Source organism: Pseudopipra pipra, chromosome 9 (genome assembly GCF_036250125.1).
Source record: "Pseudopipra pipra isolate bDixPip1 chromosome 9, bDixPip1.hap1, whole genome shotgun sequence".
NCBI lineage: Eukaryota > Metazoa > Chordata > Aves > Passeriformes > Pipridae > Pseudopipra > Pseudopipra pipra.
In genome coordinates this window covers 23,055,318-23,270,302 of record NC_087557.1, presented here as the reverse complement: position 1 = coordinate 23,270,302, position 214,985 = coordinate 23,055,318, and the positions used below count along the sequence as shown (strand labels likewise).

At 41.0% G+C, this 214,985-nt stretch overlaps 7 protein-coding genes and 2 long non-coding RNA genes across 14 annotated transcripts; 4 read left to right on the top strand and 5 right to left on the bottom strand.

Moving 5' to 3' along the window:
• The first annotated feature begins 15,581 nt into the window (after positions 1 to 15,581).
• On the top strand, positions 15,582 to 72,420 carry ZFYVE9 (zinc finger FYVE-type containing 9). Its single transcript, XM_064665223.1, has 19 exons — positions 15,582 to 15,735; positions 31,264 to 31,368; positions 35,970 to 36,074; positions 36,835 to 38,912; positions 43,726 to 43,825; positions 47,327 to 47,503; positions 47,809 to 47,978; positions 48,710 to 48,833; positions 50,549 to 50,671; positions 51,579 to 51,734; positions 58,389 to 58,613; positions 60,453 to 60,535; positions 61,279 to 61,383; positions 64,042 to 64,192; positions 65,587 to 65,667; positions 67,035 to 67,197; positions 68,005 to 68,110; positions 69,055 to 69,231; positions 69,943 to 72,420. The coding sequence occupies exons 3-19, from the start codon at positions 36,005 to 36,007 to the stop codon at positions 70,102 to 70,104; spliced, it is 4,251 nt and encodes a 1,416-aa protein (XP_064521293.1). The 5' UTR covers positions 15,582 to 15,735; positions 31,264 to 31,368; positions 35,970 to 36,004; the 3' UTR covers positions 70,105 to 72,420.
• CC2D1B (coiled-coil and C2 domain containing 1B) lies at positions 72,354 to 101,128 on the bottom strand. The gene is made up of 25 exons (XM_064665227.1): positions 101,061 to 101,128; positions 100,613 to 100,717; positions 97,859 to 98,000; positions 95,006 to 95,121; positions 94,126 to 94,245; positions 93,146 to 93,283; positions 90,902 to 91,160; positions 90,307 to 90,431; positions 90,091 to 90,166; positions 88,859 to 88,969; positions 88,396 to 88,526; positions 88,054 to 88,126; positions 86,146 to 86,258; positions 85,179 to 85,365; positions 82,727 to 82,899; positions 82,498 to 82,623; positions 81,920 to 81,978; positions 81,548 to 81,664; positions 81,014 to 81,087; positions 80,318 to 80,376; positions 78,740 to 78,791; positions 77,278 to 77,377; positions 74,716 to 74,806; positions 74,257 to 74,387; positions 72,354 to 73,491 (listed from the first exon to the last, which is right to left on the bottom strand). The coding sequence occupies exons 2-24, from the start codon at positions 100,676 to 100,678 to the stop codon at positions 74,268 to 74,270; spliced, it is 2,628 nt and encodes an 875-aa protein (XP_064521297.1). The 5' UTR covers positions 100,679 to 100,717; positions 101,061 to 101,128; the 3' UTR covers positions 72,354 to 73,491; positions 74,257 to 74,267.
• A 471-nt stretch (positions 101,129 to 101,599) lies between these two features.
• Positions 101,600 to 117,079, bottom strand: ORC1 (origin recognition complex subunit 1). Of its 3 annotated transcripts, XM_064665224.1 has the most exons (18): positions 116,995 to 117,079; positions 116,076 to 116,180; positions 115,552 to 115,679; positions 114,194 to 114,363; positions 113,631 to 113,991; positions 112,699 to 112,996; positions 111,788 to 111,892; positions 111,247 to 111,436; positions 110,272 to 110,378; positions 109,534 to 109,635; positions 108,917 to 109,088; positions 106,628 to 106,735; positions 105,739 to 105,888; positions 104,428 to 104,547; positions 104,116 to 104,205; positions 102,825 to 102,991; positions 102,519 to 102,606; positions 101,600 to 101,974 (listed from the first exon to the last, which is right to left on the bottom strand). In XM_064665224.1, the coding sequence occupies exons 2-18, from the start codon at positions 116,162 to 116,164 to the stop codon at positions 101,780 to 101,782; spliced, it is 2,640 nt and encodes an 879-aa protein (XP_064521294.1). In that variant the 5' UTR covers positions 116,165 to 116,180; positions 116,995 to 117,079; the 3' UTR covers positions 101,600 to 101,779. The 3 variants fall into 3 exon arrangements, with proteins under 3 accessions (XP_064521294.1, XP_064521295.1, XP_064521296.1); XM_064665225.1 differs by lacking the exon at positions 104,116 to 104,205; XM_064665226.1 differs by lacking the exons at positions 101,600 to 101,974; positions 102,519 to 102,606 and having other exon boundaries at positions 102,887 to 102,991; positions 104,116 to 104,209.
• A 19-nt stretch (positions 117,080 to 117,098) lies between these two features.
• PRPF38A (pre-mRNA processing factor 38A) lies at positions 117,099 to 121,142 on the top strand. The gene is made up of 10 exons (XM_064665228.1): positions 117,099 to 117,379; positions 117,457 to 117,616; positions 118,126 to 118,247; positions 118,447 to 118,532; positions 118,681 to 118,791; positions 119,342 to 119,454; positions 119,972 to 119,998; positions 120,077 to 120,174; positions 120,517 to 120,565; positions 120,809 to 121,142. The coding sequence occupies exons 1-10, from the start codon at positions 117,250 to 117,252 to the stop codon at positions 120,849 to 120,851; spliced, it is 939 nt and encodes a 312-aa protein (XP_064521298.1). The 5' UTR covers positions 117,099 to 117,249; the 3' UTR covers positions 120,852 to 121,142.
• Positions 121,143 to 121,636: 494 nt separating this feature from the next.
• Positions 121,637 to 166,060, bottom strand: TUT4 (terminal uridylyl transferase 4). Of its 3 annotated transcripts, none has more exons than XM_064665220.1 (30): positions 165,932 to 166,060; positions 157,311 to 157,986; positions 155,492 to 155,655; positions 152,146 to 152,262; positions 149,936 to 150,113; positions 147,687 to 147,775; positions 146,486 to 146,537; positions 145,835 to 145,904; positions 144,785 to 144,911; positions 144,164 to 144,283; positions 143,558 to 143,779; positions 143,232 to 143,406; positions 141,124 to 141,866; positions 140,513 to 140,663; positions 139,878 to 139,964; positions 138,391 to 138,494; positions 137,970 to 138,027; positions 137,772 to 137,875; positions 137,300 to 137,389; positions 135,622 to 135,735; positions 134,435 to 134,512; positions 133,884 to 134,061; positions 133,495 to 133,542; positions 133,325 to 133,407; positions 131,823 to 131,938; positions 130,031 to 130,191; positions 129,012 to 129,109; positions 126,063 to 126,585; positions 123,647 to 123,820; positions 121,637 to 122,633 (listed from the first exon to the last, which is right to left on the bottom strand). In XM_064665220.1, exons 2-30 carry the CDS (start codon positions 157,870 to 157,872, stop codon positions 122,542 to 122,544), a joined length of 4,878 nt encoding a protein of 1,625 aa, XP_064521290.1. In that variant the 5' UTR covers positions 157,873 to 157,986; positions 165,932 to 166,060; the 3' UTR covers positions 121,637 to 122,541. The 3 variants fall into 3 exon arrangements, with proteins under 3 accessions (XP_064521290.1, XP_064521291.1, XP_064521292.1); XM_064665221.1 differs by having other exon boundaries at positions 157,311 to 157,983; positions 165,932 to 166,047; XM_064665222.1 differs by lacking the exon at positions 123,647 to 123,820.
• Positions 166,061 to 166,109: 49 nt separating this feature from the next.
• GPX7 (glutathione peroxidase 7) lies at positions 166,110 to 178,933 on the top strand. Of its 2 annotated transcripts, none has more exons than XM_064665230.1 (4): positions 166,110 to 167,225; positions 169,469 to 169,944; positions 176,321 to 176,582; positions 178,361 to 178,933. In XM_064665230.1, exons 2-4 carry the CDS (start codon positions 169,738 to 169,740, stop codon positions 178,522 to 178,524), a joined length of 633 nt encoding a protein of 210 aa, XP_064521300.1. In that variant the 5' UTR covers positions 166,110 to 167,225; positions 169,469 to 169,737; the 3' UTR covers positions 178,525 to 178,933. The 2 variants fall into 2 exon arrangements, with proteins under 2 accessions (XP_064521300.1, XP_064521301.1); XM_064665231.1 differs by having other exon boundaries at positions 168,971 to 169,944.
• LOC135419114 (uncharacterized) lies at positions 169,922 to 171,314 on the bottom strand. The gene is made up of 3 exons (XR_010432827.1): positions 171,220 to 171,314; positions 170,976 to 171,107; positions 169,922 to 170,002 (listed from the first exon to the last, which is right to left on the bottom strand). It is a non-coding gene; the product is annotated as an uncharacterized LOC135419114 (long non-coding RNA).
• Positions 171,677 to 187,137, bottom strand: LOC135419115 (uncharacterized). The gene is made up of 3 exons (XR_010432828.1): positions 186,359 to 187,137; positions 174,957 to 181,502; positions 171,677 to 171,765 (listed from the first exon to the last, which is right to left on the bottom strand). It is a non-coding gene; the product is annotated as an uncharacterized LOC135419115 (long non-coding RNA).
• Positions 187,138 to 195,710: 8,573 nt separating this feature from the next.
• SHISAL2A (shisa like 2A) lies at positions 195,711 to 214,752 on the top strand. The gene is made up of 3 exons (XM_064665219.1): positions 195,711 to 196,044; positions 203,771 to 203,910; positions 214,255 to 214,752. Exons 1-3 carry the CDS (start codon positions 195,863 to 195,865, stop codon positions 214,473 to 214,475), a joined length of 543 nt encoding a protein of 180 aa, XP_064521289.1. The 5' UTR covers positions 195,711 to 195,862; the 3' UTR covers positions 214,476 to 214,752.
• Positions 214,753 to 214,985: the final 233 nt, after the last annotated feature.

The window sequence follows — 214,985 nt, the reverse complement described above, 5'->3', positions numbered from 1 at the left end:
TTCTGAGTGATGCAAATTATAACCAGATACAGGTAAGTGAAGACTTAAAACCTCAGCTGATTGTCATCAGGTTACCAGGCCTATGCATACTAAGAGTGAAGTTCCCTGAAAAGCTTTCACTAATCTCTGGCTTCTCTGCTGCCAATGGGGCAGTCTTCCCCTTCCTTTGCTTTCTCAAGCTGATGCCTGAGGTCGGCTGGACCAGCTTGCTCTGAAGCTATAGCTCTGGAGCCCCTCTAGTGTCCTTTGCTCACCTCCTGCCAGGCAGTGTTCAGTCTGTGTGAGATGAAGGGTGAGGGGCAGTGATTGCAGGCTCTGTTTGGGCAGTGGGGATGGGCAGCAGCAGCCAGCCTCCAGGCTGCACTGAACTGGCCTTTCAGCCCTGCTGCTGCTGCTGCCTCTGCTGCCGAGGCTTGGCTTGGCAAGACTGGGGGCAAACCTGTGCTGCTGCTGCCAGGATCCTACTGAGTTTGGGGAAAGGGAAGGATTTGCTGTATTGGTGACCATGTGGTCAGATACTGGAACTTGCAGCGTGTTTCTAAACTTGACATTGTGAAACAAGGGCTCAGACCAGTTCACTGAGCCTTGTGAGACACAGGCACTGCCTGCACCATGGGCTGATAAACTGCAGCATGTGACCTCAGTGTGCCCTATCATCCTCTGCTCCAGCCATCCCTCTGCTCCACAGCCTTCCTGTGAGCCCATTTTGCATGTCTCTGTTTAGATGAACGCTGATTTATTGCAGCAAGCTGTTGAAGTTTTGATTCATCCTGCAGGTTCTTGTTCACTGAAAATCACTTTTTAAGTTACTTGCCAAGATCTTTAATAAGGAATTTCCACTTTTGTGACAAGATCTGGTTTCAAATGGGTTCTGGCACGTGGTGTTGAATTGAAAATAGCTGTAACTTGCTTACAGCATTGTTAGAGTCTCCAGGGATAATGATGCAACTAAAGCTTCTGCTCTGTTCATTTTGAAACTCTTGCTCTATTGCTGGAGACTCTGCTCTGTGTGATGGACAGTTGTAATTAGTGACACTTTTGCATGTTTGCTGTTTCTGAAAGAAAGCGAATAGGGCCGAAAATAATTTTTACTTTGAATAAGAATTTCTTCCCCTGTATGTCTTAAGTTTCCCACAGCCTGCTTCCTCAGCTCCACTGAAAGACACCAGGTTTTCTCATGATCTCCTGCTGGATGTTTGGCTAAGTTGCTGAGACTTCTATTTTGAAACAAAAGTGATGTTGGTCTTCTGAAAAACAGGGAATGTGTTACGTTTTCTAGTCTTTTTGTATCACCTTTCTCTCAGCCACTTTATTTCTGTGTTGTTGTAAATTATTAACTTTTGAACACAGAGATATTGTTGCCTCTAACTCTTCTCCTGCCCTTTGAGTTGCAGGGTTGCTTTTATTGGCAGCATGCACTGAGAAATCACTTACAGCCCTGAAATTGTAATAGTTTATCCCATTACATGGTGATTTTTTCCAGCTCGGTTCTCCTGAGAACCTTGAAATGGGTTTTCCATAAAAACATTCCAGCCACTCTTTTTCTTTTAAAGGCTATAGTCAAATTTGAAGGGATAATCTGGCTATTGTTTCTTGTGGTATACATGTTCTACCCTGATGATTTTGTAAATTATAGAGGATTTTTATTTTTATAATGCAGTCCGGGTCACTGAGAACTGGGGGAACGAGCGTGCTCGTTCTTTGGCTGCAAGCAGACACACGTTATTAGCATCTTAACTGATGGAAACTTTTCCGTGAAAAATGCACGCACTCTTAATGCTTTTAATCTGCACAAGCACTCCATGAGTTTGCAATAAGCTGTAATGAAAGGTTTAGGTGTCTTACACCTACATTTCCTCAATGGCTCACAGTACCATCCTCAGGAATGTATTCCAAGTGCACTCTGCTTTGTGACTGGTTGTTTTGTCATCTTCCTTTCTCTGTAGCTGTTGTGAGTATTGTCTGAGAACCAGAACTGTTGAATTTGGACTGACAGCACAGTATGCTGCTACTTTCAAACTGCTTGGGCCCTCGTGTTCATTATGATTCAGGATGGCAAGTATTTGTCAGGAAAGAACAAATGAACTAGAACAAGAATTCACTTGCATTGAGTAAATATGGTGAGCAATTCTTTTTATTAGTTCCTCTGCTGAGACGTTAATCTGTGTTAAAATTTGTATGAGATGTGCCTTGGTTCAATTCTCACCCTTTTATGTTAACACTTAGATAAACCAAGATAGGAGAGAGGTGATTAAGTACTTGTCCTCAACTGTTCTTGCCCTCATAAGCAGTCCCATGAAAAATTGCTGTGGGAGGAATTACATGTATTGTCTGCTTGGACAATAAAAACAAGCTTTAACAGTTGTTCTTACCATAGTTAAGTAATCCTGTTAAAGCAGAAATATTTGCAAGTTTTATACTCGGGATGTCTTTCTGGTTTGGTAAAAGCAAAATAAAGGGCAGATTTCAAAGATGCCAAAGAGCATTTTTGTTTCTCTCCCTCCCCTCCAAGAAAGCAGCTTCCTGATGTATATACTGTTATTTATTCTGCCCTATTTAATTCTGCATCATAGTCAAAATTGTTTGCAAGGGTTCTGGCTGGCTGAAATGAGGTACCAGGCTTTTTTAGCAAACTCAGAGCATTCAGCTGAGGGACAAACCTGAACAACATACAAACATGTCTCATTGAGATGTTGAGGAAAGAGCTGGTCAGGCCTTCCCAAGTGTCTGACTCACAGCACTCCACAAAATCTCAATCATGTGATTTAGCAAGTCATAAATAAGCCTGGGGTGGGTTTTTTTATAGGCCTAATTACACCTGGTGAAGCAGTGTCCTTTTGCTCGAGCGGGGAGTTGCCACACTGCTGCAAAGGCAAAACATGGCCAGGAGAACAGAAAGGGTCAAGCAGAGCCATGGAGTTCCTGGGACAAGCAGGAGCAGTGTGTGTACTTGTGACCCCATTGTCTCCATGTGCACACTTCCTGGGATGTGGTGGTGGGGTTTGTTTGTGACGGTAAGTCCGAATCATTCCCTGTTTGCCATCACTGCTGACTCAATAAATGACACAGTCGAGGTGAGCATGTGTTTTGTGGATTTTTTCTTGGTTGGTTGGTTGGTATGTTGGGTGGTTGGGTTTTTTCCCCCCCTCATATGTATTAGTGAAAGAAAAATGAACTGCTGGGGCAGCAGGCACACCTGCCTGGAATGGTGAGTGACTATTCAGCCAGATCTTTACGTAACACCAGTGATGTTACTGCTTCTTTCATTCAGTTTTTTTGACTCAATGCAGAACCATAATGGTTTGGAAGGGACCTTAAAGGTCATGTAGTTCCAACCTCCTGCCATATTCCAGTGTCTGTGGGATTCCAGGCTCATCCAGTCCATCTTCAACACCTGGCAAATGGGAATTTTAGGTATGTTTCCATGAATAAGGAACACAGCACAGGCTGGTATGTGAAGCATTTGCTAAGCCAGTGCAGCTGCAACTGGTTGGATATTTTCTACCATTAGGGGAAATGAGTGTAGCCAATGCCATTCCAGCCATTGCTGGGCTAATACTTGGATCTCAGGGGTTGCCTATTAAACACTGAAGGTAAGGGAAGAACACAGTTGCCATTAGTGTTGCATCAATGTATCGTGTCGCGGGCCTTGCTCAATACTAATTCCTTGTTACATTATTTTCTGTAAAAAAAACAGAATGAAAGACAGCCCTTTCCCTTAAACCTCCACAGGGATTGTGTAATGAATGAAACTGGTTTTCAGTAATTATGAATGGCAGTAAAGTCCACTTAGAGGGGTCAGGGATTCTTCCTTACAGAAATGACTGTAGTGTCCCAGCAGGACATGGACAACAGAATCCATCCCACTCATATTCCCTTTGAAGCAGACATAAAATTGTTTAATAATCACCATTTTGTGAAAGTTGCATTGAGATGTTTGTCATCCTGTCAAAGGGAACCATCCTTGTTTACTGGTCAGCTTTCATTTTTGTGGCCTGTTACACTAAATGGCATTTTTACCAAGCTGAAATATTTTCTCAATCAAAGTCTTTAGTAGTAGGGAGTGCTTTGAACTCAGCTTAGAAAGCTCATTCTTTCTAGTATTTGAAGCCTTTACCTATTGCATAAATTACAGGCTTAATGAACTCCCCTTTGTCCCACATGTACATTATCTTGAAATTCAGTCTGTCTTCCCCAACCCCAAATTCATTAATCACCTGCACGCTGCCACAGCGTGAGCCTGCCACAATTCTGCCAAATTTTCATCTTTCTTGCTTGTAGCCTTGTCCTTCCTATTCAAGCCCTCTCTCTGAGGTATCCATTTCCATGTTGCCATACCAGACAAAGTTCTGGCTCAGTTTTAGCTTGGCTCCCTCATTCGGCCAAGAGACATTATTAGATGCTCAGCTTTTTGCAAACTATAGAGGGAGATGTTTGCTCACCAGGTGGGTTTTTTTCCCAGTGTGAAGCACTCATTTACCTTGGAGGAAAAGGAAAATCACACCAACTAAACAGAACTTTTCTTTCTGGCTGTCCAATAAAAGGACCACCTCGTTACTGAAGGGAGAATGAGGGAGAGGGGTTTAGTTTCAAGATGTTTGACTTCTTTCTGTAGTTGGGTACTGTTCTTACCCTTTGGTGCTCGGTTCAGGCAGGAGTTTTCCATCCAGTCTGCTTTCCACTTTTTTCTTATTTTGCTGTGCTACAGTTTACATAAAACTATTATATAATTTATACAAAGTCATTTATTTTAGAAGACTGTCCTATAAACAGAATGAGGGATTTGGTATCAGGTATTATGAATGGGTAAACCAGTTCCATCATTTTCCAAGTTTCTTGAAACATAAATCCCTCTACAGAGAATTTTCTCTAGTGTCATATGTGGTACTTGAGAACCAGTGAAGGTGACTTATTTCTGAAGGAAAAAAACCTTTTTCTAAGCTTTTTCCTGTTTCACAGTTGCCTGTGTTGTAGCAGCCTGGAGGGAACGTGCCAGTGCTGGAGCCAGGCCTTGTGTGTGCCTACAATGACCACAGGCACTTAAGGCTCCTGTTCTATAACACTTCAAAATTATACCAATTTCAGAACACAGAAATTGTCATGTGAACATGATCTTCAGAGAGCAAATTAAATGGGTTATAACTGTCTTCCCTAGTGAATTTATGGTGTGGGGAATTTCATGTCAGCTCAGCTGACTGCCTCATTTTTCACTATGGGTTTTCCATTTTCAGTTAAGCTGTTGCTATTTAAAAAGATGACTTCCATGTCATTTGCAAAGCATGTAGAAGCTGGAGGCAATTCAGCATTTTGACACTCTTAATTAACTGATGGCCTGTCATGAAAGTAGGGTGTAATTAAATGATATAGTAATTTTGGCCGTGCTGCTTTTCAAACTATTTTTATATCTCAGCAGAATAATTCAGGTGGTGACATCATGTCAGTATATGTCCTCCTTCCTCAATGCCTACTCAAGAATTGTTGCTCATGGTTCAAAATAGCTGTGAGACAATAAATTCCAACCGATTCTTGGTGAAAGAGGAAATAGAAATTTAAAAAATTTCCTGTCCCAGACTGTGGCCTGTCATCCTGTTGGGGTCTGTGAAGATGAGGTGCAATATGTGACAACCTACACATCCTGTAGGAGCAAATCACACATTCAGAGATCTGCGGAGTTTCCAGGACAGTCCAGATGGGTTCATGAGAAATGACAGGAGAAAATAAAGGTAATATTGATTACTACAGAGCCTGAGCCTTCGGATACTGCTAATGATTTGAGTAAGATTGGATTTGGATTTGGCCCAAAATACTTTTGGCTAGTGAAGATTATACTGTCTTCAGCTAGAGGGGTGGGTGTTGAAATGGGAGTGCTCTTACTGGGTGAGCAAACATAGTTTTATGGAGGTATTCCAGGAGAGACATGTCCCTAACGCAGCCTGACAGTGTTACTGTTCAGAAATTAATGGGATTTGCCAGGAGCCAGTAATACCCACTACATTTTGAGCCAGGTTCTTTTGATGTCCATTTTCTGATGTGCTGCCCTGGGGAAATCTGCCATCTATTCATCTCTTCAATCCTTTAATAACATCCCTTGTGCCAGCAACATCAGAATGCTGAATCCCATGACTGAGACGTTACTATGAATATGCTGAAGATCTTTGCTGGGTGTGCGATGAAACGATCTTTGGGGAATAAGTGAAACAAAAGAGTGTGTAGGATATCCTTTAATTCAATGAAGAATGTGGGTGGAGAAGTAATTGAAATGAACAAGATGCTTTGGATTTTCCTTACTGCCTTGAATACTTCGGGGTGTACTTAAACCTCTGTGTGTGTGTGTGTGTGAACCATTTGCTGCTCAAAGAACTAATGAAAGCAGGAGCCCATGTTTTTTAACCTGCCCCCATCACACCTTTTCCCTGAGGTGTGGGCACTGTATTCCCTGTGGCAGTTCTGAGACAGGAGAAATAACCCTACAAAGGATTTTAGACTTGTGTCTGAGTGACAGCCACCTGCTGCTGAAAGCTACTGGAGTGGCTCCTTCCCTCTCCTTGCCCTCAGCAGTGGTGGTCCTTTGTGACCTTCTACAGCAGTCACCAGTTGCCTCTTTCAAGTGTGGTTAAATCTGAGCAACATATTCTTGAATTATTTAAGGGGAAAGGAAGATGTGCCTGCGATCTGCAGCACAGGGGTGTGAGCCTCTCTCCTTCCAAAGGCAGCTTGAAGTATTTTGTGCACAAAGGATGGTGTTTTTGATGCCCACTGCACCCACTGTCACTAAGAAGGAGTAGGGAGGAAAAGCCCAGGATGCCAGGAGCAGATAAGCCAAGCCATAAGGCAACAGTGTTGCCTGCAAAAGTGATGCCTGCCAGATTCCTCCAAGAATAAAATCCCTTTTGTTGGAGTTGGACTCAATCACGCCTTGAATGATTTAATTACAAAAAAACATTAACCAGAGAGTCAGGTATGTCTATGGATAGCAGCTATTCATTTATCTCCAGCACAACAAAGACGGGAAATGCTTAAGATAACAATGATCCAACTACATCTATCACTTCCTTTCAAGGAAGTTTCAGTTCCTTTCAAAAGAAAACCCTTTGAATCTAAAAAGACCTAAAGAATACACTCATACATATTAGATCAAACCCTTCTCATAAGCATTGAAAGAAAAAAAGATACTGTAGATGAAGGTCTATACTTTTGTTGTCTTACATCCTCAAAAAAAAAGCCCCTCAAACAACAAAACCAACCAGACTGGAAGTATGTAACTGCATGATCATAGACATGTTGTCAACTCTACACTTGGACTGAAAACTTTTTCTGAAACCTATTTCCTACTTCAACCAGAAACTATGAGCTTCAAGCAGAATGTGTGCCCTCACTGCTCCAGCTGTCCCTCATCCTCTGCCTTCCCCTGCTCCAGCACTCATGATGCAGAGAAACTTGTGATTAAAGAGAAATAGAAAATGTCACAATCTTTGCAGAACAAAGAAGGATCAGAAGGAACGTAGTGGAAATGAAGAGAATCAAGGATTGTATAGAGGAAGATTGTTCTTATATGAGAAAAAAGGGCATTAAGTTAAATTCTGCAGTAGAGCATTTACATCTGATGAAAGAATATATTTTTGAAGTACCTCAATTAGTTCATGGAACTCACTGTTACAAGATTTCACAGATTAAAACAGGATTTAAAAAGGATTAGATGTTCTTCCCTATAAACTGTGTATCCATTTATATTAGTTAGGTACAACAATGAGCTGATTTATTTCATTTGAATACTGAATCTATAAAAAAATCTGACAGCTGTTTTGGTCATGGAATATAGTTATGTTGGAAGAAACAAAAGACTTAATCAAAAGATATCACTTCAACATTCATAATAATGGGTTATTTAATAATACCTATGTTGATTTGATTTTTCAGCAGTAGATTTTGCACTGTATATAATTAAAATTGAGTCAAGTTTGAATTGTAGTGTTTTGATTTCTCTAAAATTGTTTTGTTCTTAGAATTTTCCTTGCATCTGAAGTGTTGACATTCGAGGGAGTGGATTTCTGTTCACAAAAACAGTCATTGAAAAATCCTCCACAAAACATCCTCTGTGCTACTGTTTGCTGGTGGAATTCCTTTCTGCTGTGTCTGATGCAGTTTGTCCCCAGCCAACATATTGACTAAGTCTTGCCTCTAGGAGTGAGTGCACAGAGCACTGAGGACGTTCACTGAAGCCCACACAAATGCCTGAGTCTGTTATTCATGAGCTTGTAAGCTCCCTTGTAGGCTCACAGTTGGTCTGGTTTTGGAGAATCTCTGTTTTAAAATCACCCATTCTTCGCCATTGTGTTTCCTATGGGCCATGAAGCATGAATACGTTGGTGGGATGTATGGAAAAGTGAATATGGCTTTTTAGAAAGGGCTGTCAAGAATTTAGAAACTTCCTTCTAGAAGTTGTGAGGTGTGCTGGTCCCTCCCTCCTCACCAATGTATCATGCTTAAGGCAGATTTTTTTAGACCACACTGGCACAAATTATGACTTTTATCTAAACAATGAGAGTCACAATTCTCAATCCACCATCCTCTGGCACAGTGCCAACATTATTCCTGGAATACTATTCTCTTTGGAAGAGTTTTATATGACTGAGGAAATTAAATAATACCACAGCCCAGTGATATCCCAATAAACATGAGATAGGATGCAAAATCAGGAGGTCTACAATTCCAGTACAAACTCTGAAAGGCATTTTTTGAGCAATGTGGAGCAGGTTGCTGAATCCTCACGAGGCAACTAGCAGGTTTCAACTATTTGTAAGTTACTTTTAGATCTTCAAATGCTAAAAACACATCTGTCAGCATTTTAGGAAGATGAAGTTCTGTAGGTGGAGTTACTGTCTCAAACTCCCATTCATTTTTGAACCTCAAAGTTCTTTTGTTTCGTTGAACCAGAAAGCACATATTTAGGTGATGATTTCATATCTTCCAAATGATAGCTTTTCATGTAATCATCATAATAACACTTCTCATGAGAGACTCTCCAAGTGGCTTCACAGACCTTCCTAAGGTCTCATGGAACTCTTACTCATGCTGTAAATATAACTACTTCTACTACACAGAGGAGAGAGGATCAGACGGGTTAAATGTCACCCAGCAAGTCAGCAAAGAGTTGAACAAGAACCTGTTTCTCCCGATTCCAAATCCTGGCAAGTTTGTTGTTACTGAGCACAGACATGTTCATCTGGAACACTCTCACAAATACTTGAACCCCATGAGTATTCACTGAAGGCATTTCCATCTTCTGACCAGAACAGGAGTGTAATCAAAAAGGTACTTAAGCATTTCCACGGCTTCCAAACACAGATGAATAAAAAAATAAACAATAATAATTAAATGATCCAGTTGCTTATTGTTTTCTTGTTAACTTAATCCTGTAATTGGCCTTATTGCTTAACAGAGGCTTTCAAATTACCTGAGTATCACATCTCATTCTCAAATATCAAGTCCAAATAACAACCCCTGAAAAGTTATCCTATGAATATTGGAAAAATAGCCGTTGTTTGCTCATGGATTTGTGCCACCCTCTGACCCCTTCCTTGCACTCACCTCAGCCTTGCCATGTCCACAACAACCCTCTTCCCACAACAACCTCAGCTTCCTCCACATCCTCTGCAAGGCCAGAGCAGACACTGATTACCAAAGTGGCTGCTGCCACACTCAGTATGTACCAGCAGAGCTGGACTGGCTTTGTCTCGGCCCCTCTGCGTCTGGCCATGGATTGACACAAAACTTGTAAGAACTAAATTTCCTTTGAGACATCAGTTTTTCATCTGTGGCAGAAATTGGCCAAGAGATCGTAAAGATATGGGAAGGAGGGGGGGGAAGAGGAAGGCAAACAATTTAATGGAATAAGTGTTATTTCTTTATTAAGCTTGGGCTAATAATTTAAAATGCGTGCCAGAGGGAGAGAAAAAGAAAAGAATCAAGATGTAATTGAAGTCCAAAGCCCTTGCCCAAGTTCCCACATAAGTTTGTAACAGACACAGATCTCTCAGACCCTCTGGGCCAGTGTCTGGAATATTGGAGAGAAAAGTGATGGATATTTCAAGATTTAGCCAGCACAGACAGTAAGGAAGTGTTGCCCCCTTTTAAACGCGTAGCCTATTGAGATTACTGCTGGAAAGGATTACAATGCAATCTTTTTTTTTACTCTTAAGAATAAGTCCTATCTGGTGGAAAATGCATCATAGATTAATTAAGTGCCCATGTATTAGTGGCTTTATTGTATGACTCACTAATACTGAGTTAACCTTAATATAGGATTCTGAGGATATTAAGCCGAGGATTTTATTGATTCACATTGTTCTGGTGCAGGTAGTACTTGAGTGTAACGGATGAAGTCTGCACAAATTTAGAAAAATCAAAGATCCAAGGCTGATGAGGTAATCAAGGTGCATTAAGACAGACGGCACAGGAGCTGGGCCAGTCTCTCAGCCACTAGAGGGCAAAGCCACAACATTGCAAACTTCATCACCGCACCTTTCTAAGGGTGTTATCAAGGAGGGGTTGTTTTTTTTACAACAAAAGCTGGTTAAATGATCACCAAGCCCTTCCCCATCAATGGGGTTAGTAATGAATACTTAACAGTATCTTTTCTGTCGGTGTGGTGTGCAGGCAGTCCTTAGCAACTGCACGGGAAAAAGAAGCCAACATTTTCTTCCATGGAACTGCTAATAAAAGCTTCAGTCATCCAAGAGGTTTGGACCCTTTAGGTTCACAGCAGAGGCCTTTCCTACTTGAGAGCTTACATATCAGTAGAAGACTGAGCACCTGTGTCAGGAACCACATCGGGAAAGTAATGAACATTTTGCTGCAAGGTTTCCTAATTGTTTGATGGTACCAGATCAAACTGGGAAACTCCTGAATGTTTCCATCACTGACAGATTTTGGAGAGGTCCAGAGCCTTATATACAATTCCCTACCCAAGTCAATCTTTGACCTTCTAATATTAAGTGTTCCAGTTCTTCTCTCCCCTGGTTCTTGCCCTCTCCTGTGCCTATGTCTATTGTCAGTCATCTATTCTCTGCTCCTGCTAAAATTCCCACTCCATTGTTCCGAGATCAGGCATGGATCAGCTTTGGTGTGGACCTGAGAGACTGCTTGGCACAAGATCAGTATCCTGCATGTGAGTGGCCAGAAGCAGATGCCAGAGGAAGAGTTTAGTAGCAGGATAATCATACAGTCACATTTGTCAGGAGTAACCTCCCAGCTCCCAGCAATGTATGTCTCAGACTTCCCAAGTGAGAAAAGTTCTCTTGGCATGCAATATGCTTCAAAGGCTTTGCCTTCTGCGAACAAGTCCACCCATCCCTTCAACCAGTGTAAACATTGCCATCCCCACGGCTGCTCCCATCATGTGCTGAGGAGCACATGAGCTGTGTCAGATGATGCTGAAAGGGATGACAGGTTGTTACTTCTTAGTGCCCAAGGAAATTGAGTTCTGCATAGATGAGCAAACAGAATCCACAGCTGTGCTCACAGAGCTCTGTCTCATGGGGAGCAGACTTACAGCACTGAACTCCTGCTTCTGCTAAAATTTAGTTTTTACAGTCACCTGATTTTGACATTTCCAGTGCTGGGAAATCTAACTTGTCCCTTTCTAAAGTGTCTCAGTGATTAATTACCTTCCCTGGTAGAAGACCTCACTGAGAAGCTGAATACAGTCACTGAATTTTGGAAGTACTTAGAACCTGTGATTGAGTGACCCCTTCACCTTTTTTTTGACACTGAAATAGATTGAACATTTTCACTTTCAATCTAATTCATTCTTATTCATCTTCTCTGAACCATCTTTTTTTCCCCCTTCTATTAAGGAATTAAGGAATTTGGATATCAGACTTCAGGAGCACTGGAACTAGTACCAGAAAAATAAATACAGACATCTTTCTACATTATTCTCTTTATAAACCCAAGGATTGCATTGGCCTGTTGGCTACAGCACCACACCACCTGCTTATTTTCCTCTGATTATATGTGATGATTCTCCAGGTTTTTGAGCATTAACTTGTAAAGCACAAATTTTCTCATCCTATAATCACTGTCTTAATTCTTTGGTGCATGTTTTTACATTTGGCTGTACAGAAATGCATATTACTTGTTATCAAGCTGTCTCAGCTACTTTACAGCGTGTCTTGTTATTTATGAATCCCTACTGCTTACATCACCTACAAACTTTGTAAGTGATGATTTTATTTCCTTAGAGCCATTAATATCAATTCAATACAGCATAGAACTAATTGCCAGAGGACCCAGAAACACATTCTTTGATGATGACTTCTTATTTCCCCACTTTGTAACTGTCAGTTAGGTAGAGTCTCAGCAGTTTAATATGTGCTGTGATGAGTCTGTATCATTTTGACTTCTTAATTAAAATGCTGCAAGTTACCATAACAAATATTTTGCAAACCTACTTACCTTCATCAACCAAACTTGTAATGCCATTAAAAAATCAAATTATTTCGGCAAGATTTATTTTCCACATTAATTTGCATTTATTGTGTTTCCATCCTTTAATTATTTTTTAATCAAGTAATGTAGATAATGTCCCATTATATTACTGAGAATTCTTGTCAGTCTGACAGGTCCTAATTACCCTGGTCACCTTGTTTACCCTTTTAAAATATTGGGACAATATTTCATCCAGTCCTCTGGAACTTTAACAGTGTTCCAAGATTTATTGAAAATCAACATTAATGGTCTAAAGATACTCTGTGCCAGTGCTTTTAAAACTTCTGGATGCAAGTTACCTGGATCTGCTGATGCCCAACTTCATTAGCTTCTGTTTAACATCCTCCTCAGTGCTTGTAGTAATGGAATGTATTTCATCAACATCACATGGTATTTGTATATCATCTGCCTCTTTCCCAAGAAATAGTTCTTGAGTTCTTCTGTCTTTCCTACACTGTTGTTAAACATTCTACTCTTTCCGCCTAGGAAGAGAGTGAAGCCTTCATTAAGCTTCCTTTTCCCCCTAGTTTCTGCAACTTTCACCAAGTAGTTAAAAAATCCTTTTATTTGTCCTTAACTCTGTTGTTCAAAGATATCATTTTGAATCCCATATCAATTCCCTGGAACTCCTAGCTCCCAGTGTATGTCTTTGTATTGAGCCTGTAACTCTCTGCTGCTCCCTTTTTCTTGGTAGCTTCTCCTAAAGAGCTGTGGAAAGATGGCAAAATACTTGGGAAAAGTGGTAGGAAACTCAGTACCAAATGTCTGTGCTATCATGTGGGACACTATTGGGCGTGATTTCTTATGATGATGCTGTAAAGGATCAGGGACATGGAAGAGCTGAAGATACTTCTTGGAGAATTTGTAACTCTGACACTAGCATTGAATGTGCCAAGTAAAAGATCACGGTCCATGTCTTACAACTTTGCTGGGGCTTGGGATAAAAATTATTGGTTTGGTTTGGAATAGTGTTTCTCACTATCCTTAGTGAAATGTTTCCTCTTGGGACAGTTGCAGAGGGAGCACAGTGAGAACACAGGATGGACAATCTGCCTGCATTAAGCTGAGGTGCCTGGTACCACAACTGCCTGGAGCAGCAATGTGGGTGTTGTGGAGTTTGCTGCTCCTCTAGATACATCTTCATTAGGAACAAGTCATGTGGCATCCAAGGTACCCAGAAGCAATGGGGAATGAGACCATGTTCCATCACCTTAACTCACAGAGATGTTTCCCATTGCTCCTAACTCCTGTTTTGCATGCTTTCATGTGACAGCACTCTTGCAAAACAGCCAGTTACAATATCCTTCAGGAAAAACCTCTCAGTGGTTGGTGAGAAAACATTCCAATGAATGGTTGCATCCAGAGGGATTAAAGTAGAACAAAATTATGATATGCCTCTGTGAGACTTTTGTAGATGGCAAACCTACGTGCTTGCACGCATTTGGCCAGAGGGTACAGAGTGTTATGTCACTCACCCTTTAATTTACTTCCTTTTTGTTTGCCAGGCATACTGTGTGTTTAGCAGTCTGAGGTGTTTCATGAGAATTGTTTTGAGGATGGTAATTGTGTATTGGACCAATCTGAAGCCCTCATCTGTGCTTCACAAGCATGACACCACTAATTGCTAAAGAGACAGCAAGTTAGGGTTAACAGGGAATGCTTTATGGGAGAAAATAAATTCCATCTCCATTAACATGCTACTCCCAGCTATGATTGATGAGCATTTTTTTATCTTCTCAGCTCTTTGCCCATGGATTGATGATTCAGTTGATTGGGAGTATCTTGCATTTTCTGCTTGAAAAGCACATAGTTCTACCAGAATCAATGAATAAACATTAAGTGCTTCCCTTTCATTTCCAGCGGGATGGGCTGATGCTCTTGGAGCAAGGAGGCTTAGATTTTATCACCGAGGCTCATTACACCGTATTCCCTGACACACGGGGGAAGTTAATGGAGAAGCCCAACTTGCTGGAAAGTGATAGCCTGGAATTGTGAAGGCCTGAGAAGAGGGAATGGCTGTGCAACTGCATTAGCAGCCACCACACTCGCCTTTCCCTCCCTCCCGAGTTGACATGGCCCTCTCGCAGCTGGAAGGTCACAGCACTGCCCGAAGGTGAGGGGACAGCGGCTCCTTCCCATTCCCCCGGCGTAGAGCGAGCCCTTCCTGAGAGGGAGCCGGGATGAGGCGTTCCCGAGGTGAGGGTCCCAGATGCGAGGGACAGGAGTTCCTGAGGCAAGGGCGTCCTAAGGCGAGGAGTGAGGGATTCCTAAGGCTCTGAGCGCTCCTGCGGGAAGGGTGAGGCTGCCCGCGCCTGGCAGGGGCTGTCGGTGCGCGATGTGTCCGGGACGGCAGCCTAGCACTGTGAATCCCCGCGCCCGCCGGACCGAGACACGCGCGGGAAGTGACATTTCCTGGAGCTCCCGAGCGCCTGCAGCCAGGCGGGGAAGTGTCCCGCTCCCGGCATGGGCGGCCGCCTCCTCTTGGAGAGAACGGGCGAGGCTCCGGGCGCGCAGTCAGGGTTTGGCATAACCTGTCAGCTCGCCATCGTGGCTCGCGTGAGGAACGAGCGCGTTTGCTTGTTGTTGTTTGGCGTGGCGTGTTTTCGTTTATTTCTAATTTCTGGAACCCTCTTTGCTGACGGCTGGACGTGCCTGTGAGCGGATGGCCCCGTGCCTCGCACCCCTCAGGGTGTCCCTCTCCGAGGGTGAAGGTCCTCGACGCGAAATGGCGAAATAACACGCGGACGGCTCCCAGCCGCGAGTGCTGCTGACCGGGGCGTGTACGGTCACGTTACACCCCGGCTGCAGCCGCCTGCGGGGCAGCTCCCTCGGTGTGGTGCGTGGGTGCCCCCCGGCCGGGCTGCCGGCGGTGCCGCCCCCCAGCCCTGCGTGTCTGTCTGTGTCCGTCTGTGTCTGTCTGTCTCTGTGTGTTTGTCTGGCTGCGGGTCCCGCGGGCTCGGCGGGACCCCGCGCGGGGAGGGCGGCGGTGCCGGCGCGGACCCCGCGGCGCGGGGCGGGGGCGCGGCAGCTCCGCGCCGCCTCCCCGGCGGTGCCGCAGTGCCGTGCGCTGCCGCCGGGGCCGGGCAGGGGGCGCTGCTGCCGGGCGCTGCGGCGGCCTTGGCCGCGGAGGCAGCGAGCGAGCCCGGCTGGCGGCGGCGAGGGCGCGCCGGCCCCCCGCGCTCCCGGGGCAGCACCCGGGGGATCCCCCTCGCCATGCACGCCCGGCGGCGCCTGCTGCCTCCCGAGGTGAGTGAGCGCCGCCCGGCCCGCCGCCCCCGGGCCCGGCAGGCCGGGGTACCCCGCTCCCCAGGCCCCTGCCGCCCGCAGCGAGGCCCCGCGGGCGGGGAGGGCTCCGGCGCCTCCGCGGAGCCGCCGTGTCGCCGACAGCGCCGCGGGCCCGGGGGGCTCCGGGTGCCCCCTCGCCCCGCCGCCCTTGTCCCCCGCACGCCGCCAAGGGGAAGGCAGCGGTCGCTCCCCAGCCCTCCCCGGCCGCCCCGCTCCTCTGAGCCCCCTCCCCGCCGTTCCCCCTCCGTCCCCGGACGCGCGGGTCGGGTGACCCGCTCGCTCGGGGCACCTTTCTCCCCGCGCCGGCGATCCCGGGGATGGGGAAGGAGCTCTGGCTCCCCTCGGGACCCCGGTGTGCCGGCGCGGGGCAGGGCGAGGCTGTTCCCGGGCAGCCGCGGCCGCCGGCCCGGCGAGGGGAGGATCCCTGTTTGCATCTCGTGCCCTTTTTATGGCCTGATCTCCGCTCTCTCCCGGGCAGGGAATGTTACTTGCTCATCGCGATGTGTAACAAGTCACTCCTGCAATGGTGGTAGTGGTGAAGGGGGATGGGGAGAGCGGGCGGGATGCGTTTTATAACATCTCTAATTACGTGAAATTGTGGTCATGTCTCACTCTAAGAATAACTGGCACTCTTGGCATGTCGGACTTTTTGCAGAGGTGGGCTGGTTACTTGCTTATAAATGTTACGGCTAAATAGGTGCCTATGGCAGAGGGTGGCTCAAGAATTGTTTTTATCTCGTTAACCAGGCTGAGAAACAAGTAGCAGATGGAAATTGATAGACTTTATATTTTCGTGTTAACGGTCTTGTTTATTTATAGACAAGATATTCCTTATTATTTTATGACAGAGGTTCTTCAGAGGGTGTAATTTTTACACATATTTTCATTCAGTTCCAATATTAAAAGTTAACTGAATTCTGTGAATCTTATTTATTTAAGCGTGGTTGTCTCAGATTAGAATTTCTGAATAACGCTGCCCTCAATTTTTGGGTCCAGGCAGAATCCAAAACTAGAAGGAGCCCTGTATAAACAAGTAAAATAATAATAACAACAAAAAAGATGCTCTACTTGAATAAAAGCTTATATTTTCTTTGGGCATCATTTAGCTGACAACACAATGTCTGAAAACATTGTAATTAACTTTTATTAGCAAGTCATTTTTGATTGCGTGGAACGAATCCAAATTTTAGATATACCTTCAGTGGTTGAAACAACATCACAATCCTTTGTTACTGCCTGAACCCAGCAGTGTGCTGCTTTTTATAAAGTTACAGCATGTGATGCAAAATGAGAAGAACAGTCTCCTTGACCCAAGAGAGACAAAATTAAAAATCTCTTCAGAGGTTTGGGGAATCTGAAATGGAAGCTGAAGAAGGGTCTAAAATTTCAAAGAAGCCTCCCTCTAATTGAAGCCCCGATCCACACTGTACGAGTTACCATGTTCTGACACACTGATTGGTTCTCTTTGCTTTATGGGGCCTCCCTTAGTGTGTGAAAAAGGAAGAAACCCACCCCAAAACTGCAGTGCTGACTCCTGATAGTGGGTGTTGTTTTTGTGTGTTAGCTCTGAGTCAGTTATGAGGCCGGGGATTAAACACTTTCAAAGACACACATTTCAGGATCTGAGGCCTGGGGCTAAGGCTGAGATGAAATACAGTTTTTTTAGTTTGGCATAAAGTCTGACTGTGGTTGTCTCAGGGAACAAAGGTAGAGACTGAACAAAGATGCAGTATTAAAACTTGTGGCCAAAGAATGATAAGCTTTTAATGTCTATTGTAGTCTGTCCACTAGCTGTGCCAGCTTTAGCAGAAAGCAGCTTGCTGGTTTTTGGCTCTACAGGCTATCTATAAAAAAATTGCCTGGAAATTATTATGGTAAAGGATTAGAGTGAAGTTTTGCTTTTGGATAAAAGTTGGCCAAAAATAGATTTTTGTGTATTAATATTTTGTTGATCAGAAAAATCTTTTTGATACACTAAGCCAAGAATCTTCCAAATAAAAGTGACTTTCTTGACCAAAAATCAGTTGAGGGACAATAGTTTCAGTGCAGTCAGTCCCTGTGCTGATGAATCAGTGACCTTTTCCAGAACACTGTTGTGAGGCACCAGTATATTCATAGGCTGCTTTGAAAGTTTTATATAAAGGCTGCTGTTTATTTTTTTAAGGTGATTGAGATTAAAGACTGAAGAAATCGAAAGGTGGCCTGTTTATAGTTCTATTTGTGATTCTTTAGGAGACTTGAACTTTGAAATGGACAGCAATGTGAACTGACATGTTTGGTTTTCCCTGCAGTTGTTTCTGTGAAGCATTGAGAAATGTGTCCCTGCAATGATACTGTAGGTTTAGAAAGCTTTTTGCATCGATAAGAAATAGATAGTCAAGAGTAAATGGCTCAAAGTAACTGGAAGTATCGAGTTTTAGGTGATAGAAACAGCTTTTACTTCTGTGTTGGCTTTAAGTGTTGGCTATATCTTGTAACACTGGGAAAATTATATCAATTAATGTAAATGGATGGGAAGTTATAAAAGCTACATCAAGGATCCTTCGTTGACATAGTAGTTTCTACTTGAATTAGAATTCAGGAAAATTAGAATTCAGCATACATATTCATACAACTTTTTTGACTACTAACTGGAACAAAACAGGCTATATAGTTATCAAAAGATTAGCACACTGAAAAATCAGTGTGATAAAAATAAATGGCCATTATCATAATGCACACAAATATAATTTATATATAAAGAATCATATTTGTTTTATAGAGATAAATTATTTTATTTTTACAGATAACTAAAGTACTTTCCTACTTACTGTTTGTTTGACTGGGTTTCACTTAATTGAAACAAAAGGACAGCACAATTTCTTTTTTTAGATTTGGCTCTGAAGATTCTTTTTAGACATTGCACATTTGTAGATTTTAAGTTGCTCAGTTAAATCTTAATGAATGTATTTCTCAGCTAGTGTTTGTGGGAAGGAATGAGTATGAGTGTCATACTTAGGTTGTTAAACTCTGTCACTCTTTTAAATGTTAGTTTCTAGAGAAAATTGCAAGACATTGCAGGTCCCAGGACATTTTCGTTGGGATTGATGGAATACCACACTCAGTGCTTTTGACTGTGACAGGTATTTGTTTTCTGAATGTGTTTTATGATGTTTTCTCCCTTTTGTATCACACACATGCAGAATTTGGGATATTTAGGAATGCTACTATTCAGATTGCCATAGCAGGCAGGTGGAATACGAGAAATACTTCTAAGCTGAGTTTATATTCTTTCAGTGAAAAATTCCAGTCTGGATTATTACTGGATTATTACACCAGTAATTATATTACTGTTGTACTACTAGAAGGGATAAGCAGGGATGTGTAATATTGGTATTTATTCTTCAAGAAATAACAGCCCTTCAACCTCAGCATCAAATAGGCTTAACGTGAATGGCAGAGGGAATCCATAAAGGCCATGACTAGAGAAATCTAATTAATTTAAAAACATAGGTTGAAGACAAACAGTGTATGGCCAGGAACTTATGGGTGACAACACTGGGTAAATTGTTCCTTCCCTATTCTTTCATCCAGATCTGCTCAAGTGAGAGGTGCCTTAAAGAAGCAAGTCCAGTCAGTTGACTTTTGCACAGACATAGTTCTGTCACAGTAAAAAAAAAGGGTAAAAAAAAAGTGAGAAGCTATGTGAAAAACAGGTGTGGAGTCCCTGAAGCACAGAGAATCTACAGGTTGGAAGTGTGGAGCTGGAGTGCTCTCTGAATAGCTTGTGTGGTATCTTCAGTCTGAGTATAAACTAAGGCGAGAGTTGTGTTCCTTACGAAGGCCAGTGAGGAGAGAACTTCAGGAAACTTTACCGTTGTTTTGCTTCCATGTAAAATTTCCATGATAATTTGGAAATGTCAGTGTGTGTGACAGTTGGACCATATGTTGTGGTTTGAAGTTTTGGTGTCACTGTATTAAACTTTTTACATATTTTGTCCCTGGTGTACATTGGGCAAATGAAAACATGGACTTCAGTGTCGGATTTCCACTTGCATTGTTTTTTTTGTTTATCTCTATATTTTCAAGTAGCAATTACTAACTTTCATATGGAATTGTTTGCAGATAATGGTAGTGGCTGTACCCCTGTATTCTGTACTCTGATATATATAGGGAGTATATATCAATATCTTTGTCTTATTGCTATACATGTTAATTATTACTTATATCTCTGATGTTTTGATGACAACTGAAGCTACACATCTACCTATGAGTCAGTGGAGTCAATTTAGTATCAGATGTTTAAGGGAATACTCTGAAGATCTAGAAAAATTCCAGTAAGCTCTGTTAGGATCCTCCAGGTTTTTCTGTCAAGAATTGCACTCCATGCTACTTGTATAGATTTTGCTTCTGATTCTATACTTCCCCCTCCCCCCTTTTTGATATCAACAAGGAAGTTTGATTTATTTTTTTTTTAAAGATTGATTGCTTAATGAAGTATAATCAGACTTCACATTTGGAAATGGTATTGCCACTTAACAATTTTTCTAAAAATTTTTTCTGTTGGATTTCTGCTATGGTTTGGTTCCAAAATAGTAACAAAGGTGAAAAGCTCCCTAATGGAGGCTCGAGGCATCAACTGGTTCTTTAGACAGTGCTGCTGAGCCCTGGTCTGGGGGATGGCTTTGTTTATAAAGTAATGCAGTAATGGATCTTCACCAGTCTCTCCCTGGTTTTCGGTCCAACTGGAGCTGAACTGACATTCATAGTAGTTATAAAAAGCACTAAAGCCTAATAACAGACAAAACTGAAAGTATTTGTTTGTTTTTTCTGCTATTATCTATGTTTGAAAATACTTCTATGTTGTAGAATTTAGTTTGGTAGCTATTTTAGGACTCTTCCCCAGCTATTTTTCATTAGTGACAGAGGAATTAGGCACGATCAAAGATGCTGTAAGTGTTTTCAGCCTTTCATTGTGTTGAGAAAAAAAATCCCTTGTCCATGTAAGAGTTGAAAAACAAATACTATATACCAAATTCTGACTATAATGACTGTAATGTTTCAGTGTGAATTTCACTTACTGACTTCTTGCACTTCAATTTTGCTGAAGAGGGGTTGTGGGCCTGCATAAAAAGGCAAAATGTTTAGTGCATGTCTTCAGTTCAGTGCCTTTTTGTTGTTAGTGAAGTGGTAGCTGGGAGGAATCTGTCCTTCCCTCTTCCCAGCATACAGAGAATCCAGAGGTCACTTCTTATCAGGTGATAAATTGAAATTAGGCCGTACTTAGAGCAGAGATTCATGTGAGCTCTGTCAATTACAGAAGTGCTGTAACCGCCCCAGTAGCACTTACCAGCCTTACTTCTGCATTCATGCAATTTGTAAAAATACTGTAATTGGAAAGGTTTTGTTTACTTCTGTGAGATACTGAAGCCTTTTTAATAAATAATAGAACTCAAACTTTACAAACGTGCTCTGAGTACAACATTTGTATTTTACTGTAAGTTTAAAATTTTATTTGTGGAAGTAATATGGGTGAAATACATGAGCAAATTCATAACAGATTATCAGTGGATGAACATACACTGGTACATTTTCCCAAAAAGTAGTCTGATGCATTTAAAAGGAGTTGGTAAATGTTCAGTGTAAGAAGAAGATCAAAGAGCTTTCTGAATCGCAGAACAGCTTCTTTATCTGGAATGACACCGACTATTAGAGGAGCTTTTCTGTTTCCACATTCAGTTTTGTTGTGTCAAAACTCTGCTTTGAACTCAGTGTACACGTTGACTTACCTGTTTGCACTCCAAGTGAGATCTAGAAGATTGATTTAGGAACACTAAAATAAAGGCCAAGCCATTTGAAACTATGAAACTATGAATTTATAGTGCATATAGTTGTTATAAATTCAAGAATTGGCAAGTCATATGAATATGCATAAAATTTATTGCTTGATCAGTTGGCCAGTCAGATTATTGGAATTTTGTAAGATACTACAGGACAAAAGTTGTAGATATTTTCAGATTTGTGAGGGTTTTGTTTCTTAGTTATTAATTGTACTTTTCTTACATTTCCTTTAACCTAATCAATGAAACTTTTCTCATCTGTATCCTTTTCTTCTTCAACAACTTTTTGATTTTTTTTCCCCTTTCTCCTTTTTTTCAATGGTCAGATTTTAAGAGCAAGGTTGAAGAATGGTGTCCTAAATAGTAAAATATGGGTTGGTTTCTGGTGATGTGGGTTCCTCTGGTCTGTGGTGCTCAGACCTCATTGTGACCTTGGGTGTGCCTCACATCCTCTATCTCTGAGATGAGACTTCTGTGATGTGTGGGAGGGTGACAGGTAATCCCTGCTCCTGTCATCTGCCCAACGTGCCTGACAGAACTCAGTTTGTATTCCTTCATCAAGTTCTGCAGCTCTGAGCTTTGCATATCAATTTCACCAAAATGTTTCTGTCCCAGGTTGGGAAGTGCAGTGCTGAAGAGGTGCACACTTTTTCCTCCAGGTGTGCTAGAGGAGCAAAGGCAGGTGGACCTCAGTGGTCTGTGCAGAAGAGGGGTGGATGTCTGTGCTGGAGATTTCTTAAATGAGCATGATATGAGAGAGAAAAGTGTATCCTGTGTGTCACCACTCCCACCAGCTGTTGAGTAGGGATAATGCCTACCTGCCTTTTGAGGACATCACAGGTCCAAGGAGTGTGTTGCCTGACATCCTGCAGTACTGAGGATGGAGAACTGGGTTTGGTTAAGGTGATTCTCTGAAGTGTTCAGTGGTTCTTGGATTGAGCCAGTGCAGTGTGCTGGTCCAGGGATAAAGGACCTCCCATCACTCCAGGTGAAACTGGGGAATCTAAAGTCCAGATTCATTTCTGCTGGCTGGGACTTATTTTTCATTTGTGATTCCTTAGAGTTTGTGAAAGAGTTTGTAAGTAGCAGGGAAATTCTTACACAATCTGGAGATGGAGAGAACTGTGTTTTGTTTCCAATTGGAAGATGAGTTGAATGAGTTTATAGTCTAAATCATATCCTATGTTTTATGTACCAAAGGCCTTTGAGATACTTTATTAGTAAGCATTTTTTCTACCATCAGTGGACTGAAGGAATCTTGTTTTCCTGTAGATGTAAATCCTTTTTGCCCCATAGTATCTTTTCCCTTGCTTTCCCCTCTGCATTTAATCCCATCTTTCTCATATAACACTGTAATTCTGGGGTTTTTTTCCAGAGCTGTGTGGGTACTGATTGCCCAGCAGGTTGCTGCTAAAATACATATAGCAGCTTGCTTTTCCCTCAGAGGACAGTCCTTTGGATTTGTCTTTACTGTGTAAATGCTATTTTTCATGACACATATATATATTTTAAATATGAGCATAGAGAATAGTAAGTGAACAATATGATCCCATAATCCTATTTTCTGTAGGAGATTAAAGATGCAACACTTGAGAAGTGATAGCATCTGAACATTTAACCACTGTGTAAGTCCTCTTATTTGTGTTACTGAGGCTGTGAACGCTGAGTTCTCTTTGTAGGCTGGAGGAGAAACAAAAGTTACATGGTTAAAATATACCCAGCAAACCAGTAATGTCAGTGTAATTTTTTATTCCCTATCTACACTGTAATGCAGATAAATGAACATTTCATATGAGTTGAGATAATGTAAGAGGAAAGTTCCCTCTTTGTATATTAATTTTTTTTTCATTTATCTACCAGTCTTTTGGAAATAGCACATTCTCCTGTGTTACTGTGGAAGTACATGCTATAGCTTGGAAATACAGGCTGTAGATTGCAAATGGCTTGCTCCTGAGACTTGGGTTTTTAGAGAAAGGCACAGGTATCCCATTTAGACCCTTTTGGGGGTTTATACTTCAGTACACAGCTACTGTTTCTGTTTGCCAGTCACACTGATAGTTTTTCAGAGCACATTGGTTGTCATCATGTCACAAAGGTATATTGTGAGTGCTCTATTGGTTAATTCAAAATGAGTATTTTAATGATCCCTTATTCGGGGAACTTGAAAGTATGTGCAAGGCCCACTTCTTAGGTTATATTATTAGCGAATTACTTTAAATAACATATATATTGAAGCAGCCTCTTAGCTGAAACATCAAATTGCACTGATTGTAGTAATTTCATACTGAGTTTTTGTATAAATGATGAAGGCAGAATAAAACCCCAGTGTACTTCATGTGTTTCACAGTTCTTGACTCTTATAAATGTAACTTTAAAAGGTTGTTACTTAAGCACCAGTCTGCCTTTGTGCTTTTATGCTTCCAGTAATTATACTAGTGTACTGGTTTAATAGCCTCTATATTGTATTTACCTTAGTTTCACTTAACAAGTCACCCATAAAATGCATTTTAACCTATCTCTGGAATTTGCACATAGATTTTTTTTTTTTTATACTCCTGTAGAGTGAACCTGGGGTTTACTGTGGTTGGCAATTAGAAATTGCTTCTGAGACTCATGGGCAATAGAGACCTGTATGTGTGGTGGTTTTTTCCCCTATTCTTTTCCTACAGTACTCCTTTTGGCTGTATTTTAATTTTTGTTTGTTTGTTTGTTTACTTATTAAACTTGATTCTGTACAGATGGCTTTTAAATGCTGTTGTACGTTCTGCTTTGAGGAAATATATAGTTGTGCCTCCTATGTATTCAACAAAACATGTCTTAACTAGAGGTTTCAAGCATAAATGCTTGAGGGAAGTGAGTAGCTGTGCTGATCCTGGATGTTGAATACTGTGTTGAATTATGTGTCAAAAATTGCATTTCACAGGCTGAAAGACTGAGGGTTTACATGAGTTTGTGAAGGAGCCATGATGATGGTGAATAATGATGAGGATGGGCAGGAGGTAGGTTGACAGTTACAACAGTGTCTTAGGATTCAGCTGTTATTTCGACCACGTGGGTTTTTTTTTTCCTTTTTGATATCCATTTGGTCTAAAGACTAATTTCTGTTTGCAAAGTGGAGGCATCACCATTGCTATTGGTTTTGCTCTCACTGTTCCTAGACATGAGGAATAATATGATGTGGTTAATAAGGTTGTTTACGACTGGTATGTTTACAAACACCGGTGGCTCTGAACAGTAATGTTAACACATGGGGTTTCTCATTTTTTTTTAATCAGAGGAAGAAGGAAGCATGGGCAGGAAGAAGTGAATGAGAAGGGAATGCAAGAGGGGAAAAGAAGACAGACAGATGAAGAAAACAGGAGTATGGCACAGTCTAAGGAGGGGTAAAGAGGTAGGGAGTCATGGCTGAGCAGAATCAACCACCGCATCAGTGGACAAAAGAATCAGGGGTTTCTCAGTTTTGATCTATGTGAGAAATGTTGCATCTGAGTTTAGGAGAATTTGGTGTTCCTAGACCTCTGTAAGATTTCTGATAACTGTGTTAATACTCATAACTCATTAATAATAAATGCCTTCAGATGTTTTTGATTTTTATCTGTTAAGCCTTTATTTCCTGTGACTGCCAGCAATGATACAGAATTATGGGCACTTAGTATTATAGCTGAAACTTCCTTGAGTCTAACATAAATTTCAGGTAAATGTCCTGATTGCTCTAGTGGTACAATATATCAGGGGAAAGAAAAAGGCTTTGCAGTGAACCTAAATGCAAGTTACTCACCGTTTCTGTTGGTTAGTGCTCAGTCCCTTCAGCACTGGTAAAAGCGTGTTAATGGACCTCAGCAGAGATGGGAATGATGCTCAGAAGTAGCAGTTTCAGTACACAGTGTTGCCATGGATTATTGAGTTGTATGGAGTGAGTTACAAGTTACAGATGATTTGAGACACTGTGAACATCAGCGGTGATGTGAGATCATGATCACAAACCTGGGAGTGAACTTTGCTACACTGACAACGATGTTTTATAATGTGCTTGGTGGAGTATGAATAGAAGGGTCAACACAAAGTGGCAATTAAAAGTTACTTACTTTCAGATAATTTCAGGTTGAAGGGAATATGAGACAAAACCCCATAGATCTCTGAAAACTTATTTTCAGGGATGCGTGGTAATCCAGCTCTACATAATGTAGGATTTGAGGAATAGTAACTGTTTACTGTCTATAATTACGATATTTCTTTAAAATGTGTGTAAGATTTTAGAACTCTGTTGTCAGATGAGCAGAAATGACCACTGTGCTGTTGGAAACTGCAGTGTGCTGATAAAGGTGGCTTTAGTAGCTGACTGATGCTCTTCAGTAGAAAGGGACTGTGGACTTCCAGAGAGTTTTTCTGTTCAGCTTGTCCTTTCTCTAAAGAGCAGCTGAGGGCATAAATTGTGTCACTTCTGGCAGCTTCTCTCCCCAGTGGGTACAACTGGAATTGATGGGCTGGTAAATGGTAGCAAAGCAGTTTCCCTTTTTGCCCATTGTCCTTCTCATCTGTCCCATTCTGGTTGTGTTGGCAGTTCTGGTTTTATTATCAGATAGAGATTTTGTTCACAGCACCCACAGGTATCGGCCCCTTTATAAAAAGACCAGATCCTTGGCAGTGGGAGGCTTTTAATTACTGATTCTAGGGGACCTTATTGCACAAATCTAAGGAACATCTGAAATAATGTTGAGTCTATTTGGGTTTCATTCTTGTTTCTACCCTACATTAGAAAGAAGAAAAATTCACAAAGTATTAGAGTACAGGATTGATCCACTCTGAGATACATTGCATGTGGCTTTAAATAATTTTATTCTTCAAATCTGTTAAACACTATAGTCAAGCTCTTGTTTCTCAAATATAGAAACATAAAAATTCACCCCATAAACCTACTTATTCTGTATGTTTCATTTGTATTTGAAAAAAAGGAAGTAACAGCTTCAGATCAGTATGTTAAATGGATTGATGTTTTTTAAAAATGTACGTTGTTACATTGATGATATTACATGGAATCCATGCACAAATTAAGAAACATGATTTCATATTAAATTTATGTTTAATGCATTAGGTTTTTGTGGTTTACAGTATTTTAAACTTGGGAGTTGTATGAAGCAAAGTGTTATGAAACTTTAGATATATAAACTAAATTTTGAAGTGACCTCTGTGAGCATATGAGTAAGCTCAGGAAAGAATTTTCTCATTTTTTTTCCAACTGTATTCCTCTGGAAAAACTTGCGTGGAAGGCAGAATTGCAGTGTAAACCTATCTGTTTGTTCTTCCCAAGAGCAGGGATGGATCCTGTTCCAGGCTGTCCCAAGCAGTTACATAAGCAGGACTTGGTTCCTGTCTCCAGGTGCTCAGGGCCCAGCTGAGGCTACTTGGCAGGGCTGGGGTTGTGTCAAGAAAACAAATCAATTGGTTTCTCCTTGAAACAGTAAAAAGGGTAGAAAATGGAATTTATTTTCTACTGTAAAGTGCTGTAAAGCAGGTGTCCTTTCCAGTTGGGCTGCTCTTACTTTCTGGAGCACAAAGGTTGAGGATGCTGCTGGAGTTTTTGTGTCCCCCTGTTACTTTTGACTGCGATGTCTCCTGCAGCACCTCCTTGAAGTTGCTGCTCTTTTGAGGGCCTTACTGCTGCTCAGGGTGTGTGAATGTCTCCTTATGGAAACTTGGCTAGAGACAAAAGTGAAATAATGGCTTTAAAATGGCGTGGGGAAAAGTCAAGGCACAAGATGTAAATATCAGTGAAATCGTTAGAGAGACTGTTCTGCTTTAGGCATTGTCCAGCTCTGTTTGCTCAGTTGATTGGAAAAAAAGACAATTCAATGCAACATTGAAATAGTTTATCTTTGTCAGCATTCATGGGTCGTGAGCTGGTACAAAGTGTTGTATTACACAGAAATAGCCTGTCATGCCCCAGTCTGCTCTTTGGTGCATTTACATTGGGTAGTAGGAACATCAGCAAATTATGGGAAGTAAAGCTGAAGGATACTTGGTCATCTGGAGCTTTTGGTGCAGGGAAAGGATTAGCAACAATCGTATCTTGTTTATATTTGTTACATTTTATCTCTTGCTGCTGCTGTTAGTGTTTCTTATGAAATGGGTTTGTAGTGAGTTTTGATGGGATTTTCTAATCCTGAGCTGTGGTTTAGACCACGTATTTTTAAAAAATTCTGTTGTCATTTGCTGAGTATCCTTTAATAAATTAGAATTTTGAAAACTATCATTCTCTTCTCTGGTTGCATTGCATGACTGCTGCTTTGATTATTAATAGAACACTGCATTTTGAAATGTTTCATTTGGGGCCTAATCTGAAGTCCTTACCATTGCAGGCATTTTCATGTGTGTGACAGATATTGGTACTGCTGTGTCACAAACTCTTTATAACACTCTATAACGCTTAATAACCTTTGTTTTGGCACACACTAGGTAGAAAGAGCTCCACATTTTGGGACAATATTGTTGGGGGTGTGGTAAATTGCCATTATTGCAAGCATTACATCACTTGAGTGAAGAACCCCCAACTTTTCCACTTGTGAAGATGTAGCTTCCAGAGTAATTGATCAGATAAAGTGATTTATGTTGTATAACTGATGTGTGTCCTGTTTCCCCTCTTGTTTAAGGACTCTGATTTCCTGTTGATGGAACCCTTTGCTATGGGATTTCTTATTGCAGTTTGTATTCCTGCAGAGTTGGGCCCTGAGCACGTCCATGTCCGGAGTCTCTGAATCTCCCATCTGATATTTCAGGGTGTAGACAAGGGATGAAGTAAAGATATCGGCATTGAAATGTGGGTTTGCGTTAGAGATAATGCCTAGTTCAACTAATCTAACCGTAATAAAGTGCCTTAAAATGGCTGCAAATGTCTCCCTGCCTACTCAAAGACATCTTCTCCCCGGTAGCACGTTATAGAGGATCTCTGGTGTAGTTAGGAGTTGGATCTTTGCCAGTAGATGGAAGCATTTTTTAGCATCTCTTCAAGCTTTGAGCATTTTCTGCATTATATATTTTAACATAGTATCAGAATTGCTTCTTTTTCAGTCTCTTTCCATTTATTATAAACTATTCCAATTTGTGCTACTTCAGATTACTTCCATTTAATGTTGTAAACATTTTTTACATTCCTTTTTTTGTGGAAGATATTTCTAATTTTATACTCTCAGAGTTCTTTGCTTCTCTTCTTCATCACTTTTTTATTCTGTGCACGTCTCAGCTTGTCAAATTTCTCTTCAATTTCTGTTTTGCTTTTGCAGTAATTGGTAGTTGCCTTCTTGGAGTTCCTGAGGGAAATCAGACATGGAGGGTATAACCAGAGCAGCACCTGAGTGATGCCACTGTAGGGCAGGAGACAGAGATGTTCAGCAACCACAAGCAGAATAGATAAGACACTCAACTGCTCAAAGCAGCAAACTGGGCCAGCAGAGATACTGGGCCTCCTCCCTTTGCAATGATGTCTCAGTGGGCCCATAAATTTTAGGTGGAAATGTGTGTATTTTTTTTCAGGTGCGATGGAACCCCTTTTTTAGCAGTGTGTGTGAGATTCGTGAAAAACCTAATAATCCTGAGGTTATATGTTGTTGTGAGTATTCTTGACTCTCATTTGTAGTTATTCTTTTTGTGCCAGGTTTTTATTTAAATATACTTCTCTTACATTAAATTCTTACTGAAAAAATAGTTTGTGTCTGTTGCCAACTTGTTTTGCTTTTTCATGAAACCCATACGTTATAATTTACTTTTTTTTTTTTAATTGCTTTTTGTTTAAACATATTACATTCATATCTGTAAGCTTGCTTTGATTTTTGCATTGATCTTTGGAAGGGAAAATGGCTACTGAGAGTAAATGTTGAACTGTAAACAAAAAGCTCCAGGACCTCCAGGTAATAGCTCTTCCAAGCTTGCTTTGGAGACTGGGAGCCATTGATTAGATCTGTGTTCTTCTGTGCAGAATGGTTACGGACAAAAAAGTCATTACCTGAGAAGAATGGAACAAGGAGAGCGGAGCAGGATGAAAACAATGAATAATAAAGCTGCACTGTTGCCCTGAGTATCACTGCCTAGAAGGCTTGGTGGCTCAGGGCACTGGTGTCAGCACAGGTTCAGCTGGGGGTTGCCGGGTCTGATCCGTTTCTGATCGGGGGAGGTTGAACTTTGTGGTTAATGTGTGACTGGTTCGTGTGAAATGTGTCCAGTGTTCGGGACGCAGCTGACAGGCCTTGTCATAAATCCCAGGCAGAATTGTCATTAATTGATCTGTCTTTTCAAAGGGGTCATGCAAACTGAATCATTTTCCTCCACGAGAGGAGAGGCCATGGTGGTGGTACAGAGAACCTTCCCCACTGCCACACTACATGACAGGCCTTGAAAAAACTTACTCTGAAGCCTTTCAGTGGAATTAAATTTCCTTCACTCCATTTTTGCATGCATAGGAAGCCTGTAGAAGAACATTGTAATAAGATAATATCTACTATTTCTCAAATATCCAAAATTTATCTTAGTTTATAGAGGTGGAAGTATATATATAGCATCAGAAATTGTATACAGGAAGAGTTCTCTTGGCATCCAAAGCTGTGGGATTCTGAGTTTGGAAACAGTACTACTCAGAGTGTTACTGTTCAGTTCATTAGTTTCCTGGAATTATTACTGTAGCTTATTTCTGAAAAGAATAATAAACAACCCTGGGAAAATTGTAGTGTAACATTCAATATTGCTTTCATACATGGAGAACTGATTTTTTTTTTATTTTTAATTCTGTTCATTTTGCTGGAGGTTTAAGATTTTTTTCTAACGTGCTGCAGCTTCATCAGAGCACTAATAAATATTTCAACTACCTAACAGGTCAAAATGCCAGCACCAGCAAACCTTAACACATGAATTTAACTTATCTTACTCCTTGTTGCACTTTTTGTTATAAGCTCAGTCTGTTTTCTCTGCCCGTGGCTGTGTGGGATTTTTGAGCTATGCTGACTGTTAAGATGCAGCCTGTGAAAATGAGCACCTGACCTACAGAAATGCTGTAGTTAGGAGAGCAAAACAGTTTCTTCTGAAGACCTTTTTTTTGGTCTTCCCTGCTACTGAATGTTGATGCTGTTGTATTTTTTGTGAGAAGAAGCCTTTAGGAAATGAAGGGAGCCTAAGATTGTAGGGGAAATAATTTGAAGACAAAAACCAGTTGTTTAGCTCTAACAAAATCAGTGGGAAGCTGATGAATACAGTTTACAGAATTCAGAGGGCTGTGAATTTTTGTTGAGTATCAAAGCTACTAGCTCTTTATTTTTGGAAGGCCTATTGTAGTGTAATATAATTAATTTCAGAGTCTGGTTTATAAATTGTTACAGTCAAGGTCATCAGGAATGCAAGGACAGTTGGAGTTGCTGCCTTACTCTGAGGATTTACAGTTAAGTGAAGAATAATAGTAGGTAGGCAGCAATGTGGGGTTTATTAGCAACATTTTTCACCAGACTATTGGAGAGCAATAGTGGCATAGTGCACAGATCCCTGAATTTAAAGCTGCAAACCTAATCCAGATCCTTGGAAACTTGCAGCATTTGGCAAATGTGCCTGTGCTGACTGCAGTCATGTGTTGAAAAAAGCATGGTTTGTGGTGGAATTGCCAATCATAAAATACACATTTGTATTTTCTTTCTAGGATCAAGTAGAACACCCCAATTCAGCAGAGCTGGCTGGTTGTGCTGCAGTCACCATGAGGAGGCAGGGGGGCATTCATTTCCTAACATATGTGTAAGAGAAAAAGGTAAGAGGCAAGTTCTGCTTTAGAATATAATGCTTCATTATGTACCTGAAATACACAGGGGGTTATTGTATTCTTATGGATATATGTTTATATACATAGAATTTATGTGTGGATGTATCTCATATAGACAATGATGGAGTATTTTTAACATTTTGTTATTTTGTTTTTTACTGAGAGTAATTGCCTTGTTTTAGTGCAAAGATTGTGTCTTCTTCTGTTTGGGAGGGGGGGAGGTGGGCAAAGTCTTCTTGCTCAGCCTGTGCTGTAGACAGATCTCATCAGTTAAAAATACAGCTATTCCTGGACTCTGAACAAAGTGTTCTTCACAGCAAAGGTGCTTGGCTGCTTCCCTGCAAGGGCAGGTAATACACAGATCACCAAAGGGAGCTGGAACAATGTTTGGACTTGACTATTGTTTCTTGGGATTGAAGGAAGTCTTTAGGAGTACCAGACCTAATAAATTAGTTTGCCCAGTTGATCTGTAGTTCCACGTGGTCATGCTGTGGGAAAATGACATTTTCTGGCTATCTGATTTTTATCAGGAAGAAAAAGCAATGTTTGGTTTCCGTTTGATCATATCCCTTGTGACTTCCATCTTAGGAGCTTTTCATGTATACTGTTGTTGAGGACTGTAATAAACTATTTGAACATTTTGTTTAGTAAGAGATTACTGAAACATGTAGGTTCACAGTTTCATATTGCAAGAGTAGGCTCCACAGGACAGCATGATAGAAAATCCTGAGATCTTATTCTGCTTCTGTACATACTCTCTGATTTTTAGGCCTTTGCTGTGAGGCTCGTAGTTGTATGTTGATATTATTTCCTTTGGTGCATTTTTTATTATAAAGTTTTAATGTAATTGTGTGCTGGTCATCCACTGTTGAAGACAATTTGAAAGACTTAGGGCTGTCGGTTCCTGTGGTGAAAAAATCCTGCGGGTAGTTTAGGATGTGCAGTGTGGAACATCGTGGGTTACATAATTCCTTATCACAGAGACCAAAACAAATCTGATTCTTGCTGCTTTGCAGGTGCAACACAAGGCCAGTCTCTTGGTACAGCTCATTCCTCAAGAAGGAGCTGGCATGTGGGATATCTGAGGCAGTCTCTAAGGTCAAGCCTGTTCAGAAAAGCATCTAATTTTAAGGAAGGTTTTTCTGTCCTTTATTTCTGTCTCCTTCCCTCCCCACTATTCAGCTAAAGTTTGCTTTATGTCTGAGTGCAGTGGTGATGAGGGTGGTGATTCTGGGTACATATGACACAGACATTCTGGGACATGCACCTTTGTACTTAGACATCAGGGGACAGCAGAGCATGTAAACTTCATAAAACATAAATACTTAAGTTTTAGGAAAGAAGGTGGTGATAAGCCCATGCTGTTGTATGAAGAAATTGATAAGTAAAACACAGAGTTTCTGAATTATGCATGATCTGTGATCCAACAGGAGCTTGAAAATAATCTGATCTGACAGGCTGCATGTTTTAATCTGCTTTTTGCCCTGGAAGACAGAAGATAATTCTGCAATGGGTAACAAGTGGTCTTGGGTTCTGAACTGACTATACCAGTGGATGGTACCATTGTATTAATCTTTTTTTGTACACACAGTTAAAATAAAATATATAACTTTAATATTTAATGGGTTTTTTTGCCTGTAGTTAGTCTGTTCTGCCAAATCTTTGCATGGAGGACTGTATTTTTGAAAAACCATCTTATGCTTTTCACTCATTGGTAGTTTATGTCTCCTTCTCCTTGCACTGGCACAATATCCTCTCCTTCATGTTGTTCATCCCAATATATACTAACTTAGGAAGTGTCTCCTTTTTGGCAGCTTGCAGCTACAGTTGCCACTGAAATTTCTTCCTGATTTACTCTCAGTTTTATTCTCCCTTTGAGTTGTGTGTTTGCTCCTGAGCTTCTCTCCATGCTATGACTTAGAATAGATGAGCAATACTGCAGAGTACAACTTATACAACTATTAAGGATCTTTTAAAAATGTCATTTCAACCTTTGTACTAAGAGGAACTTTGGGACTAGAATAATTCCAGGAGTCTTTATAGTGGCACCTGTGGGTTGCAGTCAAAAGTTTCAAAAGACCTGTAAAGGAATATGCTTCTTTTTCTTTATGTTAGGTATTTCGCAAAAATATTAAAAATAAAATTAAATTATAAAGCACAGGGAAAACAGCTACCTAATTATTACAGCATGCTGTGTTAGAGCATTTTATTTTGTGTTTTGATCTTGAGTTGCTGGCTGTGGAGAGCTGAAGCATTAGATCTTCAACTGGCAAAAAAATGAGTTGCTGACAATGTATAATCAGGAAACGTCGCTGGGATCTGTTCGAACACAAGGACTTGTCCTCCTTTTCTGTCAGACAGAGGGCATTAAGGACTTCTGTGGCTTTGGCAGTGTGTTTTGCCCTTGGACAGAAATTTCTAGAAAAGCTTCTGGGATTGTTGTGTTCTTTAATGTAATGATAATAATTTTAGATGTTAGACCTGAAGATTTGCAGCTGACCTTTTCTGAGCAATACCTCCTTGTGCAGACAATGAGATCTCATTTAGTGTGGCTGTCAGCTTAGTGACTGTGAGTTTAAAAATAAAAGGTTCTCCATATATCCTGGTACATCAGTAAGTGAAATAACAATGGTGATATAAAAGGTCTTTTCTCTGTTCAGCTGGAACTCACGAACACAAAAATTTTGTGTGACGTTTTTCAATCCTGCAGTGCTTCACTGACAAATACTCTTCACATCACTGACCTCAGTGGTAGGACATTGCCTAGGAATAATTATTCATGTCTTCATCAATTGTTTGCTAGGCAGGAATGTTATTATAATGTAAATGAAATACGTTATAAATTGATGTGAAATTATATGGTATTTTGTACAAAACAGTCTTTTTGAGACTTCTGAAATGCAGCCTGTGATCAAGGTGCCCAGCTTTTCCATTGCTTGTGTTATAACCTGTGCATCATGTAAATTATATGGGCATGCATCTATTTTCTCTGCAGGAGTTATCTAAAATCCCAGATCAGAGGACAAATCTGGGAGTTTGTAAGCTGAGAAATCTAGTTTATCTCTGAATTTTTTTTGCAAAATAGTCTTGTTTCTGTTGATGCTTTTTTGCAACTTTTAAGTTACTGGTTTACTTTAAAATTAACTCTTGTATATATCTTTAAAATGTGATTTAATCTGATTATAACATGATTTAGTCTGATTATATTAAAAAGCAATATATTTATGTTGTATCATGATCACCCTTTGAAACAACCATCTATCAAATTTGAAGTCAACCATAAAAACTTGAAGTCTGCATTTTGTGATATTTTGGTGCACAACTTTGTACCAGTAACCTAATTATAGCTGTTGCCCATAACAAATACAAAACCACATTCAGTGCTGTAGTAATGCAAATACAGGTGGTTGATGTTTTCCTCAATCCAAGTATTCTGGTGGAGATGGTAAAGTATTGTTTTAGACTGGAAACTTCTCTGCTGTGTTTGTTGTGTCTGTTGTATCTGTGCTGTAAGAGAGCAGGTTTTTAATTAAGCTGTCTGGTCTAACACTGCTCCATACTGCAAAACAAGGTTCTCACCCTCTCCCCCTCCACTGCCTTATTTCACAACAGTGAAAGCCAGCTCTGAAGAGAATAAGGCTGTTTTGGGTGATGTTCAGAGAACAGATCAAATCAAGGTCTCTCTGTGGTATATAGGTTATGGCACACATTTCCCAGGGAAAATGTCTTTGCTGGTAGTGAATGTTTGGAAAAACTGAATCTGGATGTTGTCTTGTTACAAGTCTTTGGAAGAAAGAAGTCCCTATTCCTACTGCTAGGGCAAAATGTTATTTATTGTGTGAAGATAGAAAGTTATGTAATGATTTAGGGTTGAGTTTTTGATTTTGTTTTGTTTTTTTTTTTTCATTTCTCCCTTGTCGTCTTCCTCTGTAGCCTGAGAGCATGATGTTTTGATGACACTATTTACTTGTGTGCATTTTTCTAGATTTCCAGTGCCTGCCTTTCAGGGAAACAAGGATTATTAAAGCAGACATTTTAAGAGCCAGCACAATTCAAGTAACACCCATTAAGTCCCTTACCAACTTTTACAACTATGAATCTTTGAAGCATCTCTGGGAATTGAGGAGTGACACAGAATACTGCTAGGCTAGTATACATTAAAAAATCAGAAGCACAGGGAGTTTAAACTACTTGTTCAAAGCCACATGAGCTAACTGGTGGTAGCACAGAACTGAAAGTCAGGTCTTCAGATTGTTAGTTGGCCTTTCTGGTTCTCTAGACTGGTTTTTTCTGACTGGTGTCAGAGCAGTTTTGCTCTTACCATTATGGTGATTCTGATGGCCAGACACATTAATGTGAGAGACTGGAGGTAATAAAATCCAGAGCAAGTTTGGGGAGGTTGTTAATCTGAATCAAGCAAGTTTAAGCACACAAATAATTTTTATTCCTGGAAAATACTTTTGATTTATGTATGTAATGTATGTAAAATTTGATTTCCAAAGGACTTTTCCCCTTAAATCAGGACACTGGGTAGTGGAACACTGCTTGACTGAAGGTTAAGTATCTGATTGTAATTTGTTCTCTGGCAGGTTCAGACAAGGATCTGGTGGTCGTTCCCTGACAAATGGAGAACTATTTCCAAGCAGAGGCATATAACCTCGATAAGGTTTTAGATGAATTTGAGCAAAATGAAGGTGAGTCATTTTGAACAAGATTGTAGATGCACATCAGATGTATTCTACAGAGAGCAGTATTGAAGAGGCAGAGATCTGTGACACTCTTTTTGGTTTTGAGTTGCAAATTAATCTCAGAACTTGCAAAAAACATCTGTTAATTTTGCATGGTATGCCTTCAGTGTTTCTTAGTATTCTCTTCTGTTTCCATTAATCTTGTTTACTTTTGTAAAATCTCTCACTCTTTTAATAGCAAATGCTCTGTACACTTTTAAAGAAAGGTTTTGTGAAGCTGAATCTCAGTAGCAATATTTAAATCATTTATTTTAAACAAATCAGGCAAAACTTATTTTAAGCTTCTTTTGCAGAAGTGTTTTATTAGAGCACATAAATCATATAATGAAAGTTATCCTTGAAGGATTAAATTTTTTGCTTAGTCTAATTGCTAATTCTGTGCTGTCAAGGAAGTTGAACATTTTATGGGGGTGAGAGTCTTTCTAGGCACTTCTAGTTGTCTAAAGTACATTAATCAGTACTTTAAAGTTGCAAATTCAACCTGATACTAATTGATGTAGCTCTAAATTCCTGAGTTCCGGAAACATTATGCAATTACACTGCTAATGGTTGATCCAAAAATGTTGGTTATGGCAGACGCGTTTTATTATTGTGCCCGTATTTTGACATCTCTGCATTTATATTTGGGGCATTCTAATGCAACAGAATTAACAGAACCTGTAGCTTCAGCAGCACAGTAAGTTCTCTTATTGCAACCCTTTTCCAGATGCCGCTGTCTCACCTACCGTGCTGGGTGCAAAGTGGAATCAGATCCTAGATCCGCCTTCTCGCCGCCTGTCGTTCAACCCAACCGTGGCCAATGTGAATGAAGCTACAACTCCTAGTGAATGTCAGCAGAGAGTAAAGGCTTTCTCCTTGTCCCATTCAGCGACTACACCAACAGGAGGAGGGGACCACTGTGCTAATGGGAAGGATTTTGGCATAAGCCCAGAGACCCCAGCCATGTGGATTGATGATCAGGCAGCAGCAGACGATCAGTTGATTAAAAGAAACAGTAATCGTGATGATCAGTGTCACACTGTGGAAACAGGGGAAAAGAAATGTGGGAATACAGCTTGCTTGCCAGAGGAGAAAAATGTGCTAGTGGTGGCAGTCATGCACAACTGTGACAGAACACTACAAAGTGGAGATTTGCTGGATTGTGAAAATTACAACAGTGAGTCCCTAATGGACACTATTGGCTTTACACTGGATAATGAGAACCGACAGAGTGACCAGTTGAGTGTTACTGTAAATGGATCCATGGAAAAGGATACAGATACTGAAAAGCAAGTAAACAGGCCATGCACTGAAGATGACTCTGCAAGTCCTTTGGTTAATGCTTCATCTGAAAGCCTGAGCATCGCATGCCCCTCCTCTCGATTAAAGGATGATTTTAATATGAGTAAGGATTCACTGTTTTCAGAAGCTACAACTGCAGGGATCAATGCAGTGACTCTCTTACAGAGGCCAGTTGATGGTACTGTTAAAATGCAAGAAAACTGTGTATCAGTTGAAAATTTTACTAGTAAAGCCATTCCTCAGAGAACGGATCTAGAAGCTAAAAACTCTTCTCCTGGTTCCAGTAATGGAAGCTTAATTGTAGAACAGGAAACAACCCAGCAGCTACAGTCTCGCCTGTCTGGGCTCGCTGAAACCTGTCAGCCTAATGTGGCTGGAAGTGGCAATCACAAGGAATGTGTTGCAGAGCAGTTTGGCCCTGAGGATGTTGGTGCCACTGAAAGCGAAGTCATTGAATGTGATAAAAACCTCGGCACAACGGAATTGCTCGGCACGGCAGAATGTTACCCTGAATCTCAGGAGATGACTAATTGGGAACTGACAAAGTTGAATGAGATGAACAATAAGCAAACTCTAGGAGAGAATGAAAGACCTTTGCAGACCAAACAGCCTGATGATGCATGTGGTAATAGCAAAGAAGGTGGAGATGGGGCGATGGAGGCAGGCATAGACTTAAAGGGGACTGGTATAGACGAGCTTGAAGGGCCCAGTCTCTCTGATGTGATGGCTACATCAGCAGCAAGCTCTCTGTCTAATGGTTGTGATTCCTATGGAATGCAGAACCCAGTTGTTGCTCATGTTCCAAAGACTTTACCCTCCAAGGAAGACTCGGTAACAGAGGAAAAGGAGATTGAGGAGAGCAAGTCAGAATGTTACACTAATGTTTATGAACAGAGGGGAAATGAGACCACAGAAGGGAGTGGTCTTATTTTAAACAGCACTGGTGACCACATAAAGAAAAATTATTTACATAATCTTTGCAGTCAGGTTTCATCCATGCAAGGGCAAACTTCACCAAAACCAGTGACTAATCTGCAATATATCAGTGTTCCTTTTGGTGGTGCAAGACCTAAACAGCCTACAAATCTGAAACTGCAGATTCCGAAGCCATTGTCGGACCACTTACAAAATGATCTTATTCCCCCAAATTGTGGAGGTAATAGTAAAAACAAAAATGTCTTTGGTAAGACACAGTTAGGGGATACAGCAGACACGTTTCCTGGTGAAACATCTTCAAATGCCTCTGGTACTGGTACTAATGGGGAACATTTGGATGAGTATGAATCTGGAGTCTCTAATAGTTCGTGCCTTGCAGTAGCCCCAGATAGTCCAGATAATGATCTCAGAGCTGGTCAGTTTGGAGCTCCAGCCAGAAAGCCTTTTACGACTTTGGGTGAGGTGGCTCCAGTGTGGGTTCCAGATTCTCAAGCACCAAACTGTATGAAATGTGAGGCCAGATTTACATTCACCAAAAGAAGGCACCATTGCAGAGCTTGTGGGAAGGTAAGTTCAGATTTTGTGAGTAGCTCAAAACACTGTTGGTTTTTTTTCCTGATACTGCACAACATCAGATCAGAGGGCTTTCTAAGCCACTGGCTATAGTTACTTGTGGCATCTCTTCCTAAAAATCCATGTTTGAGTGAAGGGAAAAAAAGAGTTTCTAAGCTCTGATCTATTTAGAGTTCTAATAAAGAATAACTGATTGTTATTAGCCTGTATGAGCAGTGTATTGGTTGCAATGATCATCATCATTGGGTTTATGTTGAACTCTTATAAAATGGCAAAGTGCAGGAAACTAGTTTACAGAAATTACTGCATCAATAACCCCATTAAAGATACTGAAACATCCTGCTTTGGACTAAAAGTGTGCTGTTGAATTGCAGGCATTCCTGCTGGAATGGCTGATCAACTTCATTCTTTTCAGTCTTCTTTCCTAACTTTTCTCATATTGCTTACACTTCTTAAAATAATATTTACATGTTTTGAAACATACATTCACTCCTGGAAAAAAAACAGTAAATGATCTGTAACCAGATATGTGTGCACATGGTGAGAAATTTTGTAATTAAGACAACTAAAACATAATTTCTGTATCACCTTTTGTTGTGTAAGAAATATTTTAGTATCGAGGGGTTTTAAAACTTTTATCTGTGTGCCATCTATGTAAACACAAATTCTTATGTGATGAGTTTATGGTGAATGATTAACTTGTAAAGTATTTCCAAATATCTTTTTACTGAAATACATGTCAGTGGCATAAGTAAGAAGTTAGGGGAAAAATGATGATTCAAAAGCAGTAAACTAACACTCTTGTCAAGTAGGTATTAATTAGTATTTTAAAAAGAAATACTAAAACTAAGAACTAGAGTAAAGATAGCTTTGGTTCATTTAGGCCTTACTCAAAGGTTTCTGAAGTTGATTGAAAGACCTCCTGATTGCTCTGGGTGATAATTTTTGCTACCAGAAGAGTGCAGGAAAGCAGAATGATGTGAATAAAGGACCTCAAATAAGCACATCTATGAGGAAAGCTCAAATCCTCATGCCAGCTGTTTCTGGAAGCAGAAACCCCAGGCTTGCTCCTCTGTAATGGAATATGTATGTGTCCCTTCTGTCCCTGTGTGATCAAAATGCACAGCGTTCCATCTCTCACTGCAACACCAGCAGGTTTTCTTCAAATTTGATTTTGAGACATGCTGAACAGTCTTTCCCAGGACACTTTTAAAACCTAAGCAGACTTTCTTTATGCACTGGTCCAGGACTTCCAGGTGCTTCTGCCCATCCTGTTGCAGGTTGGTTGCAGTGAAGTCCTGATGTGGAACCAGTCACCACAGGTGATCAATAAACATCATATAAAGCACATGTCTGCCTTTTGTGTAGAGGCCTCATTCTTCTTCTCGTTGCAGTTAAGGAGAATCTGTAAGGCAGAATGTCCATCATTTTAGCTTTGATATATTAACTTATACTGTCAGTTATTTAGGTCGTTCTTCTGGATTTGGTTTTTTTGAGTTTAACAAATATCACTTCAATTTTCATTTACAGTAATGTTTTCTAATTATTTTTGTGTTTTAAACAAGTTCATTGCTTGGATTTAATTGCTTCTTTGTAATGACTGTAATGAAGCCCTGGATTGCACAAATGAATGTGCAGAAAATGAAAATATCTATAAAAAATAGATAAAAACTGCAATGCTAGAGCAGAGTGGTTTTTTTTCTTTTTTTTCTCTCCTTTTTTTTTTTTTTTTTACATTATTCTGACAAACCTTGATAAGAACAACCAGTGTTGTTTTGGATTATATGTGGGGAATGGATAAAAAAAAAGGTCCCTCTGCTCTGTTTCTGAGCTGTGAAAAGTCACATAGTGGTATCAGTGTTAGAATAATCCTCAGAATGGATTGTTTTTAGAAGCCTTGGTTAGCTAATGTTTGTCTGGGCCAAATTTGCACAAGTGCAGCCAAAAGATGTGGCAGAAAGCACTGCTTAATAAATGCTGAGAATCAGTGTAAGTCAAATAGTACTTAGCACTTACTGCAAATTGCTTCACATCCTTCATTCCTGTAAGGGTTCTGGGCAGAGAGAGACCAAAGGCTTTGACAGGCAAGCACTGATGGATGTGGCTGCAGTGGCTGGAGAAATAAATACCTGTTCTCAAGTGTCTGAATCTCCCCTAAGGAGCTGGGGAGGCATTGTCTTCAACTCTTCAATTATTTGTTTCTAGGAGAAGTCACAGGTCTCAATATTTTGAACACAAGCTTTAGCACAGCAGATTCTTTTAAAGCCTTCTCAGCATTGTGGCAAATTGCTATGGTAGGGGTGAATGTACCTGTTTCATTTGGGAATGAACATTGCATTTAAAAATAGTTGAGTGGCACCTGGGAAGTCTGTCTCGATTTTTAATTTCAGGATAATAATTGCAAAGTTAATGGAAGATATGAGCCTCATGCGATTGGTAGGAAGTAATACACTTACAGTAAATTTTGAATTAAGAACCTGAAGAATGTGTGTGAACACATTCATAAATGATATGTATTTATATATAACTTTATATACAAATTATATATATTTATGTACTTTATGTTGTCAGATGAAATTATAATCCTTGATAGGAAAACCAGAAAACTTGTATGCAATCTTTTTTACCGGCAACCAAAACCATATTTTTCCACTAAAATATAAAAAGACCCACCAATTCCCCTAGCAACTAATGCTTTAACAACTCCCAGTGAACCTGAAAACCCTAGTAACATCAAATTTTGCTTTGACACTGCTGTTATTTTTTTATAGCATGATATACTGAGATAATGACTTGAGGATTATAACAAGTCTGACTTGTCAGTGGATTGTGTTCTCTGCATTACTGCTCTTAAAGGCTGATGCAGCCTTACAGAGGGTGCAGCCTTGGAGAGGGTGTCCTGTCACTGTTTCTATTTTCTCTTTTAATGTTTAGATCATTGCATTTGGGAGCTTTGCTGAATGCACAACATGTTGTTTGATAAAGGGTCCTAAATTAGATATTAATTTGTGTCGGTCCTTCGTTTATGGTTGAAGACATTGATTTTTCCATGTTCAATACTGAATGAACTTCTGACTGGAAGTTTTGCCGATGTCAAATGTCTCTAAAATATGCTGTGATGTTGTTATTAATATTCCCTAGAATGCTTGTAAATTGGGTTAAGGTGTAAATGCAGAAATCAGATTTTCAAAGTACATTTGCTTTTTTTTTAAAAAAGGTTTTTACATATGTGAAGAGGTGGGTTTATTTTTGCATGGAAATGCCAGTGTATACTTACTCATATCTTGGTTTTGAAATGTTTCACTTGACATAAGTAGGAAACATTTAAATTGGTTGTAGTTAGACAGGGTGAGCTCCTTCTTCACATTGGATTTTCAGTGCTCATGGTGAGCTCAGAACTTAGATTTGCTTGTTTTAAACATTTTCCACTAAAAGACTGCAAATAACAGGCTGCAAAGTAGTTGTAATTTGGTGTGATCTTTAACTTGTATGAAATTTAATTAGTCTTACACATATTTGTATATGAGAATTCTATGTAGTTTCTTGTCTGTATTACAGAAATAATGTTGCTGAAGTGATGGAGTGATTTGATTTAGAAAGCATTACAGATCATAGTAATGCACAGTGGATTGCAGAGATAATACCCACCTATAATTAAAATTTGAAATTCTCTCTTGCTGTGTGAAATCATTTGTTAGGTAACTGCTTCTGTTTCTAGATTTCCTGGGTTTGACACCACCTTTCTGCATGAAATGGATGTTCATCAAGTATCTTCACGTCACCTGAACAATAACCCTGAGGAAATAGTTTCTTTTTAAATAAAGAAAATATTATTATTTCAAACAAATAAGAAATCATTAGGGCACCTGACTTGTCAGTTCTGCAGGATTATAAGAATGCAGTTGCTGCTGTAGGATTATCTCTGCATGCAAGTGTGTGTTTTGGTGCACGAGCCGCGCTCATGTTTTGTGGTTTTGCTTGTCTGGAGGAAGCCTCAAGCCTGTTCCCTGCCCAAGACTGAGGAGTTATTAGAGCTGGTTCAGGTGAGAAGCACCAGCCCTGCACCTGCATCTCCACAGCACATTGTCCTCCTGGGGCATCCACTGCCTCCTGAGCAGCCAGTGTGTCTAAAATGCAGTTCCCGACTTTTCTCCAGTGTTGTGAAGTTGTAGTGTTTGTAACCATGTCAATATGAGCTTTTTTTTAGATAGATGGAGTAAAATTTTCTTGCAATACTGTCATTCAACTTTCTTAAATGTCTTGGTTTGTATGTTGAACACTTGAAACATTTTGATACTTCACTGTTCAAAGTCTCAACTGAGGAACAGCTTGTTATATATGAAGAGATAAAACAATTAGAGTTGCTAATAGAGATGAATTGTGCTGCTGCAAAGAAAAATGATCTGTTTGAATTAACCTGTGCCATAGCAGTCTTATATATGTGGAAAACTTGTGCATTGATGTATATTTGATTCTAGAAAGTACTCGTGCTCTATGACTGAAGTTAATTCTGTGAGGAACTGTAATGTAGGGGGTATTTTTTACCCATTGTCATTTACGCCAAACATTTTAAAAACAGCCCAGTGCAGTCTCAGGACAATGTGAATTTCTGTTTTCCACAAAATACTGCTGCATCAGGATTAGTGGCACAGGCACGTTGGCAAGTATTGGTCACTGTGGCTTTAGTGGGAAAATACCCATAATTTACCTCTATATTCTGCATATATTTGCAGATATTCTGTTGTCCAAATCCATCAGTTTCTCCCTGTTTTTGCACCACACTTCAGTTGTTTCCCCTTGGTTCCAGGTGTTTTGTGCCGCCTGCTGCAGCCTGAAGTGCAAACTGCTGTACATGGACCGAAAGGAAGCCAGAGTGTGTGTGATCTGCCACTCAGTGCTCATGAATGGTAAGTGGGAAGAGAATACCAGATGTGGCACTTCACTGGTTTTGTATGGAGCTGCAGTGATGCTATTTAAAAAAAAAAAAAAAATCAAAACACTTTATTTGTATGGGTAAGTATTCTCAAACATAAAGGCCCCTGGGAGGCCAGCGTGGAATCCCTGTGGAGAGTGGAGATTTCTAAACTAAATATGGTTGACAAAAGGCAAAAACTGGTAAGGTTACAGTGAGTTTGAAAGCTTTTATTTGTGAATGTTCTACCAGGATTCTAAAAACTGTGATTTAGGGCTTTTTTTGTTTTGTTTTCTTAATTCAGAAGCCTACTCTGTGGCCTTTGCTGCCTGAGTAGATAACCTATTATACTTCGGTATGGAATGCCAAAGAGGAGAGTAATGCAGTTGTGCCTCTTCTAGATGATGCACTGTAGGAGATTGGGAAGGTAGTATTTATCCACAAATTAATCCTACTCTTCTTTCTCCTTAACTCTGTGGTACTGGACTGGGAGGTCTGGTCTAAAAATGGGTCCACGGATGTGGACAACTGAGTTTGGATTGTTGCTTTGGGCACATTACTGGAGAGTCTGTCAAACCCAGGACAGTGCTGTGGCTGAAAGCCTGGTGTGAACATGGGACACAGGAGAGAGTCTGAAGTTGACGTGTAGAACAAACAAAAAGTTCTGTTACCTCTGCTTGGAGTAAGGAAAGACTCTGTTTTTAACCAAAGGGCTCTGGAATGTATTTTGTATGTTGTCCTTTATTGTATTAACACCATAGAGTTGTGGTGTCAATATGGGCAAACACAGTGTTGTTCTCTCTGAGGCCTGTGAAAATTTCCAGACCTTCCTGTGCTGGCAGATACCTTTGGGTAGGTGATTATCTGTCCAGTTGACTTATGTCCATGACACTGAGACAGCTGCTGCTGGAAGAGTCAGCATTCAGTTTTTATGGTTTGAATTGAGAAGGCTGAAAAATTGGATGAGGTTGAGAGAGGACCCATGTGAGTGTTTAAATCATGAGATAACCTGTCTCCTCGTGAGAAATTCCAGGCACTTCATCTCGGGTTTATTAATGGGAAGGTGAATGGGTGGCTTGGTCTCAAGGTATAAATATGTATTGGATAACTGAGACTTGCTGACAGAAGTTAATTCAGTGGTAGATGAAGGTCTGACAGGTGCACTCTTAACATGTCATAGGTAGAATGAGAAATCAGACAAATTCAGGCTCTAAATGCAAACTTTTAGCCATTAGGATAACAAACTATCCTGATAATTACTGAACAGTTTTCACGGAATCTCCTCTGCTGCAAATGATTAGTTAAACTTTGGAGACTTTTGCCAAAGATTGCTGCTGTAATTTTAACCAAAAATTAGTTAGGAAAATTCTGGTTTGTGTCAGCATTCAGACAAGGTAATTTTGACAGTATCTTTACTTATTACTGGATAGTGGATTATTTGGTCTGCAGCCTTCAGAAAGATCTGTTAATTTGTTGAACATCTAGACTAAAACACTAACCTTAGAAGCTCATAGCTTTATTTTTTCTCCAAAAAAGTTCAGTGTTATGCAGGTTTGGTTGAAAGTAACTGAGTGTTTCATCTTGAGATGAAAATCCAAAATTAGTAGACAGTTTCTGTTATTAAACAGGAATAATTTAAAAAAAAAATTCCAAAAATATTAAATATTTCAAATATATTAAAAATTAATCAGTGTGCAGTGGTAGGTTTTAATTATTAATAATTCTTTACTGTAGGCCAGATATGTAAGGTGACAGGGAATTGTAGGTTGTAATATCTAGAAATTAAAACTGAGTCCCAGTAATGACGTTGAAGGGGTGCTAAAATGTTATGTTAAATTTTGAGTCAGAGAAATGAACACACTTCAAGGTGTACAAGAACAGGGAATTACAAATACACCTGGCCAAAGATGGATGCACATTGATGGCAGGGAGCAGTGACACCCCTGCCTGGGTCATTCCAGGGACTGCTGCCTGCCCGGCTGGGCTGGGCCCAGCTGCCTCTGTTCTGTCCCTGCTGCAGGGCTTGTGGGGATGCTCTGGGTTACTGGTTAGTTAACCTGTAGCCTCATGGTCTCCAATCCCTCCTGCTCCTTGCAGTTTTTTTGTCAGTACAGGTTTTGGGGGTATTGCCCCACTCAGTGCAGCAGGTGAACATTAACGTTTGCCCAGTCTTGGAACCAGGGTGGAAATCGCCCTTTAAAAACAACTCTTTGTTTCATTTGGTTGCTCGGTACCTGGTTTGTGTTTCACTGGGTGTGGGAGGAGGGTTCTGTGTTTTCTGGCACTTTTCCATGGCCAGGCTGTGTTCCATCAGTTTCCAGTGCTATTGTTACTCTATTTTCAATTGGTACCTATGCTGGCTTGGCACTTCGCTTGATTTAAAGAAGGCTTTAAAAAAGTTCTGTTACTATGCTATGACTTTTCTAATAAAACGGTCCTACAGATGTAACTTTGTGCATTTTAACATTTTCTTCTTTCAGGACTTTTATTCTAAATGACACAGAATTGCTGTTTAGAAATCGCTTCAGTTTAATTTGTTTTCTCAAATGGAATTTCAATACCATTGACAGGCATTTCACTCTTGGTTTTGCAGGTTGATGGGGGGAAGAAGGAGAATTTGTGTTCTGTTGGGTTCTGTTTGGGTTTTTTTGGTCTTTTTATTTTCACCTTGGTTTTCTGACAATTCATAGTCCAAGGAACCCAAAGATGTACATGCTCTGAGACCTTAGGTGGCACGATATTTATGCCTGACTCAAAGAATGTGTTCACTTATAACATACTAATATGGTTGAAGGTGCAGGCACACATCTGAATTTTCTGGTACCCTGCTACAAACATTACTTACAAGTGAAAAAAGAAGTAGTACTGTGGAGATACAGTCTGTCCCTGTTTTGGATATTTGGAGATTTCCCTGTGATGGATATTTTTGACAAAGAAGTTTTGTGTGTTATTCTTTGGTCAAATTAATTAAGGCTCAAGTCAAGCCTTCCAAATTAAGAGCATAAGGAGGTTTTTTACAGTTAAGGATAAACTGTGCTGATGTGCCATGTATAAAAAGAAATGCAAGGTGCTTTTTATCATGTACAAAAGATAGATGTGCTCAAGTGTTCTGTGGGTTATGAAACATTTCTGATAGGAATGTGTGTCTGTCCATGCAGTTTGATATACATATATATTTCTGTATACATTGAGTGTTTTCAGTAGAATCTTTGAAGAAGAAAGAAAATGGAGCATGAGGAACTAAGCACCACTCAAGTAAAAGTGTATTGTTATAATTTTGAGAAAATATTTCTCTATGAACTGATGGTTTTATTGCACAGGGGCAGTGCTGTTTCTCCTGATATGTTTTTTTTTCCTCAGTTACAGTCTCCTGGGCTTTCACATGAAGGGAAGGTGGCAGGGTCCACACCGACTGCAGCTGGGAACTTAACCCAGTGTTTTGGAGTGTTAGACACCTTCCTCTGTGTTCATGGTTCCTGTTCTCTGTTTGCTTTAGCTCAAGCCTGGGAGAACATGATGAGTGCCTCAAGCCAGAGCCCTAACCCTAACAATCCTGCTGAATACTGTTCTACTATCCCTCCTTTGCAGCAGGCTCAGGCCTCGGGCGCCCTGAGCTCTCCGCCTCCCACTGTCATGGTACCTGTGGGAGTTCTAAAGCATCCTGGAGCAGAAGGTAAGAGGACTTCTTTTTATTTTCAGTTCACCTGTAGCAAGAATTTGGAAAATATCTGCACTTCATCCATTCCAAATACTCTAGCTAATGGCAGTTGTGATATTCCTGCTGTCAGCAGAGACATCAGGTCTTTAAGGGCAAGTAAATTGGTCTCAGCAGTTGTGCTTATACGTGGTGCTACCGTAGGGAATGCACTAGGTGATATCTTAAGTCCCTTAAAGTCCCCATTTCTATTTCTGTACTAAAATTTTCCAGCTAATGTTGCTGTGAGATCTCAAATCCTGTTTCTCTTACATTCTCCCCAGTGGCTCAGCCTAGAGAGCAAAGGCGTGTTTGGTTTGCTGATGGGATATTACCCAATGGAGAAGTTGCTGATGCAGCAAAACTGACAGTGGCTGGGACAACTTCCACAGGAACCTTGGCAGTGTCACATGATCCATCAAAGCCCATGGCCAACAACTCTTTATCAGCAGAAGTAAGAGAGCCTTACACTGTTCACCACTCAAAATACCTCCTTGCCTTGGCCATTGATAGTATATGAGCAAGGAAATCTGCTGAGGCTTGTCTTAGTTCGTTGTGCTGCAAGTGTCCTCCTTATTTTAATGTTTGCAGAGTGCTTAAAAGACCGTGTATTTGGAACTGAAATGAGGTTTTATGGGGCAGAGCACTGACCAGTGTTTGTTGTCTGTGTGGCTTCCAAGTGTTTGGCTAAACAGCCTGTGTGTGAAGGACATTTGTGTAATACACGTTTTCAGAAAGGTGTGTCATGGTCAGTAAGGAGTTTGAAACAGTAAGATTGTCATAGCATGAATCAGAAGAACGCTATGCTTGTCATAAAATGATGTATGCAGGCAAGTGCAGATATAGTATAACAATGTGAAGTCCACCATACCACATGTGAGTGGAACTGAGACTCCACAAAAAATTCTGATAGGTACATACAGGTTTTGTGAAGAAATGGAGGTGTGTGGTGATAGATAAGGGAGCTGCAGTCTCTGTCTAAGCAGACTTTTCAGTAGTAGTTCACATACAGGAGTCATCACACGATCATCTATTGTTAAAGAGCCAAATTACTTGGTGTTGCTGGTTCTCCCGCAGACACAGACTCCTTCACCTACATCTGTAGTAATCTAGTCAGCCAGCTCTTCCAGTTTTATCATTATTACTTTTGTAATGTTGTCCTTCCTTGTTGTTTCCTTCTTGTAGACTGATAATGCCTCTGTATTCTCGGGAAATATAACTCAGGTTGGCAGTCCTGTTGGCAGTGCAATGAATCTAATTCCTGAAGATGGGCTTCCTCCAATTCTCATCTCCACTGGAGTAAAAGGAGGTGAGGGTATCATTTGGCAGCTGGCTTTTATGCTTACCAGTTGCAATTAACCTAATGCTTACTGTGTTTGTTTTAAAAATAGGATGCTGGCAATATGCTGAGTATTTGAGGAAATTCTCACTAATTTACTCCTGGGTAAATTTTGGGACACTCATTTGCACCATTGGTCCCTGTGAGCCTCTAGGAAGAGCCTCACCTTGCAGTGAAATTCCTGTAAGAAATAAAACACAAAGCAAAAAGAATTAACTTCAGTCCAGAAATATGTGCTAATTTCTTCACTAATCAGACTGTGGGGAATGTTTCACACAGAGATAGATTTTAATTAGTCCTATGAATATTCATGTTCCCTTCTCTGAAATGCTGTTGGAACATCAGCTCTGTCTGAGGCATCCCTGAGCACTGCATCAACAACACTATTGCACATCCTGGCCCACAGCGAAGCTTTTAGTCATTGTGATGTCCCCTCCCAGAATATCCAAATGGAGGAGGCTTAAGAAAATTAAAAACTAATTTTTAAAAGATGAAAAAAATGTGTATTTGTTTATCTGAAATTGCTTTCCACAGTCTGATTCATGACATCCTTTAATACATTCCTGGAATTAACTTATTTTTTCATCTCTTGGGGTTTTTTTATTCCTATTAAATATTTTGCTGACACTGTACATTTCTAATGTTAAGCTGGAAGTAACCTTTTATTGCAGAATAGTGTCAGAACCAAAATGTGAGCAGCATTTAATTTCAAAACAATCTGTTCCCTCCTGTGTTAGCTGTTCATATAGATGCCTGATTGTTCAGTCTCCTCCACAAAAAAATGAGTGAAACTGCAATATGCTTTTCAACTTTCATATAAACACCCTCACATAAATTGTATTTTGTATACTTAGTTGCTGTTGTTTCCTATACTGTCACATACTGAATTTTCTTAGCAGCATTTTACTTCCCATATTCTAACTCTACTAAAAATAGAAAAACAACTTTTCATATTGGAAAGCAAAATTACCTTTCTTTCTAGATAATTTTAGCTGGGAAGGTTATACATTTCTTTCAAAATCTGTTTTCATCAGTGCAGCTGTTTTTTGTTAAAGTTTAACACTGAGTAGATTATAATCACAGGGATGAAAAATTTTAATTTGCTAATCATCTGAGTCTAATCATAGAGCACACTACAGACATCTTTGGAGTTTCACGTTGGGATCCATTTTACACTGGATTCAGACCTTCCATGATTATAAAAAATGCTGTTTCATGTAGTGTTCCCCTCTTTGTTACCTTTGTCGTAGGTAATGCACAGAAAGTGTGAGCTACCTGACAAAGGAATAGGCCATGTGTTGGTGTTTGTAGTCCAGGACTGATGCCCTTCTGCTATACTGTGCCATAAATAACAATTTTAACTTCTTTGTCATTTGGGATTTCAGTTGACACCGTGACACATTTCCCAATTTGATTTCAATTTTCTCCTTCAGTTGATCCTGAAAAATAGTTGATTTGTGAAACAAGCTGCACCTTGCTAAAGGCTGTACAGAGGTTGTTACATAAGTGCTATTAACATTTGAAAATACCAGCCTAGGAAACAATCAATCAAGCCAGCAATACTTAAATAAGTGTTTATTTAAAAGGTCAAAAGACTAAAAAGCATCAGAATTGGGGTTGTCTGATTATAATGTGGAGTCTGTACCAGTAAGTTAAGGATTTCATTGTGTGTTTTTCTTTCACAGACTATGCTGTAGAAGAGAGACCTTCTCAGATCTCTGTCATGCAGCAGCTGGAGGATGGTGGCCCTGACCCTCTAGTATTTGTTTTAAATGCTAATTTGCTGTCCATGGTAAAAATAGTAAATTGTAAGTTTTTATTATTAAGTAAATTTTGGTCTGTGGGAGGGGAAATGTTGTATATATTATTAGTAGGAACAGCAGCATTTTTATTTGGTAGGATAGTCTCTGAAAATGTGTACACATTGAGCCATATGAAGTTAAATGACAAAAGGCTCTTTTCAGGTGATTTAGACATCAGTGCAGATAATTTTGTGTAGCAAATATAAACTAGACTAAAAGAGCCTCCAGCTTTGGAGATCTATGTCTCCTGTCCAGCTTGGTAGGGCAGGGTGTTTTATAACTTAATAAATTAAGAGGTTTACAAGCCTTTCAGCGTCTCTTAGATTGCAGTACAGTGTTTTACATATGTATAAAAATGTAATACATAATAGAGGTTTTATTGAAATAACTTAATTCTCAGCAAATGAACTGTGAAGCTTAGAGCATGTGTCTTTACTGACATTCATGTGAAGCAGAACAGCACAGTGAGGTCTCATGAAAAGACCTGACATTCAGCTCTCCATCCTAAGAGAGATATCACTGTTGGAAGCCGGTGTAGCTGTCAGGATCGTGGTATGCACAGCCAACAGCCTGGCCTCTTCCCAGGCCCCTTCATTCACACTTCAGTCCTGTCCTTTAATTTGAATACAGAAACTGCTAAAAGTCTGCTCTGTGCTGTTAATCCCAAGATCTCACAGGGAGCTGTAATGCTCTGGCTCTTCCTTAGCTGTAAACCGGGAATTATGGAGCTGCCTTTGTTCTGGGCGTGCTTTTCTTGCACGGTAGCAGATTTAGGATGTAATTTTATCTGTGTGACCGATAACACAACAATACTTGCTGTAAAACTGCCTCTTGCAAGAGCTGTCTTCCTGCAGTGAAATTCGGGGCTATGTTTTGAGATTCCACTCTCCTGAGCCCTGTTTTGTCTGTGCAGATGTGAACAGGAAGTGCTGGTGTTTCACTACCAAAGGCATGCACGCGGTGGGGCAGCCGGAGATCGTCATCCTCCTGCAGTGTTTGCCTGATGAGAAGTGTTTGCCCAAGGATATCTTCAACCACTTTGTGCAGCTTTACCGGGATGCCTTAGCAGGTGGGAGTGCTCGCTGTTAAAGATGGTTTGGATTGGGTCATACTGGCTCAGGTGCATTTCTGTCACAGCAAACGGCTGGTTTTGTATAGAAGGGTGTAAAAAGAGAATAAGGATTGAAGCCAACAGGGGGATGAGTTCTTATTGTTTGTTAGTACCCAGTGTTATTGTCATCTCACCAAACAAAGGTATTAATGAGCTGCTGGTAAGCTGGGGAGCTGCTCCAAAGATCTTCCAGCCAGGAATAAAGTTTTGAGAATTCTCGTGGATACTATGTTCAATATCCCCAGACTAGGTAGTTCAGAAGTTTGATTCCCACAGTACCTGTGTCTGTTGCCACATTATGGGGTTACTATTTATATTATAAAGTAATACAAATATATCTGTGTATGTGTGCCTGGAATTGTAGGGCATTGTAGACATTATCCCTGAATTTTGAATTTTTGTACCTCAATTGCAAGATTTTTATGTAAACCTTTGCACATTTTACATTTGCTAAGTAAATAGGCTTCCACTTCTAGCTGTTGTTAGACTTTAGAATTCAAAAATCATTGCATAAGGAAAAATGCAAGTGTTTGGTTCCACTGATTGGAAAATAAGCTAGTTTTCCAGAGATGAAATTGGATCACATTAAGGTTATGTGCTGAAAATACCTTTACAAAGGGTTCTGCTTATAATTTGCAATGCCTTTAGAGTGACTGAATCCAGTAGTTTAATAAAATAATGAAAAAGATCTTTGTTTCCTAAAATGTCTTGATACAACAAAGGTCAGCTTGTTCAGAGAGGTTGCCAGGTTCAGAATGTATTATTATCACATGTGATAATGGATCTTGTGTACACTGCAAACAGCTACCTTTCCAAACCTCAATTCATTTGCAATTCTTTATCTTCTGATTATGTTATTCAGAGAGAGATAGATATGAAAAATTGCAAGCATGTGTATATAAATATATATATATATATGTATATTGCAGATAGAAATCCAGCTTGGTGTGTATATTGCTATGAAGTTCTGTATAATTACACTACAGAAATACATAATTTATAACTCCTACATAATGTATTTGGAATTCTTCTTTTAGTACTGTAGTGGTAGTAATTTGATATTCTACAATTCTACTGGTGCAAAGAGCTGCTTAGTATTGTACAGTTCTTAATCAGAACACAAATGTCACTGTTTAAGAATTCCACTTTGTGTTTTCTTGTGGTAGGATTTGCTCTGTGTTGTATTTCAGACATGAAGTATAAGTAGATACCTTCAGTTGCAGCAGAATTACCTCCAGGTTTTGTAGATCATGGCACCTGGGTGAGCTCCTATAGCACTTTGGAATGCTCTCCCAATATCAATCCTTTTTTCTTTCCAAGGCATGGGTTGTTTGAGAGGGAGAAGTAAATATCAACATATTTGTAACTCTGGCTTTTTTTAACTTTATCCAGGCAGAGAGACAGGATGGGATGCTACAGGGTTTCAGTTTGCTCTCTGTAATCCCTTGGAAGTGTTTAGCAGTTTTCCTGCTGTTGTATATGGAGCTGTTCATTCCAGAGGTCCTGCACCTCTCCTAGGATGAAATGATGGACATTTAGAGCAAATGAGAATTCCTATTAGAAGTTAGAGACTATTTAAAACTCTCTGCCTCACCTTTTCATTTTTCATTACATAATGGTTTGGCTTACATTTGTCATGTCATCAGGAAACTTAAATAAATTCTGTGGTGTTTTTTATTTGTTCCCTTTAGTAAAAATTTTCTTTTTAAAACATTTTCTTAAAAATAAAAAAAGGCTGCACCACCCTGAGCCTTCATTAGTTTTGTTATGGGAAGTCCCCAACATTAAGCTGTGCTCTGGGTGTAGGACTTTCTAACTGTAGAACACAGAGATTTTGAAGGGAAAATGGCATTTTTCACTACAGGTTGTGTGCATGTGAATTATAAGAAATTAAAGTTGTCAGTTAAGGCAAGTATTAGTTGCTGCTCACTTTTCATCACTTTAGTTTTCCTCTGGCCCCTCTGTCATCCAGCTCCCTGCTGTGTTGCTTCTCTTGTTTTGAAATTGGAAGCTAATGATTTCTGTTGTGGCTGTAGTAGTTGTACTGTTGTGGTAGTAATCCCATGATTATCCTTGTCTGTTGGCTATAAGCCTGACAGTGAATGGAAAAATGAGAACTTCTGTCCCTCTGAATGGGTACTTTGAGGCAGTTGGATGTGTTAATACAGCGCTGCCAGATCTGCCCCAGTGCATCAGCTCTTTGGTGGAATACAATCAATGCTACTGTTACTTCTGGAGTGAAAATGTAAATCTGGCAACTGCATGAAATGGCTTTGTGGTCACCCTGGGTTTGGGAATATTCTGTGTGAGGGTGGATCTATCCCAGAAACAGTTTATGTATTTTTCACCCAACCTGGTTTTAATTAAATATGGTGGTAACTAATGCAGAGCAGAGCTATAAAAAGGCCCAAAAAGTAGATGTTCTGAACAGAGAAAAGGTTAACTGAGTGAGTAATACACCCCTGCTACTGTTATGTGAAAGGATGGATACAAAATCAAACATCAAATAAGGTGTGTGAGTCATGTTTGGAGGACTGCCACAGACTAGCCTGAAAAAGTTTTGGATACTGGCAGCAGCTACTCACTGATAGTAAGTGAAGCATTATGGCCTTTGCCAACAGGAGTAAGGGCTTTCCAAATTACTTGCTGATGTGTTTCAATAAAAAGATACTCAGCATGGTCAGAACTTTGAATGTGGAGTTTCACATGATTTTTTCTCAGTGCTGGCATCCACTACAGATGTGTTGTGCCGTCAAGGTACAGTCGCGGTCTTGCCTCTTCTGTGGCTCTTTGTGGCTCTTGGTGTGACAGGGACTGGGTTTGTGTTCCTTCTCTTGAAGAAAATCCATGTGGCAGGGTTGTTCACAGGTAAATACTGCTTTGGATCTCTTGCTGCAGAACTGAGATGCTTGGGGTTTTCAGGATGCCAGCACAGTGTTGGTACTTGGCAGTTCCTGGCTGTTCCTGGTGACAGTGGAATGAGGCTGGACAGATGTGAGCTGACTTCCCTAAGCCTTCCCTGAGACTGGATGCCAATACTACCTTTGTGACCTGGCATTAACCAAGAGATAGAAGGATACATTAGGAATTTAACCTTACTATTTTTGGTAAAAGCACCTACCTGGCTTTACCACATGTTGAAGACAATAAAAAAAATGCAGGATTCTTTTTCTTCCCTTCTACCTTTCCTGGTATAGACTGTTTTATCTGAGTCCAGAAGGGATTGCCAAACAACTATGTAAAGTACATTGTCCATCAGAGGAAGATAACTAAGTGAAGAATTCAAACCAGCATGGATCACAGCTGAAGGGAAATCACATCAGTGGAGAAAAGCATTTTTTTTTAAAGGACTTTGTAGAGATGCTTAGGATTTAAAGTCAAGGATAACCCAGCATAACTGAGAAGAGAGTAAGTATTGACCTCCTGCAGAACTACTTTAGATGCATCATGCACACTAAAGCACTTCCTAAATAATGTCAGTTGTCTGATGTCAAGTGCTGGAACCTAATAAAAGGAAAGGCACCTTTCTGCTCACTCTGAGATTACCTCTTTAGAAAGGAAGTTGTGATATTTTTTAAATTAAATTACATGCTTTTGAGAAGGATAGCTATTTTTGAAAGCTTTTTCTGACACCTACACTTTCTCTACAAGCTTCTGAAACACAGTTCTGTGCTTAAAATGTGTAATGGTGCAGTGGGTTGGGTTTGACAATGTAATAGCAGCTTCTCAGGGGGGCCTTGGCTTGGAACCACCTTCAGAGATGTGGCAGGAAAGGCTGACAAACCCTGGTCAGTGCAGAAATGTTTGTGGGGCCCAAAGAGGCTTTTTGACTTGGGTTTGCTGATTGAAAAGGGCACTAGAGAAGAGAAGTGTGTAGGAAAACACTTTGATTCTTCCCATGCTGTCCACATCCAGGCTCTTGCATGCTCTTATAAATAACAAATTGCAGCACAACTACCTAATCCCAGTAATTTGCCCTCTTAAAGCAGTGGTAACCTCTTGGAGCTTGCACTGTGCAAGCTACTCGTGCCAGAAGGAATCATTTATAGTGCTGTGGCTTATGGAAGGAAAGGGCTGAACAGCTGAGTTGCAGATTCCACTCTAAGGGTTTTTTTCATGTTTCCGTTGGCTGAAAAATTCTTATTAAGGCATCCCAGGCGTGTGAGCTTTGGAGCTCCATCTCCTGAAACGGAAAAAATAAGGAGTCATCCCCTTCTGCTGCAGCACTTGGCACCAGTCTCGAGTGGAAATGTCTGATTGCTTTGTCATCGCAGTGGGCAGTGCCACACGTCTGGGATCTGCATGGGGCTGTACAGCTGCACTTTGCCTGGCCTCTTCCACACAGAAAAGGTGCAGAATCCCGTTCAGGTTGGCAGTTCACATCCCTCAGACACTTCAAGGGTAGAAAGGATTATTATGGTCATGTTGGAACCGAGAACCTCACCAAGGAATGTTACTATCAGGCCTGTAGCTTCTATTTGGGTAGGAACAGATGGGAAGGGGAAAAGGAAGTAGAAATGAAGAAGAGGCGATTAGTGAGGGTAGGTGGGAACTGCAAAAGCAAATGAGTGCCAGCAGCTATTTTAGATAAGTGCAAATCTTCTGTGAGCACCAGTGGATACATAGATTTGCACTAGCAGGATGCCCAAGGTGGTGAATTGGTGTATTCACTGAGCAGGCAACAATGTCACAGCACCCCTGACAGATGTGCGTTTGGCATGGGCAGGATCAGTGACTCTCAGCAGCTGACAACACTGAATGTGGCTCTGTTAATCATGTTAGGTGGACCAGTAGCTACTTTTCATCAAGTATGCTCAGCTGAGCCGCTCAGTGTCTCAGTTGTAGCCACTCTGGGAGTTCTGGAGTTTGATCTGGGGTGATACTGTCAGCTCTGGGTTGTGTGGGTCTGTAAAACAGAGGTTGGCTTCCAGGACAGTGACAAGCTCTGAATGACCTGTACCCTGCTATGGGATGTCTGAGCTGCCAAAGCCCGTCACCTTCTAGCAGAGAACTTGAGAACTTAGTTTGTGCAGCACTTTGTGGGTACAGAAAAAAAAAGTCCACTAAGGTGCCTTCAAATTTGAATAACGAGGAAACCCCTGAGAATATTTGTTAGTTTGAGTATGAAAGGAGCCTTTTGTTTAGAGGCCTGGCAGTAGCTCTGTTTAAAGCTGGACAGCCCAAGGTCAGGTGAAGGAAGCAATACTCACTGGTGATTGCGCCAGGGGCATCTGGAGGGATGCAAAGTAGCATGGCCACATCTCCAGAGGGAGGGCTGGAATAGCTATGTTATTCTAACAGATTGTATTACTGAGGATTTGTTTGTGTGTGTGTCTCGTGTGTAAAAGGGAGAAAGGCTCCAGTTACTTTCCAGTGATTGTGCACATTGGAGACATGCACATCACTGCCTTGAGTTCAGATATACTCCATTATGAGGTGGGGGGGGAAGAGCAGAAAATCTGCTTAGCAGTCTGCAGGTGGGAAAGCCTGGGATTGCTGCAGGAGCCCAGGAGGTCTGCATGAGTACCTCAGTCCCGTGCAATTCCTCAGGAGTGGTGTGATCAAGCACACCATGCTCTCTGAAACGACCCGTGTTTTTCTTTGAGAGCAAATCAGCACTATTAATATTCACATCTTCCTATGGAGAATTGTGATCAGCTGTTCTGTACATTATTTGCACGCTGTTGTTGTCATTTGATAAAAGGAATCACACCATGGTTCTTTGCTTCAACGTTAAATGCTGTGTTGGATGCTATAATAGCCTAATCAACATTCAGACTCAGTCAGCCATTCCAGTGTAAACATTTTTGGAAATTAGGAGCATCAAAGAGTAAAAATGTGAATAAAAATTAGTGGTGCTTCTCCCCTGTGTCTCTCAGTTGCATTTTACATTAAGTGTACTAATGAAATAAACACTCTTTTGTGTAATTCTTGAAATGACCCAGATCTCCAGTACGTGTCTGAGCAGGCACCCCAGTGGTTTGCCTAAATGGAAGGACAACCAGTGGGCATTAATTGTTTGACCAGGTGCACAGCCCTCCTTAAATTGCAGCTGAATAGAAAAGTTTGGTTCAGTCAGCAGCAGCTTCTGCAGTGGAAACCCCTTGAGTATCTGAGAGATACTGAAAACAGGCTTTCTGTGGGTGTTTTTGTAGTGCCAGGGGGAAGTTGCAGGAATCATTTCCTTGGCAGCAATACCGGCCTGAGCTACCCTGTGATACCCTGTGCTCTCCCTGGCACAGGTTACCCAGAGGAGCTGTGGATGCCACATCCCTGGGAGTGTTCGAGGCCGGGTTGGATGGGGTTGGAGCAACCTGGTCTGGTGGAAGGTTGGGCTTGGAATGAGATGAGCTTTAAGGTTCCTTCCAACCCAGGCCATTCTATGATTCTATGAAACAGGCAGATCACAGGAAAGATTGAGGCAAATCCCTCCCTGCTCCCCAGGAGAGGTTGGATGTCTGTGTTGTTGTTTCAGGTGTGATTAGTACACAGAAGTGCTTCAGGAAGCAAAGTGAGTTTAATATGGATTTTTTGGTTTCCCTTCTGAAAAACTCCTGACATTCTTGATACAGCTCTCAAACTAGTGAAGTAATGACCTTTTTGTTTCCATAGGTAACATTGTTGGCAACCTGGGACACTCTTTTTTCAGCCAGAGCTTCCTCGGAAGCAAAGAACACGGAGGCTTCTTGTACGTTGCAGCAACGTATCAGTCCCTGCAGGACCTGGTGCTCCCAACCCCACCGTACCTGTTTGGCATCCTCATCCAGAAATGGGAGACTCCCTGGGCTAAGGTGTTCCCCATCCGGCTGATGCTGAGACTCGGAGCCGAGTACAGGCGTAAGTACCAGGCACTGAGCTGCAGTAACTTCTGCAAGTTTGTCCACCGGGATGGGCCAAAAATTGGATGTCTTGCCCATCTGCAGTTTTAATTGGCACATGTCATAAATCTGAATTACCACGAAAATGATCTGTTGTTAATTTTCCCCAGAGCTTTTTCCCAGAACAGTTCAACAAAATAAGTTTTAGAATGTACTTTATAGGGATTTGTAATTTTAACTTTTGAAGTTTCGGGAACAGTGTGAATTTTTCAGAAAATACCTACTTTGCCAGAGAGCAAAAAGAAAATCCTAAAATTTGCTTTCTGAGGATGAAGACTGTAGGTTAAACTTGTCCAAGGAAACATTCATGTTAAAGATGTGTAGGGTTTTTTGTGTACCCATGAGGTTTTTTTAAGTAGTGCATTCATTCCCATCAATGTTTAGAAAAACAAACAGAATGCTCATATTTTGGATGTGACATCTGCTTTTTAGCACAGAAAGAAATGTTTTCATAGTGACAAACAGAAGTACCTGCTCTGACACATCGTGAAGCCGGGCTTTGCATCGTTTCCATAGCTGTGGTTTGGATTTAGGCACATTCCGATGTGCTGGGGCAGTTGTGACTGCAGGTCACTTCCTCACTGTCTTCCTGGAAGGTGCTGCGTTTGTGTCCCAGGTTTCCTGGGTTTCCTTCCATCCTGTTTTCTGGTGGAACTGTCAGATTTCAGCCATTTGTGCAGCCCTGCTGGCTCTGCAGCAGATCAGATCAGCTCAGGAGTCCCTCTGGGCTGCTGGATTTGCAGAAAACATCTGCTGAGCATCCGCAGATCAGCCATACAGCTCGGGCTCAGGGAATTCGGGGCATCTGGGATGTAGCTGAGCTGCTGTTCACAGACATGGGAAATTCAGCCCTTGTCGGTGCCTCAGGGCACTGAGCACGAGTTGGTCGCTGTGTGGGGGCTGTGGTGCTTTCAGACACTTCACCGGTGTGCAGAGGCTGGAGCTGATTTCCATCAGGAAATCCTCACGATGTTAATTCAAACCTGCTGAGCACTTTGCAGCCCCTTCTGAGCACACTGGGAGCTGTGGAGATGTGTGGCATTTGGGGAAATCAGACTGACTGTTTGCCTGAGGATAGTTTAGGAACCTTCCTTCAAACATGTGTTTAGGAAGCCCTGGCACTGTGTATCACTGCATGAGTCATGATCCAAGCATTGTGATGGCTCCTGCTGCAACATAACGTCAGGCAGCCAGATCCATACACTGCCCTCGGAATTGCATCACAGATGTTTTACAGGTATGACCAAGCCAGCCAAGGAATGCAGGTATTTCACATTGCTGACATACCATAAATGGCCTTTTAATTGTTTTTGACATAGCCCTGTAGAGGTTGCAACCTTCTTATGAAATAATGAAAACAGCAAAGGAAATAATCTGGATTATCACTTGAATGTCACACCTGTCAGCTACAGAAGTGCAAGGCTTATGATGCTGTAGTGGAGAGCAGCAGGAGGGTTGTACAAAAAAAGGAAGAAGCCATTTCGAAGGAGTAGTCTCAGAAAAGCATTTAGAAAGGCCATCTTTGCCATCAGGGTCCAGATCACCAGATTCAGTCCTGCAGGGTGGCACTTGTCAGCTTTCCACATAATTATTCCTGTTTCTGGGGCCATGACACACATGGAAGATGCATTATAGCCTTAAATCCTTCTGCCCTTTTGCTTTTTAAACACTGGACTCTCCAGCCTCTTCTTTAGTTGCTGCTCCCCACGTTCAGCTGAGGAGGTGGCATTTGAGTCTGGTTTGCGGGATCTTGGTATGTAAATTACAATCTGACCTGTTGTGTTTTGTTTTATTCCAGTTTATCCCTGCCCACTTTTTAGTGTCAGATTCCGTAAGCCTTTGTTTGGAGAGACTGGACACACGATCATGAACCTCCTTGCAGTAAGTGCTGCCGTGGAATTCGCGTGTTCCGTCTGTGGGAGTTCCATCAGCGCGGGGAGAACTGAACTCCTGCTGCACTTGGCATCAGGTTTAGAAGATGCCAGGGGAGATAGTGGGGATTTGGATGAATTTACTTGCTGTGCTGATAGTGGGTGTGAGCTTTCATCACCACAGTGAATTGTAACCCAAATCAACATCCTAAACCTGGCCACCGGAGGATGTTTGGATGTTGAAATAAGAGCATTATTTGCTCAGATTGCTTCCTCAGAAGTGCTGGGTCATCACAGTGTGCAGTCACAGCTCTCTGATTACACAGTGCTTCAACTGAAGGGAAGTTATTATCTCTTCCTACTTTGCAAATATTTTCAATATAGAAAATTCTCCTTGATGCATGACTTAAATCTCACTGCTGGAAAAACTAATATCTCCATCCAGTAATGTAACAGAACACAGAGTCAGGTTGTGTTATGTACAGTGATGATATTCAAGGCTGGAGAAAATTAATTTGGATGTAAGAAAATGAGTGAAATGACTTACACTGACTTACAGTCACGATTATGGTTTTTGTTTGTGTACTGCAATTACACAGGTTACAGGCTGTGCTGTCCCTGTCCCTCCCTGCCTTTCAGTCACTGATTACAATTATTTGAATGAGTTAACTAATAGTCACCAGGATAGTTGTGAAACCTCCAATGTTAATGATGATCGTTGTGCCTAACTTAAAAACTTGTTTTAATTACCAGGACTTCAGAAATTACCAGTACACACTGCCTGTGGTCCAAGGTTTAGTGGTTGATATGGAAGTCAGAAAAACCAGCATCAAAATTCCTAGCAACAGATATAATGAGGTAATGCTTATAATTCATACATTTCTCTACAGTTTCTTTGTGGTTGGAGTACCTGGGATCTAAAGGAATTTTTATTTTATTCACCACCACTAGGGAAAACTGCCTCAAAAGCAAATAGTAAGTGCAGGATGCACAGAGCTTTTGGAAGTGAATGAGGGTGACTGCACAGGAAGGACACAGTTCCATTCAGTATTAATTAAACTCTTACACTTTTCCTTCAGGTTTTTGAACTGTTTACATATAAAGTGTAATATGTTTGATTTGAGCAAATAGATTGACAAACTTTACACTCGAGGTAAACTAGGAAGAAAAAATGCATTAGCTTTTCCCATCTATGCTGTGTCTTCTCACTCAAAGCATTTTGTAGTATTTGTTGGATTGCTGATTATTTAATGTAAAATTTCCCTCAACATCTAAATTTTATACTTGATTTCTGGTGTGAGAAAATCAATCAGCATCTGTAGGAGTTAGTGCTGCTGAGAAAGCTGGGGGAGGAGGTATTTGAACAGTAATGAAAGAGAACAGTGGAGAAGGTGATTGATTTTGTGTTCTGTCTGAGGAGAAGGGGGTAACTTGGTACTTTGAAACCAATCAGAGCTGGAGAGAGAGCAAACCTCCCAGGCAAATGGTATTTACAGGAGTTCTTGTAAGATCAGAGCAGAATTGCAGCTTTATCTGAAGAGGGAATTCGCCTGCAAGAAACATTTGAGTAAAATACGTGAGAATAAAGAAATTCATTGGGAAAAAAAGACAAAGTGTCCTTAGGTGAAGTTTGAAGAAGATGAAATTGATGAAGCCAGAAGATAAAGGGTCTGTTAAAAGGTGTTTTAATTTTTGATGCAGTTGTGAGAGAATGGAGGAGGTCAGGGAGGTTTGTGTGAATTCAGTCTGGATTGGCACAGCCTGCAGTTCAGTGCCAGCCCTGCCTGGCCTTGGCTCCACTTGTGTCACACACTGAGCAGGGCTGGGAGGGACTTTCTGGGTCAGGGGACCTAATAGCAAAACCTCTGCCTCGTGCTTGGGTTTTCTTTCCAGTGTCAAGCAAGGATTCAACTTTTTAAATTGAGAAAGTGTTATTTATTTAACATTATTGCTTGTGATCCAGTTGAAAGGTTGAATTAGTAGAAATTTTTCATCTGAGTTTAGTTTAAATTAAGATGAATTAACCACAAGACTTTTTTCCCCATGTTAAGCAGTATTTAATTAGAAAAGACTGTCACTCAAACTATCTCAAAAGTTAAAAACTCATTTAAAATCTCATGCATGGATTAAATGTGGAGAATTCAGCATGTAATTAACAAATTACACATTAATATGTAGTTTTATATAAATACATATTTTTGTCTTCAAATTATTTAAATTTTCTACAACTTACAGTGATCCTTTGTTGCGTGTTTAGTCCCTCAGCAAAGGTGACTGTCATTTCTTAATCAGTTGCCTTCTAATGAAGCACAGTTGCCACGTCCAGTTGTTGCTTGTGCTGAAGGCAACTGCTAAACTCCACAAAGATGGCTGTTCTGGAGCTAAAATCTTCTTTCTGGAGCATGACATGATAGACTGGATAATGAAATACACTGTTGTCTGATGCAAAATCATAATTAAGTTTCCTCCCCAAACATTACACCTGTGCACATTTGTCAGTAGTGAGCATCAGCTAATGTTCCTGACACTATAATTAAAGTTTTGTGTTGGACTGAGGGAGACAGATGTGTTGTGTGTAGCCTGAATGCTTATCAGCTCCAGGAAGGAGAGGGTGGGAGTTTGAGTGCTGCTCAGAGATGTCAAATAATTCTGCATTTTCCTTCTTGCCAGGGTTTTCACTGTGGGAGAATTTGTGTAATTCAGTTTGACTTGTTTTCTTTTAAGCAAACGTGTCATTTTCGAGTTTGAAACAAATTCCAGAGCTAGATGACTCCCTCTGTTTTCTTTTGGATCAAAAATTGCGTAGTGCCTGCCTGAAGAAGTAGAGTGGAGAGAAGGAAAGGAACTATATAATGTACAAGAGTGTTTTGCCAAGGCATGTAACTTGGTGTATGTCAGATGATAAGCAGCAAAACTGAAGGGCAGAGGCATCACAAATATTATTGGATGCTTTCTGGAGGCCTCCTTTGCAGAGAATTAAAATTCTTTCTGGATATCTATGATTTGGATCTTTTAGAAAAGTATTTTACCTGGAAACATTAATTCCAATTTCACCAGTTCATTGGGAGAGACACTGAAGCTTTGGTGTCTGGTCCTGGCAGAACAGGATGAAATGGCCCCAGTCTGAGTGCCCATGTGGCATTTATGATTTTATGTCCTAAGCAACTGGAGTTGTGTAAACAAGCCAGATATTTCCTCCCAGGGTTTTTGTAATGTTTTTTTCTGTGTATTTTTAAAAACAGGTTAGAGAGAACAACTTTTGCAACTTACGTAGCTCAACTATCCCTCACACCATTTATCTTAACAGCACAAAAGGTGGCACTTTAAAGAATCCAGGCAGCAAAAGACCTGAACCCTCTTCTCCAAAGCAGTTTGTGGTTCCGAGTGCTGAAACCTGACGTGGGACATGAGCACTGTTGGGAAGCTTGCCCTGTCCAATTGAACAGCTCCAAGAACCACCTGTTTCTGGAAGTGCCTGCTGAACTGGGTGGGAATGCTAACCCTTTGTGTTTGCAGATGATGAAAGCCATGAACAAGTCCAACGAGCACGTGCTGGCGGGGGGCGCCTGCTTCAACGAGAAGGCCGACTCGCACCTCGTGTGTGTGCAGAACGACGATGGGAACTACCAGACACAGGCCATCAGCATCCACAACCAGCCCAGGAAGGGTGAGAGGGGCTCAGCTCTGCCTGGGTGCCGCTGTCCCAGCGCTGTGGGGCTTTGGGAATCGGTCACAGCTGGGTTTGGTTCTGTTAGAGGAAATCATTCTGAGCGCTGGCGTTACTGCTGGGCAGCTCTGTGAGTTGGACCTGCAATGTGAGGAGTAGTAACATATTGCCCCATGTGCTCTTCACCCCTTGGTGCCTTATTCCCCTTACAGAACCCATGAGCTCAGGTGTCAGGGGCACACTGCTTTGCAGGCTGTGTGCAGCCCACATCACACTTCTGTGGGTCAGTGGTGCTGTTCTGACTTTGCCCGAGATGTGCTTCAGCAACTTCAGAGATGAAGCAAACAGAAAATAAAGCACAGAGCAGTTGCTCCCTTGTCCCTGTGGCAATGCTGCTGGCACAGGACAGCTCAGGACTTGTAGTGCTCCAGAGGTCACAGTGCTGGAACTGGCTTAGGCAACACCTCTCCATTAATAATGAGCTGGCTTTGGCATTATTGGAGGTGCAGGTGAGGTTGTGGTTGCCTGTGCTTGACCTGCACTATGTGAAAGGAAGATCAGATTTAGTATGAGAGAAAGGCAAATAGGAATAACCAACAACAGCAGCAGCAGCATTTTAATAATGCAGCTTCAGGAAACTTCTCATGTTCACCTTAATTAGACCATCTGATTTCCAGGCTATATTTTTGTTACAGTAGGCTGAAAGGCTGCAGCAGCAGTGTGCTGAGAATTTAAATGTGGGTATGGGGAACATTTCTGGCAAAGAAATTTATACAGTCTCCAAATGAGAACAAGACAGAGGCCGACGCTGGTGTTTTGCAAGTGTTCCCAGTCATTCCAGTGAGTACACTGGCATGGGATGTCACTCAGGACTGATGGTCTTGTCTGACTTCTGTTAACTTCACGTGGGGGACAAGAAGAGGGATTCCCAGAAGGAATTTCATGATGCTTAGTAGTCATTTAAGATAATTTTACTTTGTCAGATGGCTCTGAGCTGTGGCCTTGTCAGTGGGTTGCTGTTACAGTGCAATCCATAAACAGCTCACACAATCTTTGCCAGCTGTGTGGGAACACTTAGAAGTTAATTATGTACTTGGTTACCCAAAATTAGTAATTCTGAAATTTAGAGGTGTTTAGGCAGGGAGAGTGAGAGTGATGAAAGAGGAGCATTCATTAAGCTTGACAAAAACTGTTGTCCAGTTTAGAAACAAACTGGATGATTTGCCTTTGCATATCCAAGCCTATGATGTGCAATACAGTCACCATAATTCCAAGCAGCATTTGTCCTGATTTAGGTTAATCACCTCCCTGGCTGACAGAGCTGTGATACCTGATTCTTGTGTAAGGCATTGCTTTACAAAAGCCTCACTAACCCTCTCCTGTTGTTGTTACAGTGACTGGTGCCAGCTTCTTTGTGTTCAGTGGAGCTTTAAAATCCTCCTCAGGCTACCTTGCCAAATCCAGTATAGTGGAAGGTAAGAACTGAACTGCTTCTTAAAACATATTGCTTTCCTCTTACAGCTCAGCTCTGCAGCTAGCAAGGCTCTGTCCTATGCCTTGGGTCTTGGGATCATCCTGCTGCTTCAGCTTTATCCTACTTTTTAGCAAAAAACCATTTTGTTTCCTCTAATGAGGAGGAATGTGTGCAGATACTGTAAAACAGGGTCACAAGAAAATGAGGGTAAGATATGAAATACCTGGCCTGGGAGCCTGTGACTGGTTCACTGGTTTGGGTTGAATGAGGAAATCGTGAGCCTAAGATATGTGGAATGTGTAACCCACCAACCAGAAGAGGAAACCCTGCTGAACTTCCTGTGCTACCCACTGCTCTGCAGTGTGCAGGGTTATGAATGTGCATTGTTTATGTGCTTGTGTGTGGGCAGCTGAGAACATGACACGTTGAGATTGTTGAGCTGGTACCTGTCTGATGTGGTTTGTTGTCAGATCACAGGAATAGAGGAGTAGCTGCTGATGGCATATGCTGGGCTGGGAGCTGTTAATGCCTGTTACTGAGCTGCACAGCTGTGCAGTCACCTCCCTGTACCTGGGACAGTGCAGGCAGGAGTGGGTTAGGAGTTCTCCTTACGGCTTGTGGTGAGGGATGGGAGGTGCCCACACGTCAGGCAGTGGGGGAGCTGTGAGTGTGCAGCCATGGCTGGGGGTCACCAGGGCTGACAGGCAGCCAGCCCTCTGCCAGGCACTGTGTGCAGGTCATTGTGCCATTTCCTGGGTCTGAACTGGGGATTGTGTGAGACAGAGGTACAGGTGGATTCAGTCTGTACATGGGGGAAATGTTTCACTTCTAAGTCATTTCTGCCCTAATTTGGTCTGGAGATGTGGTTTAGTGGTGCACATGGCTGTGCTGGGTTAACAGTTGAAGTCAATGATCTTGGAGGTCTTTTTCAAACATAATAATTCCATGAATCCAAAGTTCTGTATCTGTTGCCACTGGCAGGCAAGCCCTGATTTCTCAAACTCTGTCACTGCTTCCAGTGCCAACAGCAGTGACAGCAGAATGGAGGGGGGTCACGTGGGGCTTCTGAGGGTGGCCTAGAGCAGGTGCCAAATTTTGAGGCAAACTCCTGTGGCCATTGCTGTAGCTGACTTCACCTGGGAGCTGCCCTTGCCCTGACTGTTGTTTGCCTAGTCAGCACTCAGCAGAGCTGCATTTTGGGAATATGAGAGTTCAGAAATGTTTTTACAGAGCATTGCTGCCCACGATGCCTAAAAATGAACATTAAACCTTTGTGTTGCAAGCAGAGGAAGGATGTTTGGTTTTTTCCTATGTAGGCTCTGTTTGGTGTGGCTTATCTTGGCTTATGAGGATTTCTTGGTTCCCCAGATGGAGTGATGGTCCAGATAACTGCTGAGAACATGGACTCTTTGAGGCAGGCCTTGAGAGAGATGAAAGACTTCACCATCACTTGTGGCAAAGTGGATGCTGAAGACCCTCAGGAACACGTTCATATTCAGTGGGTAGAAGATGACAAAAACTTTAGTAAGGGGTAAGTAGAAGAGCAGTCACTTGACACTGGTGACCAATTCTGTTAAAATTTTTAATTGATCTTACAAGGCACATGAGTCTTCAAATCAATAGGAATTAAAAGTCTGTGCCTCTCTCTTGAGTGATAAGATGCAATTAATTGTCATGAAAATGGAATTGAGATACCAGAGCTTTGGGGCATCAATTTAGAAAATTGCCAATGCTATAGATTTTTTGCCATTGCCAATATCCAGTTATTGGAAACCACTAATCTGTGTCCAACACTCAGTGCTGAACCCTGCACAGCGTGGTCACTTTGCTCTCTTGGTGCTTAGTTTGCATTAAGTAGAGCTGGAAATAAAATTGCTGAACATCAACAGTATCTTTGGACACTTGATACTTAAGCCAAAAGAAAGGTGGATTTGGCAGCTTAAGTATTTATGTCAGTAAAGTGCTGTTGGGATGTATTTGATATTTAAGGACTCAGCACCTAGAAAGGGTATTTCTGTAGTTTCAGGCTCTCCAGATCAGTCTTGGGTTTTGTAACCAAATCCTGGGCTGTGTAAGTCGTGTTTCAGGTATTGCTGGCCTGAGGAGTTTACAAATGAACAGAAATCCAATCTGTATGAAACTCCTCTTTGCAGTGGTAGCACCTCAGGGAGGTACCTCCCCCAGCTCTGGAGAGCAGCTTTGTTGGAAATGAGCAGCTGGTTTGTGCACGTGACCCCTCCAGGGGCTGCCCTGATTCCAAGGTAGTTCTCTCCTGGGCTCTGCCCAGCTCGTGTCTTCTGCTGCTGTGGGAACTGACCCTTCTCCCTCCCTTTTGCAGCGTTGTGAGCCCTATTGATGGCAAATCCATGGAATCCATAACCAGCGTGAAGATATTCCACGGCTCAGAGTACAAGGCCAACGGGAAGGTCATCCGGTGGACAGAGGTGAGTCTGTCACACCCAACTGCACATGAGCCAACAGCAGCACTGGGGCTGCAACCACAGCCTCCTCTGCCTTGGACCTGATCACCCAACTCACCAAAATGAGAGCAGCAAATGCTCCAGAACAATCCTGTGTTGCCTTTCCTGCCTGCGAGGGCAGATACCATGCCAGGGTACAACATCCTCCCACTGCTGTTACCCCAGCCTGTGCTGCTCTGGCCCCCTCTGCTGACAGGGGTGTGGAACAGGGGGGGACAAGAACAGCACTTGGTGACTGCATTACACAAGGGAACAGCTGCTTTCATCTGCATTTGAGTTAAAAGCTGCCTTTTTACACAGAGACAAATCTTAATATAAATTGTTTTTTAAAAATTGTTTTTTAAAAATGTTATTTCGAGCCACCTTCTCTGAAATGGTTCATGTTAAAATGAAAGTGCTGTGGCATCAATCACTTCAAAATGCTTGCACAGCTGATGTTACCTGTGACTCTGTCAGCACACAAATGCTGATGTCAGAAGATTTCTTCAAGTGTGTCACTCTGCAGCTTGCCACATATGTGTCCTTTTTTTCCCCAGGGCACAGGGGCTCAAAAGAGACAAGTTCAGTGGCAACAGTAGCTCAGATCTTCAGGCTTGTGCTAAAAATGTAATGTTTCTGAAATTACCATCTGTTTAAAAGCAGTTTTTCATTAAAACTTGGTGCAATACATACTGAATTTCCATAGTGAGGTTTTTGACCAGATCTCAGAGGACAGGACTATTTAAATCTTTCTTCTGAAGTTTTTTTATTTTTTCTCCCCTAAGGTGCCTTGTCTTCAGGGGCTTTTGCTGGCCTTCTCTGAACAGCTCTTCTTTAAGTCTTCATTTGTAAAAGTTTAAATGGCAAGTCAGTAACCCAATTTTCTAGAAAAGCCAAGTGTTATGTCTTGTGTTAACTCTTCCCTTCAGGTGTTTTTTCTTGAAAACGATGAGCAACACAACGGTCTGAGTGACCCAGCTGATCACAGCAGACTGACTGAAAACGTGGCAAAGGCTTTCTGTCTGGCTCTGTGTCCTCATCTGAAACTGCTGAAAGAAGATGGAATGACTAAGCTGGGTCTGCGTGTCACACTGGACTCGGATCAAGTAAGTCTTGAATAGTTTTGGTTTAACTGGGGGGTTGTTCCCCAAAGAGGGACGTTAACCAGAATGTTGAAGTACCCATAGCAGATGCTAATCAGGTGGTGCTGGCTGTTGTTTGGTGTTTTGGGACATCTGTTAGAGCTGGAAAGCCAGTGCCCAGCCTGAATTAGCACAGGCTTGACCCCCATATGGCATGAGCAGCACCTGCTCTGTGCTCAGAGAAGGCTCTGAAGTGGCCTTTTCACCAGCAATTCAAGATAGGAGTGTATTAAACGTGCTCCTGGGTGAGCACAAACCATAGATCCCACTCTGCATTTGAGGCTGAGGAATGGACAGAAGGTCCCCTGGAGGGCTCCACAGCCACAGCTCTGAGCAGAGCTGAGTCCCAAAGGACAGCTGGGCTGGGCTGGGAGCAGCTGGACATAGTGTCACCCAGCTCCTAAACACTGCACAGCTTAAGCTGATAATGCTGAGTGCGGGTCCTGCTGCTCTCAGTGAGCTGCTCTGGCAAAGCAGTAGAAAAAAGAGGCTTCTTTTGCCCAGGCAGCCATAGGAAACAGAAGTGCAAAAACAAGTGGAAAAGCTGCTTTAGTGCCTGCACTAAGTTCAAGCACCAACTCCTCAGGCAGAGACCACAGCTGCTCCTCTCTCCCTGCCTGCTGACTCACAGCCTCATGCCCCTCTTAAAACCTGCTCTTACTTTGTATTTTTTAGGTTGGTTACCAAGCTGGGAGCAATGGACAGCCACTGCCCTCTCAATACATGAATGACCTGGACAGTGCCTTAGTGCCAGTGATTCATGGAGGGGCCTGTCAGTTGAGTGAGGGGCCAGTCATAATGGAGCTCATCTTTTATATTCTGGAAAACATCTCATAAGAGGACTTCATTTTCTGTTCAGACCTGTTCCAGCAGCAGTTGTATCTGAATCATTTGCACTTTAAAACTGGAAAATTAAGCTTTTGTTAACACTATTGGGGAAGGGGGGGAGGGGGGAGGGACAGTTGTTCCATAATTCTAAATCTTCTATGCATTGTCAACAACCAGAGGATCAGGGCAGCTTCTATACTACAACATGGCTATGCTATCCTTGCAGCTAATCCACTTCTGTTACTGTTTAGAAAAATGTTCATGTTTAAAGACTTACAGTCCTGTACTCTCAATGCTCAAAAGGGTGCAAAGATCACTGGGGCATAAATAAAAAGTGAAACTCCAACCTTGTAGTGTTTGTAGATGGCCATGTAAGAACCAACAGCCAAGCCCTCCATTCTGACCTCATCACAACCTTTGTGGGTATTGTAGACACTGAACAGTAACGTTTACATTATTTTGACCAGATTATTGGTTGAAATACGTTTGGAGAAGCCCTTGAGAACTATGGAAAGATTCCCCAGCCATAACTCCCTTTGTCTGTGTCCAGAGGAGCAGAAGGACAGGCAGGCATGTCTCCCAAGGTTCTGTGACCTGCAGTTGTGTGTGTGGAATAGGCTGGTTTACTTTGTTCCTCTAGTTACCATAAAGTCCCTCACCTCGGCAGGTTTCTGTAATGTCCTAGAACAACTCTGCTCTTCTGTACCTTGTTTACAAATCTGTATGAAGCAGAGGTAACATTAGCCCTAAAGTGCAGTTATATCTCGTTCCTCTCCCCCAGTAGGTCCTGCTTTCTAAAGCCAAGCACCACCCAGGGCAGCTGTGTCCCCTCCCTGCTGTTCCCAGTAGTGTAACGCCCGTGTCACGTATCCAGCTTGCACCTCATCCTGCAGCCCCTGTCAGAGCTTACCTGTGTAACAGTGTAGAGTGGCTGTTCCTGCATGTTCTGCTGAAAAAGGCTTTGTGGGCAGCTCTGAACACCTGCACTTGGCCCAGTGCTCTTAGTCTCACCTGGGAGGGCTTTGGGAAGGAAAGCAGCTGCTCATGTCTGCCAGGGCATTAAGAAGCTGAAATTGAGCATCAGCCAGAGGAAATGTGGTTCCATGTTCTTACTGTCTCCATGGAAAGCTGCTAACCAGTGGGAAGAGCTGTAAGCAGGAGAAGGGGTTTGGTTTGTTTAGCCATAGTCATGCAAAGTAGCTCTTGTGAGTCCCTCCCAGGAAGAGGGGTGAAGATTTCTCCTCCTGTCTACAGAGATAATTTATTTGGGAAGAGAGGTGCTAATTTATGGTGAACATTTATGGTGTGTCAGACATTGCCTGGTTCCTCCTTGTTGTCCCTTCTGGGGGAGGCAGCAGGGCCTGGTTTGGTTGTGCTGTGAGTAACACCAGTGTCCTTTCCGAGGGAAAGGGGAGTGCAAGGCCCCTGGGAGACTGAGGCTCTAGTTTTTAAACAAATAAACACCACTGGCTGGGCAAGAGAAAAGGTAACTGCACATAGTGATGTGCACACAGCCCAGTGCCTGCACAGAGTGCATTTGGGAATAAATGGCTACTGCTTTTTAAAAGAAAAAGCAAAGTCTGACAAATCCAATGTTCCAAATTAGAGCTGGTACCACCCCGCCCTTGGAGAAGGCAGGCAAGGGAACTGGGGCCAACTCCACAAACAAAAGCTGGCCAGCAAGAGGTAGCCCACTCCCACACTTGAAAGGGTGTTCATCCAAGTGAAGCCTTACCTCTGGCATTTGGGAGAAGGTGGCTTAATGCAGCTCGTTTAATGGTTCCTGCTGGGCAAAGCCTAAACTGTGACCCCCCCCACTGCTCCTGCTGAAGTGTCTGTGCAGCCCAGCTGGGCTGAGGGCACTTGGATCCCCCTCTGCACGCTGGTCCTGCACTTTGGGTCACACAGCACTACACGGTGTAGGCACCATTCCGAGCATTCCAGAAACTCGGAAATACTTCCTCCTAGAGCCTGCACTCCAGCTTTGCCACAGCAGCGGCTTTCCAGTCACTTTAGTTGCATTGTTATGCTCAATAATGCAGTAAAAGAGGTGAAAAATGTTTATCTTCTCTTCCTTTGCCCCAGAAGTCTTTTAGGTTCGGATTATGTTTGTGCAAAACACTATCAACTGGTGACTGACATGTTTGCTTCAACCATAGCCTTTGAAATGACCTTAATTACCATGTTGTTAAGAAATGAGTACTTGTTTAGAAAAAAATTGTACTTTTAAAATTCAGTTAGTTAACACTGCAAAAAACTGCATATTATATTTTTATTTTCAACATGTAGTTTTGTATATTAAATTTATTGAAATTAAAAACTAAACACTGTATTGTCTTCATCTGCTCAGAAGGACAGAGGCAGCACTGCCTGACCTGTCTGGACTCTGTCCTGTCTCCCACCCTGCCCTTCCAAACCCTCTGGGCAGGAGCACTCGGCTCCCAGCACAGGCACATCCTGCCCTGGGAGATCCCTGGTTTCTGTTCACTCAGAGAGATGTAAAAACACAAACAGATTTAGTACCACTTTTTGTGTGCTGATCAAAAGCATTCCTGAAAATAAGTCATGATCCAGTTTTCTACATGACAAAGAATGACTATTTTCCCTATCACCTGGAAGAATTTTAAAAGCCTATTCTTGTAAAAAGACAAGGAACATTTGGGAAGCAGCAGAGTTTAGTGTACTTTTTTTTTTCTCTTTTTTTTAAATTAAAACCTCAACAAAACAAAGGATGAAGGCACAGTACCCTTCTGTGCTGAACAAGCAGTGCAGCAAGCACAGCAGACATCTGGTAGCCAGAACAAAAATGTGGGTCTGTAAACACCTGCTGCCAAGGAGCCCTGCAGCCTTTGGAACCTCAGGTGCCAAGGGTGTGCCCAGAGGAAGGACTTACACCACTCAATTGCTGCCTGACATCTCTCCTGTTTTAGGAAACAAAAAAAGACCCCAACCCAAACAGGCCTGGACAGGAGAGAACAGAAAAAGCAGTAGCAGACTGTTCACTGAACCACAGCAGCTGCTCGGACACTTGGAAAAAGGAATTCTGGTGAAGGTCTTACCTGTGACTTGACCAAAAAGCTCTTGCACTGCCTCAGGGAATTCTTAAGGGGCTAAACTTCTCCCACAGCACTCTGCATAGTTAATGTAACATTCGTCCTGGTGCTACATTAGTAGTCCCACATTAAGGCAACTGTCTATTTTGTGTAGACTGGTCCCAAGCCCTGCAGCAGCACTTCCCAGAGCCTCCCATTTGCCTTGAGGGTATTAATAAGCACTATGGCTGTTACCAAAATAGACATTAGGTTCAGTAGTGCATTCTTTAACATCTTTGGTGCTTGCAGCTTAGCAGCATCTTCTACGTTCCTTCAGCCCACGGCTTCTGACATTCCAATGGATCTGCGGGAAAAAACCACACAAAACCCATCAAAATTAGTTGCTGCAGTATATAACAGATGGTCACAACTCAAGGTGACATTACATGTAAAATGCTGACATGAAGGTTCTGGATGGTCAACTAGAAAAATCAATGGAGCAAAATTATTAAGCTCCAGTGATGGAAAGTGCTTCGGCACAAGGCCAAGTTGTTACTTCAGGTAACACGTCCCTCAGCCTGACTGAGCCTCACAGGACCTTCCTGACCTCCTTGGCTGAGAGGAAACCACTAAAAGAGTCCCTTTGGTGCCCAAATTCAGACTCATGCACTGAAACAAGACCTCTCAACCTGTCCAATTCAACAGCAAGGCTGTGGCAAACAGGTGATGTCACCCTGAAGCTGATGAATATTCACTTAACTGCCATTTATAACCACAAACCAAAATGTGCTAAGGAAGAGGGAACACAGAGGCTCTGGGAGATCAAGCAAAGGAAGATGGATCACTTATCAATCTTATTTTCTAAGTATTATTCTAAGTAAAGGTGACACCAGAAGCTGTCCCTGTATTTCAAGTGATTGTGAAGCATCTTTGAGACACAAACTAATCAGAGGTTCTGTAACCTCATTTATGAAATTATGTCAACTCCCCACCACAAATACAAAGAGGAATGGTATTGAAGCCAGAGCTGTGTAATTAGGTCAATGTCAACATGAGACATTATTCAAGCAGAGTTTATCTGTAGCCCTGTCAGGTCCTGCCCAGACCCCCTCTGGAGCAGCGTTCGTACCTCACACAGAACTAATGCTCCAGGACCAGCCAGTTTTCTGTAACTGTTTGAAGATCTTGACCACTGAGGGGCTCCCTGAGTCTCACTTTTACCTCCAGTTTCCCACCAGTGGGCTTCCTGCCATCAAAAATCTGGAAGAACCACAAAAAGAAGAGCAGTTAGTGCACATATGAATTACAATGTCAGAGTGCAGAGCCTCAGGCATCCTTGAATTTATCTGCCCATGATCCAAAGGTGACAGAGATCACCTGCAGGGATCAGCTGCAGTGCTGGGAGGGGTCACAGCCACGAGATTCCTCAGATTATAATTCAGCAGAGCAGGTCTCCCCACATCCCAGGCAAGGTACTAAACTCATCTGATACAAAACTGCCCACTGTACACACACAGTTATCCAAATATTCATTTCCCCTTTGTGTTTAATGTTAAGTAGAAGAACACACCTCACCCCCAAAACATACCTCAATGATCTCTCTAACTTCACATTCTGATTCCAGCTTGTCCAGTTTCAAGTGTGCTGTCCCCACATGCTTGTCACTCCTGAAAAAGGACCTGTTCCAAAGAAACCTTCCTTAAGCAAAGGGTAAGGATTGTCAGGACATTAAAAAGAAAATAAGCCTAAATCATCACTATTTGCTCCATCACCACATCCAGGAGGGCTGGGCAGGACATGCTACAAACCTGGGGGCAAGAGGCAAACCCTTAACACACCAGACTACAAGGCACGAGATAAAGAAGCACTCATTTGTTAATTATTCTTGTGCAACCAAGTTAAAGATGAGGACAGCACTGAAGAAAAACAACCAACTAAACCAGCACTTGGAGTGGCAGCAGCTTCTGTCCCTGCACAGAGAGACAAGGAAAACAAGCCCAGCAGCCAGGACAGGGCAATGCTCTGCTACAGGACAGGGCTGTTTAATGGGACAGGCTGAAGGACTTCCCAAGGAAGGGAATCTCTCAGCAAAACAAACATTTCACAGGCACCTGCTGCTTTTGGCACACTACTTTTAGGGAAAAGTCACATGAATCATTCTGTTTCATCTTGATAAATCAAAACATTTTCAACAAGTAGGAACATTTCAGCTCTTGGTTTGATCCACCTTCATACTGGTAGTTTAACAGTCAAAAACTATCACTACAGAGTCTGGAGGCAGGAAAGACAACTGACCATGCCTGCTGTGTTTTAGATAGGAAATCTGCCCAGAATTCAGAATGTTCCTTTTTTATCCACCCTGTTTAAGAAAAAAACAGGCAAGCAAACCAACGTACAAAAACCCTCCCAAAACACCCACCCTTCTTCCTTTATCATCAAGAGATATTAAGATATTATCAAGGAAGAATTTACATTTGCAATAGAATCTCCATAAATTTTTATATGGAGCCTCATATCACATCACTGGTGGCAAAAGAAGAGTGAGACTCTCCATCGATGAGAGTTGACTCACAAAATCATTTAGGGAAGTTCAGACTTCATTAGCTCACATGCTGAATACTTCCTTTACTTCACAAGCACCTTAAAAAACGAGGGATTACATAACTGTATTGCAGTGTGTGGGGCACTTTGCTCAAAACTAAGAGGATCAGCAATTCTTGCTGAATTTTTTAAAGCATTTTTTCTTTTTAAAATTCAAGAAACAATGAAGACTGGTTCATCCCTGATCAGTTCCAGGGGGTTTAAAGTGAAGAATGAGAACTTGCTCTAGGCTATGGCTTCAGAAACAGCTCTGGGGAAATCTCCTTTTATCTTCAGAAGCTTTTAGGAGAGGCTCAAGGAGAGACTCTTCTTTTGGAAAAATACATTGCTGGGTTTTTACTTGAAAGTGTTGTTAAACTGAAGTTTAATATATATGACCTGAAACAAGTCTCCTTTGCTCACTGAGCACAAATAATTCTTGGGAGATGGTCAAAGAGCTATCAGAGACCCCAGAGCTACAACATCTACAAAGGCCTTTCTGAAAGTATTCTTCATTTGTAGTCTTAGAGAAAGGCAGGGAGCAGAAAGTCCTTAGGAAAGAGCTTGGATCACTTCGTCCTCCCAAGGAGATGGTTGGGGAAAGGTGATTAAAAAGCATTTTAAACAAATGTAAACACTTCACAGCAAAGGAGATCCTGAACAGAGAGTGGAGCAGTCAGGACTGACAGAAAAAAAGAGTAAGAAAATCAGCTTTTCTCTCTTCAACAGAGATGCAAAGGGATGATCTGGAGTAAAACAATAGGACTTCAGCTCACAAATTAAAACATCAACAACTGAAAAATCATCTTGGAGAACCTACAGATGATTTCTGCATGGCCCAGAAACAAAGAACAGCACAAAAAGCCACTGAGACAAAAACAGGTTATCCAACATCCCAGCCCAGTCATGGATCACAACCAACTCAGGGATTAGGGAATACAGGTCACTCTGATTCTGAGTAACTCAGTTATGAGCCTGGACAGAGGATGATTTCCCTGAACTATCCACTGTTAACATCCACCTCATTGTCCTGCTCCCTAAGATGAGGGCAGTCTCAAGACAGTCTAACAGCCTGAGAACAGTGCTGGGGAAACACTGCAAGATCCAATGAATGAAACAGTATAACTACAAAAACAGAACACTAGTTCTGCCATCATCTGTCATCTGCTTTACTGCTGTTCATGTTTTGCTGCCACTTGTATGTCAATGTTCTGTCAGTTATCCCATGGAACATTTACATTTTCTAATCCTCATGACTAAAACCAAACTGGGTAAGAATCAAAACAATTGGAAGTAAATCGTTGCCTTCTCCATCTCATCAATTCCTCTCTTAACACACTAATCCTCAACTCCTCTGTCAGTTATGAATCAGCTTCACTGAACTTGTGCCTTTTTTTCACCCCCACAGGGGAAGCTACAGAGCTCAGGCATGTTTTGAAAGTTCTCAGACATGAGAACCAGCCAACTCTTTATTGCCAGCTTAGAGACTGTGTTGCACAAAGTTCAGCTCCAACACTCTTTCCAGCTATTCCTAGAGCAGCAGTGAGGGGGAAGCAAACCAAGGACTTACCCTTTATGAAATACTTCGAATTTAATCCCTTTGGACCGAATCACTCGGCGGAAGCCGCGGTGATTCCTGTTGATGTTCAACTTGAACAGCTGGTTGTATTCTGCAGTTCAGGGAAAGAGAAATGAGAGAAAGCTGGGAATGTGCAGTACTCTGTTATATGCACTCCTCAGACTCTGACTCAGTTTGGCCCATCTGTGAGAGACATTTCACACCACATGAACTCCTCCTCAGGAGGCTCTTCCAGTCATTCCCAAGGTGTGTCCCTGTGCTGCAGCTCACCTGGCACCCCCATGTTACAGCAAGTTACTGGAGAGCCAAAACTGGGAAATTTAGGTTTTTCAGCAAGTAAATAGAGTGTCTGTGGATAAAAAAAAGAGGTACCAAATAATAAGGAAAAAGAACAGTAAGGTTGGAATGACTGGGAAGGGGTGTTTTGATTACATAATTAATACTGTTTCAGCACCAAATTCATTAATGAGTGTGGCAAGAATTGTGCCACCTTTTGATCAGAAAGGTTCACAAGATTGTACAACTAATGTTGCAAGACTTATCTACTCTGCTCCCCAGGAACAACCACCTGTGCCTGCCAGCCTGGAAACCCCAAACACTACCAAGGGGCTGCTCAGCCAGTGCAGAGCAAGTTCCTGGAAGATCTGGAACACAGCTTTCAGTGTCAGATCTTCAGGACTTCTAATCTTAACAGAAAATATATGTAAACTCAAAAGATATATATCTATATATGTATCTCTTTTGAGATAAAATTGTAACTAGTAATTTGGATGGTGAGTTCAAAGTTTTTCTGATACTAAATGGCTGCTCACTGCAAGAATTGGAAAAAAATAATAGAGCAATAAAATCAACTCAAGAGTGCAAGAGGATTAATTCTAAAAGGCATGATGAGTCTAACACCTGTACTCTATGGCAAGGCCAAAGGGGGATTTTCAAAAGGTACAAAGGAAGTGGTTTTGTTGGTTTCAAGACACGCTGTCTCATAAAAAAAAAATCATCTCTTTCTGCAATGATGCTTTGTCAGGTTTAGAAACATATCAGCCAATCAGCCAAAATCATGACAGAACTGGCAATCTCACAGGACACCAAGTCTGACTGAAAAATATCTGATCCATGGAGATATTAAAATTAATCATTTAACTTATTTAATAAATAAAAATTATTTATCTGGCCCATCTGCCAGCAGAGTTGACAGCAACAGCTGGAGCACGACTGGTAACTCCATGATTTCACTAATCCAGGACACAACAACCACCACCAATGTTGGGATGAGGGTGAAAAAATTGCCAGTGCAGCTGGACTTCACCCTGCAACAAACCCTTTATAAGAAAGAAGAACACAGGTGGTGGGAGGCCCTCTGGGCTGAGTCACAGGATGAGACCAGCCTGTACTGTCCAGGAGTTCTTAAGGTGCAATGTTTTTCTCACTGTTCCAAAAAAAAAAAAGTACTCACCTGGAGAATTGTTATTGTTAATTACAGGTGTTTTACTCTTTTGAGGTTGTTCCTATTAAAAAAAGAGACACACATTACATAAATCCATCAGTTATTGTTTTAAAATACAGAGTAGTGACCATTTTTATTATCAGCTCTACTTTATGCCTATACAAGAAACATGAGGTTTTAGGGGGTTATCTGAATGATAAGAAGAGACATGGTACATTAAAGACTAAGATACTTGGATTTCTTTGTGGTAACAAGCATAGCACTATATAAAGAATAAGCCAAAATGTTACACTAAATATAAGAGCCCCAGATAAGTTAAATGGTCACAGTCAATTCAGTGCAATCCCCATGAAGTCCCTGAGTGTGGTTGTTACACCCCATGACAAACTGTGCACGTTCCACGATGCCATAATTCTGTTCTTCCTGCATTAGCTGGAATAATAAGCTACACAAGGAATTCATCACAAATCATTCAGGGAATTGCCCTACTATTATTTTGCCTGACAATCAATCTGCCACCAAAATGAATTAACTTTTAACCTAAAGCAGAGTACAAACTAAATCTCTGGGGAATGAACAAGGACAATGTGACCTAATTATTGCAGCTACTGTGCAAAACTGATTTCAGCTACGAAGGAGAAAGGTGGTGTATTTGACTTTTGGCTAAGCAGCTGAGATCTGCTTTTCTTTAAGTAAAGGAAAACAGATTAAAAGCAACTATGCTGATTCTTAATTTCACAGAAAATTATTCACACAGACCAATTCCGTTTCCAGCCACCCTGATGAGGTGACTCCTTTGTTAAGGCCTTGAGTAACTCAAACTGAAACACAAACCTGCTCTGACCATCACCAATTCCCCACAGGTAATTGAATGTATTATAGTGGAACTACTGCAAAATTTATTAGGAGGTAAAAGCCCAGGCTTTGCACTCTCCCAGGGCTCAGCATTAGTCCTGTAAGAGCAAGGTTTGGTTTTGCACTACACAGAAAGCAGCAAAGCCCCAGCACTTCTACTGACAGTAAGACTAGTCAGCCCCTCCTCAGGTGCCCTCCCAGCTCTAAGGTTTGAGTATTTTTCAGACCAGAGACTGCTTTTAAAGGTGAAGGGAAGACACTGGGGAATTCCAAGGAAAGAAGTGATATATATGTGTATAGATATTTTTATATACATACACATACATACATGCACACACACACAAGTATTAATTAGTAAAGCCAAGAAACTTGTATGGTCCAAGACCTTTCTCCAGATACTCACATTTATATTTGATAATTAAATCACCAGGAGCCACATGCTTTTATTTGATGACAACGACTAACCCTTTCAATTAATTTCTCTAATTAGAAGACATGCCCCAAAGCAGTGCCTTTAGAAGGGACTCAGAGGCAGATCACACCTGAGGTGGCCCCTCTCCCCTGTAACATCACCTGCAGAAACAGATTCGGTAGTTCTGTTCCTCAGAAAAACAAATCTGCTTTAAAGGTAATTCCAGGCAGGATGCCTAGGAGTGTCTTCCCTTTCCCTGGAGCCCCCAAAGGCTCCTGCAGTGGAAGGGGTGAGGAACAGCAGAGCCAGGACACACTCACCGCACTTGGGTACTGGAATTCAAACTTCACAAAGGCATCCAGATCTCTGGGGGACACACCTGAGGGAGACAAAGCCAACCCAAACAGCCAATACAGGGGTTGCCATTGCATCTGGAATGCTGAGCAGGATTTTCAAGAGCATATAACTGACTTTCAGCAAGACTCATGTCCTGTCTCTTGGCAGCTGAAAAATCCACCCATCAAACCCAAATCCATAGAAAGTTGGCATCCAAAGGAAAACACCTGCTTTTCTTTATCCTGCTGGTAGTCCTCAGACAGTCTAGCACAGAGGGCTTACAAGCTCCCAGGAACACGGACTAAAGGCAGTAACATTGGCAGGATCCTGTCTATTGAAAGGTCAGAACACATCAAGGTGGTGCAATCTTAAGGTAGGCACTCATAACAAAACAGGAAATAACCAGGAAACAAACTATGACCCTGTTATGAGTGAACCTGGAACAATTTAAAGTTCTCCCCTCTGTGCAGATGGAACCCAGATTCTCTGTCTGCTTTTTAAAATACTGTTTAAAGTTTTTTTGAGGGGCTTGAGCCCAAAACCCGGTTATTTTGTTTTAATGAGCGTTGGCTGCAAAGGTCTTGACTCCTAAAGTGTCTTCAAGATAGAGAAATCTCATTCCCCACTACTTTCCTCACCTACTCAGAGGAAAGAGCCCCCCTGCCCTTTCGAGTACACACCTGGAGGAGCTGGTAGGTTTATCCCCCTGACAATATGAAGGTGCATTTCTGTGCTGTTGAGCTCAGAAAATATCCTGTGAATAAACAAAAAAAGCATAATTACCCCATAGCCATCACCTGATCCACTACCAACTAGGATGCCATAGGTATTTGGCAGACCTTTCTCAACAGTGCACTCCTACAGAAATCACCTTCACAAAATACAACAGAGCAAGGAAAGAACACAAATAGAGCTAAAAATATCTTTCAGGCATGCCAGGAACAAAGCCCAAAAGGCAATAGGATTGAGAGAGAAATACAGAGGATGGAGGAGTGGTAGAAGGAACAGAATGTAAGAGATGAAGCTGGAGGTGTTTTGAAAACAACCCACAAGAGAAGTTAGAGAAAACTTCTTTGTATTTAAGTTGATGAGAGTATCCTTTCCTAACCCTGGGTGCCATCTGAGTTTGCTGAAGCCCACAATTCCCTAAACAAGAGTGAAAGACCAGAAAAGTCATTCCAGCCTGCCTGAGAAATCTCTTTGGTTTTCCACACCTTATCATTTTAAAGGTTCTTTCCTCAAAGTGATGGCTTGGAGGATCCATTCCTTGTGCTCGTGCAAGCTGGAGGATTTCCATATCCTTTTTACAGCCTTGTGCCAGTTTCTCAAACCTATAGAAAAGAAAAAACAACAACAATAAAAAAGCTACACCCACACTGGGACATGAAACAGCATTCTGCCAAATACAGGCCCCAAAACAATCCCAGACCAGAGCTCTGAGAGCATCCTAGAAGTGCAGGAGTCATAGTTACTGACCCTTTCACACAAGGAGAAGCTTTCCAACCCAATCCCCAGCATCCTTCGGGGTCAGGACTCAAGCCTGAAGTGACACTGTGGCATGACTAAAAGCAGGCACTGGGTCTTACCGAGTTGTTTCTGCTACGTTTCCCAGATGCATGAATTGCTTGGAATACTGCAAACACCTCTGAAACACAACCAGAACCAAACAAACACAGATGAGCCTCACACACACATTCATGATTGGAAGAGGGTTTTGAGGTTCATGACAATCTAATTTAAGAAAAGCCAAGAGTTCTCCCAAATCACTCAAAAACATCCACCACCCCATCCTTCAATCCCAAAGCTGAGCACAGTATTTCTTTGAGCTGTTCTCCCTATTACTTTTTAATCACTTGATTTGTAGATATGAGGCTCGCCCAAGGACTAGTCTTAATCATTCAAAAAACTATTTTCAAACTTGAGCATTCATATTTAACATTGATAATTTGATAGTCCCAAGCCTTCAAGTACACCCTGAGGCATCAAATAATAAGAGAATCCAAGTCTGAAAATTCTCCTTTTTAGGACACACAAAACCATAAGTATTTTAAAAGAAAAACAAAAGACTCCACAGAAACAACGATGATATTATTATATTAATAAACCTCAGAGAAATGTACAAAAGAAACCCCAAAACATTTATTAAAAAAGATAAAATGGTCACCTCATGTTGGTCCTTCAGCAATTTTACAAGCTGTGCATATACTTCATCTGCTTTTTGAGACAGTCTGACATCTTCATGGTGCACAAAGATAAAATCGCCCTCATCATCTGTGGGGGGTGATGGCAGCTGCAACACAAGAACACCACATTGCAGAGCTCTTATAGGGCAAAGTAAGCACTTACATGTCCAAGAATATGAAAAAAAGCAGAACATTACTAGTGCTACTAACCTTGGAAATGTCCACAGGTTTGCCACGTTTGGCTTGTTCAATCTTTAGGTCGAGGCCCTTCGCTGTTCTGAGATATGTCTTTGCCTGTTCCAGGTTATTTTCCCTCTTTGCTTTGATGGCTGCCTTCAGGTATTGTTTTTTCCTGTTCTCCAAGAATTCCAGCTGTTCCCTGACTGAAAAACAGTTGTACAGAAACCTTCATTCATCTGACACTGGCAATGCCCCTGAAACAGGTTTCTCATGTTCAGTCTGTAGCCAGGAAAAGTACAGTGAAAGTACAGATATCAAAGTACAATATCAAATATCAAAGTACAGATATCCTTATAGAAAGCAATGAGGAAATGTCCTTATTGCAAAGGACATTGCAATAAGGGCATTTCCTTATTGCACTCTATTGTTTCTTGGACACTTTCAATTTCAAGCATTAGAAAAAGTAACAAACTTCCTTCTCTCATAGCATCCTTCACCAAAAACCTCATATGACTTCACAAGTGTCACAAGTGTAATTACAGCCCCTAATGTGCAGGCAGGAGACAGACCCCAACACAGCTGATTGGTCCAAAGCAGCAGCTGAATTCAAACTCTCAGCTTGCCATGGTAACTTCTAACAAACAGCAAACATTATGAGTATCCTCTGGACTCATTCCTTCCCTCTCCCCTGACATGTCAGAAAAAAACCTCAGATGAGCCAATGTGCAGGCACATTCAGACATACTACCTCTGCTTATTTGTAATTCCTTGCTCTCTTAGTTTCTCATTAATTCTTAAGTCTCCTATTTCCTTCCCAAAACACTAAGGACAACTACACAAGTGAGGCTGCTTTTTATTATACCAAGTTGGTGCATCCTGCCTCTTCCTCATGGGAAATGGAGCAGCAGGAGCTGATTACAGCTGTTCCCAAAGATACTCATGATGTATTCACCACTGCACTCTACCCATGGTTACACAAGCTGAACAACCCCTGCAAGAGATGCCTGTCTCAGCAAATAAACACCCCAGTGCCTCTCACACCATGGTCACTGCTGGCAGATGATGACCAACCTACCCCCATCCTGGAAGAAGAGCCAGAAGCTGTCCTGCTGCTGGGAGCAGTCTGCCCAACCAGCTAAACCCAAACTAATCAGAAAAGGGAGCTTGCCCAAACAGCCCTGAGACAACCCCCCGTGTGTTCTGTGAGGCTCAGTCAGAGCACAGGTATTTTCAAAGAAAATCTGTGGAGCATGGACCTAGCTAAACCACTAATACAACCAATCCCAGTTCCTGGACTTTCCTGGCATAGGCCTGAGGTGCAACTGCTCCATTCCACTCCCACACCTGCCCACACTCTGCACTTTTCAGGAAGAAAAATACAGGATTTTTACAGTGGATTTATCAGCTTCGTAATTCTGAGGGGATAAAGATAACATGAATGCACTTTGCCTAGTGAAATACACTTTTCAACAGTAAAGTACTGATATTTTGTTGGAAAAATCAGGTTGGTATGGCTCTGTCCAGCTTCTTGTTGCACGTACTGGTCTTATTTTAGAATACTTGAAATACCCAGGATCAATTACTGTAACACCAGAGACCAGGTATTATCAATTCCTTCACTGCATAAGTCCAGGGCAATTCACTAAGGAGATTAATATGTCAGCTAAAATTGCAAAACCCAGGAAACTCCTGAGGATTCATAGATTTTCAAAGCCAAAATGGACAACCACTACTTTAGTGGTCTTTATAAAACAAGTAATGGAGTTTTCTAGAGAGAAGATTTACGAGATAATCACAGGGGCACTGTATAAAAAAGCCTTTGCACTCTGCAGAAGAACCTGCATCAGCCAACTAGGCAGCTCTGCTTCATCCTGAGGGAATCAGCCAGGGAAGAACAGGAGGATGGGATTACAGTCAAGGCATCAGCGAGAGCCTGAGCAGTGCCTGCGTGTGCCCAAATCCCACCGTGAGGTGGTGGCTGTCCCTTACTATCTGTACAATTAATCTTGTGCAGACAACTGCTCAGTGACCTCAGCAACAGGCAGCCCAGTGATTGAGGAAGCACTGCCAGTGTGAGATCCCTGGATGAAGCAGCAGGCAGAAAGCAGTGTGTGATGTAGGGAGCTCCACTGGATCAATGAATAATTCACACTGGCAGCCCTTTAATGAGAGTATATGCAGAGTTCTACTGTGAGCAAGTTAAACATTATGAATCGATACACTTGTTACATCAAAATTAATTAAAAACTCAATCACCCATATAATTACACATGCTATCTCTGTGAAATAAAGCTGCATGGTTGGTCTGGATCTGCCCTCCAGCAGATGTACATACTGGGGCTCCTGTCAGAGGAAATCTATGCCACATACTCACAGGCTCATACCTAAACTATAATGAAAAAGTCTTTACCAAGGTATTAAACTAAACTACAGCAAACAACCTGCATGTGGATCACTGGGAATGGTGATCCCTTCACCTTACCAGCTGGAGGGAGATGATCCAAGGACTCTGCCTTGTCCAGGGTAGAGGGTGATGCAGCTCGTTTCAGGTGCTCAGGGGAGCTCTCCTCAGCTGCAGCAGACACTGGAATGGGCTTCACAACCTGAGTGGGTTTCCCAGGCAGCTGGGCAGGCTTCTTGGCCACCGGGGCCTGGGGCAGAGGTTCACTCTGACAAAACAAGGAGAATTTCACATTAAACACATAAAATCTATTCCAGAGCTGAGGACAGCACCCCAAGCATCAACAACCGTGGCTATCACTGCATCAGCCTTCTGGTATCCCTTTGAGGGGAGCATAGCACTCCAGAAGCAAATTTTAGCTTCTGGAGGTAGCTGAGCTAAGCAAGCATCAAAACTCCACCACAGACAGAATAAAAATAATGTTGAACAACATTGGTGGTGATTTTTAAAAAAGCAGCTCCATGCAGAAAAAAATCATCCAGGAATTCTCTCCATTAAAAGCTACTCGAGGTGAAAGCACAAACAATTGTCAACCAAATCTAGAGAGAGAAAGAAATCAAACTGAAGTCTAAAGGTTGGTGCAGCCTGACAAAAAGCAGTAAGTGTTGAACATCCTGGGGAAGAACAAACATGAGAAGCTACTGGGATGCAAGATAAAAGCACAGATTTAAGTACTTTAGAACAATGTAAAGGGGTGGAGGGGATCTGAAGTGTTTGCTTTGAAAATAAAACCCACATACAAGACAGCTACGGAAGAGTCAAAGCCTGGACTCAGACTCTGAGGGTACTGACTGTAACAACATCTCACCTCTCTTGTGTCCCCTACAATACAATGCAAACTGCAATTACTACTGAGATCCTGTACTCTTCAGACTTTTGGGAAATGTATTTCATCTCAGTACCCTTCCCTGGAAATCAAACAGCCTCGTGTCTGCTGCCACAAGAGACAGCATTTCAACTTTTACATATCCTACTAGGAAATACTGACCTCCTCCTCTTCATCATTCTCCTCCATGTTTGCCAGTTTGCTGGCACTTTCCAGAACAGCGGCTATTGTGCTGCCATCATCTGTTGCTGCAACACCAGGAAGAGGGGGAAACCCTGGATAGGAAAGGAATACAGAAGTAGAGAGTTGCATATGACCTACACTATGTCTTTCATATTTCTTGTTTTCTGTAAAACTATTTCTATCCAAATACCTATTATCTAATATATTTTGGAATTCAGTGTAACCAGACAGAGGTCAAGGCCACAAAGCCTTGCTAGACAAAGTCTGAGTGGTGGGCTTAAGATCAGATCTCTCACAGAAACTCAGGCTTAAAGGGATAGAGTAAAATGATGCAATAACAGAGCAGTTTTCCAAGCTTAGCAACTGGCAGCCAGCCAAGGAACCTCACAACCTCAAGACTTCAGTAGTAAAGATGTCCCCAGAACCAGCAAAGAATTTAGTCTCATTTTTTCCCCCCTCTCACTGCTGTCTCACCTTAGCAGGTAGAGAGTCCAGCAGAAAATTAGTGTTACCCCCGAAGTAACAAACAATCCAGTGCTGACAGATGGGTAACACTCAGCTTCTGCTGAAAAGCTACTGCAATGCAGAGGTGGCAAAGTAAAACAGAATCAAAGTAGTTAAATGCAAAGTGTATGAAGAATAATTATTTTCATTGTTTTATTATTCTTTTAAGGATGGGAAGAAGATAAACTCCCACATAACCAGTTTAGTGTCAGCTTCAAACAAGAGACATTCAAAGTCCCTACAATAAAATGTCTTAAGATTTCTCTCATTTAATGTGTAGCAGATATTCTTGCTGCCAGTCTCATGAGAACTGTTAAGAAATAATGACTAAACTGCTTCTAAACCTGGAGATGGTTGCTCTGGGGACAGCACAAGTCTGAGGTACTCAGGCAGGCAGAACACAGAACCCTGTGCTGCTGCCCCCTGTGACATTCAATCCATTACTCAGCAGCATTTCTGTCTCCAAGGATGACAGGGCTGGTACTTGTCACCACCCAGATGCAATGAAAGGCACTGCCAGCCCAGGACAATTGACTTCTGGTTCAGTGGCTGCCTGAGGGTTGTCTCAGTGTAAATCCTATGGCCTCTAAATGATGGCTGAAAACATGCAGCTCATATGTAAGGAAATGGAGGAGTTCTCCATGTTCCCAGAGGTGTAAATATGGAGTAGGGAGTACCTCACTCTTACAGAAACTGGTGTTTACAAAAAAGGGATTATGTTCCAGAATAAGACATGCTAAATGCCCTTTCATGGCCAGCTCTAAGCAGGGAACCTTCAAAGCAGTCCATGACCCGACAGAGCTGGCACTGCCCACTCTCCCACCACTGCAGTGCTGCCACTGCAACATCTGACAGTGACAAAAATGCCACAAGGTCCGTGTCTGTTCTAACTTAAAAAAATCCAGGTGTGGCTTTGCAGGGCCAAGTGTATCTTGTAGAAGAACACATCGGGCACAACATAAAAGCAAAGATGCTTCCTAGGGGAGAAATGGTATCATGCAAATCAGAGGTAGAGCATCCACAGCTGAGCTTGCCCAAACTTTTACAGACACAGCACTCTTGTGTTCTAAAGAAGATAAACTGGACAGTGTCTCCAGAAGAAGGCTCAGTTCCTGCCTTAGTGTGACCATGGGCATGATTTGTTTCGTCTCTGGAGACTACTTTTACCTGCTATCAAAGTCAATAGGCAGGAATATTCACCAGTGTCAGTGTTTGGGAGTACATCAGTAAGCAGTTTCACATACCATCAAACAGCAAGGCCACCCTACTCACTGAGAAAAAGAAGATGTCCCACAGGATGAGGAGGCAATATCTGCAAACCCCTTCTGAGCCCAGAAGGTATGCAAAAGTTTAGGTATTAGGGCATTTTATGTTCACACTTACCAGGAGGAACAGGTAGCTCAGAAAAATTCACTTTTCTCCCTGCCTTATGGGCTCTTATGGCATCCTGGTATTGCTGCAATCAGGAAGACATACAGTGGAGTTGACTATAAATTAGCAATCATTTGTATTTAACCAGCACAAACACTGCAGAAGACTCAGTGTTTTGCTACAATACGCGCATTGTCTCTCTGTCTTTCTCCAAATGCTTTCCAGCTTCCCTACTGGACCTCTTTTCAGACAGAAGGACAATACACAAATTATTTCAGCCTTGAAAAAGTCTTCAGCAAGAGAACTAGTTCAACTGTCTTTGCTGGACACAAACAGCCACAACTCTGGCTTTACCTTGGCAATCCTGTCGTGCATCCTGCCCTTCCGCTCATCCCCGCTCGCTCTGGCCTGTGCTGCTGCTGATTTGTACTTGTCCAGCCGCTGCTGCAGCGCCTCCAGCACCGTTTTTGGCTGCTGCAGGGAATCTTGGAATGAGACAGACATTGAAATGCTAGATCATGAAGATTTCAAAACATACAAGCTGCCTTTTTACTCCCCTTCCTCACTTTCTGCAGTGACAACACCATCACTGGGAAGTTTTATTATGAACACCTTTGTTCTAAAGGAAGTTCATTAACCTTTACTTCCACTACTGATCCAGAATAAAAGTACAGATGGGATCAGCAGCAAACAATACTCAGGAGCATTAGGCAGGTTTACTCAATCCTGCTGCAGCTCAGTGGGACAGGGCAGACCTTAAAGTGCCTTCCCACCTGTTTTACTTCCATGACTTGCTACAAAAATCCAAAAGTCCTACCTGAAGCTTCTTTGGACTGAGGTTCAGCTGTTGCAAGATCCTGGGAACTTCCCACTCGAGACGGTCCCTTTTGCTTGGAGGCATCTTGTACGTTTCCTAAACTTTCAAGATCTGCAAAGCAAGGAAAGCAGGAAGTTTCACAGTGTGTTCCATGTAGAGCAAGTCAAGACATGATTCTCAGAAAACCATCAATTTGATCACATCAACTTCCTGAAAGCTTTTTGGCTTCAAAACAGTATCTCCATGGCTAGCTAAGGTTCCCACTATTCAGAGTAAATGCTTTATAACAGAAAATCTCTAATGCTGATTTAATTTAGGTTAGGGTTGCTTGAAGAGGAAAAAAAAAGTAAAAACAGTTCAAGTATTCTAAGAATTCTCTCCCCAGAATATAACTTCTTATCTTGGCAGATGGAAAGAGTGAACAAGACTGCTAATTGACTAAAATATCCTAGTAACAAAAGATGTGCTGGAAAAGGGAAGAAACTAATACCACCAATTCAGAAACTCCAGTTTCTGGCATTGTATAATAGTAGGTATTTCAGAAAACTAAATATTATTTGCTGCAAAAGTCTTGCAAGATTATGTGTTTGGTGAAGTTTCTCTGTAATGCCATTTAATGATCAGTTTATAACTTGTGTCATGAATCTCATGATTTACTGAAATAATCTGTCATTTAGTTTGTTAGAATAAAACAATCTACTAAAGGAAATTGTTTAAACACTGGGCTGCACAGACCAAGTATTAACTAGTGAGGATATGGTATCTATTTAAAAAAACCCCAAACTCTCTCTTACTAGGAGTAAGGTATCTTTAATATTGGTAACTTTCTTAAAAAAATTAGACTTTACTGCACTGCAATCTCTTCATTAATTTCTCAATTTGGATGTGATGAACTTCTGTTTAAACACATAACACTATCAAATATTACAGTAAACTTTAGAATGTGCCATTATCCTTCTTTCCTTTCCACTTCAAATAGTGGTTATGATCTAAAGTTACAAAACGAGGAATATTAGACATCAACACTTACTTGAACCTGTAATTCACAGAGTAACTTCAATATAAGTAATCATACCTCATTTTCCATCATTGGCCTTGATTAGAATGTGGATATGCAGAAAGCCTCAGACCTAAATGATCTTCAGTTCTTTTTATAGTTGTGCAATCAAAAGCAGAATCATTCCATTACAGCACAGAGACTTCTGAAAAGGTTTCCTTAAGACAAGCCTTACCCTGAGGAGATGGGGGCATATTCTGGAGGTCTATTGGCTGTCCACTGTCCAAAGCTTCCAAGACCACATTAAATTTCTAATGCAGTAAAAAAACAAACATAAGATCTATTCAAGTATGTCCAAGACTTGCCAGCTGCCACAATTAGTATCTGCCACGTGATGCCTGGGGGTACAGCAGAGAGGATGTTCAGCATTCAGGATTTTCTGTGTGCATACCTTGCCTGCCCTCATGTATTCCTTTGCTCTCTCCAGGTCCCCTTGCTGCTTGGCTTTTAGAGCTGCTAATTTGTACTCCTTCTGCCTCCTGAGCAGCATTGCTCGTGTGCTGCTGCGCTGGAGATCTGTGAGGATGGAACAATGCTGAGACACACAGAGCACCCCAGATGTGCACCCCTTGCTGTGCCCATCTATGCCAACCCACATCTGAATCAGGCATTTTACAGATATTCTTCTTCCTCCAGTCAGAGGTCCTACCAGACCCAACAGTTCCACTTTTCCAATTAAAAAAAAAAAAAAAAAGAAAGTCTTTCAGTCAATATCTCAAAACTATTCAAAGGTTAGAATTCCACATGTCAAATACTGAAGGAGAAACTGTAGCACAGGAAAAGTTAAGGGTACTGATACCATGCATGTAAGAGCTCTGCAATAACAACTGATTCCATTGCCAGAAATTCAGCACTCCATGGAGAGCTCTGAGACATTCAGCAGGGAAGCTCCAACACAAGCAGTGCTTTGCTACACAACACAAACATTAGGGAAGAGGTAGCATTAAAACAGTGTTGCAACTGCTTCTCCTCTCAGGTCACAGTACCTGTTTCCACAGCAGGATAAGTGGCAGCACGACCTTGTAGAGACTCTGATTCCAGCTGCTCCACTGCCTCAGGAGAGCTCTGCTGCTCATCATCTGCAGCACACCCAGATTTATCCTCTGGGGAACCTCTTGAATTCTCTGGTTCCGCTCCTGTGGCTTGAGATATGTAAGAACTCTTTCCTGTTGCAACAGGAGGTGGCATTTCTTCCTCATTGATTTTTTTGCCTTTCTTCACTGCAGCCAGCATGGTTTCCAGTGTCTGACAGAGATGGAACAACAATAGGCACTTCCATCAAACACATTACTAGCATAAAATCACTAAAACAAAAATTCATTCCCTTATATGTGATGGGATCGGTTACACACTACAGATTGCTGCCCTTCAGCCCCCTGTTTTTCTGCAAGGCCAACTTCAGCACCAGGGAAAGGTGTCCAGTTATATCAGAGCCACACAATGCAAAGGATTTGCTACCCAAACTACATAAATTCAAGTATTTCAATACCTAGAACTACTGGATGTGACCCAATCAAGTTTATCACAGAAAGTCATCAAGGAAGCTGTTCATACCAACTGCAGAAGGATTTTATGTCTTTAAAACAAAATGAAACACACTGCTCTGAAAGGTCACTGCCTATGTGGATTTAGGGAAGGAAACCTATTTAATGCAAGGAAAAAAATCCATTAAATACTAACAAAGGAAATGGAGCTTTGGCTGGTGACCCAGGGTAAGAAGATCTCCCCATTTGCAACTGGGGTTAACTGCTGCTCCTTTTCTGAAAACCCTTCCCCCCCAAAATATTACCTCCCACAGTATTTTTATTTTTTAAATTTAATTTAAGGTTCAGACAAAAGATCACCATAAACTTGAATCCAAAACAAAAGTTTTACTTCTTGCATGTCCACAGAAACTGAAACAGAAGCACAGAAAGACAACGACGACGAAATCCCATCAGTGCCAGAATCACTGCTATTTTTGGTCAGCCATGACATTGTTTGACCTATTAAGTAACTGGCAGAGATACTTTAAACTGACTGTGAGATTGGGGTTCAGACCAGTACAGCAACCCACACACGTGGGGGATGACAGACTGACTGGAAATGGAATTAAACATTAAGCTTAAAGTTCACGGTTCCAAGAACTACGTACAAGAGAGAACTCTACACCATTTGATGGCATATCATTGTGCTAATTAAGGAACTCTGACCTGTGAAGTGAGATCTAGTCTATTATGCTTGGTTACACTGCTTAGGCACAGGGAAACTCCCCTTCCCTGAAAAATAAAGGAAGTGGCAAACAGCACACTAAGCTTCATTACTGGACAAAATAGCTGCCTTGCCCATTCCTCTTGCTCTCTGAAAGGTCAGGTGGTTTCGTGCACATTCCTTTCAGAGCTGGCAGGCAGGGGATACACAGGGACATTTTTCTTGGGCATTTCCTCCCCTGGGTTTGGTCTGAGTTGTTCCTCTTGTACCACAAGACACCTGGTATCTAGTGAGCCATGACATCCTTCTCTCAGAGCACAGCTCTGAGCTACAAAGCTTTGCTCAACAAGACAGAGCTGCTGCCTGAGGTGATGCAGGGGAGCAGATGAAAGTAAACAGGGAAATCCAGGCCCTGCACAGCAGTAATCACCAAGCACCACAACTCACTGCCAAGCACGCCACCTGCCTGAAACCAGGCAAGGCTGAGGAACTGCTCTGTGCTGCAGCTTTTAATTGTCTGAACGAGAAATCCCGTTCTATTCATTTTCAAGCACGGTCAAGACACTCAGGGAAAGGCACCCCTTCCCTTTGTCTCACAGAACTGAGCAGAAGGTTAGTACCCAAGGAAAGGCAACAGGGATGAACTGGAATGTGTATGTCCTAGGAAAGCTCCTGAACTTTGCTTTAAGGTAACACTGAACAGTCACCACAGGTCCAATCCAGATCCTGACTGGTGGGTTTAAATCCAGCATGTACCACAAATCCTGCCCACAGCTACCACTACCCACACTCAACAGCAACAAAGCTCATGCACAAAAGGCAGCTGAAGTTACACCTTATCTGTGTATTTGCTCTATCAGGTTGGTAGTAAGAAACAACAAATGCTTTTAAAGTAACACAAGGCATATCAAAATCCCTCTCCCCTTTCAACAAATTCACACTCTTGGAAAAGACCACAAATTCACACACCTGGAAAGGCTACATTTCAGAGAACTGCCTTTGCCTCCCCCTCACTCACACACCTGGTGAAGCCAACTCACCTTCAGGCCTCTCTCGTAGCGGCGGATTTTGGCCCCCTCACCCGACTCCCTGGCGTTGGAAATCGCTGTCCTGTAGTCAGCAATTCTCCTCTCCAGGGTCTGCTGTAGCTCACTGGTAACAGCAGGAAGTGAGGAGGTCTCAGAAAAAACAATAAAACAAGTCAAGAAAACTTATTTCATCCAGCTACACAAGTTTTCCCACAGCACTGGAATACAAATACTCCTGTTCCACACCCGCTCCCGAGAACTGGGCGCGCAAGGAAGGAATAGCCCTAAAACAGAGGAGTGTTTGTGTGGCACTAATGGACCCTGGATCCACCTCTGGGCTTTCCCTCAAAGGCATCATAGAGAAGAATGGGTGGAGACATCTGGAAAACTCACAGTCACAGGGTAATTGGAGCCATGTGGTCAGTGAGTAGGTGAAGAGAACAGTAAAGTCTCTCAAACACACACAACAGAGGGTGTGAAGGGGTATTTTGGCACAAATCCTGATTTTTTTTTCCTTTCTTATTTTTAAAATATGCTAGTTTGCTACTTTCTGGGCTTCAACCTGCTTCTGCAACAAGAGCTCTTTTTCCTCCTCCTACAGCCTGGAATTAGTTCAGTGACAAAAGCAGCCTAAGCAAAGTTATGGGTAGCTACTCATAAACTCTCCACAGCTAGAGAGACCCTACAGATGGCTACTGATGTAATTATTGCCATTATCTCTACAGAAACTCTCTCAGTCTCATTTACTAATGGGCCCAATGTACAGGGGCACTGGAATCTGCAGCACACAACAGAAACATGCAGTAATTGAATAAAGGATTTGACTGCATGAGGACTAACAGCATTGGTTTCCACAGAGAAGACAGCAACAGTGCAATTTTCCTTTCCTTGGAAGACAGGAGACCTGTCTACAATCCCTGTTTTGTGATCCTCATACCAGCATGACAACAGTGATTCAGCAAAACTGTGAGGAACACGAAGCTCATTCCTACCTGTGACTGCAGCTCAGGTTGTTCATCCTCTGGTTCAGTTGGGGATGGCTCTGCTGCTATCAGTTCATCCTCACAGCTTCCTGTCTCACCTTCCTCCCCCAGAACTTCTTGCAATTCTGCCTAAAGTAAAAGTAAATGCCAACAAAAGGTTTTTCCTCAAAATTTTCTATGTTCTCAAAAGACAAAAATAAAAAATCTCAAGTCCAAAATCTTTGGCTGGATCTTGAACCCAAGTGAAGCGTCTAAAGATGTTATATTCCAGCCTTTTTTTAAATTTAATTTTATTTTTAAATGAAACTGGTTCCAGATGCCACTGAAAAGCCACACTGCAGCTCAAGATCATCACACAAATTTGTGGCTGGAGATCTGAAGCTGGAGAAGTTCAGAGAAGTGCTTTTACAGAGATCATGCAAACCTAAATCTGAAATTCCCAAAAAGCATCTACTGACAATGGCAGTCCAAACCACTCTTTAACATCTTTCCTCAAATCCTGCCAATTAGATTACTCACTGAAATTACCAAGAATTTCTTGGGAGACAATCTCTCAGGCCAAGTACTACTTGAAGCAGCAGCAAAATTGTGACAGCAATAACTTTAAGGAGAATCTCCCTGGCTGTATTTCACCAGCTGTCACAGAGTGGGATTCCTGCTGTTCTCCCACTTCTCTAAGACCCTCACACATAAGAATGTTAGTTAGGAAACTCTCTTGCTCTGGTGTGCAGGGGGTTGAATCCTGCAAAGACTTGTATCTAACATAATGCTTTTGCAGTATTTTAGCTTCTCACCACAAAGTTAACAAACATTTTTGCAAAATGCAGTTCTGTTTAAAAAAAAATACAAAAAATACATACTAAAACTTATTGCTAACAGTTATGCATACCAACAGGTCTGTATCTTTCTCCAAGTCTTCATCATCTGCATCTTCCTCCTCATCTTCATTCAGGTCCTTCATACACTCTGCAGCCATCTTTTCAATATGATCCATGGGCAGAGGAGCTGTAAAAGCAAAGCACAAGGAGCCATAAACCATAAGTAACAGTTCATGCAGTCACTGGATATAAATCCTAAAGGAGTTGTTACCAGCTAAAGAGAGCAGTGACTTCCCCTCTTGTGTCCCCTTTATCAGACAAGTTCATAGGTAAATGCAGTATATTCATGGATAAAGGTCAGACTGGGGAAGTCAGCATCCAGGAAAAGCAATAGTAGTGTTTCTGAGAGTAACAGTCAAGGCAGGCAGTAAGACACTTGCACATTTTCTGTCCTGCTGTCTCATGCCCATGAGATTTTGCCTTTTCCAAATCTTTCTTGGCTCCTTCATTTTGCAAGTTTGCTTCTGGTCTTCATCCTGAAAACTCTACTTAACTTCTCCTTGCTGAGTTCTCATCTCTGCTTCATGCTATGCCAACCACATCTTCCTAAACTATCAACTTCCCCCACACGCTCTCAAAGGTGAAGTTGTTTGCACACAAATCCCAGCTGTCCATGGAAATGCCTCTGATACAGTCATATGTCTGCATAGGGAAGTGACTCACCAGTGGCACAAAATATACATCTTCATGATAGAGCTTTACAGTCAATTTAAACAGATCCCACTCACTCCCTGCATTTGCTGTATCAGCTGAAAATTAACCCAGGTACAAAGCTGTTTCTGTTCAAATAATCTGATTTACCCTATCAGTGCTTCAGTGCTTATATCAAACATGTTGCAGAGTTTTGCTAAGGGTCAAATAGATGAGCAACTCAGACACCAGGTCACATCCAAAGGAACTGGCTGTACAGAAAACCCCATTAGAGGCAAAAATCCAATCAAGCCTCCTCAGAAGGTTTGTTCAGCTCTAATCCAGTGCACAAGTTGAGGCCCCAATTTCAAACACACAAGTGGCTGCCCAGCCAGCATTTCTCAGTCACGGGGAGCAGGGATCTCTGTGCTGAAGACGATGCAACGGTACAGCTTTTGCTGCCTGCATGTTCAAGCTGGAGGAGGAGATCACTTCCCCACCCCCATCAGAGCTCTAGGATGTAAATCCAGGAGGGAATTACTGCACCTTGTGCTCAGACAAGAACTGAGCACCAGCTTGTGTTGTACTGGATCCCTTTCTTCTGTCCTTTTTCAGACAGGATCTGTTTCTCCTCTGTCCTTACTGTATCCCCTCCTTTTTCCTCTCCATCCTGCCCTCACCACTACAATGTACCAGCTCTCCTGAGTCCCCAGTGTCAGCTGTCCAGTTGTCCATCTTCCACAAGCTTCTAATCTATACACTTCCCATGCTACCAGGAAAAGAGCAGCTGCCAATTATTCTGGAAAATCATTTTATGAGCCATAACACATACATTTAAAAAGCACAGTAAACATTAATTTTGCACTGTCTGAAGTTTCATTTTCCTCTTCAGAATAAAGAGACTGAAAAAACACAAGTAAGTGATATGATCAGGGTGAGAAGGAAGTCAGCACCTGAAAAGCTGACAACAATTCAAGAGCTCCTGATGCAGGTTCACCCTCAAAACATGCATGTTTCAGCCACGAGTAACCTGTGTCCAATGGCCAAAATTCTGCTATTGTGCTTTTTGTACAATTGTGCTTACTAGCTCTAAGAGTTAATCTGGAGAAGTGGAAATTATTCAGAATTTAGTTTTAGACAGAAACACTTCCTCTGTCTCTCATCAACTACGGTGTTTATAGAGTCACTATTTCTAAATATTTAAAAATCCTTCATTTCCCTGCTGCTCTGTGTGGCATTACAGGCAAATTACTGTAGAGTTGCAAATAAGGCTGTAGGTGCCCTAACCCTCCTTTCCAGCACCTCACACACCTGGAATCCAGGCTAGGTCCCATTTTCCTTGTCCCACCTCAACCACTTGCTGCCACCCCTCCCTTGCAGCTCAAACAGGCAGGGAGCACACCAGACCAAGGAGCTGATCCAGCTGAAAGCCCAGCACAACAAAAGTTTATTTTCATAGATCGGTTTCCTGAGCCAGCTCACCCATGTTTATCCACAAACACGGATCTGCTCAGAGGCAGAGCATGCTCACTAGTGTCCCTCTCAGCAGCAGCCTTGATTTACAGTAGGTTCCAGCAATCCTGAGAAACACTGCATAGCTGCATGCAAACACTATCTGACAAAGTTAACAGATCCTTAAAATATTAGGAATGGTAACGATCCATTCCAAGAGACACACTAACCTCCCGCACAACACAAGCTACAGAATTTTCCCAACACAAGGTACAGGATTCTCCCAACAATTCCATCAGTTCCAGAATTTCCCTCTTAAAAATGGGATTCAATTTTGGTTACAGACTCCAAGTAACTAAAAATATAATGATCATTCAGTAAATTCATTCTTTAAACAAAACCAGAAGAACAACCAGATGACAAACAACCCACCCTCCAATTTCCCTTTAGAAATTCTCCAGCACCTACTACTCCTTTTTAGGACTTCATATGCTAAACAAGCATGTCTTAATTTAGTCACTAAATTGGCTGGCCCTCAGAGATCTTTTTCCTATGTCTACAAGAGCATGGAAAAAAAATCCTCTTACCCTTTTTGTGGAGTAACAACTTAAATCTTTCAAAGTAAAGGAAAGGGTAGTTGCAATTTCAGCTTCTACCAGTGACAGAAAACATTTTAGATAAACCTAAAGATTCTTTAGATAAATAATAACTTTGGATAAATTTATTAAAGGTAACTTTAATAAATTATTCAGGTTGCCAATAAATAAAATATTTTAACTTACTTTTCCCCTTTGGTTTCGATTTCCCTTCTTTTACTGGTGCTCCTGTGAGAGCAGCCAGCTCTGCTTCCAGGTCCCCATCATCCCCACCTTCCTCTGCTCCCAACAGCATCTCCTCAGGATTGAACTCTACAAACAGCCCCAGCTGGAGCCAAGGGAAAAGAACAATAAAGAAGAGTAAAAAAAACCTGTAGTCAGAACAAAGATGACACCCAAAAACATTACACTGCATGGATTATTTAGACATTTTCATGCATTCTGAATTCTGCTCTTTTTTTTTTTTTACAGCCCCCTGTCATACCACTTCTATAACCAAAACAGTGCATACCAGGCACTTACAACTGATGCAAAGTACTTAAGTCTTAATAAGCCACAAATACTCTACACAAACTATGATTTCTTAAAAATCAAGCCTATTCAACAGTCTGGCAGAACAAGGTAAAATAAAATGTTTGTTTTACTGAGCCTCATAAAGCAGATACCATCAGGGAAGTTTAGGGCAGTGCCTGTGACAGCTAAGGTAAAAAATATTCACTCATTGTTCACACACAACAGGCCTGACGTGTGGGCACTGCAGAGACTTCACCCTTATCTCTTGAAGAAGCTTTCTATACACAGAACTGTTCTGTACTCCTTGTTAGCTCAGTTTCTAAATCATGACCACACGGGGAGCACATGCACACACAGGGAAACACAGCCTTTAAAACCCAGCAATGCCCACACTGCACCACCCGGCTGGACAGATCATCAGCTCAGGGATAACATCTCAGGGAGCATATTAATAACAGCAAACACAACCTGACAGCAGGGGTTAGCACTCAATTGCACAAAACATGCCACAGGACATCAGAGAAACATCTTGATGTCTGAGTCTAAAAGGCATTCTGCTAAAATGTCAGTTTATCACAATTTTAATATTGCTGGTTAAGGTACTAACTGTCCCAGAAAAAAATATTTTAGTTGAAGTATGCTAAGCTTTTTTATAAACATGAATTAACTGAGTCAGATTCATCCTACGAGGTAGGTGGAGCAGCTTTCCTCAGACTTTTCCAAAGCACAAGCCCCCGTTGGCTTATTGATCCTCACAGGGCCAAGGAAGCAGCACTTGAGCTTCTCTCCAGCACAGAAAAAAACATCAGTTGTCATTATTACAAGAGTTAACAACCTCCTCCTGTCTCAAGGATCTGAAGTGCTGCAAGAAGCTGAACCTGCCTCAGTTTATAAACTAGTATGTGCAATAACTTTTTCTTTTAACCCTGTAGAAATTGAGGTGCTGGTGGCTACTGCCCTGAAATATTTTGTGTCCCTCCCCGAACTCTTTTATGATCCCAAAGGAGAATGTGAAGCATAGCTGAGAAACAGAGATTACAGCAACAGCACTCAAAATCATCAGCAACTTGTTTACTAGCCCCAATCCTGCCCTTGCCATTCCATAAGGCACTGGGCAGATCATCCAGGCACCCTCTGCCTTATTCATCCCCTGGCCATAGAACAAAACTAATGTATTTGCAGTCTGGAACAGAATGGAAAGAAGGTCAGGACAAGATTTAAATAGGGAATATTTATAATGGTGATCTAAAGATTCAAGTTCAACGTGCAAAATGGAGCAGGAACACATTTGATCTGTTCATTACCACACTGCAAGTTACAAAGTGAACCCAGTGTAGTGACAAATTAAGTCAAAAACAGAATCCAGCAGCACCAGCTCCAGGTCTCTCATTTTCCAATTAAATTAATAATGTTAAAGAAATGTTTAATACGACAGAAAAAAAAAGTTACAAAAACTTGTAACTGATACACTGATACACAGCACAAAACCAGATTAAACTGAGTTAATTTGAAAGTGAACAAGCCATTTGTTTCAAGAAAAAGTCATCATACTGTAAGGCATACTGGGTGTATATATATACATACATACATACATACATATATCTCTCCAGTCATTCCACCTGTTACTTGCCTCTATTCTACCTTTGAAGGTTACTGAAGTTCCATTCTGGTTGTAACATATTCTTTACCTCTAACTATACTCTGGTTTTCTTTACTATTCTACACAGAATTTTGTCCTGGCTGTATTTCTAATTTTGACACTGTCGCCTGACTTCTCACACCTGTCAGCCCAGACTAAATCATGTTTCTCTCCACAGGGCTTCTGAAACTATATCCAAAGGTAAACAGTATGAAAAAAACCCAACACACAGACACATCTAAGCTCACTTTTAGCTACAGGAAAGATAGGCTTATCAGTCTATCTATTGCAAGAAAAAAATGACCATACACAGGGAAATTAAAATTAACTGTCTCTGGTTAGCAACTTATTGTTCCCCCATGTATGCTCCTGAAGTTGTTGCTTGATATTCTGGTTTTCTTATTTCTGCTTTCTTAGAGATGTTAGGAAAGCCTTCCCAGAGCTACCGAAGTTATTATTAAACCTCAAAGTAGTTGGGCTAAGAAAATACTGTAAGCATGAGTCATGAGGTCTCATGCAAAGATTACAGCACTACAACATGTGGCTTCCCTCTGCTGCATATCAGCTATTTACTCTAAGAAGAATGCATTAGAGGAGAAAGCAGGAAAACACAGGCACTGCACAGTTTAATTTTTTTCATGGTCCTGCAGTTTGATTAAGGCATGGGAGATTCCAGCAGGAAAAGAGCAGCAAGAGCTCTGAACCAGCCCACCCTGAGGAGCAGCGGGAGCAGGAGGTTTCCCTACCTGCTCTGCAAGCACATCTCCCTGGCCCTCTGCCCTCCTTACCTGCTTCGCAACTGCAGCTCCCTGGCCCTTTGCCTGCGGGCTCTTTTTGGGTCTTCTGCCAAGCATGTTGGTTCATGAATTTCACAGGGCTGTCTCTCTGAGGGACTGAGAGCACACGAAACCCAAAGTCAGTACCCTGCCTGTCCCAGCGCACCGCGGGCCGGACGAGGGCAGGCAGCGCGGACTCGCGGCTCCCACCGGCACCCCCACACAGCGAGAGGGAAGGAGCGGGGGCGGCCCCGCGGATCGCGCTCCCCAGGGCGCGGGGAGCCCGGCCCGGCCGCACCCCGCGCTCCGCCCGGCCCGGGCGGGCAGCACGCCGGGACCCCCGGCCCCAGCGGGGTGGGCTGGGAGCGCTCCCGGCCCGGCGCAGGGAGGGGCCGGCGGGGCGATGGGCTGGGGAAAGGACGGCGGAGGGGCCGCACGGGGACAGCCGGGCCCGGCTCACCTCGGCTCCGCTCCCGCCCGGCGCGGCCCCGGCGGCTCCGCGGCTGCGCCGAGGGGCGGGACCGGCTGAGGGCGGGCGGGCTCAGGCGGCTGTTCCCGAGCCTGGCGGCTGCTCCGTGTCCCAACTATCCGCATCGCCAACCTGCGCTACCCGAGGGGACGCCTTTGAGGAAATCCTTGATATTAATCAATAAAAAGAGCTGGTTACCTGAACGACACGTTTCTTGCGGTATTTTTACGTTCTTGCCAGCAAAACAGTCTCCTCCATTCAACCATTCAGCCCGGAGGGGAGAGTGGAAGTTCCCCTCAATTATGTCAAGTAATGAAATTTTAAGGACATTTTAACAATGTCAAGTATAAAAGTCACCGAGGAAAAGCTACAGAAACCACCAAGACAACGCAAGTCTTGACAAAGAAAGGGGATTCAGGCAATCCATTTCAAGAAACCCATTTCAAGCTCATACACCTCAGGTGAAAGGGGACCCAGTTACCAGCACATAAAAATATTTTTAAAAACAAAGGAGGTTGGAGCATTTAAAATGCTTTAAAATTAATGCTTTATTATTAAAAGGAGCGCTTTATAACATCAAACATTTTGGCAAAGCATTTTAATAAAAATACATTTAGCTATTTCCATTTTATGGACAGTTAAAAAAAAAATAAAAATAGGCAATATCTAAAACCTTTACACACAGTAAAAGGGATAAAATCTCTTTTGCCCTATTCCTCCCTGAGTGCATACATGACATCGTCCTGGCTGAGGTTCAGTCGCACCCGCATGTGAAGGTATTTATTGCTGGCCTCCAACAGCAGGAGCCTGGAGGCACCGAGTCTGGAGCAAATGGCCATCATTTCTGACACAGTGGGCCTCTGCATCCCTTCAATCCTGCACAGAGCCATGTGCTGGTGGTACACCTGTGAAAAAAGAGAAAAGGACACAGGTCATGTTTACATCCTGCTGCAACCGAGTACACCCAGGTGATAAAGAGGAGATTCCTTCCCTCCACATCCATGGCAGGGGAGCAAAAACTGGCTCCAGCCTGTTCACATGAAATGCACACACTGCTGTTCCTTGACAAAGTCCTAACAGTTTGTGCTGGAAGTAACAATTCCAAGCTATGGTTTCCTTTTTAATACCGCCAAAAATCAGAACATATAGCAACATACCTTTTCCGCTATTTTTTAATTAGATCATTTATCTGTTACTGCCTCTTCTCCCCTGGACTGTGCAGACTGAAGCTTTTTGAGCAGTAAAAACCCCAGGTGGTAGCATTAAATTAGGCTCTACACCTGGCCTGGGCAGCCATGCCCCAAATTACCTTGCCATCATATTGTCTTCCATCAAATTTTAGGAATAAAACCCCAAGTATTTAAATATTTACACTTTTGCCTGATAATTTTGACAGCGCCCCTCTCTTTTTAAGAGAAAAAATAAGAATACTCTGAAGCACGAACATACCTGTTGAACTGTTGCCTCTTCAACTCCTGCCCTGCGAAACTCTGCTAAAATTGCTTTCAAAAAGATTTGCTCGTGCAATGAGGCATTCCTGAATGGAAAAACCAAACAGACAAAAATCAGCTTGTGAAGTTTAGAACTTGAGAAACATCAGGAAGGGAAACTGCTTGGTAACTACATATTTAAATGCAGGTGGTTTTTCTACCCCAGTTTATTTCAGCCATTTTATTCCAGCCTGCAACTCTGGCACCACAAGAGATGTTTTTGAAAAAATAGCGCAGTGAAAGAGACAAAAAGCAAGAATTGTACCTGATTGCATTTATATATGGTGATGAGAACATTTCATCTATGGCCTCAGTGACATGGGCCATCCCGACTATCTCAGGGCTTCTCTTTGGCTCGGCAAACTCGCAGATCTCTGTGGCCCTCCTGCAGATATCGAGGCAGCGCCGGGCATCACCCGACAGCGCCGCGACCTGGAAGGACACGGGACAGCTTTGGAGCAAAACTTCCCTCAAGTTCACACAAGAGTTCAGCAAGAATCAGTAGACAAACAAAACCCAGCCACCCTGAGCGCCCAACAGGAGAGCAGTTGTCACTCTGAGCTGCGTTACTACAATCCCAGATTCTAAACAACCATCTTATTGACCAAAACCAACAGCCTCATCTGGGCATCACACCCCCACCCTGATCTGGGCATCACAAATTCAAGGCTAAACTTTTTTTCTCAAACTACAGAAGTCAGAAGTTAAAGGAAAAAAAAAATTAAAGGTGAGAAATTCACTTCAACACCAAAAGTTTTCAGAGATACCAATTTAATTACCAATAAAGATCCTTACCACAATCCAGGTTCATGCCTGGGGGCATAACACCAAAACCTTCCCCAGTTTTTCCACATTCATTATAATATTAAGAGTACACTAATAATTTTAGTAGGTCTCAAAGAAATATCTGGGATAGTGAATTTTACATTTACGAGTGCCTGAAAATATTTAGGTGTCTGAAATTTCTGAAACTAAATACTTTCTTCCACTCGTGCTTTATAATTTTAATAAAGCTATGAACATTCACTAGATATACTATTGGCCTAGTTTTCACAGTAGATGCTGGTAACAAACAGCCCTAGAACTCAGCTAGAGCCAAGAATGAGAAATCCTTTAGAAAATCTAATTGCAAGTTACATTCCTAGATTTTCTGAAGAAAAATCATACCAGAAAAACACTGCAATTATTCAGTCTATATCATTGCTATTATTCCTACAAAAAGGTGGTTCCTTCCTAAAAAAATGTATTTACTTCTGACACGTTTATTATTAGGGTTTTTTATCCTACCATGATGTTGGATGTTCTGACAATTTTAATAGATTAATTTAATATATAGTTGCTGACATACCACATTAACAATGCCCACATCTCAATTTGAGAAGCTACTGATCCCCAATGCATTATTTATTTTTTTTGTACAACTGAGTATTAAGACTTGCAAACAGAACAGGTATTATCTATTATGAAAGGCATTAAGAATCTTGAGAGGGAAGATTAACGTGGATATTTCCACTGCCACTGGCATACTATTTTTTCAAGAAGATCCAATGACTCACATTATGCCAAACACTGGAGAAACCTGACATCTTATCACTATGCATTATCACGACTCTTGCTGTCATGCCTCCAGCTCTTGGAATGTACTGCTGCCTTCACAAAGTGGGTGGGAAAAACAAGGACACTGCTTTAGCAATGTTTTCTGAGAAAGTACCCTGAATAATGTATGATCTGCTACTTGTGCCCCACTTGTCTCCCATATAGGAAACAACCACAGAACCAAGCTCAACTAATGTTACAAAACTCTCTCCTCTGCCCTCCCACTCTTTACCAAGAGCAAAATGAAGAACTTGTATTTGCTCTGTGCTCACCTTTCTGGAAACCAGCTGAATTGCATCTTCTTCAAATGCCTTCACATCCTTCAGTCTGGATGAAATAATGTGCTGTAACTGTTTGTATGTGTAGGGCTGGAAGGCCATTCTGGTGAGGCCCTAAAGTAAAGGACACAACACAGGGAGAAGCGTTTGCAGTGCTGGAAAACTCCCAACTGCTCAAGCATGGCCTGTATGGTTAAGTCTTACTTTCTCTGGTAAGAGCAATCAGTTTTTCACATCCTTTCCCTCCAAGTGATGTGCTTTAATCAATCATACTTGTGAAATGAATGTGCAAATCCACAAAACTGTGACTCAGTGAGGACCACTGGCTGGACATCCCTACTGAAAGGCCCGAGGAGCAAGTGCAGCTGCTGTTAGAATTCAAATTTCTCTTATAAAACTTTTAAACAAATCACAGCCCCCCAGTACAAAACTATTTTGATTACAACTCTTTACACTTTATTTTTTAATACTGCAGCAGCAGCAGCTGTGAAAAAATATTCATCTCTCCTTTAGCAAGTCTGTCTAAGTGTATACAGTCTCACTATTGACTTCATATTAGCAATTCTTCAGCCAAGAATTAAAAATCCTCTTATGGCTCAAGCTAATAAGAACTGCTCTCAGATGAGGACAAATCTGTGTTTCAGATGGTGCACTGCCTTTCATATTCTGCAAGAGGCGTTGTATTTCTTATGCAAAATTCTCCTCCCTTGTGACTCTGTGGACTCAGCTGATCTGAAGTGGGTTTAGCAATTCACACTCCGGGGAGCTATTTTGGAGTCACAGAAGGATGGAGGCACAGAGCACTGTTTTTGCAAATCGCTCCTCAGAACAGTGATGAAGAAATGACCCAGGAAAACATATTCAACACAGGTGTAGAGTGCACCCAACTTTCTGTCCAACAGGATCCAACAAGATCCACCAGCAGATGACGGCAAACAGAGAAGTAACTAGGTGCGTGGAATTAAAGGGGAAAGATCCAGGGAAACCAGAGCTCTAGAGTAAGCAGCTTAACCAAGAAGCACAGAATTTGATTATCCAGATCTTTATATATTTAAAAAGACATCAGTATTAATTCATTCTTACACAGTGTACTTTCAGAGCATAACATCTCATTAAGCAAGGCTCCTAAACTTACTTTGCCAAGATTTACGTGTTCATTATCAGCCCTCTGAAGAGGGAATTATAAAGCCATTGTTCACCCTCTGATATAACCAATCCTACCTTTGTCCTGGATTACTTTTGATTGCATCCAGTATTTAACCTGTTCTCATTTTAGGGCATAGGAACAGAACTGCTGGGACATACCAGCCTGCTGGCGACTCTGTTCATCATGATCCTCTCTGGCAGGTCCATGGTGTTGGCAATGGCCAGGATGATTAACTTGGAGTGCTTTTGGGTGGGCCAGTCAAACAAGTTGTACATCACGTTCTGTTTGCGGGTCCACAGCAGATCAAGCTGCAGAGACACAACAAGAACAATCAGACTGGAAAGGAATGGCTTTTATTTACAACACCTGATGGGGAGGGGAGGTTGAGAGAACTAACTCTGCCACTTCTCATATGATCCTGAACAAGCTGCCTCTGTTGTGCTTCCTTTCTCCTTTTACTAGTAGGGCTGCATTTTCTGAATTAGGGCTCTAATCTCTTTAGGAAAAGCACAGTCCTACAGATGCTTCAATAGCATTAACCACAGCAGAATGATTAAACAGCTGGAGTTTTTAAACACTGCTGTGACACTAATACTACATCTGACAAGATTCAAAAGACCCTGCATGTGAGAACCTGAATTAGCTTACAGCATAAATAAGAGTGCATTTGATTATTATTTGAGGCATTTCAAAACTGGATATGACTGATCACTGTAGAGTTTTCTCACTGGAAAATCAGCAGCTTCCAGACACAATACAGTAGAATTCTGTGGTATTTAGAACTACTACATAACTACTCATTCCATGTCTTGAACCGAAACAAAACATAAAACTGATGTGAAATCCAAGGCAGAGAACAATATGGCAAAAGGATACTTAGCCTTTTTAGGAAACTGAATTTCACTGGGTAAGAGGAACTTGTGTGTTCTCTCTCCTAAGTCTGTTCCTTTGAGATATGATACACTCAAAACAGTCTTTTTTCCATCCTCCAAAAACTCCTTTCTTACGATATTTCAAGGGAAGAAAACACAGGATTTTTTGTCTCACCTCATCCACTATGAGCACTGTGGTTTTCCTCTTGGGCCCAGGTGTATTGAACAGTTTTGCCAACAGTACTGCAGCATGGGTTGCTGTCACCTTCTGACCTGTCAGTAACTGGACAAGGATCAAACAGTGTTGCAGGTTAATCACACCAACATTTATTTCCTATTCAGTCTTACCTTTCTCTAACAATCAACACCAAACATCTGGAATTTTTTTTCCACTGGGGAGTAAAAAACAGAAAAAGTGGCTCATAAGACACTCAGGTCTACCAGGAACTGTCCATGAAGGAGAACAGAAAGAAAACAATACATAGCTAAAAAGAAACACCATTGGAATTTTCTGGAATTTGTCTTCAAATCATTAAGAAATCCTGAACCCAGCCTCAAAGAACTCCAAACCCAGCATATCTCAAGGGTGTCTCTGAACACACACACCTACTGAAAACCTAAGTCAGCTGACAAGAATTGCCTGACTTCAGTAATCTTGAACTCCCATTAAATTACTCATGAATCATCAGCAGGATCTAGAACTAAACTTATTCCACTCTAAGCTAAAAAAAACCCTTCAATACCTTCTGCAACAATCTATGTGCAGAACAGATGAGCTGACCTCTTCCCTTGCAGGTCCAAAGATATCCAGAAATTAAAGCATGACATTTCAAAATTACACTATATATGCTGAATCAATTATTCATCAGAGTTCAGAGTCTCCATAAAGCAAAATGGAGATTGCATTTGAAAATTGTATTTCTTTTCTAGAATCCTGTATCAACTGACCTGAGATTTCATAATTATTAAACAGGTCAGAGCATGACAATAATGTATAATCTATACTTGAATGATGTTTCCAATTCAATCAGGATGGTCTGAATCTGTCATACAAAGCAGTTGGATCCCAGAGAATCCTGATCTACAGCTCTGGAACTCTGTATCCAATACACCAAAAAGAGTTCTGTTTGTTGTGGTGGAACTACACACCATCTTTAACCTTATCTCTATCATCTGTCAAGGGCTTCCTGTGCCTGTACCTTCTCTCTACAATTCCATCTGACAGTGAGGCAACTGCAGGAGGGAACACTCCAGGATTTGTTTTAGTCATGCAAAGAAACATCAGCAAACTGGAGCTCAAGACTGACCTGCAGCAAGAGATGAAGCAAAAGCAGCAGCAGCCTGGCTCTTGGCCAGGGTACTTGGATAAGAGCTGAGGCAAAGGCACAGGATAAATAAGTGGTTCATATGACTATGGGCTCCCCTGAGGGATATTTAACTGGGCTTGCTCAGAGTTCAGGACCCGTGGGGGGCAACAGCTTTCACTTCCAAATGCCTATTCCTTATTAATTTTAAAATCTTATGCTGAATGAGATAGGAACAAAGAATGTTAAAATACATTAACACTACTATGACATAAGGTAATTGTCAGGAAGCCTTTCACTGTGCTGAAGAAACACAGTGACCTGGCCTCAATAAATCCCTCCGCAAGACACTGTCTATGCTGGTTTGAGGAAAGGATGCAAATATGGTAATTTAACTCCCAACTATGAGAAGAAGGATATTAGAACACTGTATGCCACTACCTGCTCAGAAAGATGTCAAACTTAAATAAATGGAGCAGAAGTTTATATGAAAATGGAATAGATGCTGCAGGAAATGATTTCATTTCCAGGTCACTTGCTTTAAGTTAGCCTAGACTTACAGAGCTCTTGAGCAGTTACTGTCTAATGCCTATTGGGTGATCTTAATCCAGGCCTCAGAAGGTTAATTCACACCCATGTAACATAAGCACAGCCAGTAGTCCCAGGTGAACACTGCAGACTAGTTTGTTTATGGATATCAGAAACACACTTTTGTAAACAGACAGTCCTTCTGTAGCTGAATTGCCATTATGACAGACCAATTAACCATAAGGACCCCCTTAGTAATTATTCTACTGCTACACTGACTTTCAGAGTTGTCATCTTAGTGGCTGTTTAAGCACACATGTGAAGAAAAAATTACCAAATGGGAAAATTTATAAAAAGAAGCTGGTTTAGATTTTTCTTAAACCTGACTGGATGTAATAAAGCAGGCTACTTCCCAGCCACTACCCTTATGCAGCAGAAAGCAAAACAGTTCAAGAAGTTGGCCAAGGCTTTAAGTCAATTATTTTCTAACCTGCTCTAAGATAAAAACAGTCTCTCAGAGGGACTTGGAAGTATTGATAAGTGCTTCAATACTGGAACACATCGAGGATCTAATGGTAAGGCATAAAATCTCTTCTTTCAAACCAGAGAGCCCCTGACAAGGCTTTGCTCACCTCTAGGATCTGCACATAAGCTTGGTGAGGGTCTGTCAGCTTCATGCCGTTGATCTCCACCAACTGGAAGGGTGGCAGTTCATCATTTTCTGCAGCTTGCTGAAGGCAGCGAATCACTTCATGAACAGTTGCAGTTTTACCTGTTCCAGGCACTCCAGAAATGTACATGCACCTACAGCAGGAGAACAGCAGCCTGAGCAAAATGGTAACACTCTTGTGATGAATGAGCTGGAATTTCTGGCCTCTGACATGAGTCTTGAGTACTCCTCTGTCACTTCAGGCAATTCTCTATATTTCAGCAAACTAGAACATGTAACACACTGGAGGATCATGAGGATTTTTATTATTCCTGAAGTAATTAACGATTTAAAATACTTTATAAATGTAATTTGCCTCTTTTAAAAAAAATAAATGGTTCCCCAGACATATAAAATCGACTAATTATATTTTGGTCTTTAATTGTGCAATAAAGAAGCCCATATTATTTCTGTTTCTTCTTAAGGAAGAAAAATACCAGGAAAATTCAATTAGGAACTTTAAACAATGATAACTTGTAGTGTGTATTGTCTGACTGCTTTTATGCCATAGGTAGGTTGGTTACAGTCTCCCAAACTCACCCTCCTGTACCATCAATGAGTTTGCTTTCCACAAAGTTATAGATATCCTGGAATTCTTCCTCACGGCAAGGCAGAGATTCTGGGACAGCAGAAACATGCAGCCTTTTGATTAAAAAAGAAAAAGAAAATTAAAATGGCAGTTCCACCTGAAGGGCCCACTGACATAACAAACAGCCAGATGTGGAGTTTTTCAAATCTCTTTTACATTCTCAAGTCTGAACATCAATGTCAGGTATCTCAAAAGAAACAGCCTGGTCTCTCTATGTGCTTTTAATTTATGCAGCAATAAGGATCTAGCTGTTTTAACTCACAAACTATTTGTGAGTCAGTGCAGAGGTAGGATAAAACAGGGCAGACTGCTTATAGAAAACTGAGTTTAAAACCTAGTTTTAGAGACATGGTCAATCCCTAATGCCTTTTTTTCCCCTCCAATGTCAAGATCTACAGTGATACCTGTAAAGCTTTTTTGGACACAAAGAAGAGATATAGTGTACCTTTACAATCTAAAGCTGATAAGACAGGTTAAAATCATCTGAGATTGTAAAAGTAGTACTGTAAACACAACTAGTATTTGTAAATCTAATATTGTGTTGTAAATTAATAAGGGCTCCTCTCATATCATGCATTTTTACCAATCTTATTCAATATGGTAAAGATGACATCCCCTACCTCAGCATAGCTACCGCTGTGCATACCTAACACAAATAAAGATTATTTCCTCCCCTGAGCACAAGTTACCTTAATCTGGCTTCTTCCAGTACACTGGCAGGTTTCTGTGCTGCATGGCTACGCCTGGGAATTTCAGGAGTGGCATTCCGGGGAGTCTTGGGTGTTCCTGGTAAAGGCTGTAAAGGAGAATTACAGCCTCAAACAGATTTCCTACATGCAGCAATTTCTGTGGGAGACTAATGATTCATACAAGTTTCCCAAACATTACTTATGCACAAACTACCCTGGGATGCCAGAGCACAAGATGGACAGAGAAACAGCCTTTACAAAGGGAATTGCCAAACATGCCTTATGGCGTTTTCTTCCTAAGAGAAAAAGGAAACTCGAAAGAGGGTGGTGACAAAGCAACTACACCTTTTAACTGTCTGAAGAATTTTCAAGTTGTTAATGCTTTTCTGAAGCACTGTGTTACAAAGTGATCTGGTTCTTAAGAGAGAGCAAGCAAATAGAAACTGATCTATCTGAACTCCACTGTTCAGACAAAAGCCATACAGTATCTTAATTATTCTTCTTTGCTGTGCTTGCAACCTAGTTACACTAGGTTTTCTGTGTTAGACATTCATTTTCATTAGACACAGAGTAAAAATGAGCCATTGACACTAATCAGTATTCAGCACCTGGCTAAGGTGCTGAATACAGCCTTAATGAGCCAGGCCTAAGATTTCTGTAGCCTGGGATCCCATCTCCATCAGTAGCCAGGACACTATGAGAAACTGCTGATCATGCTCTTTGGTGAGGCCATGATGCTGCAGAGCATCCAAGCCAATATTTTCCCTGTTTACCCAGTTTTTTAATCAACATTGTCACAACATGCAAGTGGTTTATACACTTGCATAACCTACTTATATCAGAGATTAAATTAATCCAGATAATGCTTCATTAAAAGCTAAGGGGTTCAGAAACTCAACTGTGGTACACAGCCATCAAGCATTCAATTAACTGGCTCAGAAATAATAAAAATAGCTCTTTCAGATGGAACCTTACAGTTTTCTTTGGGGTCTTTGCAGGAGTGTGAACTGAAGACTTGCTAGAAGATTTTGGGGTGCTGAATATTCTGCTTGATTTAGTTTTCTTTTCTGGTGTACAGGGCACATCCTCCTCCTCCTCCTCTTCCTCGCTACTTGAAGAGTAAGAACTGTCAGAGCTGGACAGATCATCTTCCTGGTTCAACACGCTGTAATAAACAGAAAATAAAAAAATACATACAAATCTAAACACTACAAAGCATCACTGGTACCTTTTCAGCTTTTTCTGCAGTTCTCATAATCAGCAAACCAACGTGTTTTTCACTTGAGCTGCTAATTTTCCATGGCTATTTAACAGTTTGGAGGTTTAGAGGAAGTCAGTTTTCTGAAGGACACCATGAGTCAGCTTTATGCTTCTGAAGATAAGACAGTATTTACTCACGCTGCAATTAAGCTGCACTCCTAGAACCATTTGCATTTCAATGTTACACCAGACAAGCTCTCAAGGCTTCAAGCCATCAACAGCCATCTGAACAAGGTATCATGGATGCAAAGCTTACCTGATGTGCTGTGCAATGAGAGCACTTGTTCTCTGTGCACATGTTCTGCGAGAGCGAGGGGTCAGCGCAGGGCTCTGAGTGCCCGGTTTCTGATGTCCAACTAGACTAGAAAGAAAGAACACAAAGCTGTTTGTATTTCTTTGCATCACACTTGTAAAGACACACAGAAGGCCTTTCAAACTTCAGGCTCAATTGTTATGGCTGCCAATCCAGCATGAATTCTTATCTGTCATTTACAGATTGGCTATGGCATGGACACTGGCAGCACAATTTCCCCCCTCTTGCACTGTCTCTTCAATATGTCTTTGCCAAGAAAAAACCCCCACCTACAAAATATTTGCTATACTTGGCAAATATAGCACTGCCAAACTGAAGGGACAGGGGCTCAAAACAGTTGTGGTTTTATTTGGTTTAGAGGTGGGGGTTTTGCCTATTCTTTTTTAAGAGAAAGAGAAGACAAAAACTATTTCCTTTGGGCCTCTCTTTGATCTGCCCTTATGAATATATTTTTCTCCTTGCGTTTTGATATTCCTTGGTTGTCTTCTTGGGTGCTTCTCCTCCCTACTACTGAAATATTTTACTGTTAGTACAAAACTTTCCTACTAGTTCAAAGGACACGATGAGATGAATTCCAGATGCTTTAATTATTTGTTGATAGTTCTTGGAGATTTTTTTTTGATCTGTAAATACAGCTGAAACGCCATTACCTTATCAATGAAAGGTAAACATTTTTATGCTCTATTGTAACAGACAAAAAAAGAAGTGCTAATTCCATTGTCACATCAGCATCTTTACTCTTGGAAAGGAGGAAAATTACTTATCTCTGGAAGTCTTTCATAAATGTATTTTAAAAGAACTACACGCAAATGGAAATCCCATAGACAAATAATGATATAAGGGCCCTCACTTACGATATGATGTCATCTTCCACGTGAAGGTTCTTGGCTTTCTCACTGAAGTCTTTGGCCTTGGGGTAGGGGGACAATCGAATTGTGTCACTGAACCTCTGACAGGGCTCTGCAGTGTCAGATACTGACTTGGATTTATCATTGCTGCAAGGCATCTTTGGCGGTGAGCCTAAAACATCACTGGTGAAAGTCACTTTTCTTTTAGTAGCTGCTGATTCTAATGGTGCTATGGCATCATGGTCATCATCCAAAAGGTCCAAAACTTCACTTCCCAGGAGCCTGCCTTTAGATCTTGTGGGACCTAGAAATCAAGAGCAAAATGAACTTCTGTCAGGCTTTATTATGGCTGGTTTGGTTAACTTTCAGAAGACGTGGTACAACTGGCTGTTATTTGAAGGAGATGGGCATTTCACTCCAGGAACAAGGAACTGAATCAGTAGAAGGCATGCACTTCCTATAAAAAATTACTAAATAGAAGACAGACACATTTGTTGTTTTCTAACTCACCTCCATCACTTACAACTTTACTGAGGTTCCATGTTGAAAATACTGCATGTTACATAGGATCAAATGTGCTCATTCAACCAGCCCAATGGAAACATTTTAGTGCACCATTAGGCAGAAGATTAAAGAAAGGGGGACGTTCTGAGACCAAGTTGGGCACTTCAGTCAACAAGCACTTTAATTTAGAATTATCAGTTACAAATAAAACATTTGCAACAGCAGTTGGACACACGCAGTAAAGTTGCCCAAAATAACAGACAAGACAAACAACTGATGTGCCCAAAAGGCTTGGGCTGATCCCAAAGACCGAACAAGGCAGCTAAAAATACTGATGTTGAATGTTACCACTGTTTAAACCACTTAAAATGGAGAGGCACAGAACATGCTACATTCAGAACTACCAAATGGAGGGAATATTGCCATATACATACTGCTTAACTCCAGCTTCTTCCTTGCTGTTGGGGTTTTGATGTCATTGGCCGCTCTCTGTGATTGCCTCTCCTTAGCAAGGGAGGACTTGGAAACAGAATGTTTTGACTCAGCATTTTTTGGTTTTGTGGCACTCTGAACAACACTCTCTGTCTCTTTTTTCAGGGGTGTAAGGATGTCTGAAGGAATAAATGGTTCTGACGAGTCCGGGGTGCTGCCTTTTTTCTTCTTGGCTTTCAGCTTAGAGAACGTGTCTGGGGACAAAGCCTTAAAGCATTTCCCATCCCAAGACTGTTTTACGTAGAAAGTTTGTTCCTTGTTTAATGTAATAGGTAGTTCCTCCCCTGGATGTAGTGGTATTACCTGCAAAAACAGAAAATACCAATGCACACACACATTAACATTCAGCTATTTTCTATTCACAGATCTTATTGTAACTCGTGCAATCCTTCGTTATATAAAGCAACACCTTCAACCTACATTTACACCAGCATAAGTTTATTGCACTACAGGACTGTTCCTGTTTCTCTCTTCCCTCTCTGTGCAGAGGGGTTGCAGTACGTACCATGATGCTTTTAATGATGGTCTGTGCATCTATATCAGTGTCATAGCCAAGAACTTGGTCAAAAAACACTTCTTGGGAAGAAATCTCTCTTTTAAGCAGCTTCCTTTTATTCTGAGGTATCTCTCCAATATGACAGAACCACTGCACAACTGCACGTTTGTGCTGAGCACCTGGAACAACGAGAAGAAGTCAGTGAATGTGAAGAATTTTATTGTCAATAGTTAGGGCTAGACCTTAATGCCTTCAGCCAAAATGCCATCAAGCATAGAAATCCTCCCTGGTGAGAAAGCATCTGGTAAGAGATTGCAATTCCCATTTTCTAAGCTAAATCAATGTTTGAGTTGAGACTTTTAAGGACCAAGACAACACTTATGTAGGGTCTCAACCACAAAATACCTGGAGACCAGCTCCAGACCACCAGTTCACTATCACAAATGAAGAGGTTCCTTATTTGCATAGATGTGATCTCCTCAAACCCCAGTAATTAAAAACAGTGCCATAAAAGGAGAACTGAGACATTTCAGAATGTTATTTGTAGTGCCATTGTACTTTTAGAGGCCAGACACATTTTTTTCACTGCCTAACGAACCAGTACCTTGTCAAAGATACATAACAAAAGAAAAATCTTGTTTTCAAGGAAGTTCCATGTGTTTTGTTCTAGAATGAAAAGAATCTTCAGTTACGTTACAATAAATATGTTAGTAAATAAATAAGCTGGGGTGATATGTATTATGTTTTAAAAAAGGTAAAGAAAATCAGAAAACCTCTAAGTATTATTATGATGGCACAAAAAGAACAAAAGCTGTTCAAAGAAATCAGAAATAGCCAATGGGGAGCTCCCCATTCAGACTCAGACATAGTCTTTGTATCAATCACCTCCCATGATGTATCTCTTCATATCTAGGAATAAACAAGTAGTTCTAGAAGGGACAGAAGCAACAAACCCCATTTGCTCAGCCCTGTACTTTTTTGTTAAATTGCCTGATGTCTAATAAGAGGCAACTTTCAGGGCTGCAATGCTCTTGCTCCATTTGAATTCTCCAATCTCTAAATAAAGCGTGAACTCACACTGTCTTCCTCCAGGACCATTTCTTTTAAATTAAGCAACTAAACAAAAAGACTGTAAAAATATAATGTCCTTAAACTCTGCATTTATGTATCAAATTTAGCCAAAATTAGCCATCGGTGCCAAATATTTGGGAAGTATGTGAATACAGATGCAACAATTACCAAAGCTTAATTTTCCTAATAAATTAGGTCAGTGATACAGTGTTAATGCTAACTACCTCCCCATGAAAAGGTCACTTTAAAACATTTTAAGATTTCTCAGATAGAAAGTAAATTGTTATTTCTCTTACCATCTTCATATAAATCCAGGAGCTGTGCTACATAAGGCCGATCTGCATTCACCCCTTCTACTAGAATAAAGTCCCCAAGCTGTATACACGTTTCTGTTCTGCTGCTTTCTGAGGTAATAATGATCCCCCTAGAAAGGGATAGACAGGCAGATTAACAGAATTTCATACTCTTCCTAATTCACACATCATTAAACCTGATGGCCTGTCAACTTTACAGCTAGTTATAACCTTTCTTGAAAAGCTTACAATTTAGTTCCCTGATTAGCTTTCACACATATTTCAACTAGACAGCTAACACTTGTTCACAGATTTAGTTAAATGCTTTCGTTTATACATTATACAATTCATAATTCAAGAGCTTTGTAACAATGTTTTTGTTATGTATGTATAGTGTCACAACAAAATGCTCAAAACCTTACTCATATTCTCACTGTCTGCCACTTTAACCTAAACGACGTCCGAAATGTAAGAAAACATTCATTGATTAAGTTTCCCTGAGCAAGACAGAAATAAATGTTATTTACCTGTACTGAGTAGTCCTCAGCTTTCTGTCTGAGCTCATGGGTTTCCCATACCAGGAGTAGATAAGTTTGCTTTGCTGCCGGGTGTTCATGATTCCCAAGGAAAAGCTGAAATAAATAAGCAAAGACTTTTTAAAAAATTGTTATTTAAAAGCAAAAGAAGGCAAGATGGAAAGATACGTAGAAATGCCACAAACTCTTTCGGTGTGTAGGAAGAACGTGGTGGTTCGATCAGAGAAGACCACCTTCCCCAAAGCCTCCAAACACCTCTCCCCGAGGGAGAAGGAAAAAAGGAAGATATTTAGCAGTGAATTTTTACTCAGCTCCTAATCAATTCCCCCGCCGCCATGGCGGGGCGGGCTGCGCCCTCCGGAGGCCGAACCTCGCTTGTTTTCCACACCTCACTGCGATCGGGTTGGTTCGGTTTGTTTAATTCCTGTTTTCTAAGCAAGAATTTTCCTTGGAAGCTCAGGGCAAAGCCCTCGGTGCCGATCCCCCCCCGCCCGCCCCAGCCCGCCGGTTCGAGCGCGGGCAGCGCTGCCTCAGGGACTGTGCCCCGCTGGGGGCGGCGCATGGCGGCACAGGGGACAGTGTCCGCCGGCTCGGACACCGAGGGGCTTCGCCACCGCCACAGAGCCGCTAACCCGCCCACCGCCCGCACAGAGCCCCAGACCCGCCAGACCCCCTCGCAGAACGGGTAAGGCTGGAAGGGACCACATTCACTCATCCAGTCCCTCCCTGCTCCAGCAGGGTCATCCCAGAGCACGTTGCACAGGAGGGCGTTCAGACCCGTCTGGGATATCTCCAGCGAGAGAGACTCCCCACGTTCCCCAGGCAGCCCATCGCGGTGCGCGGTGACCCGCACGGGACACGCGTCCCCCCCCCCCCGTCCCCTCTCTGTCCCCTCACAGCCCCAACTCACCGCAGCCCTTCCACGACTCCCGCCAGCGCCGCGATGGAACTTCGCGCCACAGGCGAGGGAAGCTCCGCCCCCCGCCGCGCGTGCGCACAGAGGGCGGGCGGGGGCGCCGCCATGTTTGTGGCGGGCTGCCCGCAGGTAAGATGGCGGCCGGCGGCCGCGCCCCGGAGGCGGAAGGTGCCTGAACCCGTCAGGGGAGGGGAGTTCGGAGTTCGAGGCTGAGCTCGGGGCCGGGAGCGGGGCTGTGCAGCCGCGACCATGGCCAACCGCACGGTGAAGGACGCGCACAGCATCCACGGCACCAACCCGCAGTACTTGGTGGAGAAGATCATCCGCACGCGCATCTACGAGTCCAAGTACTGGAAGGAGGAGTGTTTCGGCCTCACGGGTATGGCGGGCGGGCCGGGGCGGGCCGAGGGGCCCGGCGGGAGCTGCTACTGACGGCCTGTCCCGTCCCTGTCGCAGCCGAGCTGGTGGTGGACAAGGCCATGGAGCTGAAGTACGTGGGGGGGGTCTATGGAGGGAACATCAAGCCCACGCCCTTCTTGTGCCTGACGCTGAAGATGCTGCAGATCCAGCCCGAGAAGGACATCATCGTGGAGTTCATAAAAAACGAGGACTTCAAGTAAGTTGTAGCACGATTTTTCCCGTTATTTTGTGCTGTTGTAATGAGTATCTATCCAAAACAGCCGGGAATACCTCAGTGCAGGGTTTAGCTTTCTTTGATAAACTTGCTCAAAACCAAGTCTTTCCCCTTGCTTTTGAAACTGCTCACCTTGTCATTTGTATCTAGAGTGGCTTGCACTCGTGGTATGTGCTTCTGCCTGAAGTATTTGCAACAAGGTACATAAAGGGAGCCACGTTAATCTAATATTTTCTTCGGTATTTCTTTCATCCTTATCAGTGATGATACACCCATACAGACATTTTATTTTTATATATATATATACACACACACACACTTGACTACACATATTTTTCATAAACTTGAACGCGTGAAGGAGGAAATCTAAATGGCTGTGTATTCTATTTAGTGTACTGATTCTCCTCAGAAACTTATGGGAAAAACTCTTCTTTTACTCAAACTGCTAACTGTGCAAAAGGCTCAGGTCCATGAGGAGGTTTCCTTTCCAGGTATGTCCGAATGCTTGGAGCGCTGTACATGAGGCTGACAGGCACTGCCATCGACTGCTACAAGTACCTGGAACCACTATACAACGACTACAGAAAAATAAAGAGTCAGAACAGAAATGGGGGTAAGAACTCCTACTTAGCTGTGGTTTCTTAGTAACTCTTTTGTTCAACTATCATGCTAGATAAAATTAAATATTCTGTTTAGCAATGTAAACTTAAACAATTGTGGCATAACCGGCCCACATGACATAAACTGTCTGGAGTGTTTCATCTTTACTCTAGCCACTAATCTTATCTCTTAAATGCTGTTTTCACCCCCAGAATTTGAGCTGATGCACGTGGATGAGTTCATTGACGAGCTGCTCCACGAGGAACGTGTGTGCGATATCATTCTGCCTCGACTGCAGGTTGGGGAAAGTAGATGGCTATGGAATTCTTAACTGCATCCGGTTCAGTAGCTGTATCAGTTACTGGCTTGTTGTATAAGCTATGGATGCCTCCTCAGGTGTTTGTTCTTACTTGGGTTATGTTGGATAAAGTTGCCATTTCTCCTAGAAACGGTATGTTCTGGAAGAAGCTGAGCAACTCGAGCCTCGTGTTAGTGCTCTGGAAGAAGACATGGATGATGTAGAATCTAGTGAGGAGGAAGAAGAGGAAGATGAAAAGGTTGGTGAACTATTTTGGAAAGGGATAGTTAAAGCTGAACCACTTTAGAACACTTTATGGTCTACAATAAATATTTGAGGGGAGGCATCAGGAGGCTGCTGGCAAGTCTTATCTCCCCCCTTAAAATATTTTCATATAAGCAGCTTGTGAGGATTTGTTAGATCCTGAAGCAGTTCTTGAATGCTCTGTGTTTGTTAAGCTTTTCTGTCTCCTGAAGTTCACAAATCTGGATCTGTTCTGTGTTAAACATATTTCAGGTAAATTGTTTTACATATATGTGTAATGGAAAGAGCTGAAGGTGATGATGAAAGTTATTATGACCATCACAGTCACTGCTGCTGTAGTTCTTCAGAATCAACAGTATGAGAAGTGGCTGTTTTAATTTCCAGTGGGCAGGTTTAGGCAGAACCACTCACATGAGATACCTGAGGAGGGGCAAGCTTGACTGCACGACTTTTGTAATTTATATTAATTGTTCAGAAATATTTACTGAGAGCTAAAAACCTTGATGAAACAAGACTTAGAGAACCTGCCCCCTCCTTGTTTGCAGCTGGAACGAATACCATCTCCCGACCACCGCCGCAGGGGATACAGAGACCTGGACAAACCCCGCAGATCTCCCGTTGTGCGGTACAGGCGCAGCCGGAGCAGGTCTCCAAGGAGGTGACGTGACTCTTCCTGAGCATTGTTTTTACCTGTTCTACTGCAGGTGGCTGGAGCACAGAGGTGAAGGTGGCAGTTGAGCCAGAACCTCTCACACATCCCAATTCCTTTAGCCACTTCCTAAAGTAAGGAGTTGCAGTGCACAGCCACACTCAACCCCTCTGCCTATTTCTCCAGTCCTTCAGTAACCCCGGAACTTGCTGGCCAACATTAGCTAAATTTGACAATACAGTGAGGATGTTAAGGAGACACAAGTGCTTTGTTTTCATGTATGCCAGAGGCTGCAGAGAAAATCCTGGTAATTTCTCTTACTGATAATAAGCCAGGAAAAACTCATCACTAACCTCCCTTGCTCACTTCATGGGCCAGTCCAGAAGCAGGTCCTTGTGCAGCAGGCCAAGCACACACTAACAGGGGTACAGGAGGCCCTGGTGCTGTTGCCAGAGGATGTGGGAAATAAAACAGCTGGTTCTGCTAACGATTTTTAGTAATTTCTGCTTTTCTCCCCCAATTGCAGGCGAAGTCGCTCTCCAAAGAGAAGAAGGTAGTGTTTTATTCTGTTATTTAATCTTAGAACGTGTGCATTTTTAGCACAGCTCTCTTACAAGCGACTCTCTTTCAGCCCATCGCCGCGCCGGGAGAGGCATCGCAGCAAAAGCCCGAGACGGCACCGGAGCAGGTCCAGGGAAAGGCGCCACAGATCCAGATCTAAATCTCCAGGTATTTCTGTCACTTGCAGGTTAACTCTGGCAAGTCTTTATCAGGAGAACATTCACTGCAAGAAAAATCTGTGTCACGGTATCAAGACATGGCATCAGTGCTTAATCTGGCTGACAAAAGTGCTGGTTACATGAAAGCACAGCTGGAGAACTCCTTTAATGCACATAAAATTGCCCTGAGCAAGTTTTCACATAACTGCCGGGAGGTTAATTTGAGTGCCTAATTAAGGCTAGGGTTGTTCTGCCATTATCTAGCACACTTGGTCACTAGGAGCAGATTGCTTTGGCAAACAAAAAAGAATTCTGGGGTCTGTGGAAGTAACTGTACCTTTTTATCTCACAGGGCATCACCGAAGTCACAGACACAGAAGTCATTCCAAATCACCTGAAAGGTAAAGGCCTGACCTATTTCTTAAGGGTATCTGTATTGCTGTAGCAGCTATTACTTGTCATTTAGTCTTGGAGACTGAAGGTGGCTTTACAGTGTTGGAGATCTAGTATTTCACTGAGTACTTTTCTCAGTGTTGTAGTCAACATATTTGACTGCAGAAAACCCCCCTTACTGCTAAGGCTCACCTTGGTCTTTCAAATGAATTACTAGTACTGTGTCAGAGAGCTTTGTTTTTCTGTTTCAGATCTAAGAAAAGTCACAAAAAGAGTCGGCGAGGGAATGAATGACAAACTAAACCCAGCACACAGTTTAAGGACCTTGAACTGCAGTCTAATGCTGTCCTATCTGCTTTATGGGACAGCTGGATCTGTACTGGCTGCTTTAGCAGCCCATTTCTTCAGTCATTCTCTTGTGCGAGTCTTGTTTTCTGTTAGGATTTTTTTATTAAAAGGAAGTTAAGGATACTTTTTATGTAGTGAGTTAGTCATCCTTGTGATGGAATTCGAGGATTTTTTAAATTGTATTCCTTGAGACCCATAAAAGCTAGTGAAGAGCAATAAAAAAAGTTTGTCTTTCAAGGCTCCTGGCTGTTTCTTTCGTAATACTGTGTTTAGATGTTCCCTGTTTGAAGCTGCTTCATTCTCAAATCAAGGTGTTGTGTTCAGTTGCCAAGGAAGTGTCTGTTCCAGTCCCAGACGCTGCAGAGCCACCAGCACTGAGCTATCTCAGAGCTCCAGCATAGGAGAGGAAGAAAGACTGTCAAAATCCAGTGAGTTTACAAAAAACTCACTCAGAACTGCTCTCCAACACGCAGCTGTCACAGGTTCCTTTGTAAAAATCACCCTGAAGTTAATCTGCTGCTTCTGCTGCCTCTCAGACAATTTAGAGGGTTCAAGTAGTACAGTGCTTAATTCTTTTGGCACAAGAAGTTCAATATATATTTAAAGACAGCAAACTGCTATGTTGAGCATAGTTTGTGGCCTCCCTGAATATGACACTGATGAATCAAGTCAGCATTGGCAAGTGCCTGTTTTTTAAATGTAAAATAATTAAGGTCTTGCTGAAATTATAATTCTCATTTTAGTACATTTAATTCTGTATTGCAGGAAATCAGTTGTTAAGCCCTTGTGTACCACATCATTATTGACAGCCTTGTTTCAGGAGGAGGGACTGACAGGTTTATCCCTGCATTTAGGGCTTAGGGATTCTCATATATTGCCAAGTGAATCCTGACAACTCAAAGAGTCCGCCCAGTGAATTTATGGAAAGTCCTCTTCAAAATTACTTCCCAGTACAGCATGAATTTTCCAGAGTATCTGCATATTATTTTGCAAAGTTAATGAATAGAAAAGCAGGTGTGCTCTTCCCTCAGGAATTTACAAGACAGGTCTACTGCTTGTATGACATGTTTTAAGATGCTCATCTTTCTAAGATCTTTAAATTTAAGCCATTTTTGTTATTCTAGTTTCTTAATTCCAGTTAAAGCAAGCATACATACAAATAGGGAAGAGGAAAAAGTTTTATGTCCTTTTTTTGCAGTTTTATTTTTCTTTTAAAAAGTTTTTTGGCACTACATAGTTCTGTAAAGAATAGAAGTGACAAATTTTTAAACACATGAAATCCCCTTCTAATTTTATTTTTTTTTTAGAACAATATATATAAAGTCTGAAGCAACCAAAGTATGAATACAGCTAATAGAAAATAAAGAACTTAATTTTAAAAATTCTCTCTCTTTACAGTTTATCAAGATAAAACAAAACACGATTCCCCTTAAAAATAGGGTAATAAAATAGATGAAATTTGTATCACTCGGTTTTGTGATACTAGTAAAAACTATAGTTCATATCTATGTACAAATGATACAGTTTAAAAACAGTCTTAAATAATCTTGTATCTAAACATGTTGCATTAAGATTTTAAATCAGAACCTGAATTTTTTCCTCCCCTCCCCCCACCCACCCACAATCCCATTGAATTTCACTTTTTCTGTTGAATGTAATTCAGATTCAAGTGTGGGTGTCCTTGAGACAGAAGCGGGAAACGCTGGTTACTCTGCATCAGTGGACCAGCTAAAAGAAAATGGATCACAGTTACTTCAGCAAATCCAACATTTAACAGTGCTTGGCTACATTCAGTGTACTAATCTAACCTAGAAATAAAGCCATTTACTAGACTGACACAAATGCTATCTGTATAACTAAACCATTTAATGGGACAATGCAGTATTACTTTAATCCTATCTCCAAAATTCCCTAAGAATTATCAATACATCATTTTGCTGCATTACATCATATATTTAAGAGAAATAACTTGAGGATTTTAGATAAATTTAGGTTTCACTTGGAAACCCTGCTACAGCCAGTAGATTAGACTTTCGAAATGGATTTGCACCAGTATCTCATTTTATACCAGGTGACCCAGCAACATGTAACTGCAAATCCTCCAAGGCAAATTTGGGCATCGTTTCTCTCGTGGTGGAGGTCTTTTTCCTAGAGCCCTTCCCAGTCCTGCCAGATGCTGAACACCTTTACCTTTAACTGGCATCAGAAAGAGCTGAGATAAAGTCACTCCTTCAGAGTACCCTGACTAACTGAACTTGATCTAACTTTGACAGCAGATGGGCTGGACTAGGTAACCTCCAGAAGCCCCTTTCAACCTCAAATTATTCTATGGTCTTGCAAGTTTCTATCTATATAAGTCATTCCACAAAGCAAGGCACAAAAGCCAAATAAAATTAATTAGGACAAATATTTCTTCGTATTTTTAACATGCTCAGGGGCCAATCATCTTAACCTCTGTTGAGGCAGAGGTGACTCTACAGTGAGATAGCAGCAAAGGAAGAAGAGGCCAGAAGTGCACCACACTGCAAACTGGCTCAGATTTCAGATTTTGATTTAACCCTTCCCTCCCACAAGGATTTCCATCCATCCCTCGAGGAAGCCGAAGCGCTGATTTGACTCTAGGATTCATTATGGTTCCAGGGAGCCTAGCAAGTGAAACATGATTCCTTGGCTTTGAAAGCCTTTGAGACAGTACAGAGACATGTTGCATGAGCTGTGGATGCACATACTAGTTCTAGTACCTTGAGGGTAGAAAGGTTTGTTCGGTGGGTAGCTGGCATTTCCCTGCTGCATGTAGTTCTGAGGCATATTGTAAGGCCACGCTCCTCGGAGGAGAGGAAAATGGGTAGGGGTCCCATGGTCCCAAGGGACAGAAGGAGGGTTCATTTTACCAAACTGTCCTTGGAAACCCTGATCTATTTTTCAATTGAAAGGGAAAAGCACATTGCAAGTTGAAATAATTAAACAGTAAGTCACAAATACAATTTACATCTTAAATAACAGTTTGCAGGGGACTTAATGGGATTAGTCTGATGTGCTACTTTTCTTTTAAATATACATCAATAAAAATTACCACCTAAATTACTTCATTATTCGCTATAATAGAATTTATTGGGGAGGAAGACAGAGGATGAATCAGTATTAAAATCAAGACCTACGATTTCATTATTCCTATGTCATTCTCATGATGAAAATACAAGGTCTGAACAATGTCACTACTGTCTGATCCCACACAAATAAATATCCACTGACATGAAAGCTGTTATCCTACTGCAAGAAATAATTCTCAGATGTACACTGGAATTTTACTAATACCTATATGCTTAAGAAACTTGCTATCTAAATCATCAGACCAACTTAAAATTGATTTTTAAAAATATTAAAATTGATTAAAATTGATTTTTAAAAATATAATTTGTGTACTTATTTCCAAAGTTTGTAAGCTATTCCATTTAAAATTCCAGTATCACTGCAACATTAAGGATGAGAAATCAAGCATCCAAGGAGGCAGGGCACACAACATGAGGTATAGCTCTGGAGTATGCATGAAAAAAAGTTGTCTGTCTGAAACTTCTAATGATCCTACTTGTGATCAGTTGTCTACTGAAAAGAAAATTTAAGTAGCTCCTTCCAAGTCAAGGTTATGTGAGCCAAGACCAAGTTTCCAAAAACTTAGTGTTCCTAAATTGTCCCAAGACAAGTAAGAAACCAAACCAAAGAGAGAGGAGACAGCTCATCTCTACTGTGCATCCACCCAGCGACCTCACCTTAGTGGCAGCTAAGCCAAAAAAGAAATAAAACTAATTAAATACAAAGAGGAGAAATACCGTGACTGGGAAGTAGTTAAAGGAGTGTGATGAGGTTGGAAATAGGTGGAAGATGAGGGATGGGGAAAAAAAATACTGTGACTGACAGCACAAGAAAACTGAAGAATGGAGAAGAAACTAGAATTTGTGGAGCTTGTCTGAAAGAAGGCAGCTACCTGGGCAAGGAGGCCTGGATTGGAAGGAGCTGCCTGAGAAAAAGTCAAAGCTGGGGTGGATGTGCAGAAGGGACAGACAAGCCTGGACAGAGAACTAAGATCAGAAATGGAGAGGGAGAGACACAGCACACTGGAGACACAGAAAACACATGGGTAGCAGTTTCTGTATCCTCTAAAATATATTCCCCACAAAGCTTTGAATAGAAAACCATGTATCTCCAGCACCTTAACATGTATTTGAAACTCACTGGTGAATTACTGCTCACCCAGCAGTGTTAACTCAGCTGAAAATCTCCTGTTGCTGTTAATCACCTTATTAGTGAGAGAAGGGCTGGGGAGGAGACTCAGAATTTCCTCCTCGTGAAGAACTGCACCACTACGTTGTATGATGGATGTGGGGCTTTTTAAACATAGGAAGAGCTACACACTCAGAATAAAATCAGGAGACCATTATCATGATCTGCAGATAACAGTTAAAATTTAGGGGCTGCCACAGTTCATGTTGCAGAGAAAACTGAATGGGCTGTAATTCTTATATACTGTTTTTTCTCAGCCTCAAACACACTTGGCTTAGCTATGAGGCGAGAGGCTGTTGCCCACTTGTTGCAGGAATATGTATTTTCAGGAATCGACATAGAGATTATGGAAGTTGAATGTGGCAGGATAAACTCTAGGAACAAAGGATGGATAAGATGATGTGATATTGTCCTAAATGCAAGGAGGCAATATTCAACTTGCACAGCTATAATCCTACCAGTCTCTAAGTTCCTGGTTGCAGTCTCGGCATTTATCTAATAAACCATGTAACAACACACTGATCCTACAGGCCTTTTCCAACCTTAACGTTTCTATGATTCTATGACACAACAAAACCATTATTTATCAGCATATTCACAGCAATGTGTTTTAGATTCAATGATTAGGACATTTCTCAGTTGAATGCAGGATTTCTCACTGTTGCACAGCCATAAGGGCAGACAGGACCAATGCTTCAAAGTCACAGTTACAGAACCTGGCTAATTTTTTTTTCCTATGAAAATGTTAAGACACTGAAGGTAAAGGTTTAGTTTCTTAAGCATCATATTTAAAAAAAAGTTGCAAGAGTTAGCTGTTTCTGTAACACTTAACACTGGTACACCAAGTGCGAGAGGTTTGATACAACAGAGAAGAGTTACCTGAATTCCCCACAGTGCCATTGTTCACCAGTGAGTTTGGAGTCACAGGATTGTGCCAGTGTCCCTCATGAGAAGTGCTGGGGATTCCCATGGGCCTGGCAGCAGGCTGTGCAAAGATGATACTGGGATCATTCAAGCTTACACTGCTCTGGTTATTTGTGGTGCTGCTGCTGCCAGATCTCATAGAAAATGGAACATTTGTAGAATGAGGAGGGTTACCCGGTGCAGAGTGAATAACAGGCCCATGAATGGGCCAAGAAGTGTTGGGAAGCTGAATTTGGTGATGGTGCATCTGAAGCAGTCCCAGGTTATGCAAGGTGGAATACTGACCTGGGGGAGATTGGGGAAAGTTAAACAAAGGCAGCTGGACCTGATGGGGTGGCTGTGCACCCTGCTGTGGCTGTGGAACATGCTTAGACTGGGATATTGATTGTGGTTGAGTCTGGTTAATGGAGGCTGGCTGAGAGGAGTTCTGGGTAAACTGCTGAGGTTGTGGAGAGTAAGATGATTGATGCGAATCAGACTGGAGGGGAAAAAAAAATGTATTTCTGATTAGTTCACTACTTATTTAACGGTGGTTTTCTTTAATAAGCACCCACTGTATTAGACTATTCATAAAAAAGGCAAAGCCCTCCCCAGCAACACCCCAAACACTGCACCCAAGTTCCTGCTGGTTTCAGTAAGTGTGCAGTTCCACTGACACTGACTTTTACCAGAAGATAATTTGATTTGTTAATGTGGCACATCCCACCATGAGAAACATCATTCTGAGCAAATATTAGCCCCAAGCTTGTCATTAGACTACTCACACATCTGTTTCTGATTTTTAATTAGTGTTTTCCCCACCCTACTTATTTACTACAACCCAGAATCTCATTAACTAATTACCTTATTTCTAAATAGAGTGGTTCTTATTACTACATACAGGTTTTTAATTCCAAAGCTCCTACTATTTTTTCCAATTTTTAAAATCTGTTAAAGAAGAAATGCAAATTCCAAAAACCCAGTTTCAACCTTCATAACCTGATGTTAGGCCATGGCTAAAGGCACAGAAATATCAATTATTACAGCCTTGGCAGAACGTTTGCAAAGCTTTTCCTTTATCAGCAAAAGAAACAGGCACGAGGCCATTTCATCTATTTGGAATTGCAACTAGGAAAGGAAGCACTTCAAGAACTGGAGTGGCTGAGAAAAGAGTTCCCCAATTTATCTGCCAATATTTAATACCAATATCTGGATTAACTAAATCTGTTTCTAAGCACTGAGACAAGATGCTGATGGCATAAGATAAGTGCCTCCAAAGAGGCAGTCAAATGACAGACAGGTACCTAAACCAGAGAGGATTACCTCAATCTCAGATCTCATTCTCCCCCCAAGATTGAGTCTTCTCTCCATCGACTATAGCACACAGCCAAGCTCCAAGTGCCTCAGCTGCTGTCAAACACCTCAAGTTAAAGGTCTCTGCAGCTTGTCCCTATCCATGACTGCTCCCCTGTCCATTTAAATTGGCAGTCACTTCTCTCCAATGACCAGAGGTCTGCAGGACTTCCCCATGCCAGAGCATTCCTTCTAGCAGCATGCTCTGTGTCTGTGCCTGGGAAAAAGCCCAGAAGGTGGGATTGTTCCCTGCTGCTATTCCAACTGTCCCTGTGTGAGTGCCTCCTATACCTTTCTATCAAAACAGGAAGAGAAGGTAGAACTGGGATTTGAAAGATGACCACTAGTTTAACAGTTTAAATGCTATAAAAATAAAGCACATGCACAGATTACAGCCTTCCCGAAAACATTAACCCACCACAAGCATGCACTGGACATAGCAGCAGCAGGACTGGAAGAGTGTTAAGCTCCAGCCTCTTGATCTGCTTCCTATTCTCTACCTCTTGCTTCACTAATATTCTGCCTTCCCATTCTCCTCAAACAACTCCTGCACAGCACATATTCATCAAGAAATCCTGGCCAAATGACAACCGTGCAACACACGGAGAGTCAATGACATTCAGGGGACACAAGAATGTGCACCAGCAGTAGATCCAATGCACATGTGCCTGCCTGTATGTGCACCCACATATCCAGCTTCAATTTCCCAAGAAGAAATACAAGGCTCCCAAAAAAATTCTCCTGTGACATGTTCAGCCCTTCACTTAAATTAGGGCTGTATCAATCCCTCCTTAGCAGCACTGGAGCCAACATTCCAATAAATGCTTGCTGATCAATTAGAGCATTCGAGATCAGCAGCCCTGATTACTGTTTGCTTACTTGCCTGCTTCATTAGCAGGCACATGTTTCTGAGACTAACAGCTTAAAACAAATGAATTTCTGCTGTATTCTGTACTCCAAAAATATTAAATGCCAGCAGCTGTATTTGCTCAAATACCCTCTGCTACCCATCTACACTTACAAGTAGGTTAAACATATTTTATGTAGTTCTACAGAGAATTGAACAAATTCTAAGATGAAACTACAAAAAATTTCCCCTTTGTTCTGCTTGTGGTTCTGGTGTTCTCTGGCAGACTTTTGATTGAAGTCTGATGCATCTGAGTTCCCTGTCTGTCCATGACAGTCCTTTTAAGACAGTCCTCCTAAACTACGGAGTCATGGTTGTCACTACCCTCAGTCTCCAGCATGTCAACAATGAGTTATGCTTTACCTCCCTCAGTAGCTCCAGAACACTGCCAGAATAGCTAAACACAAGACTTAGAAAGGCTTCCTATCTTAAATCTGTCCTTTCAGAATCGCAAGGTATCTCACATGAATTCTGACTATGAGGTTTCCACATTGAAAAGCCATAAATGCTCTCCAAGAGACACTGTTACAAATCAAAGTTTCACGAAGTGGCAGAGTGCAATGTTGTCATTATAAAGGCCAGAATCTGAGGAAATACACACCAAGCTGTTCCCAGCATGGCTGGTTTCCTCCAGCTCACTCCAACCCCCAGCTCATGGAACTTACACATTCCGAGGACTGTCTCGTGCGCAGGGGCCGCTCCACCTGCTGCTGGCTCACGGCCACCAGCTGGGAATTCACCATGCTCCGGACCAGCTGGGTGCCTGAGCAGGGAACAAAAGTGTCAATACAAACCACAGGTTACAGGTGACACAGAATGAACAGAACTGGGAGGCAGCAATAACTCATGTGACAGAGTAAAAAAATCACTTGAACCTCTCCTTTAAGCAAAAATCTGTCCCTCTACTGGCAATAGACAACACTAACAGGTACAGCAGCTAAACACAAAATCTATTTCTGAGTAAAACGAATTCTAGCATGAACAAGGCTCACTTTGCTATCAAGGTGGGTTTCCACACTACTGCTGTAAGCAGTGGCATTTTAAATAGCAACGGCAGAAACTTTCGGGCAAAAAAAGTAAAGGAAAAAAAAGAGTAAAGGATAACAGAACACAGAAAAGGAGCAAGGTTCCCTCTGAAGTTCTTTTACGAATGCTTTCTCTACTTTCTCAAGTAGCACAGGCACCTAAGGGCCTAAGTTGAATGGGTTTGCAATTAGCCAATCTCTAAGTACTATTAGGAATTGGAAAGCTGGATCTAGCCTCCTAATTCACCTGTACACTTTTTTGGTGATTTTTGGTGAAAATACATTTACTTACCTCTCACAGATGGTGGAGGGTTAGCTAACATTTGAGAAAGATTTGGAAGAGGAAATGCATTCAATTATTATTATTATTATTACTACTTCTAAATGCATCCAGTGTGAGTGGCAGACAGGTAATGCCATACCCTGAAGTCCACTATACTTACTGCTGAGTACAGTTTTACCATCCATGCAAAGTAATGTCTCCTGTACTTCAGGAGACATTACTCCCCTTGAAGAAAAGCAACTCTTAGACTAAAACCAATGACTGAAAATTTTAGTTGCAAGACTTTTTTTTAGGTTAATTACCAGGTCTGTACAAAAATGTAGAGAAAATGGATCTTGGAACTTTCAAATTAGACTAACAACACAAACTAACTTACCTGGCATGCTGTTATTTCTCTGACGGGTCTGTTTGAATTCAGGACAATCTCTCCTAACATGACCCACATCCCCACAGATGAAACACCTTTTCTCTCTTGTTTCTCTGTCATCTTCTTTCACTTCTTTTTCATCATCTTTCTCATTCTCCTTTTTCTTCAATCTGAAGAATAATTTGTATTAGCAATATCACCAAACCACACACACAGACCCAAATCCCTGTGGAGTTGTTACATTGGTATGTTCAAAGGAAATGGTTACACAACCAACAGCTGTACCAGAACACAAATATCTCAGGAATCCCAGAAAAACACTTTCGGATTCTGGGCTGGTTAACAACCTGTTTGTATAAACTTAATGAACTTAGAAGCTCCCCAGACTTGTCCCAAAGCTGTCTGACTGTATTAGTGCAGAACTATGCCTGCAGTTAAGCAGGCTTAGCCTGCCAGGTAGCTTGGGAGTAAGCTCTATGCAGCAATGCCACTGAGTCAGAATATACCCAAAACAAGTGACCTTGTAGATACAACCTCCCTCTTACTGGGGAGGACATATTTCTCTACAAGAGTGTCTGAGTCTAGACAGGATGTGAAAGAAAGGACCAAGGCTCTTTCAAACACTTTGTACTAATACAACAGGAGAAGAACTAGGGATCAGGAATCAAGACAAGAAGTAAAGGTCTTTTTTCACAAGGTAACTGTAGGATTGTTACATATTAATATTATTTTGTGAGCTGTACATACAATTTGACAGAGATTCTGTGTAACTGTGCTATAATAGCAGTTTGTGTGAAGAATAGATCACAACTTCTTTTCCTGAGGCAGATGTAGAGAAAAAAGTGATGTAATTCAATGTGCTAATGCTTGTTCAGAGAGCAGCTGAAAGAAATAGTCCACCTGTGACCTCAAGAGTTCCAGTCCATGTTCATGTATCTTGAACTCTGATGACTGAACAAAAGGCTGGAAAATAAGGACTTTGTAGCGGGAAGAAAGCAAGAATCCTTCAAAGAATTATGGAGCACACAACTGACAATAAGGAGCACATGAAAAAAGCCCAGACTGTAATCTGCATTCTAAGGGCTTCAATAGGTTTTAGGAGGAGTCAGACAACCTTTGCATTAAAAATGCAAAGCTGTAAAAAATGAGAGGAGGGCACATTCTCTGTCAATTCCTGCTCAACTCTCTCTGGAGATACCAACCTGCAGGTACTGGAGACTTTTTTTGCAGGAGTTCTGGATCCAAAATTAATGAATGAAATCAATGTACAAGTGTGAGATCACCAGGTGACTGGCACCAATATGATGTTACAGAAACGCACCTTAACTCTCTACATTTTAACTATTCCTAGAGTTGAATAAATGAACTTTTACCTGTCTTGCACATGTATGTTATCAGATCTACAGAACAATTCAAATTCAACACTCTCTTCTGAACATGATCACTACAGGAAATCCATTTTAATACATGACAAACTGTGCAGCCAGGTAATATGGCCTCCATCTGAATGTTTACACTATGAAAAAATAATTTAGTGATCAAAATTTTAAGTTAAGCTTGACTACATATTAACATATTATAGACTTGATTTTACTCTGTGTGTGCTTGCATAAGCACTCTAAGACTTAAAGAGATGATCAGAAACTGTCTTAAGAAAGGATGGGAAATTGAAGATCAGATATGAAGCTTTGATTTTCTCTTCAATTCAGCGATTTTTTTTCACTTCCATTAAATCTTCAAATATCCAAATCTTTTCTGATTGAATCTCAAAGATTTTATGATAGCTTTCTATATTACTCACCTCCTCCTCTTTGGACAGTCTTTCATGTAGTGACCAATTTTTCCACAGACACGACAACACCTGTCATTGGGTGCCAATTCCCCATCTGTCAGCACTTTTGAGTCAAAAAAGTATTCCTATAAAAACACATCAGACAGATAAAATATATAAACCATTCACTTATAAGACTGGGAAATGGAAGCATAATGGACAGCTTTCATCTCCTATTGTTCCTTAAATGTTACTACTTCTTGGATTATATCTGGTTCCTTTTCTTCCCCTAGATAATGGCAGCTCTTGCAGACACATGGAGCAGAGCCTGGGCTAAAAAGGGGTGTTTGGTCTCAGGGCCAGAGGCTGAATTTGTGGAACAGCTCGTTCAGGCTCCAGCTTGCTGCTTACCTTCCACTCCCCAAAGGCTCCTCAGAGGGCAAGTTTGATCTATTTTGGTGTCTGAGTCACTGCTTGAATTCTTTTCAAAGCAGCCAATGTCCCTTCCCAAATGACATGATTATATCCCCCTGGACTGAACAAAGCTCAGGTGGGGAACAGATGGAGCATCTGCAGACTGACCTGTAATCCTCCCCTCCCCTGGAATTTGCTCAGGACAGCTGCAGTTCTGATGTGTGTCAGCACAAAGGCCACAGTTTACAGCCTCTGAGCAACATAAATATTGTGAAAGTACTGTCTTGCTTGAAAGACTGAAACAGAGGTACAAACTCAGAAAAAAAACACAGACAAAAGCAAGCAAATGGAAAAGAGAAGATAGGGAAGGATGATGGGAAATAAAAGCTTTCAAAAGATTTTTAGAATTCACTACAATCATAAGCCTGGTTAAGAGTCACTGGGAGAAAATCCCCTGAACTGTTTTAGAAAACACCTTTCTAAGTTGATGTTAAAAGCACTAATTCCAGCTGATTTATTTGCTCACACTAAAAAAAAAAAAAATACAGTTGCCTGTGACACCTCAGTGACTGGACCCTGGAGCACAGAGGAGCACTTTCTCCAATATAACATTTCATGAACACATTCCTGACCTCAACTAACTGTGCAAATTTTGAAGATCAACTGTTAATAAAATGGTCAATTATCATCCTTCTCTCCTTCCTTAAGCAGCAACTCTTACTATCCCCCAATTGGAAAAATAAACAGTGTAACATCTCTTGAATATGTTTGCTTTAGCTACACGAACAGCTAGTAAAGTTCCTAAAGCAATTTCTGGGGTTTATAGCCAAATTTGCAGTTTTCTGCAATACTTAACATCACACAAGAAGTTTTATTAAAAATAAAAACCAAATTAAGTCTACTGTCCCCAAAAATACCTATCACCCATCCAACTACTCCTGTGAATTTTATATTGCAGGAGCCCAATACTAAGCTGTACATTTTATGCAGTATAATTCCATATATTGTGCATACCAAATTGATAAATATACACAAGAGATTTGCCTTGGGTCCATCAATTCAGTGGACAAAGGAAAGTGAAAAAAAAACTAAAGTTTTTAAAAGCTCTGAAAACTTACAGCTTCTCTTCCAACAGCTGGGTAGAATGGGGTGCCAAATAATTTTCTGCCATTGATAAATGCCTTCATTATGAAATTGGTCACTAATGAAGAAAGACAAAGTTATTAGAAAACAACAGAAAAGGCACAACTCAGTGAAGATTAATCATTAGCAGACATTAATGGCTTACTTTTTCTAGAGACTCCAGCACCGAGATTATGATTCAAGTCAAAAGGATCTGTGCAAAGAAGGGAGAAAACCAAATCCATGTTGGAAAATACATGCTGCAACAGATTTGTTTGTATTTGAATGCAGAGAATTCCATTCTGAATGCATTCACAGAGTAGACTATAGCAAAGCAATGCTGAGTGTTTTGAAACATAATACAGTAAGAAAAGCGATTTACTGACATCTAGTAAAAGTTATGAGTCTAATCTTATTTTGGGAGCTGTAGGACTCTTTTTTAAAACACTGCTGGTAGTTTCCTCACACAAAGATCCTGTGCAAAGAGAACAGAGTCTCCAGCACCAGAGTACATTACTCCCTCGATAATGGGAAGGCAACCCAGCAGAGCAGCACCTTCGATGGCAATGCATTTGGACGTCCACTGCTTCTCAAACGTCGTCAGCAGCTTCTTCTGCCGGATGCTGATCACGTATTCCTTGAAGTCAAATTCCTCAGTGTAGAATCTCAGCAAGCCCAGCCAGAGCTCTCCAAGGGATTCAGTGTTCTTCCCAAGGGAAGGCAGACGTTTCTTCTGCAATTGGAGACACCTTATGCAGCTACAGTTACTGAAGTACTTCTTCTCCTGCAATGTCTCTCTAATTACGAGTCCGTCTACCACGAATGGTCTGGTTTCATTTAGTTAAAGTAAGGTTAAATCACTACAGTTAAGACTAATTCTGGACTGTTTTTGAGAATAAAAAGTATTTTTCCTGCTTTATGTTATTTAGAAATGACTTAAACCAAGATAAAGCAGACACCCATTTCAGTAAAACGGGACTCATTTGGGAAGTTCTAATTATGCATATGGAAGTTTAATAGTCATATATTACACTGCTAGGAATTTATTACTTTCCCATAAAAACAAGGTTTAAGTTTTAGTGACTCTTCTGGAAATAGAATATTACCAATTCTTCCATGTCATCAAAGAAAAAAGCATTCCATCCATCCACCATTCTCTGTGGAATCTGTTTGCCATCAAATATCTGCCAAAATAGAGAGGGCACAGTCACTACTCTTAAGTCCAAGTCACCATAAAACACTTAGAGTTTTGCTGTTAAAAATAATACAAAAATAAAAATATTTTAACCATTACTTCTTATACAGACAGAATTTCCCACTGGTAAAAAGTTTGAAAGTCTTTTTGCATTATTGCTGTACCTCTCTCAAATTATTTGGATACTTAATTTTTACTTGTTCGTTGCAACTAAGAAAACATGACTGAATTACCTTGTCAAGATTCCAACATCCCTCTTGCCCACAGAGTCTCTAAGGAGACTTTATATGATTTCTATTACATTTTGACTTTAGCACAGCCAAGGGGAAATTCCACTGTTATTTAAATGCACTCTCAGGGTAGCAATAAAATAACAACTCCCAACCACTACTAAAGAATCAGCAAGAAACTCTATGAGTCTCAGCTGCAATGCTTAAGCCAATTTTCCTCTTGCACAGAAAGTAAAAAAGTCAGAAAGGGATAATTTTCAGACGTGCTTGGGAGTTCCAGAATGTCTCCAGGAAGAGGCAGAGAGCTGTCTAATTTTAATTTTCCCCACCCATACGATAGAGGTACAGAACATTATTTTCTTTATAAAGTTTCCTGGCACACATGAAATATTACCTCTAAAGTTGTACCAAAGGTCAATTATATTTTTTTTACCCCTTACCAAATAACAAAACAAACTTTTTCTCTTACAGATAAAGTGTTGAGCAATAAATAATGCTTCTGACAATAATTGGTTGAAGAGCTGGACTCACATTTCAAGAGCATCTGGTGCAGTCTCACAATTACAATTCCCTTCTCTCCTTACCACCTGCCAATTTTTTTCTATCCTGTTCAGCATATAAATATCATCATAAGACTAAAATCCCAGAGTAAATGTAACAGCAGAACTTAGGCCCAACAGATCTCCAAATTTGATCTAATTTTCTCAGTAAGTTTTACCAACTAAAACCAAGTGGGAGTTAAGAAGCTGCTAATTTGAAGGGCCCCATATTTCCTTCAACCCCCCTGATCCTAAAAGCCCAGACTTCTCATATTTGGCTTGAAGAAAAGGTGCATCTATTCTCACAGCTTCATCCTCTGCAAACCTACCTCCTGAAGAACTGGAATAACTGGTGGGTTTCTCTGCTGTAGGAAGTACAAAACCATGAGGATGTAGGCATAGGAGGACAGACTCCCACGGGATGCATCACCAATATCGCAGCGCTGCGAAAACACATTGCAAACAAAACACTGAATTCTCATTTTATTATTCCAAACTAACAACTATGTCAGAGAGCAAACAGACACCCCACCAGTAACAGCAAATACATTCACCTCATAACAAAAAATTGGTTTATGAAGCCTGAAAAATAAATGCTCTCTAGAGTCAACTGCCATCTGGCAAATCCACAGCATAACTGACTAACATAACAACAGAAAAGCTTCTCTTAGCCAAAATAATTTTTTTTAATTATAATGTGCCAAATTGAAAAAAAACAAATCAAAACCCCCAAAACAGAAATCCCAGGTTTCAACACTGTAAAATTTAATTTTGCTAAACTCATGTTACTCAAGCTGTTTCTCTGATTCCTTACTTTGGTTCCCCTTTCCCTTTTTTTAAAAAAATAATCAACTAATAGGCAAGTATTTCCATGTTGTGCTGGCAACTTAGGCAATAGGTGGCATTTTGGAAGCATATAAACACATCCCTAATGAACCACAGTCCAGACTGCACAACACTGTGGAACAAAAAGTCCTGCCCATGGCAGGGGTTGAAACTAGAGGAGCTTTAAGGTCCCTTCCAACCCAAACCACTCTATGACCCTCTGATCATGGAATTACCTTACTATGCTTGAGGATCTTATTACAGTATAACCTTTCCACAGCACCTGCATCTAAGATATCCTTTGTTTCATGCCTGTGTCATAACAAACAACACATTTTTAACCTCCTAGGTCTGGAAAAAACAGGGATTCACAAATTACTTTCACATTAACAGCAGCAGTGACAGCTGTTCCCGGTTTTTCTGCCAGTGCAAGCAGAGGAGGAAGCATTTTGCATATACATTCAGGAGTGTAAATCCCACAACTTGGAAATTCGATCTTCACAGTAAAATTTTTAGAATGTACACAACAGTATGCAAGGTTACTAAAAAAGGTAAGATTCATTATTATCAACACAAGGCATTTTTAATCTGGACACAGAAGAGACATGGCAATATTGTGCACTACTGTGACCACACCAAGACAACAATCACTCCTTGTCTTGGTGACAGAACAATGAACATGTCCATTGCATTCTGGCACAAAGTTATTTTATTCATCTTGAGGTATTTTATTACATGAACTTCTGGTAGCATGATGCACTCTCCATAAGCCATTTTAGATTTGCCCCAGTTCACTAAGCTTTCTCTGGATGTATCTGGGGAGTGTATTTAATAGTTCAGCTTGAATAAAAAGCAACACCAAGTTTCAACTAGAACATCATAACAAAAGATGCAGCAGATTTGGTATTTGGTATTTCCAAACTCTTAAAGTCAGGTGTGTGTCCTAGGCATATCTAGTAGAGATTCAGGCATTCATCCATCACCCCTTACCTATCTACTCTTGACTTTTACATCAAGTAAAACAAGGCAAGTACACCAGAAGAAAGAGGCAGTAATCCCTGGGCTTGTCCTAGATATGGACACAGCATTCTACTGTCTCCTTTTCAGTTGGTATTAGTAAAAGGCAAACTCAGTAGCAGAAAAACCTGTGTTACACAAATAAGTACTTTCTTTTTCTATTACCTTCGCAAAAACTTTCATTGTGTAGCCCAGATATTGCACTCTAGGGTCAATAGCTGCATATGTAGCCAGCATCCTTGTGTTATGCTGTGCCTGGAAGAAAGAAAAGTAAAATCAAACAGGTGGGAATGTGAGCCATTACAGAAGAAACTGTGCAATTTTGCTGTGCTGGGTGAAAGCTGGAAGGAGCTGTACTATTCCTGCTGGCAGACAGGCCATAGGGGATGTGGCACTAACAGCTTTCAGAAGCATCCACAGAAGAAGGTTTTCTGTGCCATGACCTGCTCTGCCATCAGGTCATACTTGGTTGGGCTGAGGGTGTGGGCCACTGAATTTAAGTAAAGCAGGAAAAAAACCCAAACACACAAAATCATTTTCATTCTGATTTCAAAATTATTCCCTCGAATGACTGTTTGAGGGAGGGAGAAAGAATGAAAAAGCTTTCTTTGAACACAAAAGCCAAGCAGATGCTCACCAGTGTATTGTACAAACTGATATCTCCTTCTAAGCCACTCCGTCTGTGTTCAAACTTTACTATAGGCACTTTGGCTGTTGTTATAGGCAAGATGTTCCTCAGACCTGGGGAAGCAACACTTTAGTACATAAAACATTTCCATTAACTACATTTATAGTAAATCTAACTACAAAACAAGTAATATTTTAAAGCACCTACCTGGATGCTTCTTAAGAACTTTTGCCAAACCTTCTATTATTTCTTTACAGTTTAATTTCTAGGAAAAAGAAATATCACAGCTTCAGATATTAAAACATGGATCCTAGTCCAACAAGCGCATTTACTATCACATATATTTCAAAGAGGAGAATTCTATGTTCTGGTAATAAGCAAGCACATGGATTTAAGTAAACTGGTGACTCTATGCTCTATGTGGAGATCTTCAGTACACCAGCTGTGTGTCTATAGGACATTAAAGTAAAATAGGCTGTATCTTGCTTCAATTGTGCAGAGTGCAACAAGCTAATGTGCTACTAGCAAATCCTACCTTTTCTGTGGACAGAAATCTAAACTGAATTAAAAAATCTTAAAGAATTCTTGAATTTAAAATAGCAGAGTTCATCAATTTCAAAACTCTTACCTCTGCATTTTCATGGCCTTCCAGTGTCATGCAGATATCGAGATCGCTGTCCCGAAATCCAAATCCATTCTTTGAGGAGCCAAATAAGCAAAGCCTGGCTTTGTCTAATCAAAAGTATACACAAAGAAAGGTAAATTCTATTACAGCTTAATGGTTAAGTGCTTACTATGCAATATTTCTCAACTGCAATGCAGGTGCCCCTAAAAATGAGCATTAAGAGAGAGCTTCCAATGTCACTTCAAAGACCTCAGCTTTGATAAAGGAGGAAGCATAATACTTCAAAAATTATTTACAGAAAGTAAGGCAGGATAAAGCCCATGTAATTTTTTATGACTGAGGTGTATTACAGAGTTACTATAATCCTTAAATTATACCTCTAAACGTGGTGCAATGTATGTGACAGCACTTTACTGTTTTAAACAAATCAAAATAATGTGCAAACCCAGTCACCAGTACAGCTTCATTCCATAGATAAAACAGAGCTACTCTTAAGGCAGCCCAAGCAAAATTTCCAGTTCCACTCATACTCTTTCTAGGTTGTATATTTTTCCTGTGCCAAGGTAAATTTGGTCAACCAGTAAGTTTTTGTAATCATAACATACTCTTAAAGAAGATACAAGCAGTAAGATTACTATACTTTATGGAACATTCTTTCCCAATTTCTTTGTTTACAACACAGTATTACAGTGTCTTTTCAGTCTTGTAAAGGAAAGGAAAATTATGTAGTTAAGAGGAATTCCTTCCTAACAGCAAAGAATACATTTTTCTGTTCAACTGAAATCAATGCTAGGAAAATATATCTAACACCTATTCAAAGCTTTTTTTCTAACCTTTAATAGAATTGGAAACCTTAAGTCTTTCAAGGTTTTGTATGAGGTCTCAATCCTCAGCTGCTGCCAGTAAGTGGAGGCACAGCCAGTGGATGGAAGTAGAATTCACAATTCCTTGATGACAGGCCAAATACACAGAATAGATGGCCTTCCCCAGACTGGAATTCAGGACACATGGGTTTGGTACCTGGCTCTAGCACTGTTTTACACCACCTACAAAAAAAAATCACTTTGCATCTCTGTGCTCTGACCACCATCACTGTAGGAAGACACCTTTGCCTGTTTTATAGAAGGGATGTGAAGATAAACTCATTAAGAGTTCTAAGACACTTAAACACTGGTGACTAAGCAACAACAGCCCTTGGCCCGCGACCAAAGGTAGCACTAAACCCAACCAAACTTTCTTTTTGTCCTGACTGCAACAGTCCTGTGTCTGCATTACTACTCTGGCAGCTCTTCCTCCACTCTGGGGACATTTTCATGGAACAGCATGAAGGGATGTTCAGTGTCAAGTCTGCAAGATAGCTTTCCATACAGAGGGAAAAGAGATGCCACTGCTTAAAGCAAGGAAAATAAAATGATACAATCATATCTTCATGCTCTGGACACCATGACTGAAGAAAGCATTACCAAGAATCACTACCTACTGTTACATACCGTTGTACTCTTTTCGAATGAATCTTTCCAAACTTGCCAGTATTTGTTCTCTGTTCTGTTGCTCAGATAAAGGAGGGGATAATTCATCTAAATAAAAATAAGTTAAAACACAGTCAGATGTGAAACTCAGCTACCCCTAAAGTCTCTTTCAGCTAATTAAAAGATCGGGATTTTTTTCTGTTATGTTTACTTTGCTTAAATATGTGTTTTTCTTTTTATATCATTAGAGTCTTCAGGGTTTTATTTCAAGATATCAGATTTCACTGCAGTTATTCAAACACAGAGTGGCCTGGTAGGCACCTGGTATCCAGCCAAGGTTAACCACCACAGCACCCAAAAGGGCCTTTTCCCAAAAGACACCACAGAATTTGAACGAGCACAAAAACCAATAACTTTCACAGATCCTGTGAAAAATCCCACATAACATCAGTTTTTCAAATCTGTTACAAGGTATCACAGCCAGGAATGATATGAAAATTAAAATACTGATCAATTTGCAGACTAGGGCACCTGGAAGAGCTTCTCCCTACTGAATTATAAATAATTGTAAATAAGTAATTTAGTCATACAGTTTTTATCTTTTCCAGGTTACAGATCACAGCATACAGTGGAGTACAAACACTTTCTGAACTTACCAAAACATCTTTTACACACTATATCAAGTATTTCCCGAAATCTGTCTGTCATTGGTGGTAGTGGTTTTAGATCGATTTTCTTGAAATCCTCTGGGCAGTCATTTTTGGAATGTCCATCCCGTTTGCAGATGCTGCATACTATAGTTGGTGGCTTTTGGGGAGAAAAGCACACAAATGCATTTTTTTACTTCTAAGATAGTTCAGCAGACCTAACAATTCCAAGCAACCAAGAACATTTAACATATGAACAACAACAAAGCCTCTGGAAAGAACAGAAGACCTCTCAGTAGGCTGCATTAAGATCTCACAGTGCCTAAAAGCACCTCGAAATTCTATAAGTAAGCAGGAAAGGGGAAAATAACCCACAAAACAATCAAAAAATAAAACCCAGGATCTGTGTGTGTGTAAACTGAAAAGCTTTGCATAAGACGGGGGCAACAGACCATCTGGTCCAAATGGGGCACAGGTTGGTGTTTTGCAGTCCTGAGTAACAGGTTCTCTACAAGGGCCATTCCCAACACAGACTGAAAACCCTCCCACCATCCACCCACCCACAGTCTGAGCGATTTGAAAGTCACAGCCCCCTGCCCCACGGCCAGCACTGCGGTTACCTTTCCTGAAGTAAAAATAAACTTATCAAACACATAATGCATTTCTTCTGTGGAGAGTCTGCCTTCATCTTTGAGATCCTGGGGTTCCCCCCCTGCTGTGCAGAGGGGCGAGGTAGCTGGTGTGCCAGTGCACTTCGCCTGCGGAGACGCCTCCGGGCCCGAGCTCTGCCTGCTCTCGGCGTCAGAGAAGTCATTGCTCGAGTTGGTGTCCTCAGGCTGATGTTCACTGCAGTTACAGTGGGGGCTGAGCTCACCTTCAGTTACACAAACTGAGATTTCTAAATCATCCCTCTCTTCTGGTGATTTTTGCTTTAATTCACAGCATTCGTTAGAAATAAGGGATAAAGCTTCTTCTTTGTCTTCATCGTAACTAGAGTCCAATGTTGGAAGGAGCAAAGAGTCCATGTCCTTGGAAGTACAACTTTTGGCTACAGCTTCTACCACTTGATTACATTCAACTTCATTCTCTGGTATGTTACATCCACTTCCTATATTTTGTTTATCTACAATATTTTCCTCTTGTGGAAGGCAACAGTTTGCTACAGGCTCTTCAGATCTTGTGGATTTCTTATTATTAATTTTCCCTTTTTCTTTTTTCTTGGTATCTGGCTTGGATTTAATCCCATCTTTACCTTGTGGACATGCAAAATATTTATATGCTGTCCTAAATCTCTCCAGGATGTACTCAAATACCATCTGGCTATTTAGACTTCGTGCAACATTCCTCTTAAGTGCAAAAGGATCTAGGAAGAAAAGAAAAAAGAAAAATTTCACTAGTAATCTTTAACTTTTACATTTCACAGAGTAGCTGAAATCCCTAAATTATTATATAGCAGTTAAAAAAAACAAAACTGCATATAAAGAACAAAACAGAACTGTTTTGGATATACTTAAGAGAATGTGAGGCCCACAAGTTTTTTTTTAGAATCCTTCCATACAAAACACACTCATGTGCAGCCATGAATGGCTGACTATCATAAACCATTCTAAATAATGTTATTTTAAAAGAAAACCAAGGGTATATTGTACCATTATAGTATGAGCAATTTCTAAACTAGAAATTAAAATGAACATATGAAGACAAAATAAAAACAGATCTGCCAGAATCTTTCTTTGTCCACTGAAGAAAGATTTGCATTTCCCTTAAGAAATTAATTTGTCTAAGAGTAACATTAAAGTTATAAGGATTACATGAACCAACCTCACCAGGTTTCATTCCTAGTCCTTCCTAGAGATTTCTAGATCAAACATGTTTTCCAAGCAAAAAGAGCACCTGCATAGTTGCTATAAGTTTGCCTGGGAAGACAGTACCAAACTGAGATTCTGTTACTTCATAACTTCAGCTACAAACTTAACATTAAAAAGTCAAAAATGAAAAATTAAAAACCATAAAGCAAACAAAAACAACACAAAGAGACCAACAACAGCAGGTGTGAGAACCAGAATGTAATCTGGGTTTTTCTGAAATTATTTCCTGTTTCTTCCTCAATTTGTCCTGTCATTTCCATCCCACATGTTGAACAAACACTACTCTAATTTCACTAAACTCTAACTAAAAGTGATTGAGGAAAAGAATTAGGAGAGGAAATTAAAGTCTCAGGAGCGATCTCAAGACCCACTACTCAACATACACCTCAACAATTCCTTGCTTGTTTTTCTCTGTTTTAGTTTTCTTTCTCACTCTTCTTGTACCTTATTGACTCATCCTTCAATGCACCTTTAGCACCTCATTCTCTGTCTGTATGATTCTCTTTGTCCTCTCCATCGCCTCAAGTGTTACAGATAAGCCACTTCAGCAACATCTCTAGAAAGTGTTCAAAAGTCGTTATTTATGCTTTTATAAAAGTATCACCTTACATGGTTTCTTAACCTTCCTCAAATATCCAATTTCTCTGTTCTTAAGGCCAATTCAGAATGCCATGCATTGCTCTGTGACTTGCCCCGTTTTTTTAACAGGGAAAACTTGTCTTTAAACAGACTAAGTAGCTGACAAAATATATATTAAAAAAAAAACTTATTGTCCAGACTTCTTGAAACAGACTGATAAGTGCTAGGTAAATACAGAAGATAATGCAGGATGAATACAGAAGCAGAAAGGATGATCCTACCTTCAATGGCTATTCGCCTTTTAGGCCAGTTTTTATTCTCTCTGGTTAAGAGCTCCTGTACCCGTATGCTGATGACATATTCCTCCAAAGCAAATTCCAGTGTGTAAAACTTCAAAAGTTCCAACCACAGTTGCCCCAGTGAAACTTGGTGAGGGGTTTTGAGTGCTAAGAGAGACTGAAAAACATGGACAAGAATGCTCAGCTTCAATAAGAAATTAATATTCCCCTTTTTTTCCCCTGGTTCCACCCAATATCAATGTTTAAAGATGAAAAAACAGGGATAAGAGGTAGCAAATGTTTTTCAATGAAATAAAGCCATGACTTACAATCCCTTGTTTCTCCTTTCCATTACTTTGGTTGTCCACTTCTGAGCTTGTTGCCTTCTTGCCACCACCTTTTTGTTGTTCAACTTTAGCTTTACTTTCTGCTCCAACTGAGTTTTTTGCTGCACCGTTTGTTGGGGGTTTGTACTCCCACCTTACAAACTCATCATCTTCTACACCCTTCAGCTGGTGGTCATCTGGCCTCTTGGAATCAAAGCCTTCAATCTAACAACAATTAAAGTGGCTCTGAAACAAGACTGTATGGAATACATACAACCAAACATTTTCACCAAAGGTAACACTGACAATTGTGGTATTTATACCCCTCAAGAGTAACTGGCGTCAGAGGAATAAATTCAGAAATCTAAAGAAGAAAATAATTGCCTTTTGTCTAAAATACAGAATGACACAATTGCAGAGGCTACAGCAATTGCCTTTCTAAAAAAGTATTAAGAATCATCAAACATCATCTTTGTGAGGATTAATTACTAATGCATTTTATTTACAATTTTTTTGGCAATCAAATTCCGTACATTTTATGAGCTTGCAGAACACAGAGATGTTGTCAACAACTTAACAATAAGGTCACTATATCACCAAATCACTTACCCAATTGCCCAAATAGGATGGTAAAATACGTGGTTTTCTTTGTTGAAGAAAAAATATCACCATTAAGGCAAAGGAATATGAGGGAATGCCACCTTCAGCCTGACAGTCAATGTGGCAGAGCTGTAAGAGAATAAATAATTACATCTCTGATGTAAAACCAGCATTTTAATTTATGATCTATTATAAAAGGACAAATACTAAAGAAATGTGAGAAACAGAGTGAAACAGAAAATCCTGTCTCTCAGGAACTGCAGTCACCATGCCACGCCACAAAATAAAAACTACATTCATACAGTGTATTCATAGAGTGCCTTAAGTTATACTATTTTATTATACATTATTTTCTTCAGATACACCACATTTTGTGATTGTGGGACACATTTATGCTTCTAATTTCTGTCATGTTTCTAATTCCAGCTATCAGGTATGTGTTGCTGTGAGGTGGCACCTCTCGTAGGGAGATGGGGTGAACTACTGTCATCAAGTATTTCCTACAGACACATTCATGTGACTTATACATTATACTTACACATATTCATCTGGTTTATACATTGCATTTTATGCAGTACTTAAAGAGAAGAAATGACCATTATAAGCACTGAGGATAATTAAATAACTTACTCTAGCCCAGTAGCGGAAAGCCAAAACCAAAGGAATAAGGACAGGCTCCAGTTTTCCAAGTGCAGCCAGCAGGTCAGTTGTAAGGCAAGCCACATCATTCCTAGCACTTACTTTACATGTCAAACCACTGGAATTACAAACATAAAACAGATAAAGGGTTATCACTCTGTGGATACAGATGATGCCTGGGGCACAGGGGAAGGTGGGGCATCACACCCACCATAACAAAAACATGAGTCAGTGTCTCCCTATGCAAGAACCCGAATTTTTGAAACAAAAGCTACAGAACATAGTTACATTTTCTTTACTACTAACTCATTTAGAACTTACAGAAGTTAATTATAGCTAAAAATATAAAACAGCATTAAGAATTTGCTCTAAGTTCTGCCATTACTTAACTGTGCTATCTTCCACGATTCAACCTTCAAGTATATTGTCTACATTCCAAACACTGAAACAAATAAATAAATACTCCAGACTTGCTGCATATTAAGAGTTGGTTAGGTCCACAAAACAGCTCTCTAAAAACTTTCTTTTTGCTTCTCAGAATAATTATTTCTATCCTCTTACAAACACAGGAAAAGATATGTCCACCCTTGTTGCCTTTACTTCCCCAGAGTTTCAACCAGTACCTCCAGCCAGTCAAGCAATCCTGTTTCATTTTGGAGGTTGCTGCTTCTTAGGAATTTACTGAAACTATCAGATGATGTGTCCTTTCTGGCAACGTGGATCTTATAAAATGTTTTTAAAGCCTTGGCTTAAACTGCTGGCAGCAATTTTAAATAACAACTGAAAACCATTCCACTTTTCCCCTAGTTAACTCAAAGTAGAACACTATTTTCAGACTCCTACAACTGAGTTTTATGGAGCACAAAAACAAAGGCAGCTTTCTTTCTAGATTACGTTTTCAGGTATGAGCAATTCCCTTTTAACAGCAATGTCAGCTCAATGTTACAGCAACAGTTCTTGTCAGCAGTGCAGGCAACAGCTGCTGTGAGGAGCAGAGTAGAAACTGGTATCTCCTTAACACTCCTTTTCAGTGACACATACCTTTTAACATCTTTGCAAAAGACAACAGGAACTTTGGCATGAAAATCTGACTCCACATCTGAGTAGACAGCTAAGCAAGGAGAAAAAACAACATTTTGCTTCAAAGTTTTTTACAATTTTCCCAATTCTGTTTTTAAAACTATTATATTTATACCACAATTTTTCAGAAGTGCTGCACAGCTAACCAGTAAGCAATATTTTCTGGTTACTTTTGATGCTCACCACCAGTATCAAACAGCCAGGCTGTGTTCCTGACAGAACAATGAGGTTACAAGTTCCAAAAGGCTTGTAAAAATTCTCACTCATGTTCACATGCAAGTGGAAAGCAGCTTTTGAGTTTACTGCTGAAAATTTCTTCTACAAAAAGTTAAACACTACAAAAAGTTTTTTATCTGGCATCTAACACTATTGCCTATTGCCATAACTTCTGGCAATCTGAACTGGACTAACTGGGCTGCCATTCTCTTGCTGCAGCTTCTCATCTCAGTCACACAAGCACTGGCATTAATAAAAATCACATTCACAAAAACAGCTCAGACACTTTGCTTGAAAAATAATCCATCTTTTTAAGTTTACAGAAAAATTAAGCATAAAAACATCCAAGCAGCAGATGGAATGTTAAATAGAAATGAGATGCAACTAAAAACTCACCACTGTTCTTCAAGATCTCAAGCACCTGGATCAGAACATCTGGCTGACTCATCTACAAAATCAGAGAAGGTTCCATTATTCAGACTAACCTATTTTATTTTACACTTTATTTAAACCTACTTGGGTGGCACAATTAGTAACTCTATGTTCTTTCATAAAAGTGAAATCAGGTGTCAGTATTAATGAAAAAATTGATTGTATCTGTCTGCACCATGAAAACAGGTACTAATAAACATATCGGCCAGCTTTTTACCAGCCTACATCTTTTCTAGTCAACACTTCTGTTCCAGTTTGTATTAACAGACAATTTGTTAAAACAAAACACTTGCCATATAGTCAACTATTTCAATGTCAACACATGCCACTAGAAATGCACAACTACACAGAATTTAATGTCAGTGCTTTCCCAAGGGTTTTTAAAGGTTATGATTTTTAAGCGTGTTTTCTTTTCTCCCCAGAAATCAACTTAAGTGGCGTTTCAAAGATAAGCATAAATAGATCAAAGAAAGGCTAAAAAATTAGCACCACCTTTGAGCTTTTGTGAAAAAGTGACATGGCACACTCCACATGCAACTGTTTGAAAAAGGGCTCAGTTCTGCTTCCTGACTGCAGGATCATTTCAACACGCCCTAAGTATGACCCCAAACAGGTACCTGGAATTTCACTGTAACATGTACAGTCAAAAAAAGGGCAAGTTCAGCAGCTGTGCCTCTAACAAGAACATGCTGCTAATATCATATACTAAACACGAACTAACAGCTTCAATATTTAAAGGTAAATTATGTTGGTCTGCAGGAATTTTAACCTGTACTTTTACCTGTAAATTGGGATGTGGTATTTAATTGCAAGTGACTAAACCGTAAAAGGAAAAAATGTCATTTCTAGCCCCAACTTTAAAAGGGGGGGAAATCAATGCCTACAAGATTTTACAGTCTGAATCATGAGCACATGAAAGCACATTTATCCAGAGTCAACTATTTCCATATTGCTTCAATGCTTATTCAAAAATTTAGAAAAAGGCTAGCATAAGATTGTCCAGAAAAAAACAACCCAAGAATTATCCATAGCACAGCTGACACCAAATCAAAGATTAGATGCTTTATGATGCCCCCAAGAAGATAAAGGCAATGGAGTTGAAATAAATGTTGATGATCCTGATCTAAAAAACAGTCTTAGTTAACACAAGATAATATCTACACACCTTAGGGGGGAATTTGATATCGATGTTCACATCGCTGGTCTTAAAAGCAAATCTGGTTAAACAGGAGCCATACATCCTCAGGGAGCAGTCTGCAGAGAGAGAAACAATTATTTAACAGCTAGTAAATACATTTTTCTTTAGTGGATGATGCATACTCTGCTTTCGATACTGCAGCTCACAAGTGGCACTCCCAGATTAATGAACACTGAACCCCTTTCCCTGCCCTGGGAAGGTCAGTCATTTCCATGACACAGCAGCACAGGAGAACAAATCATTCAAACGTTCAATTACACAACCAACAGTTTCCAAGCTGTTTTAAAGGTTTTTTTGCAATAGTTCTATTTGTTTTTAATATAAAACCACATATGAAATAGTAGTAACTGTCCCTGTCTCAGTGCTGCAGGATTTTTTGTAAAAGCTTCTGTTAACTCTAGCTCGATTCTTCTGCAGCACTCGGCCAATTCTAAAATTCTCTGGTGCCTCACACACTTTTGTGTGAGGCACCAATCTGTTCATCTCATCAGCAAGTTCCTATGCACAACTCATTATGTACCATGCACATAAAACATAACTTCAGTATAATCCCAGGCAGAGTCCAGGATCCACTCAGTGAGTCTGGAGTTAATACAGTTATCTACAAAGGTGCAGAACAAATCTGAAGCAATTAGGAAGTATCTATTCAGGAATAATATAAGCAATGTCATTCCACTCCATAAACAATAACTTATCCCACTTCATGATACAATTTTTGGAGATGAAAACTTTCCTGTAATATCTATTAGGGTCTCACATATTTAAAACAGCTGAAAATTGAGACTGTTCTCAATCTCTCCCAAATCCAACACCTGTTCAAGCAGGGTCACCTAGAGCAGGTTGCCCACAAATGTGTCCAGTTGGGTTTTGAAAATCTTCAAGGATGGGGAGTCTGCAATCTCTCCAGGCAACCTGTGCCAGTGTTCAATCAGCCTCACAGCAGAAAAGGGTTTCTTGTATTTTTTCTTAGGACCTTTATGTGTGTTTTGACTAAACTCTCTCAATCAGAAAATTATTCTTAACAGAGAAAATAAATCTTACACATACATAGCTTCAAACAAACCTATTTTTCACTACTTAGAAACCAGTCCTCTCAAAATGAATGTCTGTATGTGTAATAATAATGATTTGAAATTATTTACAAAAGCTTTTCATAGTAGTAACAATTTTTGCATAGTTCTAATGTGAGCTCAAGAGAAAATCATGCCAGAGCATTCCGTGTTTTCTACACTGTTTATTTATTCAGTTTTTCCCAATTTACAACTTAGGAAAACACATTCACTAAAATATAGCTGGCTCTGTAAAGGAGAAAAACAAACTGTCATTTACTATTACAGACTCCCCTTCCACTACTCCTACACCTCCACAGAATCTCATCAGTCCAAACAAGTCAGCCAGACAAGCAACAATAAAATAATAGTTTTTCCTTAGTACTTATGTTAAAATGTTACGTAAAAAAAGCTTTGTCTTATCCTAATATACTATCAGTGGGAAACTCAACAGTATGTTGGAACAGAAGTTTGCACCAGAAGCCACATTTACAGAGCAAACAGATCAGCAAAGCTCCACCCTACAACCCCCTGTTCTATTCAGCACTTTATATTCAAGAAAATCTATTTAACAGAGCACCTAAAATTAAAGCTGATTATCCTGCAGCTAATAAAATCTTTCTTACTGCTGTATTTTTATAGAGCAAAGGGAAAAAAGAAGGTATTTATAAAATAAAAGGATAGTATAGAACAACATCCAGTTTCAATACAAATGAAATAAGAAGTCTGAAAACTTTTTTTGGCAATGAGATTAATATTTTCTTCTGTTCAGATGAACTAAACACCAAACTGTTACCATAATGTCAGCATCACCACAGCTCCAAAAATCTGCTCTAAAAGTGCCAGTCTGTTAACAGGAGATGAGGGGAAATCAATGCAAAGAAGTAAATGTCAAATATTATCTTCTTTTTGTATCATCTCACCACTCTAAAGAGGATCAATAGCTTCAATGAATACATATTAGAGAAAAGGACAAATATGCACAATCATATTTTCCTCTTTTTGTATGTTTTTTAATTCCTTTAAAATCAACTGCATATATTAATAGTGTATAATATCAAGATAATTTAACCCCAAATTCATTGATTCACCATTAATGAAGGCATCAAAATCTATGTAAAAATAAAGAAAAATTGTCACCTAAAGGAAAGGAAGAACACTGAATACCTGGTAAGGGCTGCTGAATAATTTTCTCCATCTCATTTACAATCTCTTGACGAATTCTGAAGTCCTCATCTGAGATGCCTTGTTCATGTGCTGCCTCGATGAGGGTAAAACTCAGAGCAGCCAACTGTGCAGAAGAGGGGGGTGGGAGGGCCCGCAGCTCATTTTCCTCTTGCTTTTCCTGTATAATTATTGGATAACAAAAGTAATAACTAATATTTGAAGGAAAAAAGGTTATCTCATGCTATTGTATGATATCAGAGCATACTGTTTCCTGTTTGTGTTCTATTTACATGGTGTCCTGACCAAAGGCAGGAGCTCTGCCCAGCCTAACAAATCCAACAGTGTGGCTCACAGGAATGGCAGCAGATGCTCAGGGTCTAAAATAGAGAGTGGTGTTTCACAGCTGGCAAGTGGGGAGGAAATCTGCTGTATTCCATTCCTGAGCCACATTTTCTGACAGTTCTGAAACAGGATTCATCCAAGAAAATAAAAAGCTGTAATTGTTCCCATATAATAAAAGTAACTGAGCTGCAGAAGTCATACTGATTTCTTGAGAGTGGATTATACTTGAAGGAAAGGTATCAGAGGCAGGAAAAGTATTCCTAGCTCCAAGGAATTTTTATAAGTTCAGTCCCATTGCTGCTTAAACAGCTGGTGCCAGAAAGCACTGGGTTTAGTGCATCTAATCCAACAGCAAGAACAAGTCAGATATATCAAGTCATTTGGGACTAAGTACAACAACCTCTTGTTTCATAAATTCACCAACTAAATGAAATGTGACTGACAAGAGAAATAAATAATAACCATAACATAAAGCACTAGGAAAACACAGTATAGTATGAAAATGTGTGCTTAGTTCTAAGGCTGCATCTCTCAACTCTTCTGTTCTTATTTGAACGGATTTAGCATAAGAAAGAATATGGGCATTTTTAAAGGTTTTTTTTACATCACTACTGTAGGATTTTTCCTGAGTTGGGAAACCAGAGCTGCTGCTGAGCTTATTTGATAGTCTTGTATCTCCTAGAGCTGTATTTTATGTGTATTTAGAGTGTATTTTATGAAGTAACATTCAGACAGTTACATATGTATCACTATAATGTGGCAGGGACATGAAGCCATTTGGAGACAAGTGTTAAACACTGAAACTGCTCCCTGTGCCCCAGCATTCCATTCAGCAGCACAGAAACCTCATTCCTCAATTCTTATCTCCATGTCCAGATGAAAAGCATGGTAAGAAAGTGTTTTTATAACAAACATGAGGCCGGTTCATTCTTTTTTCCACGACAGTAAGAGAACCAGAATCCTTTACCAGTATCACTGAATACAAAAAGGTGACTTTCTGAGATGGAATGGATTTATGGCATCCAGAGTTTTCCAGGTTATGCCTTGCACAAATTATGGAATTAGAGCATTAATAGCAAACAGAAGTATGGTAAGAAATACACAGAAACAAGAGAAAGTAATTTGACTGAAATTTGGGGAATGGTTGTAGGAAGATTAATTTTAACCATTTAAATCACAAAACCCAACACACTGGGGAATTTGTAGCTCTTCATCAGCACTTACAAAAACAGGCTGGCAGGAAAATCTGGGCACCTTTTACTGGATTTCATGCATGTAACAGTTCTTTTGAGTAAACCACACCACCATGGTGTCTGATAAAGAAATTGCTTTTCTCTTTGTAAACCTTTTCATATTAACCTTTTCAGATTTATAAACCCAAGCAGATGATGATGAGTGACTCAGGAACTGTCTCCCTCCATCCTGTAACTACTAAACTTCACAAGTCAGACTATGTAAAAAAAAAACAACAAAAAACCCCCAACATTCCCAACCCACCCCTAGTCCCTGGAGATCCTATGACCAATGACATTATTTTTGGAAAAAAACAGAAAAACTAATTCTATTTCTATATAGTACATATATGTCTCACTTAAGTTACCTTGCATTCTGCTACTAAAAGTATGATGAACTGCCCACTACTCAGAGACACTAATTCAGAAGCAATGACCAAAAATGTTCTTTCCTCTCTGCCTGGACAGATCATCAAGCCCTTCCTCTCAAACAGAAAACAGAAATTTGTGCATCTCTGCTCAGCACACAAACTTTCACCTAAATGAACATGACCAAAGAAAACAAACCATATAACAAAAAAATCTATTTTTAAAGAAAAAAAAAAGAAAAAATAGCCCAAATTTTATTTAACTTACCATTATATTTTTCTTATGCCGTTTTTCTTTAATATGCTTGTGAGCTCCCTGGATGTTTTCAATGTGAACTAAGCAGAGCTTGCATAGATACTGACAGTTGGTGTATTCTGGGGAGCGCTGAGGAAAAAGGGCCAGAGATTAAAAGAAAACGTTTCTCCCAACAGTGCCTGAAAAACTCAATACTTTGAATAATAAACTGCATGTAATACTTTTAAAGTCAAGGTGCTTTGCAAACATTCAGTAATCTTAAAGAAAAAAAATGGCAGAAATGGGATTTTTGCCTTTATGGCAAGTGGGGAAAGAAAGGAAAGGAAGTGAGATGACTAAAATATGACACTTCTCAGGACATTTTAGTGAGGGATGATTAAGATTGAAGACTTTATGCTTTCTAAGGCTGACCTAAAGGCCAGTAAACCATTCCCTTGACAGCTCAGGCTGACAATAACAGGATTTAATAAACCCCAGCATTTCCCCTCCTTTCTGTGATGAGAGAACAGCAAGTATTCCTCATGTTACCCACTCTTTGTGTGCTGACAGCTGGTGGTGGGCTTTGGCAGCACATCCCCAGCACTCTGTGCAAGGGCTGCAGTCCCATGAAAAAGGGAGCGAGGAGGAACATGACCACTCACTATTGACACTGAAGAAGGTGTGATCTCTGATGCTGTTGCATTTTGATGAATAATCTGGGATGCCCAGAACTAGAGAAACATGCAGAACAAGCACCTTTATGTACAGACAGGCTGGGAGAGGTGAAGTACAAACGGAGAGCGGCCACTGGGGAGACCCGAGTCTGCCAGAAGCTGCCAAACTCTGGAGATGATGGGGAAGAAGGGAAATCACTGTTCTCAGAGAGTCCAAGAGAGGATGCTGTGGAGTTTATTCAGCCAGAAAACCATTAAGATCTACTAGACTAAAAGGCAGAAAAGGGGAGGCGTTGTTTGCAAATACCTCATTTCACCTGTCTCATCCTGCACTTGTATTTTCTAACCCTACTTCACATTTTCATCTGAATTCTAATACATCTGTATTTACCAAAACCAAAAAGTACACTGAAAACAACAGATGTTTAAGCAGTGACATAACAATGAATGAAGAGAGAACACCACTTTAAGACACTACAGTGGACCACAGGTCACTTCAACAAATTTTGACTTACCATAAGGAAACCTAAACCACTGTTAAATTTGGGCAGGTTTTTTCACTTAATGAGTTTGACCTTTTGCTTTTGGGAAAAAAAAAAAGTCTGATGCTCTCCAAATGCAGAGTAAATATCAATGTAAAATAATAGTGTCATTATGCTTCACTTAGTAAGCCTCTTCATCCTTATTTTCTATGAGACAGATACCCAGTAAGATGAAATTAAATATCCATTCAGAAAACAACCAATAGACAGTTACACTTGACTAGCTGGGAAGATTCACATATTTGATACCTGATGACTGAAGTAGTTCAGTAATATTTTACCACTCTTCTATAATAAAATGAGTATCAGCAATGAAAGTATCTTAAAAATCTGTGTATTACTTTACAATATTGATCTGCTGTATTATGTCAATAGCTGTTGCCAGAAAGGCTGAATCATGTAACAACTTCTATTTTGCCTTTATTGTAAAGACTTTTTTAATCCTCTAGTTATGCTTAACTGCTATGAGAGGGGCAAGAACTCAAAACAGCAAGACAAAAAAGTTACAGACTAGTACCTGTGTAAGATAGATGCATCCAAATAAGCCAGGCCTCATGAAATTTGTCCTTGGATATTCAAGGAGCTAATCTATAACAGAGCTAATTGTATTTTAAAGAACTCACAGAGAATGGGAAGGTTCCAGATCACAAGCAAAGAGAAACTTATGAATATCTTTAAAAGGCTAAAGAAGATGAGCCAAGGAATTAGAGACCAGTCAGAAATAGCATTCAGAAAAATACTGCAATAAATTATTAAAAAGTACACAGGGACAAAGGTGACAACCTGACCTGCTCCAAACAAATTGCATTAACCCAAACTTAGGGTTGCTTTTTTAAAAGTGCTTGAAGAAGCAGCAGCAGATGTTGTATCTAGAATTTTACAAAGTTTTTGTCACTTGTCACAGTACCAGTCTCCAAAGGAGACCATAAATACTACCTAAATAAAGAACAGTAAGGTGGCAGCAAAACTGCTCAGAGAACTGTCCTCAGAGCACACACACCTAAAAGCATGTGCCAAGACTTTTTCAGCAGGGGTCCTTGTGGGGTCAGAAATATCCACACCTTTTTGAAGACTTGGGAAATGCAAGGGAGAGTGTGCTGACTACAAATCTGAAAGCCACAAACTTGGGAGGGGATACAGAAGATGTAAAATAAGAAAAAATTCAATAATTACAACAAATTAGAGGAATGGAATAAATAAGCTGCCACTAAATAATACCACAGCAAAGTATCATTCCTCCTTAGGTATTGCCAACTGCAAATATCCAGGGCTGGGAACACCTGATGGAGCATTTCTGAAGCAAAGGCTATGGGGACCATTGCTAGTCAAACTACAAGCCAACATCCTACTGTTGCTAAAAGAAGCAAAGAGGCTAAACAAAAATGCTGTATTTCAGACAGATGCAGCCAGCTTTCCTCCCTATATGTAAGACTTCAGCTGAAATGGTATGTCCAGTTTAGATACCAGTTACACAATGGGTGTCTGCAGAAAAGCAACAAGAATGAACCACTAAAAACCCCAAGACCAGTGAAAAAAGACAGTCTAAAGAAGGGAAGATTGGAAGAATGGTAAGGATCTTCCAATGTGCAGGTGATGTGAAAAAGAAGTAATAAACTTATGGTTATTTTCCTAGGACAACATAAGAGGGATTAAAACACTAAAAGACACACTTGAATTAGACATTTAGAAAAACTTCTGGGTTGCTCACACTGACTTGGACATTGTTTCACTGGGGATACTATTGAGAGCAGTTTAGATGAAGATTTGTAAGCACCCATCCCCAAAATGGGCCTGGGGAGAGGCTGATATACCAAAGAGAGCACAAAGTTCTTCTCAATCCTGCATTCTGAATTTCCAGGGAACCAGACTTTCCAGAAAATCTTATGTAAACAATGGATCTGGAAACCTTTAGGTCTGCAGAGTTAAAAAATCCTGTTCTACAAAGGCTACATGTACCACAAAAGGAGCCAGAAGTTTCCAATCCATATCATCAGCCACAATGACTGACCAGTCAACTACCAGGGATAAATCCTAGTCCATAAAGTGATTCATTATTAAGAAGAAAAGGAGATTGTAGTAGAAACACCACCCAACCAAAACATGGTGATGATAATGAGAGAGGACACACATTTTCTTCTTTATCTGATAAACAACCCAACCTACTTTTTCAAGTCTGGAGATATAATCTCTTTCCAGCCGTTCCTCGGCTTGTTTCAATCCCAGTTGCTGTTCAACTGTCAGATTGGATTCATCAAGAACAGCAGTGGTTTCTAAATAATCTGCTTCCAAAGTATGTTCTTTTGTTGATTCAGAATTCTTGATTTTACCTACAGAAAGAAACAGTTACTTTTTTCAGAATAACTCACAGAGAGGAAAAATAAAAATTAGATAAGAGCCAAACACAAATTAGAGCTACATTCCAGGTTTTTTTCCCCAAAGGCTGGCAAAAATCACCTTAAATGTTAGAATCTTTCCAGTATATTAACCAATATTTTAGAGAGACTTCAGAGACTAGTCTGCTACTGAGAGTGCTATCAAAAAGAGTTTAAAAAATGGTAGTTTAATTTTGTGTTTCAGTCATAACTTCACAGTCTCTTATTAGGGCAAGAAAGGAGCTTTTGTCATGCAGAACAGAGTATGCAAGACCCTGATGCCCTACTGTAACAGATATAAGAAATATTAGGCATAAAATTATTTTACACAGCACATTTTAAGGGAATAAGTCATAGAACTGCCCTAAAGCCATTCACCCATATGACCTTACAGAGTCAGTCATCAGGCATTTCAGGCCCTCAATTTGGAAGCTGCTGGAGCTGCACCTGAACACACTGTGACACTTCACCACCCACAGCTTCGGAACGCTGCTGCTCCCAAACACAGGTCAGCTCCCAGGGGCCAGTTCCTCCAGATGCCTATGGATTGGTCATAGGCCACTAATCTGCACAAACATCTACATCAAATTACTCCTGTCATTTTTACATAAGCAAAAGTGAGGGCTACTTGTGCTTTGTGCTTTTTTTCTTTCCTTTCACATGAGATCTGTGCCCCCAGACCAGAGAGGAATCAAAACGGAATAAGTTTCCAAGTCCTGATTTCTCAGTGACAGATGGTCCCCCAGTATATGATGGTGGTGGTCTACAAACAGCTGACTGATCACAGGATGCTGCCACTTCAACCTGTTTTGCCTGTTCAATTTTATTAAGACAGCTAAAAAAATACACACTTTACTATTTTCCTACTATTTCCATACAAGCAACTGCTGTACAGGCAATATTCACAAAATTGCCTGTAGTTGTGGGAAATACTTCAAACAGAAGGTCTGTACTGGTATGGCATATTAGAGATGAAAAATGCATTCTAAAAGAGTGTGACAAATCCTGAACTATGGAATTAACCTGATGAGACAAAGCCTGATCAATATATTTAATTTTGACATTAAAAAATACGTATAAGAATTGCACGCTCATAAGGGTAACTGCTGATGGATGATACATATTCCAGAGCTTCCTAAATCAAAAAGCCATCTGCCAAAACCTATTTTCAACATTTTTAGTAACCAAAAGAGCACAACAGTCACAGAAAAAATAAGGTTTTTTCCCCCACTTATGATAAAGAATTTTTCTTACTGATTTTTCCCCTCTGAAAAGCAGTAATAACTGGCATTTCCCTAAGTAGCAATGATATTATGAAGGGTTCCCCCTTCATAAGGCACTACGTTCACAAAATTGCCTGAAACCCACACACACTAAGTAGCTTACAAAGATGTTTAGGTCTCAGGCATAAGAAGAAAGGACAGCTATTATCATAATCTCTTGTTCTCCCAGCAAAATACTGGTATTAACAGTATGTTCTCTCTAAATGCAACCAGCAACTTTCTCTGTGTGAAGAAAATATTCCAACAGAAATATTTCAAAGCCCTTTTCAGCCTGTTCACAAACGCACCAGAAGAAAATGGAATAAAGCAGTGTTAAATAATACTCACTGAAGTCATCAGGCTTATGTTCCATTTTCCTCTGATCTGCAGCAGCCTTACCAGGATCACCAGTCTGATCAACACCAGCCTTCAAAGTAGGAACTCCCAGTGGATTTTCCAGCACCAGTTTCCCTTTCTGTGTAGCTGTTAAGCTTTCCATTCCGACCCCATTCCCTGAAACATGGGAGCCTGGAGCGTTTTCTCCCACTGCTTGGGCTTTTGTCTGTTTCAGGTTTTCCATTGCTGATGATAAATTAGAAAATTTTTTTGTTTTTCCATGACTTCGATCCTGAACGTTTGATCCCATATCTTTAGTTCCAGGAATACAACTATTTACTTTGCATGATTTATTTTCCCCTTGTTTTTCAGAACAAACATCATTTTGTTTACTTTTTTTGCTGCTATTCCCACTTGGAGAACTTCTCCCAACATCCTTCACAGATTTGTCATTCCTATTATGTTTGTAATTTTGATTAGCTGTAACTTTGACAGGTTTGCCTTCCTCACAGACAAGACGGACAGACTTCCTTGGGTCATGATTTCCATTCTTTGAGCTCTTGGCCTCTTCCATTATAGTGAAGACCTGCTTCTCCTGTCTCTTGAGACCACTTGAAGTGCAATTCTTCAGCAATTTGCAGTTGATTTTAAATCCTCTGTGCAGGCAAGGATTGTAGCTGATTGTCTACTGAGGAAATAATGAGAAGACATTTTTAAATTGAAGGAAGAAATTAAAGCTCTATGTAGACAGCACATTAAATAAACTTCTCTAAGGGAAAGTGTAACTACAAATTATTATAGGAAGCATATTCCCCCCCAGGCATAAGTGAATTTTCATAATACATTCAGTACTACAGTAAAACTCATGAAAATGTTGATCATCTTGATTTGTATTTAAAAAAGGAGGGGATATTAAGAAATGAAAGATGGCAGAACACTGCAAAAAACACTGTGATAAACGTGCCAACAGCTTGCTTTTTTCTTTCCTTCCTATTTCTGGCTTTCTGAACAAAAATAAGAACCAAGATGTCTGCAACTACACTGGAAAAAATGAAAAAAAAATTAACACATCTAAAAAATCCCACTCAATAAATACGCAGCTCAAATTAGCCACTAGAGAAAACTAATTCTGTTTCCAGCAACCAAGCTCCGTTTTATTAACTGATTTCAAAAAGCATTTAGAGATATAATGCAAAGCATTAATAATAAACCTGACTGACCACCTGCCCCCACAGATACTCAGCAAACCTTTGACACATCCAGCTCTCATATAAGTTAACTGCCAACAATTAAATGAGATTTTGCTTAGCAAAGATACCCCACAAGTAGTAAATATTTTGTTTAGCTGCAGATTAACTTTACTCATGTAAACCTCAGAGCTTTAGGTGGTGTATAATCATCTGAGCTTTATGTTGGCTGCAGCTCAAAGGCTGTGTTTCCAGTGGGAAGTTATTAGTAAGTAGATCTGTTTGTAGGGAATTACTCTTATTAATATAGAAAACAAAGGGGAAGAATCTGTAACAAGAAATTAGATTTTGTTATAAATAACCTTGAGATAGCAATTTAAAAATTATGAGAATGAAGTATTAGACATAAAAGAAAATAAATTTTGTAAAACTATAGCAAGTGCAGAGTTTCTTTCCTACCCAGCTCATATCTGGGAAGTAAATGAATGATCCATGGAAACATCCAGGTTTTAGAGAACCCATCAAAACAAGTAGCTCATAATTTAGTGAAGAAAAGGAATAATAGAAAAGTCTATGAATTACAACTATTAAAAGTATCACAACGTACTTTTGTACTTTAATAAGAATCAGAAGGAAGGATCAGACCAAAAAAAACCACAAAACCACCTTTCTGAATATTATCAGTATAAAAGAGAGTAACTTTTTTTCAGGCTATATAATATAGTTACTGCCTCTCTCTCACTTTAAAGAGACACAAATCAGAAAATACTTCAGGACACAAAGCACATACTAAAATGGTTATCTAAAGTCTCTACTGAGATAATTGAAAATACATATTATCTTTCAAAAATGAAAAGCAATGAAACGAACAAAACCCACAAGAATTTTCCTGAAGCTGATATGAGCACCACAGTCTTTAGCAAAATAGAAAACCTGAAAAAGAAAAAAAAAAAAAAATCTGTATTCCTAGATTTGTTCCAATGGCTAAGTATTTTATCTCAGAAACACATTCAGTTACTATTACAGCTATTTCCTATTAAACACTGACTGCACCTGGCTCGTACTTCTGGATCAAAAATCAAGAAGATTAACCAGTATTTGCCTCTGGACTGTACTCTGTCTTTCCCACAGCAATTCCTGGCAAACAGCAGCAGGATCCTGCCCACCTGGCCCAGCGCTGCTCAAGCCCCAGGGTGTGAGGAGAGCCCAGAGCCCCCCGGGTTGGCTAAACTTGGATGACTCCAGTGCCAGCTGATCACTCCAGCTCCATGGAAAGCTCTGCTCTATGGATGGCCAGTGTTACACCTCTGGACAGGACGGCACCGTCTTCACACTCTACCGTGTGTTTGGGCTTTTTAATGTAACCAAAGAGAAAGCTGAGCAGGACTTTTCAAACGCTAAACTATTTCTTATGTTTCACTTGTTCAGCCTCAAGAGGAGGAAAAAACACCCAAACCAACAAAAAATCCCCCCCCCCTCCATCAATTCCGCTTCTTTTCTGGTTCGTTTCTGACCCCACATCCCCCTCACACACCGACCCGACCGGAGCAGTGACACCCTTTCTCCAACCCGGCTACTCACTCCCGGCTCCTCGGGCTGCTCCTTCCCCGTGCCTTCTGCAGGGAACCAAACCGGAACCCCAATCCAGCCTAACATAAAGCTGGCACCGGGAGGAGGAGGAGGAGCACGGCCGGTAATAACAAACAATTGGCAGGGTGGGGACAACTCCTGTTGGCACCACTTCCACATCAAAGCTGCCACGGAACTCCAGCGCTGCAGGAAAAGTGGGGCCTCGGTTTGCTCTGCTTTTTGTATGTGTCAAGTTGTTGGAGTCATATTTGGAAAGAAGGTTTTTTAAAAAATCCACAAAAATTATTCAAATTATTTGATCTCATTCATTCAATAAAATACACAGTTACATATTCAAAGAGAATATATAATCTTTAATCAAATGTACAAATGTGATGGGAAAAAACAACTGAGGAAACTTAGTAAAAACTAGAATCCAGCTAATAAACTGAGTACTGTGATAATATTACATATCAAGAGAGTGAGTGTAATCAAATGTAAGTAGCTAATGTTAAAAAACCCCACAGATATATTCCTTATTCCTGAGAAATATGAATAAAGAGAGGCCATGACATCTCATAAGACAAGAATATTTTGTATCCCCAAAAAAAAGGTAAGAGTTCCACAATGAAACGCTGAATCCGAAATGCAAGTGCAATAATAATGTTGTTGAATTTGGGGATTTTTTTTTTGCTTTTCCATTTTTTTTTGTTTTACTCTTTACTGCTGAAATTATTTAGCAAACAAAAATTAATTTAAACTGCTGCAATATACTCGATAGTGCCAAATTACCATCTCACAAAGAACTGCAAACTAAACCAACTAATAAAACTTAACACGAGAAACAAAACAGAGACCACTCCTAAACCCAAGAGGGTCTCAAAAAGATTCCTCTGTCAGATATTGGCCATCTACATATGAGAGAGGGGAGAGAGGGAAATAGGGAGAGGGAAAGGAGTGCCTCTGAAAAAAAATAACACAGTTGGAAACAAAACACTGGAGTGGAGTGAATCAGTGCTGAGGTGGCATCTTTCTAGAAACCTGGATGGCACATCTTGTTCACAGGCTCAGGCTCATACCAAACTGCCAGATCTGGAATCAAAGAAGAATTTTATTCCCAGACGGGCTGGCAACAAAAACAGAGCTTTTCACCTGGGTCTGCAAAGTGAGGTGTGATCAACCTGTTGAAAGCATCTCAGAATATTTCATTTATTCACTACCCCGGAGTTACAGGGGACTTGGTTTCCTTTGCTTTCTGAAAGTACCGTGCCAGGTACTCCTCTGAACTCTAGCCCAGCCTTTGGCTCTTTTTGAAAAATAATCTGGCTGAAATACAACAGCTTGAGGTCAGACAAGATACTATCTGACCTCAAGCTCTAGAAAACTATTAAATCTCTACATACCTACAGCAACCGAATTGAAAATGTTTAAGATTAGCTTCGCTTAGAAATAATTTTAAGCTCACGAAACAAAGGAGTGAGAGTGTTTCACTTTCATTTCTGCCAGTTTCGATTCTTTCCTCCACCTCTCAGACTAGCATTAGAAAATTCTACATTTGAATTGCAAAAACTCAGCGTGAGGCTTACTTTCAAATAGGGGGGGAAAAAAGCCAAAAAATTTTGGAGAAGCTATTTCTACCCATTTACCTTTCCACTTTTTCCTCTCAAAGTTGTTCCACTGGACTTAACTCCCTCAAACACACACATTTTGGGTCAAACTTTGACATAACAGGGCCTCTTCAAAAATATAGGCCAAGTTAAACTGTGAGCTCTTGCATTCTGAGCTGCTCTTCTGCAAAGCATTTCTTCTTAATCATTTCATTAGGAGCAGAACTGACTGTACCTGGTTTTTTGTGCTCCCCAGTCACAGTCTCACTCACAGCCCTTTGGGCAAACAGAGGAGACATGCTGGGGCTGGGGGAACATAACCATGGACTGGTTTGCATCTACTCCCTACGAGAAACGTAACTTCCTCTCCTTTACCGAGACAGGATTGTTCCAGGAAACACTCACAAACTCGATGATCTTCTGACATTACTTCGAATATGCTCTAAAACATGGTCCCAACTGGCTGAAGGTCCAAAAGTAACCAGAAGAGTAAGTGAAGGGAAAGAGAACCGGCTTGCAAGTTTTGTTTCCCCAGGGAGTACTCGATTAAATATAAACAGTGAAAGTACTACAAACATAAGTGTTATCACTCTCCTTCTATAAAACATTCCCTCCTTTGAGATAGGGAGATGTGTATTTTATCCAAGGCCTGCTTTTATCTGCCCCATTATGATTGTCCTTAAGCTCAAATCTCCCAGTCAGCCCTCCCACAGTAAGTGGGGTGATTAACCTCAGTGCCCCCCTCGCCTCTTTACCAATATAGCCCAGCTGAACTTCCTCCACAAAAATAAAAGGAAATTCTGCAAACAAAGGTTACAGCCAGTCAGGAACAACAGGAAAAGTTGTCTTCTGCACTCTGTTCATACTGCAGCACAGATAATGTCCACAGACACCCCTAATATGCTGGGGAAGATGGGCTTTTCTGGACTGTTTACAGCCTTAGGCCTATTTTTCTGTCTGAGAACTTCCACAAACCATTCAAGCCTCTCCCATGTTCTGTGTCAATAATTTAAAAAAAAGTTATCACACATTTATGTTTGTTTTATGATGAACAAGACATAACTTAGTACAAACTATTACGGATTCTTGATATTTTTCCAAAGCACTTAAAACGAAAACTACCAGAGATTACTGGGCACTAAAGCGCCTCAGGCTCCACCAGCACTAAACCCATCAGTATTCTTAGTAACAAACACAAGTGCTACACAGTGTTTCAGATCTCCCTGTTACTACAAACTATAGAATTTATCTTAGTAAGTATAATACTCCCAAAATGTATCTAGAAGAAAGCCGGTACAGTGCACACAAAATTTAACAGACAAATCAGGGATGCAACAAAACACACTCTGGGCTCAGTGAAAATACAGAACTCGGTAGGAAACCGATGCTGTGTTTACAGTGTGGAAGACCGAAAACTTCCAAAGAGTGATCACCAGATTAACAATTGTGTATATATAAGTAAAAATATATACAATTGTAACAGCATGATATCTGAATTACAAAAGTACTGCTGAGTAACTGAAGTAACAAGAAAGGCTTTGCTTGATACAAAACTTAGTAACTATGTCGGTGCAAATATCTTACAACTGAATTACGAAATGAGCAAAATCTGCTGGATGTGAGATCTGTAAGGGATGTGCTTGTTACACATCACTCTCTGCATTGACACTGTTTTTCCTACAGCACAGGGTGACTCACAGAGAAGGTGAGAGAGAGGCACGTCACCATCACCCAATGCTAAGAACACACTTTCTGACCCTACTTACTGCTGCTGACTCCCATTCCAAACTGGGGAAAGCCATCCTCTGTCACACCAGCTGTGTAACTAAGCTACAACAGCTTCCTTACCTCTCCATCTCATACAGGCTTCTCATGCTTTAGTCCATTTTGGTTCTGATACTGGGTTTTACTTCACAACTGACTGCAGCAAGCACTGGAGCCAGAGGAGGGGCAGTACCTGCCTCAAATCTCACGTATGCTGTGACACACATGCTGTGATCAGAGCAGAAACTGCTCCAAGGTAGCTCCAACTTTAAAAACAAACACACACAACACTTGCACCAATGCCTCTGAGGAGGCTGGAAAAACACAGCACAGCAATGCACAGGTTTAAAGCCTTTCAGAGGCTAAACTGGCTTCCGGAGACCTGAACGGATCATGAAACTGGCTTAAAGAGCAGCCACACACTGAACTCAATTTATCCAACTTGCTCTTAACCTCCCTTTATGTGGTGCTTATGCTACATAAACATACAGCAGTAAGTATTTGTGGCACCTGGATCTTGTATTTAAACAATAATGATCCCTTCACCCCAACTGGAATCCTTGAGGAAGGGATGGCCTTTGAACTACCCCATACCAGTCGCAAACTTCTTGCTGAAAAAAGTATTTCATACATCAACAGAAATAAAAAAAAAATAAAATCTAAGAACATCTCATAAATTGTTTTTTTCCAAAGATTTGCTGAAACCTTCGAATCAAAATTATGAACCAAGGATACAGTATGAGTACATCTGCATGTATGCATGCATTTCTGATGAAAAGAAAAAAAAGTAAAAATTAGATTCGTGTGCATTGTTACAAAATTTAGGTAATTAGTTTTTAGGACTTCTAAGTTAAACAATTTATCAAACAATACACAAAATCTTCCTAATGTGCCAAAAGCACTAGAAATGTTGACTTTCACTAGATTGCTTCCATTGTGTGAATTAATCCACTAAGAAATTGCAGGATCCTTCTTTCTGTGAGCTCTCAATAAAAGTCAGTACCGGTATGACATTAATTCATTAAGCTAGTGACAAAAATAAAGTTAATTTAGTAGAAATGCTTTGTAAAATTTCAAAAGTCAGTATTACAAGTAGAAAACAGGATATACTCTCAGCTGGGCAAAATTCTGAATTGCCTTACAGCATCACTATGAACACACAATCCAAAGCCATCACCCTGACAAGCAGATCCACACGACATTTTACAGGAGCTCCCCAGGGATATCTTGCTTTCAAGTAGGACACAGGGAAATCCCGCTCCCCTTTCTTTCTCCCCACAGCAGCAATTCCCTCCAGAGGAAGAAGCAGGTAAATGCCCTGCACTGTGCAGGTGTTCCACAGCATCCAGCAGTTTCTTTTCCACTGCAAGCTGAGGTAGGAGAGAAAAGCCCCAGCTGTCCTCTGTGCAAGAAGAGAACACAGAAGGAACTTTCTGATCCCTTCGTGTTTATCCTCTGGGAACATATCCCAACATGTATGTTCTGGGAAATTGCAATTTTATCCCAAAATTAATTTTATGAAGGTATTTTCACTAAAGTTAAGTAGAAAAATGATTAAAAAAAGCTCAGTGCAAAATTGGCGTTTGCAAAAGAGACCTCTTACTCCTAATATAGCACCTTCTGCCAGATACTGTAATTAAGTCATACTTCCATGGCTGGCTTACTTTTCTTGTCACGGAAATAATTATGTCATAACTATCTGGGGTCAGACTATCCAAAGAGCACCTACTGAAACTGGAAGCACAACTCAAACCCATAAAAAACCACATATCCTCTATTTTCAAGCAAATGCAATGACCCTTGAATCCAGGACACGTTTCAGGAAGCCAAGTGACATGGAGGTGGCAGGAATACAAAAAAAATTATTAGATCCATACTTAGATACAACTATGTTTTTAATGTACTAATCTCTACCTTAGCCTAAATCCGATTATATTTTTTCTCTGCATGTTACGAGCTCACCCTCCTCCTCCCAGAAACAACCTTAAAAGAGAGGAGGCCTCAGGTAACATGTCACATTCAGCCAGCTGGCAAATCGCAACCTATTGCAAAAGCGGCAAAGTCGTTCAGCTGTATTTGTACATAAAATAAGCCAACAAAAGAGCACGACCACGTCGGCGAAGAGATGCCTGAGTGTCACATCATAACTCACGGAGAGCGGAGGGGGCACAGCCGGCCAGGGCAGCCCCGACACGGGGCATTTCCCCGCGGGCCCCGGGGGTCTCTCCCCCCGCCGTATTTAATCGCACAGGGCGTGCGAACAACAACCCGCACGCAGCAGCCCCAGCCCGGATGCGCCCCGGGGGCGGCCCCGGCCCCCGCTGACCTTGGGGCGGCCCCCGCGCCGCGACCCCCGGCGGCCCCCCTGCCCAGGCGCGGGGCCCGAGGCCGCCACGGGCCGTCGAGGCGGGGCAGGGCTGGGCGGGGGGCGCCGGCGCGGACAGGCCCCCCCCACCCGAGCGCGGCCCCTGCCGCCCCCGCCCCGGGCAGCCCCCGGCCCCGGTACCTGCGTGCGGCGCTAGCGGAGCGGACGCGGCGCCCCCGCCATGCCCGGCCGCGGCTGCTGCAGGCCCCGACGGCAGCGCCTCAGTCCGGCCCGGCCGCCATGTCAGCCGCGCCGCGCGGTGCATTGTGGGGCGAGGGCGGGGGGAGCGCCCCGGGGGCGGTGGCGCTGAGGGCGGCGGCGGCTGACAACGACCCGACCCGGCCCGGGGGGACCCCCGGCAGCCAGGGGAGCCTCCTGCTGCCTTAGAACTCCCCCTTGGCTGAGGGGCTGACGCGCCCCGCTCCCCAACACTCCCGGCGTTCAGGGCCTCCCTCCCCCAGTGCTACAGCAGCAAGCGGGGATGAGGGAATACGCGGAATAAGCAGCACGGTTTTTTCTTAATCCCCCCCAACAGCCATCCTAATTTCCCCCCTCCTTTTCTCAGCCCAGGCCTCTCCTTACGCATAAAATCATCAAGGTTGGAAGAGACCTTTAAGATCACCCAGTCCAACCATCCACCCAGCGCTGCCACTGTAACCCTTAAAGCACTGAACCACATCATCCAGCGCCACATCCAGGCGCCTCCTAAACACCTCCAGGGACCTCCCTGGGCAACCATTCCAATGCCTGATCATCCTAACAGTGACATTTTTTTTCCTAATAACTAATCTGAATCTGCCGTCTCAGTTTAAGGCCATTTCCTCTCATCCTCTCACTGCAGGCACGGTAGAAGAGACCGGCCCCTCACCACAATCTCCTGTCAGGTGGTTGTAGAGAGCGATGAGGCACCTGCACCCCCAGGCCCCGTGGACCTGGGTTAGGGCTCCACGGAGCCCCACGCCACAGCCCCGGCCTTGCTGTCCCCTTCCCCAGGGATTCCCCTTCTCTTCCCCTCCTCTCCAGTCGATGGAGAAGGGCAGGTATGCCCCGGGGACACTGGGGAAGTGGCTCCAGGCTCCCCGACCTTGGCTACGGAGCTGGCCCCGGCAGCAGCCCGGGACAGCAGCTTGGCCAGCACGTCTGCTGGCAGTCTGCAGGTCTCCAGAGAGAAGAGCCAGCCTGCCAGCTCTTAGCAGCGCTGGACGGTGACCTAAAGGCACTGGCAAGTGCTTGTCTGAAGCAAATCCCTCTGTGAGCCACTACTACCCCTTTTTGGCACTGAAATGCCATGTTGGCACTTGAGGCTAAGGAGGCCTTTCCAGAAAAACAAGGCATGTAAAAGATTAGTCTTGAACTACTATAGGGGTTCAAAGGAAAGTATTAAAAATAACAAGAACAGGAGTGCTGGAAACACTGCCTCAGGGAGTATGTGCAGGTAAACAAAAGTTGCAAAATCTGTAATACTGGATTCTATAAATACTGACGATTCATACTTCTGAATGTATTGTGAAGTCAGCACAATCCTGACTAGGGGTAACGTGCTATTTTTTTGGTTCACTTGAAGTTCACACTTTACAAAATTAGGACTGGATAACTCAGGGATGTACTACAGAGGTTTCACCTTCAGGAACGTGAGCCAGGTCAGTCCAGGGCAGCAATGACAGAAACAGCAGTGCTGCCCTGGGGCCAGCTCAGGTTAACTGGGTGGTGGTTTCAGCCAGTCCTGTTTGACAAAGATTTTTATTAGGTTTCATAGGTCAAAGAGTAAATTGCAAAAGTAACCTAATTATACTTGCTGCTGGATACAGTCCTCCTAGATCAACATTTAGACATGCTAGTGAGCAAACACACACCAGTTTGCAAACCTGACTAGCATATTTCCTTCAAATAGTTGGAAAGACTTTAATATGAAATGTTAGTGCAGTTTGGCTCTGAAAACTTGAACCATTTATAAAGCCAGGAGTCTTTGACATAGTTCCTCTCTGTGTTCAGGAACAATGCTTCCTTCTTTGCTGATGTTAAAGAATGTTTTATTGCAGGGAGCAGTATAGAAACATGGCAGTAAAAGAGGAAGCTGAGTTCTACTGCCAGTTGGCAGTAGAATTTAAAGAATTATTTAAAGAATTCCCAATTCAGTGCCAGTGATCAAAACCTTTTAGTTTCTGGGCTCAGTTTGTAGGACAAAATAGAATCCCAAAAGCCACTAAATTTTATCTAGAAATCAGAGACAATAGACATACAGCTGTAGGAAGCAGATTTTATGAAGTCCCTTTCCAGAGCACAACTTGCTTATCTCCTGTTGCAGTATGACACCTCATTTTCAGTCCCATACCCAAAGTACTATAACATTATGCCTAAAAAATGTAGAGGTGTATTGTAGATTTCTTTTTCATTTTCTGGCCAAAAAATGCTGTTGATCACCATTGGAATGATTTTTAAAAATTATCTTTAGGATTTACCAGGTTTTTAACATCTATTTAAATGTATCTACTGCATTAAGGCCCTGTTCTCTGTCTCTAGCTGTGTTGGAAGAAACTCTAAAACTTCTTAGATAATTTCCTTATCAAATGAGGAAATCATACTTGACTGTCATCTCAAGGATAGGTTTCTGGTCAATACTACAGCCAGGAAACTTTACAGAAAGATAGAACTTATCTGTGAAGAACTTCAGGTTCTTAGCAACTGTATCTTCCCAGCATAGTACAAGATTTTCTATCTATATATTTTTGTAGCATATTACATTGTTTCTTGATGTTGGATGTCTACTTAAGCTGAAATACATAACAAAGATGTGAAAATCTGAAATGCTTAAAAACTATAATTAAATTTGTCAACTAGCTATACATGTCTTCTTCACTTACAGTAATGCCAGTCATGCTTGAATTACCTAAGCAAATTTAATCAAAATGTCAAAGATCTACCAAAACTCAGTTAAAAAAAGAAAATAAATCACCAAGTGAGATGACAAAATGTAATTTGCTCTTCAAAAGATAAATTTCCAATATGCCTTGGAGGTTCTACTTAATTGTTTTCTGTAAATCGCTGCATTTTGCTTTTCTTTGCCAAGAACTATCAGAATCCCAGCCATGGGTGACCAGTTTCTTGGGCCAAGAAAAAATCAATGACCATTTAATGCTTTCTATTGTTGATACTTTATATGTCCAAATCCTTTTCTTCCAGCAGGCATAGGAGCAAAATTGTACAGATGGCAGTTTTTTGTTGCAGGCAACCCAAGAATGACATCAGTGCACTGAAGCAGTGTTTTGGTTCTGCATGTCTGAAAACTTTGGTACCAAATTCAGTTCCTGATCCTTAATGCCTCCTTCTTGCTTAAAAACCCTTTGGTAATGTTGTTTCCCCCATACCACACTGTAGGACCAGTATTGTGGCCACTCACTCCTCCCTAAACAGGAGCTTGTAAAGATGAATGTCCTGCAGGCCTGGTTCATGGGGTGGTGTTCCATGTGATGTTCTGCACAGAGTGTTTGTAGTTCTGGGTTTGCTGACTGTAAGCTGGGACTCTTGTTCAGAGCACTCACGTCAGTAACCAATAGCAACCAAGCCATTGGTATCCTTTGACATTACACCGTAGTTACCAGATGCTATACTTAGTACACTAAAAAAAGGCACTTGCAAATCTGTCAAAAATCATAACAACTCTATCCCTTATTTTCCCAGGACGTAGTTAAAGCAGGAACTTTAAATCTGACTGGATTCCACAGACTGTTCTCGAGCCGACCAGTACTTTAAAACCACGTACAGTACTCAATGCACCACTGCCACCATGCAATGCTCCATGTCAGAGTGCGTGGATCCTCCATAAATCCATCCTGCTGAGGTTTGGTGTGGACAGAGCTTGAGGAGTGCTGCAAAAGGCCGATTTGCAGCAGCCGGTCCTTTGCGGCGGCGCTGTGCCGGGCCGGGCAGAGCGGCGGCGGCCGTGCAGCATGCTGGATCCGGAGGGCAGTGTGGAGCATCAGCCTTCCCCTTCCTTCCCCAAACTCCTGCTCATCCCTCTAGCCATGCTCCTCGCAATTGCAGCGCTCCTGCTCTTAGCCTTTTCCGCCACGCGGCAGAAAGAGCCTGATTTTTACACTTTCAAAGTTGTAAACATCAGGGGCAAGTTAGTCTCCCTGGAGAAGTACAGGGGCTCGGTAAGTCCCGCGGTGCTGGGCTCTGGCCCAGGCTCACTAACAGCCAGTCCTTGCATGTCTGCGGGGCGAGAGGAGGGGGGAGAGAGCACAGAAACTTGGGGCACAGTCTCGTGTAGGTCTGGGTTTATCACTCTTTATCTCACCACTCTAACTGAGGGCAGTGCTGCCTGCATGCTGCCTGGGTGCCGCTTCCCACGTCTCTGCACTCCTGTTTAGCGATGATATCTAGTTAATACAGGCTCCTTCTCAATAAATGTTTGCAGTCTAACCCCTGTGTGTGTCTGCGTCTTCTCCCGGGGCAGGCGGCTGCTGCCTGTAGACGTGGCAGGCAGGGAATGCTCCCCGCCTGCCGTTCCTGCAGCAGGATGGATTGCACTGGATCGTGGCTGTTCACTTGGAAGCTCAGGAAGTTTGTGTCTTTGTGTAACTTACTTTTGGAGCTTATTTCTGCCTTTTAACCGCATGACTTCTTGTATATTATTTTTACTTAAATCCCATTCCTTTTTAATGTTGTACATTGAAAAGAAAGGGATTTAGTCAATGGCTAATGGAGTAAACAGATTTCACGGTAGTTAGTGAAAACGTGAGAGACATTATAGAGTAGTTATTGTAATATCAGAGTATAATGAAATTGTAACATCATGCTATTCCTCTTTCACTTTTTAGTGCGTGAAGAAGGGCATGTAGACACACATATACTTTATGATGTCTTTTAAATTTTATTTACATATTACTTTAAGGAGTTTTAGGCAGAGCTTTCCATGCTATTTTAAAACAGTGTCCTTGACTATACTGTGATTTTATTTTAGTTTAGTTAATTTAGTTTTTCAGTGGTTTGATCATCTAGAAAAGATGGTCAGTACCTATGGAAGAGTGATAAGGGAATTTGGCACACCGAAGGCTTAATACTATAAGCTCTTATGGCCCCACTCACAAGTTACAGAAGCTAAAATCAACATAAATCCCACAAGTGCCCCCTTTAGCACTCAAGTGACACATCAGTGACACTTGCAGGCAGTCCAACAGCTTACCTGCTGCTCAGAAAGGCACCACCTCTTCTCGCTTTTGCCCTTAATGTCCAGTATTGTGTTTTCACCTTCCTTTTCCCCTCCTCAGGTGCTTCACTGAGGTGTCTGAGCTCACTAGTGCACAGCAGCAGGTCACTGAAACATTGGCAGATAGACAGAGAAGGCATATGGGGAGATGCACATTTTCCTGAGCTCAGCAGAAAGGGATACTGGTGGAGTTGGAACAAATGACGGGACTGAATCTTACCTGGTCAAAGTTCTCATCTCCCTCCATGCACAATTCAGATACAGCAGAACTGGTCCCATGCCCACTCCAATATCTCAAGTGGAAAAAAACATAGAAGCTGTTTAATATTGAGCAATATTTGTGCTTTTTTAACCAGTTCCTTCCAAAGGCTCTGTCAATAAATCCTGCTACTGGGGCATGTTTTGTCTGCAGGTCATTGCAAATCTGAATAAGCAAGTACCACCTGTAGCTTCTCTACCTTGGGGCCAGAATCCACATAGAAAGGAGTTAAGGGGGAACTCAGAATTCCTTACAGAGAGCTGTGGGTGTTCATCCCCCCTGGAACAAGCTGCAGAGCCTAATTTGGAATCTTATGAACAGGAAGTTGGAGGGGTGTGCCTGTATCCCAGTGCTATGATTCCAGGCCATCCTTGAGGCGTGACTGGTTTCGTAAGGGAGAGTTCTAGATCTGTACCTTGGGAGAGGGAACAGCATTGATGAATGGTATTCCTTGATCTCTGCTAGGCCACATGGAATAGTTGATTCCAAAAAGGTGATGACCAGCTTCTGTGTGGATAAAAAGATTTACATTCAGAAATCCTATTGATGTTCAGGCCAGCTGCTCTTTGATAATGCACGAGCACCATTTTAAAGAAAATTGCAGCAATAAAACACATCCCTTTCTGTCATTATGTTGTCAGAACTCAGTATCAAGATAGAAAAAGGTTAATTAAAACTCCCATTTATTTCTTAAAATAAACTTGCTTAAATCTGCAGTTAAATAAGTAGTGTTAAGGCGTAGGTTTATCATAATATTTTAAAGCTATTAAAAGCAAATAATATTAAAGTACTACGTGTGTGCTGGTGGTGTTCTAAAGAAAGTGAGTCACTAGTTACCTCCTGGAACAATTGTCTGCTAATTGCCAAACCAGCTTTTAACAGCCTTAAGCCTTCTAGCAGATGTAGAGAAGACATTTTCTTCAATTCAGTCACTCAACTAATTTATTTAAATTGCTACCTAATTGGTAGTCAAGAAAATAACCGGGAATTGAAAAAATCCAAAAGCTTCCAGACTACAAAAAAAAAAAAAAAGTGTGCTAATTCTAAAAACACAAAAGCTGTGCTAAGTATAAACAATCAGTGCAATTCATGACTTGCAGAATCTTTCTTCAATAACTCATTATTAATATAAATTTTTGCACATTCAGATCACTGAAACAATTTTTTCCTAGTACCGATTGATATTATATCAATTTCTATTTGAGTTCATCTTAATAAAAAAGTACCCTCTGTTATATAGTATAGAAGAAATAGACTAACAATTATGCAATAACAAAATTAAATATATCAGAGAACAATTTGTTGTTTTTTTCTGAAATAAATGTGCACAGACATAATCTCCCCTTTAATAAAAATACTGAAAATATGTAAGGGAGTACTCCCTTTCTATGGGGGTATTATATTGCCAGAATGCTAAAAATTTGGCATATGTGCTACAAAATCAGGTATTGTGTGACATGTACCTGGAAGCCAAGACAGGAATGACTATAACAACTGAGAAAAGAGTATCATGAGTGGAATAGACCCCCAAACTGTCTGGTTTACTGTGTTATGGGAGAAGACCGTGGTTTTTCCGGGCTTCTATACTGATGTTGACCCCTCTACATTAAAAATGAGGGGCAGTGATATGTGGCTGGACAAGAATCAAGAGGATCCAAACAAGCTCAGTTTTCTGTCTAACCTATCTCCCTACCTAATTCAAGAATCTTATCTTTCATTTTATGATCTGAATCAGATATGCTGTAAGATATATTCTTACCAAAAATAGCGCCTATCTGGGAGTCAGAACTCCCAAGCATCAACTGTTCTCTGCTGGTTTTGTACCTGTCTTTGATATAATAGTCCCAAGCTACCCCAGAGCTGAGGACAGTGTGCTGGGGTGGAATTAAGCAGCGTCAGTGCAGTGCCTTTGGAAATCCTGAACCAAAGGTACTATAATCACGTAAAAGCATCAGGCACTATAACTACCTAAGTATTATTTTACTATTGGAAGTAATGCCAGGCACTTTGGATCAGAGCTCCCTGCAGTCTGAGTGTGTGTATTACTGAGTGTGGGTAAATGCAGAGAACAGCATTTAATTACTGCACAAATACTGCTCTCTTTTCCGTGGAGGTAACAGCTCTGTGAGTTGGTGTAAGCTGACTCTTATGGCTCAGATGGAGCCAGTTAAGAATCTCCAGGTCTAAAAACCCTGCTGAAAGATCCACAAAGGGTTACTTGAAGATGAGACCAGACTCATAAATCTGTTCAGGGACCATTCCCTCACGGAGGCACCTTGGTGTAAACATCAAGTAAACCAGGAAGTCTTTTTGCAGTGTTAAATAAATGAGTTCACTACTAGAATGCCTGGGTTTTCTAAGCAAAGGGAAAGACAGGATAGTGTTAAGAGGTCAGACAAGAGCTAATAGAGAATTCAGCTTAAATGAAATGATTTTTGTGAGGTCCATGATGAACTGTTTGCACTGCACACTAGGTGGTGTGCTTGACCTGCACTCTCAAGAGCCTAAAGTCAAGCATATTGAACTTAATTTAAAGCATTAATAGTTGTAAGAAGTCAAAGTACAGCCTCTACATGAGAACAAAAAGAGTGACTGTTATTTATTAAAAATAAAATATAGACCAAAAAATCATCACATTTAATCACTTCTAGTACCAGACACTTGAAAGATTACTTGGTAAAGGTTTTTAAAGAATAATTTCAAATGTTCCTTATGAAATACCAATAAATCCTGCAAGTTTTGATTACATGTGTTAGTTACACTTTTAGGAGGTTTGCACTATTAAATTATGGAGTTCAGTAGTGGAGAATTCAGTTACAAGGAGAGCATTTTTCTAAGGAAAAAGAAGCATAATGTGTTTGCTATACAAAAAAATGCTGTGTGTAGTTTCCTTCTATTTTGTGGGAAGTTGTCTGGAAGTTTGCACTATTTGTGCCGTGAGCTCTCAAGCCTTTCACCACCATGCCAAATAATCACTGATTTTAAACAGCTGTAAATTAAAATTGATTCTTTTTGAGTAAATTCTTTCAAGCCCTCTTTTTGCTTAAAATCAAGCAAAAGTTATAAAAGTTTGATTGTTTTCATCTTTCATATCTGTTTTAATATGAACACAATGCCTACTCAAGCTTATTCCCCTAAACCTCCAATGATAAATTCTTACATTTCCACACTATTTGGGATAAAGTACCAATAGATGTGAATACAATAAGGTATATGAATACTCCTGCATCATGAAAATGGCAAGCCTTAAACTATATTTTAGAAAGCTTTTAAAATTTCATATGAAAGAGCTACATGTGACTTCAACTCTTAGTGGTACAATTTATCTTTACTTCATACTAAACTACAGTTATCACTATGCTTGGTAAATCAGATTATTTGAAAGGAACAGAATTGCCAATAGTTATTTTTTGTGGCCAATATATAAGTTCTATTTGAAATGCTGACAGTCTGCAACAGGAATTCATCATAAAATTATTATATCTTCTCTCAAAAAAATCTACTTATCGAGTGTTTTAGGAAACTGAATTTAAAATTTCAGGCAGAGCTTTTAAATACCTGAATGAAAGTGATGCTTTGGGGGTTGGCTGGGTGGCTGCAGGTCATATTTCATATGCAAGTGTCCAGGGAGTGCTTGGATTGTGTTCTGTTGACACCACACCACAAAGATTACACCAATTTGTGTTTTGTGAGATTACCTGTCTTCCAGGGAGAACAGTGCCATTCCAAAACCACTTTAAATTCAGGAGCTGGACCTTGTGAGTCCCTTCCAACTCAGGATATTCTATGATTCTCTATAGCAATATACCTACACAAGGTAGAAAACACAAAGTAAGTGTTAATGTAAGAAATTATAAACACCAACATCCCATTACCTTTTTCTTTACTCATTCCTACCCCTTCCAGGCCTTTCATTTTATGATCCCATACCTTACCCAGCTAAAGGCTTTTATAAGCCAGTTTGTTTTCTGGCCTTAAAACTCCTATTTACATGTAGTTATTTATTTTTTGTATACTATAATTTCTTTGACACACCTCATTTCCCTAAATACTTTTATATTCTATATGAAAGTATTAGAATGGACTCAATTTATGTAGGATGAGCAGCAACTCACACTTACAAAATTTGTGAGAGTAATAAGAACTATGTCTAATAATAAATCCCAAAAGTTATTTAAGGATAAAATATCTCGAAAACCAATGGAAAATTCCTCAAAGCTTTGAGAAACTGTAATATGTGTCAGTTCAGGGTGAGGTCACTTATTTTCTCCAACAAATTCTTGGTGGAACCTGTTCCACACGTGCCTTTATTTTCCTGTGGTGCTCACCTGTGTGTGATACCTTCCTCCAGCTGGATCTGCCTGTTGGTAATATCTGAATGACACCATGTGCACAGGTTGGACATGATCCACCACAGGAAAGATCTTAGAGGATAGTGGGCAGTCTTCACTTCTTGGAATCTCTAATTGAGGCAGTAAATTTTTGTGAAAAAAACTGTTGTCATTTTGTCTCAACTGAGTAGATTTACTCCAGAAATGGTGGAAGATTTTGCAGCCCATTCTGCACAGACCAACCCAAAATCCTGTAATTGCTTCTATTAACTTCCAGGTCATTTAACTAGCAATGATAAATGGATCAGCCAGTTCTGTATGGGTACTAAATTCTGCACAGGGAAAGATGATGCAGAGCAGATGTTTCACAACAGATAAATAAAAAACAAAAAATACATTGGTTTGCAAGTTTCTTTCATGCAACTTGGTCTATCATAGCTGAATGGGCACTTCTTGAATATGCTTAGAAACTATCCAAAGGGCAGAATGGAGAAATATAGATTCTCTGAAAACTAAGATTGCTTAGAAGTTTATTGATTATTTTCATCGTTGCCAAGTAGGAATACATGAAAGAAATATTAAATGTTCCTATTGTTAACAAAACTCGATGTAGTTTCAAATATGTATTCAGTCACAGTTCTTTAGACATTCTTTCTTTTTTTAAATAATCTGCATCCCAGCCTACCTGCTGGAAAGCTGACATGTCAGCACATTTTTCAATCTCTTTTCAGGTGTCACTGGTTGTCAACGTTGCAAGCGAGTGTGGGTACACAGACAGCCACTACAAGGCCTTACAGCAGCTACAGAGGGACCTGGGCCCCTACCATTTCAATGTGCTGGCCTTCCCCTGCAACCAGTTTGGGCAGCAAGAACCAGACACCAACAGAGAAATCGAGAGTTTTGCGCGAAAGACTTACGGTGCCTCCTTTCCCATGTTCAGCAAAACCACAGTCAGCGGGGCTGGAGCAATTCCTGCCTTCAAGTACTTAATTGGTGAGTAATCCGGAACACTGGAGGGTTGTTTCTTCAGTGTAGAATTCCTCTGATACAAAATAACATTTGACAGAAAAAAGATCCCTATGATTGTGTTCCCAGAGTTGGCAGGCTCAAAGAGGTCAGAAGTCACGTAGCCCTTCTCGCACAAGGCAGGATTTCTCTCTGTCACCTCTGACAGCTTTGTCTTACCTTCTAAAAAGATCTCCAGAGGTGAGGACACATCAATAACAGTTGTCCTGTAAAAGCTCATCTAATAGACCTCTACATAGGATACAGATTTTGAAATATTCCCCTGTATACATCCAACACCTGACCTTCCGTTTTCTACTTTGCAGCCTTGTAAGTGCTCCTCCTGTGACAGGAGTGCTGCAGGCTGGATTTATAAGATTCATCTCAAGAGATGTAGCATAAGTGGAAGCAAAGCACCTCATAATTTACTTCAGCAATCAGAAAGTGAAACTGGGCACTAAAGGATGTCCTTGAATACTCCCTTCCTCATTCCTCCCCAAGTGTTGGAATAGCCATGTCCAGTTCTGCCAGTTCCAGTCTGCTTTATAGCACTGAGACCTGAAGAGCTTTGCAGGTCCTTAGCACCAGCTGACAAAATACACTGTAAGGCAGGATATTCTTTATCAAGGCACTATTTTTCTTGCACTGAACAAACGCTCTAAATACCATTTAAATGCTAAATTAAAATGTCAGTCAACCCAACGTGAAGGAAATGTCTTCCAACAATGAAATAAAATAAAGCCCAGTGTGACACAGAATTCCTTGAGCTCCCTCCTGCTGCTGTTTCTCTGCAGTGTTTGCCCACATACCACTGAATTTAAATGAGTAGTGATAATATTTGTGACTGTCCCAAGCACACCTCCTTCCAGGTGTCTGTGATGGATCTCTCTGCTAGGCAAACTTCCCTTTACTCTTCTTCAGGTCCTTCCGTTTCTGTTTTCCCCAGCAGGGTTGTTCCTGCAGACATCTCACATGAAACTTGCCAAACTTGTGTTTCCCTGTTGTCCCACAGGAAGCAGGAGGCTGCTGGAGGCAGCATTTAAGCAGCACAGTGTAGTCTGGCTGTGTCTTGGTGGTACTTTGAAATATCTTCTAATTCCTCATGAGGTTTTGCTCAATGTATAATCAGTGGAAAAAAGATGCTAATTTGTCTGTAGCATCTGTACTTGTGCTTTTAGTGGGATGAGGTTCCTGTGCTAATTGAAAATCCTGAAAATTTTATTAGTCACGTTGCAGAACAGTGAAGGATAAGAATTCGACTTGTGTAAAATGAGTACGTGGCCAGGGAGGGAAAAAGTAGATGAGGAGTAGGAGGAAACCTGGAACAATTACTGTGTTACTTCATGTAACATTTGTTGAAACAATCTTCTGAAGCACCGGACACTGGGTGCTTTCGGAGGGAAAATTCTGGGTAAGGAAGTGATCAGTCCTGGTACAGCTACACTGTGATGCCAAATACCATTTTCCTATCAAAGTCCACTGTTTCAGGTTTATCTGGGTGGCACAGACACACACATGCCCTCACACACTTTAACACCCATTCTAGTGCTTTCTCCTGTCTGTCTGAAGCTTCCCTGTTCCCATTAGTCTCCGGGGGGCTCCTGTCTAATTAAAACTCCCTGTCTGTCAGAAAATTAATCTTATTCAGTCTGAACTCCCTATTTTACATTCCTCCTTCCTCTGAGAGGGTAGTCATCAAATTGATAGGAACAAATGTCAGGAATTGCCTAATGTGTTTTTCTAATATTTCACTTTTTCGCCTGTAGATTCTACAGGAGAAGAACCAACCTGGAACTTTTGGAAATACCTAGTGGACCCCAATGGGAAAGTAGTAAAGGCCTGGGACTCTACTGTCTCTGTGGAAGAAATAAGACCTCATGTTACAGAACTTGTAAGAAAAATCATCCTGAAGAAGAAAGATGAATTATGACTTTCAAAAATACCAGCATGCCAATTACATCTCTGTTGAGAATTAGGACGGGTCTTTGTCTTTTCACATTCCAAAAGAGAGAATATGGGGAAGGGAAATTAGGACCAGTTGAATCTATAGTCACCATTCTAAGAATGTAGAAAACAGCAAGTTAGCATGGTCTAAGTAATTTAAATTTTTTTCTCCAGCTGAATTCAGTTTGACCTTTCTGGGAAAAAAGAAATTCTCAGTAATTGTTTCTTCCCCAATTCAAGTTATTCATTGTGGATAACACTACAGGAAGTCAGTTAATGTACTTGTAGGAAGAAGACTCAGAATAATGAGAATTTCCTAACTGGGTTCTCACTGATATCTACATTTTTGTTGTTATGTTTTGACACAAACTGAATAAAATAAAGAGTAAAAAGTGCATGATTGACTCAAGGCATGTGCTAAGGAGAGAGACAAACCAGGTACCTTCAGCCCAGGCAGACTTGCATGGATATATGCCTTTCCAATTACCACAGCCAAACATATTTCATTTCATCTGTCTAGAAAGTCAGTTTAGAAGGGCATTGGGGAAATACATCTATTAAATAGAAATGGAAGAAATATGAAGACAAAGTCTCTTTAAAAATTCTCCACAAACTATGGGAAGAATTTCTATATTTTTTCACCAAGTAAAGATTACCAGATGATATTTAAATAGTCATTTGAACATCTGTAGGACCAGAGCCTATAAGAAATGGCTGTTTCTTTCTTCTGAGAGCATTTTTTCTTAGAATTACTCTCACTCATAAAACTCTCATAAAACTGATGTTAAATTTATTTTACAATTTATGACACCATCTAATTTTGCTGCATGTACAGACAAACATTAGACAATCGACATCTTTTCCATGGAGTTAATTTTTGCAAATATTTAATTCTTACATAATGTTACCTAGTTTAATACCACATTTATGTTACAAATTATTAATGTCACCTTTTCAGGCATCTGCTCAGCTCTCAGCCTGCAGAACTCCTTAGCTCACACTAAAATAATAACATCAACAATTGCAGCCTCATTGTTCCTTGACAGAAACCTTTTGAAAATCTTGTCAGATGAACTCTTTGTGTCTTGACAAAAACACAATGTTCCCATGCTCTTAACCCCAGGATGCTTTAAGAAGACTCTAGTCTTGTCCAATTGCAGTATTATTGACAAGTGAAAGCTTTTTTCTGCTTTTTAATGTTTTTTCAGGTAGCACAAACAATGTTTGTCCATACAGTTGTCAGGGCCCAAGTGTACAAATAAGCCCTAATTGACCTGACCACAGTAAGGACTTTTTCCAAGTCATCACTGCCATTAAAGCTCTTCAGTGTCCAAACAGGCTCTAGGGGAAATCAAAGGCAAGTACTGTGGCCTGCACTGGTTTGCAGAACAAGAGGGGAAAGAAGAGACATTCTGTGGAGCTGTCTAAGGAAGTAAGAGCTTGAGGTACTTTAGGATTTCCAGAAAGACCGTGAAGGGCAGAGATTGTACTGGACAAAACAATCTCAAATTGCCTGAAAGAAGCTGAGAGTGAGGTTGTTTAGTTTTTAGTGAAAAAAAAAAAGGGAGGCATGTGGAAGAGAGAATAAAAGGAAGAAGTAACAGAAGAACAAAAGAAAAAAAGATATCAAGTGAAAAGGAAGAAATGAGAAGGAAATGAAAAGACAGTTTGCAGCCAAAGAATCTTTGGGACAAATGGGGCATAGAAATGTTCCAGTCTGAACATTGATACTAATGAGTACGTTCCAAGCTATATCAGCTACTTCTCACTTGAACTGTAACTTAAGAGTGCAGGAAATTGGTGCTTGTGGCAGTGAATGTCTGTATTTTCCTCTTCTGATGGTGAGGAAAGTGAACTCTATGGTTGATTCAGTCATTTAGTCTATTCTTACAGGGATCACTCTAAGACAATGGTTGCTAAGGATATCACATAGAGAGGAAAATCAGATTCAGCTGATGCTGTGCTGGGATAGAGAACCCAGCTGCTACAAAAGAAACTCTTTATTATCCATAGACTGTTTTTCTCTGTCCCTTGATATTGATACAGAGCCCCAGCATTCTGTTAGCAAGTGCTGCAGGGCTCAAAGTTTTCCCCTTAAGAAGTATGGTTCTGTTTTATAACTGAAGCCTGGACGAGCCCAGACCAGGCTTTTAAAAACTTTTTAGGCCCTTTCTATTTCAATTTTGTGTGTCCAACTTCAAACAGAACTCTGGATTTACATAGAAACAATCTCCCATTCTCCACCAGACAAATTTTACTAGTCTAAAGAGATGCAATGGCAAGAATCAGTTGGAAAGGTTTTATACTATATGGACAAATATTGTTTGTGCTGCTTTTAAAGGCATTACAAAGCACAAAAAAGCTTTCACTTGTCAATAATACTGCAATTGGACAAGACTAGAGTCTTCTTAAAGTATCCTGGGGTTAAGAGCATGGGAACATTGTGCTTTTGTCAAGACACAAAGAGTTCTTCTGACAAGATTTTCAAAGGGTTTCTGTCAAGGAACAACGAGGCTGCAATTGTTGGTGTTCTTACTTCAGCAGGAGCTAAGGAGCTGTGCAGTCTGAGCAGATGCCTGAGTGCAAGGAATAACTCCAGACTGGTGACTGTTAGAACTGAGGCTCTTACCAGTTTGGCCATTTGAAGAGAACTAAGGTAAGTATTACATATGCAAGCCACGAACAACAGCAAATGTGAACAGGCACATGATTTTAAGCACATACCTACTCTTTCAGAGGTTAAAAGAGTTGTTTTCATGATTAAATTAAGCACACGGCACATATTCCATTCTTTGTTGCACTAAATCAGTTTGTAGAACAAAGGCTTTGGTCTTTTAATCAAAGTTATGGAGTAGAAGTAAATCTTCTCAGTTGTAGATTAATTCCTCTCTAGTCATGCTCCAAGTCCTTTAGGACTTCCTGCTCAGAAGACTTGCAAATTACACTGCACTGGGTTAGATTTTTCTGTTGAGATTGGACAGAGAGCATGCAGAGATCAGAAATGACTTTCTTTGCCTCATGAGTTCCAACACTGTTTTAATCTGACAGGGAGATCCCCTACAGCAAGTCCTGAAACCTGTAAACCAGCTCTGAATATTTAGCATGAAACATTTTTCCTTGCCACTTATCTATTTTGTAGAGACAATATCAGTGTGCATTAACAGCTGAGCACATTGATGCACGGAAAGCAATTACCTTGATCACCTAAGACTTGGTCTCCTACAGTTTGCAACTTTAAAGGTGTAAATTCTTGGCATGTTGATTTAAAACATAAACTAAGCACCCTGACATGACTGTGTGCAGCCACGTGCCCCCTGTGACAATGCCACAGGGAGAAGAAATAACTTTAAAGCCTGACTATAAGTTTAAAGTTAGACTGGGCTCTTTTGATCTTTCAAAACTTTGTCTCATAAAGAAGGTAAAATCAGCCCTACGTGTATTCAAAGCTCTGTTTGAAATGGAATGTGCTCCATTGATACAGAGCAATTGAATGAAGTGATAGAGAGGGGTTTAACCCCCTTTTTTCGGCATTATAAGGAGAACAAAACCAAATATCCTCATTATCCTTACAGCCACATCTGGTATTTTAGTTATATACCAGGGACATTTCACTTGAATTTCTATTGTGATTTTAGTCAGAAATCCCAGTGGCAAATCAGACACAATTTTTCAGTTTATCCCATCCAACACATCAGCAACTCATTCAATAAGTTGCTGACCATAGTCAGGACTTTCAGAAGACTGTACATCCCTTTGGTTAAGCAAACAAATTTGATGCTGTCTTCAATTATTAGATCAGCCAAATACATTCTCTACACATGTAAATCTATGCTGCACCTTCCCATAGCACCAGATGAAATTTTACAAGCTTCCTTCTGACTCATTCACAGAAAGAATCAAATAAGCAGAGAAATTAGGTGACAATTAACAGATTCTGCAGTAAAAACATCACTGACAAAACACAAAGGTGTTTACAAACCTTTTGATGGATGAGATACTGAAAGCACCAAATTTGAGAACTAGTTCTTAACCATATAAAAGCTCCACAGCACAGAGCAGAAGGAAATCACTGAGCTGTACCCAGCCATCATCTCAAAGGTGATCTAATGCTGTGATCTAATGCTGCACAGCTCATTCCTCTGCCCAGGCAGCTCACTGACACAGTGATGGCCATGGCAGAGGAGGAGAAACAGCAAAACTCAGTTACATCTTTTAAGCCAGCCCTTGGCACAGATGACAGTGGGGCCTGTCCAGTGACAAGGGCTGCCCTTTGCCAGCTGTCTCTGCACAGGAGCTGAATCAGCCCCAAGGAACTTTCCATCCTTAGCCTAGAAAACCTGATCCCAGCTGTCAGTCTACCTAAGAGATAAGAGAGGCTGTTTTATCACAGCACTGCAAGATACCTGCTCCAAAGAAGATCTTCTAAAGTAATTCCAGAAAATGAGAACAGTTGAAGGATCATTTGAGTTTTAAGTAGGCAGACCTGTATTCTGGAAGGTGAGAGGAGGCAGGGAAGTTTTTAAGATGGTTCTGCTGATGGAGAAAAACAGAAAGACTGAAATATGATTGGTTGGAGAACAAACTTTCGTGACACCTGATTTATAAATGCAGTTCTGGGGAACACTTCCCCATCAGACAGGAATTACAGAAATTCCACCTTTAGAGAGCTGTAGTTTCAGCTTCCTTAAGTGAAAGATGCAGTAAGAAAGTTGTTACTGTATTATATAAAATAATCCTCTGGCTTTTTTGTCCCTCTTGCCCCAAAGGCATTGCTCTTTCATAGTTAGTGCTTTAACCTGATTTATATGATAAATCATTATATTTTTATTTATCAAGCAAGTAAATCTGACAATGATGAATAAAGAATAGCTGGCAAGGAAAATATCCATGACCCACAAATTGTTCATCCATCCTTTAAAAAAGGGCACAACAGTCAAATTGTTCTTGTAATGAAAGAGCTTGCTGAATTCCCTGCATAAGTTATAAATCAACCTCTCTAACCCTTAATTAGAGTCACACCACTCATTCTGATTTGTCATTACTTCTATGTTCAAAATACTGTTTATTTTCTTACTGGTATTTTACTGTCCTCTGGAGAGACCACTAACCACTAGAGATATATAGGGAAATGTTTTTCTGCCTTATGAACATTTTACATTTGAAAACTCCTCTTCCAAATCCAGACACAGTATTTTAAGTTTTCAAGGAAAAATAACCCCCAAATCATCAGTTTGGTTAAGCTGAAACATTTAGTTGGACACAATTGATGGGAAATATTTCAAAGCTGATATACATGTTTTCAAACTTTATAAATAAAATATTAAAAACTAAAATAATTTCAAACCAAGAAACAGAATCTAAATGGCAATATAAAGAGCTTTGATGATCTTAAAACTTAGAAAATTGATTTTGTGAATTTTGTCAGAACATTTTTCTGCAGGTTTCAGCTTAGGGAACAGTCTGGATAAAAAAAGTTGACAATTCCTGATATCAAAATGTTCTTTTGAAAAAGTCTTGCTTGCTTCAGAGGCTGCCAATCTATTCTGCCTTTAGCTACACTGAAGTGGACAGGAAGATATCACTGAGTAAAACTGCAATCTCTGAATCATTCAGTTTTATTGAACACTGGGAATTGCAAGACACCATTTCTAGTTGTTAACTGCATGCACAGTAAATGTGCTTGTCAAGCCATTAAGAAACTGGGAAGAAAGAATTTGGTGAAACAGCTTCAAAAACACAAAACATTTCAAAGACCTGACTTAAAAAATAATATCATGTAAATAATCCATGCAGTAAACATGTAATCAACATAATTTTAGTAATTTAAACAGAAGAAAGGACATAACACGGAGGGGGGGGGTTTAAGATTTAAAAAGTTAAGAGAACACTAATAGACAGCCAACTGGCAAGGGATAAACTTCTCCTAACTTTCATGTGGGAAGTTGTGTGCAATAGAAAGGTGTCATTTATGTCCACATGGGAAATTCAGGAGAAATTATTTCAATGCTGGAGGAAGATCATAGAGCAGAAGGATTCTTTTGTTATCAAGCACTACTAAAAAGCTGTGTTACTGCAGGTATGGCAAGTGCATGTATTTTGTCATCTGTCAGGAAATTTCTCTGCCCTGTGAATATTTACTCTGGTCTGATTTAGTTCTCTGTCAATTCTACTTGTCATTTTAAAGTTCACTGCTTTTCTAGCCTTTCACCTCTGACCATTTCTTTTGATTCTTTTCCTGACGTCTCTTTCTGACATAATTAAAGTTGAAGGCCTCACTCCACAAAGTATCACCATACCTATGAAAGAGTATTCTTAAAACATCTGTTAGTAGGTCAAAACACAATAGATGAAAAGAGGAAAAGGAGCTCAGTGGAAGGTGCAATAATTTGAAGTCATTTTATTTTCTCTTTCTTCTGGTTTAGTTCATAATCAGTGTTGATTTTCTCCCTTTCTCTATTAACAGCAGGACAGCAAAGGATAAAAGAGATATTTAGGGTCCCTTTGTTGGCAATGTTTTGAAAGGGGAATCTTGTCAGGATGGAAGAGGATCATTTGGTGCCAGGATTAGATTAGATTTTAGCACAATGGACTACTTTTATGTGGTGGAATAATTCTGGCCATACTTTTGTGCTGTAAAACTCAAAAGATGAGCCTCACCCACCTGTGCTTCTGCTAGAAAAAGCATTCCACCAACACAGCAGAAATTCAGTAGCCTAGTATCAAGGACAACTGAATATCTCTGAATATCTCTCTGAAAGAAATCTTTCATGAGTCTGTCCTAAGATATGCTCCTCCTTAAGTTCTGTACCCAATACACAAGCTCAGTAACTGCTACAGATGGCAAAATCAGTGAACAAACATACCCAAGTCCACTGTGCATCCCAATCTCACAGGGAATACTTGTCTGTGTTTATTTTATATTCTGCAAAACGTAGTTTCTAAGCACTTCAATATTTATTGAAAGTCCTCCTGAAGAATTCCTGTTCAAAATCCCATCTACTGGACTGAAATGCACCTGGTCCTTCCAAATAAGCTGTACTCTGAACTCCCTTTTGGAAACCCAGTGCTTTGTCAAAGGCAACATCATTTTATTCCTCCTTCCAAAAGCATTTTGTGTGCACTAAAGCACTGCATGGGAAAAATCTGCTGCAGATGTCTGCATCATTTGGTGTTCACACTGAGTGCTATCAGTGTTGGACTTGGCTCCCTGCACTGTAAATGCCTCTTTTCTGATACTAAGCATATGAATTAATCAGTCCATAATCTTAATTTCCTCTCATTTAATGGAGTTGAGAATACTATGCAAAATATTTGTGAGTGGACTAATGAGTGAATAAAATAACATCCTATGTGGAGACTGGTTCTTAAAATATAGCATATAATATGAACAGAAGTCATAAATCAAGAAACAAACCATGCTGTGTACCAGCAACAGCTACACAGATGTGCTGGAAGGACCAGGGGTTTAGCATCTATAGAGATCTGGTTTTTTTGTGTGGATTACATTACTAACAGCCAGTTATAAACTCGATTTCTTGTACATCTCTGTTGGCTTGAATGTCAGAAATGCAGGAAATCAGCTGTTCTCAGGAACCAAACTCATCTTGAGCCACAGCAACCAGGGAATAATGAAGTAAAAACCACTTGAAAAAAGTCTCTTGTGCTTCTAGCACGTCACTGTCGATGCAGTTTGGTTACCAGTCTTTGTTCATGTACTTTAGGAGCTTCCAAAATAAGTTAAACCCCCCCTCAATATATACACCAACTCTCATAATTACATATTCCATTTACTGGTCCCCTTTCCTGCTTGCATTAATTACCTGTTGGGAAGAGCAGGATGACGTCTCTGGGACTCGATGGTGACTCATGAAAAAGTGACCTCATGGCAGGGGACTGATTTGGTTACCACTGCTCTAAATACATTTCAGCTCCTGATTTATGAGCTGAATGGTTTGTTTTCTAAAAGGAGCAGACAGTAGCACATTCATTTTTCCCAGAAAAGCAAGGAATGCTCAGCACTCTCCCCCCTGTCAGGCCAGGTTTGCTTTTGCATAGGCTGTAGCAGGGAACCAGCACACTTGGTATTTGTCTTCCTTTTCCACTCTCGTGTGGGAGATGACTACTTTTAAAAGTGTTATTATAATAGTTGGTGCAAGACTTAAATACAAGCACTGAGATGAGATGACACTGCATTATTTTGAAAGAAAGCCCTCAGAGTTCTTCACACCTAATATCATAAAACCACAGAATATCTCTAGTTGGAGGGGACCCATAAAATCATGGAGTCCAACTCCCTGCTCCTCACAGAAGCATCTCATTCACACTCTGCCCAAAACCGTGGAGAATTTCCAGATATAAGGGCTACTTCTGTAGTATAGTTAGGCTTTCAAAATTTCTACACCCAAGAAATGATGGGGAAAGCCTTAAAGGTCAGGAGGATTACCATTTGTGTTTGGCTTTATATAGGATGTTAGCTGTAATTGTTTATACAACCACAGTTCTTGCATCTTTTTCTTCCTCTTTTTTTTTTTTTAAACAAGATCTCAGATCTCCTGAGAACAAATTACAGTAATATAAAACCATTACGGATTTCCTATAGGCATTCTTCTGAAACAGAAAAGAGATTAGAATTTAGAGTGGGAGTTTCTAATGTAAAAATGTCTAGTGTGATAAGAATTCTGAATTTTAGATCTATAATGAGATAAAAATTCAAATTTCCATTGGAATAGGCAGTGCAGGGCCTGTGTCTCTGCCTGAACATTTTGAATGTGAAATTTAAAATGCAATGCAATTATAAAATAGCAACCAGTGAAGCAAATAAAAGAATTATTGAAATTCCATCTTCTTTTATTCTTGTCTTTCTTTACTTTGGTACAAATGCTGATTTAAAGTCAAATAATAAAAAGAAGCATGTAGAATCACATTCATATATGTGCACTCACAGCTCAGAGTTATGGCACTGGTGCTGAAGCAAAGTGGTTTCATGCCATATATATATGTTTACAAAGCTGTGTGTGTGTAAGATGGAAGCATTCTGTACCTTATTCTAAATTTAATCTGTACTGAATGTAATGAGGTTCAAAACAAAATATGAAAATTTTCAGTGAGATGAAAAACAGGAATGTTTGTTACTGATGGAGGAACTAAAGTAATAACAAGGATGGTAAAAGTGGAACATTTTTAGTCAAATACAGTAATAATTATATTCTTTTACTGTAACTTACAGAAACCTCAGAGCACCATGAAAAAGGGCTTGATATTGATCCTATAGATGAAGCAATTAAGCATGTCAGTGCCACCATTTTCCCAAAAGCATGTAAGAAGTTAATGAAAAGCAAAGGACAGAATTTAATCTTCTCCTTCCAAGTCTGTACAGATGTGTCTATCACCTTCAGCTAATCCAACAGGAGAAAGCAAGCTACCACGTAAATCTGAATAATTTGGCAGCAGTTAAAGTGAGAAATAGACAGCAACAAATGAAGTAATTACATTCCCTTCCATAAGACAAACAGCAATACTACTGTAAATTAGGCTAATTTAGCTTGATTCTGCTTTGACTGCTTCTGTTGAGATGTTCATCATGTCTGACAGTGAGCTGCACTGACACATTCCACTTCAGTAGCAACACAGAAACAATTTCTGTCAAAATCCTGGTGTGAATTCCAGGTAGAATGGTGAGAAGATACAATATATCTACAGCTTCATTCAATTCCTAAGAGAATATTTGATTATAAGACAGATCAAATGAACCATTCATCTGAGATGTGACTGGTGAGCATTTCACTGAAGCAGGACTGATGAGGTGGAGACCTGACCAACAGGTCACCTGGCCCAGCTTCAAAAGGCCTAGTGTGGCACTAAGAATGATTCCATTAATTCCAGATTGCATGGGAATCAGGTGCTCTGATAATGAGGGATGGATAAGGTTAAGAAGTACCAATCATGTGCCTCAGTTGCATTTTAATAACTATTGTGCAAACGCAGTTGAGTTGAAAGACCTGTGGTGTCTCAAAGACATACAAACCATGTAACCATCAGATATTGTTTGGAGTCTATATTCATTTCATATTCTGAACCATCTGATCAAAGAATAGGCTATGTAAGGTGTTCTTAGTAAGAATATACCTTTTATTTTTCCTTTGGCTTAGCTGTTTGTGTTGGACAGCTGGTCCTCCTTTCCACCACTGAAGTAAAAATGATTTTGAAAAGGAATAAGGCTTTCTAATTTCAGCCAAAGGAACTGATTTTCTTTACAGTATCCCCAAATCTAGTAGTGCTCCAAAGGTGGAAAACAAACTCACTTTCAGCACCTAAAAAGAGGAATAAAATTGATCTTTTGCAGCTAGAAAATAAAACTGAAACTCTGTCAAGAAAACAATTGCTTAGAAAGGCATGTCCTTGCTTGTGACTAACACAACAATATCAGGAATGAAAAGTCCTCATATCACAGGGGACTGGACAAATGAATTAGTATCTGTGAAGCAATCAGAAGTATTACCAAATACCATGGCTGAAACAATTCTGTATTCCCAGTAGGTATGGTTAACATGCAGTTGATAAGCTTTTGACCAGGCATTTAAAAAGAGTAACAAAATAAAATCCTTAAAAACTCCATTGCCAAAGGAGATGAAATCTCTCAAAAAATAGAGTATGATCATGTTATTAGCTCCAAGTCTGGCAAGTGTAAATTCTAAGTAACCTAATATTCTTTCAATATGATTTTGTACATTTGAAAACAAATAGAGGAAACAAGAGCAAAATTTCATATTTGCAACAACATGAGTCATCCGAAATATTTCAAACCATCACATGGGATTTTGCCACACAAATTGATGAAATAAATAGGTCACTGTCATCATATATGTGAGAGAGAACTCACTGAATCATACATTTTCCCATAGGAATTAAAGATACTTGCTGATAGCAAAGGAAGAGGGACAAGCAGGAAACTTGGGTTCTGTTCCAAGCTTCCCAGGCAGAGCAGGGATTCCCTGTTACCCCAAAGACTGATCCTCTTTGCCTTGTCCTTTCAATTTGCCTCTTTCCTACTCCCATCTCTTCATCCCAGCCCTGTTCTCTTCAACTACCAAATCCCAGCCCCTGATTCTTATGTTTATCATGCCAGTTCTAGTTCCTTACCCCAAATCTTTGGCCTTAACATCTTCCTTCACACAGGACAGGAAACTTCAGTCCCAAAATAAAGCTCGTTAAGACAAGAAGCTGTTGTAAACAGGCTCCTGTAAAAGCTTCTCTCCCGCTGCAGAACTTTAACAATAGATGATGTTACCCTTACACACAAAATATGAAGATAGTTGTGTGGGAGAATTAAAGAGGAACAGCTATTGATATCTGAATCTCTTTGAATTATAAATTAGAATGAAAGTTCTCTCTGATGGCCAAGTGAGAGAAAGGATTCTGAGACAAGGCACACAAAAATTTGTAAAAACTATTTATATAATAGCATAAAAAAATCAGCTTTTGATATTTTAAAAATATTCTTAGTAGGACTAAATCTAAATTATTGGCCTAAGAGTTTGAACAAAATGAAGAAAATTAATAAGCTTCAGTTTGAGTTTACAGCAAAAATGGTGGGAAGAAGTTTTATTGTAATACTTTTTTACTGATATATTGAAGTCAGTGCTTCAAACCTGTTTTCTTAAGTCTTTTCCTTAAATCTTAAGTTTCAGACAAGGTAAATTCAAACTGTGATAGAAAGTGACAATTCATTATGAGCCTATGAATCTATAATTTTTTATTTTGTCTATTAATATAGAATAAATGCTGAAAAGATCAAACAACTTACATGTTTTACAAGTGATGTCTCTGATGGATATCTTGCTTAAATAGTATGAAATAATAGGCCCATCATTTCTAACTGTCTTGTAATTGAGTAACTCAGTTTCAGAATTACCCCCATAATTATCCCCTACATACAGAACTGCATACTTGCTGGAATCCTTTAAAATTTGAATCCTCCTATTCAAGTAGAAGTTGCACTACAACATATAATTTGTTCCTAAAATTACAAATAATTGTATTTTACAAGTAGAATAAATAAAAGCAAAGTCAAATGATTGAGGCAGTGTCACATTGTTATTTTTTTGTAAGTAAGGACCATAAAATTTCTACGCCTTTTAATCAGAAGAGTAAAATGAATATTCCTCTCTGAAAAGGAAAAAGAAATGAAAACCAGTCCACAAAGACAAACTGCAATCAAGAGTGTTTGGTCAGGTTCATTGTTGAAAACTGTATTATCCATCTGATTATTTTATTTCTAGATAGAAGAGTAAGTGTTAAAGGGTAAGAACTGCTTAAGTGAGTCATTATTCTGAAATATTTGCCAATTACAGAACATAAAACACTGTAGATACTGAGGGCCACTACACATATAAAAACAAACTGCTTATCAGAGCTCCATCCTCACCTCAAAATTACCAGTGCCAACTTCCTACTTCACTGTGTTTCACTGGTTTTTCCTCTTCCTTAAAATTTTGACTGAAGCCTCTTCTTACTTCTTGATGCTTAAAATCACTTTCTTCTTCTTCGTTATTTAGTTCTGTGAAGCAGAGACGGTACAAAGGCAAAATCTATACTGTGTATTGACTGGAGGAATCAACTAAAGAATAATGTGTATGAAGGACAGCTGAAATGACCAGAAAAATTGGTAGGCTCTAGAGTGACATAAAAAACTCCTGATGATACTTCATACGTGTGTCCACTTGCACAGAGAGGATCTCAAAGTACAAACTCTTTTGCCCAGAGGTGTCACACAGCTCCAGCGCTGCCACAAATGGACAGAGTTCAAGTGGGGCACACACCGGGCAAGCAACTCGCTTACAGCTGTGCATTGGCTGAGTTGAGAGCAGCACCTAAGGTGCATCATGACCCCTTGAGAGACTTCAGTCCTTCCCTAATGCACAGGAGTGCCAAAGCAGACAGTCCTCTTTATAATGCTCCTCACATCGGTCCTTCTTTTTTAGTCCTCTGAGTGACAGCAGCTCACTGTACTCCAAGTATGCACCACTTCAAACTTCTGTTCCCTTTTCTGTTCTGAACCTTATGCTGTCATCTGCCTTTCTCAATTGCCTACTACTCATGTGGGATAAAACATGCTGCCTGCACTAACTCTGCTGTCAGTTTAAGTTTCTAGTCCTAATCAGAGCTAGTTATACCATCTTGGCATGACAATTTTGTTTAATTGCATAATTTGCCACCAGATTACTTTTGAGAGTAATTTATGCAGCTCTTTGCCTATTAATAATTAGATTATGCTCTTAAGGAAAAACTTGCCATGTAGGTCTGAGGATTGATGCTGATCTGACAGCTCTGTTGGTAATGGATTTTCTGTTTATTAGAAGGTTGGCTGGTAGAAATGTGTCCCATAGCTGTTAATGAAAATGCCTGTTGTCAGCTTTTCTCAGTGGTCAGCACAGAGGCAAAATTCACTATGAGTTGTCTCTAAAGGGAATGGCTAAATCGAAGTTTAGCTTCTCCCTCAAGCCCCCTTTGCTCTAAGCTGTATCGGCCAGAGGAACTCTTGTAATTTGCTGCAAAATGAAAGCACCCCATAAGTAAATAAGCACCCCAAATAAGTAAATAAGAGGCTGTATGCTTTTCACATGAATTGTAGTTTAGATGAAGATTACAAAAATGCTGCTGTTTGAATTATTGCATAGACAACATACATATATTTTTAGTTAATTGGGAAGGCTGGAAAACAGTTATAAGAAAGAGAAAGCCAAAGGTGCAGTTCCATGGCACCAGGTGTTTTGGAAAAGGGCTTTAAGTACAGCCAAAACAACCTCTTGGAAGCCAGTATGAGTGCCAGTGACTCAGTTACAGATTTGCAGGAGAGTCTGGGTTGCAAGCACCTGAGAAAGTTGGCACATTTTATCAGAATTAGAGCTGGAGCTTCACTGCAGAAGAGACTCATATTCACAAGGATGATAATTCAGCACTCAGGGAATAGAAGTATCTTGTTGTGGATACAGTTCTGAAAGCTGCTCCTGAATTACCTAGATAATTTGTCTGTTACTGACACATATCCTGCAAAGGTCTTTGATCTGTGTTTTTCTGAAAGCTGGATGATCTCACTGTTAGGTTGAAACACACTCCTCACTCAGCAGAGAGAAGTGCTGTAGGGATCTGTGTAGTAACTTAAACTGATATTGGTAATAGTGAAGAGAGAGCAAGGACAGCATACTTTATGAGTTTCAAACCACTGGCTCTTACAGGAAGAGGTCTGTATTTTGTAGTTGGAATGAAAAAAGAAGTTGATGTGGTTTTCTTCTGACATAAAAGATGATGCACATCATCCACTGGTCAGTGAAGAGCTTCCCACTCCTACTTCAAATCCTGAATGTCATCAAAAGAGAATGTTTTTTTATTTCAATCCTCCAGCACTTACATAGTTAACTCAGTCACTGAGGTAGATAAAGTCAGTTCTAATGTTTCAAATAAATCTTTCCAAATAATTGGAACAACAGAGCATGCTAATTATTGTCACCCAATAATCACAGCAAGTATAAACTGACTGCATGATATAAATGAGTACACTGATTGCTGAAAAAAAAGATTTTGCCACTTCAGAACATTTCAGCTTTCTTTGAAACAAAATTTCATGAAGTTTGGAGAAAAAATCCACCCTTACTCCAACTCTGTCTTATTAAATATGAGTGGAAATTTGCGTAAGACTGAGCATAAAACTGTGACAGCTAACTTTATTTGTTTGAAATCACTGCAGTAATAATTCTGAGAGGAAAATAGTTAGCTGAGTTCTGAATAATAGGAGAAAAATCTCCAAAAGTAAAATAACAATGTGAAATACAAAAATAACCAAGAATGTTCTATATCTCTTGACCACCTGATTTGGGAATACTCAGTTGAAAAGGTGAATTGAATGACTCCTGGAATCAATTCTCTCTGCCTTGGTTGTTGAATTTTGGTATGAACAGAACCTTGGTGGAAACAAACCAAGGATAAGATGAGTTAAAAAAAATCCAACAGATGGATAAAGAGAATCAGAGAGAAAAACAAAGACAGGATTTCAGGTTTTGGAAGAAAATAGTTATTAGCAACTGAACAAGGTACATGAAGACATTTCAAAAGACTAATACCTATTAGACTGGAATTAGATGTTTCTCCATCCTGGGAAGCTGTAGGACTTACTTAGGTCTGTGTTTTGGACACAGTATTGACAACGTCTCAGAAGTCTTGAACCAGTCTCCAAAACCCTGACATTCACCACTGTACTTCTTGGTTTCAATCACACCACATGTTGTTTAACTGACTGGTGCATACACACCATCAGGCCAACCAACTGATAGCTTTTGAGCTGAGATTCACCCATCCTTCCCTCCTTAGAGACTCTCCTCAATCACAGAAAAACAGTCCCCATGTCACTGTGAATCAAATGACCAGGAGATTGGTCTCTAAAAAAAAAATCTCAGGTAACACAAGAGCCACAATTAAATTCTAACATGTACTGACACTATTGACATAACTGAGGTAAAAAGGCTGCTTTCTGGCCTTTGGTAGATCATTTTCCTGTACACATTTCAAATAAATCAATCATAAAAATAATTGATCTGATTGTATCTGATTTCACCTGAACAACACAAGTGTTCAGGTGAAGTTACAACTCTCACAGAATCTCATAGTTATCCAGCCTTTTTCTTTGTTGATGTTCAATATGCATTGATCCCTCCCAGACTCCCCTTTTCTGGAGTCTTTGCACCAGCCACATCACTGTCATTAATCCTCTCACTGTGTGCAGTGCATCATTAAGTGTTGAGCCTGTTTTTGAGGTACCTAAAGTCAAATTCTCAAATTGTTCAAGCTTAACAGTTTGATAATTTGAATCTTCCCTGACTCTTCATGTATATATTTAATACTAGCAAGGCAAATCTGTAATTCAGCAGAAAGAGTCAGACTGAATTTCTGACTTCATTTCACTTGATACCAAGTCAGGGTTGATTTCACAAAATAAAACCAACCAAGCAACCGAAGAATATTTATACTTTTTAGCAAGTACAGTCTAATACAGGGGGACTGCATGTAGTCCAGTTGGAAGGATTCAGTGTCAGGGCTCTAGGTAGCCACCAACAGGCCCTGACCAGCATCATCTGGCTCCTCACAACATCCACACCCTCTGCCCGTTGGTCCAGGAGCCACATTTAAGCTCAGCTGGGGCAGCCTGACCTTTCCTAAGCTCAGTGTTGTCTAATGCTATGCTGGATTGCTTGTTAGTCCTCCTGAATGAACTTTAGACCTATGCTGTACGTAACTTGCCTCCTGCCCTGTCTCCTGGATGGACTCAGTATCTTACCTTGCCTGGCGCTGCTGATGGTGCCCATCCACCAGCCTGTCCACCTTCAGATCCTGCAGGGCTGCACCCCCCTGAGCTGCCATCACTCCTGGCTCTTACTTTTGCCCAACAGCTGGAAGACGACACTCCCACTTGCCTGGAGTTCATCTCAAGGCAAGACCTGAAATCAAAGTGTAAAGTGCTGGCTGACTTAATGCGGTCTTACTAGTTCAAGTCAAACTCTATTGATATTGCACGACTTCCCTTTTTCTCTAAAACCTGAACTTTTCCTTGAGGAGGTCACTTGTGTGGTAAAGCACTTGATCCAGGCTCTCCTGGATCTAGAGGAGATGGTAAGCGTCCCATTGCTCTCCCAGAGGCTTCTTATTACCCTTTTTTCCACGAGCCAAATCACATGCAGAGAGTGCACTACAGGCAGATGTGTCGTCTCGAGCTGAGATCTGCTTACCCTTCCCTCAGGAGAGGCTCTTTCATACAGGTAACAGTGACTGCTCGAGCCCCAATTTTTTAAGAAAAGTACCCTGAAATGCCCTCTGGAAAGAGTAGGAGATTGATCTCTCAGAAACATTAAGTTTTACGTGAAGCTTTTCCCCCAAGGGCTTCTGAGTATAACAGAGGTGGGATCCCTCTCCATGACCTCCCTGCTTTGGCTGCCCTGACACCCCACCGAGGCGACGGGTGAGGGCGGACCCCCTAAACCTCTGCTCGACGTGTGACCCAGCCCCGAGGTAACACCAAGCCCCAGGCTCTGAGGGGAGCAGCCCCCGCACGCAGCCCCTTCCCGCCATTCCCTCCCCTCAGGGCGCAGGCGACTCCCGCCGCTCCCGCCTTGTGGCGACCCCGGGGGGGAGTGGGCGCGGCGGTTCCCGCCGCCAGCGCAGCCCCCTGCCCGCCCAGCCCCGCCCGCCACGGCCGCCTCTCTCCTCTGCTCTCCTCTCCTCGCCTCCCCTCCCGCCCGGGCGCCGCCGAGCCGAGTCGCCGGGCGGGCACGGGCACCATGAGCGCCGAGTGCAGCAGTTACCTCAACGCCGACAAGGTGCTGGTGAGCGGGTTCAGCTGCCCGCGGGCGGGCGGCGACGCCCGCGCCGTGTTCTGCTGCGGCTTCCAGGACGTCAAGTACTGCTGCGATGACCCCCACAGCTTCTTCCCCTACGAGCACAGCTACATGTGGTGGCTCAGGTAGGGGCGCGGCGGTGCCTGCCCGGGGGGGAGGCTCCGGGCGGGCCGGTGAGGTGTTTGTAGCCGGGCGCTTTCAGGCTGCCCTTGTCCCGCCGAGAGTAGCGGGAGAGCGGCATCTTCAGCTCGGAGAGACTTTTGCTTGTGCCAGGGTGGTTTCTGAAGGAAACAACTCGTGGTCTTCGTAAAGGAAGCGCTGGGAAACGCTCGGTGCCTCTGGATGGAGCATCTCGAGTGTCCCCCGCCCTTCGGGTGTGAGAGGAACAGCAGTCTCGGGGCCCGAGCGTGTAAGGTGCTGAGGACATAAAGTTCCCAATGACTTTAGCTACTTTTCCATGTGTGGTAAAGTCAAGCACTGCGTAACTTTCCACTTGAAAGATGACAGATAATCAGCCTGGTGCTCTCCCGGGGCAGTGCGAGGGTCCGCATGGCTCCGGCAGTATCTCCAGCAGAGAGCTGCACACAGCCAGCCCGGCTGCTCCCTGATTCCCCTCGGGCTCCTCAGCATCCACGCTGGCAGTGTCAGGATGTTGGTACACCTCTGCATGATGCTCTCACTATGTTTCTTATGGACTTGATATCCTTGATTTTGTCAAATCCCTTTCTGGGCTTGTTTATAGCATCTGCTTCTGCAGCCCTGGTGGCAGCCTGCTGTTTAAAGATACAGACTTTTATCTGTTTTATATTATTCCCCACTAGTTTTCTGAAGTGCTCTCTACTATTAGTATTGTGAGATTTGGTGAAAAGCAAACGCATGTTCAGTTTATGCTTGATGTTTAAAATTTTATTCGCATTTGGTGCATCGGTTCTCAGCTTTCACCTCTGAGCTGAACAGCCTTAGTCCTTTTGGATTATCACTGGGGCAGGTGCTGTGCCCCACTGATGGTTTTACTTGCATCTCATCCATGCTGTTTTTCACTCCACAGTGCTGGAGTTGCATGCTCAAAATGTGGGTATGGCAAGGTTCTACAGAGTGGCAAAATGCTGCCTCCAGCCTTGCTCTGAAAATTCTTCCTCTTGGCCAACTTTTTGTTGATGTCTTTGACTGCTGGTTCACATTGACTCTGATTTCAGTGAGCTGTCATTGATGACTGTAAAACTTTCCTTGAGTTCAGAACTGCCAATTCTGAGTTCATTGCCCTGTAGGCTTGGTTTCGTTTATACATTGTAATGTTTATACATTGTGTTATGTACACTGAAACTCATCTACAACACTTTTGCCTGCTCACTCAGTTTTCCTCAAGTCTTCTAGCATTCCTTGCCCTCATAGCATTTGATCACTTCTAGGGACTTAGGATCATCAGAAACTCAGATTTCATTCTTCACTCGGTTATAGATGAAGATACTGAAGAAAAGTCAGTCTCAGTGACTTTTCTTTACACTGAAAAGAGCCCACCTAGCCTCGTGCTTTGCTCCTTATTCTTTTAAACAGCCTTAAATCTGTAACAAAACCTTTCCCTAAGCCTGTGTCAGTTCAGTCTTTTTAGCCACACCTTCAGTGTGGGGCTTCATCAAAAGGTTTTTTGAGACATCTAACTCTGTCCACTGGGTTCCTCTGTCCATCTGTCTATTGACACCTCATAGACTCCAGCAGGTTAACAAGGCAGTGTTTTCCCCTTGTAGAAATGCTGACTCTTTTATTAAAGATTTTATGTCAGAAAGCTGCAAGTGCCAGCAGCTTCCTCTGGGCTGAGCATGGTAAGGAGGGGGATGGGAGTAGTGGCTTTGCCATCAAAGGACCTGTCCCTCATATTCAGGCTCAGATTCAGCACTCAACACCCTGACATTGTGTTTACCTCTTGACTTGATGATATTATTTTTTTTTCTCACCTTTCTGTCTTGCAAGGGGTGGAATTCAGGTCTGTAGTTCCTGGGTTCCCCTCTAGAGCCCTGTTTCAGGTTGGAGTTATACTCCCAGGCTGTCAGACCTCTGTTAGGGTGGCCTTGTGTGATGATGGGGTGCACAGCTTGGCCAGCAGTTTTGCAGTTTCACATGTGAATTCCTTCAGGGCTCATGAATAAATGCTATCCAGTACTGTGGGCTTATTCATTTAATTTGTCTAATATTTAACATATTATTATTTAAAATCTACTTTCTCTGCTACAAGGAGTGGGTTGAATATGGGGTCCCCCAGCCATTCACCACTGTGACTGACACAGAATTACTCAGCTTCTCTGATGTGAGATGTCTCCAAGTGTCCTTTTTTACACTTATCAAATACTGATTTAATGTTATATGATATTTTTGCGTAGTCTGATGTTTTGATCACAGTAAACCTTCTCAAGTACTGAAAGATTAAGTTTAAAAGGTTTTGCTTTTGCATGTGGATGATATGCTGCAGTGAAGACTGATAAAGCTTGATCTTTTCTGAAAGTACCTCCAAGAACTGAATCCCATCAGAGGCTTTAATGAAGCACCTCTCTGAAGGGTCTTTCTTTACAAAGATTTTCTAGAGTCTGAGAAGTGACTTCTTAGCCTCCACCTAGGTCAGAAATTTGGGCCCAAACTTTGAAACCTAAGGACTTTTTTTTTCTTCTTCTTTTCACAGTGGCCCTAAACTGCTAAAAGGACTGAAGGAGGTTGCCATGGGTGGGGTTTTGGTTGTGCATAACATTCTGCCATAACTATCTATATCCATTGCAGAAAAGAGGTGAATTAATACAATTTACCTCTCTAAGCAAAGTTACTGAGTGGTGAGAATTGAAATTTCTGTTTTCATTAGAGTTTTCAGGAACAAATCAGATAAGTTTTAGTTACTAACACTGATAATGCTACAATATTACAGCACTTTGAAAACTGTATACATTTGCACATGGTAGTTCCATTAGGAGTTTGAGGAAAACATAACAATAACATTTTTTGGCTTCTCAGAATGTTTTGGTGATCACTGCCTTGCTTGTCTTTGTCTTAGGCAGTTACTTATATTGGTTTGTAACAACAATATGTTAAAATAATTCTTATAATGCTTCTTGCAACCTTTGAAGACACACTTTTAAGACTTAAAACCCTTAAAACTATACAAGAGTTAGCCAAACTAGCCAAGGTAAGTCTGGAGATGGAATGTACTGAGAAAGGGAATGGAAGCTCTGATGGGGCAATTGTTTCAAGTTTTGCTTTACTCCAGAGCTTTAGGTTCCTTTTTCTAAACCTTTGCTTGATTCCCCCCATGAGTTTGAAAGCAGTGACTGAGTGCACCACAAATGGTTGGTGATATTTCAGGGATTGTTTCAGTTTGGTGACACACCAGGTGGAATTTCAGGAAACTATGCATATTCCTTTTGTGTTTTTCCTGCTGTGGGAGAGGCATTGCCAGAGCACTCTGTAGCCAGCTCTGACAACAGCAGGTCATGGAGAAGCCAGCAGCCTGGGCAACCTAAAGCAATAGTCACTTGCAGGCCTATGCTATTCCTTTTATTTTCTTGCCAAATCTCTACTGCCTGTACTATGTTTAGAACCAGACACTGCCCTATCCCTTAGCAACATGGAACCTTCTTTTCCCATTCCACTCCTGCAAAAACTGTGGTATTTGACAAGTGCATCCTAACACCCGCTGTACTGGGAGCTGTTGGACAATCATAAATAACAGACCTTTGAGCAACTCTGACACATTTCATATTTTCACCAGAATTTATTCTATGTAATTAATATTATTCTTTCTTGTGGTTTGTTTTTTTTTTTTTGCTGGTATTTAAAATGAAATAATACCGTATCTTTTTTTTCTCTTTGTTAGAACGTATTTCTTGAAAAGCTGACCTCAGCAAAGAAGAGTGAAGGGTGCATTTTTGCTCTCTTACAACAGTCAGGAGCCCATGGAACAGGGAAGGCAACATTAGGAAAAGGCAGGGGTATGCAGATTTCACCAGAAGGTTATGCAGCATTGGAAACAACAGAACACAGATGCTAAAAAAGTCTAGTGAGCAAAACACTGAGCAGCTCAGCCTCCAGAGCTGTGTGCTGTGCACGTACATGCAGTCATCACATCTGCTTTGCCTCCCAAGCTGAGTGGAAGGAAAGAAATGCTGAACATGTAGTATTTGTACTGAACTGCTGCAGTTAAATTCAGCCTTTTTGTTTCTCATTGTTTTAAAAGATTTTTAGAATTTTTTTTGGCACTCTTCGGTTAAGTTTTATTTTGCAAATTTAATGGCATCTGTCAGTATCAAATAGAATTATAGCTCCATTCCAAAGCTGTATCTTTTTAGTTTCATATAATAACATATATTTGATTAAAATTTTGTCAGGCCACATATAGATGTTGTTCAAAATGCTTTATTAATTAATACTCTTGACCTAATGCTGAGGCCAAGCTTTGCTTGGCTGTACAGATCTCCAGGAGTCCGTTTTGGCTTTCCAAAATAGCAAGTCTTTTGTTCCTCTATGCCCACTCTTTCAGTCTCTTGAGTATATTTATCTGTTTGCTTTGCAAATACTACAGACAACACGTCACTGCAACAATGGCATTAGGAACATTTGATTCACTGGGATCAGATGACTCATGAGCTTCCTTTTGGTGTACCAGTGGGCAACACTGCATCTGCTTAGCCAATATTTAAAGTTTCCCTGGCTGTTCTTGGTGTGGATGGACTAATTTTATCAACTAAAAGTAACAGTGGGTGTGTGGTGCTGAGCATCCACCAACAGAAATGTCAATGACCCACTAAGCAGCTCCCTGGACAGCAGCCTGGGGAGCCCTGGGGAGGCTGCTGGCAAGTGGAGCCTCTGCTGAGCAAAGCCTTTGGCTGTGCTGCAGGCCTGGATGTGGCACTTGGTGTGTCACTGAAATGTGTGGTGTGGCTGTATCTTTATTGTATGTGGAAAGTAACTTGGGAGAGTTCTGTTTGGATCTTCTAGCAAACCTAACATTGCTCACGTTCAAAGCATTGAGTGAATACTGCCAGGCCTTCAATGCCATTTTTATGCTTGATCATTGCTTTCAGGTTGGGTGGGTTGTCAGTGCAGAGGTTTTCACTTGCTAATGGGGCCACAGCTGTGGGCAAGAAGGACTTTTTAAATTGCTTGTTGAGTGTCTCTGCTGTCAGAAGTCTGATCTTGAAGATACACCCAGAAACCTGTAGATGGTTACCATGTGGACTGCTGAGGGCTTCAGACAGCTCATGTTTAAAGTAAAGGCTGGAAAATGGCAAAATGGTTTTAGTGAGGGCTAAGTTTGTTTTCGATAACAGCTTTAACTGCAAAAATAGAAAGAAAAGATCCTGGTTAAGAAACATCAGTGTTTAGAACTATGGAAAACACAAAATTCTTCTGAATTAAATAAATTAAGAAATAACCACCCATTCTCCAACTTTAACCCAAAATTAATCTTAAGGAACTTAACCATACCTTCTAAGTGGGTTGATGGCTTCAGCACTTTGACAACAGTTTGGTATTGAAATATTGTGTGTTTAAAAAGAGTAAGTACAAATTGAATTCTGATTTCTGATTCATTTAGGAAGTGGAATCCAGAGTGTCTGTTTGGTTTTGTGCTGCTGATCTCCATGTTTTGGATGAGATCTTTTCATGTTGCTGCTGGAGCACGACAAACACTTTTGGTGGCACATACACTGTGATGTCTTTAACCTGGAGAGTTCTTCAGGAACTATTTTTCTTTGTCATTTGTAACTCCCAAAGCATCTTACCCAAGTTGTGTAGTGATGCTGGGGGTGCATTGTGCTGTACATTACACAACTGTGCTGTTAATGTCATCTTCTACAACTGCATGGAGGAGAGCTACAGCTGAGAGGTAACAGATGCCTGAAGAGAAAAACCTGTAATCATTAATATGTGCTTGATCTCTTCAGCTTTAGGACAGCTGACTCTGCTGAGTGTTTGGACAGTGGTGAGCAACCTCCTTAGTACTGCACTGCAGAATGTAATTTAAATGGAATCTTACAACATAGCTTGTATTTTCACAACAAAAAAAGCACAGATACGTGTTTCTGAAGAGCTTGTTTGTATTACTTGGTTCAAACGGCTATTCAGCCTCCTGTAGTGGTGTATATTTCTTCTGTTTTGTCTATTTGGGTCAAGGTGTTCCAAGTGAAAATGCAAAAATGAGGCCAGAACCCAGCTGAGATCTCTGACTGTAGGGTCATACTCGGATTCCATATTAAGCAGAATATTGCTTGCCTGCAGATTTTGTTTGAGCCAAAAAACAAGAAGGAAAAATTTGCTTGATATGTGCATATATGCACAAACACATAACAACACCCTTGTTCATGCAGATGATAAACACCATGACAAATCTTCAGAAGAGTAAAGCTGTTCTTTCCAGAACTGGTCATTTTGCTGATAACAAATTATTTTATTTATGCTAAAGTGGAGCTAAATGTTGCACAAACCTCATTAATGAACCTGACCAATAACTCATGATAAAGTCATTCTGATATCTGCTGTTCTCATGCTGATGGTTTTAAGAGTTTCTCCTGTGGACAAATCTGTCTGCTGGTGCTATGGGAGCTCGTGGAGAAGCTTTGTAGTAGCTTGAATTTAAAATTCATAAAAACATCCCAAGGCACAGTTCTTCCTATATCTCTGCAAGGCCACAGTAGAGCTGACTTCTCACTGATAGCAGTGATATATAAAGGCATATTTATGACTAGAGGATGGAGCTGGTAGAATTAGGAACATTCATTTATCTTCTCTCCTTTTGACGTCTGTCCAAATCGTAAATAGAGCAGCAATAGAAGGATTCTCAATCCTCAGACCCTTCATCTGTGACCAAAAGGCTGCTGTTTAATTTCACCAGAAGTCAGCACTTTGACATGGACTGTAGAATAGGGGGCTGGAACACTGAAGGCATCAAAAGGCCCAGGAGGGGATAGGAAATGATGGTTAGACTGTGCTGTATTGAGGCCTTTATTTCATCATGAGTATTTTATGTTAGGAAAAGACTTGAAAAGAAGGGTTGGAAATAAGGAGAGGTTTCTGTATATACATGCACTGTCTCACTGTGTGCCTGTGGGAGATGTATAAAGTAACTTTTATCCTGCAGGAGTAGTATCTTGATAAAACCTACATATTACTGTATGTTTGGCCTGAGAAATTAAGTTCCTGCTTCTTTGGTGCCTTTGATATTGTGTGTAAACTAATTCAGCTTTAGTTTTCCTTTTACCATGACAGAGATCATGGGAGAATTTCACCGGTCTTAACTGGAGATTTATTGCATTAACACAAAGGCACACCAGTGATCACAGTACTCTGTCCTGCTCTCCAGAGCTGCTCACAGAATCGAATAACATGGCTTGCATGGGTTTCATACAGTAAAAATAGCTTTTCAGGCTGAAAATACAGCTTGAGTAGTCATGTTGTTTGAGCTGCCTGGAGCCCTAGAATCCCTCTCTGTGTGTGCATGTGATATTATGCTTTTCTAGGAATATGCACTGCACTGAAGAACTTTTTGATTTCAGATGTCGGTTACTGCATGACATTACTTCTGATTTTCACAAACACACTTTCAATCAGACTCAGCAGTAGCATGCCTAGGGAACAGGAAATGTCACCAAGGGCCAGATGTTCAACTCCTGTATAATGACATTGACCCTTCTGAGGACAATGAAATAACTGCAGTTTGTGCAGTTTAAGTATTGAGCTCTAAACTTTCGTTTCCAGGAAAATACACAGTCAGTCCCAGGCCTGAGTACAAGTAAACTCCAGACATCATCCTGACTGTTGTTTTAATGGTTAGCCCAGGCTGTTTGTACTCTTAATTTCTTTGTTTTTCTCTCCTAGTGTTGGAGCACTCGTGGGCCTGTCCATAGCAGCAGTGGTCCTCTTCGCTTTTATCATCACTGTGTGTGTTCTCTGTTATTTGTTTATCAGCACCAAGCCACGCAGCAAACTGGATACTGGTTTAAGCTTGCAGATGGCAGGTAAGACCTGTTGTTTTTGATGTACATAATCAGCTGCAGAGGAAAAGTCTTATTCTGTCTTTAAATGGATGTGGAGAAGTCCAACAGTGTGTATTTTCTTTCTGATGGGGACCTCAAGATGTAATGGAGCTGTCCTGCTGTTTTACCTTCTCTGTGAAATCCGGACCAAACTCAAAACATTTAACGTGAGCTCAGTATATTTTACTTAGTTAGGCATTGGAAGTTGAACAAGTTGAAAAAGGGGAATAATTCTTGGGAAAAAAGTCCCCTCACCTCCAGTTTTTTTAATTTGTTATTTTAAAATGCTTCTCTACCTCCATGGCAGTAAATGACAAATGAGTTACTGTAATTTAGCCTATTATAGAGAGTAAACCCCCTCCTGAGTGTCTAGTTAACACAGTCCACTTCATACCAAGTTTCCTATGTCTTATTTTTTTCTCCAGAGGATGCAGGTTTTGGTCTAAAAGTAGTTCTTTGGGCCATCAGGAACTGCAAAGCCTCCCTTTGGAGCTGTGTAAGCTGAGCAAGCTGCTGAAATGAGTGTCACACATTCAGCAAACTGCTACTAATCTGCAAATTGAAAACTTCACACTTGTCCTGGAGAGAGAGTGGAAATAAGACCTGCTACCTAGAACAGCCTAAATAAACTCTTGGGTGGGATGAACAAAATACTCTGGTGCTCCAAGATGGTTGTGTTCTAATTATAGACTGCCATTATGCTTTTCAATGTGTCGCAGTTCAACTTCTTCCCTCAAGTTTTCCTGCTATGACATCAGCCCTTAATCCATTGCCAGGACAGCAGTGCTGTTCTCCTCATGCCTTGCATTTTTGTGCCAGATGTGTTTGGCACATGGGGAGCTGGGAAGGAGGCAGGTGCCGTTGCAGTGCTGCTGCCACACGATTCCATCTTTCTATACCGAGTTGGACCCCGCTGCAAACCCACATCCTGCTTGGGCATTAGAGGTATTCCTCTTTTCCTGTCATGAAGTGAACAACATCCCAAGCTCCCCCACTGATGACCCAGCATTCCTGCAGGCATCCCATCTCACGATTCCAAATGTTATGAGCCCAGGAAGCTGGGAGATCTTTGCCTCTTCCCAGCCATCTCCTGTGTGCTTTGGGGCTTTGTTCAGGCTCCGTTGCTTTGCATTTAAACACCGCTTCGGCTTTGCTCTCATCCTGTGTTTTTCACTTTTATTATTCTGCTTCTTTGGCTGCTCTGAATGACAATTATTTCACATCTAAGCCCTAGTAGCTTTAGCTGTTCATGAGATGGGCTGCTGGAAATTGAAAGCCAGTTGCTTTGCCTGTGAAATGCTGAAGGATTTCACTGACAAGCCTGAGTGCTTGTTTTCATCATCCTTGGGTTTCTTTTGCATGGGAGTCATGCAAGGTCTGAGTGTCTGAGGACATGACTAGGTCTGAGTGTCTGAGGACATGACTGGTTAGCTGCTTTCAGGCCCGGGGAACAATGAAAACAGCCTCTCTCCTCCTCTTCCAGTTCTTCTGAGATCTGAGCATAATCATATCTAGACAATAAAAACGAATTAAAAAATTAAAACAGTTTTTAGAAGCTTCAGGAAACTGCAGGCCTGGGGACCAAGAGTTTTATCTGAACTCAGTTCAACCCAGCTTTTTCTAAACTAGCATAATCTTACCTTTAGGTGAAGGCTGTGTGGCACATTAGGTGTTGTGCAACATCTGTATCCCTGGAGCATTCAGAGAGCATTCATTTCTGAAGGCAGTATTTTTTATTGTGTTCAATTTCATGCATAATACATCAGCTCAGTTAGAGTTTTGTACTTCATTAAACACACAATTGATTATTGTATGCCTTTCCTACCTCATGGAATAGTTAAAGTTGGTCATGGTTCTGTGGGCTCATCCAAGATCCCCTAAAGAAAGAAGTGGAATAGTTGAATTTTTACAGAAATAGTTTCAAGATTGTTCATAAATTTATCAATAAAGTGGATGTGAAGCCTTTATTAAAGTTTCTGACTCTGCAAAAGGCAGATCAACTGGAATTTGCCTCTGTTTAGTCTTGGACAAATGGTCTTCAATAACACCAGCCTCTGCTGGTGCTATTACAGACTGGGTTCCTGAGTTAACTAAGGATGTTTTAGCCCTAGCAAAAATTAACATTTTAATCTGAACACTGAATTTCAAGAAAAATGAGCTCAGTCACTGGTATAGAGAAGGAAAAACCCCTTAAATGTTACTGGAGTTACACAGTTCTATTTGTAGTATCATAGTGTAGAGTGCAGAGTTGATCCCTAATATGCAAGACAGTCTGAACAGGCAAATGAGAAGACCCTGCATTTCAAGGAATTGACAGCCTAGTGTCTTGTCAGATCAAGTATTTCTCAGTAAAAAGCAGCAATGTACTTTATTACTCTTTCAGTGAAATCCTCTCCTTTTACAGACAGTCTCAGCTCTTTACACCTTGCTTTTTCATTGTTTGCACTCTGCTTACAATGTGAGGTTCACACAGGCTTTGGCTTGAGAGCTGATGTTCTGCCTTGCCCAAGTGTCAAAGGGCTTCTCAGCTGTCCCTCTCTATCCTCAAAGCTGCCTTACTGAAGTAGGGAGATGCTATAACCCATCTCCCCAGAGACAGAACTGTCATATTTTTAATGCTTTGTGTCAGTTTAGACATTAATGTCCAGTGGAATTTTGAAGGGACATCACTAACCAGAAGACCTTCGTCCTTTTGCTTACATTACCTCTAAAAACCAGCTCTAAGACTGGCTTGACACAGGAGTTGAGACCAAGACTACTCAAATCCTTGGAGCATACTTCCTCTTAGCATAGTGAACTTGCTTTTTAATTATACAAGTTGCTCTTTAAGCTCTTTCTTTCCTCTTTAAGCTCTTTCTGAGAGAAAGGATTTTTCCTTTGAACTCATTTTTTAATGTTGCTGTTTCTCCCACTTGAAGGCTGGAAAACTATAATGCTGGTAAAAAAAGGTGCCAAAGAAATCCATGCCCTGAGCACTCAAACATGGATTTATCCAAGGTAGAAGGGCCATATGCTTTGTTCTTCTAACCAAAAGCTTCTCTTTGTTCAAAAGGTTTATCCCCTTCAGAATGTAGGGAACTAAGAAGTCAAAAGATTGCAAGTGTTTCATTAAGGCCAAGTGAATAATGCTGGAACATCCCCCAGTGCTGGAGACAAGGAGGGCTGAGGAAACATTGCCTAATTGTCAGGAGAGGAGGTAAACAGGCAGAAAAGGAGGAATCTAAAGGCACATCTGCTCAGCTCTGGGGAAAGATGCACACATACTTCCCTTGGGTAGGCAGCTGATGGGAGAGGAGGGACGATCTCTGCTGGCTCCTTAGGATGGGCCTTGCCATCAGAGGTATAAAAGGTAGATAGAGACTCTCCACCTTGGTGACTTAAAAGTTTTCAAACACATTTTCTGAGTTGCCCCTGTATTTCTTCCAGATCTGGGAAGACCTTTGAGGTGAGGTGTTCCATATCACTGCAAAGCAAGAATAGCAAATTGTATTTTATGATGGTAACTGGCATTTTCCCTTAAAACTTAGCACAGGAGGACCTCTGTAATGCATTCAGAGTCAGACAGCAGGGACCTTTGGGTTGGAGTGTGAAGAGAACTGTGACCTTGTAAATTAATCAGAAGTGCTGGGAAAAATGTGCTTTAATAGAAGTTATTAATTTCTTGTTCTTGCAAAGCAATGACATCATAGTATGCAAAAGTTCATGGTTTCATTTAATTAAACGGAAAAACTCAGCTTGAAAAATAGCCAGATGACCTTCCTGTCCCTATTTCTCTCCTTAATTAAAGATTCCTCATGGGGCATGATGCAAATACTTGAGATATTCAGATATTTTGATGAAAAGGTACCGAAGTATCACACATTCCCCTTCTTAGTTCAGAATTACCTGACTCTTGGTTCTGAAAGCAGGTAGCTGCTGTCTGAATTCAGACACACTGCTTGACTTTTGGAGTGTGCACTGGTAACTTTGCTTTCCAGGTTTATCAATAATGGCAACTATATGATCTTCTGGTAGCTGGCCTTAAATTTTCCCCAGTCAGGCTACTTTTGTCTTCACCAGTCATCTGCCTCAGATTTGTATATGGGGAAAAATCAGCCAAATGGGCTCAACTGTTCAAAAAAAAAAAAAAAAAAAAGAAGAAGAAATTTTCTGGTTTGGACCTGAGAATTCAAATTTAGTGGAGGGTACATCACTAGGAAAGATTAAATTTGGAAATGTTTTTATTGGACTCCTTAGCTTTTAAATTTCCGAAACCTTCTTGTAGCAGTGAGATTTTTGCAGCTCATTAAATCAGGTTTTTTACTGCAAAGATACCTATAACTGGTGTAGGCTTCAAAAATAAGGTGCCTTCCTCTATAAGTGCGTAGAATTTTTTTTCTTTTTTTACTTTTTCTGTTTGTTTTTTATCACAGCTGAAATAACTCATGTAGTTGGTTTCAACTGAGATCTTGGCTTAAATCCCATTTTGACATCTTTGAAACCAAACTGCAGCTTGTTCAATTCAAACAAAATAAAGTGCAACTTTCAAAACACCTCAAAACCAAATAATTCCTTTACCCAATTTGCTTTGTGTCAGATGTTTGGGTTTTTTTAATTAAAATACTAGAATTCTCAACTTTTCTTCTGTTTTGGATTCAGGGAACCTGTTTTTTAATCCCTTCCCTATACACTTTCTCCTACAGAAGTACCTTGCCCTGTTAAGCTTATCTTTTCAATTCTCTTTGTTCTTTGTGTTGGCCCAAGCAGTGGAAAAGTGGAAGATGAGGTCCAAGACAGTGTTGGGCTGGAGGGTGTTGGGAAATATAAGGAAACTTGGCTTGTGAGGAAGATTGATGAGCTCCATGAGGAGACTTAGATGAGAGGAGGGAGCAGGGAGAGGTTTGGAGCTGGTAGATAAAGGAGAAAACTGCAAGCACCTGAATGTGCCAGGAGCATGTGGAAAAGGCTTGGGACTAATGGAGCTGAGAGCAGCAGAGCAGGGATGCAACAATTCCAGAGGGGATGGAGAAAGCCTTGGAGGGCCAGGGAGTGGAGCAGTGACTGTGGGGGGGCTGGAGAGCAGGGTCAGGCTGCTTGGGGACATGGAGAGGGAGCCTGGAGGGTGGGAAGCAAGTGGAGATTTAGGGCAGTGAAAAGTGAGAGGAGGGACTCAAAGTATGAGCTGTTGTTCATGGATACAGGGAATAGCATGGGAAGCACAGTAGCAGGAAATTAGGGTGGGAAACAGAACGAGGAAAATGGGAAAGGAATGAAAGAATGAATATCAGGTAAGAAAGAAAATAAATTGAATTTAAAGTGTGGTCAGGAAAGTCCTTCTAGAGCTTTGCTTTCCCGGCTGTCAGCAGGTATCAGTGATGCTGGCAGAGCATCTCTTGTCCCTCCCTGCAGGGCTGCCTTTGCTTTAGTTATTCTGAGCAGTTGGGCAAACTCGAGTTGTCTGCACTGAATCCAAAGATTCCAGCCATTCTGCTCCAAGCAGGTGTCTGGATCAGTTAGCCAGTGGAATTGTAATAAACTATTACTTACTTTAACCTGTGAAGTTGTGCTCTGGAAAACATTTGAATGCTACTAAGTGTCAAAAGCACAGGCTCAAAAGATGGGAGCTGCCAGAACTACAGATTTTCTGGGCAACTGGTGAAATGCCTGACTAAAAATGGCTTTATTTGCTCATGTCATCACTTTAATCTTTCTGTCAAACATGGGTAACATTTCTTTCATGCGGAGAAACCTCCTCACACACACACACAGCACTTTGGGCTCACTGGGTGGAAGGTGCAGTGAAGGCAGTAGTGATCCAAACTGATCATGTTTGGAGAGGAATGAAAGTTTGAGATTTCTGACTTACTTTCTTGAATGTGGGATTTTTTTCCCATGCAATTTCTTGTAGCAGACACTCTGATTCCCTGCTATAAGTCCTACTTATACCACAGTGCTGCTACATTAAACTGCTCTTCCCTTTGATGTTTATTCCTTTTTAACACAAGTATGCTAATAATTGTAGCCTCCTGGAGGCTCAGAAATGGAAAGTGGAATGGTTTTGATCTATCCTCTAAAAATCGTAGAAGATTCCAGTAACTGTGTTTTTTCTTGTGCAGTGGGCACATCTGTATATTACTACTTGGAACTAAAAGAAGAAGAATGCTGTTAGTTCTACTAAAAATGCTTTTGTTTTACAGACAGTGAAACCAGAGGGAGTTCAGTATGTTAAAAAACAGAGGCACTGGATGGATTCTACCAATGCTATAAAGAAAATAGGTACTGTGAGAACACTTATTTTCATCTTACTCTATTGTATTTGTATATTCTTTACTCTGTTTTATATGGATTCCATAAAATGCCATGATTCTTTCTTTTTAACTTTCTGAAAAGCAGTGGCAACTGTCTCTGATTTATTTATACACTGCCCTGATGCTGCCCTTGCACAGGGATGTATCTGCAGAGACTTGGACAGAGTCCTTCCACAGACAAATCTCTTCCTGATTTACTGGTACACGAATACTCCATCATGGTTATGTGCCAGAGAAGATTATATTCTCCTTATGCTGTCTTTGTCCTTTCCCTGATGCTGTCCTGGATGCACCAGAGCTTATACTAAGGAGGCAAACACTGTAACTTATTCAGAAGAATTTCTTTAGTGATGAACTGCTAGAAAGTCTCCTGTGTGACAAAGGGTGAGAGCAGTGAGGTGTCTGCTGGGCAGTTTAGTCATACTTTGCTTTGGGGGGATGCCACCTGTGAGTGCTGAGTCAAGTCTGACAGAGAACTGGAGGGGGTTACCTTGGCAGAAACTTGATAAAAACCAATGCTGAAATCCTGTTTAAAGGTCATACTGCCTATGACACAGACCATGCAAAAGAGTATTTAAAATGTATGCCAGGAGAGATGAGTTGTACTTCAGGCTTAAGAGGAATTTATCAATAATGCAAAGGACTTCAGGTGGCATGAAACACACATTTTACTTTCTGCAGGGGGTGAAAGCTCATGGCTAGGCAGGCACAGAATGTGAGAACAGCTGCAGATCAGCAGTGTCTGTCACAGGAAAAATAAGAGGTCCTCCTTGCTCAGCAGGTTGTTCTCAGATAAGCAGGAAAGGGAATGTGTCAGGAGTTCCCTACTTCATGTATTTTCTCTTGTACCCTTAAAAAAAGCCACCCTGTGCATCCCAAGTGCCAATGCACCTTTCTCAGTGCTCTTTATGGGCACAACGGGTTGGTTTGGGCTGCTGGTCCTCATAAAAATACTTCAGCGTAACAAAATTCATTTCAAAACTCCCAACCACCTCCACACGTTTTTTTTCTGCTGTTGCAAATGAAATGGCTTGTGGGAGAAAAATGCCATGGGAAGACTAAAATGGATCCTGCAGTCAGAAAACCGTCTGTAGTGAGAAAATCCGAAAATATCTGAGGCAGGTGCCAAGTACTGAGACGAGCTGAGGTCTGGGAATGTGGCATTGCTTTCTGAGGGCCACGAGTCTCTCATTTCCTCATGCTTCTGCTTGCCTGCCTTCCACTGTGGCAGAGAAGCTCCTGTTTCTGGGGTGCCCTGAAGTGCAGCCTGCAGACCACTATTGCTTCCAGGGAGAGAGAAACAGGGAGTGAACGAAAGGCCAGCTGCAAAGGACTTCTCTAGTGTTTGAATGCGTGCATTATATAAAGACCAAAAAATTTAGAGCCTTTTTTTGTGCGTGAATTACCCAACTCTTTGTGTTGGCAAAATGAGGCTGGCATTATCATGAAGACTCAAAATACCTGAGACCTCTTTTGGAGCTAAATCCAGGAAAACGACGTCCTTAGCCTGTGAGCCTTTTTCTTCCTGGTCCACAGTGGAAGAGCTGGAAACTTTATGTGAAAAGGAAAAAGGGGGCAAGGATCTTCTCTGAACCTCAACAGATAATATGGTTAAGTGTTGGTAGAAATTCCAGGTCTCAAGTTGCTTTTCGTCCTCTGCTTTTCACCTCTGCTGGTTGCAGATTCCATGCCCACACCTGTCATGGGGAGCCACTCCACACTGCAGTGTTAAGCCAGACTCCATCACTTTCTACTGCTGTGAGAAAGCTACAGGTGCCAATTAGATTTGATTTAGCATGCAGAATTCCTCTGCCAAATTCATTGGGTTTTAATTAGGAACAGGACCCCTGTTACAACTGGTGTGGTTCAACACACAGTTCAAGTTTGTTTGTGTGTTCTTTTCCAGCAAAAGGGCAAACACAGCTTTTAGCTTTAAAAAGGGAAAGGAGAGGAACCAGGCAGCTGGAGGCATTGCTTCTAACTTAGATTGATAACATATTGCATTATTGAACAATTGAGTTACGCACAAGAAAAATGTGACACAGATTTCATGAAGACAAATCACGACAAACCAGTGTAATTTCTCTCTTTGTCAAGGTAATTTTGCCTATCAGATAAGTGAGAACAAGTGGCTATGACTACAGATCTTTATGAAAATGCAATCAAAGAGAAGTTTTCAGTGACTCATTCTCAAACACATTTTTGGAGGGAAGAAGGATGTCTCAGTGCTCTATCCCAGTTCAATAGTAAGAGCTTGGCTGAAAGACTAAGGAGGATATGTATAAAATTTATGAATGACACCACCCTGGGAAGGGTTGCAAGACACTGGGGCAAAACTACCTTTCAGAATTATCTCAGTGCCCTGGAGAAGTGTTCTGAAATAAAAAAGGTGAGATGCAATAAAAAAGGAGAAACCAAATCCTCAAATATACATAAGGGAGAATATTTGACTAAGTAATAAAGAAATGCTTCCTAATGTCCAGTCTAAACCTCTCCTGATGCAGCTTTGAACCATTCCCATGCACCCTATCACTGGATACTAGGGAGAAGAGATCACAGAATCACAGCACGATTTGGGTTGGAAGGGACTTTAAGGTCATTTCATTCCAACCCCCTGCCATGGGCAGGGACACCTTCCACTAGACCAGGTTGCTCAAAGCCCCATCCAACCTGGCCTTGAACACTTTAGGGATGGGGCAGCCAGTTTCTCTGGGCAATCTGTGCCAGGGCCTCACCAGTCTCTGCCACATTCCCCTCCTCAGGAAGCTGGAGAGAGGTCACCTCTCAGCCTCCTTGTCCCCAAACTAGACAAGTCCAAAGTCCTCAGGCACTGCTCCTTCCAGCCATCTTTCCAGCCCTTTCTCCAGCTTTGTTGCCCTCCACTGGATGCTTTTGAGTACCTTAACATTCTTCTTAACTTGTAGAGCCCAGAACTGCCTCCTGTATTCAGTGTGAGCCTCACCAAGGCTAAATACAGTGGGATAATCCCCTCTCCTGACCAGCTGGTTGGTCAGTGTTTATCATGCCCAGGCTGGGGTTTGCCCTCTTGGCTCATCCTGAGCCTGCAGTCAGCCAGATGGCAGTCCTGAGGAGGAGACAAGTCTATGTTTATGTGTACGTCTCATGTTTTCATTTAAGTTGGTCAGGAATGTATAACCATCTTCAGAGCTTTAAGCAGAAAAAAATCCAGAATCTACAGAAGGCATCACTGATAATTCAGATAAGCATCATTCCTCTTAATGAACGAGTACTGAAGTGATGTTCTTTGCTGGTTAGGATGCTCTTTGCTGCCAGTTGCCATCTGCCTTGAATCCAAAATTTCATGCTTCAGAACTTCTGTCAGTAGCTGAATTAGCTGAAGTTTTCCAGCCAGACTTCAGTGCATGTCCATTTTTTTGCATATCCAGAAGAGCATTTGCTTCTAAATCCCATCTGTACCAACAGCTGTTGTGCTTCACCTCAGAATCAATCCTCCTTTAATGAGCAGTAGAGTAATTTATTTGTAAAGAAATTTCTCAAGTGTAGTTTGGAATATATTCTGGTGTCTTTCAGGATTAAAGGCACACATTGTGAGTATGTCTATCATTAAAAAGAAATTAAATGTATGGTTTAATGTAGGTATTAGTGATGCATTTTCCACAAGGCACTGCACAGAAATGTTAGATGAATGACTCTGTTTGCTAAGCCTTTTTTTTTTTTGTTTTAGCCTCATTTTGCCTTGAGCCTTTGCCACAGGCAAGGGGAAATCCTCCCTTTCACAGCATAGGAGCATCAGCAGAGCTACCCATCCACATACACCCCCAGAGGAGGCATTTAGTGTTCCATAGCTGTGGTAATACCCCTCAGAGGTGTTCTTCACATCATAAAGGTTGGGAATAGAAAGACATACTTGGAAAGAAGTAATGCCAGTGAAATGGATTGAGCTCCGTGGTTTGCTCTGGTTTTTTTGTAGGATCTTCTTATCAACTCTGCTAAGCAGCAGAGGAAAAAACGCTTCCCCTCTTCAGTCTAGTTCTGAACTCTGATTGGTATTTTGCAGATACAGAGCTGCATCCTTCACAAGGCCCCCACCAGAACAAGCTGCTGACAAAGCCAAATGGCTTCAAGAGATTTCCTAAGCTGCAAGGATGGACTGTGACTGAGAACCTGACTCACTCTTCCAGAGGTGTTTCCTGGCTATTACAGCTACTGTGGATAACCAGAGGCCAATCTGAAGCTGTGCCTGCATATGTTTGTGTATGGTTCTGTACTGAGAAATAGTATGTTTTGATTTGCACATTCCAGCTACTGCTGTCAGTCGTTTTCATGCAAGTCGTTGTCTTTACCCTGTGCAATCCCAGTGAGATGACACAGTTGTCAAGCAGAGCAGAATTTGGCACACCATGTTGACCAAACTTTATTTGAAGCTTTCCCTGTGTGCCATCTTAATGTGGTGTCTTCATGTCATGAACACTGTTGTCTTTAGTCCAATGTGACTGTTGGGTGCACAGACCAATGTGAAAGCAGTACCTCAATAAAATCTGGCACTTGTGTTGTATTTTTATTAATTGATCATTTCCCCCCACCTTTTCTTCCTCAGAAGATCCTCACGAATCTGGAAATTATTTTGACAGGAGAATTCCAACGAAAGGTGAAGTTAGTAAAGAGTGAATTTTTGCAGGGAAGTTCTGGTTTTAACTGGAAGCAGTATACACTGAAATGACTTGAAATAAACATCCACAATTGTTTTGCAGATTCTGCATCAAAATACGTTGGAATATTTCTTGTGAA

Coding starts and splice junctions, on each gene's coding strand:
- TUT4 (XM_064665220.1), bottom strand. CDS start 157,872: ATGGAAGAGGCCAAGAGCTCAAAGAATGGAAATCATGACCCAAGGAAG. Junction 141,867..143,231: donor AAGGCGAATAGCCATTGAAG/GTAGGATCATCC, acceptor TTTTCTTCCTAG/ATCCTTTTGCACTTAAGAGG. Junction 137,390..137,771: donor TCAGTTTGTACAATACACTG/GTGAGCATCTGC, acceptor TCTTTCTTCCAG/GCACAGCATAACACAAGGAT.
- CC2D1B (XM_064665227.1), bottom strand. CDS start 100,678: ATGCTTGGCAGAAGACCCAAAAAGAGCCCGCAGGCAAAGGGCCAGGGA. Junction 90,167..90,306: donor AATACATGAGGGCAGGCAAG/GTATGCACACAG, acceptor TTACTGCATTAG/AAATTTAATGTGGTCTTGGA. Junction 81,665..81,919: donor AACGTAGCAGAAACAACTCG/GTAAGACCCAGT, acceptor TCTTTTCTATAG/GTTTGAGAAACTGGCACAAG.
- ORC1 (XM_064665224.1), bottom strand. CDS start 116,164: ATGAACACCCGGCAGCAAAGCAAACTTATCTACTCCTGGTATGGGAAA. Junction 111,437..111,787: donor CTCATTGCACAGCACATCAG/GTAAGCTTTGCA, acceptor TGTTTATTACAG/CGTGTTGAACCAGGAAGATG. Junction 102,992..104,115: donor TCTCCAGTGTTTGGCATAAT/GTGAGTCATTGG, acceptor GTGTCCTTCCAG/GTCGCGGCGCTGTCGGGTGA.
- PRPF38A (XM_064665228.1), top strand. CDS start 117,250: ATGGCCAACCGCACGGTGAAGGACGCGCACAGCATCCACGGCACCAAC. Junction 118,533..118,680: donor TCATTCTGCCTCGACTGCAG/GTTGGGGAAAGT, acceptor CATTTCTCCTAG/AAACGGTATGTTCTGGAAGA. Junction 118,792..119,341: donor AAGAAGAGGAAGATGAAAAG/GTTGGTGAACTA, acceptor CCTTGTTTGCAG/CTGGAACGAATACCATCTCC.
- ZFYVE9 (XM_064665223.1), top strand. CDS start 36,005: ATGGAGAACTATTTCCAAGCAGAGGCATATAACCTCGATAAGGTTTTA. Junction 68,111..69,054: donor AGGTCATCCGGTGGACAGAG/GTGAGTCTGTCA, acceptor TCTTCCCTTCAG/GTGTTTTTTCTTGAAAACGA. Junction 69,232..69,942: donor TCACACTGGACTCGGATCAA/GTAAGTCTTGAA, acceptor TGTATTTTTTAG/GTTGGTTACCAAGCTGGGAG.
- GPX7 (XM_064665230.1), top strand. CDS start 169,738: ATGCTGGATCCGGAGGGCAGTGTGGAGCATCAGCCTTCCCCTTCCTTC. Junction 169,945..176,320: donor TGGAGAAGTACAGGGGCTCG/GTAAGTCCCGCG, acceptor ATCTCTTTTCAG/GTGTCACTGGTTGTCAACGT. Junction 176,583..178,360: donor TGCCTTCAAGTACTTAATTG/GTGAGTAATCCG, acceptor TTTCGCCTGTAG/ATTCTACAGGAGAAGAACCA.
- SHISAL2A (XM_064665219.1), top strand. CDS start 195,863: ATGAGCGCCGAGTGCAGCAGTTACCTCAACGCCGACAAGGTGCTGGTG. Junction 196,045..203,770: donor AGCTACATGTGGTGGCTCAG/GTAGGGGCGCGG, acceptor TTTCTCTCCTAG/TGTTGGAGCACTCGTGGGCC. Junction 203,911..214,254: donor TTTAAGCTTGCAGATGGCAG/GTAAGACCTGTT, acceptor GGTATTTTGCAG/ATACAGAGCTGCATCCTTCA.